The sequence below is a fragment of the Calonectris borealis genome, chromosome 25, assembly GCF_964195595.1.
Source record: "Calonectris borealis chromosome 25, bCalBor7.hap1.2, whole genome shotgun sequence".
Classification (NCBI taxonomy): domain Eukaryota; kingdom Metazoa; phylum Chordata; class Aves; order Procellariiformes; family Procellariidae; genus Calonectris; species Calonectris borealis.
The window spans coordinates 2,735,033-2,978,825 of NC_134336.1; the positions used below are offsets into that span (position 1 = coordinate 2,735,033).

The 243,793-nt window shown below is 53.0% G+C and overlaps 18 protein-coding genes and 1 long non-coding RNA gene across 44 annotated transcripts; 7 read left to right on the plus strand and 12 right to left on the minus strand.

Moving 5' to 3' along the window:
* Positions 1–50,321: 50,321 nt before the first annotated feature.
* Positions 50,322–72,451, minus strand: PTP4A2 (protein tyrosine phosphatase 4A2). Its single transcript, XM_075173223.1, has 6 exons — positions 72,208–72,451; positions 63,306–63,983; positions 61,603–61,695; positions 56,402–56,532; positions 54,265–54,339; positions 50,322–53,114 (listed from the first exon to the last, which is right to left on the minus strand). Exons 2-6 carry the CDS (start codon positions 63,399–63,401, stop codon positions 53,006–53,008), a joined length of 504 nt encoding a protein of 167 aa, XP_075029324.1. The 5' UTR covers positions 63,402–63,983; positions 72,208–72,451; the 3' UTR covers positions 50,322–53,005.
* Positions 72,452–73,980: 1,529 nt separating this feature from the next.
* LOC142092784 (uncharacterized) lies at positions 73,981–76,261 on the minus strand. Its single transcript, XR_012677182.1, has 3 exons — positions 76,233–76,261; positions 75,370–75,447; positions 73,981–74,255 (listed from the first exon to the last, which is right to left on the minus strand). It is a non-coding gene; the product is annotated as an uncharacterized LOC142092784 (long non-coding RNA).
* Positions 76,262–76,787: 526 nt separating this feature from the next.
* KHDRBS1 (KH RNA binding domain containing, signal transduction associated 1) lies at positions 76,788–99,756 on the plus strand. 3 transcript variants are annotated; one of them, XR_012677183.1, is made up of 11 exons: positions 76,788–77,127; positions 84,008–84,135; positions 84,718–84,834; positions 85,871–86,017; positions 88,005–88,207; positions 89,036–89,249; positions 90,157–90,224; positions 90,545–90,603; positions 92,977–93,171; positions 95,771–95,832; positions 97,199–99,756. XR_012677183.1 is itself a non-coding variant. In XM_075173224.1 (9 exons), the coding sequence occupies exons 1-9, from the start codon at positions 76,803–76,805 to the stop codon at positions 93,072–93,074; spliced, it is 1,359 nt and encodes a 452-aa protein (XP_075029325.1). In that variant the 5' UTR covers positions 76,788–76,802; the 3' UTR covers positions 93,075–94,274. The 3 variants fall into 3 exon arrangements, 2 of the variants coding, with proteins under 2 accessions (XP_075029325.1, XP_075029326.1); XM_075173224.1 differs by lacking the exons at positions 95,771–95,832; positions 97,199–99,756 and having other exon boundaries at positions 92,977–94,274; XM_075173225.1 differs by lacking the exons at positions 95,771–95,832; positions 97,199–99,756 and having other exon boundaries at positions 88,005–88,141; positions 92,977–94,274.
* Positions 99,757–99,951: 195 nt separating this feature from the next.
* Positions 99,952–108,952, plus strand: TMEM39B (transmembrane protein 39B). The gene is made up of 9 exons (XM_075173260.1): positions 99,952–100,060; positions 102,090–102,298; positions 104,191–104,410; positions 104,708–104,791; positions 105,463–105,617; positions 106,248–106,584; positions 107,440–107,627; positions 108,087–108,207; positions 108,577–108,952. The coding sequence occupies exons 2-9, from the start codon at positions 102,171–102,173 to the stop codon at positions 108,811–108,813; spliced, it is 1,470 nt and encodes a 489-aa protein (XP_075029361.1). The 5' UTR covers positions 99,952–100,060; positions 102,090–102,170; the 3' UTR covers positions 108,814–108,952.
* Positions 108,953–127,208: 18,256 nt separating this feature from the next.
* On the plus strand, positions 127,209–129,133 carry MARCKSL1 (MARCKS like 1). Its single transcript, XM_075173675.1, has 2 exons — positions 127,209–127,367; positions 127,756–129,133. The coding sequence occupies exons 1-2, from the start codon at positions 127,272–127,274 to the stop codon at positions 128,371–128,373; spliced, it is 714 nt and encodes a 237-aa protein (XP_075029776.1). The 5' UTR covers positions 127,209–127,271; the 3' UTR covers positions 128,374–129,133.
* A 2,060-nt stretch (positions 129,134–131,193) lies between these two features.
* Positions 131,194–147,278, minus strand: HDAC1 (histone deacetylase 1). 2 transcript variants are annotated; one of them, XM_075173228.1, is made up of 15 exons: positions 147,149–147,261; positions 142,864–142,976; positions 142,307–142,424; positions 139,191–139,265; positions 137,855–137,993; positions 137,100–137,241; positions 135,810–135,902; positions 135,387–135,495; positions 135,124–135,264; positions 134,539–134,647; positions 134,303–134,433; positions 133,391–133,537; positions 133,235–133,283; positions 132,835–132,907; positions 131,194–131,512 (listed from the first exon to the last, which is right to left on the minus strand). In XM_075173228.1, exons 1-14 carry the CDS (start codon positions 147,195–147,197, stop codon positions 132,880–132,882), a joined length of 1,443 nt encoding a protein of 480 aa, XP_075029329.1. In that variant the 5' UTR covers positions 147,198–147,261; the 3' UTR covers positions 131,194–131,512; positions 132,835–132,879. The 2 variants fall into 2 exon arrangements, with proteins under 2 accessions (XP_075029329.1, XP_075029327.1); XM_075173226.1 differs by having other exon boundaries at positions 131,194–132,907; positions 147,149–147,278.
* A 362-nt stretch (positions 147,279–147,640) lies between these two features.
* LCK (LCK proto-oncogene, Src family tyrosine kinase) lies at positions 147,641–156,453 on the minus strand. Of its 2 annotated transcripts, XM_075173234.1 has the most exons (13): positions 156,265–156,453; positions 153,000–153,106; positions 152,801–152,882; positions 152,626–152,716; positions 152,388–152,486; positions 152,145–152,248; positions 151,882–152,031; positions 151,538–151,690; positions 150,296–150,475; positions 149,798–149,874; positions 149,537–149,690; positions 148,895–149,026; positions 147,642–148,584 (listed from the first exon to the last, which is right to left on the minus strand). In XM_075173234.1, the coding sequence occupies exons 2-13, from the start codon at positions 153,099–153,101 to the stop codon at positions 148,382–148,384; spliced, it is 1,527 nt and encodes a 508-aa protein (XP_075029335.1). In that variant the 5' UTR covers positions 153,102–153,106; positions 156,265–156,453; the 3' UTR covers positions 147,642–148,381. The 2 variants fall into 2 exon arrangements, with proteins under 2 accessions (XP_075029334.1, XP_075029335.1); XM_075173233.1 differs by having other exon boundaries at positions 147,641–148,584; positions 152,626–152,882.
* A 1,544-nt stretch (positions 156,454–157,997) lies between these two features.
* Positions 157,998–159,584, minus strand: FAM167B (family with sequence similarity 167 member B). The gene is made up of 2 exons (XM_075173243.1): positions 159,163–159,584; positions 157,998–158,593 (listed from the first exon to the last, which is right to left on the minus strand). The coding sequence occupies exons 1-2, from the start codon at positions 159,451–159,453 to the stop codon at positions 158,330–158,332; spliced, it is 555 nt and encodes a 184-aa protein (XP_075029344.1). The 5' UTR covers positions 159,454–159,584; the 3' UTR covers positions 157,998–158,329.
* A 1,123-nt stretch (positions 159,585–160,707) lies between these two features.
* On the plus strand, positions 160,708–166,049 carry LOC142092789 (myotubularin-related protein 9-like). The gene is made up of 12 exons (XM_075173232.1): positions 160,708–160,843; positions 161,439–161,716; positions 161,933–161,992; positions 162,301–162,409; positions 162,731–162,856; positions 162,994–163,167; positions 163,308–163,525; positions 163,655–163,816; positions 163,941–164,082; positions 164,181–164,401; positions 164,604–164,755; positions 164,891–166,049. Exons 2-12 carry the CDS (start codon positions 161,520–161,522, stop codon positions 165,052–165,054), a joined length of 1,725 nt encoding a protein of 574 aa, XP_075029333.1. The 5' UTR covers positions 160,708–160,843; positions 161,439–161,519; the 3' UTR covers positions 165,055–166,049.
* On the minus strand, positions 166,020–170,302 carry EIF3I (eukaryotic translation initiation factor 3 subunit I). Its single transcript, XM_075173238.1, has 11 exons — positions 170,220–170,302; positions 169,948–170,040; positions 169,740–169,827; positions 169,088–169,153; positions 168,558–168,707; positions 168,327–168,454; positions 167,934–168,044; positions 167,427–167,516; positions 167,002–167,075; positions 166,707–166,799; positions 166,020–166,375 (listed from the first exon to the last, which is right to left on the minus strand). Exons 1-11 carry the CDS (start codon positions 170,220–170,222, stop codon positions 166,294–166,296), a joined length of 978 nt encoding a protein of 325 aa, XP_075029339.1. The 5' UTR covers positions 170,223–170,302; the 3' UTR covers positions 166,020–166,293.
* On the plus strand, positions 170,285–172,938 carry TMEM234 (transmembrane protein 234). Its single transcript, XM_075173246.1, has 5 exons — positions 170,285–170,316; positions 170,917–171,068; positions 171,517–171,583; positions 171,750–171,842; positions 172,565–172,938. Exons 1-5 carry the CDS (start codon positions 170,304–170,306, stop codon positions 172,624–172,626), a joined length of 387 nt encoding a protein of 128 aa, XP_075029347.1. The 5' UTR covers positions 170,285–170,303; the 3' UTR covers positions 172,627–172,938.
* Positions 172,939–173,493: 555 nt separating this feature from the next.
* DCDC2B (doublecortin domain containing 2B) lies at positions 173,494–180,234 on the minus strand. Of its 2 annotated transcripts, none has more exons than XM_075173237.1 (10): positions 179,634–180,234; positions 178,714–178,771; positions 178,192–178,268; positions 177,825–177,956; positions 177,172–177,318; positions 176,679–176,718; positions 176,167–176,235; positions 175,747–175,936; positions 175,410–175,510; positions 173,494–174,046 (listed from the first exon to the last, which is right to left on the minus strand). In XM_075173237.1, the coding sequence occupies exons 1-10, from the start codon at positions 180,077–180,079 to the stop codon at positions 173,969–173,971; spliced, it is 1,338 nt and encodes a 445-aa protein (XP_075029338.1). In that variant the 5' UTR covers positions 180,080–180,234; the 3' UTR covers positions 173,494–173,968. The 2 variants fall into 2 exon arrangements, with proteins under 2 accessions (XP_075029338.1, XP_075029336.1); XM_075173235.1 differs by having other exon boundaries at positions 177,825–178,004.
* Positions 180,235–180,536: 302 nt separating this feature from the next.
* Positions 180,537–183,980, minus strand: IQCC (IQ motif containing C). 4 transcript variants are annotated; one of them, XM_075173239.1, is made up of 5 exons: positions 183,801–183,974; positions 183,180–183,323; positions 182,248–182,647; positions 181,983–182,101; positions 180,537–181,548 (listed from the first exon to the last, which is right to left on the minus strand). In XM_075173239.1, the coding sequence occupies exons 1-5, from the start codon at positions 183,873–183,875 to the stop codon at positions 181,507–181,509; spliced, it is 780 nt and encodes a 259-aa protein (XP_075029340.1). In that variant the 5' UTR covers positions 183,876–183,974; the 3' UTR covers positions 180,537–181,506. The 4 variants fall into 4 exon arrangements, with proteins under 4 accessions (XP_075029340.1, XP_075029342.1, XP_075029343.1 ...); XM_075173241.1 differs by having other exon boundaries at positions 182,308–182,647; positions 183,801–183,961; XM_075173242.1 differs by lacking the exon at positions 183,180–183,323 and having other exon boundaries at positions 183,801–183,973.
* A 41-nt stretch (positions 183,981–184,021) lies between these two features.
* On the minus strand, positions 184,022–185,246 carry CCDC28B (coiled-coil domain containing 28B). Its single transcript, XM_075173244.1, has 5 exons — positions 185,092–185,246; positions 184,834–184,991; positions 184,594–184,748; positions 184,462–184,484; positions 184,022–184,214 (listed from the first exon to the last, which is right to left on the minus strand). Exons 1-5 carry the CDS (start codon positions 185,244–185,246, stop codon positions 184,163–184,165), a joined length of 543 nt encoding a protein of 180 aa, XP_075029345.1. The 3' UTR covers positions 184,022–184,162.
* A 2,907-nt stretch (positions 185,247–188,153) lies between these two features.
* On the minus strand, positions 188,154–197,046 carry TXLNA (taxilin alpha). Of its 3 annotated transcripts, none has more exons than XM_075173229.1 (11): positions 196,820–197,046; positions 195,185–195,432; positions 193,869–194,207; positions 193,277–193,368; positions 192,099–192,269; positions 191,543–191,737; positions 191,249–191,368; positions 190,873–190,947; positions 190,259–190,351; positions 189,758–189,853; positions 188,154–189,334 (listed from the first exon to the last, which is right to left on the minus strand). In XM_075173229.1, exons 2-11 carry the CDS (start codon positions 195,396–195,398, stop codon positions 188,984–188,986), a joined length of 1,746 nt encoding a protein of 581 aa, XP_075029330.1. In that variant the 5' UTR covers positions 195,399–195,432; positions 196,820–197,046; the 3' UTR covers positions 188,154–188,983. The 3 variants fall into 3 exon arrangements, with proteins under 3 accessions (XP_075029330.1, XP_075029331.1, XP_075029332.1); XM_075173230.1 differs by having other exon boundaries at positions 195,281–195,432; positions 196,820–197,044; XM_075173231.1 differs by having other exon boundaries at positions 191,543–191,731; positions 192,093–192,269; positions 195,281–195,432; positions 196,820–197,044.
* Positions 197,047–197,470: 424 nt separating this feature from the next.
* KPNA6 (karyopherin subunit alpha 6) lies at positions 197,471–220,665 on the minus strand. Of its 12 annotated transcripts, none has more exons than XM_075173248.1 (16): positions 220,550–220,568; positions 219,150–219,273; positions 215,981–216,081; positions 208,191–208,324; positions 207,324–207,419; positions 206,931–207,030; positions 206,523–206,617; positions 205,338–205,469; positions 205,021–205,109; positions 203,905–204,004; positions 202,720–202,883; positions 201,851–201,929; positions 201,598–201,723; positions 200,877–201,004; positions 200,185–200,363; positions 197,471–199,174 (listed from the first exon to the last, which is right to left on the minus strand). In XM_075173248.1, the coding sequence occupies exons 1-16, from the start codon at positions 220,551–220,553 to the stop codon at positions 198,990–198,992; spliced, it is 1,836 nt and encodes a 611-aa protein (XP_075029349.1). In that variant the 5' UTR covers positions 220,554–220,568; the 3' UTR covers positions 197,471–198,989. The 12 variants fall into 12 exon arrangements, with proteins under 12 accessions (XP_075029349.1, XP_075029348.1, XP_075029360.1 ...); XM_075173247.1 differs by having other exon boundaries at positions 208,098–208,324; XM_075173259.1 differs by lacking the exon at positions 219,150–219,273 and having other exon boundaries at positions 208,098–208,324; positions 220,550–220,665.
* Positions 220,666–221,993: 1,328 nt separating this feature from the next.
* On the plus strand, positions 221,994–223,348 carry TSSK3 (testis specific serine kinase 3). Its single transcript, XM_075173266.1, has 2 exons — positions 221,994–222,326; positions 222,687–223,348. The coding sequence occupies exons 1-2, from the start codon at positions 222,182–222,184 to the stop codon at positions 223,346–223,348; spliced, it is 807 nt and encodes a 268-aa protein (XP_075029367.1). The 5' UTR covers positions 221,994–222,181.
* A 530-nt stretch (positions 223,349–223,878) lies between these two features.
* Positions 223,879–231,782, minus strand: BSDC1 (BSD domain containing 1). 3 transcript variants are annotated; one of them, XM_075173263.1, is made up of 11 exons: positions 231,696–231,782; positions 231,423–231,483; positions 230,609–230,725; positions 229,815–229,985; positions 229,643–229,697; positions 229,125–229,240; positions 228,686–228,754; positions 228,396–228,477; positions 227,666–228,205; positions 226,468–226,571; positions 223,879–225,930 (listed from the first exon to the last, which is right to left on the minus strand). In XM_075173263.1, exons 1-11 carry the CDS (start codon positions 231,704–231,706, stop codon positions 225,898–225,900), a joined length of 1,359 nt encoding a protein of 452 aa, XP_075029364.1. In that variant the 5' UTR covers positions 231,707–231,782; the 3' UTR covers positions 223,879–225,897. The 3 variants fall into 3 exon arrangements, with proteins under 3 accessions (XP_075029364.1, XP_075029363.1, XP_075029366.1); XM_075173262.1 differs by having other exon boundaries at positions 230,597–230,725; XM_075173265.1 differs by lacking the exons at positions 230,609–230,725; positions 231,423–231,483; positions 231,696–231,782 and adding an exon at positions 230,370–230,456.
* Positions 231,783–231,798: 16 nt separating this feature from the next.
* ZBTB8B (zinc finger and BTB domain containing 8B) lies at positions 231,799–243,205 on the plus strand. Of its 3 annotated transcripts, XM_075173268.1 has the most exons (5): positions 231,799–231,848; positions 232,123–232,430; positions 232,635–233,085; positions 235,723–235,901; positions 236,231–243,205. In XM_075173268.1, the coding sequence occupies exons 2-5, from the start codon at positions 232,140–232,142 to the stop codon at positions 236,540–236,542; spliced, it is 1,233 nt and encodes a 410-aa protein (XP_075029369.1). In that variant the 5' UTR covers positions 231,799–231,848; positions 232,123–232,139; the 3' UTR covers positions 236,543–243,205. The 3 variants fall into 3 exon arrangements, with proteins under 3 accessions (XP_075029369.1, XP_075029368.1, XP_075029370.1); XM_075173267.1 differs by having other exon boundaries at positions 232,123–233,085; XM_075173269.1 differs by lacking the exons at positions 235,723–235,901; positions 236,231–243,205 and adding an exon at positions 233,682–234,468 and having other exon boundaries at positions 232,123–233,085.
* Positions 243,206–243,793: the final 588 nt, after the last annotated feature.

Sequence of the window (243,793 nt, forward strand, 5' to 3'; positions counted from 1 at the left end):
AATCCACGCTTCGGCGTGGGGCGGGAAGGGAGGGTGTGAAGTGGCGATAAATCGGCAGCGTCTGCCAGGAGCAGCCGCGGCGAGGGAGCTGCGGCAGCCGGCGAGGGAGCTGCAGCAGCCGGCGGGAGCAGCCGCGGGCGCTGGAGGTCTGGCCCGAGCCCCTGTTTTTGAGGGAGAGCTCAGCACGGGGTGATACCTGCACACTTGCAACTGAATGCGACCCAAGCTCCTTTGCTTGGGGTCAAGAAACATCATTGTCCGGAGCTGGGCATGCCTGGAGCTTTTCCAGCGGATTTGGTTTGAACCAGCACGTTCAGACACGGTGGGAGAAGGGCGAGGCTGAGATGAGCACCCAGGGGAGGAGACCACGAAGCACCCAGGGCTGCCTCCCACCCCGAGCCGGCACGCCGGGACCGGGGAAGCTTCCCCTCTGCCAGCTCGGCGGCTGATTGATGGGCTGTCTGCCTGCAATCCCCGGCCGTCACTCAGCCTCTAATCCGCAGCCCTGATGCATTCTCCTCACTGACAACGAGCTGACACGGTTTTCATTGCACTTAATCAACTCTTTAAATTTAATGCCCCAATCGGCAGCATCTGCATTGGCCACTCGACAGCGGCCGGGTCCTGCAGAGGTGGGGACCGGCAGGCGGGATGAAATCCCTCACTGGAATTTTAAGGATCGGGCCAGCAGCATGAAGCCGCTTTCAGCATCCAGAAGCCCCGGCGAAGGGTCCCTGTCCAAAACCCAGCTCAGCTCCCAGCACTTCCCAGCGCGCTGGCAGCAGCCCGGCGCCGTTTCGGCAGCTCTCCTCTCCCTCCCATCGCGCCAGCGGGGAGCAACCCAGAAACCCCCCCGGGTGAGTGAAGCCCGGAGGGGTGGCATGTGTCCCCCGGCTCCAGTGACACCCCCCCAATGCCATCACCCCCCCGCTGCCCTGGCTACAAACAGCACCGGAGCGCGTGTCCCTGCCGACAGCACCGCGGCCCCGTGCTGGCCCCAGATGGAGGGGACACAAATGCACCCAGAAGCGGCCGTGCATGGTGCTGAGCCCCCGGCAGAGCATCGGCCCCAGCCGCGTGTGCCCTCTCCCCGTTCACACACAGGTGCTGGGGAACCGCCGGGTCCTTCAGCAGCTCCTGTTTCCCACCACCCTCCCGGGAAGCCGGTGGAGCTGGCGCGAGGCCACGGCACTGCTGTGCTGGCACCTGCGCAGAGCCGCGAGCGCAGCGCCCGCAGCCCGGATCCGCGGCACATCGCTGCCACCAGCCCAGACCGAGGGGGCTGCCCGGGCTCACCCAGCCGGCGAGGGGCTGCGAAGGGCTTCCACAGCCCTCAACGGAGGAGGGGGAGAAGAGGAGGAGAGGGAGAAGAGGTTTTGTTCATCTGATTCCCGGTGACGCGAAGCCGAGACGCACACTGCGCTGCAGCTTGGGCATGGCTACGAGCGGTGGCCCCAGGGATGCCACGGTGTCACAGCCAGCCTGCACGCTCCGACAGCATCCACATGGCTCCACGGGCCAGGACACAACCTCCCACGGCAGGCCAGTGACTCCCCAGAAGCCCCTCAGAGTGACAAAGGAGGTGACCCCAGTGGCACAGGGGCAGCGGGGACCCTGGACCCGGGCGAGTCCTGCGGGAAAGCCGGATCACGGCGGCCGTGGAGCAGCGGGATGAGGAGGTGACAGCCAAGCTGCCGGGCTGGGCTGGGCAGCCAGCGATGAGGGACTGAGGGACGTGGGGAAGGAAGCCTGGCTAGGAGCAGGGGAGCGGAGCATCGGGGACGGCCGCTGCCAGGCTGCCGCTGCGGGGAGCGGTGACAGCCGGGTGATGCGCTGCTCTCCCGCATGGCAGCCGAAGCCGAGCGCTGCGGGCAGAGGGGGACGCTGGGCTTCGCTCCACTCGAAACACATGGGAAACGATGGGAACGAAGAGCCCGGCGAGGTTTTGGGGCTGACCTGCAGCAAAGGCAGCGTTAGCCCTTCCCACACGAGCTCAGCTGCTGAAAGCGCAGGCTGCTGGAAGCGGCTGGGGATGAGCACAGAGATGCAGACGAGGCCGGTCCCGTGGCCGGAGCAGCTTCCCAGGGGTCTGGGTGCTGCTGGGGTGCAGCCGGGGGCTCCCACCACGGCTGGCAAAGGGCACTGTGTCCACATGGACTGTGCAGGACTGATGCCAGCAGGATGGGAGATGCCCAGCAGGCAGCAATGCCTGCAGGACCCCCTGGTCCCCCGGCTGCCCCGGTGGGGTTCCTCCCTCCCCAGCAGCCTCCTGGGTGCCAAATCCTGCCCGACACCAGGGCAGCGGCTGGCAGCCCCCTCCCACTGCCAGCTCTGCTCGCGTGCTGCAGAGACCCGCGGAATTAGGGGACAAGAGTGATTTTTCTCTCTTCACCTTTCTTTGTACTTTTATGCTAATGGCAATAATAGGAATTAAACATCTCCTGTGCAGCAGAACAAAGGCCTCTATTGAGAGGAGATCAGTGTGACCGCGGCTGACGGCGCGCTGCCAGCAACACGGCAGCCGGATAAAGAGCCCTCAACCGCTGGAGCAGGAGCGGGGGGCAGTGGGGTGGGGAGCACCCTGCACCCCTGGAGTGCTCCCCAGCCCCGGGGCTGGGGCTCATCTGCCGCGGGTGCACCGCAGCCCCTCTGCCAGGAGCCCTCAGCCACGGCAAAAAGCCTTCGGAGGAAATCTCCCGAGTGCTTTGCCAGCTGGCCAGAGCCGGAGCGTGCGCCTGGCCAGCAGCCCCCATCTGCTCGGGGCAAGGCAGCCCCCTCCAGCCCCCTTCGCCTGCCAGAGCCCGCGGGCAGCAGCAGGCAGCGCTCGCTCCAGCCCTCCCATGCTGCGGTCCGTGCTGCGCAGGGTGAGAGCGGCTGCGGGAAGGCGATCGCCTGGGATGCTCCAGCCTGCCCTACATTCCTCCTAAATATAGCCATCCAGGTGCTGCCGTTTCACCCGCCGGAGCCAGCCTGGGAGAGGCTCAGCTTGGTCCAGCTCGCCTTGCCCTGGGGTGCTGAGCCACCACTGCCAGTCTCCCCAGCACCACCGTCCCCATCCCGCAGCGTCACCTCTCCCATCCCTGCCCACGAGACCCTCCCAGCGGTGGCTGAGCGGGGTCGAGGGGCCGGTGGCACCAGCTGCCCCGCCATGGGGAACCAACCCAAAAAGAGATGGGAACACGCTTCCCTCGCCCCGGCGGCAGAGGGGCCAGCGAGCGCCGGCGCTGGCACCGTGCCGCTGACAGCTGTGGCGGCTGGGCGGCAGAGGAGGATGGAAAGGCAGAGCGGAGCTCGCCACACGTGCTCGCTCTCACCTTCTGCTTCCCAAACTGCTGGGGAAATACGGAGGCTGTGCTGGGGCCGAGCACGCCGGCAGGCAGGGAGGGGATGAGAGAAGGGCTCGTCCCCGGCTCGGCATGTCCCCAGATGCCTCCTGTCCCCACCAGCTGGTGAGGGAACAACACGACGGGAGCATGACCACATGCTGCAGTGGTTGCAGAGGATCCCTGGTCAGATTTTGGGCTTTCTCCTGCCTGCAGGCAACCACTTGCTGCCGGCAGAGCCGGGCCTGAGGCACAACCCAGGGCTCGTTTGCTCCTTGCTGGCTGCTTTGCTCAGGGCTCTGCGCCTCCGGTCCTGCAGCAGCGGTGATGTCGGTGGAGACCCCCCTGTGCCGCAGGGGCTGGGAGGGCCGCGTTCGTGCTGGAACCCAGCTCACACCACAGGGTCCCAGCTCAAAGGCAGTTGCCATCCTGGATTTTTAGCTCATCCTCTCCATTTGTCCCCAGGACCCAGGGACCAGCCTCTCCCCGCTTCGTGCTCGGCTCTCGGACACCCCGTTCCCCGGCTCGCTGCGGGGCAGAGAGCTGCTGTGAACAGCCGAGGGCAAGCACAGAGCTCTGGGTGCTCTCCCCTGCACCCCAGCTCCCCGAGGGGCTCGCAGACCCCCCTCTCCAGGCAGCCCCACGCCGATGCTCCTGCTTGACTCCCTCACCCCGGCTTCCCACCGACTGCCGGCAGCTCTTTCATCTGCAAAACGCCCCGGACCCCCATCAGCTACAGCTCCTTAATGACCCCCTTTCCAAGCACTGCCAGGGGCTGCTTTTCTCACTTGCCAGGTTCACGAAACAGCCAGAAAGGGCCTGGCATTCTGCGGCGGTTCCTCCAATGAAGCTCCCAGGGCAGGATCTGTCCTCCTGCGGATGCTGCGGGAGAGGCAGCCCCAGCCCCAGCCTCCTCTGGCTGCCCCGTGCCCCGCGGGTATGCCCATGCCAGCTCCCCGCTGGCTGCTAACGAGGGGCTCAGGGTGGGTGGTTGGGCACCCATGCGTGAACTAATTGGGCGATCGTGTAAGGATTACTTGGGTGGCCATGCAAAAATTAATTGGGCGCTCGTGCATGGGCTGAAAGGGTGCTCATGCATAAATTATTCGGGTGCTCTTGCACAAGCCCTCTGAGCGCTCCCGCACAACCCGCTCGTGCGCCCGGGCCCGAGGGCAGTCGGTTCGGTACCCGGCGCCCTGTGCCCGATGGAGATGGGGAGCAGGATGAGTCTGTCACCGCAGGGCACCGAGGAAGTGGCACCGACGTCACCGTCAGCACCAACGTCAGACTTTCCCCCTTCCCGCGCTCACCGCATTCTCGCCTCTCCATCACCCCGCGCGCTGGCAGTCCTGGGGATGGAGCAACACCTCGGACACCGGCTCACATTGTCCTTGTCCTCATTGTCCCCCGGCTGCCCCCAGCCCCCTGCCCAGGTGGGCACACCCCCCTCGCCGGTCTCCAAAAACCAACAGCCTCTTTTTCTCCCCGGAGCCGGGGTCAGGCACGACCTCCCTCCTCCCCGCGCCGCCCCACGCACCCCGGGGTGGGACAACCCCTCGGGACCCTCCGTGCCTCCTGCCCCCCTCCTCATATTTTCCTCCTTGGGCTGTTTTCCCTTCGCCTCCAGGTCCTGCCCAGGAGTTTCTCCAGGCAGGAGCCGAGGGGTTCGCACCACGGGGCCCTGATCTCGCTTAGGGACTCCAGCTGCCCCCGCCGAATAAAGGATGCTCTTTTAAAAGCTCCCAAAAGCTTCGGCTCTGGCAGCAAGCTGATGTTCACCTTGAAAAAGCCATTTGCTGAAGGCCAGAGACACGATCTCTGCTCAAGTCAAAAGCTGCTCCAGTAATGGATGTGCAGACAAAAGCGCCGACTTGGCAGCGCAGGGTTGGCGGGGCCGCCTCGCCCCCTCCTTCCGCGGCAGCCGCAGCCCCCGGCAGCACCGGACCCCCGCGCCGGCAGCCGGCTCCTCGCTCGGCCGGGCAGCCCCGTGTGCTGCCGGGCACCGAACCTGGAGAGCCGGGTGCGCAGCCTTGTCCTGACACCCGAATAGCTCGGGCTGTGCAGGATGCGGCCCCGGGCTGTGAGATGCCTTTGCCAGACCTGCCAGCTTACGGAGGAACCACGGCGTGCTCCGGGGAAGGAAGGAGAGCAAAGCTGGGGCAGGAGGAGGGTGCACGCCGCTGCTTGCCCAAAAATACACTTCCTCCTGTTCTTCCTCCTCTTCCTCGCTGCAACAGCAGCTGCTGCCGCTCTGCAAAATGCAACCCCCCCGTCGCATCCCCCTCCAAAATGAGCCTCCCAAATTACAGCCCCGGGCTCGCCGCTCCTGCGCAGGGCACCCTGCGGGGCAGCACGGGAGCTCGCACCAACCCCTCATTAACTGCCATCGTTAGGGCTGCCTGACAGAGCCGCGGCACCACGACGAGAAGCCTAATTACAGCAGTGTTCCACCATGACAGGGTTAAATTAACCTCGGGGGGGGGTCTCGCCTCCCCTGCCCGGCTCAGGCTGCTGAAAAGATGCTTCCCCCCTCCCAGCAGCCGGCCGCCGTCCCGGTTATTCCCCGAATTTGGGTATTTTCCCAAGCCCCCACCTCAGCTGCAGCCCCCGGCCAGCCAGTGCCCATTTGGGGGATCCCCGCTTCCATCCCAGCCCCGCAGCTGCCGTCGCCCTGGGATGCCGGAGCATCCCCTGGCATTTATCATCCCATTAAATCCCATTAAGGACCAGGCTTTACCCCAGCCCGCCCAGCAGCCAGCCCAGTTTGGGTCCCAACACACAACGCCGGAGCTGCAGCGAGCGCTTCCCACCCTCCTCGGCTGTAATGACTTGACATTTTGAGCGCGGGAAGACACAGAGGCCTTTTAAAATAGGAGGTTATTCATAAATCCAAATATTTCAGTTAACAATTGCCTTTTTCCCCCCAAACTGTCCAACCTCATAAATATGCATTTCCCTCTTCTCACTTTCTACAAATCTATTATTGTTTTTACCGACAACAGGAGGCTGCAGTTTGCATTACGAGTGTGTAATTTATCATTAAAATGTAATTTATAACATATAGAGTAGAGCATAATAAAGTCTGGATGTGGTGATAGATGGCCGGGAAGCATGTGTTTAAAGGGTATCTTGTTTACATCCTTGTAGGTCTGCGCAGAAAGGGAAATGTGATTGTTTAAAAATAATTACCTCTGTGTTCTGCATTACTGTGTGCTCCCCCCGCTCCTCCGCCCCCCGGCCCTGCTGCACCCGGGAAAACCCCGGACCAGCACCCGGCAGAGCCGCTGTCCCCGGAGCTGGGCAAAGGCTTGTGGCTGGAATCGCTGGGAATTTATGCAGCGTTGGGTGCTGCATCCTGGCCAGGGAAGGGAGAGGGGAGGGAGAGCACCCAGCAATGGGTGAGCACCCAGCAATGGGTGAGCACCCAGGGAAGGGTGAGCACCCAAGGGAGGGTGAGCACCCAGTGATGGGTGAGCATCCACGGAAGGGAGAGCACCCAGGGGAGGGAGAGCACCCAGCAATGGGTGAGCACCCAGCAACGGGTGAGCACCCAGGGGAGGATGAGCACCCAGCAATGGGTGAGCACCCAGGGAAGGGTGAGCACCCAGGGGAGAGAGAGCACCCAGGGGAGGGAGAGCACCCAGCAATGGGTGAGCACCCAGGGAAGGGAGAGCACCCAGCAATGGGTGAGCACCCAGGGAAGGGAGAGCACCCAGCAATGGGTGAGCACCCAGGGAAGGGAGAGCACCCAGCAATGGGTGAGCACCCAGGGGAGGGAGAGCACCCAGCGATGGGTGAGCATCCACGGAAGGGAGAGCACCCAGGGGAGGATGAGCACCCAGCAATGGGTGAGCACCCAGGGGAGGGAGAGCACCCAGCAATGGGTGAGCACCCAGGCGAGGGCGAGCACCCAGCGCCCCGGTGCTGTTTGGCAGCGCGGTGGTTTGCACAGGAGAGGCAGTGACAGGGCTCGGACACCGGCAGCTCCGGCTGGATTTGGGCAGCCGGGGGAGGCTCTGCCCCCCCGCGTTATTGCCATGCAGGCGGAGGGGAGCCCGTCAAACCTCCCATTCCCCAGCGAGCGGGGCGGACAATAGCTGTATTTATAGGCAGAAGGGACTGCTGCGAAGGGCGGGCTGTCACTCAGCTGACAGCGTCAGGACGCGGTGCCACCGGGAGCCGAGCGCGGAGGAGGCAGCCGGGGCGCTTTCCTCCTCCCAGGGACTTTCGTGCGGCGGCTGGCGCAGAGCTGGCCCGAGCAGAGGCAGTCGGAGCCGCTCCCCAAAGTGATTTATCTGCAGCACAGAAGCCAAAAAAATTGTCTTTTATAAATCACCGGCCGCTGGCTCTGCTCCTGCCGGCCCGAGCCGCTGCACGCCTGCGGTTTGCACCCTCGCGAGTCCCTGCGCCTTCTCTTTCCTAAATACGAAATAAATTCAGGGGACGCAGGAGCAGGACGTGCCGGTCCAGGCTGCATCCCCGCAGCCGCCAGCGAGCCGGGAGGATGCTTGTGGCAACTTAGGTGTTTTAAGGCTGCAACTGCGGGAAATTTAGGAGTTATGGAGGGAAAAGGCTCCCCGGAGGGAGGCAGGCGCGTGCCGGCAGCGGGCATCCCGCGTGCTCGGCCTTTGGAAGCGATGCCGGGCACCACGCTGCTCTCCATCCAAAGGGTGTAAATCCTGCACGGCCCAGCTGATCCAGCAGAGATTCTGGCTTCATTCCTGAGCCGCCGAAAGCCGAATCCGGCCCATTGTTTTCAATCTGTCGGCTTTCAAATTGCTCCTAAATAACACAGTTTATCTTTGGCTGATTGAGTCTAAGAATTTTGCAATTACAGACAAACAAGGACATTCAGCATCACATGTTATTTGCATTTTTAAGGACCAAGATTTTTTCTGCAGGTTTCTGTCTAACGATGTTTCGGGCTGGGGCTGACGAGCGATTGCAAACCCCGGCCGTGTCACGCGCTCAGCCCGTACGGCCGGACCCGACCCCCTGCGCGCCTCCTCTAACCAGCCCCAAAGCCCCCCCAGTGTGTGCTCCCCCCCGAGCCCAGCCCGGGACTCCTCGCGCAGTCGGGAAACCAAATTCAATCCCAAATGGTGCTTTTTTTCCCCTTATTTTCCCCTCTCTCCAGCTGCAGTGAAGCTGCGGGAAGGCAAACTGCAGCCACGGCGCAACGGAGTGACCCCGGAGCATCTCTGGGGCCGGCGACAGATCCAGCACTGGTGGTACTGGGATCACCCTGCAGTGAAACTGGTCCCAACCTCCCTCTCGGAGGGAGCAAACACGTGCTTCCCGTAGGCAATCCTGCACCCGATCCCGCACAAATCCCACGCCGGCCGGGAGCCCATGAGCACGGCGAGCCGGCGCAGTTGCACCCCCCAGCCCGCACACCGGCAGCTCGGGCAGCCGGCGCAGTCTCCACGGGGAGCTCAGCGAGGGGTCAGCAGCGGCCGCGTTCCGCCTTTTATTCCTCTTTTTGTTGGCGTGCCGCAACCTGCCACCCGGCTGCTCCATTAGGTAGGGCTCTCTCCTCCAGGCCCCTTTTTCTGCTCTAATTACCTCCCCCCTCGGCACGCCCCCCCCCGCCAGCGCTGCACACCTCATTGATCACCTTGTCAAAACTTCCCCGCTCGCCAGGCTGGGGGAGCGGGGCTGCGGCGGCGAGGAAGAGGAGCGGGAGAGGTGTAATTACTCCCTCCGAACGATGCCAGGGGTCCCAGAGCTGTATGAATGATTAATTACCGCCCGGCTGCGTGCGTGGAGAAGCCGCTGCTAATGCACTAAGTGCTCTCCCCTGCAAAATACCTGCTCGAAGCCCGGAGGGAGCAAAGCAACCGCAGAGCAACTGCGGTGCAAACGTTGCACACGAATCTGTGCAATGCCCCAATTCCAGGCCTGCGGGTGCTCAGCAAGGCACCCATCCTGCCCAGCTCCCGTGGGAAGCACACGGGTGCTGACCCCCAGCAAATGCAAGGAGTCTGGCTGTCCGCAGCCGGCACCCGAGCTGTGCCCATTTGTGCTGTTACCCCCCACATCTCTTTTTCTGCCTTCCCCAGCCGCCATCTCCTGCCCTTTTAATCAATCCTTTGAAATGCCGGCGTGGGCAGCCTGGAAAAATAAGCTGAATCCCTGGATTTTTGCAGCAGGGATGGGCAGGGAGGAGACGGGGCTCACCCGCTGTGGTCTTTGGTATCGCTGCTAACAGGGTGGCCATGCCCTCGCGGGTCCCGGCGTGACCGTACGGTGAGGGTGAGGGGATGCTCCCGACAACCCCCTGCCCACGGTGCTGGGAAGGGGCTGGACGCAGCCCCCCTCTCCCGTGGGGTCCTGCCCCCGGGCTGCGCAGCCCCTGCGTCCCCAGTCAGCCCAACGCCATGAATTCCCAAGGACTCCCTAGCCAGCAGGCCATTACATCAAAGCCATAGCTCATCTTTCATCCTCCTTTTTTTTTTTTTTCTATTTTATTAGGTTGTTTATGTTGCTAAGTGCAATTAATTCCTGATTGGGAGACAGCGGTGATGGGGAAGGGAGAGCACCCAGCAGCAAGGGGCTCGGCCGGGGCTGGCGTTGCCTCCCTCCTCCTGCCACCCCCTGAGCACCGGGGATTTCGCCCCCGCACCCACCGCAGCATCGCTGCCTCCCTGGAAGCCCCGACCAGGAGCCGCTTCAGCATCTCCAAACCCTCCTGCTAATTCTGGTTTTCAGTGCTCTCCGTAATGAACCGCTCGTGGAAGTTCGCAATCACACGGTTTCGTCTTGTTATGGAAAAAGGACCTAATTAAAAAGGGAAATGAGTATGACATCGTAAAAATGTTCAATTAAGTTTATCTCATTACAGTTAATATAAAAGGGGAACTTTGGGCTTTTTACATTTTACTCCAAAATTCGGGCTGGCAGTTAAAGAGCGGTGTTCAATCACAGCCTCCTCCTTGGGAAAGGACGAGGGAAGGGGATGGGGAGGGGAGGCTGGAGGGGGGGAAAAATGGTATTTAATTAAACACGCACCTTATTAATGTCCACGGCCGCCAAACTGCCTAACGTGACATTTCGGTGCAGCTCGTGCGGCGCACGGCTCTGGCGCCCAGCGGGCACACCGGCACCCGGCGAGGATGGGCGCAGACCGCCGGCGCTGGCAGCCCCCGTCCCGCCTCGAGCCGCCGATGCCCCACGCCGGGCAGCCGGGGACCGAAGCCGCGCTCAGGCTCCCACCCCGGCTCGGTGGCGACGGCAGCGAGGAAACAAAGCCGCCAAGATGTTTTGATCCAATTAGCTGTAATTTATTTCGTGCTCGTCAGCACTTCCCCGCCGGGGGATTTGCAGTTTTGCTGGGACGTGCGATCTCCGCGGGGAGATCCCAGCAGCAGAAACCTTTCCCCTCCCCAGCCCAGCACCCGATCACGATTAGCACCCAAGGGATGCAGACATTTTTCAACTCGCGTTGAGTTTTATTGGGGTGAATCCTCATAAATTTATACCCTGTCAGCAAAGGTTCTTTTGGCATTTAGATTTTATATCCTGCACTTTTCAAGGAATAAAACTCGGGTTGGGTTTTTTTTCCTTCAACACCCTGAATAATGAGACTCGCTCCTCTCCATCCCTGTCTCCCGAAGTGAGCGGAGGAGATGGAGCTGGGAAGCCTCGTCCGGAGGAGCTGCGGCCGCGGGGACCCGCCGTGCCTGGGAATGGTGGGAGGGATAAATAAAGAAATAACCCATCGGGGCGGCCAACAGGCGCCTTTTTCTCCTTCTCCCTTTATGAGCCGCACGCCCAAGGAGGGTAAACAGATGTTGTTTTCTTCACGGAGGCTCTAATTTACGGCTGTACCCACACACAAAGGGAAAGCAAGCTGGGGAAGGTGAGGAAGAGGAGGAAGAAACGGGAGTTTTCTCCAAGGAGCCCGAGCCATTTGCTCAGCCCACTGGTGCTGCTGCATCCCTGCTCGTCCTCGTGCTCGCTCCCGGGGAGGGGAGCGGAGCGGCCACGCGAAATGCCTGGGTGAAAGCCCAATACGCCGCATCTCCCACCAGCCCCCCGCCACCAAAGCCCCCCGCCGGGGTCCCGGGGCTCCGGCTGAGCCCCGTCACAGCGTCCGGCCCCAAATCCTGCCCATCGCCCTTCGCCACCCGGGCAGAAGCCAGCGGAGGTTGGGGGCCGCCCCGGGGGCGATGGGCATTGCCGGCTCTGCCGAGCAGCCCAGGGGACGGGGATTTCAAGGCATTTGATGCATCGCCTGTGAAATAAATACCTTTGATGCAGGAGAGGCTACAAAAGCACGTTACGTGCATCAAATGGTATTAACGAAGAAAGCAGATAATCCCTCCTGTCTGTGCCGGCAGGGCTGCACAGGGCTCCCCGAAATCCCACTGCTCTCCCCAGCCTCGTCCGCTCCGGCGCTGGAAGACTCCTTTTGTCCCCAACCTCCCGGTGAACACCCACAGCCGAAGGGTCCCCAAAGGGTGGGGTCCTCCCGGGTCCTGTCACCTTGGCCAGACGCAGCCTCCCGGGGGACATGGGGACAGGAGGGATGCCAAGGTGCTGAGCACAAAGCTGGTGCTGAGCACCACATCAGCCGGGGACCCCCCTGGAGACCCCCCATGCCCGATCCCCAGCCCACGGCGAGGGAAGAGGGGGCAGCCACCACCTCCTTTCATCTTCCCCTCGTCTGAACTTTCATTCCTTATAATCAGGCCTGATATTAATGATGCATAAAATTACCCCTGATTAAAAGAACCTTTTCCAGCCGCGGCGGCTGGCGGAGGGGAGATCACGCGGGCGAGCAGCGGCACCCGCCCCCGCCTCGGGCACCCGCCCCCAGATCCCCACGGGGGGAGCAGAGAGGCCATTCGGTTCAGCTGGGGGTTATTTAGGGACCGGTGGCTCCAGTCACCGAATCCTCACATCTCCGTTGCGAGCCTTAATTAAGGGATCAGTGAGAGCATCCCAAAGCTGGGGACAGCAGGGATCACGCGCCACCCAGGCCCCATTCTGCTATGAGCCCAGAGCTGTTTGCATCCCCTCTGCCCCGTCTCAGGGGGGGACAGGAGGGTATCGTCACCCATCCCTTTAGGGAAGCCGTTCTTTAACAAAATCTAGGGGTTTGGTGTGTTCTTCAATGTTTTAAATAAGTAAATGGTGCAGCTAATGAATGTGAAATTGCAGCAAAAAGAAAAACACCCCAGATCAAAGCCCCTGTGATCTGCGTGTCAGCGCCGGAGCCGTAATTGCTGTTACAATAACCGGGCGGCAGGCGCTGGCGAGGGGCTGGCAGCGCCGGGACAACCAGCCTGGTGCTTCCGCGCCGGAACCGGCAGAACCGGCGGGATGCGGAGCGTCGATGGGTGGGTCACAGCCCAGCCCGGGCAGGGCAGGCAGCAACCCTGGCACCCCGCGGCAGCCGGAGCACCCACTCCCTGCGCACGGAAAAGGCTTTGCACTGCCTGCAATGCTCAGCCGTGCGCAGAGACAGGGTGGGCGATGCCGGACCCTGGTACGGGTGATGCCGGACCCAGGCGATGCCTTTGGAGCAGAGGGAGGCTGAGAAGCAGCCAGGCGCCCTGGGACCTCGGCTTTGCTCTTCATCTCTGCACCAGCCTCCCTGCACTGAGTGCCTCTGCCCAATGGAGAGACCAGTAACACACTGGAGGGGATAAAAATACTCTCGTAGGGGCTGTCCGGGCTCCGGTGAGGAGGGCAGGGGCTTTTCCATCCCCTCCGCCCGCAGCCCTGCTCGGGAAGCACGGCCGGCTCCGGCACAGCCTCACGGGCCGGGAGAGGTTGGTTTGCAACACGGCTTTGCAAAACAGCCCGGGAGCGAGGAGAGAGGCAGCGATTACCGGCCACGTCTTGACGAAGCGAGGATGCAAGGGGAGGACGGCACCGCGCGGGGAAAGCGGCAGAAGGCCCTTATTGCACCTCAATTACCGCCGGCTTCTTTGTGTTGCTTTTAAAAGCAGCTCTTGCTGCAGCCCCACGGGCTTCGGCTGATGGAGGGAGATTATCTCTGCCCGAGCGATGGGAGGGGATTAGTGACTCCAGGGAGGGAAAAATGCAGCTCCACACTCGTGGGAAGGGTCCGATCATCGGGGACAGATGGACGAGGTGCTTGCAGAGGCGATGTTGGGGCTGCCAGGCACAGCCAGCCCCCCCGGGAGCCCTGACCCTGCTGGGCAACGGTCCCAATGTCCCCTAGGCATCTCCTGGGTCACCGGGGAGAGCAGATATGGGGCAAAAGCAGCTCTTTGCTAGCCGGTCCCACACTCTTGCCACGCCACGGGGACACGAAAGCACCGTGGGTGCCCACTGCACCAGGCAGAGCCCTTCTCGGTGCCCCCCACTCCCGAGGGCAGAGCCTCCGGCCGGGTCCTTCTCCAGCCTCCCCTCTGCGAGAATATTTTCTATTCCCGTTTCTCTCCGATCTCATCGAGGTTTTCGGAGGGCAGACGCCAAACGCCTCTGTGCTGCGATCAGCCACCAACCCCCCTTAGCCAGGGCTCCCGCGAGCAGCGTCCTTCCAGCCCTGGCCCCGTCCCCCATCCCGGCTGTAAATCCCCGGAGCTGCTCGCAAACAAGCCCCGAAATCTCAGCCAGGCAGACGCGCCAAGGAAACGGCCGGCTTTCAGGCTCCATTAACTTCATATTTACAGCCCCTTTTTTAATATGATGCAGGTCCTGTCGCCCTGCCATGTCGCTGCTGGTGGAGGATGCCCACGGCAGCGGCACGTGCCGGGAGCGGGGGGAGCACACGGGGACGGAGCAATCCGGGAGGCACCCCAAGACAAACCCTAAATGCCCCATTTGCAGAACCAAGACCCATCGCCAGCACAAAAACCCCCACCCCCGGGCTGCCCCGCGCGACGCTGCCAGCCCAGCACCAAACGCTGCGCAAAGGGATAGGGAGAGGGATGGAGACCGGGAGCACCCATATGGCTGAACAACACGCGTGTCCCCCCCAGCCCCTCCTCTCTCAAGGGCTTCGCTGCCTGTCGAAGGACTTAGTCTAATCCAGGGAGAAAAATGAAAGCCCCGGCCCCGCAGGACGGAGTGTGCTGTCTGGGGTAGAACTAATAGTTATTATCTACATTAAGCACCACGGCTGTCAGGGAGGAATTAATTTCCAAGCAGCGAGAGATGAAAGTTCCCCATTTTTCAGGGAAATCTACACCGTGCGAGGTGGCTAAAGAAAAATAACTTAAACGTGATTAAAAATGATCCCCATTTTATTAAAAATAATTCTAATTTATCTCTCCCTCCGGCTTCCTGTTTCACTGGCATAAATCCCGGTTACCGGAGGAGAGGCGACTGCCAGAGATCCCGGCAGCCAGGCTCGTGCTGGGGAGCCCAGCAAGTGCCGGAGCTGGGGCATTCCCAACACGGCTCCGGCTTTTGGCCATGGAGAGCGCGGCACACCGCATGCCGGAGAGCCGGGCTGCTCCCTGCCAAGCCCCGACATCCCTTTCCAGCACCAAAGATGGAAAAGCCAACTTCACTCCCACCCCTCCTGGACCATCTCCCTGCAGGCAGCACAGCCAGGATGCTAAAATCCAAGAAAAATGGGAACAAAATTCAGATCTGGGAGCCAGCGAGGGGTCCCCGGCCGTGCCGCGGGCTGCTGGTAAAGCCAGGCACCGGCTCAGCTGCATGGCCGGTCAATTTGTCTCGCTGCAAAATGAGGATCCTGCTTCTCTCTCTCTCCAAGATGTGGCAAAAAATCAATTAGTTGCTAATGACATTACAGCGTTTTGGAGATATAAAGCTTTACAGGGATGGTAAGTGGTGGTGATACACAGTAATTCAGATTCCAGCGGTGAAATATGGGAGATTGCTCTCGTTTTATTAGCGGCCGCCAATGTTACTCATCTCGTTAAGTTTATTAATAAGCCGATCTCCCTCCAGCCTGGCAGGGTCTGCGATGGAGACGCGGCTCCTGCGGGCTGGGGTGAAAGCTGGAGCAACCGGGGGTTATTTTAACCATCCTCCCCCAGACACTCACTTTTCTCATCCAAAATCAGGGGGTTTAGTAATCTGCCAGATCAAAAAATGCTCCAAAATGGAAATTTTTTGCTTTCCAAAAATATATCTGTAATGAAAAAAGTCAGGGCTTGGAAGCGGCCGTTTGGCTTTGAGCTTTCAGGGTTCGATTTTATTCTTCTTTCATTGCGGCTATGCCAGCAGCGACAGTCGCCGTCCTGCCAGTGCCGTTCTAATAATATTCTATTGTAATAGTTAAAACATTTTACTCTCTGTTTAAAGCTTGCAAGGAAGGATTCTCCTGCATATTCAGAGATATCAGCTTTCCCTTTTTGACTGCAATATAAGCAATTTAAAAAAAAAAAAAAAAATCACCCAACAGAAAAACCACGTTTCAAAATAACTCCTGGAAAATCGAAAGCCTGCTCAGCCCTGGTGTCACCGGGATCTATTACATCTGCTTCTCTTCCAGCCCGGATTGAGCAAGCCAGCAAACATCCCCACGTTCGATGGGGATGGGCTGCAGCGTGGGCTCGATTCCCTGGGAGTGCTTCCCAAAGCCCCAGCAAATCCCTTAAAACCTCAACATTGCCCCCAAAACGGGGGAGATGCCCTCCCCAGTGCCGTGCCTCAGTTTCCCCGATTGCACAGGCAGGCAGGCTGGGGCTGGTCCCACCCCATCGCTGGGATGTGGTGTGGTCCAGACCCTGAAATGGGGCAAGACTCCGGGAAATCGGTGCCGCGGCCGTGGTGCAAAGGCGAGGCCGGGCTCCCCCTCCTGATCCTCCTCCTCCTGCCCCCGTTTTGAGGTTAATGCAGCAAAATGAACCTCCCGTCCTCTCTCCCTGCTTTATGGATTTTTTTCAGACGCAGAAAACCCAGCGCCCGGAGGGACGGTGACTCCCCAGGTGCCACCACCCGCTCCGGGATCACACAGCCCGTCACACCCCAGGACAGCGTCCCCAACCCTGCCCCGCCGCCGGCTGCAGCCGTTTCGGTGCCTGGCCGGGGGCTGGGAGCATCTGCCTGGTCCCACCACCCCGGGAGCGGCTACAAACCAACCTGGCGCTGCAAAACCAGCCTGGGCTCCCCCCCTTTTCCAGGGAAGACATCCCAAAGGCAGGAAGGGGGAGAAGGAGAGGTCCCAGAGCAGCATCTGAAGCCCGCACCGGTCAATGGCGATGCGGATTTCGTGCCCAAAAGCAGCCCGCAGGAAAGGTCATTCCCTGCGATAGCTTCAGCGTTTATTGACCGAGCTCTGGAACAGCCAAATAATGTAATAGCTTAATATATTGGATCGATGCAAGCAGGGGAGGGGAGGGGAGCGGCGGCGATTAGCCAGAGCTGCTGGTGTCACTCCTGCACGTGCTGGGGCCCGGGGCACCCCGGGGGTCCGCAGGGTTGTCCCAGCCGTGGCTGGACACCTCGCAGTCACGAGGATGGATGGGCTGGGAAGGGGCAGGATTTACCCCGAGCCCCGCAGGGCTCCGCTCCAGGACCCAGCAAAGCACCGCAGAAACTCCCGGCAGGGTGGGAAAGGCAGCGGCAAACCACAGCATCCGCCATGGGCACGGCACGGCTCTGCCGGCAGCGCGGTGACTTCCACGGCGCACGTGCATGCGTGCCTGCGCTCCCCCTCTCCTAATTGTTTCTCTTCATCTTTTTACGGTTGTTAATTGCTCCCTCCTCCGTTTACTGTGTTACTCCAAGTGCTGCTCTTAATTTGCCTCTCTTGCTGCAGGTGCTGGCTGTATTATTAACTTTTAATGTGGAGTGTTAGGGATCCGTGAGTTTGTTTTCCTTGTTACTGATGGATATTTAATTGGCAAGTGGCTGCCGGGGTGGCGGGGCCATCCAGCAGGACTCCAATGCAAATACGAATTTACATTCTTCTGCTCCCTCACCGACTGCCAAATATTTTAAATAAATAAACACGATTGCGTCAATATATCCCCGAGCGTGCGGCTCGCAGGTGTACGCACGGCCCCAGCGCCCGCGGGTTCTTCTGCAGCCCAACACCAAGCTGCGGGGGGACGAGCCCAAAGCCGGTCCCGGAGAAGCTGGGCAGGGGTTTTGCCGGCAGCCGCGACCCCGCCGGGGAGCACCCGGCATCCCGGCACGCGCCTCCACCGTCAGGCCCCGCTGGGCAGCCCTGGGAAACAGCTGCTTAATAACACTTTGCATTAATGTCCCGCAATGCAGACACTAATCAAGAGGCGGCATCTCCCATCCCAGCGATGATTTAACCCTCCACCGGCGGCACGCAGCCGCGTCCAGCCTCGGCACGACGGCCGGCGATCTCTCCCGCTGCACTCAAAGCCTGGTGCCGGGCTCCGAACCAGCCCAAATCCCAGCTCCCAGCTCCAAATCCCAGCGCCTCCGGGTCGGCGCCCACCTCCTGCGCCCCACAGCCATCGGTTCGGCACATCGGGGTGCTGGTGGGGCTCAGCAGGACCCCCGGGACCCCAGCCCCATGCTGGGCGCATCCTTCCCGGCAGGGACACCCGCTCCCCTGCCTGGGCTGGGAGATTGACAGCTGCCACTCAGCCGCTCTCTGCCCGCATCTCCCCGAGCAGATGAATATTCATGCTTTCAGTGATGCCGCAGGACCCTTCTGCGGGATCCCTCGCCGTTAATTATTCATGAAACGCCAGGCAAAACGCTGGTGCTGACGGGTTTGGCCCATGGCAAGCGGCTCCCACAGCACCGGCGACCCTCACCCTCCTGTGCCACCACGGCCCTGGCAGTGCCGGAGAGGCGTGAAAACACGGATGTCTCCCTTCAGCCCCATCATGGGGTGCTGGGGGCACCCAGGGGCTGCCAGGAGCGAGGGGGTGAATGCCAGGGGCCCCCCTCACGGTGTGACACCGGCGGCACGTCCTTGGCCAGACCCTGCAACCCCCCCCACGCATCTGTGGTCCTCAGCCCCCCGGCACGGCCCCGAAGCAGCCCATTCCCCCCCCCCGAGCACCAGCCGGCCCCGCAGCCCCGATGTGCCCCCGTGCACGGCCATGCTCTGCTCGGCACTGGGGAAACTGAGGCACAGAGGGAGGCAAGGCCAGCCCAAAGCCGCGGCGAGAAGCGGGACCGCAGAGGACTGGCAGCTGCCGGCTCTGGTCTCGGCGCAGGCAGACGGCTTCACAGCGCCCCGACACCTCGCACGCTCCACGCTCGCCGTCTTAACCACAGCTCACGGCCCCGCAATACCATTAACGAGAGTGGCTGAGCTAATTAAATACCCGTTAGTGATACAGTCATTACCGAGGGCAATAAAAGCCGCCTCTGAGCTCCCTGGCTCCTCCGCTCCGCCCGTGCCTGACGCCCGCAGCAGAGCTCCCTGCAGCACCCATGGGTCCCCACCAGCACCCGTGGGCCCCGCAGGCAGGAACGGGTCCCGGGGTGCTGGCGTGCACGCAACACGCGTGTGCCATGTGTGTCCCTGCCCTGTGCTCACGACATCTGCCACCAGCCCAGGCCCCACCGGGGTCCCCAAAACCACCGTCCCAGCTGCCCCCAGGCTCTGCTCCGACCCCAGCTCCCCCGGTGCCACCCCGGGGACCGGTGGGTGCCCACCCATCCCCAGGACCTCAGCAAGGATGGGAGAATTGCATTTGTCGGTGACTCCGACAGCCGAGCGCTGAGCACTAATGCAAAGTGGAGGCAAGAAAAAAAACGGCCACAGAGATAAAAGCCCAAATTTGGGAGCCGGTTCTGTTCACCGTAACAAGATGGGCATAAAAAATAAAGAAAGAGAGGAAAGCGGGCGGCTCGTGTCTCCTCCTCGCTGCAGGTCACCCCTGCAGCCGCACACGCCATGCCCAAAGCTGGCTGCGGCCACGGCCGGTGAGCACCGAACGCCACGCGTGGGGTGGCCACGCTGCACCCACTCCACGGCTGCACCCGTGCCGAGGCAAAGTAACACCTCCATCTTGTGGGTGGGGGCTGCATCGGGGGGCTGGGGAAGGTCTGGCTGCCGGCGGGCTGAGCCAGGGGAGAGGGGGACTCATCCTGCACCCCCCCAACACAGGTTGGGGAGCCCCAGCACCCAGCTGGGCACTGGAGGGGGTCCTGCCTGCCGGGATGCTCTCGCTCACCCTCCCTCCTGCCCGGCACCGTTCGGGCACTGCAATTGGGTTCCCAGCAAATTTGCTCGTTCTGCTCCTAAGAGGAGATTGCCCCTGGCTTTGGGGAGCCCCAGCGTTTGGGTACGCGTCAGGGAAACTGAGGCACAGAGCCACAAAGCACGAAGCAGTCTGGACTCACCCCTCCTGGCCGTGGTTATCACCGGTCCTGCTGCTCCGCGGACGGTGCAGAGCCCTGGCTCGGCTCGGCTCGGCTCCCCTGAGCCGGCTGCCGCTGCCCTGGCCCCAGCCGATGTGCTGAGCTGTGTTGGTGGCCGGGGTGGTGGGAATCAATCACCCACCCAATAAATAAATGCTGGCACTCCCATCACGGCTGCCCTGGTGCAGGTGGGCTCCTGGGGAGCCGCGGGCTGGGTCCCCTCGGTGGGGTTTCACAGGGATGCTGCCGGCCCCGGGGGTCCGTGCCCCTTTGGTGGGAGCCCTCTTCTCCGGAGCCAGCCCCCGAGCAGCCTGGCAAAGCAGAGAGCTGTGACCCCACCACAGCTTTGCCCCCCAAGTCAGCTGGCTTTGAAACCTTGATCAGCACACATGCAACGAATTTAGAGGGCTCAGCTCCCACCCAGGTGGGTGGGTGGCTGGAAAGCCCTGCAGCAGCAGGGTGGAGGGCCTGGGGGTGACTGGGTCTGTGGTTTCTCACTCCCCAGAGCCCGGGGCTGCTGGTCCCACACGGGGACGTGGCTGCTGCAGGATCCCCTGGGGAGGAGCTGGAAGTTGGAGGAATATTGAAGCCCTGTCTGCAGCACCCCCTCAAAGCAGCCCGGAGCTGCGCAGGCTCCTGGAGGTCGGGGGACCCAGGGTCCTGCGAGGGAAATGAAGGGGCTCGGCCGGGGGCTGCGGGCTGGGGACCTTTCCCAGCCAGCACAAAGCAGAGGAGGCTCTTGCATGTGCTCAGGTGGCTCATTAATAGCCCATGCCCTCTAACGAGCCGAGCACAGAGACAGGAGAGATGCCCTGGGGAGGGTCACCCTGGGTGGCCAAGGGCAGCAGAGGTCCCCACACTGTCCCCTCTGCTCTGTCCCTGCTGCCACCCAAGCGCAGCAGCCAAAAATCAGGCGTCCCAGCTGCTGCCTTGGCTCGCCGCTGTAATTACCTCCCCAATCTGTTGCCGTGCGATGGGGACGACATCCTGCCATCTGCCTGCAACCCGGCCCTGTCCCCGCGCCGCAGGGACGAGCCCGCAGCCTCGCCAGCGTGTCAGCTCATCCCTGCGCCCTCCACGGGCACCTCCTGCCCACCCCAGACTGAGCCGGACTGGGAACCAGTCCCCCCGTGCCCGTGTTCATCCCTAGCCCAGCCCGACTGCTTTGCACGGGTGGTTTCCATCCGCGCTGGAAAGCCCCGATGGGGCCAGGAGCCTGCGGGGAGCAACCGGCCTTGGTGGCAAAGCAGCATCCCTGCCTGCCCCGGGACCCCTGGAGAAGGGAGATGAGCCTGGAGAGGACGGAGGGGTTTGACGCAGGGTAGAGCCGGGGCTGGAGGAGGAGGAGGAGGAAGAAGAGGAGGAGGAGAGGGCAGGCTGGCTCTTTCCCACGCTCCCTCCTCCCCAGCGGAGATGCAGCGAAGGCAGCGGCAGCACTTGCACATCCCAGCTCTCCTTCCTGGGATGTCTGATCTTGGCGGAGCCTTGGACCGACACAGCTCCCTCCTCCCGCCCCCCCCGGCTTTTATTAGTTTAAACACATGGACGCATGAAAAATAAATGTTGCTCGGGAAAGACAGCGGCAGAGGGCTGGGAAGCAATTAGCAGCCAAAGAGGCATAATTAGTGCTCAGAATGCAAGCGGCAGAGAAGAAATAAAGTAGCATGCGGATGCAATCAGGGTCGTGCCTGAATTACAAACCGTTAACTGAATTGCTAATTAAGCACAGTGTGTGAATCACTTCTTATTAAGGGCTCAGCGCAGTCCCTGCCATCGGGGCCGTGGCAGGACGGAGGGACGATGCGGCTCATGGTGGAGGCTCGCTGCCGAAGCGGGACAGGGCTTTCGCCGGCTGCCGGCTCTCCCTCGGCAGCAGCGCGGCGCGATCCTCGGCTGCCGTTGGCCCGGGAGGGCAGATGCAATGTGCAGAGCAGCAGGTTTTGGGGTGAGTCCCCAGTGGGACGGCAGCAGCCACCGTGCTTGCTCTGAGCATGAGCATGCCTGCGGCAGGGCCATGGCACGCAGGGCAACGGCTGCCCGCCTGGCAGTTAATTAGCTGTAATTAGCAGGATTCACCTCATTTTAGCAGTCTGGGCAAATATTTGCCCAGGGAGCGCTGGCATGCCGGCTCCCCACAGACCATGCTGGCTCCTGCGGGGATGGAGCTGGATGAGCCGGCATGGGAAAGCACAGGAGCCACGCCTGGCCCTCAACGTCCCCCTGGGTCCCCTGGCTGTCACCTTCGTTTTCCCCCTTGGCGTGTGGGGGAAGGCAGGCTCCCAAGTGGGGCCGTTTCCTTTGGGGGACCCCCCAGGATATCCCCACACCCTGCATCCCCACACCTCACATCCCCACAGCCTGCATCCCACATCCCCGCATCCCCGCATCCCCACATCCCACATCCCTGCATCCCCGCATCCCCACATTCCCACATCCCTGCATCCCTGCATCTCACACCCCTGCATCCCCGCATCCCCGCATCCCACACCCCTGCATCCCCGCATCCCACACCCCTGCATCCCCGCATCCCACACCCCTGCATCCCCGCATCCCGCGCGGGGCGGGGGCTCCCCCATTCATCAGCCCAGTAACAGCTCAGCGCCCGCAGAAACACACAGTGCAGCAAGTGCACAGAGAGCCCAATCCACGGCGGGGGAGAGGATTAATTATTCATATTTTAGCAAATTCAGACACGTCGTTATAAAGGTCTAACAAGCTCTTGCTTTGCCCAGGGGGGCAGCTACCCTTGCTGCCTCCTCTTTTGCTTTCTAACCCTTTCTCTTTTTTTCCCCAGGATTGTTTTTATCTTCACCTTCTCGTTTCCTTTCTGTTTTCCCCAGCGTTTCAGCAACATTCCTCCCTGGTGTGTCTCCATACGCCCGTGTCCTTGCCGGGTGCCCCGATATCCCTCTGCGGCGGGTGCCGAGCTGCCGGGGATGCACCGCAGCCCCGCTCCACCCACGCTGGGCTCACCAAGGGCCGGGATCCCTCAGCCTTTCCCTGGAAGGCGAGCGGCAGCCCCGGCAGCTCCTGGTCTCCAGCCTGGTGAGCTCCTCGCCGGCGCTGGGATGAAAGGCAGACGGCTTCGCTTGAAGCCTCGCAGTGGGGAAAGGTCTTCGGAGCACCGCGGCGATCAAAGGGAGCTCTTCATCTATTTTAATAAGGCTCCACCGAGGCGCTGCAGTCGGTTCGGCGTGAGGAAGGGGCTTTCCAGAGGAGATCAAAGCCCCGCGTGAGCGTCAAAGGAGCTGGGGGACTTGGAGGGAGGAGAGGAGGAGGAAGGAGGGGAGGAAGGGAGCAAGGGCTGGGAACAAAAGGAGATGGAGAGGCCGAAGATGTGGCTTCCAAGCGCTGGCTGAGACTCCACTCGGATCTTCCCCGCTGCCCGCGCAGGAGCAGACCATCAGGGGAAAGCGGCTGCAGAGCAGCGAAGGGCAGCCCAAGCCCCCCTGCCCTCGGCCACCACGGCAGCCAAGAAATGTCCAGGCTGGTGCCCACCACCGTGCTCGGCATCACCGCCCCGTCCCAGCCGCTCCCGAACCCGGGCACCGCAGAGCAGCCTCAGGGCCCAGCAGAGGTGGAGGGGGACGGAGGGCTGAGGCTGGGCAAGAAGGGCAGCCGGTGGGGACGCGGGCAGATGTCCCCGCCTGCCACGCTGGCAGGAGGCAGAGAGCCACGGGGATGCTCCCGGGAAGGGACAACCGAAGGGCGTCCCCGGGTGCAGGTGGAGGGAAGGTCCCTCCTGCTCAGCAGCGTGTCCCCAGGCACCAGGGCCACCCGCGGGTCCCCAAGCCCCTGCCAGCCCCAGCACAGCCCAAACACCAAATCCTGGACACAGAAAACAGCAGCATGGCTTTGGGGCGCAGCACCCCGCAGCCGGTTCCCAGGCTGGGAGCTCCCCACTAAGCCCCAATAGCAGGAAAAAATACAGTGAGAGCAGGAGTAAATGTGTGCAGCCCGGGCTCCCAGGGAAAAAACGTGCAGCAAATGAAGATGTGCAGTGCTGGAGCGTTTATCACTCATCAGCTCCGAGATGGGCCCTTTGGAGATGAAAGCCCTTTTTCTCTTACGAAGGATTTATCAAGTTTTGTTTAAAAATCACCAAGGAAGATTCCCTATTTGGATAAGCCTCTGGCTTGCGCTGGATTAATGTTCCGAGCTGGGGACTCGCGGCTGCCTGAGAACAAGATAATAAGCAACAGCAAACAGAGCGATAGGGCACGGCGCAGCACAGAGAAGCGCTCTCCCCAGCTGGGGCGGCTGACGGAGATACCGGAGGATGCCTGGCAGGGAAGCGGGTAGCCCCGGTTGCCCCTTGGCACAGGACGGGCACGATGCTGGATGCTGGATGCCGCAGCAAGTGCTCCGGTGCAGGCAAAGCCCAGGGACCGCTGGAGCAATGGAGATTTCTCAAGCACTTGTAACTTTTGGACAGTGGGTGGGTTTTATTTTTTTTCAAAGCAGAGAAAACATGATGAAACCCTTCCGTGCCGCAGGGCAGACACCTGGCTCTGCAGCAGCAGCGCAGCGGAGCTTCCCAGCCAAGCGCTTGTCACGGCACAAGGCAACACGTGGCTGGTGTTCCCCAGCCCTCCCCGGGATCGGCTCGGCTGCACCTCACTGCCAGCACAGCTCAGCCCGAGCAGAGACGGAGCCGCTCGAGCCTGGCAAGGCGATAAACAACCGCAGACCTGCTCCTGCGGTGGGAAACCCCGGCGAGGGGCTCGTGCCAGTGCAGCACAGAGGATGCACTGCCCAGGGATGCTGCTCCTGGTCCCCACGTCTGGTGCATCAATGCATGAGAATATCCTAGGGCATCTCTGGGAATTCCAGGGCTTCAGGCTGGTCCTCCATGAACAGAGCAGCCCCACGCGTGGGCCGGGGCACCGGTGATGCTCCACACCCCTGCATCTCTTCCCAAAGCCAGCGGGAACATGCTCTCACCCCAGGGAGGAGCCGACGGGGACCCGGCTCTGCCCCGTGGTCCTTGGCCTGGTGGCAGCGAGCCCCTCCTGCGAGCCCACGATGTGACAGCTCAATTATCAGCATTCAGCTCCTGTTTGCCCGCGGATCCTGTAATCAACGTCTGCATGTGTATTCTGGCAAAATTAATCATAATTGCTGAAAGCAAGACACATTGCACTTGTAACTTTGGTCCGTTAATTAGGATTCTGTAATTGGATACAGCACTCTGTAAATCCAATTACCTGGGATTAGAGCAGCGGCAGCAGGGCAGTGGTGCCTGGGCACCGGCAGCGGCACCGCGGGGCTGGGGTGGCCTCGGCAGGGATGCAGCCGGGGTGGCCACGCCAGGCTCCTTCCTACCCCTAAAACTTTGTCCCGGCCCTTTTCTCCCCCCCGTGACGAGGGGAGCTGGGAAGGTCTAGAAGAGCAAATGCCCCTAAATCAAGAGTCAGTGGAAGGATGCTTCCCAGAGCCCCGAATCCCAGCGCTGCGTAACCCAGAGCCATCCTTGCCCAGTTCAGCACGAAGCGACTGCACCGACCCTGCCCGGAGGAGCTCCCAGCCCCGCCGGCCGCCTCCGCGCTGGAGCAGCCGAGGATCGCTCACGTGCGGCAACACGGCTCAGCAGCAGCCAGCCCAAACCCTGCTCCAAGCACCGGAGCAGCTTCCTCCAACAATGCCCAAATTTCAGTGGAAAGGAGCAGCTCTGGAGGCACCTGGCAGGGAGCTGGAGCCCAGCAGCCGAGGTGCTGCGGGGGCACGGCACGGGCGCAGGAGACAGCGATGCTCTCCCAGCCCCAAGGACGTGCATTGCCCGAGCCCCTCGGTGCCTCTCTGCCGGCTGCTCATTACTGCAGCCGTGCACCCCCAAACCTCCCCCAAACCCTTCTCCCCACCCCTTAGCCCCGGCTCAGGAGCCTCGCCAGCCCCCAGCGAGGCGGGCAGGGCAGCCGCACACCCGCTCTCCCTGGGTCCATACAGATTAAATTATAAAAAAAGATTTTTTAACTACACTGAACAATCTTCTCTTAATATCCATAGATAAAAACTGTAATTGTTTCAAGTGAGAGCTAGGTAATTTAGGCTCCGTTTTACGGTGTTTTGGACTATAAAGTCCCCATGCTGAAATCTCCTGGCAGGCTGGCGCAGAAGGCTACGTTTGTTGGGGGTTATTTTTATTATTTTATTTAAAGTTAGTTGGAAAATATGGAACAATTACCCTTTAATGCAAGGTGTCCCCGGGGCTTACTCTGCTCCCAGCTCTTGAATACCTGAGGATCGTCCGAAGCACAGACAAAGCAGATACAGAGGCAGGAGCGGGTGTCCACTGCCCCGAGCCGATGCCCCGCTGTGCTCCCCCAACACCCCCATTTCTTTCGGGCTTTTTCAGACCATGGCCGGGCCTCGCTCAGATCAGAGCCGCCCCGGCCAGGTCCCAGCCCCAGGGAAGGATTTGCAGTCACTAGGCTCAAGATGAGCTTCAGCCCTGGAGGAAGCCACACGTGGGGAGCGGGTGGGCAAAGGGATGGTGCAGCCGGGGCTGCCCCAGGAAGAGGGCATGCCCGTACAGGTGTGTACACAGGCTGTGCATGCCCGTACAGGTGTGTACACACGCTGTGCATGCCCGTACAGGTAGGTACACAGGCTGTGCATGCCTGTACAGGTGTGTACATAGGGCAGGCATGCCTGTATAGCTGTGTACACAGGGCGTGCATGCCCATACAAGTGTGTACACACGCTGTGCACGCCCATACAGGTAGGTACACACGCTGTGCATGCCCGCACACGTGTGTACATAGGGTGTGCACGCCCATACAGGTATGTACACACACTGTGCATGCCCGCACATGTGTGTACATAGGGTGTGCATGCCCGCACAGGTATGTACATAGGGCGTGCATGCCCATACAGGTATGTACACACACTGTGCATGCCCGTGCACGCCTCCGTGGGCAGCGCTGCCCGTGCAGAGCGGAGCCCGGCTCAGCGCAGGGCCGCGTGTGCCTCTCCCAGCCCCACAGCCCAGTGCCGGGGAAGAGCTGCAGCCAGCGCTGTGATTAACAAACAGGAGCTTCCCAGGTGGTGATGGATTTGTATCGCTGTGAAAGACAAACTCAGTCACTCGCATGCCCTGAACCCTGCAAGGTTTCCTAACAACATCTTCTCCCCTGTCAGGCTCTAAGTGTCAGCCCTCATCTTGACTGACAGCGGCCGTTTAACACCCGGATTTGTGGCACTTGTGGAAGGCGCCTCCATCCATCTGCCTGTTAATAAGCTCCATCCTCTCCTCAGACCCAGCCCTGCCTCATTAAACTCCCCATCACACCAGGATGCCGGCTGGTGAATCCCATTTCCATGAGAGCTCTTTGATCCCTCCCTCACGGACAGCGCCGTCCCACGCATCTGTCACAAATGCCACCTCCGTCCCCCAGCCCGCCCAGGAGCCCCACCGGTGACAGGGACGGTGACAGCCATCCGCACCCCATGGCAGAGCGTATTTTCCTCCCCGGGAAGGACCGAACTGCCCAGCCGCTCTCAGGGGGGAACGGCTTCCCCTCTCAGCTTTCACCGCCCGCGTGTACCTGCTGTCCTTGTCCTCGCGCTTCCCCGCGGGTGCCCGGAGGATAAAAGACCGTCAAGCAGGAGGAAAAAGCTGTGCCGGGTCCTCTCCCAGCCAGCACAGGCGGCCACAGAGCACCAGGGGGGGTGGGATGGCAGGGAGGACCCCAAACCCCATCCTGGACATCCCCATCCCTGTCCCTGCTGCCAGAGCTGGGGCCGCTGCTGCCAGTACGGGTGGAAAAGGGGAAAAAAGGACGAAAGAAAGGGGAGGGCAGCAAGGGAGCGTGTCGGAGGTGCCGGCGGCATGCCCACCTGCCCGCCAAGGCCGCTTGGCCCTTTGCTGGGGGCTCCCTGGGGATGCAACAGACCCTTCCTCGTGGTGCCGGGCTGCAAACCCCATCTCGGCACCCGGACGGCCCCTGCACACGTGCACAGACGTAGCACACACACGGCTACGGCAGCCGTGCAGCCCCCGCGCATCCCACTGTGCCTGTGGCTCTCCTTGAGCAGAAAGGGATGGATCAGACCCCCAAGGGGAGAGCAGAGGGAAGCTCTAACCCTCGTTTTTCTGCAGACGCGCTCCTGGAGTGCCTCGCTCTCTAAGCTGAATGATTCACCTGCCACAAATCCCTTGTGCGCCACTTCCAACGCTGGGCTTTGGAAACACGAAACCCAGCACATCTTGGGGTGCTCGCCCCATGTCCCACAGCCTGCACAGCACCCGAAACCCATTGCACCACATGGTGCTGGCTCTGCACCCCAGGTAGGGGCAGCTTGCATGGCACCACTGCAGCTGCATGCAGCGGGCACCGCTGTGCCAAGCCTGCTGCTGCCCTCTGCCGCCCCGAAGCTGCTGCCAGGGAAACCCTCCTCCCGGGACAGAGCTGCCCACAACGGGCAGCTCTGCCTGGACCCCACGGCCCCAGCCTGCCCGTCATGGCCCTGCTGCTGCGTCTGCCCTGGGCTGGCTCCCTGCCCGGCGGCTGGCTCTGCACCCCAGGACGGGGATGCTCTGCACCCCAGGACGGGGATGCTCTGCGCCCCGGGATGGGGATGCTCTGCGGGAGCCCTGGGACTCCCACTCCTGGTGCATGCAGCAGAGGTGGTGTGGAGCACAGTGACCAGCTGCAAGGGGTAAGGGGTGAGCCCGGGGTTGGGGCACCAGGAGCAGGGAGATAAAACACTTTGGGGATGGGAAACCTCCCCCAGCTGAGCCCCACTGGGATGGGATGAGCATCCCCAGACAGACACGATCAGGGCTGTGTCTGCACAGCCGTGCAAAGGGCTGAGGACACCGGCCCCCATGCCAGGGACAGGGGTCCCGGCCGCATCCGCACTGCAGCGGCGCAGAGCTCAGCACGCCCGGCCGAGGCAGGGCTGGACCACGCAGCCCCGCAGCCCCTCCGCTCCCAACCCCACGCCGCGACCTGCTGCGCCGCTGATCCCCTGCGAGCCTTCACAGTGCAGGCGGCCCTATTAACATAATTAATTATAGCAGGGGCTTGTGGATTATCTAATTATAAATGTGCCTAGTTTTGATTTTCCTTTTAATTAATTTGTATTATTTACACACAGCAACAGCTGCCCGGGCAGAAGTCAGGGGAAATGTCTCCTCGCCGCTTGGCAAAGAGCAGGTCCCAAAGGAAAGGGGTGGCCGGGGCTGACACCTTGGTGACAGCACCCTGCAGCCCAGAGCACGGCGGGGAGACAAGGGGGGGGTCCCACGAGGCCGGGGGAAGGGGGAAATAAGCCCAGCTGCTTTGGGGGTCAATTAGTTTTAAGCTGGTGACTCGTCCTGCAGCGGAACATGGAGCAGCCACCCAGGGACAGCAGCTGCCACCACAAAGTGCCACCATCCCGCAGGGACGTGCCCTGCCCTGGGCACCCCAAAGGGAAGTGTGGGTGCTGTGGGGACCCCAAAGGGAGCCCGGCTGCCAGACCTCACTAGAGGGCAGCAAAATGCTGCTGTTCCCAGGGCTGGTGACACGGGGCCACCGGTCCTGGGTGCTGGTAGCCACATCCTCCTCGGGGGCCCCCAGCACTTGCCCCCCAGGACTTGGAGGCAGCTCTCCCATCACTCCTGGTCTCCGCTGAACAGGGAACTGCAAACTCCTGGTTTTGCATCCCCGGCAGCCCGGGGGGATGCTTGGGAGAGGCCAGGTCACGGCAGACCCCAGCACGTTTGCTTGGTTGAGTGATGCCAAAGGTGACGGTGTCCCAGCAGCGTGCAGACAGCCAGCAAGCACTGCGGGGGAAACGGGCCAAAGAGCGGCTCAGGACCCTGGGGACCGGACCCCAGCTCTGCCAGAGACCTGCCAAACCCTCCCTGAGGCTGCAAGTTTCTCTCCAAATTCCTAATTTCACGCTCAAAAAGCAGGACCCATGGCCGAACAAGACAGCACTGGGTGCTGATGGTGCCCTGCTCCCTCTGACTCCCGGGAAAACCTCACCCGTGCTGCAAAGCCCTCTGCCAGCAGCACCAGCCAGGCCACGCACACAAGCGGGACGAGTGCCGGCCGGCGGGCTGCGGGTGCCAGGACCCCGGCAGCTCAGAGCAGCCCGGCCACGGGGTGACGGCTGCAGCCCCCAAAGAGGCGAGAGGCGAAGGAGACCAGGACCGACACGCCAAGGACTGCGGCCGAGAAGCACCGAACGCCCGGCCAGGGCATTTCCAGCACCGGCAGGCTGCCTGCTGTGTTTACTCCAGGAGGACAGGGAGCCCCGTGCCATCTGGATCCTGTACAAGGAAATGAGATAAATTCAGAGGCGCAGAATTTCCCCAACGCGTTCAAAGGCAGCTGGGCACCCACGGGAAGGAGATGAAGCCCTGCCGCTGCTGGAACGGGATCCACCTCTCACCTCCCCGCTCCCCACACACAGCCCAGCTCTAAATTCAACAGTTACAGCAGAAAAATCTCCAAGGCAATTCCAGGAAACACCTTGTCCAGACACAAACTCACCTTTTATTGCAGGAGCAATAAAAGGCTGCCAGATGCACCGTGCTCCAGGCAGCGATAAACGGCAGCGGGACAGTCTCTTTGGAGGGTGGCACAGGGCTTGCTGGGGGCTGCCGCTGCAGACAGCACGAGTGTGTCCCAGCAGGGTGGATGCATGCATGCAGGCGGGCAATGCGGCTTTGCTGCTCCTGCGAGATGCAGGTCTGTGGCAGAGGAGCCGGAGGTGACAGTGCTTGGTCCAGGACGACACCAGGGAGAGGCCAGCCCAGCACCGGCAGCAAAGCTGCACGTGTCTGGGGCTCGAACACCAGTTAGAAATGGGGAACGCAGTCCTGGGCAGCCCGGGCATCCTGCCCTGCGATCCCCCAGCGCTGGCACGGCTTTTGGGTGGCCACCCAGAGCACCCAGCACCTTGTGCTACGGTGCCCCGAGAGCGGGGAGAGCGAAGGGAGCGATTGGGAAACTCCGCGCAGAGCCGGGGAGAGGAAGGGAATTTCCCACAGGCGGTTCGTCAGGGCACCGAGTGCCTGAGCCCCACGATGCGTGTCCTGTCCCGCAGCCTCTGCCGTGGGTGGGCACCCTCACCCCACGTGCTCCCGCTCCCCCTCGGCAGCAGGGATGCCCCGAGATCTGCAAAGCTCACAGCATTAGACAGGCAGAGCAGCGGGTCCTGGAGTTTTCTTCCAAAAACCAGCTGTTTTGAAGACTTCACAACCGTGCGAGACCCGCGGCGTGCAGCCAGCCTGCCTACGCACACGGGTCAAGGCACAGCCCTGCAAACCCCACGAGGATTCACCCCCGGGGTTTCCGTCACGGCAGCTATCAGGTAAAGCCCTGTGGGCTCGGGCTGACCTTTCCCAGAGCCCTTGAGAGCCTGGCAGGTATTTCTGAGAAACACCGGCAGCGCCCAGTGCTGGGAAGATCTGGGGTTTTTTCCACCCACACCAAGATTTTAACAAAAACCAGCCCCCAGGTGGGAGAACCGCCAGGAAAGTGCTTTGCGCTCAGTGACAGAGTTAAAACCTTCAGGGCTGTATCGCATTGCGCAAGTCAGCAAATCCACCTCTACCTGGTGTCTCTGCACTAAAACCATCATCGAAAAAACCTCTACTAAAAGCCCAAAACTTCAACCTGCCCCTGTGCCAGGTGTAATTAAAATTTAAATCCCTTCCTCTCAGCACTCTGTTGTTTCCAAATGGGTACATAAGGTGCCTTCGCAGCACGGCCAGACTCCACCTGGTAAATGCAGGGCATTTTCCTGCCCTCCTGGGGAAACAGTCAATAGTTATTTTTCAGCTGCTGCAAAAAGCCAAGTGACGAGAAAGCCTCCTGCTCCCCACCTCACCTCGCGATCGGTACCTGGCCACCCACCCGTGACGGGCTCCAAGCCCTGCACGTTATTCCTGCTGTCTTGAGCTCACACAAAGCCCCTCACAAGCAAACACCCGACCCCAGGGCTGAGCCGTTATCCCCCCGCGCCTGGCAAAGTGGCCCAAAGAGCCAGCCTGGATCACCGGGAGGAGATAAAACCACGTCAGTCGTCTTTGCTCTCTTGCGGTTTGCTCCCTCTAAAAGGCATCTGCAGTAACAAGCAGGGACGACCCGTCCACGTCCTCTTAAACAGACGTATGGCACTAGCCCGTGTTCTCCGACCAGGGTAACATTTTTTAGCTGCCACCCATCTCATTTGCTAAAGTCGTGCCTTTGGCCTGGGCACAGCGGCCCCGGTACCAGGGGAATAGACCTGCTGCCTTGTGCAGCGTGGTCCTGCATCCCAGCTGCATGGTGTCCGCGGGGGGGGATGCTGTGCCCCCCCCACGCTGGGTACCTGCCCGTCCCAGGCAGGCAGACACATCCCCTGTGCCCAGAGCTGCGGCCGCAGCTTCAAGCACTGCTGCTATTTTCAGGGTTTCTCCTGCTGTGTCAGAAGAGCCCATCACTCCGGAGAGGGAATATCGTTTTCCTTCTCCAGTGACAGACCAACGCTAATTGTATAAATCACTCTAAATGAGGAGCTGTAGCTAATTCTGCATGCAAACATGTCACCGCAGCTCAGCTGTGACTTGAGGCTGACCACAGCTAAAAATAAGGCACCGCTGCCGTGGATCAGCAGCAATCTTCAGTCATCGTGGGCTGTGGCAGGAATCACTGGCTGCTTGGAAAGACCAAAACCAAAGAACAAGCCCTTTCCAATAACTCAGGCGACATCACCCTTCCTTTTCCCAGCCGATGCTAAAAGCCCTTCACTGCCCCAAACAGAATCACAACAGTAAATTGATTTTTTAGCCAGGGCTTGGGAGCAGGGGCAGGATTAGTCCCTGATGGGCACCGCTGATGTGCAAGGTTCGTTTTGCCAACGGATGCTGCAAACTCCTGCCAGCACCTCTCCGGGCTCTGCAGCCACCGAAAACCTCGGCCGTGCATCAACCACCGGTCACGTCCCTGGGTATTACGGGGAGCACCAGCCACCTCCGCCGCTCCCGGCACTGCCAAGGAGCTCCTCAGCACAGAAGGCAAGAGCCTCCGAAGGAACACCTCGGCTTCGGCTGGCCCCGCGCTCTCCAAATAATCCCAGGCGGCCTCGGGGAGAATACAGCCTCTTGACTGCATCTGCGGGTAAAGCCTGCTTTAGAAAACCTTTTTAAAACCGGCTTTTAAAGCCAAAGGAGCAAAAATACACAAGATTATCATTATTATTTATTTGATAACCTTCAGATTTACTCAAGGCCTATGTATGCAACACGATACCGAGACTGTTATTGCTATTAATCTCTATTATTTACTTCTAACATTTATGAAGTGGCCTTCCTGCGGGCTGGGGCACATGCTTCGCATTTCTCAGACCAGAAACAAACACTGGAAAGTAAAATGCTCTTAACCCAAGCTGCCGAGAGACTTTTTCCAGCCCCTCTAAACAAGACACACAAGGGAAAAACCTCACACGTGGGAAAACCCCTCCTCTAGCTCCTTGAGCTGAACCCCGTCTCCCCTGCGCCTCGGGAGCAGAGGTCGGCTGCGGTCTGTGTTCCCCCACTGCAGTGGAGCTGAAACCTCATTAATGCCAAATATCCGAGCAGCTCCGTCCCACCGCACCGGGCTGCCCGCAGGCAGCGCTAGGCAGAGGGGGAACCTTGCTGCAGAGCGAACCGGGGTGCGATGCAAACCCCCGAGCCCTGCTCCCAGCCCAGTGCGGACATTCCCAGCCCTTCGCTCGCCGGAGCGGGGATATGCTGGACGTGTCCGTCCAGCTCTGGGAAAGGATGCTCAGCAGCAATAAGATCGTCCCCGAGGACACCCAGTGCAATGAGCGATTCGGGCTGTATTGGCTTTCCTGACCCTCGAGGTCCCACCTAACTGGGATCCCCAGTGAGGGACCCTGCTTTCGGCTCCCAGGGAGGGGGACATGGCACAGACGGAGCAGGAGTTTGCCTCATCCTCCAAGAAGAGGCGGCCGGAGGCTCCAGGGGACTTTAAGGTACAATAACTTCCTCGTGGAGCGAGCCGACTCCCCAGAGAAAACATGAGTAGGTTTGTTGCGTTTCAGAACAGCTTGTTCCAAAGCAGCTCGCTCTGACAGCGCAGCAATCACATCCAAAACACGGGTTTCACTGCCTGCACGTTTAAGGAAAGCGGCACCAGACATGAGACTCTGCCCAGTAATTGCACCAGCTCACGGCAAACATCAGCACGTTCCCCACGATTCCCACCCACGAGCCGCGTTACCTTCTCCGCACCATCCCCGGCAGAGCTTGTGCCCTTAATCCAACTTTCTTCTTCCAGAGCCGCTGCCGATGGACAGACACCGAAGCTTCCTCAGAAGATGCCTCCCCCCTCCTCTGCCCATCCCGACCACCTCGGAGCCCGGCCCCGACGACCTCAGCCCCTCTTTCCGATAACGAGAGGGATGCAGGAGCACTGAGCATCCTCTGAGCGGGAGCACAGGGCCAAGGTGCTCTTCAGATCTCCTACTGAAGGCACCCAATCAAAAATTATTCTTTGCCTTCCCCAAACCTCTCTCCTGTTCGCATCGATGTGGACAACAGAGGAAAATCATTTTCTGCCTGAAATCATTCTCAAAACACGAGGTGCAGACAACCAGCTCACCAGGTAAAGGACACCGCCTTCTCATTAGCAGCACAAAGGGACCTCGCATTGCACAAGGCGGCTATTTAATATGCGCACTTGCTGAAAACAGGGGACTTAGACCATCGCCTGGCTAACCAAGACATGTTGGTCACTATTTTAATTCCTGCCTATGCCAGCTTACTTAACCATTTCATTCCTCAGCCTCGGCCCCAGCAGAACCCCGAGCCTAACGAATGGGCCAACCCGCGATTAACTTGAATCTGTCTTTAAAGTCAGCACAGCGCTCCCGGGATGATGACAGCTCAGGAAAAAGGCGCAGGAAACAAACAAAAAAAATCATCACTCTGCTAAATTATAAGGTTGTTAAAGTCAAATTCCACACCAAAGGAAACCTCGCGTTGCGTAATGGCATTTAGAGGCAGCTGCAGCCCGTGGCAAACACAAGGCAGACTTTTATCTGCCGTGGATACGCATCCTTTCACATCTTTCCAGGTCAGCATATCCACCGTCCACGAGCATCGCTGCACGTGACTGCAGAGCCGCGTCCCCCACACCGCTGGGCACGTCCCACCGCTGGGTACAGGAGCCCCACTGGGGGGTATCCTGGCATCTCGGAGCACCACGTATCATAATTACACTTAAAAGAGCAAAACGCAGAGGGTGGATGCTCTGGGTCAGAAATAAAGGCTTTGTGTGACAACCCAGCTGCGGGACTGCCATGAAGCAGCGATGCTCGCCGCCTCCATCCTCCCACTCCACAGGCTGGAAAATTCCCCCCAACGTCACTTAATCTGCCCGAGTAGCAACGCTGCTTTATCTTTTTAGGATTAAGGTCTAATCTATTTATAGCGAGCCGAGGCACTTCACTTCAGGACAGGACTGCTGCTCATCTGCTACCTGGGGAATTACGAGGCTGGGATTATAAATAAAACAAAGGTCACCTACCCAGCGGCGCGGGTGCAAGAGACTGACCGCGGGAGCGCTGCCAGCAAATTTGGCTCACCCTGGGCACTGTCACCGATCCCCCGTGGGGAGGGCTTCCCCACTGCCAGACAGCTCAAATAAATGGAACAACTCCCCTCTGCACCGCCTGCTACACCAGCCAGCATCCCAGGCGGTGCAGACGCCCTCGCCGAGGCAGGGCTGGGCGGTGGTGGCTCCTTCTCCCCTCGCCCAGCGCTCACAGACATCCCCGCCGAGCCAGGGGACCCCTTGCCATGAGGCAGGGCTGCAGAGCCGGACTCCAAATCAGCATTTTATACCCATTTTCCCTGCAGAAGACAGAGGACAAGGGCAGGGCAGGCTGCACCGAAACCTCTCGGCTCACAGCACCTTTATCGTCGGCAATAAATGGAGAGGCAGAGCTCGCTCTCAGAGCCTGGGCGAGATATCGGCCAGCAAAGAAATCCCCTTTTTGACTCTTACGCTGGGGAGCTGCAGGAGCAAGAAGAAAAGCCCTCAGCTTGACCCGCCAGCCCACTCGGTGTGTAATGGTGCTTGGAGCGTCCAGCAGCCCCGATGCACTCGCCCAGCCTCGCGCCGGCACAGCAATAACGACCCAGGGCACAAAGCCGCTGCCGGCTGGAGGGGAGTGCCAGGGCGGCGCAGGTTCAGCCGCCGGCACAGCGGCAGTGCTAACGAGGCCCTGCTAATTCAGAGGGACGGGAGCAGCGGGCAGAGGTCACGGGCTGCCTGCAGACTCCTCCGGTGATTTGCTGCAGCCGTCACAGCCTCCAAGCACAGGTCTTTTGTCGGAGAAGTCGCCCTGCCGGGAGATCACTCGAGGTGAGACGGCAGGCTTTGCTCTGTGTGTCTCGGTTCACAAGCCTCAGTCGTGACCTGAGACGACGGCTGCTGCTCAGGGATGTTTTCAGCAGCTTCAAAGAGGGCTGGGAGTGAAGAGCAAACAGTTACAGGGCCACCAGATCCACCTTCCCCTGCCTACACCAGGCTAATCCCAAACCTTACAGGAGAAAAAGAGAGGGGCCGAAGAGGCAGAAGGCTAAAGTGCAGTGCCCTCCCAAGGTCCATCCCTACAGCAAAATCCATCGCAGCACAACCCTCCCACAGAGACCTTCGTAATCCAATTGCCCCCTTCTTCCCTCCAGATGGTCATAAAGGGAACTTATGGATCCTGACAGTTCGCCAAAAAAAGAGAAGGGCAGTTCTTGCATCTTGGAGCTCCTGCCTCGCACGGCTGCGTGCCCAAATACTGCTGCCTGATTAATAAACATTTCGTGCTCTGAAAGTTAATATTTCAACCAGAAGGACCATAGACTGGATTGCACTAGCAGCCAGCTTCCCAGACACCAGAGCGTCCTACTGAGATAACAACGCCTGGTCCACCTTGGCTCTCTGAGCTAGCGTTGCCCACCTTTACCATCCCATCCCCCTGCTCCGAGCCCAGGCTCAGTGGGGACTGACCCCCCTGGAAAAGGGGGTCACAGCCACACCACGTTTGTCACTGGGGGGTATACGAGGTGCCCCCGAGTGCCACGTGCCCTGGAGCAGAGCCAGGAGCACTCGCTGCCCGGGGTGGTATCACTTCTACCATCGCTAGGTGCTGATGGTGCTGTCCTGCAGAAACAGAAAGCGGAACCCGCGGGGAATTTCCACCCCGGCAGGCTCAGAGCAGCCTCCCACAGCCGAATGCAACAAGCAGCACAACCCGACGCGGTGAGCAAAGGACAGCCGGGCTGCCTGCATCCAGAGGACATCACTGACCTGTGTGCTGTGCCACCTGCCCTGCCACGCAGCCTGAAGGGGGTTGGAATCTCTTTTACAGAGGGATCGATCAGTATAGCCAAAACTAGCCACGGTTTTGCACCCAAATCCCCATTAAACCAAGAGGCGTTTTCCCAAGGTCAGTGTCCCGGAAAGTTCCCCTTTCAAGGTGACTTCTCAAGCTGTTGAGATCCAACATCTGCAGGATTTGCCTTTATAATAATAATCCTGCTGAGATTTACCTAATCTCCGAGTGACTCATTTGCCTCCCTGTATTCCCTGTCCTAATTACCACAACACTCCTCAGCCTCTCGCTCGTGGTATCTCCCTGCACGTCCACATTTTGTGTCAGACCATTTCAGCCCATTTTATTGCCTCCCCAGGCCTGGAAACACTCTCTCCCTCCCATTAATACCTCCCAAATACCTGGCCGGTGCATAACACCCTTGTTAGACACAGGGACATCCATCCCCTTGCCAGGCCGGTTCCAGCAGAGCTGGGATCTCCCGGGCAGCTGGTGGCGTGGGGGGCAGCCCCACTGCTTATGTGGGGCATTGCCCCGTGTGGGATAAAGATTATCGTCCATCTCATGCAGGAGCCAGCAGCTGGAAACCTTCTGATCTACATGGGACCTTGGACAGATGTGGATGAACCATCGTGAGGCAAAGGGCTCCTTTATCCCCCTCCGAATCCTTTCTCCGTTATTTCATATTCCCCGTTGGGAAGTGACAGCCATGCTTTCCGCTGCGGATCATGTCGCTGCAAGGGACAAAGTACCCAAAATGCTTCAAAATCAGCAAATCCCTCCCAGGGTAACTTTACCCAGCGCCTCCCAGCTCTGCACCTCGGGTGACTTCTGAATTCTCCTGCTAGGGGCAACCCGCTCTGCCTCAGGCACCTTCTGCTACAGCAAAAATTGCCAGCGATTAAAATATCTTCAAGGCAGGAGACGAATGCTGAGCAGGGACCAAGCTTCAACCCACAATTCCCCTGTAGCAGAACCCCACACAAAGCAATAGGCATTAACAACACTTGTTCACTCGACATCAACCAAATGTGGCCAAACTCCCAGAAGAAGCTGCTGAAGCCAAGAAATTAGCAACACTCCAAGAAGAAGCATATGTTTATATGCATAACAGTGAATCATCTTACAATAGTTAACTGCACACAGGAAAATAAAGGGAAAAATACCCTCATCCTTCCTGCTTTGGATAAATCTTTATCAGGGATCAGGCTGAAACATTAACAGTGGGGTCTGTCTAGTGGAGGGTCACTTCGTCTGGAGTTCTTGGTGTGAACCACTGGAAACCAGACAGGCGATGGACAAATTCTTCCCATCCCCCCCCACGCACCTTTTAAAGACGGTAAAGGATAACACCACAGGTTAAAAATTAAGGACCACAGAGATCTACATTTTCAACCTCCTCACCAAGGGCACATCTTCCTCCCCGAGCGTGGGAAAAGGCAGGTCTCAAGCCTCACACTGGGGCTGGCTAAAACGAAGCCTTGTTTATCTAAGGCACTGCCAGGCAGCCTCTTCCCCGTGCCCTCACTTCAACGGTGCCTTTCCAACCTCATTCTTTCACTGGCAAAAACAGGTCACCATCTGCTCTCCCCTCCTGACTCTGGCTAAATGACAGCGCCTGCCTCTGCAGGAGATGGAACAACTACTCTGCAAAGCGCTTTCCCTAACGCACGCTGGGGAGTACAAAGATTCACTCTCCAAAGCAGATGACCAACAAGGACACCCGGCGCAGGGATGACGGCTGTCACAAGGAGGCCTGCAGGCTACGAAATAATGACCAGGAACGTCTGCCGCATTCATCAACATGCCAACGGGAGATCTACAATTTCCACCTGCAAGGAAGGAATTCAACCTGCTCCACTTCCAGCTTTGATTTGCCCTCCTAAAGTCCACAGCGACCTACTCCTGCAGCCACTCTCTGCTCCTGCGTGGCTGCACGGTGTACGGACACGAAGCACTCAAGCACAGACAAAACCTCCAGCCACCCCCATCTCTGCGATCGCCAGCCTCCGGAGGAGAAACCAGGAGGTTTTAACATGCAAAAAGGTTGCAAAAACAAGGGCCAGAGAAAAGCTGCCTTCCCTTTCAGGGAACCTCAAGGGCCTGGCTCAGTCCTGCTGCCCTCCCTGCCATACCCACATCGTCCCTGGGCAGGGCAGGCAGGTCCAGGCTGGCACCCTTCCTTCCACCTCCTGCTGCTTCCCCGACAGCCCTTCCCTGGGAAGAAAACTGTTCCTAAACCCTTTCCCTGCTTTGCAAGGCAAGTCCTTCTCTCACCTAGTGACCACTGGGTCATGGTCCCCATCAGTGATGCTGCCCTGCCAGCCAAGGGCGACAGAAGCGAGTGTTGGGGTCTCATTCACAGGAGAGACTTGAATCCACATCCCAGACAAGTGCCCGATGCTCTTGGCTGCCTGGAGTCAGATGACTGCTCTCGTTCACGGGGATAAGATTTTAAAGTGCTGGTTTTGACCTCAAAGCACCGCTGCCTGCTCTTGCTGGGGGTGGAAAAAAAACAAACAAAAAAACCCCAAACATCAGCAATGCACATGGGTTGCATGCCGTGTGACTGATGAACCAAAGGAGCCTCTTCCTCCCTGGACAGAAAGGGAACAGAGATTATAACCTCACCGGTCTGCTCACAGGTACCTCATATCCCCTGCTCAATCCTGCACGGTCTTTCAGCTGTAACCCGAGGCAGACAGCAGCCCGCAGACCCGCGGTACCCAGGCAGGAGGCAGCCGAGCTGTGCAGAGCACAAAGGTCTCTCCTTCTTCTGTTCGGATGGGACACGCACAGTGACAGCCACCACGACGGAAAGAGCTGCTCTGCCATTGCCAGGCTGCTGCGAATTTAGCTCAACCTAACCTTGTCCAGCTGCGCTTTGCTGCTTTAAGCCTAAATCAATATTCCCCAGACCTCCCCCCCTTTCCTTGGGCTGAGCCGAGCCTCTGCCGACTGGAGCAAGCCGTGGCAGGAGTGAGCCCGTACACACGCCCCACTGCTTCTACGCTTGTTCTTCGCCTTGATGAAGCCATTTAATGCTGCCATGCTTAAGGCAGCAACTCTCCTCACAGTGACACTTTGCATCCATCCCTGCATCCTGGCATGTCACGCCAGTTGCCATGGCAATGGACCAGTTGGAGGAAGAAAGGTTTATTATCAGTTTCTCTATTGAATAAAACCTTGGATGAAATTTTGTTTTCTCCCTGCTGATGCAAAATGTCACGGATTTGTTTCTGACCCTGCTGAAGCTCCCTCTGCATTTACAGATTATCCGGGCCAACTTTCAAAGCATATTTTCTCCCACTGCCAAGGGAGTCTAATGCACACACCCAGTCGGGGCAGTGTCTGAATCCCCATTAACAACGCGCCCGAGCCCTGGGGTAAACCGCAGATAGCAGCATCCTGGAACAAAGCCCATCTGGATGCTTCCCAAATGCTCAAGAAACATGCTAACTGTTGTTAATTAAATGGCAATCAGCTGTCTTCAAGTAAAACCTTTCCTACAGACCAGGGGTCCCTGAGATTAATCCTGTAAGGTGCAGAGCACTTTCTGCTGAGCTCTTGCACGTGCTCCACAACGGTACGGAGAGGCTGCAGAGCTACAAGACAGCCAGTACTGCGTGAATTAGGCCCTCAGGCTGAATATCAGAAATGCAGAGCAGCAGGTTTATGAGTCAGTTCTAGGAATGTGAGAAAACTGGGTAGGAAACGGCTAAACAAATTGCAAATTTTTTTCTTTTTTTAAAGCTCTCTGTGTTGCGGTGCCAAGGACCCTTCCTACGCAGGCCAATTCCCCTCTTTTCCCTCACATCAAAAGCTCTCCAGAATTTGTTCCCATCACGCTTTCAGGCTGACGCGCTCTCCAGCGTGTTCTCTGAAGTACAATGATATGAGTCGAGAAACGCTCCAGTGTTTTTAGCAGGTTTTTAAAAGTCAGTTGGGAAGCAGGAACAGGGAAACCAGAGAGCTGCAGCACCGCGCAGTAGCACGAGCAAGTTGGTCTCCTCTCTCCCAGGACAGGAGATTCCCAGAAACACACATTAGCCTGAAAATCCCATTTCACTGCAGCCCAGCGAGCCCTGCCTCGGCAAAGAGCCCTTCCTGGAAAAGCAGGGAGAGCATCATAAAATCCTCAGGTTTCCTGCCCGTGGAGTTTTGCAAGCTATTTGCAAAGCAGTCCGCTCGAGCCCTTGGAAAAGCAGCCTGGCCCCCCTCGGATGGGGTTTGGGAAGCGCAGCCCACACGTTAGGAAGGACGGTTGTGTTTCTGCCCCTGGTCCGTGGCAAGCCCAGGGTGCACGTGCCGGGGTTGGAGAGGGCTGACAGCCTGGCCGCAGCAACGCCAGGGCCAGCACTGGTGCGCACGTGCCGTCCCCCGTGCGAGGGGACGGGGAGCAGAGGTAGGGAGCAGCAGCTCGTGAAGCCGCGGCACAGCACTCGCTCCCCGTCCCTGCTCCGCGAGCCCAGGCACGTGCGGCTCCATCTGGCACGGAGCAGGAGAGCCGCTCCGCCAGGACACAGCGAGACACGCTGCCTTCGCAGCACGCGGGCGAGTCAGCCCAGCTCCGGCTAGTCATCGCTCGTGATCCCCCTCCATCCCCTGGGATGACTCTGTCCCTGTCTCTCCCGGCGCTGCCGGGATAAATCCCAAGGTACTGCACCACGAGAATCTGTTCTTCACTCCTTGGCACAGCAAAGGCAGGTGCTCTACCAGATGGCAACAACTCAGCTGAACATTAAAGACGTATCCGGCATCAAAACCAAAGGATTCTGAGCCCACAAGCCTCTCCGTTTGATATACACCATTATGGACCATTACCAAGAAGGGAAGTTATTTACGGACATGTCCTTTTTGGCCAGGAACCCACCCGCGCTGGGCTCTGCCACCCCATGTCCATCTCGCTTCTCTTGGTTAGCAAAGACATCCCGCTAAGGGACATCTAGAGACCTCAGTGGTCCGGACCTGTCATGCTCAGCCAGGTGACAAATATGTCCCGTTCCCCTCTGGGATTGCATTCAGATTGCACAAGGCAGACAGCAGATGGGCAAGTCAGGCTGTAGCTGAACCAGGAATAGCATCTACATCGCTGGTAATCACAAAATATAGCTGCAGAACTCAGACAGGCTGGGATGTCACCTGGCGTACAGGGGATGGATTATATTTCTAATTACACTCTAAGTCTAAGGGCAACAAAGGCAGCCAAGTTAAAAGACCTTTTGATCTGCGACACGTCTCCCGTGGCTCGTAAGGGGAGGTTTACAAAGATCAAGCTGTGGAGGAGTCAGCACCCCGCTGAAATGAGAAGGCAGCCTCTGAAACCTCTCCTCTAGCAGCAGTGACGTTTGGCTCTGGGGCCACCCAGGGACAATCTCACCCACACAGGAACGAGCTGATGCCATTTTAACAGTGAAAGTCTGCATTCTGCAAGCTTCTGCGAGGGGTAGTCTGCAACCGAGGATCCCACTGCCTCGATTGCCAGGAGTTACCACCGCTCCACCTCTCTGCAGCCCTCTTGCTCCCACACGAGGCTACCGAAGAGCCCTGCCATACCCTGCCCGACGCTGGCAGAGCATCTCACCCTGGCACGCCTTGGGTCCCCACATGCAACAGGTTCATGGCCTCGGTACCGCACCGCGAGCGACAGGACGGGGAGATGCCCGGCTGCGGAGCCCCATCGCTGCAGAGAGCGAGCAGCCAGAGCTCCTCGCGAGCATAACTTGTGTGGAGCCCGAGGGCTGCACATACTCGAGATGTTATAGCACAGATTTAGAAGGTCACTATCCTCAGCATCACTAAGTGTTTGCCCTTGAAACATCCTTGTCAAGGGAACAAGAATCATCTCCTGCCTGAATTCTGCCAAGGCATCCATCTAAAATCCCTTCTTTGTCTTGCACCAAATGCAAAACACGCATTAAATCAACACCCCCGGTGTTTTATGATCCTTTTCTCACTAGCGAGGCAGTGCCGGACTCCAGGCGAGCAGGAGACATTCCCCCAGCCTTTCGCTCCCACAGCCGTTCTCATCTGTTTTCTGCCTCAGCTACACAGCAAACGTGAGGGAGACTCGAGTTTATAATGCAAGTTTTATGAAGCATGGAGATACGACATAACGATGGAAACGCGGTGACGGGACGGGATTCAGAAGGCAGCGTTACAGAGCTCTGTGCAGACGTATGCCCTGCCAGTCTCCAGCCGGGAAATCGCTTTACGAGGCTGCAAATATGTTTCTTCCACTTCTCATGGGAGGTCCTGAGAAGGTACAGATTTAATGCTGCTCCATTTCTACCATGTATTGATCAGACACTGTTGTTCTGGAGCAGCAGAGAGCTCTCATCAATTAGGAAGACGCTCCCTGCTGCATTAAGCCCTGCAGACAGCAGTCAGAAGCCCTCAAAGGCTGACTCAAAGAGCAATTGCTTTCTGTATTATTGCATTTCCAATATGAGACTGATCTCTAAGAGGTTACATTTATTCTCATCGTCAAAAATTGCTAACTGGATGAACACGGCCCCAGCAGTCAGTTTGGAAACCGGACCCAAGCTGAGGCCATTAACGAGATCAAGGTAAGAGCGAAGGGCAGAACAGCTCACAGCTCGCCGTGGCATCCAGCCAGGACTTTGTGCCCAGCACCTGAACGCCGGTACTTCAGAGGAAAGGAAAAGCTCCCCGTTCACATGGCCTGCTCCATGAGCTGCTTCCAAATGAACACGTTTCCAGAGCTCAAAGAGCCGAGCTGGAAGGGGCAGGAGGCAGCAGGGGAGGGTGCTCAAAGGAGGCAGGGTGGAAGTCTGCTGGAGTGCTTTCTGATGCCTTGATCTGCCGAGGCAAGCAGCACGCACACGGATCGCAGAGACAGTAAAACAAACCTGCTCGTTGCTGTCTAGCTAAGAGGCATTTCTTTCATGCTACAGCAACTGCTTTCTGTAATCAATTCACTGCTGAGGCGACGAGACAACAGAACATGTTTTTTCCCCCAAAACAAGGAACTGATTTCAATTGATCTGAAGGTAGAAACAGCCTCTTGTTATCCCAGAGAGGCCAGGACTCCGGGAATTGCCAGGTACCCCTCGGAGCCCCTCCTGCTCAGGGCCAGCTTTCTCTAGCCCCCATGTTTCTGGGCCAAGGAGGAATTGGCAGCAAGCGCTGCTGCCAGAGGGAAAGCTGGCCCAGTAACTTGCTGAGTGAGCAGAGCCCTGGCTGGGTGCGAGGGAAAGTGCAAGCCGTGCTGCGGGATGCCCGTGCTGAAGCCCAGATCCATTTGTATTCCACAGGATCCTCTCCTCTGCCTGTTAGCACAACAGACGACGGGGTCCCCCTCACAAGCCGAGGCTGGGATGAATGCTCAGCCCTTGCTCTGCTCGGCAGAAATGCTGTTCCTATTCGAGCTCCCGTAGCTATGCCCTCCTGCTGAGGATGGGTTTTGCCACAGGACTGGTTTGTTAAGACTGCGGTGAGCAGGGTCTTAACAGAGATTCATCACAAGGGAGGGTGCAGGAGCATCACTTCACGAGCATCCTCTCCGGAGGATGCAGCACTGCTCTGCAGACTGGAAACCCCAGGAGCTTCCAGGCAGCTGGGCAGCAGCCTGGCGCAGGGGGCTGACAGCTGGTCATGTCACGATATGATACTGCAGCAGAGACAGGCAGGTAGCAGTTTCTTATCGTAAAAGCTTGACAAAATTGCTTTTTAAATCCCTCTGGTTTTGAGCTGATGTGATTTTTTTTAACCCTGCCACAATTCTCTGCCACACAGGACTGGCAATTTCTTCTTCAATTTCTCCGGGATCCCTCTAGAACAGAGCACAGCAGATTTCCCTAATTCGCATTATCAGCACCATTTGCCTCATGAACAACAGAAGGACCACCTGAGATTAAAAGGAAAGCTGTTGCCCTTTGGGTTTTCCCCTCTCAGGCTACACGATGTCTCTGCTTTTAGCCTCCTGCCTCAAGAGCCGTGCAGAGTTTAATCCGCTGCCCAGCGAATGTACGGTACATGCAAAACCTCTCTTAAAGAGCTGAAAATCTATTCCCTTTCTAGGCTGTTAGACGCCATGGATAATTGATACATGACTCGATGAGATAAAGAAATAAACCATTCTTCCTTCTGGAGGCCCCTTCTGCCTCCGACTCTCAGGGCTGGGCAGCCTTTGACCTTGAGTTCTTGCATTAATGCTTGCACGCAGTCAGACAGGGAGATCGCACACGCACTCAGCTCATCTCCTGGGGTTTCGCTTTCTTCTGCCCCTGAATAATGGCAGCTTTGTCCTCTAGTAAATGAAGGAGCAGCCAGTTTATTGCAGGCCCAGCTTGTTCTCAAAGATAAACCCAGTGAAAAATGTCACCTGCTGATTCGATCCGCCCTGTGTGCCACTTTAGCAGCTGCTCTATCCCAAACACCCATTATCATCAAACAGGTGGAATAATAGAAGTGTATACAGCATATATACATAAACATGAGAGCTGGAGGAAAGATGGCATTTCATCTCACAGCCCTGCAGGCCTGGCTTAGAGAGCTGCTTTGTTTAGGAGTGACAACAGCCCAGATTCACAAGGAGGCTTCGTCATTGCCCTGTTGGCACTGCAGCATCCAAGGGCAGAATTCACAGCAGCTGGACACCGGGTGCCCTGCAGACCACCCAGCTCAGGGCACTAAAGCAGGACCCTCAGCAGTGCGGGTCGGGAGGGAAATGCCCTGGCAGCACGGCAGAGCTGCCTTGGACTTCACTCCCAGAGGAGCTTAATGCATGTCTGCACTTATAGAAGCTGTGGGGGCTCTGGCGCTGTATCAGTCACACAGCTATGGGGCAGGGGAAGGCAGAAAGTGCAAGTGCTGTTTGCAAAACAGCTGCCCAGAACCACCTCCCATCCCAGCTATCACTAGCAAACTCAGCTCTGTGACCACCAGAATTAATTTAAAGCCATTTCCAAGCAAAGCAAACAGTTTAATTCTGCTGCCCTTTGGCGACCCTGCTTTGATTTCTTACTGAGGTCCTGAAATAAATGGAAGGCTTGGATGCAGCTCAGCAGAACACAAACAGGAAAGCCGTATGATAAATTACCTTTGCAGGCACGGAGGATTCACCTGGGACAGTGCTATTAGCTAGTAACCAGGAAGCAACCGCCGGTTATCAGCATCACATCTAGCTTTTGGAGCGCAGCTTTCACCTATGATGTGAGTGTGTGGGAGACACCAGCTCTCCCATTGCTCCCGGGCGAAGCAGCTCCAGCAGCCTCACCCGTGGGGCGATGTTAAAGGAGTCGTAGCAGCAGCAGTAGCATCCCGAGACTTGGCAGCTCTCCGCAGCCCTCCTGGGGTGTTTAAATTTACTGTCATCATTAAGGACAAAGACGCAAATGTCAAACGCAAGGCATCCCGTAATGGATTTAACACAGGCTGGAGAGGAGTTAACTGAAATGCAGAGCATTCGTCTTGCTTTAAGTAATTATCCTTGCAGGAAGAATACTGCTACCAAAAGCAAGTCTGCTGTAATTTCTGTCACCTTCCTCCTGACCCCTTCTCCTATTTAAAATTTCTGGCTAGCTTTAGAGAAAGAAAAGCAAGACTGGCTCATTAACGAAGGTACAAAGAATAACTACAGCAGGTTGGGATGGAGTCCACACGGTAATCAAAACAAGGCTTTGTAGTTAGCACTGAATTCCTGCTGTCTCAATTACGTTTGTGGAGCCTACCCCGTGCTGCACGCAGCTCTGCTGTGGGGAGACTTTTCTTTGTGCCTTATTGGCTGCGCGCAGTGGTACTGTGAGAGCCGTTTCCTTGACAACATTTTTTTTTTTTTAATGGAATCTTTTTTTTTCTTGCCCCACTCCATGGCTGCGAGATCAGGCCTGACTTTGAATCCTAGTTGCAAAGATACCACGAACACAAATTAGCGTTACACGAAACGGAAGACCCCAAAAGCCTGTCCGTAACATGAGGTCCCTGCCCCACGCAGCTCGCAGCGCGACCAGACAGGGGTGGTGGAGGATCTAAAGTTGGGAAAATAGCAATTATCATTAAGTTGTGCATTACACAGTTCTTCCTCCAGATTTTTTTCTACTAGCCTGACAACATTTTGTTACCCTTCATCTTGTTTTCAGTGTCTGGGGAGGAGAGAAGGGAAGAAATCTATGGCTTATACCCACCCCACCGGGAGCTATTCCAGCTCGGGTCCCGCAGCAGGTGCTCTGCGGTACAAGAGACTCCAGATGACTCCTCCAAGCCACCAGCCAGCCCCTCCATCCCCAGGGAGTCCATCAAATCTACATTTTATCTCCCCTCTGCCTGATCTGACCGCAGGAGACCCACTGACTCGCTTACTGCCCTCAAGCAACAGAAACAAAAAAGCATGTCTCTCGTTATTAGGACTAGTCAAAAGATCTTCCAGCAAAACAGATGCTCCCCTCCCCGCCAAATGCTGAAATGATGGGATTGAAGCGTTCTGCAGGAACATATCGATCCCATCATAGTTCTCAAAAAAGCAGGAGCTCTGCCTGCACTCCTAGCACTTCAAGCTCGCAGGCAGCAGGGCTGAGCAGCAGCGAGGATTAGATATCAACAAGCTGCTGCTATTTTAACATTTCCCCCCCAACCCCACTCAGCACCAGCCTGATGGGTTCTGCTGCCCTTTTCTCTAGGAAAATTTCTTATTTCAGCCCTAAAGCCACTTATATTCCACGCAAGAATGTCCTCTTCCCTTTTATTGTTGGAAATTGAAATTTGAAATTGAAATGGCAATAAATCACAAAGTAGCACAAGAGTCAGTCTGCATGCAGAATCAGCTGCAGCAGAAGGTACCCCAAAGCACTAAGTCTAGTCAGTTGGAATAACCAGCTCAGCAAGACCGTGCCACCCAGCAAGCTAATGATCCAACAGCCCTCTGGATAACAACAAGGACAATAAAAAACAGAAACAAAACAGTAGCCCAGGAAGGTCACAAGCTCCACATGCACGGCCTTGCCAAAGACAGCGCAAGGGCTTTCTGAATATTATTTCAGCCCGGGGTTCACGCTGTGCTCTCCGTTCTCTGCAAAACACTGCAGATGTTAGTAGCCCCAGCCTCCCTGCTTTGCTGGGAGCAGGGGGCCTTTCACACCATCCTATCCTCCAAGTGACTGCATGCACATCCCCTCAGGGCGCTTGTCAGCGAGAGAATTGTTTCAGTAAAGGACTCCAGTCATCAGCATTCAGCCCTGCTTCCCAGCAAAGCGGCTTCAGGAGCCACAGAGGATGTCCCACATCCTGGGACCAGATTCGCCCCCTCTCTTGACTTCGTGCAGCCCTAAAGGACTCGCGTTATTACTCAGTGCTTTTGGTTTCCCTTGCTGACAGAGAAGAAGCGATTTCTTACCTGGTTCTTTTCCCCCCCTTGAGCTCTTCTAATCCATCCACAGATTTGGATCAGGGATTTTCCTCTGGCGTTGGCTCCCGGTGTCCCTCGTTTGCCGCCAGCTACAGAGTTAAGCCCTGTAAGAAAGGGCACAGAGACAGCCACCTCAAATTCTAGCTATCCTGCCAGTATCGCTGCAGCCACTGCCAAAATAAAGTAGTTTCTCTAGCAGCCTCTAAATCTCACCCACAGTTGTTTCTTCAAGAGCAAGCTCCTTGCCAGTCACACCACTACCCCCGCAAAGTGCTCGGGTGCTCAATTACCTGCTACCAAGCACCCCCCTGAAATGAGGATCTGCGCAGTGGTCCAAAGAGAAGTGGAGCTCCCGTCCCGGGCGGTATGTAGGCAACTTTCTGCGACTGCACCAACAACTTTGTCAGCCAGTAACTTCGTGAGATAGCCTAGTTTTCCTTTTGATGTTGTCCCACCAGTCAGCAGTAGCAGGATCTAGACTAAATATACGGCATGCAAAACAATTAAGACTTCACTTACATCACTTCCTTCATTGACAATGGTGATTTAAGTTCTGATGAAACAAGCAGTCAGAACAAGGGAAGGTCCTAAGATTTAGCTCCATACCAAAGGTTTTGGGGTTTGCAAAAATATTTTAACATAGGGCTACCAAGGTAACGGTGTCTACATAGCCCTTGGACAGCCTAAAATGAAAGGTGTCCCAGATACACCTGTGAAAGCCATTACCCATTACGTCCCTTTGGGACTTAGTCAGACATAAATCCAGTTCTAGACAGGATTCCTTGACACCTTCATTTTCATAGAGGAGTCAAGGGACTACCTAATACCTCCAAGTTTACACCTCTGCAAATTCAGCCCAGCCAGCCTCCAGGACATACAGATGAACGCAGCAATCCACTCACCCGAGCCTCCTAACTTGCTACGGACCTCGACTGCAAATAACCGTGTGCTCCAAGTGCCTAAGTATCCTTCTGTCTTTGTTGGGGAACGTCACAACCCAGAGCCAAGGCTCTGGCCATCTTTAGCTTGCACATGAACACTGTTGTCTAGAGTGGTGACACTACACAAATCTAGAGAGACAGCAGGTTTGATAGTAACCTTAACATTTTACTTCAGATCTGTTCACTGACAAAAAGCTAATCTTCCCCTCCCCGAAGAAACATGCACTTAAAATGCTCTCTGGAATTGATTTACAAGCGTTAAGACTAAGTTAAATGATTTATAATTTTTTAGTTAAAAGAACATATACTATTATAGAAGTGCAAACCATGATTCCTGCAGTTTCTTTCCCCATGCAGTCACTCCACTCTGCTTATCATTCTTAATTGCTCTAAAAGTAGCATCTTCAGTGATATAAATATACATGTGATTAAGTGTTATCTCCAGTTTAAGTATCAGTAGCTGAAGCTGCCTAGATGTTAGTGAAAAAAAAATTAACAAGAGAAACAAGTAACTCATATCAAACAGGAATATTTCGGTTCCAATTAAGTGCATGATATTTTTATATTGAGCAAACTTTGATTAGCAAGACATTTCGCTTTTGTGCATGGTAACCAAAAAGGTAGAAACTTTGAAAAACAAACAAAGCAAGAGTTTGGTGTTTAAACAAAAAACAAACAAAGACATCCTCCCAGAAAGAGGAGATGGAACTTCACAGTTACTGCTGCCAGTCTCACGGTCAAAGTGGTTTATTAACTCATTGCCAACAGGGACTACAAACTTGTTCTGGTACACTAGTGGGAAAAATCTGATAAACATTAGAAACACGATACCGATTTGCCAGTAACATGTTTCTTTGATGGCAGCAAAGCTGATTGGATTGTAATCTGTGAAGCCCAGAAAATAGCACCTTAGTATTATTTAAATAAGTTATACAAATCAACACAGTGGCATTCCACTACCGAGGAAGGGGAACTGACGCATTGTTACCCCAAAACAATCACCCCATTCAAGCTCTGCCAGGTGACATGGTGTCTAGTCTTGTCCAGGGCACAAGAAAGCTTTGCAAAGGATCCTTCACAGCTCCCGGGCAAGTTCAGAGCTGTTGTTTGGTTTGGGGGTTTGTTTTGTTTTTTTTAAAGGTAAGTTTACACATTTTTAAACAGGTAATTTGAAAGTAAGAAAACGGTTCCTGTCTGCAGCACTGCTCCCTATTCTCAAAGGTTGAACACCCTTTCCCAACAGTTGCAAGTCACCAGCAAATCCAAGCCAGGTAGGACCCAGTGGTGATCCGTAATGCAAGGGGCAGGGACAAACTTGTCCGAAGGCCTTTACAAATCAGGCTAAAGAAAAGCACTTAACATTAATGAGCTGCAATAAATTCATCAAGAGCCAGAGGGAAGACATTTTACTGCAAGAGCTTTATTGCACTACGTTCAAGTGCTGAACCAAGTATTGTGCCTACCGGACATCGGTCACAATTACACTCCCCCCATTTGTGTCTACACTGTATGACAGTCTGCACTTTTCACTGTTTTTCCTCAATTAAGGCTGCAGAGTCATAGTATATGACAATTAGTACATTATAAATCAGAGTAAGACTAGGGGGAAGAATGCAAAGTTATACATATAGCATGTAAAATTTTTTTTATTGTTCTTCAGAAGAGCTTGGGGTTTGGTTTTTAATCCAGCTCAACACTTCCCCCTCCAATCTGACTTCCATCATTTGTCAAATTGGCTTTAACTACCAGTATTTCATTTTACTAAAGACATCAATTTTAATTTGCAGAAACAGTTAGGACATTAGGCTTCTAGTTTGCAAGGGGAAGGTAAAGGCCAGAATTAGGTAATTTCAGCATCATCTACCTTCCACATGGACTCAAACATTACCAGATATGTTATTTCCCTAATGTAGGCATTGACATCACAAACACTTTCGCGTCTCCTTTATCTATTAAAGAAATCAGAAATGTCACACATCTTAAAGGGAGGAAGGAACTCAGTACAACAATACAGCTTGAGTCAGGGTACAGACCAAGTTTCTTGGAGTGCAGCGTTTTCTAGCCATAGACCTCAAACAGGTCTCTTGGCATATCTGAGGGGCTTGACAAGTACCACTATTTTTTGCTTAAATTTATAAATCCCTTCCAGGAATAGAATTCTAAAAGTCCATTACTTGTGTTCTGAAAATGTTTGCGCAGTTAAGCTGCAGACTAAAACGAGAAGTCTAGAAAAGGAAGAAATCCTGTGAGGGCAGTTCACATTGCCAGCAGCTGAGGTATCAGTAAAAGATGGGTACCAGTCTACACCTCCTACAGGCACAGACCGACACAAGCCTTTGGTGCTCCACAGCAAAAGATCACAGGAGAACATGACCCTAATCCTGTATTCAAAGCCTTCAATGGCTGACTATTACAGACATAATGCCAAGTTGAAAGCATATGAGGTCACTACTGGGGCAGGGCACTAAGTTAACGTGTTTGGTAGAAGTAGCCTGGCTGAAACTGCTTATTAGAGGCTGTAAAATGACTTGTCTTGATTAATTCACTGACAACACCAATGGCCCTACAAAGAGAACATAGTGCTAGTCCAAACTCCAAAAATCAGCACATTTATGGTCCGCCAGTGGTGAATACATGATAGGCATGTTGGTGTGCAACTAGAGATTCTCCCTCCAAAAGAGCCTAATAAAAAAATAACAAGGCAATCAGTGGTTAAACTGAACTGTACATGAGGGCTAGTCTGGGAAAATACCCATACTAGGCATTTATTCATGGACCGCATTTCTGTGTGCGTACCATCTTTACCTCATATACAATACAAATGAGACCCTCCCCCCAAATCCTGATTTACTGTGTTCAGCAAGGCAGAGAATCTGGACAGCAGCAAAAAGCCTTTTCTTCTTCTTTATGACAGATAAATTAATTTCAAGTCCTTGTCCGAATTGCCCCTCGCTCACCTAGGACACTTTTGAACATCAGTCTTCTGCCGGGATAGATTTTCTATCTAGCAACAGAAAGACAATTAACATTTCAGCCAAATTCTTTGGAAAAATAAGACTGACATGCACACACATAAAGTCACACACACACGCATGCATACATACACTCACACAGTTAAAAGCACTATCTCCCACCAATCGGAAAAGGCCTTTAGCAGATTCACCAAAGGTATTAGGCAGTGAGTCTTCTGTTAAAGCCCACCAGGAAGTTTTTTCACACCTGCAGAGTCTGAACACCACGTAGACATACAACACGACATCACCGAATCTCTAGAATATGCCCAGGGTGGGCTTAAGGCTGTCAGACTGCTCCCATACAGCAACAAAGGCTCCTCCTCAAGTCTCTCTGCCAGGTCCCAGCAAGGTTAAAAAAAAGGCAACTCCACTTAAAAGAGTCCCATAGGAATTAATGTATCAGGCCCTAACTGTGGGGTACTTTACTCAAATCAAGAAAATAGTTTCTGCACAAGCCAATGCTCTGCTGGTTTTCCTTAGACATAAAATTTACTTTATTTCTTTTCTTAAAAAGTTAAAAATACAGAAGGTTCAGAAACTGATTTTCTCCTTGCAGATGTTCAAACTGCAGCTTAAGGAGAAAACAATCCTTCACTGAAATGTTTCTCTTAATTTTTTTTTATTTTTATTTTTTTTCAATCACCACCACCATTACGACAGAGGTTGAGGAGCACTGACTCCACCACTAATTTGATGACGTAGTTTGATTCCAGATTCACATTTCCAGGTGCCAAGAGTCCAGAAAACAGCCATGCTAACTTCTGCCTTCGTTTGAGATTTTTTTTTTTTTTATTGAACACAGCAGTGACCGTTGGCATCTTTGAAGCGTAATCGCATCTTAGGTCGGTATTTCTCAAGGTAAAGCAGCTGTTTGGAATTGAAAGCTCCCCTCCTTTTCCTGAAACAAAGAGAATGAAGGCTCATATCAATGAAGAAAGTACTGCTTCAATCACCATATACATTCTAAAGCAGATTAGTCCCCGTTTCAAAGCTTTTCTGTATCTATAAAACAGCATTTTGGCTTGGTTCTGTATCCATTGACAGTTTGAGGAAGGATAAACCGGGCCAGCACATGCTGTTCATCACCTACATGCCAGTATTAAAATCAAAATCCAGTTAGCAAATTTCAGCGTATTTTCCTGGGTTGGGAGAGTTTATTTCCACCGCCAGCGGCAGTCACTGAACAACATCAAGGTCACCCTTTCCTTGAGATGCATGTGCTACTTATTATATTAGCTAGTAAATAAAGACCATGACATCCAGACACAAATACATAAGATGTTCTCAGAAAAGAGCTTCTCGCTATAAAAGGCACCATACCCAGGAAGAGAAAAAAGGAATTTAAGAAAGGAAAAATTCAGAAAAATCTGTTGACAGCAATACAGTTTACAAAGATAACTGAAGACCCTGGGAATCCATAAAAGGAAGAATTGCTTTTTTGGCAAAGCTCATTCAACATAATTTTACCTGCTGGGCTTCATTTCAAGATCTGACGTTACCACTAAACCAACAGAGCCCTGCAGTCTCAGTTTATAAGTTTTGTTATTTTCCAGACAGGTGGTTTCTGTCATCTCCTGGGTGGATAACACACTCACCCACAACACCTGTAGGTATGTTGGTGCTCGCCTACTTGCTGTAGAAATTCTGCTTGGGAGCCCAAACTCACTAGAAATTTTTTTTTTTTTAATTAGGATTAATTAGTCCGTGTCCAATTCATCCACAATTTTTACAGCCCCAGACTAGACATTTTTTCTCCCCAAGTTCAAATTCTTTGAGTCTTAGGTCAACGGCTTAATATAAGCTCAGATTTTTTTTTAAGGGGAGAGGGGGGGAGAGAGAGAGAGAGAGAGAGAGATCACCTTTTAATCCTCATCTCTAAACAGAGGAAAGGGTGCAAGCCTCAACATTAATGTCAAAGTCATGCCCATTATTGTCAGGATATAGCTACTAGAAAACAAATAGGAAATCTAAGTGTTTGCTGAATTTGCATGCTGTTCAAATACAACATAAATTGAGATATTTCTTGAGAATGGGGAAGTTTAACTTACTGCCTTATAAACTGAACTGCATCTTCGTACTTCATTCCACATTCAATGAGAGCAAGTGCAACCAGTACAGGAGCCCTAAAGGAGAAATCAATATTTAAGGAAGATCTGGAGAAATGATATATTGAACCCCTCAAAATACATCAAATTAATCTATAAACAAATAGCTTAAGTATTTTCTCTTTAAGCATTATCTACAGAAAGACATTTGCCTGCTGAGTACCTAATGTAAAATTCCTTTTAGTAGACAGCTGTTTCCAACACACACAAAAAAAATAAAAATCAATAGCTCCTTAGCGTTTGGGGCACAAAACAATAATTCTAGATTTTTACGCTTTCTCATTTCACTATATCCTAATTTTCTACTTTGCTAAAACAAGTGTGTAATACCTCTTGCATGCTTTTTGCTTCTTATGACACCGTAGATTTAGCTGTATGTGAGAGAGATCTATGAAGCACTGAACAGATGACTTATATCGTTCGGGTTTTTTTAATTATGTGCTGCACACGGAACTGGGCATTCCAGGGACAACAGAGTAAAACCTTCTACTTTGGGGTCCGCATTTTGGAAATCGGTTAAGTGTAAAGAGCTGGCTTTTCAAACAAGCCGAAATCACGGTACACACTGACTTCCTCCTGGATTGATGTTCACCCCACTGAACACACGCAGTTGCAACAGGCACCTCTGACGGTACAGTAGTAGAGGATTAAACAGGTGCTAGCAATTTTACTCATGGCTAAACAAAAACATAGTTCAAGAGAAACAACTCTCACTATTACTGCCATGCTGCACCTGCATGAACAGAATTATTCGCTTTCCAAAGGAAACAATTTGAAACCTCAAAAGTCACTTAAAAAAAAAATGCTGTCTCATTTTACTACAGTTGAAGTTCCATTCCCTGCTACAGGTAGACAGTTTTCCAGATTAAAGCAAAATCTGTGAAGCTCTTGCTTTTTGCTCTGCCAGAAGTAGTCTGAGAACAACAGCAAAAAGGTCATTCTGTAAGGAATAGATACACAACACGAGTTTATGTGACATACAGAAGATAGGAAGCTTCTGGTACTCTTTGGCCTGGCATTATGCAAGAAACAGGAGAGTTGGAAGAAAAAAAAACAAACCACACTTGAGTTGCACATGGCCACCTTCCTAAAGATGTTCCTCAGCTAAAAATAGAGCAGAAATGGATAAACAAATGTTAATTGCCTTGGGTTTCTGGCTCTTGTGTCTTTAAATATTGGCCGTTTCTCCCTCTACCTCTTCATTTCCCCCATCTCTTCTTCTCTAGAGGTGGAAATTCTTAAATTTGACGCACTCCAACTGCGCTTACTTGATTTCTTTAATCCACCTTTCTTGCCCACTCATTCATATCCTTAAATATTAACAGTCCCATGGTTTTAGTAGGAATACTAACACTTAAGCTCCATTTCTTCCTAGCCCATAGGATAAACATAACATTCAGAGATTACATTTGGGAATATGAATGTAGCACTTAGCTTTCCCAAATCAGTCTTTTTTTTATTTCATCTTGAAAGGAAGTTCTTCCCAAAGAAGGAAGTTAATATTTTGAGTGGTAAGGAGAGAAACATCAGTCTGCATGTGAGCAAGAAATACAAGCCTAACTCTTTCTTACCACTGAAGTGAAGCCACTTTAGACTAAGAAAGTAATCGAACCAGTTTTTCTAAATGCTTTTTTTTTTTTAATTACCACATGCTTAATAGTATACCAGTTGAAAACAGGAGGAAATGAAAAAAGCAACTGTACAGCCTTAGAAATTGTACTACACATGTATACGGCATTTGTCAAGAAGCACAAGAGATTTTACTGTTTCGGCAGAAAGACCTATACTTTCAAATTAATAGCATCTCTAACTGCTCGTGTCGTTCATGATTGACAGAAGTGTTCTGAACAACCTCTCCAAGCTTATCCTCTCATTGTGGATCAGAGTTATGAAATTACTGCAAATTTTTAAGCTGCAATAAGTCTCTCTTGCTTTAATGACACAAATTTGATGATGTTGCTTTAAAGTGTTATTTGGGAGAAAACAGAGAAATTGGCATTTACTTAAGACCTTCCATGACCTACCTCCCAAACAAATTAACTTTAAGTCCAGTATAAAAACAGGACAGTGGAATACTGACCTTCCCAACCCTGCAACACAGTGAACAGCGACACAGCATCCAGGCTCTTCACGAAATTTGGTTTTCAACAGGTTTAGCCAGTCGTCAACTATCTGATTCGGGGGTGGTGCTCCATCATCAAATGGCCAGTCCTTTGAAGGGAAAAAAGGACATTAGCTATATGGATTTCAATTCATAATCAACAGGAAGGTAACCATAACTGGGAGAAGGAAAATATTCCGTTCAGCAAGAAGTGCGTATTACATGAACAGTACTGTGGGTATTTTTCTGGTTGCACAGAAGTTTGCAAGTCAATATCACAACGCGACGCTAAATGTTTAACAACCATTTAATTGCACTTTTCAATAAAATTTCAATAAAACTCTACACTAACTCCTTTTAGCATAGAATTTTTAGAAAAATAACTGCCCTTGAAATCTCATTTTATTAAAAATATGTAAAAATCAATAGACATTTCAAATAAACATTTGAAAGATGAGAACTCTGTAGACTTTTGCCTGTAGTCGTGTCAACCTTTTAAAAATACTATTTGTAATGCAGACTCTGTACAGAGGAGAAGGTACTTCATAACAATTCAAGGGGATCAGCAGAGGAGAAGGTACTTCATAACAACTCAAATGGATCAGCTTGTCCAGCTGCCATGCATCCAATAAGCAAGAGAGTTAAAATTACCTGGCTATTTTCAAGTCAAAAACCCCACATTCACAAGCAAAAAAAAAGGGTGCTTAGCAAAGGCAAAGTCAACAACTAATCAGCATTTACAATTACATTTCTGCCTATTAAAGGGGTAGCCAACATTTACACTGCCTAGGCCACATTTAATATCATCAACACGGCAGTAAAACAAAATTACATGTGAGAAGCTTCCCATCTTCTCGAGGTCACAGCTCTCTCCTGGAACTTGTGCTAAGTGGAGTACTACATGTCCTATATTTCAAGACCAAGCACAACATCACATGCTTTATAATCTCCTCAGACACAGGGAGTGCTGTAGAAAGAGCACTCCTGCATGCAAAGTTAAAAATAATACTTTGTAGTTATTTAGCACTTTTCATTAGACGACTGTAATGCATTTTACAAGACAGACTCATAGCCAGAGTTTCGTATTATTCAACCACCTCTCCAAATTGTAGGGAAATTGCTTTGAAAGGAGGCCTCTTCCTCCCTCATTGGCTAGAAACAAGTCTTTCATGTAGTACCTTGAGAACAGGTTAACACAAAGTAATGTCCTCTGAAGCCTGAAAGAAGCACGCAGAAACTCTGAACAAGTACAACCAAAAGGTAAAAATCTGCCAGACTCTTCATTTTGAAATGCACTTATTGCTACCCTAATACTTCCTGAATAGCAAGTACAGCTTAGCACAGACTTCGGCCCAAGAGCACCTTATAAATGTGTTAGCACTTAAAAAAGCTGCAAGGTGGAAATTTGCATCTTGGAACTACAAAACCAAAAACCTTTTAAGTTACTGAAATAACTTTATATGTGATTAATTCAGAAAAATACACAAAGTCTGAAGAGTGCAGAGAACTTTTGTAAAGCAAATGGGAAATTAAAAGTATCTGGGACAACACAGAAAAATAAAAGACTATAGAAACAAGATCCTGAAGTAAAACATGTTCTTTTTAATGAAAGGCTTTTACGAGATTTTCCACTCAGCTGCACCACGCTAGCTGTATTATTTTAGGCCTAATGTCATCCACTGTCCCAGGAAGAGATGTAATGCCAAGAAAAGAGGCATTACCCATTGCCAGATGCTTTCATCTGAAACTGCCTTGCAAAGAACAGGATTTACATGTCAGTTGTGTCCTAGTTTTGTATTAAATTAAATCCTTTCCTTCAATCCAAATACAGAGGTTACTACATTGCTTTAGCTTACATGTTAACCATTGTGTCCACACAACTCTTGCGCTTGCCTGAATTCATGACAATTGTCATCTCCCCACAGATCATCACCTTCCCAGGAATGGTACACCGCTGACATTAAATTAGCACTGATAAAACACTGCTGCATGGGATACTGCCCAGCATGAGGGACGAGAATAATTCTGGGACTGGAGGAGTAATTGCAGCAAAGTTTTGCAGTTTCTTCCTGATTACGAGTTCTGCCAGCATTACCTCCGAATTCCTGTCGGACAGGATAGAAAACAAATTGCTAAGCTCCATGACCAAAACAGTCATTAATAATGAGGATGATGCACAAACAGAAAATACAGCTCTTTTGTGCCACCCTGCAGTAGCTGGTAGGATGATAGGCAGGAAAGGGTTATTCTTATTTACCCTTTATCTGGAGCAGCCTTATTCAGCAGAACAGCTCCGGGTTTGTCAGTCAGCAACGACTGCAGGATTGGCAATGCAGAAGTGAGATGACCAAGAAGTAGTAACAGGACTTTAAAGTGACAAAGACCCCTTTCTTCAAAACCCGTGTGCAACTCGCGCTGAAGTTACAGCAGCAAAACACTCCCGGAACTGCCTGCATATGCGTGGGATGGGACCGCAGCCACCAGCGTGGAACTTTCCCACCTGCAATACCAGAGCCCGTGGCGATGCAGCAAATATCAGATGGCAATGAAGTCGCATCTCTAACACGGGCACTCCCCACTCCCCACTGCTAGCATTCAGGCAGTGGCCATCCCGGAGGGCACAGAGGGTAAAGAAAGTCTGATCCGGGGATGAACAGTAAACGAAGGATCGATAGGAGCAGAACAATGAAACGTGTCTTAGATCCTGAAGATGAACAAAACTATCGCAGCCTCCTTGGTTGCCAGCCAGTGCAAAAATACTTCCAGAAAAAAACCTAACAGTTTTTCCGATGTAGCATTTCTATGTTACAAGACCTTACACATGAACATAACCGTAAGAACTGCAGAAGCCCACAGAAACTAAATCCATCCCCGCCTCCTGTCTCCTGGATTTAATCTCTGTTGATAAACATGCGCATGCAATAGTACTACTTCAAACATGGAACATCTAATTCTCTACTTTCTCACTATGCCATCTGCCAAAGCAACTCTCTAGCTGCCACATTCTACCCATCTTGCCAGTACACGATCCTGTATCACGGCATGAGAGCAGGCTTTGCTAAAATGCTCTCATTTTCAGGGGTTTCACTACGCTTCTGACCTCAACAGTTTTAAAATAGACACTAATCTCTCTCAGGCTGTGTTCTTAATAATATTTTTGCAAGCAAATATTAGCTTCAAATAGTGACGTGTTATTTTCTCAGCCAGATGGTAATTAAATACCATTTCCGAACAGCACCAGGACTCTGCTTTGAAAAAGCATGCATTCATAGGAAGGAAAAGCGATACAGGAGGCGGTCATGTTGGTGACTAGTTAAACTTATCTCGAATAGCAAAACACTGTTGCAATACAGTAAATTACTAAGACAACCTCATGACTGGGATCATCAGGATCAGCGATGACATTAGCAGCAAACCTTCCCTGTCACCTCCTGCTTTCTGTTACCCTTAACAGATGCCTGGTGGATTTATGCTCTCTCCTGTTTTGCCTCTGCAGCAGTGGAATACGAAGCAAGAACTGGTATGTACCAAACGCAGAGAGGCTCGTTAGCTGAGGCAAATGTGTACAGACACAAGACTCTCGCATGTGTTACTCAAAGCGAAACGGTGAACAGAACGGTGCTCAGCAGAGCTGGCGGAAACAGCATTTCCAGTTTTTAGAAAAGTTTCCTCAAAAAAGTGCTTTCAGTTCAAACCTAGCCAACACCAAGTTTTTAAAGTTTCTTGAGAACCAAAATCCCCGAACTATTTCAGAATCGCAGGCTCCAGAGCACAGAGCACTCCCCGGCTCCCACAGCTGCCCCAGAGGCCCCGGCCATGGACCAGAGAAGGTGGATTTCGCTCACAGCTGCGGAAGCCAAGGTCAGCTGGCCTCACAAGGCAGCCACCCTGGCAGAGCTGGACACCTGCAAAACTGTTCTACGGCTTCTAGGAAGAACTCGGATCTCTGCTCTGGCACAGGAACACAGAAATACTCTAAGCCCCAGCTTAAATCAGGGCTCTGAGGGCTTCCACACCAGAAGTTTAATCCCTCCAGTCTCTGGCAACCTTACGAGCTAGAGGTTTCACAGCAGCATGTCCGAAAATACTGTGATGCTCAAGTCCAAGACAGCTCTAGAGACAACAAAAATGCTATGCCAGAGCGCAGCCCTAGGAGCACTAGTAGCCCTGTCGTGACTGATTTTTCCAACACCACTGAGGCACACATGGCTGCCTGGAACTGGAGTAAATGCTTACTAGGGCCAGCAGCCAAGAAACCTGACTGACCTGTACATGGAGTTTTCATAGATATGCCAGGATACAAGTTTTTCTCTTAATGGAAAACTGCAGAAGTTTTCCTCCAACTGAGCCATAAAAATCAAGAGGCAATAGAAGACTGACTACCTGCAACAAGAAGGTAAGATGCAATTTCTGGCCTCACAACAGAGTATTACTCACTCCAGTAAAATAAACTGATTATATCTGACACATTATAATAATTCAGAAGCATTGCCTGGAAAAATACCGCCTGCAAGCTTAGTATGAGCACACACCTATTAAAAAAACCTCCCCTAAAACACAAAGGAATACTAGACGATACAGTCACACAGTCGTTGCATAATGTTAACTCTGAGTAGCAGTTAAGGAATTCCACCTGCCGAACAGGCAAGCCACCAGCAGCCAGGCTCCATTTAGAGGGGAGCAGTGATGAGGCTATCGATCAATATCCTGCTACAGCCAGTCCGTGGAAGCCTGTATTAACGTGTCAGCTATAGCCTCAAAAGGTGGCACTTTTTGAAAAAGCGAGAGAAGTGAGTTTTATCTGTATCCTGAGAAGGTCAACGGTAAAGCCAAGAAGTGCTGTATCTAGAGAAAAGGACCAAACCGAGCTGTATGAACCACAAAGGCTGAACATTGGATTAGTATCGACCTAGTCACTAAAAGGCAACCAAAATAGCTCAACAAATCCAGAAATCCAGGAACAGACATTTCTAAGTGCTCAGGCGATAGTAATGAATCAGCGAGTACCTTTCACAAAAGTACAGCAAGTTTCTCAAAACCAGCTTTAGCTGATGCAGGGGATCACATTGCTTTTGGCCAATTCGAAACAGTCATAAGCTCTTGCCCAAAGCACAAAGGCTACCCCCACCACTTTTAGACAAGTGATTTTTCATTTTTAGACAGTTTTAAAGGCAACTCACTAGAACCTGGATTCCTTCTTTTTCAATAGGAGCTTGATCGTAAGTGGCATCACAAACTCGCACCAAGGTTGTCACTCCGTACTTCTTCAGCTCCTTTAAGAAAAAGGAAAACATGTGAGCACACTGACAGAGTGAAGAATTAAAGAACTTTCTCATCAGCTACAAAACGAAACATTTTACACAGAGTCAGCGGTACCGCGACTGTTGCACAGCTCCAAGGTGACTACACAATGAAGGAGCAAGGGCCAACTCAGAAAGGGTGGTTTATGGCCTGCGTTAGGACAAGGGTTACAAGTGACAGGAGTAAGTAGGAAACACCTCCGAATTCTTCTTCTCTAGGGAAATGCCAAGGTGGAAAAAAATTGCATATATAAGAGCAAAATTAAAATAGCTGCTTATATTCTCCATGCAGCTTCTTCTTCTCTTTAAATAGAAGCCTGGAACTGTTTGCTTCAGCCAGTGTTGACATTTTGAGGCAGGGAGGAACAGAACACACACACCACCATACTCTAGCTTCCTTGTAATGCACTATAAGTAGCACATTGTGCTAGATAAATAATCAGAAGATCAAACAAAAGCTGTTCCAGTTCACTTTGAAGGTTCATACAGCAAGCAGAATTTCCTCTCATGTTTGGAATGAATCCCTATAACTTCTAACAATTAGCAGTAATATCTATTCCAGAGTCAAGACTCCTGAAAGAGGAACACAATCCACAATAATGGGAAAAAAATTATATATAAAGACCAAAAGAATGTGGCTTTCAGACAAAATTAGCCACCAATATCTGAGCAGACTCATGTTGAAGAGCACACTGCTAAATGATGGAAGTCTGTTAATAGCCCCAGTCAGACATCAGTATCAGATGACAGGATCTCTTTGGAATGAAAAAGACGTGCACACACGAGATAAAAGTCCTCTAGATATAAGATATAAGGGCACAAAGATACAGCAGGTTTGGTGCAAACTCGAATGCAGAAATACACTGTACTACTACGTCTCTGATGATACCATCTGTTACTTTTTCAGAAAACTGAATATAAAATTTTGCCATATTTAAGATCTTATTGTGTCAGTAATGGTGTGATCTGCTGCCCATCGTAATTGACTCTTCCCACAGTTCGACCCAGGCAGATGTCATTTTTCATCGATAAATTCTGGCACCTGAAATCTCTCACAATCCTGGGATTGGTAGGGCAGTTTGAGAATACATCCTGTAAACTAAAACATCAGTTTAAGTATTGCACTTAATCCTACTCTAAGGGAAAAGAAAAGTCAGAAACCAGTTACAATTCTGTTAACTACTTCTTTAAAAGCAAAAAGATGAGCAATAGATCGATATATTAGAAGCACTGCATTATTTAATGAAAAATAATGTTTAGAATCGCAGAACATGCGGTCCTTCAGAAACCAGGACAAGAACGATGGCGAGGGGGTATGTGTGTATACTAAAATGGAAGCTCATCCAGCCTCTCGCAATTAAAGAAACGCAGGACTTTGGAAAAAGTAATCGGTGGATTCTCTTCTCATACTGTCAAGAGATTGCGAACAATATATTAAAGATAAAAACGCCTTACGTTTCAAGTGACATGTAACATACAGCCAAAGCATTGAGCAACAGGTGTGAAGAATGACTGTTCAGTACTTCTACAGAAACTATGAGCATATAAGGAAAGAAGGATGATACTTTATTTGACTGCCTTACCTCTATGAACTTGCTGAGGGTTGCATTGGTTGGGTTGTGAGTGATCAGGAAACGCATATTCTCATAACTAATTTCCACGGGGGCTGGACGGTTCATAATGGCAAACAAAACGTGTAAGGGGCCAAAAAAATAAAATTTAAAAAAAAAAAAAAAAATCAATAACCTTGGAAACGTTTCACAGCAGAAAACATTAAAAAGACCACTAAAATGCCTGGGATTGATCAGAGCTTGCTTTGATGTGTTTGTTCCTTAAAGAATTCGCTTCTAGAAAAGCAGGTTTGCTTCAGAATCCACTTGAATTCGACTTCGGCCTCAATTACTGCAGGTGGTATCCTTCAGACTCCAAAAATTCTGACTACATGCAAGACTAGGCAGCCTGTTCTACATTTAGGCACTGGTGAGGCAAAAAAGTAAGGGCAGATTTTCTCTCCACTTTGTTTTCTTGATGCTTAGTTTTGCTAGAGTCAGTAAAAGGAATATGCTTCCAATGTGCAGAAGATATCCCATATATTTGAGTGTGTCGCTGTGTCTGGAGTCTTCAAGGCAAAGTAATTATGGCACGTAGAACCCCCTGCTCTCAGCTCACTTGTCAGCCAGGATGCTGTGCTGGGCCTGGCAGAAGTCTGCCCTCACACTCAGAATCGCCATAAATGTGCGACGTATATTCCAACAGAACACCTGAAGAGAAGAAAAATATTATGTAAGAGGAATTGTCACTTCTACTTCCAGAAACACCAAATATTGACCCTCCCAGAGAAACTCAAATTAGACTAGATGAGACTATGTTTAAAAAACAAACAAACAAAAATCAATCTTTACTGGAGTCCTGATAGTTGTAATCCTGGATATTCTTTCGGCACAGAGTAAGCTCTAGCCCAGAGACACGGGACTTCTTGTAACTGCTGTTCCTGGCAGCCAGGCACCGGAACAGAGAACAAGGAAACCTTTCTGTGCTCTCTGCGGCCCCTCCCTCCCAACCAGGTGCCCTAAAAGAGGAGAAAATAGCACAAAGCCAAGTACACGCTTGAAAGTGTCTGTTGGTACAGTCATACCTGTTAACCTGTCTGGCTTAAGCCCAAATATGTAAAAAATATTGTTGGTATAGCTTAATTTTTCGAACAAAATAAGCAGTACAAGCAGAAATAAGAACATAACTGACACATATTGGAGCTTTTACTAGCGGATAAATTTCACCAACATTGTTGTATCGCCAAACTCCCAACAATAGCAGGGAGATATCCTCCAGAAATCAGTTATTTCAAAAGCAACCAAATGGTCATTTAGCAGTAATAACTTTTAGTTATTCTCAGCCTTATCTGTGTTTACAGACTAGGGCGTTAAGACAGTGGCAACTTCCAGTCCTAACACACAGGATACAAAATATAGATGTTTTAGCAACAACAATAAAAGATGGAAAATGTAATTCTACCATGAAGTTTAGGGGAATGAAAACGGAGCTAACCTAAACTAGCTCAACTCATTTAAGGCTGAAATACTACATAAGCAACAAGGCTTTTCACTGCGTTTAAAAAGCATGAAGCCAAAGAATCACTACTGACACTTCTTTTTTAAAGAAAAAGTTTTAAATCAGTTGAATAAAATCCAAACTAGCAGCCAGAAGTCACAAACCTGCAACTCAAGGTCAACGTGGCACGCTCAAGTGAATACAATCAGGGATAAAAACACACATGCATGGAAGTTCACACCCCAAACTTCTGGTGCGCTCAACATTTTAATGAGATCCTCACTTTAAAATAGTCAAATTAAGTACTACAAAATTACCTTTTTCACTGACATGAAGTCAAAAATCACCCAAAGAACAGCAATTATTTCCTTAAAGAACAGCTTTCAATGCCAAAAAAATACATTAATTAGGTTGCCAGAGGCAAGAACAAAGATATTTTTAATAACCTCCCCCGACCTTAACGCAGTTCTTATTCCGAGTGACTGAAATACAAATTTTGAAGATGAATCCTGGAATATTTTATCAGCGTAATGACTACAGGATTAAGTCTCACCCCAGATGGAAAAGTCCCATCTAAACACATCATACTCAAGTCCTTACAGTTGTCAATGCTTGCACATTTGTCACAACTCTCTCATATATACGACCGAACCTCAAAGCAAAGGCTTTGTTACAAGGTATTACAGTCTGCTATAGCTATGATGTACCAGGAGCAGAATGGCTGAAGCTACAGCATCCACATATGTCCAACACATGCAAAACTCGATGCAAGAAAGTCTTTTTTCAGGCAAATACTGGCCTGTTTTTCCCCCATTTGAACACAGTCGCCCGACATGTCCTAGAGAGTGACCTACAGACTTACATTACAGGAACAGTTTCAAAACTAACTTTTTAGGACGTAACAAGGTCATTTAAATAAAAACAGTGGTCAACAGATCTTGGCATAGGAGATCAAAACTTGGATCCTGAGTACCAGAGGCTTACAGCATTACAAAGTACACTGTCACAAGAGGAAGAGCTATTGTGTCATATTTAAACAAATCCTTTAAACATTTTTCTTTTCAGCACCAATAATTTGGTTGGAAGAGCCTCATCCAGTGCTATTTGCACTGCGAGTTGTATCAAATCAAGTCATTATGGTTACACTTCTCCTCCCTCAAGCAAATCAAAGAGGGAATTTCAACCCAATTATTTCAAAAGTCTTTTGTAAAAACTATTTACCAAGTCATTAAGAAAGGACACATGGAGATGACATGTTCCAGTAAATTAAGTATGGCAGGGGGAGTCACCAACTCAAGTCCTACTCTCAGATCCGCAGCTGCTCGCAATCTGACCTTGGCCAAACCACTTTCAGTAGCTCAACTCGTCTGCAGAACTGGAATGACACCATCTTACCTTCCCCAAAGGAATATTACTGAAGCATTTAATTAGCTAATAGCTAAGGAGTGATTAAAAAATGTAAAGCACTGTATTTAAGTCTGAAAAATGATTTCCAGAAGGATGATAAGTTTATGTAGCACATAACCCTATTTTTAAAACAGTTTGGTTACTGACATATACATCCCTTCCTCCCATGACTTTCAACTGCTGTTAAGCTAAAGTTTAAAAAGAAAAACCAGGCTTCTAATTAAGAAAATGAAAAACAGGAAAAACCCTATTGTCTATAACTTCGGATCTCCCCAAGTAAATACTTCAAAATTTCTTCCTCCCTGGTGTGTTAGCAAGCAAATTTGCACTTCAAAATCCCAAGAGAACTGAGCACTATCAAACTGACAACGATAAATAGTAACCAGGTCTATGCACAACATAAAACAAGAAATAATTTTTCAGCCAATTAACCTTCAACTTTTTATACTTAGAAAGCGAGATAGCACATGGAGAGAAACCAAAAAGTTAGAACATGTTTTACGTGGCTGGCCGCAGAAAGGCAGCAGAAGTATCCAGCACGTCAACGCCACGAATGAGGTGCAACAGCTTCATCAGGAACCGGAGGAGAAAAAGCAGAGACAGCAGCACAAACAAGCCAAGCAATAGCCACTCATGCATCTGAAAAGAACTAGATATGCTTGGGAGTCTGTTCCTCATGTTGTTTAACATAATTATCAAGGAATAATCATCAATCAAGATGCCTATCTACACAACCAAGTTTAGTGAGCTGTGACAGTCTCTGCACCTACAGACAGGACTAATTTAAGTTATAACTAACAGCACTGAGCTCCCCACCTCTCATGCTCACACAGCCATACACGCCAAGAGAGCTTGATAAAGCCTCATGAGGCCAATTTGAGAAGAATGTCTTTCAAATTACTATGAACATGCAAGAATATGCTTAAAACATAAGCAAGGGGCAGTCGTATTAACTAGCATAAACAAATCAGGGTGATTAACTATTTAAGAGAGAACGGTTAAATGAATTCCTGACTTGATAGAAGCTTCACCTGCGATTGCCTTAAGTAAAAATCCAACACACCTACAATATTCATCTCCAGTGGCTGCCCCGTCTATCATCGCATTGACTCCTAAATTAGATACTTCAATAGAGCAAGTCGCTTGCTCTTCTGTATTGAGCATATACAAGTTCAGGGAGAAAGGTCTAATGAAAAACAAGTAATAACGTCGTAAGGAATTCCTAGTTCCACCATCTCCTTCAAAACATACCAGTAAAAGTGCTGCCTTAGCTACACTGAGACAACGAAACAGCTTGCAACAGCTGCAGCTTCCAGAGATTGCAAAACACAGATACCTCTGGAAAGGTCACTCGGATCACCTTTCAAAATAACCCAGTGCACAGGATGCACAGCAAAGCCCGCTAATTTGTCAGTCAGTATTGAGAGAATACTTCAGTGTTTTGAAGACCAGTATTTTCAAACCATCTCAACTAATTTTGTTCCTGTAAGTGGGAATCCACATTTGATGTTAACGAAGTCATGAGCTGCTGAATTTTCCTCTTTTTCCTCTTCTATAAAACCCCATTCTTGTGGTTTGCACTTACACAGGTGAAATCAGCACCTCGGTGCACTGACGGTACACAGCTTGATGCCATAAAAATTGCCATCCTGATAGGACGCTGCAGCCCAGCCAGGCTTTTCCTGACACTCTGCGTACGTCACATTTCACTTCCCCTTCCTGCACTGCCCTGCTAAGTGACCCACATTCTATCCACACACGATCAAAATGTCCTGTTGCGTCTGGAGCACAAGGTGCTTTTCAAGTGAAAGAATTCACCAAGACCTCCAAAATGAGCCTTAAAACAGTGGAATCACGCATTAGCAAGAACTGAAGCAACCTCCTTTTCTAAAATATACTCTCCTAGTATACAGAGAAAAGAAACTCTGGAACTAACATTCTTGGAAAAAATTCTTGAACGCTCTCTGAAGGAAGCTTGCTCAGAATGACACGTGCCTGGAGAGGGGTGAGGTCAAAAATTTTACTGTTCCACCCCATCCACCCCCGCCGCGGAGCTCCCTCCCAGCCTGCTGACAAGTTCTGCGGGTGACTCATTCGTTTCCTTTTGCACTAATCCAGTCCTAGGCCATAAAACCCACGGCAGCAGATAGAGATCTGCCTTAGCAAGAAAAAAAAAAAGTCCAGATTAAAGAAGTCTCAACTTAAAAGTGACACATCAGGAAACAGTAAGAACTGTCAAATATATCATGCAAGACTACTCAGCAAGAGAAGAATCCTGCAGCAAAACTCAATTTTGAGTACTACGCAGAAAAAGTTTAGCTGCCATGCCTAAATTTGGGTGAGGTCAAACCACAGTATCCGACACAGGCATCAATGCACAGAGATCATCATCCTGGCGAGCTCGGCAGTGGGAAGTGATTAGATCCTGCATTAGCTCTTTCAGAAAGAATTGTTAGGCATGCGTGCTTTATGCTTCAGTTCTTTTCTTTCCTGTGAGGTGGAACCTGCTTCGTACTTAAAAATGCTGGTTCAGATACAGAATTTTTTTAACACCTTCCCCACCCACCATTTAGCTTTTAAAATCCCTTCAGAAGACACATTTGAATGTTATTTACATACCATGCCCAAAAAGTTTAAAGTTACTAAAAGTGTTTGAAGTCAAAACCAAAACGCCCCGCTAAGAAAAAGAAATTTAAGCTATTATCCTGTTTAAGTCACAGAATTACATTTAAGTAAAATCTTAAAAGTTACTTTACGCAACAGTTCGTGAGTATGAGACACTAACAACTCATTCCTAAAAATCAGAATGCTGAGTCGTCTAAGCTGTATCAACTGTTGGTTTTTAGAAACACAGTCCTGCTAGATCATCAGCTTCCCTGACAACTCAGACTAAATGTTCTCACACTTCAAGATGAAGTATCAAAAAAAACCCCAAAAAACCATTAACAAGTCAAGCAGGACTTAAAAGCAATTTCACATCACTCAGCAACAGGGATATTATTCTATGAAGTTACAGAGTTGAATTACTTGCATCTTACTCATCTCGCTTATTTGAATTTGCCGTATACCTCTGCCGGAAAAATGACTTAGTGGAGAGTTGGCTCCTTTTCCATGCTTCTGTGGCAGTTAAATTCAGTCCGACAGTCGAAACTGAAGCTTACTGATAAATTTCACTGCACATCCACAAAGTCTCAATTGTTAAAATCCACAGTCTATTATTTCGAGCAGAGCTAGACTTTCAGTGTAAGAAACAAAAAAGAATTTAACTTTTTAGTACAGAACAGAGAGAAACAAGGGGTAACAAAAAGGTACACGTAACAGTGACCTGAATAGAGACAGCGACCCAGCATCTCAAGTGTTATAACAGAAAAAAAGGATCAAGAGATTTAAGACTCCTTTACCCCTTCACAATTACCAATGAGCCACGAGGTGATACCGAAGTCAACAGCCACTATAAAGGTATTTTATACGCTCTTATGATATGCATCAGCCAGATACTGGCCTAAAGAGGTGCCAGCCTGATCTAGCACTTCACATGCGTCAAAAAGAATAACTTCTAGCCCAGATTCTCAAGCCATTAGGTCTATTTTTCAATGTTTAGACAGAGCTGTTTTAAATCTACAACTCTCTAACAGGCAAAGAAGCTGTCAAATGAAGCCAAATACAACAGACACCAGAGCTCCTCTCTGCTAGTTCAGTAATGGTACATCACCAACATGTTTTCTCCTCCAAAGATATTATCAAAATACACAACCTGCACCAGTTACAAAAATTATCTGCTTGCACTACAGTATCTCAAGAGCTACGTCTTCAGCTGTGGATCGTCTTCCTCAAGGCGAGGACAGAAATGTGCCTTTCCACAAGCCACGTATCGCCTGGCTCTCCCCAGGGCCGCACACCAGCGCTCTCCCTCCCAGGCCTCACAACGGTTAACCAACACGGCATTCCACCATGGGGCAAAGTCCAGCGGGAGGAAACCGGCTGCGATCACAGTTCAGCTCCGCTCTGACAGAGGAAGATCGTTTTAAGTAATGCTGTGTGGAAGAGAATGATGGGTATTTGCAGGTAATTAAACCTGAAGCCAATCACCTATGTTTATGAGAGATGCACGTAAAAATATCACAGCTAGACCCTGTGCATCCATACATATGCAGATCCTTACTCCTACCTTAGCTCCAACCAATCTTTTCTTTCCAACAGTTGAGTTCATTAAACCTAAGTATTTCTACATGTTGAGTCATAAGGGGATAGAGTTTTCTGGCTGCTAGAGGTGGGTTTATCTTTTTTCTTCTTTAAATACTAACTGCAGTTCTGAGTCAGAACCTGACTGGTTCATTTTGGGAGTTTTGAAGCGAGTTTCCATTTATACAGTCGCCTTTAAAAGCCAACTTTCTGCCTTACTCCTCCTCACACTGAAACCAACAAGCACACAGCTGCCCCGAGACAAAAAGCAGATCGTGACTAATCACACCACGGAACCACGAGGAACCATCACCGCAACTGAGTGGAAGCCACTGCTACGATCAGCCCCGTACCGTAACACCTCCCAAACCTCCAGCTCTCAAAAACTAGGGTTCCTCACCCACCAAAGCACGCCCTAAGCAGCAAACCACAGCCATTCCCAGTACGTACACCACTCCCTCTCTCAGGCCTTCCTGCAGGCCACTCTTACCACCCTCAGCAACACCAGTACTTTCTTCAGCCACTGCCCTGGCCAGACTTCATCAACTCCCCCCTTCCAGCCCAGGCAGCTCCAAATCCCACAGGGCAGCCCTATATCTACACAGACCGGCCTCGGCATTCACAACCCTGCCCCCACTCAAACCCCAGGAAAACCGCCACATCCTGGACACCCTTCCTCTCCAGCTCCACGTGCCCCCCTCCAGCCTGAGAAAGATTCCCCCCCCCAACATTGCTCCCAGCCTTCCCCCTCCATTTTCCAGCCCAGATCCCAGAAAAATTCTTTATCCTTTACAGACCACCTCCAGGTCCCTTTTCCCCAAACCAACCCTCCCATCCTTTCTCAAAGTGTTCCCCCATCCGAACATATACACAGGAATAAGTAATACTCTCTCCCCTCGAAGAAACCCCTCCAAATGCCCCCCATACAGGTACAAGCAAGACCCCCCCACACTCACCCACACCAACCCCCCTGCAGTCTCCTTATCTTCCCACTGTTGCAATCCTACGGGCAATGAACTCCCCTCATGAACATCCCCCCCCAGCCCAGGTACAAGGCAGGCTCCCTTCCCTAAACCATCCCTTTGGGGTCCCCTCATCCCAGCCCCACAGCTGAGGGAGGACCCACACAAACCAGCCCCGCAGACCTGGGAGGTGGGCACTGTAAGTCAAGCCCCCCCTACAGGTACGGGGAGGACCCTCCAGAACAGCCTTACACGTAGAAGGGTAGAAGGGACACCTCACAAAGCAGCCCAACACTGCAGGCAAGGGCTACCACCCTATGACCAGCCTTACCGGCCATGGGGGTCCCTCATACCAGTCCAACCCCACAGGCAGGGGGGACCCCCCAAAACTAGCCCCAAAGTAGAGTAAGGACCTCACAGGCTAGCGAGCTGCCCCCAAGACTGCTCCTCAGGCCAAGGGAGCCCCCAAAGCCCGGAAGGATTCCCCAAACAAGGCCCATAGGTCGGGAAATCCCCTCGAGACCAAGAAGGACCCCCTCGAACCAGCCCCTCAAACCAAAGAGAGCCTCCTAGTCTAGCAAGGACCCCCCCAAACCAGACCCGCAGACCAGGCGGGGCCCGCGGAGCACAAAAGACCCCCCAAATCAGCCACAGGGGCCAAAGGAGACTCTCCAGGCCAGGGAGGTCCCCCCGGACCAGCCCCATAGGCCGGGGATTACCCTCAAAACCTCCCAAGCAGCTGGGGGGCCCCCTCACAGGCCGCCCCGGAGCCACTGCCCCCCACCCCCGCCCCGCAGCCCGGGCCCGCCCCGGGGCGGGGGCTCCGGCCTCCCGCGGCCCCTCCTCACCCGAAGCCCCCCAGCTCCTCCCCACCGCGGCCCCTCACCCTGGGCATTGAGCGCGTCGGCGTTCTTCCGAGCGGGCCCGGCGCCTCCCACACACCGGGCCGGGGGACGGGAAGGAGCGGGAAGGGGCGGGAGGGGGCGCGGCGGCGGCGGGCCCGGCCCGGCGGCGGCGGGGCCCGTGACGGGGCTGGGGTTGCGCTCGACCCGGTCCGGCCCGGCCGCGCGGAGAGACCCGAGAGCCCGCGCGCCGCCAGACGGCTCCTCGCGCACAGGCCGCTCCCTCCCCGCCCGCGCCCCGTGGTACGGCCCGCCCGCCGCTGATTGGCACGGCCCGCCTCACACCCACATCCGGCATTGGTACGGTCCGCCCCCCCCCCCGTCCCGGTTCAGCGCGCCGGGCGCGTCCACCCGCCCCCGCCGCCGCGGGGGTGTTCCGGGCATGCCGACGCGGCATAAGCGACGCTGGGGCGTCCTCCCTCCCCACTGCCGCGGCTCGCCGTGGCGCTGCCGTGCCACCAGCCGGGTCCCCCTCCCCGTGCCGCGGGGAACGGGTCTCTCCATCACACTGCTGTTGGAACAGGCATTGGTACAGCCTGCTTCCCCCCCTAGGGCATTGGTACAGCCCGCTTCCCCCCCCTAGGGCATTGGTATGGCCCTTCCCAGCGCGGCCCGAGAGCCCGGGGGTAGCTCGCCCCGCCTCGCCTGCCCGCCCCCGGTGAGCACGGCCCGAAGCGAAACGCGCCGCCCTGCTGTCCCCAGTCACCCTTGGTACGCCCCGGCCCCCCCCCGGCGCACTTGGACTGGCCCTCCCGCCGCATGTGCACGCGGGCCCTTCCACGCCAGCACACACACACACACCCCCCAGCGCACAGCAGCAGTGGTACAGCCCGCCCCGGCTCAGTGGCTCGGCCCGCCCAGCGCTTCCCACGGCTTCCGCTTCCGCGGCGGCGCCGGGCCCTGCGGCCGCCCCGGCAGAGACACGGGCCCGCGGCTCCCGTGTCCCAGGGGAACCGGCCCGGGTGCGTGCAGCCGCTGCACCCCTGAGAGACCGCAGAGGTCAGCGGGTCCCCGGGGAGGCCGGCACACACCGAGGCTCCCCCGCTCCGCACACGGTGCAACCGAAATAAATGAATGAGCCGTTGGTCCGGTCCCGGTGACTCGGGGTTTGGTGATCGCCCTGCGGCGTCCCCCGTCCTCCTTTAACGGCAAGGCTGTGCCAGTGCTGGGGTAACAGGGCTCCAGCGCCTGCCTGCCCAGACCGGGGGCAGCTTCCCGGTCCCACCCGGAGGACGGGTCCGTGCCCGGAGGACGGCTGAGAACCGCCGCTCCTACAACAAAACGTCACCTGGAGCCAGCACGGAGAAACCCTTGGCTGGGCTGGGCTGTGCTGGCACCGGGCAAGGTTTTCCCCCCCCAAAAGCCGCCCCGCTGATGGGGAGCGGCTGTGAGGGGCGGTGGGGCTGCGGCAGCCTGCCCCAGCGGCGGGCCGGGCACCGGGACTCGCACAGGGATGGCCCTGCGGCTGCTCCAGCCCCCCGGGAGAAGGGAATATTTAGCTGTGGGATGAAAATCCTGAAGATCCCCAAGAACAGCAGGGTGAGCGCCTCAGAGGTCAGCGTTTATTAATCCCCTGTAACAATGAGTAGAATCACAGAATCATTAAGGTTGGAAAAGATCTCCAAGATCATCGAGTCCAACCGTCCACCCAACACCCCCATGCCCACTAAACCATGTTCCCAAGCACCATATCTACACGTCTTTTAAATACCTCCAGGGATGGTGACTCAAACACTTCCCTGGGCAGCCTGTTCCAATGTTTAACCACTCCTTCAGTAAAGAAATTTTTCCTAATGTCCAATCTCAACCTCCCCTGGTGCAAGTACCTTCATCTGGAGCCACAGACTAACGCCTCCTTTTCTGCCAGCCGAGATAAAAATACGGGAGCGAAGGACAGAGCTGCGGGACAGACGGACCATTCCCACAGGCATCGCCGGTGCAGCCGGGCAGCTGCGCTGCCAGCACTGGCGAGAGCTGGAACAAGAGTTCCTCTATTCTCAGCTCTCCGCAGGGCCTCGGGCCTCTTCCTCTTCTGCAGCAAAACAAAGGCATTTTCTCCAAGAACTGATGAACGGCGAGATCGCGTCCACACCAGCCATCAGCTGCTCCCAGAAGATGTTCACGGAGGAACAAACGCTGGGAGGACAGAGCAGGGATGACCCAAAACACACCCATCTCCTATTTTCAGCTAGAGGAAAGCACATCGCTCCTCTGCCCTCAGCCTGGCGCTGTCTGGAAGGGAACCGCGTCCATTTTAACACCCAGTAAATCTATCTCAGAAACAGCTGGGGACTCTGGCCAAGCTCAGGGCCAGAGTAATAACAGCTCAGGGCTAAGGTAATAACAAAGGAATGTCTTGGCCCCTTCACACCCTGAGCAGATCAGATAATATGAAGAAAGAAGGTAGAAGTGACTTAATTTACAGATGGTGAACTGACTGGTTAAGTAAAGTGTCCAGGTTCACTCAGGAAGCCTGGAAAGTGTTGGAAACTGGTCCCAGATTTCCTAATTTCCAATCCAGGGCCCCATCAGGCAACCTTCCTCTAAAAACTGAAACATCCTCTAAAGGAGCCACATGCATCTCTTTTTTTTTTTTTTTTTTTTTTGCCGAAGTTCTTTGAGGACTGGGTCCAAATCAAACAACTAATGACAGCTGCCACCCACAGCTCCATGAGCACAGCAGAGGTTGTGGGAAGATGGGAGCTGTGTGTGCTCAGGGAGTATGACTGAGGCAGCAGGTGGAAACCCTGGGGCAGTGACAGCCCGTTACCAGGAGCAGAGTTAGTTCATCTCGGCTCCAGGAATGGCATTTACAAGTGACGCAGCTGTGAGTAAGGATGAGACAGGCAGGGAAAGAGAATCTCAATGGAAAATATGCAAGGATGACATTGAAGATACACAACGGGGGTGAAGGAAAAAGAGACAGTATGTGAATGAGGAGGGCACTGACGGAGGAGGAGCAGACCAGGCACCCACGCAGCTCCGAAGCTGGGAACAGCCGCAGCTCCCCTACTCGGGCGAGATGTTTTGTGTAGAACTGCACAGCCATTGACCACTGAGTGACAGGTTTGCACAGGTTCGGGGGGGCTGTTTGGAAATGGCACCCTGGAGGCACAAAGGAGGGGACAAAGTTCAGGCTGCGTTACCCGATGACGTCGGAGGCTACGTCTGTCCGTGAACATCAACTTCAGCTCTGCACAGAAGGGGCTGCTGCGGACAGCGGTCTGTTACAAGATATTGAGAGATCAAATAAGAATCCATGCTTCTTTAACAGGCTAAAGTATATGTGTAATTCCATGAATTATAAGAGCTGTTGTCTTCCCATGTGCTCATGCTACGACTATCAATTAATAAAAAGCCATGTTTGATACTAACTTAAGGAGCTGCAGTGCCCAAAATGTATCCTGTATGCTAGTTAAATAACTGCTGGCTCCACAAACCACAATAACAGAAATCGCTGCACACAAAGGGCCTTCACATATGCAATCATCCTGACTGAAAAACCATTCAATGCCGCTTTGCTGGGTTTCAAGACTGTGCAGACAAGCCTTCCCCCACTAGCTTCACCCCAGCACCTCTAACTGGAGTTTCTTAACCTCTGAAAATTGTAGCCCATAAAACTCTTTTTCTTACCACTTCAACACTGTGTAATACTACCTGCCACCCTGCCACACAGGAGTTAATTGTTCTCTCCAAAGCCCCATACCACAGCATGGGGCCGACCCAAGAAGTACACCAAGGGCTTGCCCCCGCAGCGGGCACTGCCAAGGCCCTGCACCACCGCGCAGGGCTGTGAAGGCAGGAGGGGGAAGGCTCAGCTCCCACACCGGCACTGCCAAGGCCCTGTACCGCCGGGCAGGGCTGTGAGCACCGGCAGGCCGGGGCTCAGCCCTCCAGACAGGCTGTGCTGGCTTACCGCACCTGCGGAGGCCGAGCGGGGCGGCCGCGCTGCCCCCCTCGCTCTCCAGCCGGACCCCGGCCCGAGCCCCGCCACAACCCGACCCCGTACCGCGCTTCGCGCCTCAGAGCTGCCGCCTCAGAGCGGCCGCCTCGAAGGAAACGCTGAGAGCGCATGCGCCGCAGCCGCTCTCTGCTGGCGCGGCAGGCTCTGCGCATGCGCAACACCATTGCCCGCTGCTACGCAAGCGCCGTGAGTCCGCTGGGGGCTAATTCTCTCAGTCTCTGTGACTAATGTCGCGCCGGTAGGCCTGCGCGTGCGCAGTCGAGGCCGAGAGGGTGGTGGCCCCTCCCTCACACGTGTCCCTTTCCCTTTCTCGGGCCCGGTACTGCGCATGCGCTCGAGGAGGGCGACGCGGTCGAAGCCCGCCGTTGGCAGAGCGCGCGTGCGCGTCCTGGGGGCGGGCCCTGAGGAGCGAGGCGGGGAGGGTCGGCGCGCGGCGCGTGCCGACGCAAGCGCAGAGTCGCGCGGGGTGGTCGCGCGGGAGCCGGCGGGGGGGGGACAGGGGGCGGTCCTTCCGGCCCCTCACTTCCGGCCCTGGCGCCGCGGCGGACGGTGTGGCAGCGCCGCTCGGCCCGTTCCGCTCCGCGCCCGTCCGCCCCGCCGCCGCCCGCCCCGCCCATGCAGCGCCGCGATGACCCCGCCGCCCGCCTGGGCCGGGGGCCGGGTCCCGGCGGCGCCCGACAAGGGGCACCCCCACCGCGGCGGCCGCCCCGTGGTGGGGGGGGCCGCGGGGCCGCTACCGGGGCGCAGCCGCCGCCGCTCCTGCCGCCCAGCGCCACGGCCGCCGCTTCGGCCGCTCAGGCCCCCGCCGCCGCCCCCACCCCGCTGCTGCCTGGGGCCGCTGTCAAGATGGAGCCCGAGAACAAGTACCTGCCCGAGCTGATGGCCGAGAAGGACAGCCTCGACCCGTCCTTCACGCACGCCATGCAGCTCCTCACAGCAGGTACCGGCGGCAGGCGGGGCGGAGCGGGGGCTGAGCAGGGCGGGACCCCCGAGCAGGGCCCCCCCCGTGCTCGGTGGGGCGGGCAGGGTGGGAGGCAGCTCCCAGTAAACGCCTTGTGCGGCGAGGGGGGAGAGGGAGCCCCGCGGGTGGCCGGGGCGGCGGCGGCGGGCGGCTCCCGGCCGCCCCGGGTGAAGCGGTGCGGGGCGGCTGTTGCGCCGACCCCTTCTGGCTCCCGTGCCCGGGGCCAGATGCGACCCTGGGGGCTTGAAGATTAGATTTTTCTCGTATTTAATCTCTGTTTAGCCCCGTGCTTAATCCAGGGCCTGGGCCGGATTAAACGCAGACCCAGAACTTTTTTATTAAAATACGTGTGCGGTCGTGTTGGCCCTTTTCATCCCCGGGGAGAGAGGGGACCGAAGGGAACGGCCAAAGCTGGGGTCTTCCATGTAGCGTCTGCTTGAGTCCCTGTGAGGCATGGTTTGTGATCTCTTTGATTTTCCACTCTGGTAATCTGTATTAGAGCCTGTTTCATGCTTCTGATGAACCTAAATAGGGAATGGAAATGGCAGTCTTTGTTCTGTGCCCAGACTAGCCTTCTCCTTCCCCATCACCACTGTCCAATCGCCTGGCGGCTCTGATTTCTCCATATCTCCACAGTGCAGCTGCTGCACCCGCATTCGGTGTCTCTGTCAAGTAGATTCAGCTGCCTCAAGACACTATAGTCAGCTTAAAAATTGGAACGAGTTAAAATATTTGCTACCACTGACTTACGTGCGTGTGTAGTGCAGAGCTGGGAGGTACCCAGCGCGAGGATATGCTTTAATCTGCAGATGAGCAGAGTGCTTAGCTCTCTGGTACTTATCATTCTGCTTTTAAATGATTTTTTTTTTTTAAGGTCTTTAAAACGTGTAGTATTGCCATACTTGGTGCAGTGCTAGAGACTTTATTAGCTCCTCCTTTAATGTAGGAAATAATTCATAGGAATTGCTGTCTCCCATTGTGCAAGTAACTGAGGTATATCGTCATGGGTAACTTGGCATCACTCGCAGACATCTTGATCTAAATAAATGAGTTTTATAATCCGATTTGCCATCAATTTAATGTTTTTCATTAATAAAACCCTTTAGCCAGCTGATGCTCGACAGCTCTGTGATAATGCCTTCCAGTGAAATGAAACCTAGGAGTTTGCTAATTCCCGCACGAACAGCGTTCTCAGTCCACTTAGTAAAGCTTCGTTCACTGAGTGGGGTAACAAGGATTTATGATGTTTTTTTCACTAATTTAAAAAATTGCTGATAGTAGACTGCAGCTTTGTGAGACTCAAAATTGATCATTGGAAGAGCTCCAGATGCTTCCTGCTTGCTTTGGATATTTTTAAAATTGCTATCTTTTGGGAGCATTCCCTAGCAGTCCAAACTCGGGACAATCTGAGCAGGAAGCTCATGAGAAAGAATCTGAAATAAAATGGTGGTTTTAGGCGACTAAATTTCTTTGCACAGATGACCCCCAAACTGATCTGGATTGCTCAGAATTTGTTTACTGCTGTGGCACCCTTTGGGGATGTCATGTTGGAGAAGCTGCTGTAAAGCTTACTATGGAATTTAGGTTTGGGCCAAAGATTGTAAAGCGTATGGCCAGCACAACTTAAGCAAAATTACTTCCAGACAAAGAAATGATGGATTATTGAATGTCAGCAGTATTCCTATTCCAGCCTTTTTTCAGGAGTGGAAGTTGCTTGTCCTGCCTGCCTCTGGGAGGGAACCCTGCAGGAGTTCTGCATTGAAACTAAGACTTCTTGTTTAAAAACAATATCTAAGAGTAGTCTAAGATACTTTTGTGGTTTTAAAGCTGCTTAGCGTTTCTAGAGAAAATTAGCATTATTTAGGAGCAAGATGAAGGGCAACACAGTGATGTAATACTGACTCTTGAGGAATTTCACCGTGTGGTGAAAAGGCAGTAAAGTGGCTGGATTTTGAGGTTCTGTTACACAGCACCTGGAACAGAAACTGAAAACTGGGATTTCTTGCACCTTGGAATATGATCCACGTTTCCTGACTCCTGTGATTCGGGGTCTGTGTGACCTTCCTCTTCCACAGGAACGAGAAATCCCCTTTTCCTCACTTTGATTGTGCCCTCCATCTGCTGTGGGGAGAGCAGGAGGAGATGCTGGTGTTTTGAAAGGCACAGTCCTCTCTGCTTGTGTGCCCTGGGAGGACAGGAGATGTCCACCGATGTGTTAGCTAGGCGTAGGGTTTTTTCAAATCTTTATTTTATGGAGAAACTCCAAGTGAAAAGAGCTGGTCGTCTCTGAGCTTCCTATGCTGCAAACAGATATGTGAGCTATGTCATTCCATTAGCAAGTCTCTATATAGCTAGGATCCTTATGTTAAATGCAGCCCTTTACATCCCCAGAAGTGTGGAGCCGTGAGGAGGGATGGAGGTGGTAAGAGGTGGATTCAGGGCAGGGATAGGGTATTAGAGCAGGACCCATGAAGGGAAGGAGCGCCAAGCAATTGGAGTTAGAGCAACGCATTGCGAAGCAGGGAGCAGCTTGAGGTGTCGGAGGACTTCTCAACAAAATCCCCTGCTGACCGTGCTGGTTCTTGTGCCAGGCTCATTTAGTCTGTGCGTATTCCTAGGAGGGAAAAAGGACTGTGTGGGAAAGTCAGATGGAATGGTGGTGGCCTCGCTAGAGTGACTTGCCAAGGAACCAAATAGTGGGATTAGAGATGGGCTGAGGTCACGGGGGTGATGAGAAACTGTATGTAACCCAGAGCAATGCAACGTTCTGAAGCTTGCTTTGCGTGGAGTTAAGGCTGTCCTGAAATGGAGGAGATTATCTAAATTTCTGCGTTTCCAAGCATATGCTCTACCCCCCCAAAGGACCTGTAACTGCCGCCTTAAACTTATGCCCAGATGTCACAGACTGCCATATGCTAATACCGTTTCACTGTTGCATTTTCAGATGTGTATATTGCTAAGCTATGCCAACATTATTAGCTGCTGATGCTAGCCTGCCTGTCACTGCTGTGACTCTGCCTCCTCCCACTGCTCTCCCAGGAGCCTCTACTACTTGTGCCATTTCTCACAGCTCACCTCCAGGCTTTCTCCTGCCTGCCTCGCGCTTGAGCAGTGTTTCTTTTCTTCCCTGTGCCCCTTCTCCCTGTGCTAGTGGCAGTCCCCTCCCTTCTCAGCAAGGCTTCAAAGCAGAGCTGTCTGCATATGAATCCCAGCATACAGGCTGGAGGGTGGGGGGTGTATTTCAGCAGAAAGTGGGAGGGAAATGCTGGGGTTAGGCTTGCCAAATTCTGCAGCTTCCACTATTGGCAGAGTCCATCCAGGAACAGCTCCCTGCTTCCTCTCCTGTGAAATCAAACCAGCTGGGGAGCAGTAGCTTAGGAGAGAGGGAGCTCTGCTTTCTTCCAGAGGCTCCCATCCCCAAACTCTTCTGGGGTTTTTTGGGCATGGGGTCAGTATTATCATACCGTTAAGATAATACTCTCAGTATTACGAATAAACAGAATGTGTCTCTGCTCACAGAGCACAAGCGTGCTGCAGGACAATGTTTAATATGGTGGTTTTTTGTTAAGGAAGAGCTTGGGCTTAGATCAGGAGTAGCACTGTGGCTGCTTAGCCTCCTCCTTGTGAAGCAGCGGTGTTACCAACCCCCTTTACCTACCCCTTAGGATTTCTTCTGAGACAATGCAATCACTGCCCCACATGAAGTCCTGGAAACCACTGCCACACATGCCGCCAGACTGCTGACATTCCCCGTGGCAAGAAGGTAACCTTCTGCTGCACCTCTGACACGGCTTTAAAAAATCAGCACTGAAATGAGGCATGCTTAATCCCTCAAGGTATATGTACGCTTCTCCTTCATATCAGTAAGTGGTCTGACAAACTGCTACCACTCATCAGTTCATTCAGTACTGCTTCATGTTGCGTAGCTAATATGCCAGAATGCATACAGATAACGCTGGAATCCGGAGTAGTAGGACACGTCACAAGTGGCATGTTTTTAGTCCTCTTCACACCTATTTCCAGACTTGGAGTTTGTTCTGAAGGTGTGAAGGGGACTGCTAGGTCACCCGCGCTGACCTGAATTGCAAAAGCTGGAGAACTTTGAGTTATTCTGCTGGGGCAGGGTTTTTTCTTCTTGTATGTTTTGGATTTCATTTGAAGGCTCGGCGATGATGGATCCGATGCTTTTTTTTTTAGCAAATAGTTAATTATTTGTTGCCCTCACAGACTGGTTCCCAGATGTTGTTGCTACTCTTGCAGGAGGCAGAATGGGTTTTGCTGTGTGGTTGATGTGAACTGCGATTCACTGGTTTGCAGAGGCTTATGTCTGATTGCGTTGTGTTTTGACAGGGTAGAAGATGCCTCTGGGTAGTTTAATTCACGTAAGAAAGTTTTAGGGTGCATTTATTCTTGATGTGTGCGTAGAAAACACTTTTTGTTAATATGCAGAATGCATTTTCAGAAATTCACTTACTGTTTTTGGAGAACCAAAATATTTGAGAAGTAATCGCATTGTATTATAGGGTCTAAAGCTATGCCTAACCAGGGATAAGGCCACCAGTGCAATCTTTAGTTTCCAAATCTTGATTCTCTGATCTGTTCTTACAGCTAAAATTAAAAAAACTACTTAAAACTAACCAAGGCAGCCAGCTTATTTTATAAATTTGACAGTGCTTGAGCTTCTGGGTTTTTTACTTTTGCATAGTGTCTTCAGAAAATAATTTATTTTTAAAGCAAAAATCAAGCTATCTTTTTCAAAGCAATTAGATCTGGTAGTTTTTTTAAACTAAGGAGTCATGGTAACACTTTTGTAAGGGAGCCAAGGTGCTGTTGCAAGTAGAAATACAAAAATTTAGGCTTTTTTCATAATTATGCAACACCATCTCCAAATTCTATCTTTAGATCTTTAAACTAAAAACCAGTTTGTATTACTGTGTCCATAACTGAAAAGATAAAATATTGATCATTTGGTCATGTTTTCTTAAGGTGGTTTTTTTTTGGTTGCACATCTAGTTGCTTGACTTCCTTGTGGTCTGCACCATTTGAAAGATCCAGTCATGCTTCTCAGCCCGTGAGGCTGTGGTTGCCTGTCCAGTCAGAAGGATGATGGTAACCCATTGTTCCTATTTCTGTTTGGATGATACGAGAATATTACTAGGTGGATGATATGTCAAGTATCTGATATGCCAGTCTTTCGAAACTGTAGACATGAACATTTAGTCTAAAGCGTATAGTTTCTGACATGGACAGAAATCACAGGAAACACAAGATATTGCAGCTGCCCTCTTTAAATTCTGGTAATGACTAAGCAGTCTTCAGTTTCAGTTTTGTCTTGCAGCTTTAATCCAGTTATGTATATAATCTTGTGAAAGTGTCTCTTTCCCCTGAGATGTGAGAAGTTGTATTTAGAGCACTTTCAACTCAGAAGAGATATTTATAGTTCTTGGGTTTGCTGATGAAATGGCACAATTTAAATTTTAGGGAAGGATCATGCTCCTCCCCTGGTAAGCATCTGTAAGTAATGATTTGTGATGGCTATGCATGGTGCGACCAATTTTTTTTTTTGGTTGGACCAAAGAGTGCATAACAGTTCATCGATAATCTGGGGTTGTTAGTAATGGATTGGCTCCAAATCTGGGGGAACTTGTCTAGTTGTTGGCCATTAAATAAAAATTGTACATGACTGGAAAAGAAAAGCCAGTCAGCTATGGGCTACATTCTTTTGAAAAATACTGGGTGTTAGTCTTGCAGAAGTGCATTAATGACTGTAAGAGCCTATGCTAGAAATGCCTGCCTTGAAGATGATCTTCAGTCTTCTCCATTTGGGTCGTCTTTTACCAGGTGATTGTCTCCTACCATCTATCAGCGAAAGTTTAATTTCTAGCCAGATTTGAGAAGGTGTTTGTGTACTAGTTCCTAATTGGCCTACCTTAATGACCTACTTCCAGAAGGTTATTTGGACTTTGTTCCAGATCCCCCGTAGGCTGCAGCATGCCTTCAGTTCAGTCAGGCCACCTCAGGGTTTTTCCAAGACTCTGCAATTCACAATATACAATTAAAAATCAGAATCTTATTTTGAGAGACAAAAATTTGTAGTTGCATCGCCTGAATCAAGTTAAGGACTTCTGACGCTCACGTTTATGGCTATATGCCCAAGGCTTACGACTTGAAAACCAACTTACAAAATGCTTGTATGATAAAGATGCATTCATCTAATGAAATGAAGCTTATAAGAATTTCATAACCCAGACCACACTCTAGTGTGTCACTCATTCGAGCTTCTGTTTATTAGGAACGTTTTCGACTTAACTGAAATTCATGGTGTCGGTATGTGTTGACACCACCACTTAAATTGCAGATTTAAAATGCTGCATCAGCTTGAACGATAAAAACCTGTCTGATTTGCTGATGGCCACTGCATTATAGCAAGCGTATCCAGTAGTGTAGTTGGGACTGGTTTCTTTGTAGGTTTAGGAGTCTACACGTGGGTGCTGCATTCGCGGTGGAGGCATGAGTTTGGGGACTGACAGAGGAAGGCACAGCAGAAGTGATACGCAAAACTGTACTTACAGTTTCCTACTCTTACCTGTTGAAGTTATGTGTAGGGCATTCTCTACTGTTCGTTCTTATTTTTGTTCATGATCCCATTTTTGGCCTTCTGGAATCCCTAGATGTGAAGGGAGGGAGAGGCAAGCTGGGCTAGCACTAAAGAGGTGGCCTGCCTGTCCAGATTCCATTAATACAGTTATAAGCGTTCATATATTCACAGAGAATGAGGGTGGTATGTCCTGTCATAATTCCAACTCTAAAATGATGCTTGTTTGAGGAATATAAGCAGCCCTATTTTTATCTTGTTTAGAAATTGAAAAAATTCAGAAGGGTGAAACAACAAAGAAGGATGAGGAAGAGAACTACCTGGATTTATTTTCCCACAAGAATATGAAACTGAAAGAACGAGTTCTGATACCTGTCAAACAGTACCCCAAGGTGAGGGCCAGAAAATAGCTTACTGAATCTCTGTGATGTGCTTATTTTCTATGGATTTTATGGCTGACTTTTAGAGATAGTAGCTGTCAAGGTGTCATCAGGAATTATGCCAGTGTTCCACTATTACTACGGAATTTTTCCTATGCAAGCTTGCAGGATCTTATTTCTAATATATTACATTTCTAGAATGTCTCAGGATAAAGCTAAATGGTGATGCATAGCTGTGATCTTTTATTACTAGAATAGACGCTTTCATATGTAGAGCTTTGTGTTTTACAGTTAAGAACTCGTTTAACTCTTAAGACTTGCTGCCTGTAAAACTACTGGAGAGTAGATGTTAGAATTAAACACTTTACGTAAGTTAATTTAGCTTGATTTTCTGGTGGAGCATTTTTTCATGGAAAGAATGTTCTGGAATTTAAATTTTCCTGTGCATTTTTTTGTCTGTATTTTTTTGGTGAGGTGAAGAGAAAATGGAGCGGCTAAATTTTTTGTCAGCCAGCATAACATTAAGAAAAGCTTTTGTTAAGGCTACTGAGCTCTGGAGCTAATTTTTTTTTTTTTTTTTTTTTACATTTACAGTTCAACTTTGTTGGAAAGATTTTGGGACCTCAAGGCAACACCATCAAGAGACTTCAGGAAGAAACTGGTGCTAAGATATCTGTGCTTGGGAAGGGTTCAATGCGAGATAAAGCAAAGGTAAGGGAATCACCTTTGAAAACATACATGTATGTTAATGCCTTCCACGTTGCTGTGAGAAGTAGTGGTTCTCAAAGCATTTTATAAAAGATTAAAACATTAAAAGCAAAGGCAGTAGGAACTCACACTTCCTAAATTGTTCTGTGCATGTTGGGAGCAATCTCGATTGGGGCAGAAGTGTGATGCATGTTTTCTTTATGAGCATGACTTAGAGACCAGTCATCTTTTGATATCCTGTACCCTTGAATGCAGAGATAGTTTATATGAAAGGTGAAGTACAAAGTTTATAAAATAAGAATTAATTCCAGCTACTCTGTGAAAAGTCACTCGCTAAAGGAATATGTTTCCCCTCCAGAAACAAACAAAAAATCCCACCCTTTTTCCAGCTGTTTCCTCTGAAATTGTTCAGTCCTCATGGTTCACTGAAGATGTTGGAGCAGTATGTTCCTGGTAATCTTTAGTGAATCACAAAGTGCCAGGAGGCTTTTTTGAGCAGAAAAAATGAAAAGAATTTTTTTTCTTCCTGCTTACTCCCAAAACCGAGCTAACAGTCAACAGAGCTGTAACTTAGTTCAGCTTTTTATTTCAGCAGCATGAGAAGTTTTTACACTTCTAGCTTATTTGTAGCTTCTTAAAGCCATCTGAATAACACGGGTATCTAAGAGCAGAGCCAAGGAGCAAGCTTGTTTGAGGCATTAGACTTCACTAGGTGGTAAAGAGCACCTCAGGCAGAAAGGTGGTGTAGAAGAGGAAGAACACTGCTTGCATATGCTTAATCTTCTGGAAAAAAAGGTGGCTGGCATCAGTGCATTAGCAAAAATATTGTAGTCAGCTGAAAAGGCAGCTATAAAAAGCTGGAAGTTGTAGATTGCATGTGGCTTTTTATAAAACTGTATGCTCGTGTGTATGTGTGTCCAGGCATGGCCAAAATGCTTTTACAGACGTTTCCTGTTAAGGCGTAGAAAAACAGATAAAAGAAAAGTAGTTTCTCTGCATCTTACTTAGTATTAGGAATCTCTAATCTGCTTTGTTTCAGGAGGAAGAACTGCGTAAAGGGGGAGATCCTAAATATGCCCATCTAAATATGGATTTGCATGTCTTCATTGAAGTTTTTGGACCCCCTTGTGAAGCATATGCTCTGATGGCTCATGCCATGGAAGAAGTCAAGAAATTCCTTGTTCCAGTATGTATGCTCATGCTCTTTTCTTTTTGAAGGAGTTAGATGGGTTGTGAATCTAGCTATAAGGTTGGGTAAAATTTTCAGAGTGTAAGGCTCGTGCTACAGGAATGGTGTAGTTGAGGAAGCCTGGAGTATTAAGTGTGTGTGTGGCAGCTTAAGATGACCCCATTAATCTTGCATGAAGGCATATATTATTCCCCTAACCATAATTAGAAAGACATACACTTACAGGGTATAGAACACCTGGAGTAGGTATTTCTCTCCTGTTGCTAGCTGTGGACACTGGGGTGGGTGAAGAGCTTGTCTAGCTCCATGTGTCAGTCTTAGCGGGAGAACGACTTTAGCCATGCCTGGCATGGAAGAGGCTTCTTGGATGGGTTCCTCTGACTTGGAACTGTAGCATAGAAATCAGGCTAGAAAACTTAATTGGTCAGATCAGAAACTGTAAGTACGGAGATGTTTGCTCTGCTCTAAAGGGGTGGTGTGAGGATGAGGAGGGTGACTGCCCAGGCATCTCAGTGGTAGTATTTAGTGTTGTAGCTAGTTTCTAAGGCACATCTGTTAAATCAATATTTCTGTTGCTTTAAATGTGTATGATGTGAAGGAACCTCTTTACTAACCAGACATTGATACAGATGACACTTGTTTGTGGATGTCTTTTACTGGTGAACCTTGCAAGACCTTTATGGTCAGCTTCATGTCAGTTTTGTGTCAGCAAGAGTATTGACTCCAAGAACCGCAGAACTTGAAGGAGTCTTTTGCATGTTATTAAAACGATAGTATTGCTTGCTAAATTAGGAAAAAAACAAAATGGGAAAGAAGCACGCAGTGCTCCCTGCTTCTGGCTAGCTCAGCCTGTAATTCAGAGACCTGGCAGGTAGAGAGCTGGGTATACCTCGGCACCGTGCTCCACAGCTGAGACTGGGAGCTCAGATGTTCTGCCTGAAATACCAGGAGCGGGTGGAACCTGAGAGCGGTGGGTAGTAGGGAAGTGTGGAAAAGCGTGTGGGTACTGTGTGATTTCTGTGAGTCTGACACAGAGAGGAGGAGAGATTGCTATGTGAAGTGTCTGTGAAGGAAGGAGGTCATCTTCAAGGCGCCCTTGGGATGTACAAAACCTCAACTTGCTAAAGCAAGTGTGCAGCCTTGCTATTTAAAGTGTCTTATCTATCGCTGCCTTCAAACAATGTGTTAAACTTGTGAAAATTGACAGAGAAGTCACTATGGAAGCCAGCAGTGCTGTGAAGACACATCTGGTAGGAGACTCCTTGCTTTGTGGGGTTGCCATGGCATCGTGAAGATCCTCGGTGCGAGGCCCGGACTGCCTGTGTGTTGAGGGGAGGGGTGGAGTACGATGACTCCTGCGGAGTCACCAGGGATCTGTACTAATTCCTGAAGCTAGATCCCCTGAGGCGACAAAAATGCACGGAGCCAGAAACATACTGCGTTCCTAAGAATTTGAAAAGACAGCCTGGATTTGCAAATGGGTGTTTGCTCTTCATCAGGCTGCATCCTATCCTGTTCCTTCAGTGTGTAGGGAGCACAGCAGTATGTTGTTGCCTTATGTGGGCTCATTGCCAGCCACTTGCCTTTAAATGGGAGCTTTAAGGTGCTTGAGGTGAGATATGTCTTGCCTGACTTCACCTCTGAACTCTCCAACATTTGCAAATAAATCTTGCTGACATCCCTGAGATGCTGAACATCATCAGATGCCTCCAGAACCCCTGTGGATGAGGTCCTCTTCCCGGGGACCAGCTGTAGTGCTCACTGCAGCTCTCGGACGTGCAGGTGGTGTGCCCGTCTTGGCCGGCTTGGAGAAAGCTGGCAGTTGTGCACTGCTGCCTGCTGAGCAAATACCAGTAAAACTAACAAGCAGATTTTAATTTAGGACTATCAGGTTATTTTTATTCCAGCACGGTAGCCTGTGATGCCCTGGAGCACAGACTAGCTAGTTAGCTGTTCTTTGGAGTTGACTCTTTTCCCTCTTTAGGATATGATGGATGATATCTGTCAGGAGCAATTCTTGGAGCTCTCCTATTTGAACGGTGTACCAGAGCCAACTCGTGGCCGAGGAGTCCCTGTGCGGGGAAGGGGAGCAGCTCCACCACCGCCTCCACCTGTTCCAAGGTATCTTTCCCAAAAGCACGGACCTGGAAATGCTGCGTCTTGCTCAGAGTTGTCCTGCCAGATGAGGTTAGGCTACTTGTTCTTGCATATCAGCTGTTGGCCTTGACCTTGGCTTTTGGCTGAGGCTTTCTAGCCGTGTGTTGTAGGCTTGCTTTTAGCAAGCTGGCATCAAATGTTTTGTATGTTTTGAGATGTAATCTAGTGCAGTGGATGTCTTCTGTGTTATTTTTGATGTCTGAAATCAGTAGCTTCATAAAGTAACCTTTCAAAAATTGGCCTACGAAATCATATGTAGATAGATGTGTTATGTTGGCTTCTGTAGCCTTCAGCAGAATCAGCATTTTCAGTTTAAACTGACCGTCCTTTAAAAGTTATAGGATGACATTATTCTGTCATTGCTGTCAAGGCATCGGGATAAATTGGTGATAAAACTCTGTTACTATAGTTCTTGCCTCACTACTTATTTCCTCGGGGGAAAGTCTTTGCTTCCGAGTGTTTAGCCCAGAAGTGTCCCTGCTCATCTCATCACTGATCTTTACAGTTGGAGGTCTGGCAGTCATTACAGGTTAGTGATAAGGGGTTGTTTAAAATGAAGTCTGAGAGATTACTTGGTCAAAGTTCTGTATCAGATTTATTTCTTTGTCTGTACAGTTATCTAATGCAGTAGAGTTCTCATCTCAGAAGAGGTTTTTGTAAATCCTGAAATACAACGTTAACAATTCTTGTGCTTTCATTCTTGGTAAAGAAGCAATGGCTTGGTTGATGGTGACTGCATTTCTTTATCAAGCTATTGCATTTTAAAGTAGGTGTAACAAGCGTATGCACTGCCCTCAGTATTCAGCACACGAGCGGTACAGCAGTAGCTGTTCACAGTCCTTTTTATCTCCTTTCCAGGGGGCGTGGTGTTGGTCCTCCCCCTCCTCCTCCTCGGGGGGCCCTTGTGCGAGGAGCCCCGGTGCGGGGTGCCATTGCCAGGGGAGCTGCTGTAGCCCGCGGAGTACCTCCTCCCCCAGCAGTCCGGGGTGCTCCTGCACCCAGAGCACGTGCAGCCGGCATTCAGAGAATACCGCTTCCTCCTCCTCCCGCACCAGAAACCTATGAGGAATATGTAAGAAACTATATATCTTTGGGTTTTTTATTGCAGCTAGCTGATCATGTATTAGATATTCAACATTATTGAAATAAGAGCTGTAGAAGTGGCCACCAGTCACTAGTACGGTGCTGGCTAACCTGCTCTGCCGCTTTAATCCTCAAAGGAGGGAACTGCTGGTGTCCTAAATACAGGGTAAGGGTGGTTTTTATAAAACTGGAATGTGCCCCCAAGACTGAAGTTTGCCATAACTATCAGTGCACAGTAGAAAAACTACATCAGAGATTGATGTAGTTTGCATCACGTTCTCTTTCTGCAAGAGAATTCTTTAAGCATGGAACACCAAATGTTTCTTACTGCCCCAAAAATCCTTAAAATAAATCTGTGAATGAACATGGTGATGTTTCAAGGCATATAACTAAGCACCACCCTCCTGTCAAGCATATCTTAGCATCTTTGCTCTTGGTATTCTAAAGATGACTGGTTTTGCTGCACAACAGCATTTTGGGGAACCGTTACAAATATTGATATTTCTAAATTCCGTTTCTCCTCTCAGTAAAACTTCTCAGTTTTTCCACTGAAACCAATCACAAGGTAATAGATCGGGTTTTGTCTACCTGTAAATCTGTGTTTTGGATAACAGATCCTGGCACATGGATTTGTACCGCAGACAAACTGCAGCTTTGGACACGTAAATGACTTTCAAATGCATTGTAAATATTAGTGAGGTTCCTCCCAAGCCACAGGACACAAGCAGTTTTTAACTACCTATGTCTTATGATTGAGCCCCTTCCCTGTGGCACGCGAGGATTCACAGGCTCCTCTGAAAGCTGCTGTAGCCTGAATTCAGTTTTGCCATCACTCTTGGTCAGGCATTAACCTTTGGTCCTTCCATTAACACAGTTTATGTCATCATCTGTTTCAGGGCTATGATGACGCATATGCAGACCAGAGCTATGAGGGGTATGAAGGCTACTACAGCCAGGGCCAAGGGTAAGTTTGCTTGTCTCCTATCTGTGATGGAGAAAATTATGCATGATCCTTTTTTTTTTTCTTTTAAGGGAATGGAAACACTCATTTCTGAGTTTGAGCTGTAGGGAAAGTGCCCTGTTCTGCTGGAATCCAGGAATGCCTGGGAAATAACACTTTTGGGAGTGTTCCAGTGTCCTTGACAGTTCTGTAAAAGCAGTGATCAGACACACCAAGCCATGAGCAATATTGGGCATCTTTGCTTTTCAAGTGTTTGTGCAAGTTGTGTCAGTTCAGGAATACGATTTCAGCACTGTATGTAACCAACATAATTACTCTTCCAGGGACACAGAATACTATGATTATGGACACGGGGAGGCACAGGAAACCTATGAAGCTTATGGTATGTCTGGGAATACTGTTCTCTTGACAGGGAAGGGGCTGCGCATAGTTGGGAATTGCTTGGGGTCGACCAGCTGTTTTCCAGTGCCACTCCACGCTCTGAGCAAAAACTTACTGAGGAGAACCTCGAGTAGTTTTTGTGGTAGAATATTTATACCCTACAGATTATCCAGGTCTAAACAACCGAAGGCATTCTGTGGTTTTTAGATTCTTATCTATCTTGATTGTGTCAAAGGTGACGCTTTTAAAATTCCATTTTTTAACTATGGCAATATCTTTTAATTTCCGTGTAGCTTTAGAATATTTTAAGCGCTCTGGATTTCCACCCACAGCACTACTTTTGCTGCAGTCTGGTTTTCACGGATTATATTTTGTTGAACTGGATGGGTGCATGGTTCCATCTGCTTCCTTATCCTCAAAAACCCACTAGCTGATACTGACTGCACTATCCATTTGCTTGAAAAATGGATTTAAATGTCATATGAAGACCTCCTTTTGACTAGGTGAAACAATTTTGGTCAATATGACTTGCAAGTAGTCTATAAGTTTAGCTAATTTTAATTACATAAAGCTATCAATTTAGGCTAGACTGAGGGGTGTGGGAGACCAATTTAACCACAACTGGGTACATCCCCAACTGTTGAAAACAATAGGCCTTGTGTCTGAGGTGCCGGCAATAAAGGGTTGGGTGATGGCGGGTTTTTTTTTTTAATGCTAGTTCAGATATCTGAGCTTATGAATAGCATCTGCATGTGGCAATGAGTAAGATTCATTTTCCTCTCTCTGTAAACAAGCTGAACTATAAACAAGTTACGAAAGCTATGCAGCGAGCTGCTTAATGGCATGGAAATACGCTGTATTGAAAACAGCTCCCTTTTAGCAGAGCATCAGTTGCCTGAAGGCGTGAGTGAATGCAGGTAGTGATGCTAATGACCAGCCGGAGGGGGTTTCTGGGATCCTCAGGAACTGGGAATCCCCTATGCCGTGTCATGCCGGCAGTAGAGAAGCAGAGTTGTTAACACAGTGGCTGTCTCCTGTGCCGGCCTCGGGGTGTTCCCTGCTCTGGGCTTAAGTTGGGAGAAGTTCAAATTCAGGTGCCTAACCAGGGATGCTTTTCCAGTCTAAGATGCGTTTGAAGAGATAGCTGCTGTCAGTAACGTTGGCTGTCTCTCCTGCCTTCAGTGGCTTGGTTTGTTGCCTGTGTTAGGCAGCACAAAGAGACTTTTGTGCCTCCTGCTTGGTAGGAGAGCAGTGGTGGTGTCTGGATATGAAGGCCAAAATGCTCATTGTATACTTGGCACGAAGTTGCCACAGCTAATCTGTTTATCCACAGTAATTTCCTTTGGTCTCTGCTTTCATGAAAACAGAATTAGAGAAGTAAATTGTTGAGCCAGACTGGAGACAGTTTTGAGAAAATGGGAACGTGCTCCATGGTGGTAGGAACAGGCTCGGCTGTCTTCTGGGCTTCGGACACTTGCTTTCATAAACGGGTGACCCTGGAGAGAATGGCAGGCATGCAAGTATGAATGTTCCAAGCACAAGCCATAATGAAAGCTGAGTTTGGATATTTGGGGCTTGAGCTAGCTCGGGGACAGCGGGAATGCGAACTTCATTTGCTTCGGTGGTGGTTGTACATAGCAGAAGGGTTTGGGCTGTCCTGTCGAGTGCTTTGTCCCGTCAGCAGGTCGTGCTGGTACAGCACGAGCAGGTGATGTCTGCTCCGAAGAGCCGAGCAGATGCCGTGCGAGCTGCAGCTGTAAATTTTCCTGTATTCACGGAGGGGAAGGAACAGCAAGTCAGTCAGAAAGAGACTGGTGTCTGCAGGTTCAGTCGGACGTGCTGCCGTCCTAGAGCAGTGTAGGGACTTAATTATTTTGGCACAATTATCCAGGACCTGCCTTGCCTGGGAAGGAGAGAAGCAGCACCTGTAGCAGTCCCCCCAGCCAGCGCCCCAGGGCTATGGATGCTGCTGGCCGCCAGCCCGAGGGGCCATGACTGCTGCGACCTTCGCTGCGGCTGGCTGCCAGAGCTGCCCCGTGAATTGGCTTCGGCTCTGCTGAAATTAATTACTCCTAAAAGGCACCGGCTTTGTCCAAGTCGGTGCTTAGCCGGGCTGTCGGAGCTGCTGGCTTCCCAGGGACCCCCGCGCAAGAGGCTTTTTCCCGTAATGTCGGAAGATGTGCTGCAAACGAGAGGTTTTGGTGGACCGCGGGGCATTTTGCAGACTGGCTTTGGGGTGAAACTGCTGAGAAGGTGCCCCGTGCCCCCACGTCGGCTCCGGAGGGGAGCCCGGCCGGCCGGCACCGCCGCTCCCGCCGTGCCCCCTGGCCCGCTGCGCTCCGCCATCCTTGACGTATCCCTCTCTTTTCCGCAGGGCAAGATGACTGGAATGGAACCAGGCCCTCCCTGAAGGCCCCGCCGGCCAGGCCAGTGAAGGGGGCCTACAGAGAGCACCCATACGGACGTTATTAAAAAACAAACATGAGGGAAAAATATCAGTTATGAGCAAACAGTTGTTACTGATTCTTGTATCTCCCGGGATTCCCGTTGCTTTACCCACACCAGACAAGTAATTGTCTAACTGTTTTTCTTCGTGGCCCTTTTTCTCCCACTCCATCCTCACCCTGCATTCTGGCTTCTGTACGTAGTATTTTAAAAATGAGTTAAATAGATTTAGAGGACCGACTTTAATTTTTTTTTTTTAAGTGTGTAGATGGCTTTTCTTTCTTTGTTGTTTAGATAAACACAACTGTACCTTTTATAATAAAAAAAAAAGTTGAGTTAAAAATGTTAGTTTCAAAAGTGACATGCTTTGCTTAGCAGTTATGAAATTAAGGTTTTGTTAACCTTTTAAGTTTGGTTTTAAGGAACCCGTAAAAGTTGTAGTTGCAGAATCCCAAAGTAGGCTACATTTCAAAATTCAGGGCTGTTTTTAAGAATTAAAATCATAATGTAACGGTAGTAGCTGCCACCGTTTAAAAGTAACCTCAGTTGTCAAACTTTCCTTAAAAGCAGATTGCTGGTGAATCTTAAGTTTAAATTTTAATACGAAGGCTCCTCAAACAAATTAAATAGCATTTTTTAAAGGTAATTGACTTAAAAGGAAAAAAAATTAGGTTTGTAAAATTGACTTTTCTTATGTGGGTTTTGAAATCTAGCCCCGAACATGCAGTGTTGAGAGATGCTTGGGAAGCAGATTTTCCAGTGTAAAGGGGTTCTTAGTTTGGTTCTGTATGAAGAACTTTTAAGGGAAAAACAAATTAAAGCATGGCTCTGATTGCCCAGTGTTTGATATTAGAAACCAGAGTATTAAGTGAGTAGGTCTGGACTCTGTAAAATTACAGTCTTCTCATTTTTATAGTGCTTGGGGCAGATAATACAGTGCAAGTTTAAAACTGACAAAATTGTCAATATTAACAATCCCATTGACTTGTTCAAGTGTATCTCAACACTAGCTTTGCATAAAAAGGGACACTGCAGCTGAAAAAATGAGGAAAAATTTCACTTTGTACATAGGATAAAGTCCTAATTGGATTTGTACACTGTCCTCCCACTCTGTTCTTGAAGATTAAATGCTACATGTGTAAGTCTGCCTAAATAGGTAGCTAAAACTTGTCAAAATGTCTGCCGCAGTTTGTCAATAAAGTTTAGTCCTTTTTTAATCAAAGTAAATGTGATGAATTGTCATTTTTTTTTGTTGAGCATTAAAATAGCTATTTTTTTTCAAATAAATTTAAATTAATGCTAAAGCTAATTGTCTTTTTAAAACATGGAGACATTCTAAAAATGGTGTTTTTTGTAATTCTCACAAAAAGTTTATCAAGCTCATTGAATGAGCTTAACTTTTTTTTAAAAAAAAAAAAAGAAAGAAAGAAAGAAAAATTGTTTTTCACCCCCTGGAAGTTGTTGAAAGCAGTTTGATCCTGATGGCAGAAATCTGACTTCAGTCTGCTGGAAAGTGTTTATGGTTCTTTGCTGAAATACTGATTCAGATTTCAGGTGGCCTCACAGAGTATTCCAGACTGCAGACTCCAGACTGAGTCTGAAATGGCTCGTTTAAACGTAGCGTGACAAAACGAATGCTGAAAAATCCAAGGCTTAGCTGCCACCAGGAGGAGGAGGAAGTTTGCTTTCTGCTTTATGTAAACAACCCTAACCCCCTTGGCTAAGATGATGCCCTTCCTACTTTACAGCAGCCTTTACTTGGAAAGCCACTTAAAAACGTATCTCTGTTTGAGAAGGGTGCTGCAATTGCTCCTCATATCCTTCTGAGAGGGTGTGTATGTATATAGATAGAGATATATAAAAAATATAATAGTTTAAATTAAACTGCTTCTTAGAGACACATGAAAAATGGTTTGTATTTCCCATCTGCAAAATGAATCTGGCTTTCTAGGGGGAGAGAATTAAACTGCTCGGGGGTGAAAAATAGAGCATTAGGAACCAAACTGCTTGTAGCAGTGCATGATTGAGGGGAATACTTTAAAACAAAAAGTTGTATTTGTAGATTGTTATTAAAGTGTAAATAACTGAATTTTCAACGATGGTTTGGAGTCAGCTTTCAGGGCATAATGTCTTGCTTGATGAAAAGATCACCCTATACCCCCCTTTTAAAGGAAAATTATCGCAGGAGAATCAGGATGTGTAAAGCTAACATGCATCGCAAAACCCAAAAGGTAACCTAAATGTCTGATTTTAATAGCACATTTCTCTTTTACATAAACTGTGACGGCAACTTGCATAAACTTTATTGAAACAATTCTTCAGATGTTAATTTTAATGTAAAAATTTGCAAAAAATGTTTAAAATAAACATTTTAAAAAAACCACATGCTTCTGCATAAATTAGCGATAACTTTAATAATGTGCCCTTTGAAAATGCACTGTAATGTAATGTGGGCAAAAAGGAATCGGCAAGCTTAAATATCAAAAGATGTAAAATGACAACGAATATAGATAGTCCTGCTACTGCCAAAAAAAAATTCTGCTCAGTTATTTAAAAATGTAAAATGATGGCCCTTTTTAGACCCCAGTATTGATATGTACTGTGAAATGTTCAAAGCTCAGCTTAAGTTGCATGTTTTCCTTCCTGTGTAATTGCATGCAGGAATCTTTTTCTTTTGATTTGTGCTTACATTAAGGAGACTCACAAATGTCTTCAATTTGCAGGAGTCAAGAGTACATCGCTATGAATCACTTGGGTGAAGATGAGCAGGGGCAACACGAAGTGGGTAAGTTTGTTTATTTTTGCAACCCCTTGCAAGCTGCTAACATGTTCTGTGTGGGAGCTGGGGGGCGGCACCATCTGAGCTGCTAAATTGAAGCCATTCTTTATATACCCACAAATAAATTACTCGTGTGAAAGGCCGGTTACATGACTGACTCCTGCAGAGGTCATGGTGTGGAGGAGGCTTCGGTATGTACCTGCACAGAGCTCTCCCACCGAGATCCCTTGGAGAAGGAGGTTTAAGTGGATTTGAGGAGAGGGAAATGTGGTAAGGAGATCTGTCTCTTGGAGCCGGTTCCCGACTGAGATGCTGGCCTTCATGAGAGTGCTCTCAGCAGCAAGGTAGCGTTGAAGTTGTTGTTACCCCTTGCTCTAGAAACAGAGCAGCCCAAGGAAGGCCTCCAGAGGAATTCCTATATGACTCCATAATGCTTTAAAATTATAGACTGCAGGTTTTAGGCCAGGTGCTGCCCAGCTAGACCTTGCTAGCTCTACCCCTTCCACGCTCCCATCGACGGGCTCTGAAATGTGATGCTGGCCCTTCTTTTTATGGCTTTTTGTCTGATGTCATTGCCAGAGATGGCTCGGGCAGTGCTCCTGCCGGCCTGGCCGGGACACGTTTAGCTCGGAGCCCCGCAGGGCTGCACGGCTGGCGTCAGCGAGCGAAGACCCTGAGCCCTCGGGAGGGGTGGTGGACCCCCAGCACCTTTGGGTGCTGGTGCCGGTCAGCACCCGCGGTGGCGGGGCTCCCTCTGGCGGCTGCTCTGGCCCCACTGACTTGCTTGTTCTCCAATAAATACCTTAATAAACGCACGCAAGTGCTTGCAGACCGAGCGGTACCTTGGTTGGGGAGATTATCACGCATCAGTGGAGTGACCTGCTTACTCAGCAAGGACACATCTCCCGCCAGGCCCAAAGGCAGCAGCCGTAAGCGTTTCCTTTGGGAAACTTTCTCTCAAATCTCGAGATCACTGAAAGTCTGAGCTCCATAAATAAAAGAATAAAGAAATAAACCTGCGGAACGCTGAAGAAGCCTAATGGCTTCAAAAGAAAAACCGTGAAAAGCCCTGGGCATAGGACATAGAAGGACATAAGTCTTATTTTATATGGAATTGTAAAGCGACCAAATGAGCTTCTCTTATTTTAGGAGTATTAGGAGCCAGAAAGCGGTAATATGTGGAAATGCTGCAACAGAGTGAGATTACCCTCAATTCTTTGACTTGAAAATTGGATCTGTAGTTTTCTGCTAGGGGAAATCATAACATGTCTGGATTTGTGGCCTGTTTATTGAATGCATCTTCATTTACAATGTAATTGGAACATCAATTTGTATGGTGTTGTACCAATCTTTCCCATTTCTTTCTTAATAGGCACAGCTTTTATATCAAGTGGAAAAGATTTGATAGAGATCATCTATTATGATGCAGTTTTTTACCCGTAGAAGTGGATCTTGTGACACTGCCTTTGAAGTAATACAGCTTGCTTGTGCATTGCGTTTGTTGCATGTTTATGTGAAAGATTTTAATGTTATGGAGGAATGTAAATCTTAATATATTGAAAATAACTGTATATACCAAAAGTATTTTGAAAACATGCCCCGCATCAAACGTCTTCCTCCCTCTCATAGCATTACTACATTCAGATTTTAGCCTAGAGTCTGCAAAAGCTAATTTGAGATCCCAAAATAGCCATCAGCATCGGATGCGTCTCTCAAAGATGCTCTAATTAGCCAGACGTTCCGGGGGTGATACAGGACTCACTGAAATTTGTGAGGGGTAGAGATTCCTTTGAGTACTGAAGTCTGAGTCACCTAAATAACCTTCCGTTTTCTGCTGACATGTAGCCACTGGAGGTTGTATTCTGCTGGCTGTGAGCTAACAAGCGCCAGTGATCTTTCACCTCCTGATTTCCCCAAAGGGCTAATCCACATCCTATTATTTGTAGGATTGTGGCAAAGACCATAAACAAGATAAAGGCCCCCATTGTGCTTGGCACTGTACGGTGTGATGTACCGCATCAGTCACGTCTCCTCTGTGGAAGTGTTTCCCAACAATACTGTTCTTTTCAAGAGAAGTTTGGCTCTAGAAACACCCTCCTGCTGCAGAGCGCTCCGTGCCTCAGCAGTCCCATCTTCTCTGGCCCTTGCTCTGGGCCGCCCCAGCTTCCTCAGCCTCTAGTCCAGCCCTTTGGTATAAATACTCAGGCTGGCCTTGCTTGGAGCTGGTATAAACCTGGGCTTTACACTTCCTCGGGGTCCCACCGGGCATAGTGGTTCATAGCCAGTATCTTGGAGAGCAACAGGAGTGTGAAACTGAGCTTGCAGGAAACGCTCCAACGGGTATTGCAGAGATGTCCCCAGCAGCTTTTCCTGGAAGGAGACTGTCATACCCTGCCCGTTCCTTACCCCTGGTTTCGAGTTGCTGTTCGGATTATTAAATAAAGCAAATGGCTACAAGCTTTATTTTATAACTTACCTATGGTATTTTTACGTTTAACTTAAAACACTGTGTTTTCAGTAAGGCAAAGACATTACCTCGATATGGCCCTCTGTAAAATTCCATATTTGGTAAGTTGGGTTTAAGAGCACAGCTGGATTCCCTGTTCGGCTGTTAAAGCAGATGATTCTTTTTGTACAGAATGAGTCTTTAAATTTGTATGAGAGCATCTGTCACAAACAGAGCCAAGAAAAACAATTTAAATATGCATGTCTTCCCTTCCTCAACCCATGCCGCTGCTCTCCTAAAGAACGCTTGGGCAGGGGGTGATCCCTGCAGCCTGTGATAGACCCTCCAAACGGCCCCAGAGGAGAAGAGACCAGCTGTGACCTGTCTGCTGGGAGATGCAGAGGAGAACAGGCGGTGCTGCTAACGCAGCTCTTCTCTCTCGGCTGCGAGGAACAAGTACATATGGTGCTTCTGGGGAGGAAGACAGGGCTCAGGGAAATTCTTCTTTAATTGATAAACCTGTAACATCTTGGATGAGATGTTGGACACATTTGTAAGCTTTGAGGGGGAGGAATTTCTGCAGGCTAGTCAGGGCTCACGGGAACTCCCATCTCGAATGTAGATGTTACTCCTCTTTTTCTACTGGGGAAGCTCAGTTCCTGTGAGCACAGAGCAGAAACCTTTGCTGTTACTGCTCAGTTGAGCCTTCCTTTGCTACTGTATGTTTTAATAGAAGTGTTTGTTTCCACGCTCCTTTTGCAAAGTGGGATGAGTCTCCAGTGAGCTGATTTCAGATCTGATAAAGGAACGCAGTTAAGATGCCGATCGCTTTGCTGTGGCTGGGAAATAGGAACCTGCCAGCTCTTGGTGAGCGTTGGAGAAGGCCGGAGCCTCCCTCGGCTGCCTCGAACCCTGGAGAGCAGCAGCTGTGTGTCAGAGCACTGAAATATAAAGTGTTTTCCAATGAAGCTGTTACTTTTACCGCTGGCTTTAGCACCAAATAAAACCAAAGGCTCGTACGTGGTGTCACAGATGCAAACCTGTTTTTAACCTGATATCGGTACGTCCTACCCGTTACCTTTATAGTTGTTCCTGGAAGACTCTGTTAAAACCCCAGGTGTCTGGATACTCCTGGTTTTTGATAGCTCTGCACAATGTAGGTTTCAAAACCAGTAAGAAAGGAAAGATGGGCCCTGTGAAAGTTCATTAATTCTAGAGATGGCTTTGCCTCCAGCCCAGGCAGGGGTGGTTCTCAGGATTGTATAACGCTCCATCTGCACTGAAGCATCAAACACCCACAAGTTACGGAAATCAATGAAAAAATACTGCGAGTGGTTGGTAAAGATGGTGAAAACCGATCAAGGTGAATCACAGCATTAAAATAACTTGTCTAGGAAACGCGGCTGGTATTTAGCGAGAAGCGTTCAGCAGATGTTGAAAACGATTAGTCATTCCCTGTAATAAAGGCCTAAAGTTGAAATTTTTTTTGGCTTTCAAAGGCGTGGGGTTTTTCTCTTGTTTCTCTTCCTGCTGCGGAGTTGCCGTTTGTGGGAGGATGGAGCTGGGGGGGTGCTCGGGGCAGGGTGGGCGATGGGGGTCCCGCAAAATGCCCGAAGTGCTTCGGTGCCTGCTCCTCGGGGGGGCGGGCCGAGGGGCGGGGCCGTGGGCGGGGCCGAGCGGGCGGTGCGCGCGCCCCGCAGGAGGATTGTCCGTTCTCGGCCGCCATCGTACCGCCGGCCCCGCCCGCCATATTGTGCCCGGCGCAGGTTGAGCGGCGGCCGGAGATGGGTGAGGGGGACCGGGCGGCGGAACGGACCCGGGCACCGGGCCCGGGCTCCGGGGGGGGCGGACGGGCGCGGGGAGGGGGGGGGAGCCGAGCGGCGGGCGGGGCGCTGGAGAGCCCGCAGCTGGCCCCGCCCCGCCGCCGCCGTGAGGGGGGCGGCTCCCGGGCCGCGGCCTGGTCCGGAGCCCCCGGGGCGCCCCGGAGCTCCCCTAGAGCCCCCTTCCTCCCTGCAGCCTCGGTGCGCAGCTCCCCTGCAGCCCCCCCGTAGCCCCTAATGCTCCTCTGCAGGTTTCTTGTACGCCAGTGGAGTCTCCAGAGCCCCCGCTGCTCTCCTCCGGCCCGTCCGGCGAGCCTACAGCCCCCGCGGCGCTGCTGTAGCTCCCACTGCTCCACTACAGCCCTGGCCTGCACCCCCAGGGCCTTTATAGCCCCCATTACCCTCTCACAGCCCCAGGCTGTGCCCCCAGAGCCCTCATAGCCCCTACTGCTCCCCCAGAGCCCCTGTGGCCCCCCATGCTCTTCTGTAGTCCCCACTTGTGCCCCCACATCTCCCATTTCTCCTCTGTAGCCTCTGCCTGCACCCCTGGAGTGTTTGTGGCTCCTGCCTGCACCTCTGTAGACCCCGCAGCCCCTGGCCTGTGCCCTCGCTGCTCCTTCAGAGCCCCCGTCTGAGCTCCCAGAGCTCCTACGGCCCCTGAACTGCACTCCTATAGCTCCCAAATGTGCCCCCGCGGCTCTTCCCAGGCCCAACATTTTCAACCTACCACTTTTCCCTCTCAGACTCTCTTGTTGTAGTGTCCTGGGCCTCAAACCCCCTTGTCTTCATCTCCCCCCAAGGTCCTGTCCATCTGGTGCCCCCAGCCCCCTCCTCTATGTCCCCAGGACTCTGTGTGCCATGGCAAATGCTGGGGCTTCTGCCCTTTGTACCCGCTCAGTTCCCCCAGCACTGCAGCCACCTCTGTGCCCCACTGGCCCGTGTGATGGCACCCGTCTTGGGGTATCTTTGCTTTGCTTGGGTCTAGCCCCAGGCGTACCCCCTGCACCCTGTCCCTCATTGTTGGGGACTAGTACAGCAGTTTGCTGGGGGACTCTCGAGCTCAGTGTAAGCTTTAAAACTTGTTTGAGAGCAGTTTCTAAACCTTCAGCAAATTTTCTTTATTCCAGATGCTAATTGCTAAGTGGTGCAAACTGGAAATTAGCAAACAGAAAAAGAAATGTTAAGCAATTGATATGACCTGATCCGAGTTTCTTCACAGCTCAGATTTCACTTCTACTAAATGGTGTATTATCACCCTGTCCTTTCTCTAAGTTGTATAGATTCTCCTAAGGTTAAAAGGCATCCAGAAAAGGTTTTTGAAACCTTGGTATCACTATTATTGTTTACACTGTGGCAAGCAAGCACTAGAAAAGCTAACTTTGGGCTAACATCCCGTTGAGCTCTGTGCCATGCAAACATTCAACAACAAATGCCCTAAAAATGCTAGTTATTTTTTTCCCATCTTAAAGGAGCAAAAAAGGAAAAAACCAGTTCGTCTGCTTTTGCAGTGTCCCTTTAAAAGAGCTGTGAATATTTGATTCCAGCACAAAATTGGGCAAAAGGGGGCCTAGGTAATATCGCCAATTTACTGAATCCTTTGGGCAAATTGTTTAGCATCTCCGTAAGTGTATCGCTCTGCCTGTAAAACAGGGATAACACCACAGCGATGCAGATTAAATTCCTTGTAAAATGCCTTGGGTTGGGAGAGAGGCATGAAAAGCTTCTTCCTGCTCCTGTGGAAGCCTGTATACGTTAGGCTTTAGACTCTCAATGAATTCGCAGCACCTTAACAAGCCGCTGCATGTCCTAAGAGCGTCAGGAGCTATCTGGGGCCACATCTATAGCCGGTGGCAAATACAGGAGATGTAGAAAAGGGTTGAGCAAATGTGCATTATCCTGCTTTGTGCTGCAAGCTAGCAGTGTGAGTGACGGGTTACCGCTGGTCACCAGGGGCGTGGTAAGCAGATGAGCCTTAATTATAAATCTTTTCCTTTCAGTTTTAAGGACTGAAGACATAATCACGCAGTGACCAGCAGAGAAGCCACCTCCAAGAACAATCCTCTGCACCCTCTGTTGTTATGGCAGGGGGAAGGCGGGGCCCTAACCGAACGTCCTACTGTCGAAATCCCCTCTGTGAACCTGGGGCCGCTGGCGGCTCCGGCCATTCCACGAGTTCCTCTGTCACGGGTGTGCGCTCACGCACCAGGTACGTCCGGCTCTCCACATCTTCACGTCTAGCCAGGCTAGCTGCTCCTCTCTGAGGCAGGTGTGAGGCCACCTGGATCTCCCCGTCTCACACACTGCTGGTTTTCCTTGTGGCTCAGGGATTTGTTAACTCCCGGTGTCTAGCTGAAATCCTTTTCCTGTATGTGGCAGCGTCCATGCTGCATGTTGTAATTGGGATAGGTGGGTTCTAATTTGCCCGAGACTGTTAAGTGCTTTATCAGACCGTGACAGACTTCCAGGAGTGTTCAAAAGCCTTGAGTGACCGTTGAATGGAAAGTAAGAATAGAGGCAAATTTTTATCCAAAGCCTGACTCTGGAGTTCTGGTTGTTGCGTCTCCTGTGCCATGAAGTTTATGTCAGGTGAGGCATTTCTGGGGTAGAGTTTAGCTAGGTCAGGTGATGTGTAGGCTGCTTTTTTTTTCTCAGGTTCTAGCCTAGCTGGTTGGTTGCATTTCTGTGACTGAGATAGAAAGGAGGAAGGAGAAGCGGAGCACCGACAGCAATACGTAAGCAGGAGGTGCCTTATGAACTCACTGCAAAGAAAATGTTAGATCTGTCTTAACATACTCCCTGCTTACGGCCCTAGGCCAAGAAATTTATAGGGATACAGTTACTCAAACAAGTTATTGCAAGGCCACAGAAGGTGGAGCAATCCACCCTGTACATACGTTGCTGTGAGAGCATGCACAAAGGTCCTTATCACAAAGTAGGTAATGCAGCACAAATCCAGGCCCCAGCTTACCTCCAAGTGATTTGTCTCTGTAGCCCTCTGATACCCAACACCTACACGGCGGTCCAGGCTGAGGAGTCCCAAAGTGCCTTATGCGTATGAGCGCCTTGTTGCTGCTCTTGCAAGAGCACCCTTAGGTCTTGTGTGTCTGTTCAGAGCAGAAGAGGCTTTATGTTTATATTTAAAGCCCTTTTCTGGAGGACCAGAACAGGAACTCTTGTTCTCTGTACAGGAACAGAGTTTATTGGCGGATTTATCAATCCTGAGGAGCTGAATCAGTCTTGTCAGCTTAGGAATCTGGGGGTTTCAGAGAGACGGCTTGGGTTCCTAAAGTTTTCCCCTCACGTATGGCCTTAATTTAGGCTGTCAGCCTTCTGTTTTAAAAAGCATAGGCTGATCCACCTGTGTCTACCCCAGGCTAGAAGTCTTTCTGCAGTCACACTCCAAGACTTCTGTGGTTTCGTTTTGGGATTTTCAATAGGAGTTTGTGCTCTGTAGTTCCTTTGAAACCCACACCCAGATTCCTTTGACTGTTGTTATTTAGGGAGTGCAAATCAGGAGAGATATATCTAGTATATATTAATTCCCTTCTCTTTGATTAAAAGGGTTGCTGTCTGGGATTGTGTGCGTGCTCACACAGGAATATGCACCTCTGACTAAACTTGTTTTTCCTCCATAGTTGAATAGAAGTTGAAGAATGAGAAAGGGCTTGTGTTTAATTGCTCTGTGTTTCATGTTCAAGCACTCTTAGAAATGTAAATAGCAACTCGAGGCCTAAAAGCTTCCAATTAATTAAGAGGGCCACTGGTTGCCCCTTGAATAGCAAAACACAGCCACGGCTTTTGAACCTGACTCAACGCAAGGGATTTAATACCAGATGACCCGGTGCTGTACATTGGCCTGGTTCCAAATATTGCTTTCGCTGGGCAAATTCCCGCTCACATCCGCCCGTAACAGTCGTCCTAGACATCCTCGGGGTGCTGACGCTTCTGGTTTGTGGCAGCCATTGACCATGATGGTCAGCTTGGGTTTCTCAGTCAACATTAGACCCACCGACTTCTACAGCCTGAGTACGTGAGCTGGAGGACAGCGCTGTGTTTATCTCAAGGAAGTGACTGTTGGGTTTTGGTTTACCTTGGTAGGAGCGGTTCAGGTACAGGCCTTTCCAGCCCACCTTTGGCAACTCAGACAGTCGTCCCCCTCCGGCACTGTAAGATCCCAGAGCTGCCTGTGGAGAGGAGTGTGCTGTTTGAACTTCAGCTCTTCTTCTGTCATCTCGTTGCTCTGTTTGTCCACTACATCAACATCTACAAAACCGTGTGGTGGTACCCACCCTCCCATCCGCCTTCACACACGTCATTGGTAAGCACCAAAGGACAGCTGCTGTCCGGTGATATTCACAGACTGTCTCTTGGGTCGTTAGACATAAAGTTTTCTATATATGTTTAATGCAAACTACGTGTGACTTCACAGCCCTGGAGGGTTGCTCACGTGACTCTTACTTGGCAAATTTTGGGCACTGGCTGTCTACTTGGCATTCTCTTTCTGATCTCGGAAGAGAGAGTCCGAGAAGAAGAGAATAACTTGGGAGCTTCTCTGTTGAATGTGGGTTTCTGCTGCCTGATGGAAAGTGGAATCATTCTGTTTTTGTCACCACAGAACTTTCATCTTATTGACTTCAACGTGCTGACAGTGACGACGATCGTCCTGGCACGCCGGCTGATCGGTGCTATTGTGAAGGAGGTAAAGTCCCCAAGCAGATCTCAGAACTGTTCTTTCCTCTCAGGTGAAACGTAAAGCTGTGTGTCCCTTTTGCAGTTCCAAACTCTTCTGTCCTTTTCTGAAGAACTTTGTGCTATGTCCAAGTCAGAAACCTAGGCATGGTTTCTGATGAAGAACAGAGAACAGAAATGAGCATCTCAAACCATTGCTCGTGACTCTCTCTGTCCTTCTGTGGTTGTTTCTGAATTACTGTCTCAACTGGACTGTAGTAATTCTGCTTTCTTCCTTGTGAAGAACAGTATTTGGCTCTTTTCCTGTTCTTTTAATTACTCGAGCTTTCTGCAAGGAGGAACCAGTGTAGGTCGGTTTCTGCTGACTGCGGAAGCCGCCTGTGGTGAGCAGGTCCAGGAGAGTGGGCTGGTCACGCCGGTAACTACCAGACCTTAACAAGAAACTCAGAACTCTCCTCATTCCAGCTTGAGGAATGAGGCCCTGGGTTTTAGCGAGCCCAGGTTCCTGCCTACAGAAGACCTCCCCTTCCTGGTGGCAGTCAAACAGAGCCTTTCACTAGCTCTTCCTTCATGCATATGAAGTTGATTTTACAGGTTGAGTGCTGGTCATTTACTGTTTGCTTCCTGCAGGAAGAGTGAATGAGTCTCCCCTCTGCCCAGCTCTTTCTTCTCTCCCCGCAGGCTTCACAGAGTGGCAAAGTCTCCCTGCCACGCTCTATTTTCCTGGTGATCACTCGGTTTGCTGTTCTCACTGGCACAGGCTGGAGTTTGTGTCGATCAATAATTCACCTTTTCAGAACCTACTCTTTCCTTAATCTCCTGTTCCTGTGTTACCCGTAAGTATCTCTTCTGGCACTTACGTGTGTTTTCTAATGTTGCTTCAGTGCAGTGGGTGTTGCTCAGTTGAAATGAAGCCTGAAAGTAAATAAGCACTTGATTATCTGGTAACAGAACTTAAACTACCCTTTTCCCTCTTGCTGTGTCACATTTCTTCTTGGTGGCAGGGCATATCTTTAACATTACCCATATTTCAGCTTTAATATAAGCATTAATTATAGTTCTTAGATTGCTATCCTCTGAAAAAGATTATATGCTTTTCTCATTGTGTTCAAAGAACGCTTGTCATCAACTTACCTTAGCCCTTAGGTGCCTCTGCCAGGTGGAGTGAATCAAACAGCTTCCCTGCTTCGTGTTAACTAACAAAAGGAAGCCGGTTCTATTTCCAGTCAAGTAGTGGAAATAGCTCCCTTCTCTCTGGTAGATGCAGGAGGAAGCATTTCATAAAGGTCTGAGACTTGGTGCTTGTGTTTGAGATCAGATTGGTGAAGCTCTTTTCTGGAGTTTATGTAGGTACCAGATGCCATTTAGGAGGGGGATGTGATCGCGATGCTGATCTGCTGCCAGCGAAGGCATTGCGCGGGGAGCTCACGAGGAAGTAACCACCCTTCTGCACTTTGCCGCTCCAGGTTTGGCATGTACATTCCCTTCCTTCAGCTGAACTGTGACTTTCGGAAGACGGGCCTCTTCTCCCAGGTGGCCAACATCGGTCCCAGAGAGACCAGCGAGGTGAACTCCAGGGGCAGAGACTACCTGACTGTCCTAAAGGAAACCTGGAAGCAGCACACTCGACAGATGTACGGCATGGAGGCCATGCCCACTCACGCCTGCTGCCTCTCCCCAGATCTCATCCGCAATGAGGTGGAATACCTGAAAATGGACTTTAACTGGCGGATGAAAGAGGTGCTGGTGAGCTCCATGCTCAGTGCCTACTACGTGGCCTTTGTGCCGGTCTGGTTTGTGAAGGTGAGCGAGGACCACCTCTGCCCTTGCAGACGCCGCTTCTCCAGGCGTGGGACTGGCTGGGGAGGGTTGCGGGGAGGTGGACACTGGGTTATGGAGGAGGTCTGGTTCTCGCTTCTTGCTTAACTGGAACATGGGAGAGGTGAGTCAGAGGGCTGGTTGATGAGCACAGGCGGCTGTATCAAACCCATTTAGAGAGGCCTTGTGGAAAGTAAGAAGCAAAACCATCTAGGTTTAGCTTTGCTTAAACTCCAGATAACAGAGGACAATATTGTCCTGGTAAAGCGCGTTCTAACTGTTGGTGAGAGTGTGCATCCATCTGTTGGGGAGCGCGGTCTCCCTCCTGTCTCCCCGTGAAGCTAGGAGGACTCCAGGCCGACCATTCCTTCGCACACCGACCTTCTGTGAGGACAGAGCTCCAGGACAAGGGGATTGACTTTAATAAGGGAGGCAGTATGAAGGAGGATGGACCTTTTTAGGATTCTTAGCCGGTTTATTTAAGTTACTAATATGTTGTACAATGAGACAAATCTCTTGTAGTAAATCTGTCAGACCTCGGGGATGAGTCCCCTTCCCCAGAGGGGCTGGTGCTCCCACCCATCGTCAGCTGAGCTAGGGGAGCGTTGGAACTATCTCCCTGTTTTTGGTGATGGGTGATGATAGCATAAATGTTTCGCTGTGGTGTGTTCGGGAGTTGTTGTACAGCAGCCATCCTATGTGGGCGCTTCTTTTTCAAGCAGGATTAATAGCTACGTGAAAAGCCCTCGTTTTACCTCCCTGAGTGCTTTGTGTTTTGATGGCTTTGTTAGGTGAGGCTGTCCAAACACGTTGTCACACATTCTTCTTGTCCCCCCGCAGAACACTCAGTACTACGACAAACGCTGGTCGTGTGAGCTCTTCCTTCTGGTCTCCATCAGCACGTCTGTGATCCTGATGCAGTACCTCTTACCCGCGCGCTACTGTGACCTGCTCCATAAAGCCGCAGCGCACCTGGGCTGCTGGCAGAAGGTCGATCCGGCCCTCTGCTCCAACGTGCTACAGCATCAGTAAGGAACTCTCTCCTGGGGCGGGGGCTGGAGATTGCTCTTAGCTGGCATGCCTGCTGGCGTGAACAGAGGCTGGGTGGGGAGCTCAGCTTTCCAGCCACCTCTCCTCCTCCTCTTGTTCCTTAAAAAAACAAGAGAAAGAAAAATGAAAGCAGAGTTGTCGGCTGACACATCCGACAGCGTACAGACACTATTTGTGCTGTCCACTTCCAAGCGCAGCAAGCAGATCTGATTTTTGGCGAGATGCCTGCTGCTTCTGGCCCCAGGTAACCGCCGTTTGTCACTGCCGTAGATAGTTACGTGCCTCGTGGGCCAAACTGCCCTCACAAATGGCAGCTTACTACTGTGGCCAACGCTGCGGAAGCAGCTCCTGCGTTATCCTGGCTGATGGTGGGAAGGCAGCAGACCCCCCTTCAGCTGCGGAGGTAGAAATAAGAGCTCTCGGCTTGTTTCCTGCAGGTGGACGGAGGAGTGCATGTGGCCGCAGGGAGTGTTAGTGAAACACAGCAAGAACGTGTACAAAGCTGTGGGTCATTACAACGTGGCGGTGCCCTCAGACGTCTCGCACTTCCGCTTTCACGTAAGATCACGTCTCCTTTCTGGGGACGGAGGTGGAGCGCTCGGCGGGGTCACAGTCCCCTTGTCCTGAACCTCAGACCGCCTGGGCTGGCTCTCCGAGCAGGAGAGCTGCCGGCGGGGCGTGCCGGGGCGGTGGAACGAGCGGGGTCCGGTGCAGGGTTTCACGTTAGTCCCGCGTCTCCCATCCGTGCTGCCAGAAGGTGACTGGCCTGTGCAAACCGGGGCTCTCTCCGGAGCCGTTCATGGGTAAATGTTGTGCCTCCAGAGGGGAATCCCAGAGGAATCCTCACCGGCCTCTGCCTCACGCGTCCTGTCGAAAACGCATCCCCAAGGGTCTGACCTCGGTGCCTTATTGTGGTCTCTCCTACAGTTCTTTTTCAGCAAACCGCTGAGAATCCTCAACATCCTGATTCTGCTGGAAGGAGCCGTCATCTTCTACCAGCTTTACTCGCTGATTTCTTCAGAGAAGTGGCACCAGACTATCTCGCTGGCTCTGATCCTCTTCAGCAATTACTACGCCTTCTTCAAGCTGCTGCGTGACCGTCTGGTGCTGGGCAAAGCCTACTCATATTCTGCCAGCAGAGACTCAGAGCAGAAGTTAAATTAAAACAATTGCACTGATGCTCGGCTTATTACAAAACAAACAAAACAAGAAACCCTCAGAGCTTTGTATTTTTGTTACCACTGCTTTTTTTCTTTGATAACTGATGTAATTAAAAGGAAAAAACATATTTTTTTACTCCCAACAGTTGTTTGTGTGTTTGTTGTCTGCTAAAATCCCCCGAGAAGGCCTCCTCCTGTTTCTATTTGAGAGGAATGATTTATTAACAACGGTGCTTAGTTTTGAGAGGTGCAAATACTGCTGCTTCTGCCGGAGTCGGAGCTCCAGCTGGCACTGTGTGGGAAGATGAGAGTTACAGGTGTGTTAGAGCTCACAGCTTCAGTCGGAGTCCCTTTAAAAGGGGGTGAGCCCTGATCCTCTCCTTTCCGGGGACCCCGCAGGGCCTCCTGCAGCACCCCCTGATGCTCCGTGGCCGTAGGAGGAGGCTGCGTTGTCTCACTACAAGGGTTTTTAAATCGCTGCGCCAGAACTGCTGCAACCCCTCGCTCGCAGCCCGCCCAGGTGATGGTTGAGGTCCGCAGCGGTGCGGGGGGACCCGCCGTGGACGGGGGAGCTCGAGTGGGAGCTCGGGGTCCTCCGGCTGCTCCCGCTCGGCCTTTCCGGGAGTGGGTTGGGTGTTCCCCGCCCCTCCTGCCCAACCTGCCCGTCAGGTCTGCCCAGGGCTGGGGCCCGGGAGGGTGAGCGGGGTGACATCACCGGGGCGAGGAGGAGGAAGAGGAGGAGGGGAGGAGGAAGGGGCGCAGCTCTGCACCCGGCTGACTCGGGGCTGGGGCCGCGGGGCCGTCCCAGAGCCGCCGCCGGCCCTGCTGCCGGGGGCACGGGCTGTGCCCGCCGCTGTGGCCGGGTCCAGGCTCGGGCCCCTGCCCGCGGCGAGGCTCCCCGCCGCCGGTGCCGCGTCCGGCCTTTGTTCCGATCGGGCCCCGCCGCCGCCAGGGGGCGCCCGGGGCGCGCGCGGTCCCGCTCCCGCTCCCGGTCCCGCTCCCGCTCCCGCTCCCGCTCCCGGTCCCGCTCCCGGTCCAGCCCCGGCGCGTCCCGGCAGCGCCGCCGGTCTCCGTGCCACCGGAGCCCCATCCGCCCCGGGGAGATTATTACGAATGAAACCGGAGATCGAACACCGGACCGGTGCTGGCGGGCCCCGGGGACCGGGACTGGAGCCTGCAGCGCTCCGGGCCGGTAGCAGCATCGTCCCGGGGCACCGGCTGGGGATAGATGCCAAACCCAGAGACAGCACCGAGGTGGCCCCGAACAGCGAGGTGCCTCTGGGCATGGCACCGGGCCCGCACTGCCAGCCCGGAGCACCCGACCCCACGGCAAACCGTCACCCCCACCCTCGGTGGGGACACGGCGGGGCCAGCACCCGGCGGTTGGGGACACCACGGGTCAAAGGTCACCGGGAGCAAAGCCACCGCCGCCACTCGCCTGTTTGCTATCAGCCACTGTGTGTCGGCAGGGCGAAGGGCACGGCGAGGAAGAGGAAGAAGGAGCAGGAAAAACGAGGGCCGGGGCTGGCAGGGAGCCCTGCCAGGCTGGGGTGCAGCTGAGCCCCACGGGCCCTTGCCCCCGCGCAGCCCCCGCACCCACGACCAGCGCTGGGGCAGCCCCGCGTCGGCAGCGCGGGGGGACGGGGACGGGGCTGAGCCTCCTGCCCACGCACGGGGAAGCCGACGGCCAAGGTGCTTCGCTGGCTCACGGCGTGGGAAGGCTGCAAGAAGCCCCCCGAGGATCCCCGGCAGGTCCTGCGGGGCTGGGGGGGGATGGAGAGGCCCCCCCAGCCTGGCCCCTGGCTCTTGTATCGCCCAGCCAGGGCCAGATCAATCTCTGGACGGGATTGCTAATTGGGACGGGGCGGGGGGTGATGTCGGGGCGCCGTGGCGGGTGTGCCTGTGCCCCGGCCCCCTCCCCACCGCGGCAGGAGGAAACGGCCGTGTCCAGCCTTTCCCGAGGATGAGGATTTCCTTCCTCCCATTGAGCAGGGACCCTGAGGTTAGCACGCAGCCGCGGGGCGCTCGGCCCGCAGGATGGGGGGGCCGGCTGGGAGGTGGGGGGCCAGAGACCCCCCCAATACACAGGGTGCCCTGGGTGCAGCTCCCGGCAGGACCCCCCTTTCCTCCCCCCTCCCCTGGGATGCCGTGCAGCCGCACAGGCAAGAGGGGGGCAGCTGCCCGCAGGGCCGAGGGAGCCGGCTTGGAGGGGGGCTCGGGATGGAGACTTGTGGCCATTTCCTTCTGTCCCTCCCCACGGCTTCGTCCCCTCCGCTTTGCTCAGCCTGAGTGCGCCGCAGATATTTTTGGGGCAAGAAGAAGCCGGGCGGAGCAGGCAGCCCTGGGGCAACAGAACTCGTCCCCCTGCAGGGTGGCCCAGCCTGGGCTGGCTGAACTGCAGCCACCTTGGCTGCAATTTTTGGGCTCCCAGCAATGCCAGGAGGGCTTGGGGGTCCCCTCAGGTCCAGCGACGTGACCCTCAGTGCTGGCTGACTCCAGGCAGAGCCTCCCAGCCCCGCTGGGTGCCTGCGCCCCACTGCACCCCTGACCCCCTCCTCCTTGCAGGGACCTGGCCCGGACATGGAGGTTACTGGATTCCCAGAAAAGGCTCGTCCTGCAGCTGGGAAGGGCTGTCATGGGGAGCAGGGGACACTTGAATTCATTTTCCTTGAATCGTCTGACACTGACTGCGCAGGGGCTTTCCCGGGGGCCCCAGGGGAGATCCCGGGTGGGAATTCCCCTGGGAGCAGCCGGGCGTTCCTCGGAGGTGGCTTCACTGGGGACTCAGCTGCCTTGGTGACCCCAGACCCAAAGGGTGCCCGGCCCACGGGCAGCGCTGCGCCCCGGGGGTCCTGGCCTGGCCGGGCTCCATCTGCCGCCCTCCCCACGCCCGCTAATCCCGGGATCAGCAGCCAGATGCCAGGCGCAGGTTTGCTGCAGGTGATGAGTATCCCTCGGGGAGGAAGTTACGGACATCAAAGTGCAGGCAATTATGGCTAATCCCACACCTGTGCCTAACGAGCTCAGCAGCCGTCCTGCCTGCGCCAAGTGGGAGCGGGCAGCTGCCGGGGAGAAGCCCGAGCCAGGTACAGGGAGCCCGTGTGTGCTGGGGACCCATCTGGGGTGCCCCCAAGCACAGGACCCTGGGATAACGGCTGTGTTGGTGGGTCATGGAGCAAAAAGCCAGGGAGAAATGCCTCCCATGGGGCTCGGCACTGAGGGGGCACGGCGGAGCCCTCCCTCATGCAGACTCGAAATGGGGCATGGGCGCTGGGGACGAGCTTCGGCTTCCCGCTGCCCGCCGGGAATCCCCCCCGCCACTTCCCAGCGGACACAGCTGATGGGAAATGGCTGTTTTCCCCGAAGAGCCCGTGCCAACATTCCTGGGAGGCCACATCTGCCGCCCGCATCCCCGTCCCCAGGACCCCCGTCCAGCCGGTTCCCGGCAGGTCCCACCCCAGCTCGGCGCAGATGGAGGACGGATGCTGCAGAGCGCTGCAGGCTGCGGCTGCTCAGCACGGGGCTGCCGGCAGCCCCCAACCCACAAACCTGCCCCACACGCACCCTGCTGAGCCTCTGCCCCAGCGTGACGAGGGACAGAAACACCCAAACCTGCAAATGCCTGTTTTCTCCTGCGATGCAGCAGGCGAAGCCGCTGCCGCCTTCCAGCACCGACGCAGAGATGGTGTCGGTGCCCCTCGGGACACCAATGCTGCGGTCACGGGGGGTCCCGGGTTGCTGGGTGACCCTGCAGCACTGATACCCCGCTGGGGGCCTGACAGACACCCCCCCAGCTCCTCCTTATCCCCCCAAAAGCACCAGCCTGGCTGGTGCAGTGCCAAATCCAGCAGCTGCTGATGTGGGGACCAGGGCAAGGGGGTGGGGTGGGACAGGAGCACCCCACGAAGTCAAAGGTCCCCAGCCTGCGCACGCAATGCATGCAGGTAATCCCAGCTGGGCTGTGTCGTCCTTTATCTGGAGGCCGGTAGCTTTAATTCTTCCTTAATAATCATTTACGCCATTAATAAAGCCAAATCCCTAAAGTGGCTAATTAAGGGTTCGTTCGCCCGCTGCCATCTCACGCCGCAGCAGGTTTTGTGTGAGATCAATGGGGGGAGAAAATCACAGGGGGGTGGTGGGAGCATCCTCCCAGTGCCTGTTTCACAGCATCCCTGCTCCGCCGGGATGGGGGCTGGCAGCCGGGGACCCCTGAGCAGCACCCCAGGCCCCCTCACCCCCAGACCCGTGGGGTCTCCGTGGGGCCTGGGCACCCAAATCCAGGAGATGCCGAGCTGAGCCAAGCCGGCCACCGCTGCCCCCACCGCTGCCTGACCTTGCCCGGGGCTCACCTGGCCAAAACCGGGGCAGGACACGGCCCACGAGGCCCCGTCCCGAGCCAGTGAGACCTGCCGTAATTGGCAGCCCTGAATTAGCATATGCACATCCTCATTAGCAATTACACACACACACGCCCTCATTTTCTCATCTGAACAAGTCCACAGTGGTGAGCCGGGGTGAGCAAGCGTGGGGCTGGACCCCGAGCCGCCCAGCCTCTCCCCGTCCTCTGCTCATCACCCGAGACCGCTAAACTCATTGCACTTGTGCAACGGAGCACAGACAATGCCCGCAGCACCCACGGCCCCGCCGCACCGCTGCTTGGTCCCTGCGGGGAGCAGATGGCGACTTGCAGCACTACAATGCACGCAGCAGCGCGGGGGCCAGATGGGAGCAGAGCCGTCCCGTCGTCCCCCCCTCTGCTTCCGCTGCCATTTTACCCAACCGGCTCCAACAGCGGCTATAAATATTTAACAGTTCCATCCTCTGCTCTGCTGTCAAACCGACAGCCGGAGGGACGGCAGCTCCCACCGCTCCAGCCCGCTTTGCACGGCACTGGGGGCCGCTGGGCTGAGACCCCCCGTCGTGGGCACGGCCAAGGGCACGTCACCTCCCTGCAGCATCGCTCTGGGTCTGAGCTAAATAACCCCAGGGAGCTGGGCTGGGAACGCTTGAGGACTGAAAGGTGGAGAACGGAGACTTTGGAGGACGCGGGGACGTTTCCCAAGAGCTGGGGATGAGGGGGAAGCAGGGAGAGCCAGGCAGGTCGCCCACCTCCCGGGTGGGTGTCAGGCTCTGCGGTGGCCCCATCCTGGGCACTGCGCAGGCTGAGCACCCCTGAGCCCTTTTGGAGGTCCGAGGGGCAATAAGTACCCCCAAACCCACCCCTACGCCCCCGGGGGACCCGGCTCCTTGGTCAGTCCCCAGCCAGGAGCCCCGTGGGCAGCAGCACCAGCCCACCGACCACCGTGGGGGGGTCCTGGACGTGCCGGGTTGAGTGTCGCCGGCCGGCAGCGGAGCAGAGCCGGTTGCAGGATCTCCCATGCTGCGGCACGAGGCTGCGAGTCCCGGCATGCGGCTGCTGCAGGGCACGTCGCGACATGCAGCCCTGAGAGCGGCAGAGAGGCGTTTGCAGCCGAGGGCTCGCCCAGGAAGGGTCCCTGTCCCGGCACCGAGGGAGTTTTGGTCCCGCTGCGGGCATGGCGAGCACGGCCGGTGCCCTGCTCGCAGCACCCGGGCACGGCCTCGGGGTCCCCGTGGGACACACGTGCACCGGGGCAGCCCCTCACCGGGGCCGGGCTTCCTCCCGCCGCCACCGCCGCGGCCCCGAGCCTTTCCGCCGCTCTTCCGCCGACCCCGGGGCCGCCGGCTGCCTTCCTGCCCCGGCCCCGCGCTGCCGCCCCGTTTCCTGCCCGCTGGCGCTGGGGCTGCCGCGGCCGCTCTGCCTCCTCCCCGGCCCCGCGTCCGCCCCACGCACACCCCTGTTTCCATGCTCCGAGCGTTCCCAGCTTTCCCCGCCGTGCCAGCACCGTCCGTCCTCCCTGTGCTTCTTTCCAACCCTCGGACGGGGGGACCTGGCCCCGCCGTAATGTCCCCAACAGCACCCCGGGACCCTGCACCCTCCTCGGGGGCTCCGGTCCCCAGCCTCCGTGCCGGCCCCAGCCCCGACGCCGCTGCGGGAGCGACCCGTTTCAGGGGGTCTGCGTTTCACCAGCCGTTTTCTTCCAGCTCAGTGATAAAGGTATCGAACGGAGCAAGTCTCCCTCGGGCTCGCACCCGGGGAGCAGCAATTCCCCGATCACAATCACTTTTGGGGATCTACCACTGACCTAGTTTTTAATCCACTGCGCACGGGCGGCGGGGATTGCTGGTGAGGCTGCCCTTTGGCCGGCGGGAACGAGCCAGAGCTTTCCAGGAGCATCGATAGCCCCAGTGCAAAGCCCCCGCCGCCTTGTTTTTGGGAGACAAGGGTCCCGCAGGCAGCTCGCCGGGGCTGGCCCTGCTGCTGAGGTCAGGCCGTTCCCACGCTGAGCCCCAGGGTCTCCCCCAAACCGGTCGGGCGTGCAGAGCCGTGACTCAGCCCCCAAGTCAGCCGGCGGGGAGCAGCGTGCACCGGCAGGCCCGGGGGGGGGGCCGGCGGAGGACATGGGGTGCGGCGGCAGGACGGGACCTGCGCGGGGGCCCCCGCTTCCCGGGCAGCTACGCCGGAGCCCTTAGCAAAGAGGGAAGCGAGAAATTTCCTTTTCCTTCCTCCTGCAGAGGTGCAGAGCGGGTGTTACTGTGCTGGGGTGACCTCCCCCTGCACCCCGCTCCCTAAAGCAGCCCGTCATTGTCCCCCACCCCCGGCACCCCGCAGGGTGAGGACTGGGAAGGGCTCCTTATCTCCCTTCCCGGCTGATGCAAGGTTTGCTCATCGCTGCTGCTCCCCGGGGCCACCCTGCTGTAGGGCAGGTGACGCTGGCGGTGTCACCTCCCCTTCCAGATTCAACCCTCCCTGCAGGGATGGAGCAGGGATGATGCCACCGTCCCTCCGTGAGCCATACACACGTTTCACCCCCCCAACCCTGGCATCGCTCCCTGCCCCACGGCTGCTCAGCCGAGACCACCGGGGTTTTCCCCCCGGCCCCGGCGCCTCCGTCCCCCCCGGGGGGGGTTCACCGCACGCTGGGTGTTGGAAGCAGGCTGTCACCAGCCCTCTGCACCAGCCAGGAATAAGTGGATTAGGAACCAATATCTCGTTATCGCTGCTAGCAGCCTCGGCGAGGGCCGTGGGATGGGGACTGGGATGGGGACTGGGATGGGGACACTCCCAGTGGGGGGGATCAGGGGTGGCCGGTGGCTGGCGTGGGGCAGAGTGTGGCCACGGTGCTTCGACAGTGAGGGCTCGGCTGCCTGCTGTTCCCAGCGATGTGGTATCCGGGCTCTAATGAGCCGGGACGGTTAATTAGTCAGTGTCAATTTATGTTAATTAGTCAGAGGAGTCAAGAGACTGATTCCTCTGCCACCTGGCATGTGCGTGGGTGCACGTGTGTGGGTGCACGCGCCTGGGTGCACGTGTGTGTGCAAAGGTGTGTGCACACCTGGGTGCATGCATGGGTGCGTGCACATAGATACGTGCCTGGGTGTGTGCATGGGTGTGTGCAAGCGCAAGGCCACCTGTGCACACGTGCTCCCGTGAACACATGCACCCATACCCCCATGCACACGCACACCCACGCACCCATGCACCCGTGCACCCACGCACACGTGCACACGCAGCTCTGGAAAGCCAAGCTCACGCCAACGCCGCGGCTCGGGGAGCTGCCGTTCGGGCGGGTGACGAGGGACAGGACGGCCACGTCCCCGGGGCAGGACAGGGTGGGCACGGCCCCGGCGAGCCGCGGCAGGCAGCGTGGGCTCGGCCACGGGTAGCGACGGGATGAGTGATGCGAAGTTTCCTGCGGGTGATTCATGCGCTTCCTCGACTTTGCTGCCATACGAGCAAGGGCTGAGACCCCAGAGGAAGCCGCAGGGATTTCCAAAAGGGCTCAGAAAAACTCCCCCCCACCACCGCCCGCTGTGATTTCCTTCTTCCTCCTGGGTCGAAACGCAGCCGTTCTGGGGGCGAAGCAGCACGCGGAGCCAGGCCGGGAAGCCCCCGGCGATGGGAGCAGAGCTGGGCTCTGCTGCAAGGAGCGAAGAGGATGGGAAACACGGCATGGCCGGATCCAGCCAGGCAGCCCCTCTCCGGGCTGGGGAGCTGAGCAGGGGATGAAGCTGCTCCGTCTCACGATGCACTGCGGTTTATTCGACCCAGGCTAACGGGCTTCGCAGGCTTGGGCTGCTGTAGGCTTCTGGGTTTTGTTTCTCCTTCTTAAAACAGGATTGCAACCACAAAAAAAAGGCAAAACCCTAATCCTGCAAATCCTCTGCTGCTCCCGCCGAAGGCCTCGGTGTGCAGCACGGGCTGGATGTGCCCGTCCCCCCGAGGTGCCCGCGATGGGACGCTGGGGCCAGACACTGCCCCAGGGCTGCTGGGGGCTCAAGCCCAGAGCAGCTAAAAATACCCCCGTATCTTTACCGCGCCAGCCGAGGTGTTGCAGCCACCAAATCAGCTATGCAAACGAGACCGAAATTAGATCAGCCGCATGCGAGAGAAATCCGTTAACCCCTGCCAGGGTGGTGGGAACACGTCCCACGGTGGGCACCAGCACCCCCGGGGTGGGAATGCCACCAAGCGCAGGGTCCGTGCCCCCACGGCGGGGCTGAGCCGCCGTCCCCCCGCTGCCCCCGGCTCCCCGGCTCGCAGCCATCTGGCCGGGGCGTATTAAAGGCATGGAAGAGCTGGAGAGAAACGAGGTCAGGGCTGTGATGGCAGCCAGGGGACGGGGCGAGCCTGCACCCACCTCGCCTTCCCCAGCAGCGGGACCCTGCCACCCCACTCGTGTCTCCAGTGGGACCCGGTTGTGGCACCAGCCAGAGCAGGGACGGCTCTTTGGGGTGCCCTTGGAGCCCCAACGGGAGCCCGAAGCAAGCCCCGACCGCGGCAGCTGGCTCCTGGGTGCAGCGGGGGGACGTGCTGGTGGACTTTGCACCACCGCGGCGTTACCGCAGCCCGGCGGCACCGGCAGAGCTGAGCAGAAGGGCTGCACCGTGCCTGGGTGCCTCCCGGGAAACCTGCCCGTGCCGCAGGCATGCAGCCCCTCGCCGGGGCTGGGGACGCGCGGGGCATCAGACAGCACCAGCAAAGGGAGAGCGAAGCCCCCACCCACCTCCAGACACCCCGAAATCTGGGCAGTGAGTGCAGTGTGCACCCCCGGGCTCCCTGGGGCTCCCCCGCCGCCGCTGCCTGACCCGGGCACGTGGGGTGCAGTGCCGAAAACGTGCCCCCGCCCCTGCGTGAGCGCGAGCATGCGTGTGCGAGTCCCCGTAGGCAGCTGCCTGCATTTCATGCATTTTTAAGAAGAACAAGGTTAGTGGGTCACTCCAGCGCCGGAGGCTTTTCTCCAGCTGAGCTGCTTTGCTGCCAAACCCATCCGGGCTGGCAGCTGCCTGCACCGCGGCGGCGAGGGGGCTGGGGCAGGCAGCGGTGCAGGCAGGCAGGCAGCGGCCAAGTCCGGCATCGTGGCAGCGAGGTGCTGTGGCTGCCCGGGGCTGCGGTGGCCCTTCTGCCCCCGCCAGCTCCAGCCACTGTTCACCCCCGTAGGCACCCGAGAAGCTGGCAGGAGCGGGATGCAGCCAGACCAGTCCCTGTCCTGCGGCCAACGGGCAGGGAGCAGGCAGGGAGCAGGCAGGGAGCAGGCATGCACCACGCTGAGGGGGACTGCAGCCCCCCGATAAGGCTGCCAGATGCTGGGGCTCCAGCACCCCGAGCTGCGGGACCCTGGCGAGGCTGGCAGGGTGCGGCGGTGGTGGCGGAGAGGAAAAGCCACCATGGTGAAAAGTTAACGTGGAGACAAAGCAGAGCCGGGACGGCCACGCCAGCGCAGCCGCACCAATGCAAACAGCCCCGGCTTTATGGCAGCCAGCCCCGATAAAGGGGTGAGCGGCTCCGTCCCCACCCTGCCCGGCCTCTCCCCGCGGCATTGCCCCCCCCTTGGGCACCGTCACGCCAGGGAGAGCATCTGCATCGGTGCAGCCGCACCGCTGCCCGTGTGCATGCTTGCACATGTGTGTGCAAAGCAGCAGGCACACACCAGTGCGCCGTGGACTGGGATATGCACCAGTGTCGCTGCTGGGAATGGGGTGAATCCAAACCTGGGGTGAACCCAGACCCGGGGTGAACCCAGACATGGGGTGAAGCCAAGCCGTGGGGTGCAATGGCAGCGATGCAGCGCCGCGTCGCCGCGCAGCCCTGCGCCCACAGCCCCCCCGGCATCCCGCCACCGCGCAGCCGTTGCCATGGCTACGGCCATGCAAGTCTGGGCGAAATGCATCTGCCGGTGCAGCCTGCCGAGCCGTGGGGGCGGGGAGGGCACCGCTGCTCCGCGCCGCTGCCGCCGGCCAGGGCCACACCACCAGCCCCCCACCCGACAGGCCCCCACCGAGCCCAGAACCGGCTGCCGTCCCCTCCCGGGACCTTTGCCGGGAGCGAGAACCATCGCTGGAGAGCGGGGTGTGGACGGGGGGTACTGGTCCCCACTTGCAGCCCCCCTTTGCAGTGGGACGGGGGACATCACGGCGAGGGCCCACCACGCTCCCCCGACCCTGAAAGCTGTGCAAGGGGTTTGCCAGCACTGGGCAAGCCCGGGGAGGGGGTCAGAGAGCGGCGCCTGCCTCCGACGGGTGCAAAACCCCCATGTGCCCCCCCCAGCACATCCCACCAGCTCCTGGGAGGCAGAGAGCTGAACCGGCACGGCTGGGACGCCTGGGAGGCAAAGTGCTCCCCAATAACCTCAGCACCGGGCTGGGGCACGGAGAAGCCCCCCGGGAACCCATCTCCAGGGTGTCTGGGCTCTGCTGGCCCTCGGGCTCCCATCCAGCCCTGCCCACGGCTGCGGTGGCCCTGGGGACACTTTCGGTTTTGCTCTGAGGCAGAGGGGAATTCTGTTCCTGGCGATTAAGCAATCCAGGCCGGGGACAGCAGGGGATAAGGGAAGGAGGGGATTTCTGATGGAAAGTTGCAGACAATCCCAGCGCTGCCGTGATTCCCCCACCGAGCTCCGCTCCCGGCTCCCCCCTCGCAGCCCACCCCGGCGGGGACCGAGCCCCTGCCCCAGCCCACCTGCGTGGGATTTCGGGCAGAGGGCTTTCCTGGCACCCCAGGATTTACCAGGGACAAGAGGTCCCCCCGCCCGCACAGCCCCCGTAAATCAGCCGGGACCTTCTGGTAGAGGGAGCAGCAATGAAAAGGTTAATGGTATTGACACTTACAGGTTCCTAATGAGGCTTTAAAGTTAATAGTCCCTTAAGATGGGTGGGGCTGGAGGTTTGCATCTCTCCCGGCTGTTTTTGCAGGCTGGTTGGGTACCAGAAGATAACGGCCCCCCCCCATCTCCCACATCCCCCCGGCACCCCTCCGGCACTCCCCGTCCCTCCAGCTCTTCATCCAGGCAGGCAGAAGCCAGGCCTGGCCTGGGTGTCCCTGCGTCTTTCCTGCTGCCTGTCCGTCCATCCCAGTCCCTTCCCCCACGGCCGTCCTCCTGCACACACTGGCCTCTCTCTGCCTGGGCCCGTCAGATGTTGCTGAAAAGGAACAATGCGACGTATTGTCTCTCCCTGCTCGCAGGCACCAAAACCCAGCAGCGCAACAAAAAGACACATTGACTTGCAGGGAGAAAGAGGCCCATACATCCCCGGCTGCTCGCAGGGGGAGGGACCCCTGCCCCAAAGCATCCCAGCGCCGCTTTCCTGTCCCGGGTCCGGCAGCGCCGGCTGCCCCATGCCGCGGTCGGCTGGCTGCCACCGGCCCCGGGGACTCGGGCAAAAGGGGTGACCCCGCTGGGCTGCGGGGGGCTGGCAGTGGAGATGTGGGGCTGCCCATGCCCCAACGTCAAGGGACGTCCTTGGGATCAGCAGCGTGGCTGGGCACGTGCGAGATGCTCGCTGGACCCGTGCTGGTGTGCGTGCAGGGGCTGCACACATGCTGACTTTGCATGGGTCCCCGCCAGCCACGCACCCAGCCCTGCAACCCCAGGGAGACCCAGGGCTTGTTCGTGGCCGTACACAGCAGGGAAGGAACGTGGCGCGGCACTGCCAGCCTCACACCCTTGCTCACACAGCCGGGGAAGGGACACGCCACCCTCACCCGTGTCAGAAGCCAAGGTGAGCTGCTGTCACACAGGCACAGCTCCGTGAAGCTCAGTCGAGGCGTTGTCCCCTAACCCATGCCCGTGGGGCTGCCACGTGCCCCCAGCCCTCCGGCAGCCACCAGCAGCCCCCCTGCACAGGAGCAACCCGGGCAGCGCAGCACAGCTCCGAGGTCCCCTTTGCAGCCGGTCCCCAGGACAGGACACAGGTGACCCCAGGGATGGAGGGAGCTGAGCCCACCCTGGGGACAACCGCAGGCTGGCGGGTCACTGTCCCCAAGGGAAGGGCAGCAGCCCGCGTCCACCTTGGCTCTGCCGCAGCAGGACACTGCTGCAGCCCGGCCGTGTTCCCCATGGCACGGCTGGACGCGGTGAGTGCCGTGCAGCGGGGCGATGCCCAAAACGCACGGGACCCCGGTACGCTTCCCCATGGCGTGTGGGCACGCTCCCGTGGCACCTCCGCAGGCGGCTCTGGAGGAAACGGCACGGGAAAAGCTCCACTTGGAGTGAGCATTGCTTTTGTTTCCATTATAAACTTCCCTTCTGACAAGGAAGGAGGCTCTGAAACATGCTCCCCGCTCGGCCCCCGGCCGGGGGACCCTGCCAGCAGCCCCGGACAGGGCGGGAGGGAGCAGAGCCCAGTGTGCGGTAGCACCCGGCCGCCCTCCTGTCTCCGCTGCCAGCTGGATGCTGCGGCCCCTTTTCTCTCCGGACACCCGCTGGCAGCCGTCCTGCTCTCGTAATGTGACCGAACCGGCAGTGCACGGCTTGCTCAGGGTCAGGGAGCCCTTTATCAGCCTCGAAATGCAGCCTACGGCGGGGATGCGGGAGATAAGGCGTGTGGGACGAGCATCCCGCCTGGGCGAGGGGGTTGCGGCGGGTTCCTGTTCTCCCGGGAGGAGTTGGGAGAGACCGGCTGGGAAAGGCGATGTGGGGGCTCCCCATGGGGTGCTGATCCCCGCCGTGCAGAAACTCGCCCAGGACCATGCCCGCGGGGAGGCACCGGGACCCGTCACGTCCCACCACCGTCCCCATCCCGGGGCGAAGCACAGCCCACCCCGGCCAGGCCGCTGGTGAGGCTGGAGGGGTTTAGCTTAGAGGGCTTGGCTTTGTTTGCAAATGCTCCAGCTCCTGGCCGAAAAGAAGGGCAGATGGTCTCTGAGATAAGAGTCAGAGGGGATTGCTCTCTCCTTCCTCTGCCATGACTCACAGCTGCCAACCTCTGCCCCAGCTGCCCCGGCTGAGCCGGGAAGGGGTGCTGGGAAGGGGTGCTGGGAAGGGGTGCCGCACCAGCACGAGAAAGAGGGAGAGGTCCCAGGGTGGGAGAGCGGGACCAGTCCTGGCCCCCCGGCAGGACGGTGGGATGCGGGGAGGATGTTACCGGAGTGAAAAGCAAGCCCAGAAATAGCAAACGCAGTTACACAAGGCGCCGGTTGCCATGGGATCTTCACAACCAAAAATGACGGGGCTCTGGCAAATACAAGAACGGGCCCTTTTATGTGTTTCTATGGGAAGTCAGCGCCTCACCGCAGCCTCCCGGGCTGGAGCCTTTCCCAGGGCAGGAAGGATTCGGGGACACTGGTTGTGGCACCAGCTCTGCGTGGGCAACAGGGAGACCCCAGCAAAGTCCCATGCAGATGCTTGCTTGGGTCCAGGACACTTTTTCCCAGTGCAAATGTCAGAGGGTTGGTCGGCACTGATGCGGCTGCCAGTCCGAGTGACGGCACAGCCACGAGCAGGTTCAGCAGCGACCAACTTCTGCTTGGGCGATGGACTGGAAAGATCCCCTTGGCCACTACGCGGCCCCACTCTTCCTCCTGCCTGCCCCCGCCAGCCCTCATTCCTTGCAGAAATCCCCCGGCATGAAGCTCAGCAGATTTTCTTTCTGCGGCTGAGGACGGCCCCGCTCAGCACCTGCGGTGTCCCCCAGCCCCTTCGCCCCGTCCCCTCCTGGGCTGCGCAGCCAGAGCATCACTTGCCCCAGGGACCAGGCGGGTGGCCACGTCCTGGAGCCGCACCGCAGGGCCCGGGAAAGCCAAGCCATGGGTGGGCGCAGTTGGCGGCCACGGCAGCACGGCAGAGGCAGACCCCGGACCCCAACCCATGGTTGTTATTTTCAGCCGAGGGCTGTTTGCGTGCCGGAGCTGCCGTGGTGGCAGAAGCCATTACCGTCCGTCCCTGCATACGGCACAGCCTGGCCCCGCACTCTCCCTGCTGGAATTCTCTCCCCAGAGAGATCTAATTAGCTAATTCCTTTGCTATTTATAAATCAATATGGAAATCCCTCTGCTTTATTGCCAGCGCCGTTGGTTGCCCTGGCTGGGCCCCCACTAACTCGGTTAAAATCCTTGAGCAGATGATCAGAGGCTTGGGAATGGCTCTAGATACATGAATAAATAATTGCATTAATTCTTCGTTAAGGGCTGAGGACATACAGCGGGTGGCAGGGTCAGGGCATGGGGCTGGAGACTGCACCCTCCAAGCTCCTGGCGCAGGGGCTGCGCTCGCCGCTCTGCCTTGCAGCCTGTCAGCGCTTAACGCCTAATAAATTAATAATCAGCACGCAGCTTAAGTAGGTCTGGAAAGTGGAAAATAACATCCACAAAGATCTTGAGTCCCGGAGGCCTTTTAGGCAGGAGCGGCGCGCAGAGAGGCAGACAGATTTGTCTGCCTGTCCATCTGCTAGAGGAGCAGACAGACCTGCAATCTGTCCGTCTGCCTGCACCCTGCAAATCCCCATCACTTCCCCAGCAGCCAAAATCCCGGGAGCCAGCGCAGAGCCCGCGCGGAGCCGGAGCATCCTTTGCCCCGCTCCGGTTCCCTGCCCGACGCCTGGGGACGGAGAAGCCCGACCTGGGGCTGAGGCAGCGGTGGAGGGATGGGACCCACGGCAAGTGGGACTGGTGGTCACACTGGTTTCCACTGGGAGGGATTGGTTTACACTGGAAACCCACCGCCGTGCGCAGCAGCCAGCTTCAGCCCTGCACCCTCTCCCGGTGTAACCACACCTGCCCCGGCGCCTGCGCGGCAGCACCGTCCGCTCCGTGCCACCAGCCCCCCCCGCGACACACAGAAGAGGAAAACAGCCTCTTCCCAGGCTGAGAGCTGGAGCAACCGGCCGCGGGTCTGCGGGGGGCACCCACGCTCACCCCACGGAGCGCCGGGGCTCCGGCACCGGCGTGGCCGCACCAAGCACCGCTCCCGAGCCAGCTGAGCACTCCCGATGCTGCTGCCCCGGCGCAGGCGGGACACGTCTGCAGCGGAGCCAGGCCTGGGAAGAGAAGGCACGCTCGGGAATCCACGGCGGAACGTGTCTATTTATAAACACATCCCTTACGCAGCGCTGCAGAAGAGGGTTTTCAAGAAAAGTCGGGATCAAGAGAGATGAGGCAACTGGGGATTCCTCGGAGATGAAAGCCGCTGGAAAACCGCATGCGAGGTTTCCTGCATCGCCGTTGATGGTGACGGGGGGCTGCCCCCCAGCAGCTCTGCATCTTGACCTGTCTGACCGTGGTAAAGTTTGCCCTTTAGAGACATCACGTCTGCCTCCCGTCACTCCGGCGCTGCCCGCCGATCGCCATGGCAGGGGAGCAGCCGGGTGTAAAGCACTTTCTCCCCTCCAGCAGAACGTGGAAGAGACCTGGGCTTTGCACGGGGGCCGGCGGGGGGGGGGGGCCGAGCCAAGCAACCCCGGCCAAGCCAGCGGCACAGAGCATGGCAGCAGCACCGCAGCCACCCCACCAGCCCCAGCCGGATAAATCCCCTCTCGAATAAGCAAGCCCAGCCACGCGTCCAGCCCACCGCCGGAGACATTATCTTTCCAGCAAGCAGCCTGTTTCACAGCACGGGGTACACGTTCGCACTCCCAACCCAACAGACAGGCAAAGCCGCACCTGGGCTGCCAGCGTCCCCCCAAAGGCTGCACCCCCAGAGCCCCCAGAGCCCCCTCCCAGCTCACGGCACCCACAGCAGGGATGGTGCAGGTGGGTGGTGATTCATGGTGCTGCTCACCTTAGAGGCTCCCTCGTGGCTTTGGTGCAGGAGGACAGGAGCATCTCAGGGTTGTGGCGTGGATGGATGGTCTCAGACGGGCGCTGCAAAAGCCGATGCTCGCTTGGGTTTGCTCGGCATGGCCGAAACATGCTCTTACTGCAGCAGTGGGGCAGCATGGAGGGATGGGATGGGATGGGATGGGATGGGGTGGGGTGGGATGGGATGGGATGGGATGGGACGGGACGGGACGGGACGGGACAGCAGCGTGAGGACTCTCCTCATCCCTGCAGAGAAGAGCCAGGACAAAATGAACCTCAGCAGAAAGACAGAAAATCACTCCCAGAAGGTGGGAAGAGAAGTGTGGGGTTGGCACAGATGCTGCCCGACGCCAGACGGCTGCTGGGACAGAGGGAAGGGCTCGCCAGCCACGGCTCTGCCGGGTTTTGCTCCCCAGCAGGTAATGGTTGGGGACACTGGCCTGGAGCTCACATTTGGGAACAAGCGGCAGAAGACAGAGCGTGTTTACTGACTAATTCAATACACTTGCTCCGACTGTTTGTCTTCCCAAAGCAAACAGCCTCGCTACGCTCTGAAAAGCGCGTGCTTTTAGAGGGGGTACATCCTCCGCAGCTCCTTTGCAGCCTTGATGGCTGCTCGGGCAACCCTCGATCTTGCAGATGGCCGAAGGCACGGGCGGATGGACCAGCAGCAGCCCAGCAGCCATTCAAAGGCTTTATCAACTGGCAACCAAAAGTCAATAAGGAAGATGCCGCCTGTTTTAATTAACAGAGAAATTTCGCTCTAACGGGGGTGAGATGATGTGTGCCGGGGGGGAGGGAGGACAGAGACAAAACATGACCTTGTTGGCGGAGCGCACACAGCGGCACATTGTTTTCCCCTCGGAGACGCTGGCCTTGATCCTGCACGGGCTCTGCGGCGCAGCTGGGTGCTGGGGGCTGGGGGGTCCCGCCTGCTCGCAGCGGCTCCGGGGCAGGTTTGGCAGGAGTGGGGTGCAGGGTGCCTGGAAGGCGCCGGGGCCACGGGGCTCAGGGCACGGTGCTCGGGAGCGTGGCCCGCTGCAGCTGCCGGTGGGGTGCAGGCTGGCCAGGGAATGCCGGTGGCTTGGACAGGCACAAAAGGGTCTCGATTTTGGGAGCCCCCAGTGACATCAGCTGTGCCTGGGTGCCAAGGGAGCCCCCAGGAGTGGGTCCCCCACGGCCACTGCTGGCTCTGCGCTGTGGCGAGGCTGCGGCCGGTGGCCCTGGCAGCACGCAGAAGCTGCAGGCCCCTCACCAGTGTTAGCATCCACTTTGGTTTAGTCCCATTTTCTTTTCTCCTGAGCTTTCCCTTTCCGGGAGACCAAAGAAGAGGAAAACCCAGAGGGGAAAAACCTACTGGTCTGTGTGCCAGGGAGCACAGCGAGGTGGGGAGCCGGGGTGCGACCCATGGCACAACCTGTCCCCCACAGCAGGACCCCCCGGGAACTGATGGGGCTGGGGTGAGCAGTACCCTGGGGGAAGTGGTACCCCCAGGTAAGCAGCACCCTGGGGTGACGAGATGGAGGCAAGCTGCGCCATGAGACTGTCCTGGGGCTGGGATGAGTGGTACCATGGGATCCTCCTGGGGTGACAGGGCTGGGGGCAGAGGCTGGGGTCAGGGCTGGGATGAACAGCACCCCAGGGGTGTCGGGGCTGGGATAAGCAGCACCCCGAGGGTGATGGGGCTGGGGGCAGAGGCACCCCAGGGGTGTTGAGGCTGGGATGAACAGCACCCCAGGGGTGTCGGGGCTGGGATGAGCAGCACCCCGAGGGTGATGGGGCTGGGGGCAGAGGCACCCCAGGGGTGTTGAGGCTGGGATGAACAGCACCCCAGGGGTGTCGGGGCTGGGATGAGCAGCACCCCGAGGGTGATGGGGCTGGGGGCAGAGGCACCCCAGGGGTGTTGAGGCTGGGATGAACAGCACCCCAGGGGTGTCGGGGCTGGGATGAGCAGCACCCCGAGGGTGATGGGGCTGGGGGCAGAGGCACCCCAGGGGTGTTGAGGCTGGGATGAACAGCACCCCAGGGGTGTCGGGGCTGGGATGAGCAGCACCCCGGGGCTGAGGGGAGCGGCGCCCCGCTCCCCTTCCCCAGCGCCTCCCCGCAGCCTGGCCTCGCCCCGCCCGGGGCTCCCCCGGTCTCCGGGGGCGCACAGCCGGGGAGGGGGATCGGCGGCCGTCAGTAGCCCCCGTCCCCGCCGGGGCGGTGGCTCCATCCCCGTCCCCCGCCCCCGGGGCGGGCTCGGCGGCGGCCCGCCCCCGCCCCGCGCCTTATTACCGGGGCGGCGGGGGGCTCTCCCCACTCCCTCTCGGCGCCGCTCGCCAGCCGAGCGCAGCCGCCGCGGCGGGGTCCGCCCGACGTGCCGCACCATGGGCAGCCAGGGCTCCAAGGCGGCCAAGGCGGAGGGCAGCGCCCCGCCGACCGGCCACGCCGCCGCCACCGAGCCCGCCAAGGCCAACGGGCAGGTAGGTACCGGAGGGGCACCGGGGAGCCGCGCCGTGCGCCCCGCCGGGGCGGGCGGGCGGACAAAGGCAGCTGCGGCGCTGCTCGGTGGGGAAGGGGCGGCGGCCCGGGGGACCCTCCTGCCCGGCGGACACCGAGCGATGCGGCACCGCCCGCGCCGCGCCCTGGGCTCCCCCTCCCGGCACCGGGCGGGGGGCCCCGTCCGCCGCCTCGCCCCAGCACCGGGCGTGGAGCGCGGGCGCCGCCCGGTGGCAGCGCACTGACCGCCCCCCCCCCCCCGGTGCACCCCCCCCGCCCCGGCTGGGTGCGGGGCTTCGGGGAGGGGGTGCCGAGTCCCGGCTGTGCCTAACGCGGTGCTCCGCTCCCCCCCCCCCCCCCCCCCCCCCGCAGGAGAACGGGCATTTGAGGCTCAACGGGGAGATGACGGCCAAGGCGGGCGGCGAGGCGGTGCCCCTGAACGGGAACGGCTCGGCTGAACCCCTCAGGGAGGAGAGCAAGGGCGAGCCGGGCGGCGGGGACGCCATCGAGCCCGCTCCCCCCGCCGAAGGGGGAGATGCTAAACCCGAAGGTGCCGCGGCCCCCAAGGACACCCCCAAAAAGAAGAAGAAGTTCTCGTTCAAGAAATCCTTCAAGCTGAGCGGGATCTCGTTTAGGAAGAACAAGAAAGAAGCCGGGGACTCCTCTGGGTCCTCTCCCACGGAGGACCAAGGCAAGGCAGAGGCCAAGGCGGAGGAGAACCCCGCTTGCTCGGCCAGCGGGACGGAGCCGTCGGCGCCCCCCGAGGAGGGGACAGCGGAGGAGCAGGGCAGCCCGGGGGAGAGCAGCCCTGCTGCGGACGGGCAGCAGGGAGCTGAGCCCGAGAGGGAGGATGCAGAAGCGGGAGGAAGCAAGGAGGAAGAGAAGCAGCAGCCAGGGGAAAGCCACGGGGATACAGCCAAACCAGAGGAGCCCTCCAAACCTGCGGGGCCTGAGCCTGCAACAGCTCCGGCGGAGCAGAAGGAAGAGTAGAGCCCACCTGGCATCGTCCTAACTTAAGACTGTTACACCATCCTCGCCATCCCGGTAACACCACGGACTCGCTGCCTTGCCCACACACCTCCCCGTCCCACCTAGAACTGACAATGCTTTCTAAAACCGATACCCCCCCCCCCCCCCGAGTTATTTCATCCCCTCCCCTGTTAGAAAGCTGGTTTGGATTCCCACCACCACCACAACTTGGAGTAGTTTTACCTGAATCCTTTAAAACTGTGGAGGAAGACTATCCTGGACATAACTGGAATTTACAGTTTGTAAGAACCCAGATCTCACATCCCGCTCTGGTCTCTCTGCTGGCCTCCTGACTGTCCCCTCTCCTCCCGGCAGCCCTCGAAGCCCAGCAAGCCAGTGACTGTTCAATGGATTCTTTTTTCTCAGTTTACATTCCTGGTTCTGACTTCATTTAAAGTATTTTGTGCTTTTTATAGAAATCAATGGTTTAAAAGCTAATCTGGTTAGTTTTTTATAATGTCTTACTATTGGCTTAAAACCATAAAGCTTGTAAGTCCGCTGTGTTTAATTCTGCTTCTAAGGGATAACTTTTAGGGTGTGGGGTGGAGGGAGGGGGCCTGCCAGCTGTATAATGTGAAGCAACATTCTTTTCTCTGTAAATAATTTTTTAATGGCCAAAACACTTGATTTGCAATTTTCTAACTTCTAAAAAAAAAAAAAAAGCTGTATGGGCTTTATTGTAACATTTGAAAGGAATAAATGGTGACCCCTTTATGGGTGAGCTTGAGTCCTTCTTGTCCTGGATGCCAGACAAGGGCCAGGGAAGATAGCAGTTGCTTATTTAGTTCAACAGCTGCTGCATTTAATCACCCCAGCCCTGGCTCTGCTCGCAGTTAATTGACTTGCAGCAGATGTAGAGCTACGGCCACAAAGGACTTTCTCAGACAAGCCTCTTGTCGCTACCTTAGGATCACTGTTCAGCTGGCTGCTCGGTACCTGTTTTCTTGGAGATCTAACCCATTTTTTCCTGGGGGGGGGGGGGAAGAAAAAACAGTTCTTTCTCATAAGGAGGGCTACTAGGTAAAATTCACATTTTAAGCTTGGTTTCTTTAAATTTTTTTTTTAGTGGCTTTAGAATAGAATTGGCTTCTCTTTCCTGAAAAGACATGCTAGAGCACAAGAACTATGCACTGGGAGCAAAGATTTATTTCCAAAGGGAAAATGAAGGCACAATGGGTGCCTCTATCATTTCTCCTGTGATCTGCACAGGGATTGAGGTGATTTTTCTCCGGAGACAGGCGTGCAGCAGAAGGAAGGAGCACTGCCCCCCTCCAGCAGCTCAGCTTGGAGGCTACAGCCTCCACGAGAGCTCCTTCTGCCAGCTTAGGCTGCAGTAGTAGTGCGCAGCCCCTCCGTTTAATGGCCTGCTCCTAATTCCCATCTAATCACCTGCCCCTGCTGTTTTGGCTGGCAAAGAAGAAGCTGGAGGAAAAGCGAGGACCATTGTTTGCCCAAAAGCCCCTGGCACCACCCTAGCAAGGCAGGGCCTGGGGCGAGGACCATCACCACTCTCCTGTAGCCCTTGAGGTAGGTGGAAATGGCCAAAACCCTTAGTTTTACGCAGCACATCCTCCTATCAATAGCAGAAAGCAAGTGGCCTGCTTCCAAATGCAGCAGGGTGTTCATCCCTATTCATTTGGGGGGGGGGGGGGGGGAGCTATTTTAAATGTAGGCACTGTGGTCTGCAAATTATTTCCGAGATTGCTCGCTGTCTGCCATGTGAGACACAGCTGCATTGTGCCCCAGCCGAGATGCGGGGCTCAGTGCATCTGCCAGGGAGCTGCTGCACGGCATCGCGGCAGCCATTTTAAGAAACACTGGAAGAGAGGAGGACTGCAGTTGCACATTTCCATGCATGATCTGGCAGGGGTAGCTTGAATTGTACAGTTGTTTTTGTTCAAGGAGGAGAGGATTTTAATTGCCTGCTATGGTGAAAAGGATAACTAAGTTTCCTGGAGTATTATTACAGCAATGAAAGTCAACTGTGCCATGCAAAGCTTTTTCTTCGCTACAGAAACAGCAGATTTGGCTTATGAACCTTTTGTGTCTCTTTCAGCTGGCATCACCACTCAGTTGCAGAATTAACCTGCTCCTAATTATATTAAAGAAATTTTTTTCACTTGAATACTAGATAGAAAGCACTGAAGTTCATTCAAAAAATATTCCCTTCCCATAACTTCTTATTTTTTTTCTAGATTAACACTGCTTTCAGAGCAAGGGTCAGCTGCATGAAGTACTGTAACTCCAAACAAATCGCAGACCCAATTAGTATCAGCAATGCTGCTGGATAAGAACCCAGCTGTAATTTAGGAAAGAGACAGGAAAACCACCCCAGTGACCCTTAGTAGAAAAGTTGTGAGCAAAACCCATGGTATTTTGACTTAACCTTTTCTGGAGAGAAGGGTCATGAGGAGAACTTCAAGGCTACTTTATAAAACACAGGGAGAAAGGAGAGGAAAAAAAAAAATCTACAAAAGAAACTAAAGCAATCTTTCACATGCAGCATAGAGAATGTTCCAAATAAAATGCTTTGGTGGATGGCATTTAAACCAACACACCTAGCCCTCTTCCTGAAAGCGGAGGGAAAGTAATCGTGCCTCATCTCAGCTTTCTTTCCAAAGCCTTATTACAGCTGTCATTTTTGTTGTTGGGACCTACGTTACATGATGATCATGACCAAGCTACTGCACCATTTTCCAGCAATGGCTCTGAAAACAAACTGAACTCCCACTCTGAGTTTTTCCTCTCAGCAGAAAGCAGTACAAACTCACACCAACCATAGAAATGTACCAGTTTTATTACAAAGATTCTCAAAATTCAAAATAAAAGCATCTTTAAAAAACCACAATATATTTCCCCCCCAGACACAAAGATACACTGATCTCTCTCGCTTCACATACAAACACTGAAGAGCGGGAGTGACACGTCACTCAGATTCAAAGAGACTAAAAAACTCACGGTGGAAAAGGGAAAAGAAGTATTTAAAAAAATAAAACATTTAAAAAATAACCTGTGTTAAGTTAGCAGCATTATTAGAGTTGAAACCATCAGCAGCGCTCCGTGGGAGGTACAGATCCTCTTTATGGACAGAGGAATCCCCCTGAGAAAGGAGAGCAGTGAGTCAAAACTGCCTGCAAAACTTCTACAAAGCATTTCACCAAAAGCTCATCTAATGATCAGCTGTACAAAACCAGATGCAAAAGAAAGGCCAGTTCTGGTCACAAAAGACTTTTGGGTGTGAGATAATGCGTGGGAGTAGGAAGCGGAGTAGCTACAAAAATGTACAGAGCCCCATCTGCTGTTCCCTTATAAAGATAACAGCTCAGAGGTCTGATAAAAAGGTTCTCCATATTTACTGGCCTTGAGAGCAAGAGAGAGGAAAGGTTCAATTTGAAAACATTTGTACTTCGCTTCAGAGAAGAGTTTTTCAGTGAGTGACACACATCGACAAGAGGTTTCACAGCCAGGCTCTGTTTGGTCTGGCCTTTAGACAAGTTGGGAATTTCTGCAGTGGTTTCAGCCTAGGACGCAGATCAGGACTCAGAAAGCACATTACAGCACATGCAGCCGAGGGCAGAACAAGCAGGAAAAGCAAAGCAGGCGGCCAAACGGGCAGTAACTCACTTCCTCCCCCAAAGAGGGGCATAGGTATAGAAAAAAAGGTATAAAAATTTCATCCCTTCTCTTACTCGAGATGCGTAATGCTGCCACACTAACTGGATCTGCAAGATCTTGGAAAATGTTAACCACCACATTAGGGTGATTTTCATTTTGCATTTTCCAGATCTGCACCTGCAGGGCTCTTGGGCTAATTCACTAAAGCGCTTTTCAGATTGCTTTTAAGCTGCTTCATCTCTTTCCACAAGTTTGCTGCAGGGAGGTAGCCAACTCTATTCAAGAACTGCACTATTTGACCCTGAGAAGCGGCACCAGCTTGCAGTTACTTGCCGTGGTGGAATCAAACTGAAGACCAAAGGAATAGTCAGTCTCTCACAGGCTTCACTTGGGAACTCATATTCTCCCACCAAAAAAAAAAAAAAAAAAAAAAGAAGGAAAAAAAAGAGAAAAAAAAAAGAAATTTCATGGCCATCTTTCCACCTAACCTGAAATGCAGATACTACTTCTACTTAAATTATTCTTTTCGAAGGGTGGTTATTTCAGAGGAGAGAGTAAAGAAAGGAAGTGATTTTTTTAAAGACACACTAAGGAGGCAGTGGAAGGCAAGAGTGAAACTTCCCAGTCACCAAATCTGGGCAGTGCAGGTCTGTCTACTCCGCAGAATCCTCCCTATCTGCTCCCAGCGGAGTGCAGCAAGGAATAATTTACAGTTCTCAAGTCATTTATATATTTATATAGAAATATATACAGAAACATATATAAAATATAAATCCTGTGGAATGGGAGGCAACCAGAGAAGCTAACCTATGACAACTACGCACTGACAGGTACTGTCCAGCTGCAGCCATCTTAGGTGGATTTCGTCTCTTCCTTCACCCTGTGGAAGCAAGCAGTGAAGAATTTGGTTTAAACAAGCAACTCTGACTGTGCCCAAGCTTTAATATCAAGCCAGAGCTGCAACCTTAAAAATACTGCTTATACGGCCCGTCTTCATCTAAAACTTATAACATGTTACTGAATGAAGGCACAGTATTTTTAAGCCCTTTTCACTGGGGGCTCTGCTCTCACAGCACTTTATCAGGTGTTAAGAGCCCATGACAAAGCCATCCAAACTACCACATCTCTCCTCCAACCCCTCAAGTCGTGCAACATCCCACAGTACAGGCACAGCCATTTAATCGCCATGCCAGGAGACAGGGCTCACCCTTTGGGTTCTGCTTTCTCCTCTTTTGCTTTTTCCTCTTCTTTCTCATCTAGGGGGAAAAAAAAAAAAAGACACACAGTAGTGCAATAGGAAAGTACAGGTCAGGCAGCGTTCCAGAGAGCTGGGAGGGCTTCTAGTCCTAGCTCTCATGCTTACCTTTCTTCTCCTCTTCCTCCTTTTCCTCTTCTGTTTTCACACGCTTAGCTTTCTTAAAGTTGGCAACATTTTTGCGCCCTCCTTCCCCTTCATCTTCAGAGTCAGAGAATTCTTCATCACAGGATATTCTCTTATCAGAATTGCGGACTGAGTGCGAAGAGGACAAGAGGTTATTTCAGCAGATTTAGAAGCCAGGAGACACCAAGCACTAACTTCTCCAAGTACATCTACACACCGGAATGAACTAAGAGGCTACGTAAGTCAGAATGAGGCCATGATAAAAACACTTTATCTTTCTACCCGCCGTATCTTTTAACTCATCACTCCTAACTGCTCCTGCCTAAGATCCAAGATCACACGTACGACTTGGATTAGGTACAGTGTGATGTCTAGACTTGACAGCATAAGCAGGTTAACCAACCTCACACTGAGAAAATCTGTCTGCCAGATCTAAAGGCCATCAGCCAATCTGGATATAAACTAGCATTTTCACTGTGGAAGACAACTTCTGGGATCAAACCTGACAGTCTCCCAGAAAGCATTCTGTCATAGCACCTACGTCACAGGAACTGTTTAAATACTCACATTAAAGCCTAGGTTCTCCCATTATGGAAATCATCTGGTAAAAGTGCCATTTCTCCAAGGGAAAAGAAATCTATCAGCCCTGCAGCGCTTAGCATCATTGCTTTATCTTACAAAATCAATCAGAACGGTGGGAACAGATTCAAACCGAAGGACACCAGAATAGAGACTTAGATAAGTCATATATCCTCCTCTCTTTACTACGGTAACTCAGTTTAGAGCCTGCATGTTTCTCCAGCTAACTGATCTTGTTCAGCTTTGGCACCCACAGGCTCTGAACAGCACGCTTCCCAGCCGGGCAATGCAACTGTGCCAGAGACAAGCACATACTCGAAATGCGTTTCTCAGGATCTTCCTCCTCTTCATCTCCACTGTCTTCCTGAACAGCATCCTCAGGAATTGGCTGCATCTGGACGCCAGGGGCATGAGGCAGCATGCGCAGATTCTCAAAGAGACGTTGCCTAGAGCCAGCCAGGAAAGGAGCACCTCCGTCAGCAAGATGCCACCCACGGCTGTGAAGCCCCCAGTAGAAGGTGCCAGTCTCGCGAAGAGGAACAAACACTTACTTGATCTTCTCCAGATACTCATTGGTATTCTGGTTAGTCATGTTCGAGGGACTGATGTGGAGCTTAAAGTCTGGTCCAAAGTACTCAAAATAGTCATTATATGGAAGTTCTGCAGGCAAGTTGAAAAGGAATAAACACCAAATTACCACTGGACCAGTAACGAAATACCACAAACACATTGTACTTCAGTGCTACATAAAAGCACAACTGCATTTAGCTACGTGTAGGAGCTGAAGCTCTCATAGCCCAAATTCAGATCAAAACAGACAACTTAGCAACAGTGCAAAGCTTACTTGGCAGTTAAACACTATCAGCACGCACAGAAGTTTTCACTGGAAGGTCATCACATTTCAGTAAGACAGCAAGGCTGCTGGGTACCTTTTGCTGGAGGGGAGAGCTACAGGACTTGAATGCAAACAAGAACAGCTACTGCAAATCAGGGAAGCTCTTCCACAGTAATAATCAAAAGCTAATGAAACATCTTAGAGTTGCTACCTCTCCCACAGCAACATCATTCCCCTGAGCTCTGTTACTAGAGCGTCATTGTCCCTTAGTCTTGCTTCAAAGGCTCCTGGGGAGAATTACCATTGGGAATTTCAGTGTCCAAAGCCACAGCAGTCTCATAGGTCCAGCATCTAGCCACGTTGCGGATCGTATAGCCACCTCCTCCCAGCATCAGCATAGGCAAATTAAAACTTTTTACAAACTCCACACACTTGGCATGACCTGCAGCAAAAGCATCGGGGGAAAAGGTCATAGCCTCATGGCGTAAGAAGAACAAACTTTTCAATGAAATCTAATTATATCAGTTATGCCAGTTCAACACAGGCACTGTATGGTACTCTTACCTTTGATGGTCAGATTAAAACAACCCAGCCTGTCCCCCGACAGAGAATCTGACCCACACTGCAAGACAACTGCGCTAGGCTGGAACGTCTCCATCACTTTAGATATCACCTAAACAAGAAACCCGTTGTTACACACTCTCCACGGGACAGGGTCGCAGCAACACAGTAATGTCCATGTCAGCAAGTGACATGAAGATATCCCTAGTGTTCCCACAGCTGCTGACTCCTCTGTATTGGTAACACTGAGGCTCTTACAAAGAGAAGCTTGCTGATGACAGGCTGCAATTGTTAGGGAGGAATACAGCCCCTGAAGAATCTTATCACAGAGGACTGAATCAATCTCCCCGAAGAATGGCTCCATGAGCCACCCAATGACAAAGTATGATCCACAAAGAATCACTCAGCAAAGATGTCTTCACTTACTGGCTTGAATATTGCTTCGTAGGACTCATCATCAATTCCGTCCCGGAGGGGATAGTTGACAGCGTAGTACTTGCCTTTGCCTGCACCAATGTCCTATTAGAGTGAAAGACAGGAGAGACCACAAGTCACCAGAGAACCAAACGCAACACACAAATTGTGCCTCAAATTAGGAAGGGAAATCTGGGATTCCATCAGTGTAATCCAAATGTAAGCCTAGGCTTTCACAGACAAATACTGTCCCGGCAGAAGGCGGCAAGAGTCAGTTGACTCCAACAGCAGCTTATTTGGCATAAGGGGGTGCATTTGGCCCTCAGTGCTCAGAGAAGAAAAATCTGTCACCACTTTCATGTTGCTGTGAGCACACAGGCTCTCGTTTCACTGGCAAAAGCTGCTCTCTTACACAGCAATAAAACTGGCAGCCAAAATCCTGGTTCCAAACCTGCACACTGCAGAGATGCACAGCCCAAAATACCAGTTTGGGCTGACTGTGCAGTCTAGTAACTGGAAGAATCTATTTTTACTTTAAAAGAATATCTATATTTTTCCAGTTCCATTATCTCTCTCATACTCAAGTGTTTTATAAGAAAATAATTATTTCATTTATGCTGCAGAGCGGCTGCACCAGGCAAGAATGCTGCAGCTGCACGCAAGTGCACATCACCAGCGCCAAACTCTGGGCAGGGCTGAAAAAATACAACCCCCAAGTGGAAGACAAGAGAATTTAGATCAGAAAAATGCAATTCCACTAAAAAGCACATAAAAAAAGGTAAAGAACACTTCACCCCTGAGAACAGCCTTCTGGCAATGTCAGAAGTCACAAAGTGAACCACACCTGTATCTACCCTGAAAGAGTGCCACAGTTAACACCACGATTCGTTAACATGCAGAACTGACTCACAGGAGGAAATGCCAACAAGATAAACCAACACACACAGGAGTACTCCCGCATAAACTTTCACCCAAAAGCTTGTGTGACCAAGCTTAGTTTCCAAGTAGCTACAGATGACCAACACGCCATCTTCAGAGTCACTTTTCTGAGCATAATCCCACCAGAAGGCTGCTTAGAGACTGGTATCAAAGCCTTGGTTTTATTACTATACAGGAACAAAGCACCCACTCCAGGAGCTGAGCCAGCTGCCTCACACATACACCTTTGCCCTCAGAAAAAGGATGCCACTTTGAGAGCAGGAAAACCCAGGGGAGCACTGATTTTAGTTAAATTAGTATGACAGCAAACAGGTGGAAGAGACCAAATTTCAGGGTAATTTTCTGCTAAGCCTTCATTCTCACCCGTAGGTCCCCTGTTCCTGGGAAGTATTCTCCGTACTTATGAAAGGACACGGTCATGACACGGTCTGTGGTATAAAAGGCTTCCTCCACGCCATCTCCATGGTGAATATCAATGTCGATATACAGCACTCTCTGGTGATACCTAGGATCAGAAAGGAGTCAAAATACTGCATTTCTTCAGAGCAGAAACTACCTTCAAATGGGAGGGGAGCAAGGAACTTGGTGCTAATCCCCAGGCTGCACAGCTACCAGGCAGCTCTCTCTCTGGAGTCTAGAAGCAACAGAGCTGCAGAGAGCGGACATGTGCCTTGGTCAGCAGTGGAACAGAACCACAGAGGAAAATAAAGTGGCTTTTGCTGCTGCAACTGATCTTTGAAGGCAGACTCAACTCAGTTTATTCAGATTCAGCCAATAGACTGCATTTTTATGTCCAAGCCTCCCACTGAGGTTTGCCTAGAGCCAAAAGCTGTCACATATTACAGCTGTGCCCCCTTTTCCAGGGGGGATGGTAGAGAGAAGGGCCTAAGAGCAACAGCACAACGCTCCAAGCCTTCTGCCTCCTGCACAGTGCCACTGTTAGACATACCCCTTCAGGAGGGAGCATACCGCATCCCAAAAGATAGCTGATTAAGCCCTCCCAGGAAAACACAGCTTAAAAAAAAGAAACAAAAAGAAGACTGGGAAGAAAGCGCTAAGGACTCAGAGGAAATGCAGCAGAACGGAGAAACAAGAAGGGTAAATAGTACTGCCCGTACTTTAGGAGCTCCAAGATAGCTAAGACGATATCATTGACATAACAGAAGCCAGAAGCCTCTGACTTCTTAGCGTGGTGAAGGCCTCCCGCCCAATTCACAGCAATATCTGTCTGTTGCTTGTTCAGCTTCACAGCACTGGCTGTTGGGAGAAGAATTACAAAATGTTAGCACGAGAGCAAAGGCTCCATGACAGAGACTGAGGGGTAAAGTACTGGTCCCTTACGATCACGTCACTGCTTATGTGTGCGTTTAGGTACTTTACAAAGCACGAGCCCAAGGGTTTAAGACTGGATGACTCAACAAACTAACAAAAGGCAAGGGAAGAGAAATGCAGCCTCTGCTTTGCCTGCACACACTTTTGATCGCTTCCTACTTTTGCCTCAGAGCATGAAATCTGCACAAACAAGTCCATAGCATTCTAGCTGGGGTCACAGTTGAAGACAGTCTAGATTTCTCAGTGCCCTGAACAAAAGATTTTAATGAAAGGTTTTATCCAACATATATTTAGGTCATTCACTGAATATGCATGTAGGCAAAGGAAGTTCTCTTCCCCCAGCCCCTTCATAAAGTTTCCGCAAATTTTGCAAGTCTCCCAGGATCAAAACAAATGATATATTCTGTGAAATCTACAGCCGTGGGACCAGAGAGCATAGCTACTTCAAAAAATGCTGCAGTCAGTACTTGTACGTACTGCTGAACTGCGTTACAGGAAATAAAGACTTCTAGATGTCATTGTGGGAGCAGCAGCCACAAAGCTTTAACGCCTATGCACAGTAACACAGTTCCGCAATACCGAGTATTTCTGCAACAAAGTATTTGAAAATAGTGAAAGCATTTTAAACGTTCCACTTGCAGGGAGCTTACTGAAATCTTTCAGGTTGTATTTTGCCCCCTGTAAGTGGCTTTCTGTCAAAAACAACAGATAAAGTAACCCTTTTCTTTCCTTTCCAGATTATGCCTGCCCAGAGCAAGGTTTTTACAACTTTTTTTTCTGTAAATCTCACGTTGATTTTTTTATTAAACGCCTGTTGCTGCTGCGGTTTTGTTTTAACTCTATCGCTGGCAATGTTGTTATACCACTTACAGAGTCCTTCACATATTCAGTGAAGTAACTCAGACTAGTGAAGATATGCTTAACAAATGTAGAGGGATCTGTCAATATGCAAGGCTTGAACTCTCACACGGGAAGAAATCTGGATCTAATTATTAAGGAAATCAGAAATAGGTTCACAGGGCTTCCCCACCATCACCTACAACAATTCATTTCCTAGACAGAACTACATTACGTATATCTGCTTAAGAGAAAAAGAAAAGAACATACAACTTGTGAGCTTACCAACTGAGCCTCCAGCAGAGAGCTGACAAAACTCAAACAGCCCATCAAACACAGGGCAGTCTTCCCCAACATTAACTTGAAAAGAATACAAAAGAGTTAGTAAGACAAAACCACAAACAAATGGCAAAGCTTATACCCCCACTCTGATTTAAAAAGCTAACCAGATAAGCAATCAAACGTTTTAAACAACAAAATACCACACACAAATAATAAAACGTTAATGTAATCAACCTGAGGATTGCCTGATGAGGCAAAAAGGTTGTTGCTGTAGGGAAGATGCTCCTGATTTGTAAAAAAACGGGAAAGCAGGTCCCAGGAGCTCTGGTGAGAGCGGCACGCCATCTACCAGGGTGCGCTAGGAGGGATCCAGAAACCAGTCAATCACGTTGGAAAATGAGTGGGCGGAGAGGAGATGCTATCAGTAAGAGCTGTGTAATACCGATACACGTCCTCAGCAGCAACTCAAGCGGCGCTCGTTGAGGCAGCACATTTACAGTATTCTGCTCTGCTCCGGCAGCACATGCTGGTCCCCAGGGGCAGATGCAGGCTGTGCAAAGTGGGGGCCAGCACCCCCTGCTACCCCACAAGGACCATGCTGCAGATCCGCTGCCCGGGCACCATGCCTTCGGGGGGGAATAGTGCTGCTTCTGACTACGGAGCTGACATCGAGCTCCATTACACAACCCCCCAGCAAGTGGGAAAGTTTTTGCTCCTGTTTCCTGCTGTACTGCTGACGAGGAGCTGAGAAAGCAAACAGGAGAAAGTGGGGAGATGGTAGATAGTGGTGTGTACTGGGCGAGAAGTTTACATCCACATCTGTTCTGTTACACTTTGTACATTCCTTTTACTTCACATTGGACAGTCAGTTTTTAAGTTCTCAGCAGTACTGTAGTTTTGGCCGGGATAAATTTCTACTGTAAATAGTTTCACGATTAAAAATAAAAACAGTAACAACAGACTTGTATCAAATCTAGATTTTGCAAGATTTGCTTTTACAAACACACAAAAAAAATCTGTATTTTTGTAACAACATCTGTAGAATGTTTTCTTCTGTGCTTAATGAGAAAGGCACAAACAGCACAGTTCTTGCAGCATTAGAAACTCGTCAGTGCACAGTCTCCACAAAGACTGTGTGATAAAGGAGTTTGAATGGTCCCAGTTCGGGACAGGAATCTCTGAAAAGGACAATACCCATCAGGAGACCCAGAAGGAAGCAATTGTTCCCGCTTTCCAATTGTTTCAGCAGGGCATGGCAACTGGCAGAGTTTGAATAATCAACTCAGAGAGGTGGTTGGAAGCTTTCCCTGTTAAGTGAGCAGAATTTAAGTCATCAATTTCTGCATGTTTCCCATTACAACAAATTAAACTTCTTGCCCTTTAGGTTACAGCTAGTCTTCCCAAGTCCTCAGGCAGGCAACATGGCATCAGCAGAATGAAATTAGAGACTGCTCATTACCTTTACTGCCCCTCAGAACTTTGTGGGCAGCACTGACAGTATTTGAGGGCATCCCTCTGCTACACCTGGCAAAGGCAGCAGCTGTGTGTAAACAGAAGCCAACTGGGCTTTTTCCCACCAGGAGATTCAAAGCAGCCAGGACTACTAAGGAGGGATATTAATAACAGGGTTAATCACTTGACTATAGGCATAAAGCTCTGGTGGAAGATGAGAGGCACAGATGCTCCTTCTTCCTTGGGTGCATGAGGAGCTTCGTACCTGGCAGAGCGCAATCAGAGAGACCCCAGCACTAAAGGTGGAACCTTTAAATCATAGCAGCTATCCTTCCCTCCAAGGGAAAGCTGAAGCACCAGGCAGGCTACAGAGACCTGCCACGGTACTTGGGAGCGGTGACCTTGTCTCCTATATCCCTAATCTGTGTTCTGAGCCTCCTGTGCTAGTTCTCTAGCTATGCAGAGGCTACTGTTCTGCAGGTCTTGTTGAAGAAAAGCTCTGTCCTCTGCATGTTTAAGATTAATTTTCATATTTTGCCTCCTTCAGGTAAAAATAGTTCTGTGGAAGTACAGTACAGAAAACGTTGACTACCAGAGAGAGCAGAGTAGGCGTTTATGAGCCGTATCTGCTTCAGGGGTAAACAGTTCAGTTTGTGTAAATATGTACTTTGGTATATGTCATCTGGTATATTAAGGCATATAATTTACTGTAGGAAGTCTTTCAATGTATATTACTCATGAACCATATTACCCATTCCTCTTACATGCTTGTGCCTTAATCTGTCCCCTTCAGCTCATACCAGATTTCCAAGTGCCTCTACTTCAGACTCGAGACACATATTTTTTCTAAATTGGAGATTATACTTACACCACATAAATGAACCCCATGGGCTAACAAATTTTTTCTGCTCTTGAGGACTGTAGTGTGCAAAACCAAAATACTGTTTAAATGAAAGTTGAGCCTTCCCCCCTGCTTGTCTATACTTGCTAGAAATCTAGTTCTTTGGCAATGACTGCGGCAAACACTAGCTCAGAGTTGCAGAGAGACCAAAAAAAGGTTTCTGTAACATTAAAATCACCATTAAAGAGCCCTTCCATGGACTGGAGAGGTTAGAACAAGCGATTAGCTCACAAAATAAACCATTCTAACACAAAGTGGACAGGTATCATTGTGCATCTCAACGCTCCCCCACTTCCAAACTGCCATTGTCCTGAAAATCCTTCAGAGTTACTGCAGATTTTGGACACAATTGATAAGGGGTTTTTTTGTTTGTTTCTTTGTTTTAAATTACACAACCCTTTCCCACCTCAGTACCTCTGGTTAAAGATAAACAATAACACAAAATACATGCATCTCATAAAGGAAGTAGTTCAGTCATCTCTGAGCCAGGAATGCAATTTAAAGAGTTTCCATCAAAACACGAGACCAAAAAAGGACAGCGAGCTCAAAGGGTTTTCCTCAGCTCTTTTGGCATATTGGCTTGAGAGAAGGACCCGTTTTTAAAATGCTTGATTTATCAGAAAAATAAAAAACAAAATCAGGAGAAAGACAATTTCCCGTGGTTCTTCCTACTCTTTTTAGCACAAACCTCTAAAGCTGGCCTAGGATTCCCAGAACCATAAATTTTAACATTGGCAGGAACTACAGCACTACACGCATAGCTTACATCTTTGCATCTGCTTGCTGTACTCAGACATGTTATCTGGGCGAATAGATCTCAGAAATTTTATGTAGTCATCGCTGTGGTACTTGGTCATTTCTTCTGCATTTGCCTTGTGAGGGCGCTGCAAGGACAAAAAAAGAGCAAGGCTTGTTTTGAAACACATCTCTCTCCCTAACTCCCATTTCCAATCTCAGATTTACTCCCAGGAACAGCAGAAAACTCAAAACAGCAGCATTAAACAAGAGAAACTTATTTTCAAAGGCAAGAATGCCATTACCAGAGACTGGAATGTATTACATATCTAGACAAAGAAAAATATTTAAGTTACAGGGAGAAAAGCAATTTTCCAGTCTCCAAAGCTTATCTGAAGCAAAGGACATCTCACTACAAGCAATCAGAAGAAAGCAGAAATACATCAGCACAACTGTTTATTTTTATTTTCCTTTCCTCTTTGGCTCATCAACAGAGAACTTACAAGTCTGAAGCATCAAAATTAAAACCTGACACATAAACTAAGATCTTTCATGTATATTTCTCTTCATGACCAGCCCTACACTTACATATATCTCCATCTTCCTGTAGAGGCCATAGTTCAGCAGCAGGTTGTGGGTCATCCGGATCCTGTGGGGTTTCATAGGATGTCCTTGGCCATAATAGTAGTTTCCAACATCACCTGGGAGCAGAAAGGATTTTGTTACAGCAGGGAAAACTATGAATTCCTTCAAACAGAATCACAGCTGAGCCACAAGAGCCCTCAGGTCATCTGTCATTTTATCTGTCCCTTAGCAGTGCATCTGTTCACTCCTGCCTTGCTTGCACAGGTATCTCCATGGATTCAGAAAAGTTTATCCTAGACTCAAATAAGACAGACATTTGGAAATTGGAATATGGCCAGACAAGGAATTTTTTAATGCCAGTTCTGCGGAAGGCAATCCAGGTAGAGTCTGAGCAACTAGCATCACTCTTAAGGAAGTTAGGAGGAGGGAGCTCCAGCTTTCTTGGGCAGGAGGAGCTCTGGGCACCACATTTGCCCATCTTCACTCAGCAAACGACAGCTCTCCAATGTCTTCTCCAGGCGGTTCAGATCCACTATGATATCTCACATTCACAGAGCTCGCAGGTTTCACTGAGAAATGCAACCGCACTCTGAGCAGAAACCCGCACGCCAAGAGGCATGCAAGTTTAATCCTGGCTCAGACAATGACTCATCAGACGGAGCACGTAGCCTCTTTGCCTCAATTTCTTACTATTTACCTAACAGAAATGAGAAACAAAGCAGCTAATTCTGCCGATAAGCAAACACCAGCTCACCTGTAGTTTTACAGCTCCATTTTCACCCTTTTTTATTGCTTGAAATCCTTCAGAAGAATCCCAGTCCCTACCAACTGCACACCCACGCAGATGCACCTGACGAGCTATCTTATGGGCACCAGTGTTAATGAAGTTAGCTTCCTGCAAATATATCCCACGGGTCATCTCCCCATGCGGATTTTCTCCTACCTAGCAAAAGCTGAGCTCACGCTGCACTCTCCCACAGTAGGCATCGCTAACTGGTTTTTTCCCCCTCCTCTCCCAGGGTACTTATTTTCATGAAACTTACAGCAATTTAACTTTCAGATTTCTGCCTCCTGCCTGATTTGGATGTCAGAGGCACAGATTCAAAAGTTGCCAAGAGCAGGAAACGTGCAGACAGCCACACGCAGCAGCAATATCGCACAAGCCTCATTTTCTTGGGAAACCAGACTAAGTTGTTCATGTAGTTGTACAACTCCCGATCAGTTTAGGAAGCTGGAGACCCAATCCGGTCTGGCTGGTGACTCAGTGAGGAGTATTAATATTTCATCACCAATCTTTACATTGAGGAGAAACTGCTAGTTCCTCACGGAACACAGCTCTAGTTCCTCCTCCTGTGGACATGGCCCTATTTCCAGTCAAAGTAGATGCAAACGGTGCAAATCCCACACCCAAACAATTCTGCTGCTGGAGTTTACCTGTTCGTGGCGCGACAGTGAAATGGGGTGTTCTTTGCACGAAGGTATTTTACTGGGACAGTATCCCTACAGTAAAATCCATTTAAATCAAGCTTTGGGGAACTCAATAAGAGATGCTCAAGACCCCATCTAGAAAAATACAAGCACAAAACTACAGGAAGCTTTGAAAAATCATCATCATCTTCACCTCAGGCTGTCAGCAAAATGCCCTAGGCAAACCCAGACTTCCAGAGCCTGTTCACGTTCACTCTGCTAAACACATCCCACCACGAGTCCTACAGAGCAGCAGACGAGCTTGTCTGCTTGGGGACGTCAGTGCAGATTAAGAGTCTGTGAACTTCACAGATACCTCTTCCTGTCTGCTAGGGTTAAGCAAGTCCCTACACGGGGAGCTAATAAAGGAGAAGTTACTGTTCAAGTTCAAACCCTCACACACACCCTCAGCACCTCTCAGGATTTCCATGGAGGACCCTTACAATACCCGATTACCTTTTCCCCATCCTCTCCACCCCACCTAGACGCTTCCCTGCAGCACAGGGTTCCTTCTCCAGCACAGGATGCCCTCCCGCCATCTGAAATTTATGGCTTAAGGAAGAGACCCGCACACCATCCGAAACAGCGCCCAGGGACCTCCCTTCGGGGAATTATCGCACTAGATTGCACGGCTCTAACCTCCCTGCATGGAAAATAAAAGATCCTAACAAACTGGCCTCCCACAACTGCAGATTATGCCTTCCCCGACAATAAAAGCACACTTTCACCCTAGGACACGCTGTGGATGTTTGCCAGCCGCTCGTAAAAGAACGGGGGAAACAAGCCACTAAAACCTCACCACAGAGTAAATTAGTGAGGGGCAGCTATAGACAAGAGTGTATAATGTTAACTTCATGTAGTTACTGTGCAATAAAGGTTAAGCATCTCTGCTTAGCATTTTCAAATAAAATGACTGGTTATTTCATATTTAAGACATCACTGTGTGCCTTTAAAGATTATAACTTGTTCAAAAACTGACAAGGTTCTTTGCGAACACGTTATAGTCCAAGGGCAGGGATAAGTTTGGACATAAAGACCATTTTTTTCCAACAGCCAGGTTGCATGCGCATGTATGGCATTCTGGCACTTCCTGCAAGCACTTTAAGTTTAAACTTGGCATTTTAGGGCCCAGGTTCCAGCACCCCCTTGTATATTTTGATATGACGGGTGTTGCACAGAGATCAGTTGCATGGGCTCAGTTTCGCTGCACCCCGAGCTCTATCCAGACTCCTCCTCGCCCTGCCCTCCTGAAGACACCATCTGAGTCAGAGACCCCGCAGGACTGTCATTACAAGTTGCAAACCTACTGCTTAGATTTACTTTTCTAGAGAAATAAAAGCCCTCACTATATGCCTAAGACATACAGCAGTTTAAAACAGCCCACTTTACTGCTTGAACACTGAGCACATCCACTTACCAGGAAAAAGTAGTGAGAAAAAGTTTTTATTTGATTTCACAGACTAAAACCCACGATGACACAGAGAATTGCACAATACCTTTCACAGAGAGTGATCACAAACTCTATTAAAAATGAGCTCGCCCATCACTGAGGCACCAAGTCGTCCCACCAAAGGGGCGGCGACTGTGAAGCGCAGAGGCAATGCGACTGCGATTTCTCCCACAGACCACGGCGTAGAAGCAGGGAAGCCACGCAAGATACGCAGCTTGGGATTTGGCCAGCTCTAACACCCCGTTACTTCCCTACCCCAATGGGATGATTGTATAGCCCCAAAGCAGTGCTTCCCCAGCTTCGTAATAGAAAAAAAAGAAAACAGCCAGTCTACAATCCAGCCAAGAGCCAGAACTAAACAATGCTCCTAGACACAGGAACTCCCTACAAACAACCACGCAGTCGGTCTGGCTTCCAACGCCTTCAGGTTTGTCCCTTGCTTGACAGCAACGCCGCTGACCCAAACAGGAGCTTCAGGAGTGCCTCTTCTTCTTAAAGTGGCTCAAGGAGGCTTCATCTCCCCGCAACCCATCCTACCCTCCAGCATCTCCCCGAGTGCTCCCCATTCTCCCAGAAACGTTCTTCAGCATCTCAGCATGGCTCCCAAAGCCTCTCTTGGCCTCATGCCCCTCTCCCCATCCTAGACCCTTCACAGCTTTCCCCACTTCCAGAGTCCCTAGATCTCCATACCTCCCCATCCTATTCTACCCCCCAGCTCCCCCCAGTACTACTCCTCTATCTTTCCCCCCATTCTTCCCTTTCTTCCCTCCAGTACTCCCCCATGTCCCTGCCATGCTCCCCCATATCCTTCCTATGCCCTCTAGTGTCCCCCGTTCCCCCCAACCCCACTGCAGCCCCCACATAATCCTGCCCCCATCCATGCTCCAACCCCCATGCCCCTATTGCTCCGTGCCCCCCCCAGTGCAGCCCCCAGCCCTCCCCTGTCCCTCAGTGCCCCCAGTATCTGGCGCTCTAGCCCCCAGTGCAGCCCCCCCCACCCCTCAGGTCCTCCAGTGACCCCCATTACCCCTCCCACTACTCTCAGGGCAGCCCCCAGCCCCACCACATTTCCCAGTGACCCCCCCACTACCCTGAGCCCCCCCCTCAGAGCAGCCCCCACCCCCCATGTCCTCCAATGACCCCCCCATTACCCTCCCCCAGCCAACCTCTCACCCCCCCATCCCCAGTGACCCCCATTACCCCCCCCAGTGCAGCCCCCATTACCCCCCCAGCGCCTCCCATTGCCCTCCTCAACCCCCGCCCCTGGTGCCCCCTCAGGCCCCCCCCGCGCCCCCCGCCCCGGGACCCCCCCCCCGCCCCCGGCCCGGCGATCCCCGTGGCCGCCCCCGTCGGTGCCCCGCAGCCCCTCACCGTCGTAGTAGTAGCAGACTTTCCGCTTGGTCCCCTGCGTCAGCGCCATTTTCCTGCCTCCCCACAGCGACAGACCCTACCGCCGCGCCGTGCAACCCAACCCGCCCCGGCCCGCCCCGGGGCCCGGGCCCCGCCGCCCCACCTGCCCCGCCCACCGCGCGGCCCCCGGCCTATCGGGGAGGGACGCTCCGCCCCCTCCCGCGCGTCGGCCACTAGAAAATCGCAGCGGCGGGAGAGAGCGGGCGCGGGGGAGCTAGCAGGCTAGGCGGAGCGGCGGGGTGCCTGGGCTGTACCACTGCCGCGGGGGCGGGGCCGCGCGGGCTGCACCATCGCTGGGGCGCGGGGGGGCAAACGGGGAGAGGGTCCAGGTGGGCGGGGCGGAACCATTCGGGGGGTTGGGGGGGGGGGGGAAACGCCAGGTGGGGTTGAACCATCCCGGGGCGGGGGGGACACACACGGTAGAGGCCTCCACCAGCGCCCAGGCCCTGGCCCGGGCTTGTCCTGCCCGGGGTCGGTGAGAGCGGGGCCGTAGGGGTCCCACACAACCAGGATCCGCGTGAGAGGAGCCTCGGGCCCCCAGCAGCACCCCGGGGTGGGGTTGGGTGTGAGTGGGGTCCATCCCCCGAGGGCATCACCCCGCTTGCCCCATGGCGGCCTGGCCTCCCCGGGCCGCAGCGAGGCCCCGCAGCCACCACCGGTGCAAAGGCCTTTATTGCCCCAAAATGCGATGGCGGTTACTGGACAGATCCTGCAAAGACCACGGGGGGAGAAAGAGCATCCCACGGCCAAGGGCTGGGGCGGCCATTGCTTGCGGGGGGTACCTGCCGACACTGGGGGTGAAGGAGGCTGCGAGGCCCTGCCAGAGGGGGGTGAGGGGGCTGGCAGGGCCCCTGAGCAGGCCCGTGTGGGGCTGGAGGCTGGGTTTGCACCCGGGTGAGCAAGGGACAGCATGGTGGGCACCCGCCAGGCCCTGCAGGGCTCCACCAGAGCCCCCCACGCGCCAGCCCTCTACTCTTTGGAGTCACTTGTCGCCTTTGGCTGTCCATCGCCTTCTGGGGGAGGTGAAATCCGCTGCTCCAGAGATTTGAAGCGCTTCAAATCTTTACTGCCGAGGTCCAGGCAGTGTTTGCCAATGCCCCAGGGCGATGTGTATGGAGTCTGTGGGGACCTGATGCAAGGGGGAGCGCCCCGGGACACCCCAACACGAGGGTGCCCCAGCTGCTGCTCAGGTCCTCATGGCTGCTGCTGGTACTGGCCCTCGGTGGCGGTGAAGAAGTCCTCCAGCACGCTCTTCATGTACTCGAAGGTGGGACGTTCCTCGGGTCTCTCCTTCCAGCACTGCATCATCAGTTCGTACAGCTCCTGCGGGCAGTTGTCCGGCTGCGGCATGCGGTAACCGCGCTCCAGGTTCTGTATCACCTCGGGGTTGGTCATCCCTGCGAGGACAACGTGTACGGCACTGAATTTGGGGCACCCCCATATAGCAAGCAGCACCCTACATTTGCAAATCCCATGGGAAAGCTTCCCTTCCCCCTCTACTGCCTCTGAAACCCCCGGCGGCTTTTGGGCCGTGGCTGGCCATGTGCATGGGGAAGCGGTCGAAACCATCGCGGGCTGGAAGGGAAGGGAGCCAGATGGGGCGGCTCAGGGCGTGCGTGCGTGCGGGAGTGCACGCACACACTCGTGGGTGTGCGCTTGCATGCGTGTGCGAGCCTTTCTGCTGCGCAGCTGCCGGGAAATCCTGACCTGGATACGGGATCCGGCCGTAGGTGACGATCTCCGTGAGCAGGATGCCGAACGACCAGACATCGGACTTGATCGTGAACGTTCCGTAATTAATAGCCTCCGGCGCCGTCCACTTAATGGGGAATTTAGCCCCTGAAAAACAGCAGGAGGGGAGAAAATAAAACGTTGCGGCTGAGCTGGAAACATCCCTCTCTGTTTAACCCTTGTGACAACCCCGAGCCAGCCTCTGTGTGCCTGGGGACGAGCTGGGTTTGGTGGCAGCCGGCCCCCCCGGTCCCCCGCTGCTTGGCTGGCTACAGAGCCCCCGGCGCGGGCTGGCACCCTGCAGTGGGCCAGCACACCTGTTCCTGCAGTAGCCACCAGATAGGGCTGTCACCCCACCAAAAGCAGGGTGGAGTGGGTACGTGGGGGTCCGGCAGCCCCTCTCCAGCTGGGGGGAGAGAGATGGAGGGGGGAGAAGGACCCCTGCACCCCCCGCCTGCTCCCCTCTCCAGGGGCTGCCTGCTCCTGGGGCACCGCGGGGAGCCCCGGAAGAGGCCGGGGTGGGTGGGGGTTTCCTCCTCCCGCAGCCCCGAGCTGTGTGCACCCCAAGAGTGGGGCTTGGAGGGGGCACGTGTGGGGCCGAGGCGGTGGGGGACGCACCCTCGCGAGCCGTGTACTCGTTGTCCTCGATGAGGCGGGCCAGCCCGAAGTCGGCGATTTTGCAGCACAGGGTGTCCGACACGAGGATGTTGGCAGCCCGCAGGTCGCGGTGGATGTAGTTCTTGGCCTCGATGAAGGCCATGCCTTCGGCGATCTGCGGTTCGGAGTAATTGCAATTAACAGGTGCCAGCCCGAGCAGGGCAGCCCCAGCCCCGGCACAGCCCTCCCCGCCAGCAGCCCCGCGGCTCCGTCCCCCCTCACCTGCGCGGCCATGTCCAGCAGTTTGTTGATGCTGAGCTTGACTCCTTCCGAGGTCTTGAGGAAGTCCACGAGGCTGCCTGCAACGAAGGCAGCAGGTCTCAGCGGCAGGCAGGCGCCTGCCTCCCCTCCCCATGGTGCCTGGTGGGGCTGGGGGTTGCAGCGGTGGGTTCACCGGGGCACCGTCCCCCAGCGCAACACCGAATGTGGGGCTGGGCAGCTCGCAGCCCCCGGAAAGGCAGGCAGGAGTGGATGGGCAGGAGACCACCCTGCCTGCAAGGTCCTTTTCCCCTTCCCAGGGCTGACCCCGGAGCTCCCAGCTGGTGGCAGAGCTGTGATGCAAAAGCAGAGCGCGGGGAGGCAAAGGATGCCAAAAGCAGCTCAATAAACCAAAGCCAGCACCGACCACTGGACGGGAACAGCCAAGAGCTGAAGGCACCACAGCTCTTCACAGCCCCCAGCCACCCTCACCCACGGTGGGCAGCGCCCGGGTGCCCTCACCCTTCTCCATGTACTCCGTGATGATGTAGATGGGCTCCTTCGTCACCACGGCGTAGAGCCGCACCAGCCGCGGGTGCTGCAGGTTCTTCATGAGGTTGGCCTCCGCCAGGAAGGCGCTGGGTGACATGCTGCCCTGCTTCAGGTTTTTGATGGCCACCTTGGTGTGGCCGTTGTAGAAGCCTGCAGAGAGATGGGGCAGAGGGACCCCATCACCGGGCATGGCCGGGGGACGCGTGGCAATAGCGGTGCCGGCCAAGGAGGCAAGCGTGGGGGCTACTCTGTGGATGTAGAGCATCCCAACCCGAGACTGCACAAGCGAGAGATGTTGGAGATTGCAAAGGTTGGCTGAAGACCAAGCCCAGAGGCAGCGAAGGCTGGTGAGGGACCCTCCCACCCCAGAGGACTGCTGCAGCAGGGCCAGAGGACCTCTGGGGACAATCACAGCTCTGTGCTGGCGACCTCCTGGGCAAAAATCTGTAACCGCATTTTAACCAGCCAGGCAGATATTTTTACGTGTGGCTTTCAGCCACGAGGAGGAAAGGAAGCTGTTGGTTGCCGGGCTTTGAACAGGAGGGGTGGCTGGGGGAGCCGGGCAGCAATGCCGAAGCCTGGCTCCTGCTGGGTATCCAGAGGGGACTTTGGGGGACAGCCAGCACCCGTAGCAAAGGCAGGGACCCCGCTCCGGGGCTGTGGGGCAGGATGGAGGGGAGCGGAGCAACTCCAATGCCTTCCCCACTGCGGCACCCGGGGAGCAGGAGGTGCTTTTGTGGCTGGGTCGCAGCACGCTCGAGGCCCCGCGCTGCCTCCAAGTCCCCAGTTGCTCCCAGCATCGCAGCGACAGCCACAAGGGCCGTGTCCCATGCGGGGCCGCGCACGGTGCTCCTGGGCCCCACGCCAAAGCCGGCAGCTGCTCTCACGGCAAGCGGAGCCTGGCTCGACAAGGACACGGTGCAGCCCCCGTGCATGCACACCTGCGCCAGCACACTCGTCCTGGCAGCAGTGCAGGGGTCCGGGTGGCCAGGGATGGGCGAGGGGGGAAGCTGGGGCTGTTCTGGGTAAACCAGAGCTGCCCCTGGGTTTTCTCCCTTCTTCCAGGGGCCTTGTAAAAAGCTGAGGTCCCATGCGTGGAGCTCTGCTGGTTGCTCCATGTGAGACCCCGGGCCGAGGACGCTGCGGGACCCGGCTGACGCTGCCCACACCTCCTCATCTGGGAGGAAGCACCCCGGTTGCACCCTGACTCACCCATCCAGACTTCTCCGAACTGCCCTGCTCCCAGCTTCTCCACCAGCTTCAGGGACTCCCGCGGCACCTCCCACTCGTCCTGCCACCACGGCTTCTGCGGCTTCTGGGTCCGGCAGGGCTTGCCGAGGCGGGTGCACAGCCCGTCGGAGCTGCCTGCGGCGCAGGGGGAGGCAGAGCCAGCATCAAAACAGGCAGAGGGCACGGGGCACCCAGCACAAGGTAATGATGTTGCTGGGGCACGGGTAGCCGCGTGTCCTGCTCATCCCGTCCCGTCCCGTCCCGTCCCGTCCCGTCCCGTCCCATCCCCTGCCTGCAGGCAGGACCAGCCCCTGGACAGCACATACGTGTGTAATACTCCACCAGCTCGTGCAGGCTGCTGAAGGTGACACGGGGGGAGATGTAGTACCCCCCGTTGTCCATGTTGCGGATCTTGTAGTGCTTCACTGTCTCGCCCTGGTTCTGGTCGAAGTCCCTCACCGACAGTGAGTAGGAGCCTGGGAAGACGGGGTTCCGTGTGGGTGTGGGACCCCAACATTCCTCCTGTGCTTCCCAGCACCTTTCCCAGTGCCCGCGGCAGGAGATGCCGGCGGGACCCACGGCACGGTACCTTTGGAGGTCTCGCTCTCCCGGATGAGGAAGGAGCCGTGCGTGTTGCCCGACGCCAGGAGCTGCCGCTCCGCATCCTTGCGGCTGATGCTTTTGAAGAACCACCTGGGGACACGGGGCAGGGTTAGGGCTGGGGGGGCTCAGCCACCTTCCCCCACCAGTGCTTCAGGGGATGCTCCTGGCACCTTCCCCGTTGCCGCCACAGCTCCTGCCGGGGCACGGCTCCTACTCAACCCCTACTCACGGCTCGGGCTCCAGGCTGTTCACCATGGCCACGAAGTTGTAGGGGATCAAACCCTCTTGGCCAGTGGTGAGCGACTGCGCCTTCCACCACTCCCCGCTCCTGCAAGGACACAGCGAGGTGAGACCCCCCCGGCTGCCAGGACCCCGCACGGACCCCCCCCGGCAGCACCGGGACGCCATCCGGGGAGCCGCGGGGTCGCGCCGGCACGGGTGCTGGGACGCTGTCGGCGCTCGCTCACTCTTCCAGGACGCGGAGCTTCTCGCCCTTCTGCAGCCCCAGGTCCCCGTCGTGCTTGGGCTCGTAGTTGTACAGGGCCACCACCAGCTTATCTGGGAGGACAAGCGGAGGGGCAGGGTGGCGGCGGCCAACTTGGGGGGTGTCCACAGCCGCCCCCCGCCGCGGCCAGACCTTACCTTGCAGGGGGGAGCACGGCGGAGACGTGGCCTCGTAGGACACCAGGGGGTCTTGCACCTCAGAGCCGTTACGGATCAGCCTCTGTGAGGGGATGAGGAGCCCCGTGAGCCCTCGCCTTCCCAGGATTTGGCCATCCCATGGCCACCTCCGGAGGTGTTTGGCCACCGGGACAGGGGGTTCCGCTCGCCCCCTCCTCACCTGGCGCTTGCTGTCGGGCTCGATGGGGTAATTGCAGTGCTCACAAATGTCGATGTTCTCGATCCAGTCCTCGTCGTAGTCCGAGCTGCAGCAGCAGCCCATGGTGGCTGCAGGGGGGCGAGAGGCGGTGAGGGAACCTTCGCACCCCCGGCCCCAGCTTTGCCTCTCCTCCTGCTCCAGCGCGTCCCCATCCCCGCGTCTGTCCGTCTGGCTGCCCACGTCGCATGGCCCATCCCACACACCCCCCGGGTCCTCTGCTGAACTGAGGGCATCCCCTGACTCTCTGTCGCCAGCCATATTTCCTCCTAATTTTGTTCTGGCTTTGTTAATTAAAAACACTGAAGGCAATTAGTCCCCAGCCTGAGGCTCCCCGAGCTGCCGGCACAGCCTGGCGTTGTCTCCTTCCCCCCTTGCAGCCCTTGGGCTGATCCCTACGCTCTCCACCTAGGTAACAATCTAATCATGAATATCCCTTTAGCCATTAACACGTCCTTGCACGGCTCTGAACCTGTGTTTTACGAGGTTTGGCTGGACCAGGCACCTCCCCGGCCCTAAAAGCGGCTCCCTGGGGCCAGAGGCAGATGCGAGCGCTCACCCACCCACGCTGCATCACCTCCGATTTCCTTCTGCCCCCCCGGGGCTCTTCTTAGCCTCCCCCCGTGCATTTGGCCCCATCGCTGTGCTCCTGTTTCTCCCGCATCAGGGATGTCCTTTAAACCCCCATCCCTGCTCGGGGGCCCCTCGTCCTCAGCAGCTCCCCCTGAAACACCAAGAATCTCCCAACCTCCTGCTTGCATCCCCATCAACCTGATGTTTGCATCAGCCCTGGCCACGCTGACCCCAAGCCGGCACAGAGCTGCACTGCCACCGCGGCGTGGGCACCGGGGCAGCCTGGCAGCGATGCCACGAGTGTTGTGTGGGCTCTGCAAACCGCCCGGGCAGCTCTCACCTTCCCATGAAAGCCGAGCGCGGCACAGAGCCGGGAGCCCCGGCAGTGCGTCATGTGGAAACAGTGGCCCACGGCCCTGGAAAAAGCTCTTCCGTAGAATCCCCCACGCCTACACAACCGGGATTTATCTCCACCAAGACGTGGCCCCCAAATCCTCTTTCCAGGCTCTGCCCAGCAGCTTTGGGGGCTCTTTGGGGGCCCCGGTGTGGTTTCCGCAGGCATCGGGTGCCAACGGCAGGGCTGGGAGCCCCACGCCGCCGACAGCCAGCCCAGGTGTCTGCCCCCGGCAGCCAAAATCAGCGGCCGCTTTTGCAAATGCCAAGTGGGAGCTCTTATCTGGCAGCGAGGCGTTGCAGCTGCGAGGGTCCCCGTCCCCGCCGTGCCCTGCAATGAGCCGGGTCCCCGGCAGGCTGGCTGAGCCCCGGGAGCCGCTTTGCTGGGAGATACTGGCCGCTGGCACTGCCAGCACCATTTTCTCCTTGGTTTCCTACCCGCGAGCCATTGCACCGCTGTGTTTTCACAAGCACCCACTTAAATCCACCTCTCTCCACGCTGCACAGCAGCGGGGGCTTCGTTTGAGTGGGTACCCCCATGGGCAACTGGGGACAACAGGGAAAAGCCTCGCAGGGGGTCCCCAGGGAGGGTGCGGGGTCCCCAGGATGCCACCAGCCCCAGCCATCAGCGCCTGCTGCCAGCCAGAAACCGAAACCTCCAGCCCACGCTGCCAGGGCTGGTTTTGCAGACCAGGAGCCCCCTCCCTCGGGGACGAGGTCGGCGCGGCTGTTTCGGGATCCACAGCAGGGACATGGGGGCTGTCCCCACAGTGCCACCCTGGGGTGCCCAGTGCCACGGCGGGAGCAGGCGACGGGCGATTTTGGCGAGGAGAGGGCAGACGAGCGAGCCCCCGCCATGCCGTGCAATGCTGCTCTGGGGACTTAAATGCTAAAAACCACCCTGGTGCCTTCAGCTTCCAACGACCCTTATTTGGGAACACACTTTGGCACCCAAAAATGGGCTCGGCCGCGGTGCCCCGACGCAGGCAGGAGGAGCAGGCAAGGCCCCGGCCATGCCCAGGCAGCAGCAAAGCCCGTGCCCAGCCCCGAGCACAACCCTGGCACCGCAGAGGAGAAGCCCCCGCTCTCCCAGACCTGCCCGCCCCCCTTCAAACACCTTTACCAAAGGCGAGCGGTGCCAGGAGATGTTTTTTCCTTCCTGCACGAAGCCAGGGTGGGGAGGGAGGTGCTGCTATTGTGCCTTTTTTTTTTTCTTATGAACTCAAGCCACAGCGTAATTTCCACCGAGCAGCCGTTTCACCTGCGTGGTGCGAGGGCCATGCCGGTGAAACGGGGTGTTTGAAGTCGGGTTTTGTGACTGCATCTGTGCAACCGAATTTCTCGTACGAAGGCTGCCTGGGAGGGATGTGTAGGCACCCCTGCCCCACGCCTCGCTGTGTCCCCGGGGAGGTGTCTGCCTGCGTGCATGGGTGTGCACGCGTGTCCTTGCACGGCCATGTATGTGCCTCTCCGCGGCTTTGCTCGGGAGCGTCTGGACCCCCCGGCTCTTTCCGGAGGAGCTGCCCTGTGCTGGCCCTTCCGCACACGCTTCTTTGGCCGGGTCCGGTTGGTTTGTGCACCAGCGTGGGCGGGCGTGAGGAGGGCTGAAGGCTGGGCTGACCCCGTCCCTGATGCTCCTCAAGGCTCACCGGGGTGCCCCGGGTGTCCCCGAGCCAGCTGTGACCCAGCTGGACGGTCAACCCCACACTGGCGTAGCCTTGCAGAGGCGGGAAGGACCACGGCCCCGAAGCTGCCATCACAGCGGGGAGGTGTTTGCACTGAGACAGTACCGAAACCCAGCGTATCGCAGCGTCTGAACCCCCCAAACTGGGCAGCGGACACCAATGGACTGGCACTAAACCGCTGCCTGTCCCTAAGCTGCTCTCGCCCACGGCCGGGCAGGCAAGAGCCTGGCGCTGGGGACAAAACTCCCGCTTTGCCCTGGAAATGGGGGCTCGGGGAGAGCCCTGTGAGGGGACCGGTGCTCCCCCCCCGGCAGGCCCCCCAGGCGGGCAGAGGGCATCGGCTTTCACCCCAACTGGGAGGCCACAGAGGAATGGGGAGCACAGCCCTGCTCCCCCCATCCCTCGCCCGGGCACCAGCGCTCACGTCCCCCCGCAGCGATGAGTCCGAACCCCCATTTCCATCCTTCCGAGGGGCAACCTCGGAGAGTGCAATGGGACCCCCCACCCTCTGCAGCCACCCGGGTGGTCCCCAGCTCCCAAAGAGGGTGCAAACCCTCTCGCCCCGAGGTCCCCGTTACCTGTTGGCAGCGAGGCGAGGACCAGCCGCTCTCAGACTCCCATGGCAGCAAGAGCGAAAGTGCCGTCCCCGCTCACCTCCTCTCCATCCCCGGCAGGAGGGCGGCGACCCTCTGGGGAGCGGAGCCGAGCCCCCCGCACGCGGGCGCGCGCTCCCCGCTGCCGCCGCTCGCTCTTGCTCGCCGCCTGCCCTGGTTTCCTGCCTCATGAGCAAACTCTAGAGAAGCTGGTTCGCAGCTCGCGCACAACCGCAAAAGTTAGTGACAAACCCCGATGGCTTCCTGCCATCCCCGGCATAAAAGGTCCCTGCTCTGGGTGCCCTCGGCCACCAATCCCCAGGGACCGGCTGGGCAAGGGGATGCTGAGCCCCTTGGCCAGCGGGGTCCTGTGGGCTGGGGGATGTGCTGCGAGGGGCCAGCGATGGGCAGGGGTTCGTCACCCGCTGCCCGGGCAGTCCCGGCTAGCTGAGCCCCCCGGTCCCCTGTGCTGTCCCCTCTCCGGTGCTCAGCGTGGGCAGGCTGGCGGTGCTGTGCACCAGCCGCCCCTGACCCCATCGGACCCTACTCAGGTTGTGGGACTCATCCTGCACCCCGCAGCCCCCGCTTTGGCCGTCACCATCAAATCAGCCCAGACCGCGGCGCCCCAAGAGCTGCAGTGACAGTGGCTGAAGCCGAGGGGACACGTTGTGCCCCGGCCAGGCTGTCAGCCCTGTGTTTTTGGAGACAGCTCAGAGCAGAGCAACCACAACGCTATTGTCTTGGCTTTTGCGATCAAACATGAAGCCGCAGGTACCTGCCAGCTGCTCTGCGGAGACATGGGCAGGAAGCCCCGCTGTGCCGGGGGGGGGCTGCGGCAGCTGGGGGGGCACCACAGCCATAGCACCGGGCGCAGCATCCACGCTGGCAGGGACCATTTCCCAGGGGCAGCCGCGCAGCCCCCTTCCCATCGTGCTCGCCAACACCATGGGTGCCCCAGGCAAGGGGTGGTGGGGAGCGCTGCCAGGCCCTGGGGTGTGTCGCAGCCTCAGGGTGCACATCGGGTTCTCCCCGTGTCCTGCTGCTACCCTGGGAAGGAGAAGCAGCCCCCGAAATTATCCCTGGGTCATCCCACAGCTTCCCCAGGTCATCCCACATATTCCCTGGCACCACTTGCAAAAAGTGTTCAGTTAAAGCGGCAACTTCTTTTATAAAGGGTTTGGTGTTAATGGAGGAAGGGAAAAAGCCAAAAGCAAACCCCTCTAGCGAGGGCAGCGTTGCCAGCCCCGGCTGGCACTACCCCGGGGTCCCTCCTGCTCCCAGCGCAGCGCTGTCAGGGATAGGGAGATGGGGCAGGACGGGGGCACGGGGGCTGCCGAACCCTGAGCACGGCCCCCGGCGCCTCCCGGCCTTAAGCCTCAAAAACAACCCCTCCATTCGCAGCCGGTTTGGTGACGAGTGTTTCCTGCAACGGCACAGCCCGAGCACCCACCCGCTGCCAGGGCGCCCGGGGAGAGCCTGGCAACGAGGTCCCCGAAGCAGAGACACCGTCTCCCCGGCACGGCACCGTCCTGCAGCAGAAACCGGTGAGAAGCCACCCACCCCGTGAGCCACAGCCCCGGGGAGCGGCCAGGGAAGGGGCGATGGCAGCGTGGTCCCTCTTGCCACCCCCCTGTCCCCCCCAGCGAAGGGCCGGGAGCCACATCTGGAGGCGCAGGCAGGTGCCTGGGTGCATGCGACAAAAGGAAAAACCATCAGCTCTCACCTTCACCTCCTTTTATTCCTCCTCAAAGGGCTGCTCCCCATGTTTTCCACTATGGTTGACCCCACCACCCTTAAGGACAGGGCACTGGGTGCCCCAAAACGCCCTGTGCCCAATGAGGACGGTGGCATTCCCATACCACCGTGGCACAGCATTGCACCACGGCTCAGCACCGCCTGCCCCAAGGGAGCTCAGCCCTCAGCAGCTCCACAGTCCCTGAGGCACTTTGGGAGGAATCCGCAAACTCTACCAGGTCCCGATGCACCCATGGGTGCCCGCGAGGCTCCCATCCGGGCTCGGAGCCGAGCGATCCGTGGGGTCCTGCTGCGCTCAGCAGAGGGAGAATCGTCGGGAGTTGATGTTCATGCGGGTGACGCCGATGTGCTTGAGCGGCATGGAGAGCAGGAAGGCGGCCTTGGGCGGGATGTTGCAGAGCAGATCCGAGTCTTCCTCGCATCCCTCGAGGCCAAAGGTAGCATCGTCCAGCATCTCCTTGTGCTGGTGGCAGGCCTGCTCCACCTTCAGCCGGTGCAGCTGCGCCCGCAGGCGCATCAGCTGCTGCGCCAGGCGCTGATCCGCAGCCTGCATCTCTCGCTGCACGGGGGAGACGAGCATCAGGGCTGGAGCAGGACCGGCCGCGGGGTCAGCTGCCCACGCAGGGGGGATGCTGGGGCTTGGCCAGGGCACAAACCCACTGGGATCAGCACAGAGCCCACGCACACAGTCCCAGGGTCGGCACAGGGGCTGTGCTGGGGTCAGCTCAGATGCCCCCGGGTTTGCACCCACATGGCTGTTGCTGCCTGTGCCACCCCATGAAAGCCACTGCAGCCGTGCCACCAGCGGGGCAGGCAGGAGGGGGTGACAAGTGCAGACCCTGACAGAGCTGGGAGCCCCGGCGCTGTGCAGGGGACACAGGCAGAGCTGCAGCACCACAGAGCCACACGCGCCTTGCAAAAAACCACGTACACCGGCCGTGCTGGGCAAAGGAGCAAAGCACTGCGCTGCGGCTGAAGCGCCCTGGCCCCGGCACATGCCATTGCTGCTGCGTGAGGTGGGGCTGCAAGCGCTCCCTCTGCACCGAGGAGCCCCATGGCCCCATCCCTGCCTTGGGGCTCAGCCCTTGCCCACCCCTCATGCCCCCCATTCCACCGGCAGCTACTCACCAGCTCCGTCCTGAGCCACTCCAGAGCCGATTCCATGGTGGCAAAGCCACAGATGCCACCGTCCCACTCATCCTCAGGGTGCCCAGGGCCCTGCTCTACCCCCCGCGCCCCCCCGGGGGTCCGGCTATGCCAGGGCTGCCCCCGCACCCGGGCTTCCCACTCCAGGTACGAGGGTCTCCGCGTCTGCAGCTTCAGCTTGGCCGTCAGCGCCTTCACGCTGTCCAGGCTCTCCTCCTCCCAGGTGGGCTCCTCTTCGCCCAGCTCCTTGAACTTCAGGTGGCCGAAGGGCATGGTGGCACACACCGGAGCCCCCCAAAACCCTTGGGTGACCTCTTCCCCCTCAAAGTCTCCGTAGAAGCAGAGCCTCCACCCCACTGCACCCCCAAGGCAAGGAGCACCCTGACCACGGACACCCACCCACTGCCCCCAGCTGCACCCGAGTCACGGCTATTTATTCACCCCCAGAACAATAAAGGTTGGGGACGCCGAGGTCAATTCTAACGGGCGGGAACTTTCCTTATCCAGAGGAGCGCGAAGGAGGGGTGTTTTGGTTTTGTTCCGCGGCGGTTTGGAGTTTTGGGTTTTTTTTTTTCCTTTTCTTTTCTTTTTTAGCATTATTGTCTCCAGCTGGGAGGAGACTCCCTGTTCCCCGGGAGGAGGAAGCCTTCCCCGGGACGGACGGGCAAGGAGGAGCGGGGATGATTTATCCCCGGGCGCCGCCGCCCTCCCGCACCCGGCCGGGGCCCGGGGAGCGGGGGGGGGGACCCAAAAAAAGCCCAAGGAAGGAAAAAGAAAGCGGCGGGGGCTGCGGGGGGGGGGACGGGGCGAGGAGCCGGGGGGCAGCTGGGGTCCCGCATCCCGGCCGGGCCGTTAAGGTGGAACCGGGTCAGGATCCGGTCACCGTCCCCCCTCCCCGGCGGTGCAAGGGTCCGGGAGCCGCGGCGGTGGGTTACGGGTTTCGCCTGCGCCCCACGGGCACCGCCTGCCCCGGGGACGGCCCCCCCGACCCCTCCAGCTCCCCCCCGGAGTCCTCCCCAAAGACCCTGCGTGCAGCGCCCGTGCTGCGCTGCGAGCCCCCGTGTCCCCTCGCGTGTCCTCTCGCTCTCGCATCCCACGCGATGCCCCCCCGGGACGCCCGACCTGAGGAGCGGAGCGTCCCTCCCGGCGGCCCCGGCAGCCGCTGCCCGCCGGCGGAGCCGCCCCGGGGCCGGGCCACCTTAAACCCGACATCCGCCGGGCGCGGAGCCCTGAGCCGAGCTGCCGTCCCCGCCGGCACGGCAGGGCTGTGCGGGGCATCGCCCGCCTCCCTGCTTGCACCCCGAGGTCCCCTGCTTGCACCCCAAGATCTCTGCTTGCACGCTGACGTCCCCTGCTTATGCCCAACAGTTCCCTGTTTGCACCCTGAGGTACTCTAATTGCACCCCAAGCTCCCTGCTTGCACCCCACAGTCTCCTGCTTGCACCCTGAGATCCTTGCGTGCACCCCAAGGTCCCCTGCTTGCACCCTGAGATCCCTGCTTGCACCCCAAGATCTCTGCTTGCAGGCTGGCGTCCCCTGCTTATGCCCAACAGCTCCCTGTTTGCACCCTGAGGTCCTCTGCTTGCACCCCACAGTCTTCCACCTGCACCCCGAGATCCCCACTTGCACTCTGAGGTCCCCGCCTGCCGCTGAGCCCAAGCAGGTAAGCACAGGGGTGGCTGGGGCAGGCAGAGCTGCCAGCCGCTCACCTTCCTCCTCCTCACCCAGGGCGCTTGGCAGCAGCTTCAGCTCCATCCCCGGGCCCGGGGGTGGCTGTGGGTGCAGGCAGAGCCCATAGGAGCCGGGGTCAGGCTGGTGCCGGGGGTCTGGCAGCGGCCGATGCAGCACCGTACAGCCCCAGCGCGACAGGCCCCACCGCAGGCAGGAAAGGACCCAGAGCTGCTCCCTGCAAGGCAGCGGTTGCATTTTCACCAGCCACCAAAAATTCCCCCCCTGCAGCGCAGCCAGCACTGGGCACGAGGTCCCCGGCTCGGGGTCTTGGCACTGCCAGGGAGCCCAGAGCCAGCTCAGCCCCTCTGCCCTGTGCCTCAGTTTCCCCATCTGCAATGACAGCATTGCCAGGGAAGGAAGTAAGTCACGCTGCCCTGCATTTTGCAGCGAGGAAGCTCTATATGCTATAGGTGACAGCGTAAACACGAAGAGGGGGGTGAGGCTATAGGGCGCAGCGTGACGCAGAGGGAAGAGGGGGTTTCCAGGCTGGGCCGTGCCGCTGCAGGATTTCCCTTTTCTCCCTCCAGCCCTGCGGCAGCCGCCGGCGGCAGGTCCCTGTGCCCGGCAGAGGCAGGCTACGCCGGGGCTCGGCAGCCGCCGGCACCGCCATGGAGTTCTCCGAGCTGATCAAGACGGCGACGGTGGAGAGCGTGCTGCTGTCGTGCGCGGGGCTGCCGGCGGTGAAGGGCACCCTGTGCATCACCAGCCACCACCTGCTCCTCTCCTCCTGCCCCGGGGGGGACGCCCAGCCCGGCACCGTGGAGCTCTGGCTGCTCATCCGCAACGTGGATGCCGTGGAGAAGAGGTGGGTCTCTCCCTGTGGCCGGCCCCACGCTCCCTTCTAGCGGTGTCACCCCTGCCTTAGCTGGAGGAGATTCCCTGCTGCTCTCCCAGCGCCCATGGCAGAGCACGGCCACCCCACGGTGCTGCCTGCCGAGCCTTATCCCTCCTCTTCCCCACGGCCCACCCCGGGATGCTCATGGCACCGGGCATTGACCTCCTTTTCTCCTCTGTGCCTCAGAGTGCAGAATTTAGGCTGGTACCAGCCCCCCTGGACTAACGGCTCCCCGCGAGACACCAGGTTTGGCTTTTAACACTCTCTCGGCTCTGCTAACCCGCCCGGCTTTGTGCTAACCACCGTGGCACCCGCCGGGCCCTGGGCAGGGCAGGGGAGATGGTGGAAATCCTGGCTTCAGACAGTGCCACCGGTGCCGGATGAGAGCCAGCGATTCGGCACCCACGCCAGCACAGCCCTCCCGATTCGTCCCACTCGGCTCTCCCAGGGGGAGAGGGCAGCTCGGCGCTGTCGCGTGTCTGTCTGCCTGTCTGCCTGTCTGTCTGCGCGCACGGACCTACAGCCAGCCCTGACCCCCCTCCTGCCTCCCCCAGGCTCGCCGGCTCCTCCGGCACCATCACACTCCGGTGCAAAGACCTGAAGGTGTTGCAGCTGGAGATCCCGGGCATGGAGGAGTGTCTCAACATCGCCAGCTCCATCGAGGTGAGCTCCCGGAGAGCCCGGCCCGGGCCGCGCCGGGGTGCAAAGGGTTGGCAGGAGAAAGCGGCCGCCTGCAGTGTTTGCTCTCGGTCTGTCATTAACGTGGGTAAATACTCAGCTCCCGGCCCGTGTTGGCACAGGGTGCCCGCGGGGCTGGTGGTGCCAGCACCTGCCTGCCCAGCCCTCGCTTGGAGCTGGGACACGGCCGGGAGCGGGGAACAGGGATGGGGTTTGCAGAGGCTGCCCTGGGGACACGGTGGGGGCATTCTCAGCCATCTCCATGCTCCCCACCCATGACCAGCTCCACCTTTGCTCCCACTCCAGGCCCTCTCCTCGGTGGACTCCGTGATGATGATGTACCCGTTCTTCTACAGACCCCAGGACCTGAAGATTGAGGAAGGATGGCACCTTTTCCCCCTGGAGCAGTACTTCCAGCAGATCTCCTCGCAGGTGAGCCTGGAGGGGAGAGACCTGCCGGGGCTGGGAAGCGACTCCCCCCACCCATGCCGGGCCGCCCGCTGGGGCTCACACTGCCGGGGCTGCCAGGGAGGCACCCAGGGCAGCCCCCCACCCCATGTCTTCCCCAGACGAGCCAGTGGCGGCTGAGTGACGTGAACCGGGATTTCACCACCTGCCCCACGTACCCTCCCACCGTCATCGTGCCGGCGGCGGTGGACGATGACAACTTGCGGAAGGCTGCCCGTTTCCGGCAGGGCGGGCGATTCCCCGTCCTCAGCTATTACCACCGCAAGAACGGCACTGTGAGTCCATCTCCCCGTCCTGCCCCTCATCCCCTCTCCCGCTACTGCCAGCCCTCGGGCGAAGGCGGCTCAAAGCCCCCCATCCTATGGGGACCCCGGTGTCCCCCGGCTCTCGCTGCCCGCCGTCCCTCACCCCGCAGGCGATGCTCCGCAGCAGCCAGCCACTGACGGGCCCCAACCGAAAGCGCTGCCGCGAGGATGAGATGCTGCTGGGGACGATCCTGGATGAGGGGGAACGGGGCTTTATCATCGACACGCGGTCAGCCCAGGCGGCAAAGCAGGCTCGGATGACGGGGGGAGGCACAGAGCCCAAGTCCTCCTACCCGCAGTGGAGGAGGCTGCACCGGCCCCTGGAGAGGTGAGGGGCTGTGCTGAGGCCTGGCGCGCTCATGACATGGGTGATCACACTGCCCTGCCAATGGCATGGGGACTCCAGCCCCCAAAAAAAGACTTGCCAAGCCCCTGACATCGCTTTCTTCCCTCCCAGAGGCCGCCCGCTGCAGGAGAGCTTCATTAAGCTGGTGGAAGCCTGCAACGACACCTCCATCAACATGGACCGGTGGCTGAGCCGGCTGGAGAGCTGCCGCTGGCTGAGCCACGTCAAGGCGGCCCTGAGCACGGCCTGCCTGGCCGCACAGTGCATGGACAGGTAAGGGGGGGCTGCTGCCCCACGGCTCCTGCTTTCCCCCTTGCAACGTTCTCAGTGTGGCACAAACCTCGGGCATCATCCCGGGCTCGCTGGCAAAGCCCCGACCGCCCGCGCTTGCCCGCAGGGAGGAGGCCAGCGTGCTGGTGCACGGGGCGGAGGGGACGGACACGACGCTGCTGGTGACGGCGCTGGCCCAGGTGATCCTGGACCCGTCCTGCCGCACGCTGGAGGGCTTCCAGGGGCTGCTGGAGCGGGAGTGGATCGAGGTGAGACTGGCGGTCCCGAGGGGGCTGAGGACCCGAGCCCAGCTGGGCACCCCCAGCTCCCCTTCACCCCTGTTATTCCCCCTTGGGGGGTCCCGCAGGCCGGCCATCCCTTCCACCTCCGCTGTGCCCGCTCTGCCTACTCCCACGCCCGGCTGAAGCAGGAGGCGCCGCTTTTCCTCCTCTTCCTCGACTGCGTGTGGCAGCTGAGCCGCCAGTTCCCCTTCTCCCTGGAGTTCGGCGAGTGCCTCCTCCTCACCCTCTTCGACAACGCCTACGCCTCCGCCTACGGCACCTTCCTCTGCAACAACGAGAAGGAGAGGCGAGTGGGGCGGGAGGTGGGGGAGCAATGCCGCGGCCACCACTGTGCCCTCGGGGCAGACCCGGCTGCGGGCAGGGCAGGGGCTGACCCTGCCTTTATGCTGCCGGATAGAGCAGAGCGAAGCCCTCCCGGGCACAGCTTGGCTCAAACTTGGCCCCACGACCCCCGGCAGGGACTGAAACGCGTCTCCACTCTCCCGTAGGTGCCTGTGTAAAGTGAGGGAGAGCACGCACTCCCTCTGGGCCTGGCTGAACCAGCCTGGGGAGAAGAAGAAGTACCTGAACCCTCTCTACTCGCACAACGCCCTGGTCATCTGGCCCTCCGTCGAGCCCCAGAGCATCCAGCTCTGGCAGGGTAAGCTGGGTCCAGCACTCTCAAAACCCATCTTCAGCTCCCGGCTGGGCGGGGTGAGGGAAAGCTGCTCTGCTTTTCCCTCTCTCGACAGGGCTACGGCACGGCTGAAGTAACACACAGCCCCTTCTCTCCTAGGTTTATTCTTCCGATGGGTCCGTTCATCCCAGTACCTGGACGAGGCCTGGGCAGAGACCCAGCGGTTAGTAGAGGACAACGACCCCCCCGTCAAGGACAGCACGGGGAACAGGCTGAGCCGGTCCCTCTCCGACCCCGCTGCCCGGACAGAGAACGAAAGATGAACGGCAGCGTGGACGATTTTTGCCGGGCCAAGGTGACACTGCAGCTTTCCGTGGGAAGCGCCGTGCAGGACACAGGCCCCGCGGAGCCCGGAGGACAGCTCTGGGAGGGGGGGACAGACTCCTTTTCGCAGCCTCCGCGCTGCGCAGACTGAGCTTGTTTCAGTAAAGTGCTCTCTCTCGCAGCCCGCGCCTGCTTTTCCGCTCTTACGTGTAGGGGCAGGAGCAGCCCCGCTCCCCCGCAAGCGGGGCTCCTTCCCGCTCTCTTCCCCAGCAGGATTTCAGCAGCGCTCGTTCCTGGACCGCCAGCGGAGCCGAAGGGCAGGAGGCAGCGGGAGGTCGATGCGCCCAGCAGCATCGGCCTCCGGCAGCTACCGCTGCGGTGTGCCTGGCTCGCAGCCCCTGCCCGGTCGGCACAGCAAAAACTAAGCGGCAGAACACACTAAACCCGCAACACCCTCTCCACAAAGGGCACGCTGGCTGCAGTTTAAGTGTTGCGTCAATCGCTCCGAGCTGGGAGCCGGGTCGGGAAATCTGCCCTTGAACCCAGTTTCGAGGAAGGAAAGAGGTACAAACCACCCCTCCAGACAGACAGACACGGGGCGAGAGGGCTGGAAGGACGAGGATTTGCAACACAAGCGTTACTAGTGCAGGAAATAACTGTTCCATGAGGAAAGTTGGCTCAGGGTCAGTCCAGCAAATAAACAAAGCACCAGAACTGGGTGCGTGTGTGTCATCTGGAAAACAATGCCTGGCTGCTTCCAGCCTGTTGACACTTCAGGGCCGGACCTGAACTGCAGCTGCAGATCCTCCCCGGGAAAGAGTTAACCTGGGGCGGACAGAGGCCCCAGGAGTAAAGCACTGCTGTCTGCCCATGGGTGAGGAGCGAGGCACCGCCAACAGAGCCGGGAAAGCAAAGCGCTCAGGTTAATTTTGTTCCAGACCGAAAAAACCAACCACAGAGGTGCTTTTCTTTGTGTTTATAAAAGATTTCTATTTATTTCCTGATGATTATTTTTTCTCCCCCGATGTATAAATATGCCCAGCAGGGCAGGAAGCTAGCAGGCAGCCAGCCCAACGCCCTTCCTCGCCTTCACTCTACCTCCTGTGAAAGCCAGTCCTGCCCTTTTGAGCCGGTTGGGTTTCTAGTTCCCCACCTTCACACAGCCCCCGAGTTTGCTGCTAACTGCTTCCCGCTGCCTCCTGTGGAGCAGACTAACTTCAGGCCTTACAACACCTCCTTTAAGCTTCAAATTCAAACTCAAAGTACTGGGGATCGAAGTAATGGATGCGAACGTAGCCATCCTCACCGCCGCTGCTGTAACTATACGGGAAGAAAAACAAGATAAAGTCACGGATGTTGTCAGGAGCTCACATGTCTAGGTTAAAACCAGTATTGGAGTCTGTTGTCCCTTCTAAAAACTTATAAAGGAGCTGCAGGACAGAAAAAATACCAGTGACGCAGCCAAAATGTGCAATAGGGCATAAGTGAACCCCCTAGGCAGCCTGGGAGGAGGCAGCAGGGCTGGAGTAGGAGAGTTAAGGAAGGTGCTGGCTCCATTCCCACGGCAGAGCTCCTGTGAGCCCAGCCATATCCCAACCTGGGGTGGGCTAGGCTTGACTGGGGCAGCTGCGAGGCCCACAGAGATCCTCACCTCTTCCCGTCGGGGTGAAAAGCAACACTATTTATCGGACCGAAGTGACCCTTCACTCTGCCAAACTCTTCTTCAAAAGCCAAGTGGAAGAACCTGGGAGAAGGAAGAAGATTTAAATTATCACAAGAAGTCGGGAGCCTGGTTAGGGACACAATCAGGGTTTCCTCAAAAAAGCTCTGCAAGTTTAATGACTCCTCCAACACTGCCAGGAGCAAGATGCTCTGGGACGAGCACTCCTGCACTGTCAGGACTCCTCCAGGTGAGGACTCAGCCCCGCCAGAGGAAAAAGACCAACCTCGCCTCAAATTTGCCAATCCTGGTGGAGGTCGTGGTCACATCCATGGCCTCCTGCCCGCCACCAAGCACGACCTGCAAAAGAGAGAAGCCACAACACTTCAGCCCTGCTTACACCACACGCTCAGCGGCAGCCAGGAGAGGAAAGAGCCGAGCCTTGGGGAAGGCTCCTACTAAGGCAGCAGATCCCACAGACTCATGAGCAGGCCTGACTCCAGCCCCAGAGAATTTCCCGCCTCCCAGACGCACTCGTTTGAAGATCAGAGGACACAAAGCCTTGTTCCCTGCACCAGACTGCAGTAAAGTTCCCCAGACCCATCCTACAGTCATGTTTTTCAGCTGGACTGGCAACACTCTGCCTTCCAGCTACCTGGGACAACGCAGGAGTCACAGTAAGACCGTTACAATGAACGAGCTCATTCTTACGTGATCAAAAATGGGGGACAGCGCGGCGGAGTTCACCGGTCGCTCCGTCCGGAACGTCTTCAAATGTCCAAGTGTTGTGCAATCGAATAGCTAGAAGGTAAAAGGGAGAGTGTTATTCTGCAAAAAGGCTGGCAGCCCAATTAAGCCACACAAACCTGGCTGCTAGTCCTCACCTGGGCAGATGTTAGCTCTATAGTCACTCATGGGCACCCAAATCCCAAAACTATTTCTCCAAAATCCCAAAATACCGACCTAAGGTAACTCTCACCGCTATCACCTTCCAGAGGTAGCAAGCTGAAGATATATTTTGGCAATGTTGTTTTCAATGCCTGGCCATTAATTTAATGTGGTGGCACCTCCCCTTTGTCACTGAACTTTCCCTCTAAGCTTTGACTTTCCGCTTACTCAAATGTCTAAGGAGCGAACCCCTGCGACAGCCACGGCTCTGAGCAGAGGTCCTGCAAGCAAATATCAACAGTCCACTGCATTCCTGACGGGAGGCCTCACCTTGGCTGTGTTGTCCTTGGAGGCAGTGATGAACATGGTCATGTCTCTGGAGGTCTGAATATCGTTGATTTGCTTGGTGTGCTCCTTGATGTTTGAAAGCTGCTCCCCTGACTGGAGGGTAAAGAAGGCAGTTTCAGCGTGCCAGCAAGTGAAGCGAGCGTACGCGCAACTTCCCCATTAAAAACAGTTTAGGAGATGTCGCTGTCAGCAGCGGGGCAGACCTTGGTACATCAGCCTTGCTCAAGGGAGCCGCATATTTTAACTATCCTTCCATGAGGCTGCTGGTTTGAGCCAAAAAGCTCATATTCTGTCCCATGATCACAACAGGAACGCTGCGATATCCTCCCCCAGGCACTGCTGCCCCGGGGAGATGCTGTTCCTTATCAGACTGACCTTGGCACTGAACTGGTTCAGCTCTCCGCTCTCATGTCCTGCGATGATGAACTCTCCCAGAGGGCCCCACACAGCACTAGTGATTTTAGAGTCACTGCAGGGGATTTTCATGTAAGGCTCGTTGTTCTCTGCAGGAAGGAAGGAAGGAGACAGACAGACACAGTGGCACCGGCTCCAGCGATCAACGCTTCCCCTTATTCCCTAGTGCAGGAACTGGCCCGGATTCCTCACCGATCTGGCTGGGGTCCCGGAGGTCAAAGAAGCTCACAAAACACTGATATCCCATCTGCTTGTCTGTGGAAAACATGATGATGTTTCCTCCAAAGTCGAAGCCACATGTCCTCACCGCTGAGCTGGTCTTCACCAGAGCGAGCTGCTTTCCTGAAGACAGAGCAGAAACCGTCAGTCACTTCACCGGGTCTTTCACTGTGAGGTTAATGAAAACGAGCAGCTGAACGGCAGGGTCAGAGCGAGGATGAGACATCGGGCGTAGCTGACAAGCAGGTTCAGTGACCTGCAAGCACTAACCGCACGTTTTGACTACTTGGGTGGTAAAGCGCGTAAATTGACTAAATATTCCATAGGAATCAGGCACATACACAAATCCTCCCCTTCAGCAGTCCAAGTTAGGATTCAGACTTCTTTCAGACTGGGGAACAAGCACGCGTCACGCTGCCACCACGTCCTCCAAGCTTAGCAGGCTTCACGGCAGGACAGAGCCGTGACTCAAACACAACTACGTGGGAAGAGAAGAGTCTTACCCGTTTCACAGTCCCAGAGCCGACAGCTGTTATCTGCAGAGCCGGTGAGCACATGTCGCGTGTCCCCTAGGTCGCCAGTTAGGGAATATCGGCGCGTTCTCAGCCCCAAAAAGCTACTGTCTAAATTCCCAGAGAATATTTATACACAAGATTATAAAGCCGTATTATACAGAGATTGGACAAGCTCCATTCCAGGACCGGCAATACTCCCGTACAGACAGACACGGAGTCCAAGCGCTCCCATTACAAACCCCACAACTTTCCTCTTGAAATATTAAAGAAAAAGGTTCTAGCTCTTGCATTAACACAACCTTTGCACATTTTTATCTCCGCTACCTGCTGCCCACACTGGAGACGGAAGACCTTGTGCAACTCAGACACCTTCCCTGAGCTCCCAGGGCCACCACCGCAATGAAGCACAAACAACAGCAGACGGGGCACGCTGCACATGTTATTCCAAACAACACCCCGGGAAGAAAAACGCCCAAAAGATGGAGTAAGGGAAAGACAGCAGAAGAGTTGAACGCACTGTATTGCCCCCGTGCTCCTCTTCAAGAAGAAACAGTGCAGCAGTGGGGAAGAATCACCTCAACTGAATCATTCTAAAGAAAAATATGGGACAGACAAACCGGTTGCTGCGATCAAAGGATACAGTCTGCATCCACGCACCAGACAGCTCCTGTGTGGCCGTTGTAGGTGCCGAGCCTCTCTCCATTCACTGAATACCAAACGTTGACAATCTGGGAGAAAAAAACAACCAAGCACCCCTCTTACCTGACGGATTATTTAATGGGACTGATGAACAGCCGGTCAATTATCGCGGTGAGGGCCGGTTTTCACCCGGGGGGTGATTCACTCACGGGATCCTTGGCCACGGTGAAAAGCAGGTCTCCCTCCCGGTTGTACTTGATCTGCGTGATGGAGCGCTCATGGCCCTGCAGCAGGATCGGCTTCTGCGAGGGGGGAGACGCCATTTAATGCCTCAGGCGAGACGCGGACGCGGCCCCCGGGCCGGAGCTCCTGGGCCGCGGGGTGCCACCCCCCACCCCCCCGCGGCCCAGGAGCCCCGGCCCGGGAGGCCCTGCACCGCCCGACCACCGGTCACTGGCCCCGGCCCCGGCCCCGCTCTCACCATTGCGGCAGCGCTGAGGCGAGAGAGCCGCGCGATCGCTTCCGGGTTAGAGGGTGCGTGGAACGGAAATACGTCACCGTTGCTATGGCGCCCGTGGGTGAGCTTCCGGGGGCTGAGGGAGAGGCAGCTCCCGGGCGGGGAAGGGTCTGTCCTGAGCGGGGAACGTGGCCTCCCCTTGGGAAGGGAAATAGCCACCGGCGGGACCGTTGTGGGGTCTTCCCTGAGGGGGGATGTGGCGGCAGGCTGGGCCCCGGGGGGGCCTTCCCTGAGGGTGGAGCAGGGCCGAGGCCAGGACCCCCGAGGGGCGATGTGGCCGTGGGTCTGCTGTGAGGCCTTCCCTGAAGGGAAAACAGGCTGGGCCTGCGGTGGGGCCTTCCCTGTGGGGGGAAGGTGGCCACGGGCTCGGCTGGCTGTGGTGCTTTCCTCGAGGGGATGTGGCTGCAGGCCGGGCCCTGTGAGGGGCCTTCCCTGAGGGGGATGCGGCAGCAGGCTGGGCTTGCTGCAGGGTTTTTCCCTGAGAGGGATGCGTCAGCACGCCCGGAATGGGGTCCTTCGTGATGGGAGACAGCAGTGAGGGCTGTCCCTGATGGGGGATGGCAGTGGGCCAGGCCAGGCCCTCTGCGAGGAGATGAGAACGGGCTGACCCGGTGCCCGTCCCCTGGGACCGTCAGGCCGCTGAGCTCAAGCTGTGCTGTAGGAGAGGCAGCGGCGCTGGTGCTGGTGGCCATGCTGTGGGGCAGCACCGGGCCGTTCCTGCGGACAGGCGCGGCGGGGCTGGAGGAGGTGCGGCGCCCGGGCCGCCTGCAGCAACTGCTGGCCGAGATCCGCTTCCTGGGCCTCAACTACAAGGTGCGACCCTGTCCGGGCTCCTGGGCCAGGAAGGTAGCCGGGCGTCAAACTGCCTTTGGGATCATCCCTACCTGTTTATTTCTGGACTCAATACTTTTATTTAAACTGTTAAATATTCCATCTATCATCAGAATTATTTATCCTCTGTAATATTTCATTTACTTGCCTATAGCACTGCTTTTCCCATGCAGAACTGAGATCGCTTTTGTAGACAGCAGGTCATTAACCCTCATATTTTGCATGAAATAAGCACAGTCTGCCTTCTGCAGATTGGGGAACTAAGACGTTGAGCAGCTTGTGACTGGCAGCGGAATCGCCAGCGTGCCACGTTTCCGCTGTCAAACACAGCACAGGGTGAGCGGGTCTGGGCTCCTTTGTTGCCCACTCATAGGGGGATGCATGGTGGGTTTGCAAGCAGCAACTTGACAGGCTTGTGTTCTTCCTGCAGTACATGGTGCCGTTTCTGCTCAATCAAGGTGGATCTGTCCTCTTCTACCTCACCTTGGCCTCCGCAGGTTAGTTCTTGCTTTTGTGGAGTGATTGATCGGGATTTTGGGAGGATCAGTGCTCAGCTAAACATCAAGCAGCTGTCTTGTAATAATCACAAATAAAACAAGAGTCTTACGATTTGTACAAGATTATCCATTTTAAACCATTTATGTTAAAACTGTTCAATTTCAGATCTGTCCCTGGCAGTACCACTCTGTAACTCCCTGGCTTTGATAGTCACGCTGGTGACTGGGAGGATGCTGGGAGAGGACATCGGTGGTAAAAGTAAGTTACACTTAAAACATTTCCTCACCTTGTCTCCTGCACCTATTTGCTGACTTAATAGCATGGGCTACCCTCTGGTCTCCTGAAAAACAGCAAACACCCACGCTAGTTAAGTAGTAGCTCTTGCTACAGAAGCTGAAAAGGAAGTGAAACAGACTTGTAAGTGGGCAGGGCTGGTACATTCGAAGATAGAACTGGCTATCTAAGCTAACAGGGTTTACAGGCCTGAGCCTTTACCTAACTAGATATTTAACTGTAAGAGAAGCACTAAATAATATGCCCACCATGGAAAAGGGATGCCACATAAGCTCCCAAATGTCAACACCCATCCTTCTTTCTTTCCCTTACGTCCTACAATAACATTACCCTGCTCAGAAAGTCAGAAAACGGCAGGAAACTTGAAAGCTTAAAAACACCAGGACCTGGCGCAATAACTGTAGGAATACACTGAAGTGTTTTTTTGTTGTTTAAGCCGGGTTCTCGCTAGCCAGCCACACAGCATCAGCAACATTTTCTTAGAAACGTGCTTTGCGCAATGTACACGGGCAGTGCAAACATCCAGACCTCTTCAGAAGTTGCCTGGTCCGGGTCGTATCCATCCACACACTTATGCTATCCTATTTACCATGACATTTGAGCATTGTGTATTTAGCAATGAGAAGGTCTGACTGACTAGTGTTGAATTATGTACATTCTCAACATATTACTCTTCATTTCTATAGGGGCTGTGGCAGGAATGCTGCTCACTGTCCTAGGAGTCACGCTCTGTGTAGCTGGTTCGTGAACGAGACGCAGTGAGAAGCAGAGGAAGAGAACCTGTTCAGAGGTAACCCCCGTGGCTGATGGGGGGGCTCTGGCTCAGCGGCAGCCCTTTTGGCTCAGTTGGAAGCTGTATTTTGACACACGGATGTCAAAAAACATGAAAGCGTGGACTGTATTCCCTGAGCACCAGGGTGGAACAAGGCACGTTGCAAGGACATCCTATTTAATGTTCTGAGTTAAGGAAATCTTTGTGGATGTTTCAAGGCAAGGATGACTGAATTGTCTTGTTCAGCGCTGGAGGGATAATAAATGGTTAATAAATCATTCAACGGGAGCTTCTGGGACCAACTGGGTTTTCTGTAGAAGGAATCTATTTAGGAACTTTCCCTTTCGTGGCCAAGCACGTGAAACGGGCTTCCTTCGCTGCAGTCAGCTGCAACGTACCAGGTCACGCTGCACAGCCCCTTACACTGAGGTTACCACATCGCTTTTCTCCACTGGAGTCTTGTAGAGTGCCTCTCGTCTGTCAAATAACAACGGTGCAGTTTGTCCTTAGGGAAGGAAGAGTGTTTTTCTTTTCAGTGAAATTATCAGTCCAAAATACCAGGTAGATCACAGAAGAAAAAATCTTTGTTACCCTTGTAATTAATCAGGAGCACTAGGGAGAGAAATGCAGAAAGCCTTACACAGAGAGGGTTAATACAAGAGCTGTTTATTACTACGACTTCTCCTAAATCAGGCAGATGCTCCTAAAACAAGTTAACAGAAATAAGATGTATATATTTTTGGGAACAGGTTTGATTGCTGCAAACATTATCCAAGCATTCCAAATCAGAGGGACAATGATGCGATGACATCTCTTTATAAGAATGAAATCTCTTTATAAGAATGAAATCTCTTTATAAGAATGAAATCTCTTTATAAGAAGTATCTGACATAGAACAAACTTCCCAGCAGGCATTTTGTTATAAAGGCATGTATTCTGTTTGGTAATTCTTCCTTTCCAAGTTCAGACACAAACCAGTTTAATTAGAGTTCAGAAAAGCAGCCATCTCCTCTGCCACATCATCACACCATAGAGATGAGGAAAGGAGGAGAATTTTCATTATTTAACAAAATTGTGCATCTGATTCATTGTTCACTGGTACTCTGCATCTCAAGCCCAGATGATGAGGGCGCTTGAATTTAGAAGAGTTTGTTAATTCATCAAAAAGCTTGGCCAGTCTGTGGTGTTACAGAGATCTAGGATTCACGTGCTTTTGTTATCTGCAGCTGTGCAGACAGCTGTGTACCTGACTGTCCCTCTCCCATCGTGGTCCCTTTGTGAACTCTTCAGAGCTCTTTGCTGCCAAGGGAAACATCGTTCAGTACTTTTCATCCTCAGAGTCACTGGCATCCCTTTTCCTTGCCGCAGTCTTTTGTGATTTCTCTGTAGTCCGTGCCTTTTTGCGGTGAGAAAGAAATACAGTTATTAATGTAGCACTTTGCTATTACAGAAAGATTCTGGGACTAAATTCCTGGATTCTGTTTCCAGTCTTACCGCGGCTTTGATATGCAAACTTGGGTCTCTACATTAAATTCAAAGGCACTTTATTGAAGGTCTAATGATTCTCTCCCACTGCAGAGGAGAGCTGTGAGACTCAAATAATGACGAATGTATAGCAGTGGGATCTGGGGGCGCAGGGGTGAGGCCAGCAGAAATCAGCAGCATCAGAGTGCCCACCCCATTGAGAAATGCCTGCCCAGCCTCTAAAGCAAACACAGAACATCAGGCTCCCCATCGAGCCAAGAAGTCAGGAACCATTAGCTAATTCTTTACTAGGGCTTTCTCTAATTTAAGTTCAAAGGAGTTGTTTTCCTTTGAAGTTCTAATTAATCCAAAGAGACTACCTAGGCAGAACTGTGAATCACCTACAATATAATATATTCATCCCATTACATCAATTCTAAATGTCCTTAAGAAAAGTTTAAAACATGAATAACCCATGAACAATAAGGATCTTGCAGACATTTTTAACACACAGGGGTTTTTTTTACAAAGAACTACTTTTTTCCCTTTTAAATAAAAAAAAATTAAACTTGTTACTATCTAATAAATGTGTTCAGTCATTTTAGGAATTACATGTATATTCTGTGCCAGCTTCTAAGCTTCACCTGGCTACAGGCAAGTTCTGCTTAACAAGTTATATTTGGGGGTACTGAATTTTAGTGTAAGAAATCTGAACGCAGCCAGGAAGAATCTTACACACTTCATAGAACCCTTAAGTGGAATAAATACCTTACTGTGGTGTATCGTTTTGGCTTTTGGTATAAGTTCTTCTGCAACTCTCTGGAACAGGAGTAAGGATAGTAATAGTACACACAGAAAAAAATCCAGGAAAGCCTTTGATATCATTACTTCAGTGGGAAGCTGTAACTCTCACATTCCAGAAGGGAAATGTTCATTACCCAGATGACAATGTCAGCTTTCTAAAATTGCAAAGCCTTGCAGTTACGCACTGTCCTCTGGTTTCTGAAGTTCCCCCTGGTGGTTACTTTCATCTTTACACATTGTAGAGAGAAGCGCAGTGCTTCATAAACCTAACAAATAGGACTTAAAACAAGGGAGAAAAGTGAAGGACTTCCCCAAGCAATTGCTATAAACTATTGATTGATGTGTTCTCACAGGCTGTCTCTGAAGGGCTGGCTCTTGGAGTTGGCCTCCCTGCTGTGCAAAACCTGCAGCACCGATAGATTCTAGTGGGACCATGAGTACTTCCCTGCAGCAGTGAGACTCCTAACAGGGCAGAAAATAATTTCTCGCACCTGATCAATGGGTACATCCACCCCTGTGTGTTCGTCCTCTTTTACTTCCTGGGCACCTCGCATCTTCTTCCTAGGATCTCTGGTTTTATAGACACTTTCTTCTGCGAGGAGAAGAAAAGAAAAAAGCTGTTCAATGGGTATTGCAGATAGCCATGGCGTGGTCTTGCTGAGGCTACTGAAAGGTCCTTGTATGTGCCCAGATGAGGAAAGGAAAGAAGCAAAAATACAGAAGTTATTGGATGCATCACTGCTTTCTTTCAGTGCATCTGCAGGTATTTTGTCCTTTAGCACCAAAGTAAAGCCAATCTTCCTCTACACTTACAGCAGTGTCCTTTACCTTGATCAGGCCAGTGCTGCACATTCCTGTTGCTCCTTCTGTTTTGTCCTGCACGGACAGGTTTAGCATGGAAAATGGACTCTTCCTCTCTGAGGCAAGATTTCCTGCCTTGCCTTTGCAGTTGTGGAAAAGCAGCTGGGATTTTGTCTTTCTCTGCAGCTCCTGTGGTCTGCACCCTGCGACTGTCCAGCTGAAAGTATTCATCACACACTTCTGATAGGCCTTCTTGATAAAACAGTGTATAGAACAAGAGAAGTTTTGCAGGGCAATCCCCTAAACACTGCAACTTTCCCCTGTGACCCTTGATCCTGACTGGTACAAAGCCGTAACACAGCATTCTCTGACCGAGGTTTTAAGTTGATACTGCAAGTGAAACACATACAGGGAACACATAAAACACTTTCTTGCAGTCACTACTACCTGTTGAGTAGGTTCAGCAAGAGCAGAGTCACCAGCTCTGTCCTGGGAGATGGCACAGAGTTCGCCAAACTGAAAACAAACGAAAAAAAGGAAAAGGAAATTTTAAAAGCAAATAGCACAGATAGCACAGGTGCACACTTCAATGGACAATCTAGGACAGCCCAGCTGCTGTATCTGTAAGTCTCTGATGGGCATTTTACCCACACAGTGAGCAGGAAAGATATCCTAGCCACAGAATGAATTCTCCCTGCCCATCAGCCAAAAAGGAGAAGAGGTAAGTGAGGCCACCTAAAGGAGTTTTTCTTCAGGCAGTGAGATTTAATTCAAGTGTTTTCTGGCCACATTGCTGTCTCTAGCTCCTCTCCTTTGGGAAGGGTGCCAGGCAAGGATGCCGTAGGCATGGCAATTGGGAATGGAGATTGCTGTACACATCCACTGCTTATGGAGGGATGCCTGCACAAAAGGAACTGTGATCGTAGCACACGCAGTCGCGCGCCAGCTGAGCCACCTACCCTTCTGCGGTATTTTTTGCGCCTGCTTTTTGGGTGATTCCTGTAACAAAGAAGCAGCAGATTCTCAGCATCAGGCAGAAGTCAGCTGTAGGAGGACACCATCTCCCCTTTTCCCATAAGAGAGGGCCCCTGGAGGTGTTTTTTCTCAGCACAGGTAGAGCACACTCCACAGTGGCACAGGTTCCTGTTAAATCACCCTGCCCACCACCAGGCCTGTGAAATTCAATGCCCAGCCTAATGGGCTTGATGAACACTTAACTGTGAAACACCCAAACCACTTGCTTTCTCTGGCACGGAACTCTGGATTTCAGGGGTGAACCCTTACACCGAAAGCTTGGAAAACACGTTCGTTCTTCTTAAACTTCCAACACATGAAACAAAACTCAAGTCTTGAAGCAGACAGCACTGAATAGGAGGGCTACAAAAAGGATGGCTTTAGCTGAAGACCACCATGGAGAGGATTCTTTAAGCCACGCAGCCACAATCCACGTACCACAGCGTCCTGCACGCAGAATCCTGGGGCACCAGCAGCTCAAAGTAAGGCAGTTTTTTGTACTCCTCATTTCCCACTGCCACATAGTAATGGCCATTCACCAGCTCCTCCCCACCAGACACCTGGGTTCCGTCCAGCCTGCAGAGCCTCAAGGAAGAGACAGCAAAGGCTTTAGAGTTGTCACAAGACTGTGAACAACCCCTCAGCGTGGAAGCAAACACCTGCAAAGTGGTAAACAGGACCGAAACAAGTCAGAGAGGATCTATCAAGGAAGTACACCCAGTGATCAGTGAGATGTGGTAGATCTCAGCTTTCTCCTTGGGTGTCAGTAAATAAATGTATGAGGAGAAGGTAGGCTGTATTTGTTGGATAAAAGCCCCTCTCTCTAGACATAAACCCCTTTTTATGCCATGCTCTACTGTTTACTTATTGCTTTTTCACTAGACCACCAGCAACATCAACCATCCTCACAAAGCACCCAGGACATTGGGGTTATCTCTGATTTAAAGATGGGAAAACCTGAAAAGCAAACGAGATTGCAAAAGCAGACTAGAAGTGGCAGTCTGAACTCCCAGTCTTCTGTGCGAATCACAGCTGCTTATGTTCTGGACGTAAGGAAAGGGGAGCCAGCAGTGCCTTATCTGGACACCCACTTGTTAACAGCTCCGCTGCGCAGGTCGGCTTTCTTTGTCAGCGTGGCCAGGAGTGCATCCCACTGCAGTGGAGTGCTCTTGGAGAGCAGCAGTGGGAAAGGAGGGCTCAGCAAATCCCCATTCCGGAAAACACTGCAATAGAAACAACCCAGAGCGTGCAATGAGCCAGTATTCCTGCAGCTGTGGAAGATGGGGAAAAAAAGCCAGCGACTGGTGCCTGGACAATATTTACAACAAATACTTCTGGTAGAAGCTGGGAATTGTCCCTGTGGGGCAGTATTCCCAGGATCTCCCAGAGAAATTCCCTCCTCCAGCCCCTGAAAACATTCCCAGAGACCCTCCAAGGAGAAAACACCGAGGCACTTACTGTATCGTGCAGGGCAGTTGGGCGTGCTTCTGCCGTCGCGCCAAGACATTCGACTTCCAGGGAGCTACGGTGCGGAACTAGAGACCGAGTTCAGTGCACAAGAACAGCGACAGCCCTGGCACCGAGCCTCCCAGGGCTGTTCCCTTTTCTCCATCAGGAGCTGCCTGCTCTGGGACACTACCTGCCCTCCTTCACGCTTGCTGCTGCTAGGTGGGGTTTGTTGTCAGCAACACCAAGGCTGGAGAGGCTCTTCACATAGCTGAGCACATTCCAGAATTGCCAGCGAACCTCTGAGCACAGATCCTTCCCCTGCACCGTTAAGGGGGATGAAGGTACACAGCAGCAGCCCCTGCGCTGTCTCACATGTCCTACTGATTCCTGTGGCACTTTTGCCTGATCTCCACTGGGCACCTCGCAGCCTTAAATCTCAACTTCAGTTTCGTCAGTGCCAGCCCTAATGCCTCTCACGCCTCCCCGCTCATTCTGCGCTCCCGCCTGCCCCCACTCAGCTCAGGGACTCACCTGCAGACCCTCGCTGTTCCTTGTCCCACGGAGCTCCTTCCTTCCACGATTTAAATAGCTGTGAGAACAAGACGACAACGTTGCCACACACCAGCTGGACTGTGGCTGGACCGACTGCTCTGCCTTGAAGCATCGCCACCAGATGCGTGGGTCACTTACTTGGGTCACTTCTGAAAGGATTGTCCAAGTGCCCCACCTCATGGTCTCCCAGAACTTCAGCCTAAATTAAAGGCTGCCACATTTAAGAAATTCCCAGCCAAATACAGACCATTTCAGATCCCCATGCTAAAGACACCCAGAACATATTATTCCTTTGTGTTAATCACTGATCAAGGCTCCAAGGGCTGACTAATGTTAATGAAGCCTGGACTACCTCCTCAACAAAATGCAATACACACCCAGGGAGCCAAATTCACCACACACACACACATCCCCTTGAGTCAAGTGATGCCGTGAACATCTTTAGCCCTCTGTATTTCAGGATGAACCAAACCAGCTCTAATTCAAGGACTAGAAAAAGAAAAAAACTCCATCAGACCAAAGCAAAAGTATTTGTCAGTGGAGACAGTGTGACTGCCAGCTCTGCCAAGGAAGCGGGCAGCAGAACCTCCCACAAGTCACAAAACAAGGTGCACGGGCGGCAGAGCAGCACCGATCACAACATCCTGCCAGAGAACGCGTGCCTCCCCCAACCTGTTTTCTTCTGAGAGTCAAGTGACCTTATCAGGAATATTTGCATTTTCCAAGTGATCTGGAATATGTCCAGTAGTTTCCAGGAGGAAAAGAAACTAATCGGTCTCTGTTTTTCATTGGGTTTGTATGCCTCTTACCTCTTTTTCCCATTCACACCCCATACATTCCCCACAGAGGTGATCTAAAGCTGCTTACCAAACCCAGAGACCAAAGGTCTGTCTACTCACTCAAGCCTTTTGAACTTTTCAAAGCCCGCAGCCACGTACTGGCACCCATCCTGCAGGTCCCCCAGCTCAGCGACGCGGTGGCCGTGCCTGGGTGTGTAGAGGTTCCTCACAGCCAAGGGCGCGTGAATGCTCTTGGTCACCTCATTCAGGAACGCCTCGAAGGTCAGGAACCGCCGCTGGTTCACTACGACCTTCCTCCCGGGGAAGAAGGGGTCGCCATTGCGATACACCACCACGTTCTTGGCTGGAGGTGCCATTGCTAAGCCACGGGAGCTCATCCCCTGTGGGTCAAGCAAGCTCCGCTGACCACAAAGGCAAACAGACTGACGTGGGGCGCGGAGGGGAGCCCCCGCCAGCCCCCCGCCGAGCCCAAACCCTTCCGACCAGCCGCTCTCGCGCTCTGCCGTCCCTTCCCAGCGCAGTCCGGCGCGACTGGCTGTCTCCATGGATGCAGGCCCAGGAGGAGGAAGTTGTGGGCCCGTCTGGAGGCCACATCAAACAACCTGCAGAGCACCTTTCTATTTGAGAACCAGGAACCACGCGGCTCTTTAATCCGCAAACACCAAGTACTGCGAGCTCCCTCACCAGCCACTGCGGCCACCAGGCTCGGATTAACAAGCTTGGAGGTACAGTACGTGCCACTATCTTTATGGCAGCAGCTCACATCGCATCCAGAGCAGCGCTGTCCAGAAGCTGTCACCCCCTTGCCATCGCTTGCTACCTGCATGAGAAGTGCAATGGATTTCTGTCCTGTGTGTATTGGACAAACATCCACATCCCGGCGGACACACCACCCTTTGCACTGAACAGGTTGCCACGGGTTGAAGCGGGCCATGGACTCACTGGGCTCTGCCCAAGAGAGGAAGGCAAGCCAGGCAGGAATAGACAGATTCAGAGACGAGCTTCGGGAAAGCTTTTTATTCACAGACAAGTCAGCGTCATCAGGAACAGAAAGATACAGCTGCCGTATGGCACGAGTGACCGTTCAGTCAGCGGGAACCCTGAGTGTTTGCACAGAAGACTCTGGGTCACAGTAGAAAACCACAGCACCACGTGGAAAGTCCCTTTCCGAGGGACCTTGAATGCCCCTGAACCAGAGCAACACATAGACAAAGCGCCAAACCCCGCAAGTCCTTACTTGCTCCCTCAAGCACCAGTCCAGGTGACTGCCACACAGAGAGGTATTACCACGGCCAGAGACGTGCAAGTCGGGAACCAAGCCCCGGCTCCTGAAGGGCAGGTTTGATGTGCCATCGCTCCCCACCAACTGCACAGGAAAGCCTGGAAACTCTCCTCCTAACGTAGTACTTCAACCAGGTGTTCCCCAAAGCCTACCACGAGCCCTTGGAGATGCCAGATGTTGCAGAGCTGTGACGTGCAGAGCCATCCCAAATGCACAACTTAGGTAGCGATATGGGTCACGCACAGTTCAGCGAAGAAGAGCTTGTTCCTGCAGGTTCAAAGCACCTGCTGCCTTCAGGCATTTTAGTTCCACCACAAGCAATCAGCTGGTCAGAAAGCGCCTTTTGTAAGCGACACTCTTCCCAGCCTTGATGTTCCCCTAGGACCGTCCAGCTCAGCCAACAGAAATGGGGTTCTTGTGGAAGGAGGCCTCGCTGGGACTCCCTCCAGGACACACAACCACCTCCCTGGCTTCACAGTGATGTTTGATCCCTGCTTTGACTAAATATTCACGTTTAAAAGAAATAAAAGGCTTTCTTGCCACATTCATGTGAAGTGGAAAACATCAACCCACAGAGCTGGAGTTCCCCTAAGCTGCTGCTGTCCATGAGGTCATGTCACGACTGCGGTGCTGCAGCTCCACTGCTTCTCCACACCAATACAAGTGCCCCACGTGCTCGGGAATGCCCTCCTACGGGTCAGGAGTCCCCAGCCTCTGTTTCAGCATCAAATACTGCAAGGGAAAGAAAACCAAGCACTAACGATTAAATCCCAGAGACCTACAAATAGGAAAGCACCCACCCTTGCAGATCTGCCAGCAAAATCATTGCACTTGGCCAGAAGATGCACGAGTCTGCAAATAGCAGCAAATGCAAATAGCAGCTCGCTAAGGTAGCCGGTGCCTAGGTATATACCGCGGCTCTGCACAGACAGGATAGCAACGTCCCTGTAGCAGGCCAGGAGCAAAGCTTGTAACCAGCTCCTGTTTTCCTTCATCATTCCTTTTTTTTTTCTCCCCAGAGAAGGGGAAAAAAAAAAAAGGGCACTGCCATCATCCAATCCAATCCTTGGGTAACCAGCACCGTTCAACCCCAGTCCCACCACTCTGGCTGCAGGCAGGCACTGGTGTGACCCACTGTTTTGGAAGAGGCAGGGTCAGGCCCTTACGTTTTTACGGCTGACAATAGCTTGTTGCAACCACAGCAACTCCATCATCAAGTGATTTCTGTAGGACTGGAGACCAGACCGAGTTCGAGGAAGATCCTTTATGTCCTCAAGCGGAATTTCTGCAAAGAAATGGAAGAATAACCTATTATTAGAACAAAGATTCAGATTGCACCTACTGTCTCCACCGCACTGAGTTGTTCTAACATCTCCAGGATATTCTCAAGGTTTTGGTTCTCCAAGGACCTACTGTGCCCCCGGCACGCACCACCAGGTCCTTCAGACCACGCAGGAGAGCGCACGCTGAGCGCCGGCTCCCGTCTCTTACCCAGGCAGGCTTCAAGGGACTCTGCCTCCAGGTTAGCGCTGTCCCACACAGAGGACGCGCTGCCGTCGTTCTGCCAATCCTCGCTCTCTGCTGGGGCACTGCACCCCTTTTCAGTGCATTTATCGGCATCAGCCCCCAGATTTGGGGGGCTCACTACGTTGCCTTCACCCGCGGAGCTCAGTTCTTTCTCGCTTTGCAGCTGGGCTGTAGGTTTCACGCTGCTGCAGCCCCAGTCCCGTTCTGGTTCAGAGGCATCCAGCTCCTCCTGTGGTTTTTCTGTGCTGGCCTCGTCACTCGGTACAGCCTCCCGCGGACCTGAACGCTTCCCTTGTGTTGGCTTCTAAAGGGGCAACATGTGAGAGATTGAAACATAAGGAAAAAAAAAATACAAAGCTGTGAGAAGTGGCTCTGCTGTGGGCCAGAGGCTCTGTCCCAGCCAGAGATCTGCCGTTAGCAGCATGACACTGACGTGCTCTGGTTTGAGCCATCACGACCTTTTTAAAGGGTTTTCCTTCCAGAAATGGTAAAAACATTAGAAAGCGGTGCGCAGCTGCCGCAGGAGCAGGTCCGACTGTTGAGTACGACCGGCTGAGGTGGATGCCCGGGGTAAGACCCGCAGGAGTCACCTGCGCACGTTGGGCGTTTGACTTGAGGCTGAGCTTCACCCCGAGGAAGAAATCCTCAGTCGGGGACTCAGGGGCACAAGCCAGGGAGAGTCTTACAGGCCGTGGCTATGCAATTATCATTTTTAATTTGGCAGAGTTACAGGTTCCTGGGACTACGCTGCAAAAGTATCGTCTGCCCAGGCCACACCACCCGCCATGCCCCCGTGCTCCCCCCTCCGACGGGGCTGCAGGAGCCCCCGCACGGACCTCGGGGACGAACACGGGCCGCGGCAGGAACCGTCCCCTCCACTCCAGCTGGCTCAGGTCTCCTTCGATCTCCCGCACCACCTCCTCGTACTCTGCCCGCAGGCTCCCAAAGCGCTTCCGCACCAGGTAACCCCTGACGCAGGCCTGCGGGCACGGGGCGGAGGCGCTGGAGCCAACGAGAGCCCCCGCAGCCGCCCCCCCTTCGCCCCCGGCCCCCCGCCGCCCCCTCCCCATGGACCCCGGGGGACGCGGCCTGGCGCACAAGGAGCAAACGCGTCCCACGTCTGGAACCAAGGCAGGTTTTAATGAGGCTGGAGCCGGGCCCCCGCCCGCCGCACGGCCCCCGCCGCCCCCGCGGGACCCCCCATCCAGCGGTGCACCCCCACGGCCCTCCCAGCTGTGCAGCCCCCTCCTTTCTCCGTGATGTGCCCCGTCTAGCCATGACCCCCCACGGGGACCCCTCCCGCCACGTTCCCCCACGGGTGTCCCCCCCACGGGGACCCCCTCCCAGCCAGGGCGCCCCCCCAGCCGGCCCCACCGCGTCCTCCCACGGGCCCCCACCCATTTGGGCCCCCCACCCTTCGGGTCCCCCCGAGACCTCCGTCCCGGGCGGGCCCCCACCTGCAGGCGGGTCACGGCGCGGAGCAGCCGCCGCCACCCCTCCGCCTCCGCCTGCGGCCCCAGCGCCGCGGCCATGGCCGCCGTCCCGGCAACCGGGCGCCGCCTGATGGCGTCATCCGCCCGCGCCGCCAAGCCCCGCCCCTCGCCGCCACCACTCGTCACTGTGGGTCCCACCAAAATGGCGGCGGGGGGGGGCGAGGGGAAGACGTTGTTGGTCTCGCAGGGCCCGATCGGTCCCGCTGTCCCCGCGTTCCGTGACCGGTGTCGCCTCCATCGGCCCTCCCGCGGCGGGGTGGCCCCGGGGTGGGGCTCCCGTGGGGTCTCCTGGTGGCGGCCGCCCCCCAGCCGGGCCAGGCACAGGGTCAGGCCGCCGCGTCCTCGGGGTCGGGGCTCTCCGCCAAGTGCAGCTTCTGTCTGAGCGCGGGTCAAGGGAAAGCGCCACGGGGACGCGCTGTCCCCCCGCCACCGCCACCACTGCCACCACCGCCATCACTGCCACCACCGCCACCACTGCCACCACCGCCATCACCGCCACTGCCATCATCACCACCACCGCCATCGCTGCCACCGCCATCGCTGCCACCGCCATCGCTGCCGCCGCCATCGCTGCCGCCGCCATCGCTGCCGCCGCCGCCCCCGCCCCGCGCCCGGCCCAGGATACATGGAGCTGCTGAGCTCCTCCAGCTGCGGGAGGCAAAGGCAGAGGCTGAGGCGCCGGCGGGGAGGCCGGGGCCGGTGGGGATCCCGGTCACGGCAGCGGGGCCGGGCAGGGGGCGAGGCGGGTGACGCTCACGTGTGCCAGCAGCTGGTCCAGGTTCCTGTCGGCCGCCGCCTTCTTCTGCTCCTCGGGGAGCTCCTCCACGCAGACGTCGAGGCCGAAGTGGAGCCGCGCCAGCTTCTCCTGCATCTCCCGCACGTGCTCCAGCTGCTCGAAGGAGCACTCCTTCCCTGCGCCCGCGGGCGGGAGCCGTCAGGGCCGCCAGCCCCGGCCCCCCCAGCCCCACCCTGGCCCCTCTGGCCCCCAGCCCCTCACCGAAGGCCTGCAGCTTGCCCGAGTGGAAGTCGCTGAGGAGGCTGAGCAGCCCCCCCTCCATCTCGCAGACATCGGAGACGTCGGTGAGGAAGCTGTGCTGCAGCGGGGCCCCCCGCGCCGCCCCCGCGCCGCCCGCCCGCACCCGCTCCTTGCTCGTCCTGCCCGGGGAACAGAGAGGCTGGCATCGCCCAGCCCCCGCCTGGCCCCGCACCGGAGGGGCCGCGGGGGGCTGGCGATCACCCCCGCGCCGGCACTGACCGCCTGAGCCGGGCGCGCTGCCTGGGCGAGGGCAGAGTGGGCAGCGGCAACGCGAAGGACGTGCTCTTGCTTGGGGGCAGTGGCCGCAGGGCCCCGGCGGGCGCCGGCTGGGCCAGGCAGGCCTTGGGGCTCCGCTTCTTCCTTCGGTCCTCCATCCTGAAGGGCGCGGGGGCACCGGACCCTGCGCGGGGCCGACACAGCTCTTGGCGGCCCCTTCCCCGCGTGGGGCCTCTCGTCCCCGGAGAAGACGGGTCTGCCCCGAGCCGGCGGGGATTGGGGTCCCCCCAGGGCGCAGCGCCGGGGCGGTGCCGCCCCTCCTGCCTCAGCCTGTGGCGCAGCGGAGGAGCCCCGCGACCCTCAGCGTGCCGGCCACGGCCACGGGTGAGCTGTGGCAGGGCTCCACGGGCGGCGCCGCGGCTCTGCGGCGGCAGGAGGGCTGAAGCCAGGAGCTCGGCCCCCCCTCCCCAGGCACCAGCGGCCGGGCTCAGCGCTGGAGCATCGCGACGCGGAGCAAAGCCGGGGCCTGAACAGCGGCTGGGAGCTGCCGGCCTGGCCTCGGCTTTCAGCGTCTTCCCCAGCGCTGCAGGAAAGAGGATCTCGGCCACACGCGCCGGGGCCGAGCGACCCCGGCTGCCCTCAGCGAGCGCGGGGCAGAGAGCACGGGGGGACCCCTCACCCCCGAGGCGCCAGCCAAGCACCCCGTGCCCCGGGGCCCTTCGCGGCGGCGGGATGGGGCTGCCGGCGGGGGCCGCGGGAGCCCCTTTGTCCGCAGTCTCCAGCCGCCCTCCCCGAGCGCCGCGGCCGCGCGGCGGGACTGACCTGCGCCAGGCCCCGGTCCGGCCTGCGGTGCCGACCTGGCCGCGTGCCCGAGCCCACCGGACACCCCGAGCCCCGCCGGACGCCCGTCCCCGAGCCCGCCGGACACCCCAAGCCCGATGGACACCCGTCCTGCGGCCCCGGGGCTGGGATTTGCATTTAAAGGGAAAGGGAACTTCCTCCGGCTCCGGCGTGTCCCCAGGGCGGTGGCACTGCCGGACACTGGCTGCCCGAGTGGCGTGCAGGATGGCCGGGCCTGGCCCCGACCGCAGCACCAGCACCCGCTTCATGCGGTCGTGGGCAGGATGCGGCCCGCGGTCCCGCAGAGCGTTGGCACAGCCAGGGCCTGGCGTGGGCGATGGGGTCCGTGCCCGTGTGCCTTCCCCAGGAGCGCCCCGGCAGACCCGGGGCCACCGCCTGCCACCCCCTTCAGCCGCCCCAAGCCGCCGGGGTTTACCCCACGTCCCCCCGGCGTCACCGGACTCTGTGATCACGGGATCCGCCTCTGCAGGACCGAGCCTCCAGCCCTCACGCAGGGACGAGATTAAAGACGGGTCCGGGCCCCGCAGCGTACGCAGAACTGAGCGCGGCTTCTTGTTAAAACGCTTGCAGGACTTTAAGCCAATCTGAGACATTTTGGAGCCGATGGAGACGCCAGGGACTGGCCACTCGGGTTCGATACCACCAGTGCCAGGACCCCCAGGGCAGGGGGGTCTGACGCAGCACACGGCGCTTGGTGGCTGCCCCGGCTTGCGGGGAGGGAGAGGCGCAGGCGAGATGCCCCGTGCCGGGGGTCCTGGGGACAGACCCGCCTGCCTTCCCCCCGGCAGCGACGTCCCATCACGGCTGCAGCAGAAGGTCCCACCCCGGCCCCGCTGGGAAGGGCCAGGGCCCCTGGGAGCCGGGGCAGCCGTGCCCAGCAGAGGCTGATGTGGCCTCCCCGCTCCCACCCCAAAGCCCAGTGCCCCAGATTTTCACTCCCAAACGTGGCCTAATGAATAAGAAACAAGAGAGGCGGCAGCAGCGAGGTTGGGTGCATTTCTATTGGATATGAAGATACACACAATAGCCCCCGCAGAGGTTATCTGTACCGTAACAGGGAAAAGGAAAAAAAAAGGGGGGGGTTGGTGACTTTCTAATAGGTTTTTCTTTTACTGAAAGAGCAGGAGGGGAAGTCCAGAGCCCGGCTGCAGCCTTTGCTCAACCCGGCTGCTGGGAATGGGGTGCTCCCACCAGGCCAGAGCTACATTCACTTGCTCGGGGGCTCCTGCCGGCTCCTCCCGAAGGCAAACACGTCCCTGCACTGCAGGAAGCAACACCGACAGCGAGGGGCCGGAAGACAAAGCCACGCTCAGCTCCAGGGAACGCGTCCCAGTGGATGTTCAAGATGCGGAGACTCATTAGACCCTGTCTCTGCTGCAGCCAGCCACGTTCGTTAGACCTGAACTCGCTGGAGTCCCCGTGGAGAAAAGGAGGACACGGAGGCACCTGCCGTGAGCTGCTCCCCCTGCAGCGAGCCCTCAGGTCTTTCGCCAGGGCACCGTACAATTGTGGAGAGAAGACGCAAGAGCAGCTGCGTTGCCAGAAGAGAAACCAAAGCTGTTCTGCTGAACACATCCACTGCGAGGAACGGCTCCGGCCAGCTCGCTTCAGCTTCAAGCAAAAGGCAGGCAATGCTGAAAATAGTCTGTCGCAAAGAGAAGCTGCAGCAAGGTTTCCAAGCAAGCAGAGATCTCCCAAAAGAACAGAGAGAGAGTCTTGAGAAATCCCCCAAGCCCTGTGCCAGCAGCCCCCACGGCTGTCCATAAACACCCGCCCAGCACAACAGGGTCCTTCGGGGGAGCGCTTCACCCTGCGGGCGGAGGCCACAGGGACCCTCCTAGACACAGCGGCACTTGGGAGATGCTCTTCTGAGAAAGCAGAGAGGGAAAGGAGAAAGGGGGGGCTGTGCTGGCGCCAGCACGGCCGGACTGGAGGGCCCGCAGGGGGTCTGGCGCTGCGGAAGGGACCAGCCCACAGCACGGTCCTTGTGCTGGTCCCGGCGATTCGGCTTAAGCGGCAGGTCGTGGAGCAGAGGCAGGTTGTATTCTCCTGGAGCCCCAGCTCCGTGGACACCTCCGAGACGGCCCGCTCGGCACCGAGGGATGGGCCGGGGAGGTCCTGACACGGGGGCAGAGGAGCTCAGGTGGAACCTCCCCGTCCCCTCGCACAACTGATCACACGCGCTTGTGCAAAACACTTGGGAATTAGACCTTTGGATTAACTGTTTAATACACTTGTGCACATGTGCGTATAGCAAAGAGGCAACTGTGAATCATAAGGCTATCGAGACATTGGCAGGTTCTGGGAAGAGCAAAGGCCCCGCGGGAAGCCTGGGTGAACCAGGCACCCCCAGTTTCTCTGCTTCTTTTTGTCCCCGTTCAATACACAAAACCCACACAGAGGAGGGGAAATGGCCTCTTTCGCCCTCGTTTGCTCAGCTCCCACACGACAGAGCTGCCAGCCAGGGCACGAGAAAGCAAGAGCAAGTCCAGGAGCTCCCTCCTGCCCGAGGCAGAGGAGGGAGGGAGAATCCAGTGCTGGGAAACGCTTCGGTTCTCCCCTGCTCGGCTCGTTTGCTTTCACTGGATGCGAGAGTCGCTGTGAAGGTGGAGGGGGCGGCGCATCCTGCTGTCCCAGCGCCGCGTGGTCCACGCACCTGCCCTCCTGAGCTGCGCTAGGTTTTAGGGGAGCCGCAGCCCGCCAGTGACAAGGTCTTTTAGTGAAAGGGACGATCAGTTGAGTCTCCATATATTAGTTATTCACGCACACGCAGGGAGGTGGGTCATTCTAGTTTTCATATATCCATATATAAAGTGTACGTTGCCCTGCACATATTTTATATATCATATATATATCATATATATATATATAAAATCTTAAAAACCCTCCAAAAACCTAAGCTAGAAATCTCAAATCCCCAGGAGGGCTGTCCTCTCGCGCCTGTCCAAGGACCAGGAGAGGGGCATCAGATGGAGTCTATGGAAACATTCACGTCGCCCTCCCTCGCCCTACCTCTGCCTACCGCACAGCGGGCTCAGTCAGCGCCCTGAGCGCCTTCCTCAGTCCCACTCTGCCCCAAGGCTCCTATGCTCAGTTCTCCCAGGCTCTCCGCAGGATCCGTGCTGTGCGTCGGCTTTCCGGAGTGAAGGCAATCCTCAGCCAGGCGCTGCTCTGCTGGAGCACCTCCCGCCGCCGCCTCGGAGCCGTCCCGAGATGGGTCCTTCAAAGGCTCCAACAGGTCCGCGTCTGCCCGGGGCGCGTGGGCACACAGGTCCTGCACCTTCTTATTGAGGTCGTTGCGCTCCGTTTGCAGGGCTCGGCACAGTTTCTCCAAGCGCTGGATTTTCACCTGAAGCCCCTCTAACTCTTTGTCCCGAAGGGTTTTCTGCAAATAGAGAGGCAGTTCAGACTCTACCACACTGGGGACAGACAGGCAGAAAGGGAGAGAGATGAAACCTCAAAGGAAGCTCAAGGGGAAAATACTTGTGACCAAGCAAACATTTGGCATTCAAAAAACCCAGTGCTACCGCCACTGCTTCTTTCTTCCTCTGCCCCCACAAAGGCCAAGTGCCGCTGAGACTGCCTGACTTCTTCCACTCACCTCTGCACTCGTTAACCATCACTCCTACCACCACGTACGGGGAAGGAAATCAAGCTGAAGTGAGAAACACAACCCCCCCCACCCAGCCTGCCCGCAATAAGACAGGAGCCGTCCTGCCACCCCTCAGCTCCGGCCCAGCGCCACACCACACATCACCACACTGCTCCAGCCGCCTGCCTCTGCACAGGACAGCCAGAGCCTCCTCACCTCTTCAGCCATTTCCAAGAGAGCCTTGTTGCTGCTCTCCCAGCGAGAGCGGTACATCGTGGTCTCTTTCTCCAGCTTCTTGATTTTCTTAGTCATCTACAGAATCACGGTGACAAAAAGAGAACAAATAAGCCACAGGCAGAGCGCTGCAGTCAGTTACATCTCACGTGTCCTCAAATGGGCACCCACTATCCCAGCGCAGACACTGAGGGAAACGTCCCCTTGTGCCGCTGCAGTCAGCTTCACCAGCGGGAAACACTGACCAGGGAAGAAGAGAGCAGGAGACAGGGGTAGCGCTGCTCGTTCTGACACAGGTGGGGCACAGCAAGGATGGTATCAACCTTCTATGAGCAGCCAGCACGTGGCTGATTTTAATACCAGTAAAACTAAACAAAACGACAGAGCTGCAGCTCTTTCAGCTGGCAGAGGCATCGAGGAGGGAGAGGCAGGCAGGGCCTCCTGCCCACGCAAGCTCTGCTGGGCAGCAGAAGTGTCACCCACCTTCTCCATCTCCTGTTTAAATGTCGTGAACACTTCACTGCTTTTGGAAAGCGTGTTCTGGAATTCTTCAAACTTCTCTGTGTAGAGAGCCAGCTGCGGGGAGAGACAGGGTTACAGCTCCTCACTGCTCACCACGGCACCTCCTGACAGCCGTCCCCAGGAGAGGGGAGATGTCAGCCAAGAACTGAGCTAGGTATCTTGTGACTGGACTTTATGACAAACAAACTGGCGGCACGGAGCTGCTCTGCCAACGTTAGGTACTGGGGAATGTGGAAAAATCCTTTCCTAGGGAAACACCCTCAGATGTGTTCTGCAAACATCTCCTGGCCTTGGCAGGAGGCACTTGCTGGGTCTGATTCAGCAAGGTATGATCACACGACTGCTCCCAGCACTGGGAAATGCGCTGGTAAAGACCAAGGCCCCTTTCTCCCAGAAGGCAGAATTGCTGAAGGAAATCTCAGCCCACACCGTGCTGACACAGGCTCACCAATACCAAACCCAGGAGCAATCCCTGTGTTTTCCAGATTAAGGAACTTTGGGTTGTTCCCTGCTTAGAGAGGAAGGAAGAAAAACAAAAAAATAAGCAGGCTGAGCACACAGACCGGGTAACTCACCTGCTGCTTGAGATGAGTCTCCTGCTGCTTCATCAGCTCACACATCCTCTGCGATTCCACAGCTTCCTTCAGCAGCTAGGGAAGAGCAAAAGCAGTTACCTGGCTGCCTGGGAAGGCTCCCAACATGCCCCTGCACGGCTGGTGCTTTGCCTGGAGGTGGGAGTGGGCTGGGAGAAACACAAAGAGCAGAGCAGGGCTCCAGCCTTGCTCCTGAAGCTGCTGGGGGAGAGGTCACTGCTGGGCACGCAGGAGGCCTGGGACGGCCTGATCCGATTTGGGCTCTGCACTCAGGGATCCGACAGTAACAAACCTCCGCAGAGGAACAAGGCAAAAAGCGAAGTGCTCGCAACCATTAGAGAACTGCTTTAAGACTTACAAAGTCCTTCTCCCGCTGGTGTCTCTCCTCTGCCTCCTTCAGCATTTCCTGCGCCTGCTGGAGCTTGGCATCCACCAGCTGCTGCTGCAGGTCCTTGTGTTTGAACACCTTATCGATGTGCTGCCAAGGGAACACCACCAGTCACTGACAGGCTCAGCCCAGTCCTTGCTGCCCAGGCAGCGACCCCAAAGGAGGATCCCAGAGCCCAGAGGCCCCTTCTCCCCTCCAGCCGCAGAAACACGCTTCACTGGGCAGAAGGGATCTACCAGAGCCACACCAGGTCTCCTGACCCACCTCCTCCCGCAGCTCGTACTGCTCGATGAGCTTCTTGAGCCGCTCTGCCAGCTCCATGTTCTCCTGGCGCAGCTTGGAATTCCTCTCGTTGTGCTGCTCCATCTGGAGCTGGATGTCGTTCAGCGTCACCTGGAAGTGGGATGTCACCTCCTTCCGCTTCTCCTCTTCCTCCCGCGCACGCTGGACACCCTCCTCCTGCGTGAGGAGGGCAGAGACAGCAGGGACATCTCAGCCTCTGTGCTGGGCAGGTGAGCAAACCCACCCAGCCTCCCGCTATTGCTTGTGTCAGTCAGTCAGGGACTCGGGGCCACTGCTTGGCAGCCCCCTTCCTCAGCCTGCTTTGGGCCCTTCCCCTCCCTTTCTCCGTGAACATACCCTGAAAGAACACTCAGGCACGGTGGATAATGATGGCTTAACAGTAAAATTAAAGCACTGCCCTGGACAGTGGACTGTGGGCAATCACCGGTAAAGGTACGTTTGCCAAAATGGCTCACAGGAAGTGATCCAAGTGCTTGGGATGAAGCAGCTGCTGGAATAGCGCCCAGGAGACACTTGCCTTGAGGGTGCGGTTGTGTCTCTGCAGCTCGCGGCACAGGCTCTCCAGCTTGCTGCGGGCCAGGATGGCCTTGCTGTGCTCACTCTGCAGGTGGTCCTTCTCTTGCACCAGCTGCGTCTGCTTCTTCTGCAAGATCTTCATCTGTTTCTGGGAGTTACGGTGCTCTTCCAGCTGGGACAGGGGAGCAAAGGGCACAGATGCAGCAAAACAGACCAGGGCAACAGGCTGTGCCCCTGTGAGGGGACACGGGGATCAAAACAGTGCTCTCCGTGCTCTGAGCGGAGGACAAGAGCTTTATAACACAAAAGATGCCACTTCTGAGCAGAGCAGGACTGACGCAGAGCCCAAGATCCCCTGGACAGGACCTTTCTCCTTCCCGAATTCGTGTCCTGCTGGAATCTGAGAGACTTGCACGTTCATCCAGCACCTCCACGCGCAAGTTGCTCAAATGGAGCAGAGCTCTGAGCACGGGGAAAACCCGAACACCTCCACTTCGGACGTGCAGAGACAGTCCCACACCTCTCCTCTGCACTGGATCCATGCACAGAACTAGATCCGTGCCTAGAACTCCTAGCTCTGGTTAAACGCGGCATCAGACTTTGTGTGTGTTGTATGGCTGAATGTGCACACGTAGCAGCACGGTGCCTCTGCCAAACACACATTTCTCGCTAGGAAATTATCAACAGAAATGCAGCGACTGAGCGGTGGAGACAGGAGACGTATCCGTGCGGTCCTCTGTGGCGGCGGGGCCTGCCAACTCACAGCTCAGCCTGCAGAGAGATCAGGACACGCAGGCTCAGCAGAGCAGACCTGGCCACAGCGCACTCCTGCGACAGGGTGGGCAAGAGATGCAGCTTCCACGTTAGAGGAGCAGAGAGAAAACAGATCTGAGGTCCTCTTACACACAGATTTGCCAAAAATACTCCTGTCCATGCTTACGTTTCTGCAAACGACAACGCCTGGCTGGACCAAGCAACATCTGTCCTCTGATATTTGGATATCCAGCACTGCAGAGATCCTAGAACATACACTGCAAAGCTACACGTGTGTTCCTGGACTGTCCCTCTCAACATCAAGAAAAAAACCAAAAATCTCCTGCCTCCTCAAGCAGCTCCCGTGCTCACTGCTGCAGTGTCCTCCCCAGCCCCAGAGCCTGGAACAAAGAAATAAGCACTCACCAGCTCAGCGTATTTCTTGCACAGTGCTGCTAGTTTCTCCTCTGGCGTGCTCAGGGTGTTCAGCGTCTGCATCAGCAAAGTGATTTCTTTGCCTGGAACGAGACACGGAATTTAAATAAATAAATAAAATGAAATAAAATCACTTACACAGAGTTCTGGCTCATAAGGGCAAAGACAGGAGAGACAAACCAGGTCTCACAGCCGTGCCTGCCCTGAGCCAGAGCTACCATCCCAGTGCCTTCTCAGGGCTCTGCCCTGCAGATTTCACCACATAGTGGGTGAACGACTGAAGCAGTTGGGGAGAGACCCCGTTTTCAGAGCGGGAAACCATTGCTGGGCTGGCTAGAGAGAGTCGTGTCCAGCAGAAGAGAAATGCAGAGAACTCAGAGGCTGCAGCAGCACCCAGTGCTTTTGCAGCACTCGGTACATTTCCTCAGGTACCACAAAACACGCTGCTCTATCGTTCCCAAACACTGCTGCACATCGTGCACCCAAGGCGCTGATTTCATGAGGACAATTAGCGCAGTATAAAATCAATGTCTGCGCCAAAGTTCTCAGGCTGGCGGCACAACCAGAGCAGGGAACCTCTTACCTAGGCCCTTGGCTTTCTTCTTTTCCTGAGCCTTCTTCTGATCCCGCTCCCCACACTCCTCACCGGGTCGAAACTCTTCAGTCCCCTTCGTGCTTTCCTTCTCCCCGTTCATCTCGGGGCCGCCCGACTCCTGGTCGCCGTTCCTCGGGGACTCGCTGCGACACTTCTCGCCTTCTTCCGGCTCCGTGGGCTCACTCTGCCCGCCGTCCTCGCCTGGACCCTCCTGGCTGGCATCCACACAGTATGTGTTCAAGATGTCCTCAAGCTGTCTGCTCAGCTCTTCGGAGACGTCACGCACGGCAGGCCGGGAGGACTTGGTGTCCTCCTGTGCAAGAGGAGCTGTGGGAGACGGGAACATAAAAGCATGAGACTTCCCCCACACCGTCTATTCTCTGGTCTCCATAAACACACGGCAAAGGGAAGGTTTCCCGAGCACCCCACTGCACCAGGGCTGGCTAAACTTCCCGCAACATAAGCTGCTTTGTTCTGGCTGCGTCTCCAGCCAGCTGCCCTGACAATGGAGGTGCATTCCTAACAGCCTCTCTTTTGATCACGAGAGCATGACCAAGCCCCTGACATCTGCCAAGAGCAAAAATTCCCCCCCCTCCCCACCATCCTTTAACGAAAGCAGGTTGCGCGTGAGCTTTCCCTCACAGGAACTGCCTGCTAACGTCCCCAGAGCCGGGCTTTTTTACATTACAATAGATTTTTAAACCTGAGTTAGCCTCTCTCCTCACATATAAGAGCAGCTGTACTGTCTCAGATCAAATGTGTCTTGTCCCCAACAGCGGACACTTAGGGAAAGAGCAGGCAGCGCGTCCTTCAGTACACTGCTTTGCTTCCAAAGTTCCTCCAAATGGGAGACTTACAGCAGTTGTTATTAAACTCTACTCGCTGTGCGTTTCCTACATCCCACATTTACTAGGCATGAGAATACAAGGCAGGGTTAATTTCAACCAAGCACCTACTCGGTTAGACCTGGTTTTTGTCTTCCAGAGAATAATTTTTACGAAGTGCCAGTAACAGGGCAGGTCACTCAACATAACGCTGCCCCAAGGAAAGAGTTGTCTGACATTTTTGAATGGGACCCTTAAGGTCTAAGCAACGATAAACAACCCATCGTTTTCAGGTAAGAATCAACTCCACGCTTTGGTCAGGAAGCGGTAACTACTTTAGAACTGCACACACACAGAAATAGGAAGAAACCAGGATTTTCTGCCCTGGAAATCACAGCTGCTCTTATGCAAGTAAAAAGAGCTGGATACATCTCATACAGAGACAGCACCAGCCTGACTATTTCCAGGCTCGAAACCCACCCTCACGCGTTCCCTGCACCTCGCTGCTCGGGCTGTCAGCATCGCCACCAGCCGCGGGCAGGGAGCGGCGCACCCCGGGCCCCGGGGACTCCCCACCTTCCAGGGGTGCTGCGGCCTCCGGCGAGTCGCCCTCCTCCAGCGCCAGACCGCTGCTCATTTTGGAAGAGCCAGCAGGCCGCGGCGCTGCTTTGGTCTCCCCGCCTTGGTTCTTCATCGTGACTTTTCTCCCCACTCAGTCTCAACAAAGCCTAGAGAAAGAGAAACAGCAACTACACTTAATTTTAAGTAGTTTGGGGGATTTTAGAAGTCATCAACCTGGACTGGGAAGGAACTTGTTGTCGGCAGAGGCTGCCACCCGCAGCTCCGCACTGAGGAAAGCATCATTTCGTTTTCAGTTTGCACCTCACTGCAAAGGTCTCCATATCAGGATAACTCCTTTTCCCGCGGAGAGCTGGAAGCAGCCCCTCCTAGAGCAAGGCAGCATCTCCCGACTCACAGACAGCGCGCAGTTTTCCTAATCTGCCGGGCAGAACCTCCTCCGCCCTGGCTCTCCTTCCCCCTCGCCCCCACTGTGTTTTACTCTTGGATTTCAAAACTCGGAGTGGTCTGCGCAGGCTGACAGAGAAACCCCCTCCCTGCGGCGAGGGACCCGGAGACCGGAGCCTCACCAGCAGAAAGCTCGACACCTCCTAAAACCGCACACCCGGCTGAGGAAAGCCCGCAGCTCCCCGGCAGAGCTGGTGCTCAGCGCTGAAAAGATCAACCAGCATCGCCACGAGCCAACGCTACCAGACCGAGCCCAAATCCCGGCTCCTCTCTCCTCATCCTCTCTCCCTCCGCAGGGTACGTATGTTCTCAGCCTGCCCACCCGCACCCTCTGCTCTAGTTATGACGCTAATCAGGGAGCAGAGGCAGCCAACGCTCCTGGTCTAGAGGCAAGGGATTGTTCCACGAGAAGTGGAGAACAGCTTTTCTTGCCATTTTGCAGCAGGTACGCAGAGACCTCGGCTCCTCCTCAGAGAACGGCTCAGGACAGGGCTTATGAAGGAAAAACGCAAGGGAAAATGAGCAGCGGCAGGAGCCAAGCACATGTGTCATCCACCCACGTGCCGGCTGGAGGCCGTGCCCCCTCCCACGGCGGGCCTGGCAGCACCGCTTCACGCCACACACATGCCCCACAGCCTCGGGCGCTCTTTTTCCTCCACCGCTGTAAATAGCGCAACTCCCGTGCGCTTCCCGAGGCTCCGCCGGGCGATAACCGGCCCCGCAGCACCCCAGGCGCCCGCAGCACCCCACCCCGGGCGGGAGGCGACCGCTCTGATCCTGCCTCGGCCCTCGCCGCCTCCCGCCCCCCGCTCCCCCAGCCCGTCGCCCCCGACGTGGCTCCCCAGCACCCCCCGACACCCCCGAGGCCAGACCCCTGCCCTGCCCTACCCCCCTCGTTAACGTTTTCTCCCCATCCCTCATTAACACCGGCCCCCCCGGCCGTGTCCCCGTGCCCCCCCGGCCCGGTGCCCCCCCTCCTGCCGCAGGCCCCGTGAACGCCTCTGCCTTCACGCCGTATGATCCCCTCATGACGTTAAAAGCAGCCACGCGCCCCCCTCCCCCAGCACCGCAGTGACATCATGCACGCACCCCCGTGGCGTCAGATCCAGCGGTCTGACGCAGGTCTCCCCTCTCTCCTCAGCCAATCAGCGCGCAGGACCCGGCGGCACCCCGGTACATCGGAGGGGAGGGGGAGGGGAGGGGAGGACGGAGCGGCCCCCTCCCCGTGCGGCGCGGCCTCGCCGGTGCCGGTACCGGTGCGGCTGCTCGCGGCGCCCCGCCCGGCTCCCCGCCTCCCGCCGGCCCCCGCGCTGAGGGAAGCGGCTCCGGCCCGGGCCTCCCAGCGGGCGCGCACTGCGCATGCGCCGAGCCGCGCCACCGCCCAATCAGCGACGGGGCGCCGCGAGGCCTGCCGGGAAAGATCGGGAAGAAGCGGCAGCCGCGGCGGGCGGCCCCGCAGACTACAGCTCCCGGCATGCCCTGCGCGGGGCCGTCCTGCAGACCACGATTCCCAGCGTGCCCTGCGCGCCGCCCTCCTGGGGACTACAACTCCCGGCATGCCCCGCGCAGCGGGCCCGGCCGTTAGCAGCCCCGTGTTCCCGCCTCGCCTGAGGCACCGCAGAGCCCTCCCGCCACCCCTGAGGGAGGGGGAGTCACGGCAGAGCCTCCCGCCGCCACCCGGGAGGGGAAACCGCCCCAGCCGCCGCCCCCCCCGAGACGTCCGCCACAGCCACACCTCGGTCAACTGCACAGATGTAGTTTATTCGTTTCACAAGAAAGGACTCGTCAAACGAGAGCTCCGGCCGCTGCGCCAGCAGCGCCGGGCCTCGCTCCTCACCCCTGGCAGGGGCTCGCAGACGCCAGCAGCCGGCTCTCCCCCACACCCCAGAAGTGTTTTTGTTCTCCGCAGCCCGGTGTGTTCGCTTTCGTTGAACGAAGTCTCGGCTAAGTAACTCAAATCTGGTTTAAGACAGCTCTATGTTCGCTTATACAGTACGTGAGTAAACAGAGGAAAAGAAGCAGGACAACCAGTGAGTGAGTGGGGGCCGTCGTTTCCAGGTGTGCCTGCCTCACAGTGCTCTATTTACATAAATTACAGAAATTTCATATATATTTTTCTCTGAAGCCCAATTAGACAAATATCTACCTATATATAATATAAAAAATACAGAGATTTGACTTTTTTTTTTTTGAAGTAAAATGTACATGATCCAACTGTGAGCAGGAGGTAAACCTGAAAACTCAGGCCTGTTGCTACTGAAGTTAACACCGCATACAACGCTGCTGTCAAGTGTGGCCACGTCCTCTTCCTCCAACCCATAAAATGATCCACCCCAACCCAAGTCAGAGAAAAACCCAGAACTCAAAACATGTTTCTCATGGAAAAAAAAAAAAAGTATTTCAAGTAAAGATGAAGATGGGTTTCACCATTTCAACAGTTCTGTGACTTCAGTCAGTAGCAATGCAAACAAAGCCTGTGCAACAGCAGCTGTGCTTCCTGTTTCAAAAACCACCCAAGCATCCCGCCCTCTTCATAGTTACCATCTTTGGGGTCTTGTTGCCTTTTTTTTTTTTCCTTGTAAATACCACTAGCAGTTCTTCAAAAAAAAAAAGAACACCAAAAAAAAAATCTAGACAAAGGGAAGAATCCTTCCCCCCAGAAAAATCTTCCCAGGAGTGGGAGAACTTCCCATTTCTCTGTCCATTTACAGTATTTCAGGGGAACTTGGCCCAGGTTCAACAGGACTGTCCACTGAAGGAGGGTCGCAGAAAGGCCAGGGCTAAACTTTGCTCTTGGCAAATTAGAGTCTTTAATAAAGAGTAACATGTGCAAAAAAATTAAATAGATCAACCCAGGTTTCCAGAATTATTGTTGTCAGAATGCTTACTTTCTATTTGTGTTCTTACCCAACCCAATGCTGAAATCTCAATTAAGTACCCGAGGTAAAAAGTGACATTTGGGAGAGATCACCACAAAGAAAAAAAAAAACCAAGAGGTGCAATCTGTTACCTCAGTGTCCTTCCTCCACCCAGATGCCTGCTTTAAAGACATGAATGCAGCAGCAAAAAGAAAAAAAGTGTAAGACTATCCCCTTCTCTCCGTGAGGATAAAGCACGGTTTCTAGTTGTTTGAAGGAAGAATTGTTTCCTAACAGGTGGAGTGGGTGTTTAGCCTTCCATTTGCAAGGAGGGGATGGGATGATCAGCTGCTCCCAGTTGCTTTCTGGCAAGTTTGTGGTGTTCTTTTCCCCCGAGCACATTATAGCTGGAAACCTTCCATGGGAGCTTCAGGCTGCTGGAAGATGAATTGCTGCTGGTTCTCATCTACCTGGGGAGCTAGAGCGGAGTCATCCTCTACTCCAAAGTAGTGCTCAATCAGGTCAAAGGCCTTCTGGTAGATCTCTTGGTTCTCATGGCTCTGTAGGAACTCTATCTTATCCAAACCTTGGAGGGAAAAAAGTGGAATGCGATGAAACAAGGAGATCCTGATATTTACACTGTCCCACATCCATCCTCCGCCCTTGCCCCTATTCACTGCAAGACCTTTGCCTGTGTTAGATTTGCATTTCGTGAGCAGCACCGAGATCTAAAGCGAACTGTTCCAGAGCTGCTTGTGGATTTCATCTGTATCAGGCAGCATTAGCGTCTTTTCAATAGTAGGTTTAGCTGACACAGCTAAAGCAGATTGTGCTCCCAGCTCTCTGCTGGAGACTAAACCAGATTTCAGTGAAATTGAAACAACTGTGAACAGTTTGGTAGTTGCAGGGGGTAGGGAGGGGAAGGAAGCAGGGCCCGTCCCAGTAGCCTCCAGCAGAAGGGCAGCAACAGCTTTAGCTGTCCTAATTAAATCCACTGCTGAACAGAAAGCATCCAAGCACAATATACTCTCAAGAATTTCAAGAATTATTCTTACTGGGAGAATCAGGACACACAATGTAACAGTCAGCGAGAGGGCAAATCAGACACTGGCAGTATACAGGGAGTTTCAGACCAAAATAGGAACTGCTCCTCAAAGCATTAAGAGCAGGACAAAAAAACCCACCAAATTAAGTCGCTCCAGGGAAAAGCCAAGTCTCTCTGGATTTCCAGTACACGTCTATGGTGTAGAACTGGGTACAGTTAGAGCAATCTTAGACCCAGAAGTGTCACTTTTTACTTAGCTCAGCTTACTTCTGATTAATACTCCCTACTGGTGCGAGCCACAATTACCAGCTTGGCCTCCAGGTCTAGGAAGCTTGGATCAGAAGTATGATCGTTTTTACTTCCAAGTGTTTTGTCCTATGCCCAACCATAAGAGTCTAAAGAGACAGACTACTGGAACAAATATTGGCTAGTTTGGAACATACTAAATCCCTTAACACAGCAGAAAAGCAACCAACAGAACTAGCAGACACCTTTCAATACATCCTATGGTGTTAAAGTCAATAGCACCAAGGCCACCAGCCGCAACCTACCATAGGCCTCCTCAATCAGGCTACAGTACGGGTTGATGCCTGTCCCACTCTGGTTGGCTTCCTGCTCTCCAAGCCTCAGTATGTTCTCCAGGCCGTTCAACGCCACCTGAACAATCTTGGAGTCCATGACAGTCAGCAGGTCACAAAGAGGCTTGATACAACCCAAGTTTACCAAGTATCTGAGGAGAGAGCACCACCAACACACACTTGTTCAGGATCTAGCAAGCATCACCTGTGCTCAGTTAGAAAGAGCAAGGAGAATGAGTCAAACTAAAATAAAAAAGTTACCTTAAAATATATTTTTACTGTGCTGCAAGGTTAATTTTTATCCACTTATTTGCATTTGTATACACACCCCCTCTTTTAAGAAACCTGCTAACTCCCTTTGAAATCCAGGTGCTACTCAAATTAAGTCCACACTGGAATTTAATCTGTCACCAAGTTTGGACATTTAGCCTAGTCTAAGCTATCTAAAGGGGGAGGGGAGAAGTAGTTTGGACTAGCTTATCCTTATTCAGAAGGAAGCTACAATTCACAGCACAGTATACGATCCTGCTATAGCTTTGCCTCTGTCTCAGGTACTCTCAGAGGTTCTCCAAATCACTCCCTTGCTACTTCTCTTACAGTTCCCATAAAGACAAGGCTACCATGCATTCAGACACATTTCCCTTGAGAGGAGCCACAGGGAGTACCTGATCTGTTCGGGAGTTCCTCCTGATGTTGCATTTGTAATAGCCCATGCTGCCTCTTTCCTCGTGCGGAATTCTGCTTTCTGCAAGATTTCTATCAGTACCGGGAAAATGTTTGCATCTATGACTGCCTGGGGAAAGAGAGTAGTAAGAAGCGTTTGAACTGGCAGCACGGTTTCTAAAAGGCTATTAAGCACCTGAAAGAAACCTCTACCGCCATTTTCCAATGCAAAAGAACTTTCCAAGCTATACCCTTCAGCAATTCCTCCATTTTATTCCTCAGCCAAATCCTATTAACACGAGATTCGATTCCATAACTAGCAGAGCAGACAATCCCTACTATTGCATCAATACCAGAGGAATGCTTTCATCACTTATCTGCCTTTGTATGTAGGTCATTAGAAGGATAATTAAAACTCAACAAGCTCCAGCTTTTCAAAGGGGTATCTCTAATTCAGCATGGAGAAATTGGGGCTGTATCTCCTCTTATTCCAATGATCCAACCTGTGGGACTCATTTCAGCCTAGTCTTTGTTGGTACGATTAGCAAGTCTTTTTTAGCTCTTGTTTGGCAGATGGCTGGGAGCAGCAAATTTGCAAGTTACTGCAGAATAAGAGATGTGAACAAAAACACCCTCTAAGTGTCAGATAAGAAAAAAGTTGCAAATCCTTAATGCTGAGCTTTGAATCTAGGATCATTACAGGTGGGATGGAGAAGACTGTACCTGTATTTGTGCTCTGTTTCCTGCTGTGATGTTAGATATAGTCCAGCAGGCTTCTTTCCTGATTGACTCCTTGGGACTACTTAATAAATGAAGGAGACAAGGCAAGGCTGAACAGTTCAGAATCACCTTTTGACAAAGAAAGCAGAAGTGAGATCACCAGAATCAGGTACAGAGCTAAATACTTTCAATTTTCACACAGTGAATATGCTATACGGGCACTGCATTTCCCTGCAAGACAGTAATTTCCCCTCACCTGGGTCTGGATGTCATCCCCTGTCACGATGTTGCCAACTGCTCGCAAAGCTGGGGAGGCCACTTTGTAGTCATTGTGCCTGCAGGAGAAACAGTGCAAGGACAAAACCAAATATATTGGATCACACACACCTGGACGTTCAAAAGATTCTCTCCCCAGTATCTCATCTGCATTATTTACTTAGAATTCCATCCCCTAGCATATAGAAACATACAATAAGTATACCATATTGCCACTGGATAAGCAGAGACTGAAGACAAACTTGCAATACAGACATGTTTTCATCCTTAAGATCCTAACTCCATCTTCAGCTTAATTACAGATCTCACCTTTTACATCGCTTTCCTGAACAAGGAACCCAATGAGAACACCCAGAATTTTTCAGGATAATTTTGGAAGCAAATATCTTGCAGTTCTACCAATTCTGAAGATGTTAAAGAGGCCCGTTCAAACTGCAAACAGCAAACATTTTTTTCCAAGTTTCCATACAGATATCGGAGAAACAAAGCCAAGCTGACTTTTGCTAGACACTATTCTTGCCATCTTTGATTTGCCTAGTAACTAGGCTTCCATATGCATATTTGAAGTTTAAGAGCACAAGACACTGCAGTCCTCTCTCCTTTCAGAGGCTGGAAGTGTCAGTCCAATCCTTCTTTAATACGTTCTTCCTAGCATCCAGTATTAACTAGCATTTCTACTACAGCTCTCAACCTGCTGCAGACCCTCCCAAGTCAGCTAAGGTACCCATTACCTGGATCCTGTGCCCACGAGAGGTGGAAAGAGTGCTCTGATGGGTTTTGACACGAGCTCATGCTCAGTCACAGGCTTCCCAGTCTCACTGGGCTGAAGCAGCGAGACAAGATACTTACATTAACAGCTCCACCAGTCTCCGACAGACTCCCGAGTCAATAACTGCTTGAATTTTCTCATTGGGGCCATCTGATAAGTAGGAAAGAGCCCAACACGCATCTGCCAGCAAGTCAGAGTCACTGTTGAATAATAATCGGGACAACACTGGCAGGCAGGGAGATACCTACAACAACAGCCACCACCCCAGAAGTTAGTCACATTCTGTCAAGGACCACCACATTTGCATGCAAACACTACGTGGCTATGCTGACTGGCAAGATAACAGGTCTTGAACGTCCACAGTTTCCTTCCCCGAAGTCAGCAGCTTCCTTGCTGGTTCACATACCTCATAATCATAGAGTCTAAAGTTACCTCAACAGCTTTATTACTGAAATTACATCCCTTCCTCTTGGACCAAGTCTAGACTCCTAAGACGAGTCCTACTGTGCATGCTACCGTTTGGAAGCTCCTTACATTTCTTATGTAAGAGCACTGCTCCATTTCTTACTCTTAATAACCCTAAATAGCTCAATATTCAGAGGAGCAACCATCAATAGTTACACCCACGAATACTTCAGCCATTTATAAGTGGTTTTTACATTCACACTCAATTCAGATTTCATCCCTCACCACAGACTGCCCAGCTTTGACACACAAGCTTTCATTTAAAAAAAAAAAACAGTGAAACACATTGATCCTAAAACATTTTTGTTCTACCAAAGAAGAATGAGACACCTGAAAGGCCAGCAGAACCTTTTGTTAGTGCCAGTAGCACACCAGGAAAGGGAAAGAGGAAAGCTACCACAGCTCCCATGTAGCTACAGGAGTCCTGTTTTGTAGCAGTTAGAGGTCTCAGAATCAAGTTTTTAGTCACAATTTGAGTGAAGTCTCAAACTTCCAGAATTCATAAGAGGGTTCAGAGAAGCCCACAGTGTATGCTACCTTGCAGAGAAGCCTGGGCTTGCCCCCTTACTTGAGGGGTCCAGTGGATGGGCTGCCAACAGAGCCGGGCAGAAAGGTTGGCAGAAAATTAAACAGGCACGCAAACATCTGCTGAACAGTAAGATCAACCTCAGCAGGAAGAACCTCACCCTGTTCCCTCCCGGAATGACTTACAGAAGTCCAACAGCCAAAAATAATTTAGACAAACATCTTAACTGGGTGTCTCCCCATCACCTGTCTGCCAACAAGGCTTTTATTCTCACCTTATCAAATTCAGGTGGTGGACTCTTTCCTCTGCACAAGTTTGACAAGGCCCAGACAGCATTTCGTGTCATTGTCAACCTGGTGGACTTCGTAAGGAGCCTAAAGAGACAATTACCATGAATTATAATCCTTGACGTGGAAACCAGCAAGGGAATCAAAAGAAAGATGATTTTAAGAAAGTCAAACCACTATTCCATTTGCTGTAGCTCAAGCCATGCTGCTTGTCACTCGAGCCTCTCAATAAGCAAGAAGGGAAGTGACATGCAACTACTTCTTAGGATAAACAGCTATTATTCCTAACAACGTCAAGTGACATGGGTCAGGAAGGCAAGTTCCACAGTAGACAAGTTGCAGCAGGAAAGGTAAGTTAGTTGAATGCAGTTCCAAGTTCAAATTCAGCCCAGGCAGACACTCGCAGCCCTATCTGAGGTCAGATGGTCCTCACTGGAGACCAACTGACACAAACTGCTGTCTCTCAACTCTAATGAGGACAGAGAGTCCTGCGGGCTGAGGACTTCAGTCAGCAATCACTGCTGCCAGGTGACTGACAGAAGTAGCCGCATCACAATCCAAGTCACTTGTGACAAAGATTAGATTGCGAAGGACAGGATAAAGTAAAGATTCTTTCCAGAGCAGTGAACAGTCCTTGAGAGCACACTCCTGACAGACAGATCTGACTACGGTGGGTATGCGCCACACTTCGGAGCTACAGAGGCAAGGTGGTGTGCAGAGACCTGCTCCCTTTCCTTAGTCCTAGAGGAGCCCACTCAGACAAGCACCTGAAATCCATAGCGTAAGCACAAAGAGCAGGCATCTGGAGGGACACACAGTGAAACAGCAAGCCCTGGGACTTCAGAAAGACAAGCACACTGCAACAGCACCCGCTTCAGATTCAGAGCAGTGTAAAGGTTTGTGAGAAGGCATGTTATCTACCAAGTCCCACTCTATTCATCAGATACTTGTCTGAACTGCCGGTTTATCTGGTACCAATGGTTTGATTCCCAGTGAACATCACCACACATTGCTAGGGATCTATTCACCCAGCTCAAATATTGCTCTACTGTAGTACAATGGGACTTCAAGAACTGTATTGGCAAGTATTCATGGCTACTCACATTAATAAGGGAGGAAGAATAGCGCAGTTAAGGACATAATCTCTACACACAGAGCTGTCTCCAGCAATGTTCCCCAATGCCCAGACAGCCTGAAAGGAAACAGCAACAGTTTTAGCATTCACACAGTTTCTGAACAGAGGAAGGAAAGGGTAGTGTGCTAAGAAAGCATTTTCCTGTAATTCCAGGCAAACGATACTTCAATTTGTGGTCTGAAGCCAGTTGTTAGACACTGGTCACTCATTTTAAACACTGCATTTTAATTGTGTGCAATCCACTGTGGTTCTCTCCCTAACCCCAAAGAAAGAAGCGAACCTTACCTGTTCTTGAACATCCTCAAAGTCAGAGTTTAATAGCTCTATAAATATAGGAACTGCCCCAGCCTCAATTACTATTTTTGTTTGTTGGGAAGTTCCTGATGCAATATTCGTCAGTGCCCATGCTGCTTCAAACTGAAACAAGCAAATAAATGACAACAGTATGAATAAAATAATCCTGATTTAACAAAATATTTGCCATTAAATTTTGGCTATAGTTCTTTCAACTTCTACTAAGAAGGTTGTGAGAGAAAGAAAGCATATGACAACAGAACACCTCAATACTCAAAAGGAAAGGATTTTATTTTCTTGAGCAATAAAAACCCCCACATCTGCCTTCTCAGAGGCTACAGCTTCTCAAAGGATTAGCAAGTGAAGACATCACCATCAGTCACACCACATCATTTCACCTATACAACTATTTTACAGCAAGAAAAGTGAAGACACACAGTGCATTGACTGGTGGACACAGACTAGCCAGTTCTAGCCCACCCTCTTGTCTGGCTAACGCCACAAAGATGCCTTGAGTTCAAGTGAAGCTGGAGCAGCAAGCTGCCTGCTTTTGCCACTCATTCTTTGGTTTAAAAACAGATTCCCATTCAGTTCTTCTTGAAAGTAAGCCCCTATGATACATGGCCTTGGACTAGAGGGCAGGAAGAAAGATGAAGGCAGTCATCAACTCAGATCCAATTCCATGTATGGAAGTATCTTTAACCCCCTACAAAGTAACTATAGTTATTACCAAGCTGGAAGGAATCTCAAGAAGCCATCTAGTCCATCCCTCTGCCCCACGGCAGGATCAGCACTACTTAAGCCAATTTCTAACAGACTCTTAGCCTGTACTTAAAAGCGTCCAATAATGGAGGTTTTTCCTACACATTTATGCCATGGCTCCACTAGCTCCCAGCAGAAATATCAGACACAGGAAGGCCAAATTCTCTTCTGCTGCAGCTGAACTGTTATTTTTGACAGCATCCTCCCAAGAATTTAATTTAGAGCAATTTATAATTTCCTTTTTTTGCCTAAGCATTAGAGGCTACCTTTTTCTTCTCCTATACATCATATAACCTGCATCTTTTGGGTTCAAGACATCACTTTTCCCTGATAGCACCTGTGGGTTCAAGTCCTTAAGCTGTGAAGGTTAAACAGCTACATGCCATGAAGAATTTGTAACACAATCTCCTTTACCTGTAGTGTGCAATTTTCACTTCTTTTCAGGAATTCAACAAATCTGTCCACCACTCCCTGAGTGTTTATCACTTCATCTATTGGAGGATTTGGTTCTGAAAGAGCAAGGCAGCGTCAAAACAGTATGTAGGTCTAATGCAGGGGAATAACAAGCATGAACTATCACTGAATTGAATGATCTCAAGCTGTACCAAACTCGGCAGGACAACTCTCCAGAATCACTTTCTGTACAATTCATACAACTGTAAATCATTAGCAATACACTAGATTAGCAAGTTTCTAGATTGTAACTTACTTTCCCCCAGCTCAAAGCTGCTAAGCTTCTGTATAGCAATACATGTGCAAAAATGCTTGCAAAAGAAAAGCTACGTCAGATCCTATGGCAGGGATAAGATGAGTTATTTTTACCTTTGGAGAGTAACTTCCTGAATTTCTGAGTGGTTGCTAGCTGTAGGTCAGGGTCATCTGAGAAAAGCATCTCTACCATCTCTCTTGTGATCACTCCCTCCTGAAAAGATGCAAAGGAGACAGAACAATGGTTCCATTTCGCACTAAGATTATTTAAGGCATCACAGTCATGACAGCCTACCGTGATTTTGTGCTTAGCTAGGAATCCAAAGATACACAATTTGAGCTTACAGCACATTATTTACTTCCTGGCAGACTTTTCCAGTTCACTGTAGTAACATTTGCCACATTCTCAAAAGTAGAAAACAAAACCATTGAGGTTTGTCAGTTCTATGCAGTCCATAGCATTAAATCGATCCGAAGGCACGACTGCAACAAGGAAAGGCACCTTACCCCACATGTTGTGGAACTAACATAGGAATCCACAAGGAGACTATCAAACATGGAGGCATCTTCATTGATCAACTCCACATTTCTTCTTTTAAAGAGCTGGCAGGGAACAAAACACAGGAGTCATTATTAGAAAGCAATGATGAACAATCTTCGTAACTAGACATTCTTGTTCCTCAAACTAGATACCATCAGCTAGACTAAACGCAACCTGAATAGAAAAGTAGTCATTAATAACAGCTCTGCACTCTGAAGACTAGTTTGGCATACAAACCCCAATAATAAAACATGCTAAGTCTTGCCCTCAGATATGCAAATGCCCAAGTCACTGAGACACTGGTACAGGCAAGTGCAGAATTTGACCTAACAAGTTAGGGAAACTGGGGAGAAGGCAGCTCGTAGATGACGCACTAATAAGCAAACATTTAGTCTGAGCCACATACATCACTGGGGAATCACCTCTTACTTTCATAGACCTCCAAGCCAAAAAAAAAAAACAGCTCAGAGTTAAGAAATACACACAGCCCATACTTTCACTTGCTCTTCCTGCTTCTTTGAGGAAATAACCCCATTCACTAATTAATAAAAAAAATTTTTAAAAAGCCACCAAAAATACACCTTAAAAACAAGGATCTGTGAACAAAAACCTCTAGTAGCCCAAGGACAAAGTGCTGAGAGAGCTCTTGATGTGAGCTACGCTCTGTACTAGGTACAAAGAAAAAGAGAAAAGCAAGATCTCAGTTAGAACAGGAAAAAATAAAAGGACTGCCAACGAACCTTAATGCACAGATCCTTGAAGATTCCAGTTTGGCAGCAGCACAATCCTGGTTGTGTTAAGGCTGTACACAAGCTAGTCAAGATGACAGTTACCTGTTGCTCTCGTTTCTGTTTGCGCAGTTGAATTCCTTCCTCTTCTCTTCTCCGACGCATTTCCTCGGGATTTAGGGCTTTGTTCTTGTAACTCTTCATTCGATAGTTATCCTTTGCAGGACTCGCCATGGTTTCTGTGAAGAGAAAAAAGTATCTGCCTCAGATTTCTTGTCACTCTCTGCTCCTTTACCCACATGTCCTTTCTGACAGGGAAGTCCGTGCACATGGAATAGCCAGATTAAACAGACTTATTTGCAAGAGCTGGTGTCAAACACTAAAGTAGAAGCTTCAAGTTAGGACACGATCCTAACCTTAGTTCATGTGATATGTTGTTATGGCAAGAGCATTACAAAGTTTCTAAGAAGCATAAAAGTAGATTTACTGCTCTGAAAGAAACCTTCACAATATTGAGCACATTACCCATGTGAAAGGCTTCTACTCAAACAGCTTCACTGTCCTCGGGAGTGCATAACTAAGTTCTACTTTGGTTTTCAGCAGAAATCATTTCTCTTATATCATCATGGCATAAATCACACCTTGACAATTTTTCCCCCCCAGATCGGGAGGTTCACTGTGTATGCATGGCAAAAATCCAACAGAACTCACAGCAAACTGAAGTCTTGATTTTATAACAATAAAAAACTTTGCAAAAAGCAGAGCCGTACATAATGTATAGGCCATGTTTGTCCCGCCAGGTTACTGCAAGTGTTCAGTACCTGACCTACTTATTTTGCTGCTTCATATCTGACTAATGCAGTACTTCAAACTTGATTACTCGTGTATTTGCCTCCTAGTCAGGGAAGTGACACTCCACTATTTGGCACAGTTAAAGGCAACCAGGGCCAAGCAGTAACCTGAGTACAGAAGGTTATCAATTCCCCAGCTGCAATCCACTGCTTTGAGCATGTCGACTCCTTTTTGCATTTTTCCAAACTCTCCCTTTCTCCCATTTATGATACAGATTATTTGCTTAACATCTGTGCCTTTCTCAGGACAGGAAGGAAACAATCACAATACACAACATCAGAGTGCCAATTAACCCTGAGACCAACTTACTCTTCTCCAGAAGTCTGCTGGACACCAGTATCTTTGTTTTCTTCCAACTGCTAAGGGCAGGTGGAAGAAGCGTCCTGTGAAAGTTTGCAGCACTATCTCCTTACCCCTCCTCTTTCAAGCTTTAAGCACTCCTCAACCACGTTGCTTACAGAAAGTTTCAGTCCGACTTATCAACTGTCTCCAGCCATTCTGGAGCCCTTCCAAGATCAGCTGGAGAAGTTTCAGACCCTACTGCCCTCCTACTAGGAAAGCCCACAGCCAAGCCAAGAAAAAACATACACAATGTACAAATATCCAACATTTCATTGCTATAGAAAGAAGAAACAACTGGAAGAATTCATATTGTAACGGGAGAGGAAACAAAATACTTTCAGTTCTATGATTTCCAGAAAATAGCTAAAAAGATACCAGGCATTGTGAAAAAGTCAGACTCCATTTCACAGCATCTTTCTAAGAGGGCATTCTCTTCCCTAGCCAAAACACCAAGAGGACATTCTTCTGAAAAGCAACAGATAAAGAAAAAACCACCAAACCCCAAGTTCCTCTGGTCATTTACACTGTAACACAGATGCACGTCCTTGGCAAACAGCCCCGACCCCACGCTGTCCACAGTTGTGAAACAGTTTTGAAGCTCAGCAACCAACAGCTGCACCCAGAAACACCACCAGGCTTGAAGAGGTGCAGCATGATGGGTTGCAACTTTATTGGCACCTCCGAAGCTAAAAAGAAGCCACCCACCACAACTCATCATCAGTAAAAGTAGTATTCCAGTGCCAGGTTAGAAAGCCTTTTTCAGTAACTTGCTTAGGGCACAGTAAGTGGCCAGAATTTATAAGGAAAAGACTACGTCACGCTGAGCACCACTAAGGAAAAGGCATACAGCCTCAAAACTGACTGTAGGATTGAAGCAATCAAATTACAGTAGGTCTTGCAAGATCCTGAGCCTTACAGAGGTTTACCTTTAGTCCCTTTCCTAAGTATCCCATTTTACAAGCTCTGTCCTCAATAAAAGCAAGGCAAGAAACCTACTTACAACACTAAACTTGGCAGCTGGACTATACCTTGCTGACAGCCTCACTGTGAAGCTTGTATTAAACCACTAATTTTTTCCTGAGTTCATTTCTCACAAGTCAGAGGTTCAGAGGAATAGCTGACCTGTTTCTAAAGGTATTTGACTGCACTTTCTTCATTCTAAAACAAAACAAAACCAACCAAAAAAACCCAACACACACACATTTACATAGCAAAGAAAAGCAGAGATTGAAGATCACAGGAACTATGCAACTGCTCCCACTCGTCCATCTTCCCAGCAGCACTGCATGACAAAATTGGAAGGCAGAATTTATTATTTTTAACTGAAAGGCAGCTAATTCAGAAGATAGAAGACTTAAAAAAATCTGCAGGCTTTAGGGGTCTATATCTGAGCTTACAGTGGCAAGGTGTGTCATCTACATATAGATTTTAATTCAGGGAATGTATTTAACTACCACTCTTTTGTCAGTGCATTCATATTACTACCCCAACACTAATGGCTGATACAGCCACACAAAAGAGTAAGAGTTGCTAGCTTAATTCTGAAGATTACAACAGAATCCCTAACAAAGACAAATTTGTTACCTCCCCTTGGAAAGCTAAGTCTCCAATTAAAAGGTAGTGTTTAGGAAAAGGCGGAGGAAAAAGTGATTAAGTGACTTAACACTATAGGCAGGATTACCAGCCAGTTAGTCATATAAATAGCCAAGTGGCACATGACAGCTCAGCTGCCTCCAAACTTGCACAACCCCACTCAGCTGGGCACACCCTGGACCCTGCTCCGGGTGTCCGGAAAACAGCCAGAGACTCTCGGCCATGCTGCGAGGTCTCAAAGCATGCTCAGCACACCCAGCACCTTGTAGTTTAAGGCTTTGTATTTCCAAAGCATCAAGAACATCGTTATACTGCAGGGAAACCCCAAAGATACAACTAGCTCCTGAAGAGTGATTTTTCACATCGGCTGTGTAACAGCACACCACTGTGCAGCAGTCTCTCTGGCACTTGACTTTCTATTTTCTCTCACACACACTTATCTCTTCAGATGATTTCCATTGATTTTTTCCAGTCCATCATCTGTGTCAATACTTTAATGACATTAGAATGCTACATTACACCCCATTTCCATGGCAATGGATGAATGTCACAAATGCAGGACTCTGACTTCATGGAGATCTCAGCAGATGCTGTAGGCACCACAGACTGCAGCAAGCCCAAACACATGAAACAAAACAGACAGCAGGATGCCAGGCACGTACAAATTCTTCACTTGGAGCGTTTCAGCACAAAACATCTAGCTCATCCAGTGTATCTGCAAGTCAGGCTTTGTCGTTAACTATTAACTCAAATTCTGTCAAGTGTGAATACCCACAAAACAATCCCACTAAATCAGACTGTTGGAGTAACCTGGACTATCAGATTAGGGAAAGCAGTCATCTGCTCATCGATGAGTGATGCATGTTAGATACTCAAGCCACAGATTCTCACTTTGCATCTTAACATTGCTGCTCTGAGAAGTTTCGCTTTTACAGAAAAGCTCTCGACTGTAAAGTGGCAATGGAAAGCAAGTTTCTTTAACTGCTCTAAAGTTTTAGCTACTGCATTTAGGCAGTCACCTTAACCTCTACAAAATGCTGTCCTACTAGGACAGCACCTTGCACTGCACCTCTCCTAGGAAAGGTTTTTCTTCTGCAAGAACCAGCTAAGCCCTGCCTTAAATGAAGATAGTATCAGCTCACACCCTAGAATTACAAAATTGTTCTGGAGTTGTTCCAGCCAGAATTCCGGGGCTCCAAGCTTACCTGCAGCACTCCAAGGAAGCTGGGCAATAAGGCTTTTTCCTTCTATACCACAGCAGCTCACCCGGAGCAATTTGCGCAGCCTGCAGCTGCTCCGGGTACCTCTTTTTCCCCCGAGACCACACCAAACAGACTGCACACCAGATAAACTGTTCTGGCAGTGCCTGCAGCCTGCTCACCACTTATCTCTCCCCAGAAGCCACCCCCTGACCGTCCTCCTGGCACAACAGGTACAGGTACCCATTCACGTGGTGGGGAAAGGCTGCAGGCACCCAAGCACAGGTGCCTGGGGCACAGTGCTGTGAGCCCATCTAACAACTTGCTGAAGAAAGAGGACAGGCTTACTGCATGTCTTCCAAATATCTCAGTACACGGCAAAGCAAGAGGGATATGCAGGCATTTGGAGAGTATGGCAGACACCACAATCCCAGCATCCTCCCTTCACAACAGGCATAAAACCGTATTTTCACCCCCAGAGCTGCTCAGGCAACAAGCTCAGCTCAACCCTGCCTGCCCGGGTGCAGAAGCATGCCTGTGTGGGAGCAGTACTGTTAGGCAAGGGCCGGAGCTTGCCCTGTTCTACTAGAATATCAGCACAGCATGAATATGTTGTTAGAAAAGAAAAGAAAACAACAAGAATTAGGACAGAATTAGAATGAGGCGCCTCCTCCACCAGTGGGAACAGAAACATAGCTTTTCCAAAAACAGCAAAAGCCAGTCCAGCTACTTATGTTTCAGGCCCTAGCTCATACCATCCTACCATCATTCCTACCATCCTAGCCTCCTGCTGCAAGGGACAGCCTAGTTTTCTAGGAACCTGGTTTCCTCCAAGTTCAGCATCCCTTGGATTACACCAATAAAATCACTACCTTTTCCTTTTCCCTGGTCAATTAGAACTGAGACTGGAAGTCCCTTTGAAGTACCCGTGTTCCCTCAGCAGTATATTGTCATTCCTGAGCACTGGTTACAGAGAGGCTCAGTGTGCATCACCCTTACCTCAACCTCTTCAGTCCAATTCACCTCCCCTAAGGCAGAATTAAAAACTGCAGAGGTAAAAGCTTGTACTGTGTTAGAAAACGGAGTCTGCAGAGCTTTCAACCCATCTCTTCCCAACACCTCTGCAGACCAAACAGTTCCACAAATCTACAAGAGTTTTAACACTGTTTGCAAATATGAAGAACACTTGAGAATCTGCTGTTTACACCAAAACCTCACAGAGTTCACTCAAGAAAGCAGTAAACTTAGACTTGCAAGATTGACTCCATTTAAAATAGTGTTCTGACCAAGCTTGGAATTCCCTGACCTCACACAGTTCCCTAGGTCAGTGCCTTTAGTAGCCAAGTACCTCCCTGCATTAGTGAACCTTATTCACAGCAGCTCACAGAAAAAAGTGACAGTATTTGCACTTCAATAGTTCTGCTATTGAGCATTCAAGCTCTGCACCTCCAATCAGATCTGCCAACTATTAGCCCCAAGATGCCAAATCAGATATTAAATTCAGTGCTAACATGACACATTAAATAGATCTAAGAATTATCAGCCTGCAAATGTAAAGATTTATTTCTATATCCCGAACACATAACAGCAGGTAACCCTGGCTCTGCAGGACAAATTTTGAAATCCATTTGTACATGTCTGATGACTTGCTTTAATAAAACACAGCTATGTAAAGCTTTGCTCAGGCACCTCAGAGACCAGGCAGATGTAAGGCTCACTAAAAAGCAAAACACTTGCTACTCCTGGCTCAGAGGGACTCCTCTGTCCTGTGGAAAAGAGCAGCAATTGCAAAACTTGGCAGAAAGGCCAAAAGGGAACATGTACTAAGCGTCAGAAGCGTTAGATCTTATTTCTTAGCTACGCGAGTGACATGCTCAAGGGAAGTGTGTAAGTCCAGTTTAGTGACAGCTGATGAAGCCACTACCTGCCCAGCTACAAGCAAGGACTGAGATTGAAACAGCAACACGAATTTAGGTGCATCTCCATCACCTTGAGACAGAAAGAGAGACAAGGCCAATATTAGACAAGGAACTCTGCTCACTACTAACCAGGCACGAGTAAGTTGCTGCAATGATCTGCTAAGGTCATTTCAGAGCATGAAGCAATTAGCTGCCTTTCCAGGTCCGTATTAAACATCCATGTAAGCCCAATACTGATACACCTTTCAGGATTGCAAAGCATCCATGAGTTAAAACACATTTTTATAACTTCTTTTAGAAGACTGTTTGCCTACATCCTCAAAACTCACACTACTAAAAGCCCACATGAAAACAATCGACTTCTCCATTATTCTTCCTTAGTCTTCCCAGAGAGAAAAAATGCCTAAGTGGGATTTTAAAGCCACTGTGAGATCGTGCCACCTAGCATATAGCACATCCTCAGCATAAACATTAAAAAGTCCCCATGCCAACAATTTCTGAATGATAACACCTTTGGAATCAAATTATTGATAAAAATTGGTCCATTAAAACCAAAGGAAGGCTTTCCTAAGCTAATAATTCATACTGGGAATGACTTCAGGTGTTCTGTGAGCTGAGAATCCTCTTACAAGAGCTACAGGAACAGTCAAAGTTAGGGATGAAGCTTAACTGAACAATACCTTTTCAATTCCTTGTGCAAAGGAAACCCTCTCAGGAGATGGAAGAAATCTGGCTCCTGCCATAGGTTTTGTTGGCAATGGTTGGCTTTGCTGAGGAAAAAAAATCCTCCAGTCATCACGTAAACCAAAGAATTACTAATACAGGTTGCCACACTCGTCCTTATATATTGAATGATGAGAAGGTATTTATCACTTAAAAGAAAGGAAAAACAGTGTGAAAGTTTGACTGTGAAGGCTCAGCAGAGCACTCAAATCCTGTAAGCCCCTATGTAAAAGCCAACATAAGCTACAGCAGTTCAGCCAGAAAACTGTAATTCCAGTTTTCCAAGGAAAACTGTAATTCCAAGGGTCACTCCTGCCACACCAAGATTATAACGGCTTCTTAATGTTACTGGATCAGAAACCCAGCCTTGCTTCTTTCCAGATGACGCTCTTCCCATTCTCTGCATTACAAAAAGCATTTGCTTCAAACATTTTTTCAGCTGCTGATTAAAGCCTCCAAGCTGAGTCACTGCAGGGACTCACATGTCTAAATCAGGACTTGTGCTGCTGAGTCAGACCAAAGTGACATAGCAGAGAAACAGTTACGCTGACAGACCTGACAACGCCTTTTTTAAGCCAAAATACCCTTTCACAAAGGTAATCTTCGTAAGGTATCTATTACAGTTCTGTTGCTGGGCATAAGACACATACCTAAGGCAAAGCCTGGCCAGCCAGGAAGGCTGACAGCTGCGTGTTTAGAGTGGAGAAGGGTAGTAGAATTATGCAAGTGTAAATAAATACACTTGATGAACTCCCATCAGCACTGATCTGCCAATTAGTGCCCACTGGGTACATTTCAAAGCTTGCCATCTCTGCGCAAGCACTGGGCCAGATGACCTCCAAAGGCCCCTTCCAACCTGTTTTCCCTGTGATAGTATAAACTTGGTCAGTTACAATTAAAACCCCCTTAAATTTGACAAATAGTAGCAAAACACACTCAGTGAACTACTAAGTTTCATTTGACAAGCCTTAACTGACAATATTCCTTGGGTTTCTCCTACCCAGCAGAAAGTTTCTCCATTTCATATGCTTACCTGAAAACCCAGAGGGACCTCCCATCTCCTCCTGCCTCCCCGTTTGCACAGGCTCTGAGCTAAATACATATTCCTACAGCATCGCACTCCTGCACTGCTGCAAGAAAATCTACCGGCAGCACAGGAACAGTTACTGCTCTTTGCTGCCCTTGGTCTCAACGTATGTTCTCAGACTGACCAAGTTGCAGCGAGACAGAGATAAACCACATCAAATTCACATAAGTCGCCACCCACCTCCGGGGTGCCAAGGAGGTTCAGACGCTGAAGAGGAAACAGGACTCTTCTGCAACAGGCACCAGGACAGTAAGCTTGGTAGGTGACTTTCTCTGCAGGATCTGTAGTCAACAAAATGCCTGTGCTTTCAACACTACGCCCTCCAGGAACAGAAGACAGTTGAAGTAAACTGATTTAGTAGTAGTAGACATCAGAGCAGTTCGGATCACACAAAGAAAATGAACCTTTAGAAGAAGCAGCTGGCAGTGCTAAATCAGAGGTTTAAGACTCCAGTCATCTCCCCTGACAATGTTAAAAACTACATGTGATATTCAAGCTATCTCCAACTACAGTTACTGAGGCATTTCTTGAAAAAAAAAAAATCAAAGCATTTGTGGTATTTTTGGATCTGGGGAGAAGGGGTCTATAAGAATACGCTGATCATCTTCTGAGGCTGCACACACGAGTCAATAGTGGGCAGTGGACGTTAGGCTGACTACATGTTATTGCTTCATGATCCTGCATTTCTCCAGAAGGCTTAATAGTTAACATTTGTAACTCAAAAACTCTTGTTATTTCTGCAGTCAGCTACTCAACACAGCTCACATTGACAGTGAAACCCTGGAAATTTGATTCAGCATTTAGGTACGGCATGTCAGTCTTGAACATAGTTTCTTATTGCTATCACCTACTTACAACTGAAAGGAAAATCTCTGGCCACTTCTACACTCATCCTCTCATCGACTCTTACTTTGTCGAACGATCACCAAAGCCACTGCTTTAAGTGAACAAAAAAAAAAAACATTCAATGCAAGAGACAACAAAACAGTGTTAGGCATTTCTGAAGTGTTTCAAAACCTAACGTCCCTCTCTTCATCCAGCCAAGTATATCAGCATTAATCGCTGGTTTCCTTGTAAATGTCAAGAGTGTCACTTTACAATCAGCAGTGCTTACGTGAATTTTGTTCCTTCTATCTCCCATTTGTGAAGGAGTTCCTTAACTTTGAGAACAGAAACAAAAATTCTTCTGAAACTCACATATGTAAAGCATTTCACAGCACTCTATAGGCATGTCTTCAGTCAACTCGTAAGAGCTTAAGCACTTACAACACAGCATAAAGGTTCTTCCTGACAGAAGCTACAGATATGGACCTATTAACATCTCTAGAGGATTCTCTTCTAGAAAAAGTGTGTCCAGGACAACTTTATGATTTCAGTTGAAGCCATAGAAAGAGAAGCCTAATTAATCTGTTCTTCTTAGATACAAATTAAATGAAGTTGGTTATAATAAATACATAAAACTAGTTTAATTACTTGTACACACTGTATAAAAAGACAGCTCAGAACTGCTACCAGAAATTAGACACGAACAGATTCTTATATTGAACGTGTCACTTTGATAGTTTTGCAGTGAATAAAAAAAAAAAATCACTTCATTTGCTCAGAAGACAACAGAGGGAAAAGGAAGCTGAACAGTTGTGCGTACAGGGGAACAACTACATGAGAAGTCCTGTCAAATAAGCAGCAACTCAAGGCTTTTCCTCTACCACCCTGGAACTACCCCAGCTGCTGTTAAACCCTGAAAAAGTGGCCAAGTTCTGTCATCCTGTCACTTGTGCAGGTCTGCTTTGCATGTTTGCTCTGCTGCTTTTATGTTCTCACACAGGTTATTCGAGTGTTTACTACAAATACGCACAGGCAGAGCCGGTTCTCTTTCAGAGCTGTCTTAAACCCAGCCTGCCACGGTCCCCTGGCCGGGCGCTTCACCCGCAGTACATGCTGTGCTAGTAAAACGCTTATCCACGCAGCTATTTGGCTGTCTGGTGCAGCAGCCACCATTGGCTCGTTCTCTTCTGTTTTAGTTACCAAGAGCCAGCGATGTGATATCACTACTGGAATGTGCAACAGCTTCGCTGATGGTGCTGGCTGTGGAGGGGGAAGGGAAAAGCAAAAATTCTCTTTGGGGAAAATCAACAGTCGTACAGCATACTTGTCCTTCACGAGGGTCAGTCTAAGATTAGGATTCCTTTTAGGCTATCCGTGCCCTGATGTAAAAAGAACCCACCTATTCCTCAGTCCAGTTCTCAACACGCATTAATTTCAACTAGACCTCCTCCTGATCTTTTCACCCCAAAAAATCTGAGGTTTGGGGGCTTTAAGTCCTCTTCAACCTGATTTACATATTTTGAGACATTCAGATTTCCTTAAGAGTGGACTGATCAAGTACAACAGTCTGTCACGCGAGGTCAGACAGTCCTTTGTAACAGTTCTTAGAAGAGGGATTAATTCTTCGACTAAGTCAACTCAAACTCGACCCACGAGAGTTACAGGAGGTTAAAACCAACCAGAAATAGTCAGAGACAATTACAGAGGGCTATAAAATTCCAACAAACTTATCCTTCCCAACATGTGCTTTGCTCCAGAAACAAACAGTCCTGTCTGATTTGCTAAGCAAATTTGAGTTTATCTGGACCTCACTAGCACAATCGCTTAAAGCTGAAAGGCTGAAGGAATTAGTACTTTCATTATTACACTATTTTAATGATCAAGCTCCCCTTTACAAAGTTCATGTTTGCTCTCCTGAATACAAGCAAACAAAGCAAAACTAGTTAAATTCATCAGCCAAAGAAGTTTTATTAAGAATCAAGCATTACATACTGCTCCACAGGCTAAATAGCACTATAAAGGCATTTAGACATGAAATTTGCATAGCAAACGAAGAACGAACTGATGAGCATTTCTAACAACACAGGCAAGACCAATATCACAACTGCTTACAAACACTACGGCACCCTCAACCTGCACCATACGAGAAGGGGTAACAGCGTTATGCTGCCACCATTTAGTCCTATAACCTAAAACAATTAAAAAGCAGTCTTAGTTTATTTTAAAAGTTAAGAAAAAGTTACATCAGGATAATTCAAATGAGGGGAGTATTAAATTATTGCTGCCAGAAAAATGTCTGCTTCAAACTCCAAGAAGAAACAGGGAGGCGGTGGTGGGGAAGGATGGGAAACTCCTTTGCATGAATGTCCTCAGCTCCAGATAACACAGGCAGTTTTCAGACATTCACTAACAGGCCCGAGGACATTTTTCTACTCAAAGTTGCCAGTCAAGATTTTACATTTCAAACCATAAATTAAGTTTTAAAAGCTGTTCTGGACTGGGAGGTGCTGCAGCCATTGCATACCCAGACTTGCGGCCACTAACTTTCCCTGGAACATCACAGGAGGGGTTTGAAGACGGCAGAAGAGTTTCTGACGAGATCATTTTGATCAAGCAGCATCCCACCCCAAAGGGCATTTTTAAGACTTCTGAAGGGAAGTCTGGTTAAAAGACAATATTGCAGGTGAAAACTGATAAGACCTTAGTCCTTGCTTCCCAGAGGATCCTTACTCTGCTTTATAGAGAATATGCCTGCTACAGGCTTGGCTTTCCCATTCACCTCATCCATTCAAACCCTGTCCCACTACTTGAAGCCTCAAGAAAAAGACAGCTCCCCTCCTAAGTAGGGAGCTTCAATTTCAGGCTACATCAAAAGTGACAAAAAGAGTCTGCTGTTACTGAAGTGCCTTTTGAAGGGTGATACTCAGCTATGATTTATTTGTAGCTAACAGAAAGAGCTATCTGTTACCTCTCAGAACCTTTAAGTATATTTAGTGGTATTGGTTATGAATATGCAAACAAACTCCTCCACTACGCTCCCTTCCTGCGCAGTGTCAGGAGATATTTGCTTACACTGTCCATGGCGACATGCTGCACAGGGACAGCCTCGGTCAGTTTACCTTGACACTGCGGCTGAAGTTTTATTTTATAAAAGCTACAATAGGCAAGGCCCTGCTGGGTTATTAGAACAGTGAACAGTTTAGTAGTAGGATCTCACTCAAGCTCAGTTCAAAACTCTTACAAACTTCAGAGTTTAAACGAACCACAGATCGGAGATCTGACAGTATGCCACACTGTGATGAAGCTTCAATCGCAGCAGTTCCCTTCCATCACTACTGCCTCTCAAGGCTTTTACCTTGGTGCCTGCAGCAGAAGCGGTCCCCAATACCCAAGAACCAGAATATTACAGCATTAAATAACCTCCGCTGCTCCCCCTACTCCACCCCGGAGCAGCCCAGAGACCGAGCTGTTCATTACCAAGTCCCTGTTAGCGCCGCTTAAAGCGGGCAACAACCCCCCCCAAGCAGCAGCCTTGTTCCCGCGGCCTGGCTGGGGCAGAACCCGGCCCCTGCCACGGGAAACCCCCTCAGCAAGAGCCGCCCCCCCGCCGCAGAGTCCCCCCGAGGGGCCGAGCCCCCGCTCCGCCGCCATGCCGCACACCGCGGGCTCCGAGGGCCCTGTCCGGGGAAGGCCCCGCCGTGCCGGGATGACTCAGCGGCGGCGGCCGGGCCCGCAGCCCCCCGCCCCGCCAGGCCGGCCCGCCGCCGCTGAGGGGAGGCGGCCGGAGCCCCGGTGAGGGGCGCGGGCGGCGCCAGGACGGGCTGTCCCCGCTGCCCGGCCGGCGGGGCGGCTTCTCCTCCCCTCCCCGCGCCCCCCCGCCCGCTGCCGGGGCGCCCCGGCCGGCGGGACCGCACCCGCCCTCACCCATCGCGGCTCCTCAGGCGGCGGCTCCCGAGCTGCGGCGGCCACAATATGGCGGGCCCCGGGAGAGGGAGGGCGAGGGGGGCGGATGGCGGCCGGAACGGGACAAACCTCCTCCGCGCCACGGGTGCCCCGCCCCTTAAGGCGGCAGGGGCGGGGCGAGGCGGGGCCGCGCTCTCCAGCGGGGCCCGCGGCGCTCGGGCGCCCCCAGCGGGCGGGGGGCGGCGGGGCGGACCTGGCCTGGTCCTCGCGTCCCGTCACTCGTGTCCTGTCCCTCGTGTCCCCGCTCACACCCGTCCCTTGTGTCCCATCCCCTCACACCCTGTCCCCCCGTGTCCCATCCCCTTGTTCCCCATCCCTCATGTCCCATCCCCTCACACCCTGTCCCCCCGTGTCCCATCCCCTTGTTCCCCATCCCTCATGTCCCATCCCCTCACACCCTGTCCCCTCGTGTCCCATCCCCTTGTTCCCCATCCCTCATGTCCCATCCCCTCACACCCTGTCCCCCCGTGTCCCATCCCCTTGTTCCCCATCCCTCATGTCCCATCCCCTCACACCCTGTCCCCTCGTGTCCCATCCCCTTGTTCCCCATCCCTCATGTCCCATCCCCTCACACCCCGTCCCTTGTGTCCCATCCCCTCACACCCTGTCCCTTCGTGTCCCATCCCCTCGTTCCCCATCCCTCATGTCCCCTTGCACCCTGTCCCTTTGTCTCCCGTCCCCTCATGTCCCTCTTTCCCACGACCCTCCATGGCCGACACACCACGCGTGGATCTTGAGCAGAACAGAAACGTTCTAAGACGTCCTTTTATTATAAAGTCCGTCACCGAGCTGTGTCCTTGGCAGCTCCGCAGCTCCGGGGCTGGCTGCGGCCGGCGCGGCGCGGGGGCCATTAGGTGGTGCGAGGCCTGCCGCTCCCTCCCATGGCGATGAACACGTCAATGGGGACGTTGGGCAGCGTCAGGCAGTGGCTGCCGGGGCACCGCCGCAGCTGCCTGTGGGGAGAGAGCGGGGTGAGCCCAGCAGACGATGCTTTTGGGAGCAAAACAAGCCACGTTTGCCGGAGCAGGGACCTGGTTGGTGTGATCGGGACACGGCGTGGCTGCGCCAGAGTCAGACCCTGCACCCCACCGGGTGTCCTGGCCCCCCTTACCTTCCCACAGATTGCTCGGCGCCTACCGGCTCCTGTGTTTCGGGAGTCACAGCTGAGCTGGGACAGTCGCCTGCCTCGATGGGGAACCTCCGAGCCTGCGGCGCCCGCTGGGAGCTCATGTCCGGGCCCTGGACGTGTCTCACCGGAGAGGAGTGGGTGGGTGAGCCAGGCGAGCAGGGGTCCCCCAGTAATGGCGAAAGCACAGGCAGAACGTGGGGGACCCCAGCCAGCCCCGTAACGTCCGCACTGCCCACCCCAAGAGCCCCCACTCACGAAGAGAGCGTTCCAGCCTGTCCCCCACCTCGCTGCGTATCCACCACCCGGCTGACGCAGCGTCTGCTGCATCACAATAGCACCTTCACATCTTAAAAGGTCCCTCTGTGCCCCCGGGGTGCTGCGGGTGCCCCCGGGAGCTGACATGCTCTTGCCGAGTCGCTGCGGGATGAACTAAGGGAGCGAAGGGTCCCAGCCCACGCGAGGACATGGAGGGGTTTTTGCTTGCCAATGGCTACCAGCTCGGCAGGACCATTGGGGAAGGGATGTACTCCAAAGTGAAGGAGGCTTTTTCCCAAAAGCACCAGAAGAAAGTGGCAATTAAAATAATTGATAAGAAGGAAGGCCCAAAAGGTAAGAGTAGACCCCAAAAGAGCCCCAGGCTGAGGCACTGTCGCTCCCTACTAATTTGCCAAACTCGCCACCTGAGAGCAGAGAGCGGGGGGTGGGGGAGTGGGTGCTGGGGGGTCCAGCAGAACAGCCCGAGGATGAGGACCTGTTTAGGTGGCCACCCCTCTGACCGCAAGGATGGCAAAGTGCTGGCGGAGCCCAGCATCCCCCCTCGAGGAGCATCCCTCGAGGAATGGTGCCAGGCCGTAAGGAACCAGGCATCCCTGGGACGACCCTCCCTCCCTCCACCGCGTCCCAGAGGGGTGCCCAGAGCCAGCAGCTCAGAGACGTCCCCGTGAGCAAACCCGCCTCCTCTCTCGGCAGAGTTTATTCAGAGATTCCTGCCTCGGGAGCTGCAGATTGTCACGCGCTTGGACCACAGGAACATCATCCGCGTGCACGAGATGCTGGAGTCCGCAGAGGGGAAGATCTGCCTCGTGATGGAGCTGGCGGAGGACGGGGACATCTTTGACTACGTGCTCCACGAGGGTCCCCTGCCCGAGCCCCACGCCAAGGCGCTCTTCCGTCAGCTGGTCGAGGCCATCCAGTACTGCCACGACTGCGGGGTGGCCCACCGCGACCTCAAGTGCGAGAACGCCCTGCTGCAGGGCCATACCTTGAAGCTAACGGATTTTGGCTTTGCCAAACTGCTCCCCAGGGGCCGCAGGGAGCTGAGCTGGACCTTCTGCGGCAGCACAGCCTACGCGGCGCCCGAGGTGCTGCAGGGCGTACCCCACGACAGCTGCAAGGGCGATGTCTGGAGCATGGGTGTCATCCTCTACGTCCTGCTCTGTGCCCGCCTGCCCTTCGACGACACCGACATCCCCAAGATGCTGCACCAGCAGCAGAAAGGCATCTCTGTCCCTCGGCACCTGGGGATCTCCAGGGAGTGCCAGAACCTCCTGAAAATGCTCCTGGAACCAGACATGACCCTGAGACCCTCCATCGAGGGGGTCAGCAGGCACCCGTGGCTGACTAACCCCTGAGAAGGACTCGCCCTGCCCTCCCCAAATGGAACAGGTTGTTTCTAAAATGACGATAAATTTGGAGATCAGCGTTTCCCATCTATCCAGCCTCGCAGGTGGTGTGCCAGGCCTCCGCTGGCGGAGACAAGGTCTGGTTCATACTCAGGCGTTTCTATCGGCTCACTCAAAGCCCCTGGCCAGAAGTGCCAGGGAACGGGGCAGACTCAAGCTCCGAGCAGCCTGGGGCAGTGTGGGTCCATCTTCCCGAGGCCACCTCAAAGCACTGGCACATCCCACGTGGCCGGGTGGATGCACCGGCCACGCAGCCCTGGCTGTGAGCATCCCGCTGCCCGTCCCGGAGAAGGTGCTGGGCTCCCCAGCCTCTGCTTGTCCCCATCCCTCTCTCCCAGCATCTTCCCGAGTTAAGCAAACCTCCCCTGAGGCGGGTGGGAGGAAAGGGAAATTTAAAGCAGCTGACATGCAGACCCTCTCGAGGCAGCTGTCCCCATCCCGCAGGCAAAGGAAATGAGAACACCCGACACAGGCAGAGACTCTGTAGAATTCCTTTAATTGCTGTTTACTGCAAGTCTGTAAAAGGTTTGGAGAAAGTCATTGTTACAAAACTACCAGCTGTTAGAATTGTTCCTGGTTTTCACCCCAGCTAGAAAAGGCTCAGGGAGATGCAGAATAGTTCAGAACAGAGAATATTGCACAGACAACCAAACGGTTAATTTGACTAAAGAAAAAAAAAGTGACACAGATGAGAGCACTGCACCCTCAGAGCTCTGCCGCAGGCGCAGGGATCCAGCTGCGACCCATACCGCCAAACCCCAAGGGAACACAGCCCCGAACCCCTGCCCTGACACCCCCACTGGTGTCACCTACCCACAACAGGTTTTCCTACTACAACTAAATTTGAGCCCAGGACGGGGTGCGGCTGCAGCGCATTTGAGGCTCTGCTGAGCCCACCGTACACCAAGCAGGAGGCGAGCTGGAGCTCAGCCCCCAGCCCTCGTGGGTTTTGCAGGACAGACATGCTCTCGTGCAAGCACCTGAAGTCACTGCCGCCACCAATCCACCTGTGTGGGCATTTGAGAATCTCCCTAAGGGGGGTGGAAAAAAAAAACAAAACCAAAAAACCCAACTCTCCCAAGTGCAGCTAGGTTAACGCTATCCAAAACCAGAAGGAAACCCACAGCTCCAAGGAAGCAGCCCTGGAAGGGGCAGAAGGACAAAGGTAGCATGTATAAAACCACCACCCGGAAGGCCAGAGACAGCAGCGAGGGCTCCGTCCCTTTAGCATGACTGTATATTAGCAACATCCACTGAGGAGCACCTCTTGACATGAGAGGGGAACTGCCCCAAAAAGAGAGGCCGTGGGTCCGTAGGAAGCATTGCAAGCAGTCACGGGGGGCTTAAGTGAAGGAACCCAAGTGAGCACAACAGCAAAGCTTGTGACCCTGGTGGCCGTGAGGCCTGGCGCGGGTGGGACACGAGGGGAGTCAGATGAGCGGACAGACACAGCCTCAGCCAACAGGTACCACCCGCGCTTGGGCGCTTCTGCCTCCCCCCGGGCTGGGAGAGGGAAGGGCCGAGCCTCGGTGGCAAGGCAGAGGTTAAAGTGGTCAGTGGGCCAGACTGGGGCTTTGCAAGGGCTGAACTGGGCACCACAGTGGAGGGGTTCTGCTCCCAGGGTGACCCGAATCACTGCCTGCCCAGAAGGGCTCGAGTAAGAGCAAGCCACGAGTACTTTGCTTGGAGAATTTAACTAGAAGTACACAAAACCCAGTAGAGGAAGGCAGTGCCGCTGCAAAGGGGGAAGCAGCAGGCCTTGGCTCTTAGAGGAGCTGCTGCTCTTGCAGCAGGAAACGGGAGTTTCCGTTAGAAAAAGCTTCCAAGATGAAAAGCCAGGCAGAAGCTCAGGGGTTTGGTAGGGAGTTTGGCTCCTTCCAGCATGGCCCAGCTTTGGGTCAAAGCCACAAGCCAACTGCCTTTCTTTGCAGCAACGAGTGGCACAGCAGAAGGGGCTTCTACTGCAGCACCTCCGGCCCCCAGCCACTCCCTGCACGGGGGCTTTCTCCAGCGATGGCCTGGTCAGCAGCGCCGAGCAGCGAGCGAGCAGGCACAGCTTGCATCCAAGAGCCTTTGAGCTGCTGGACTGTAGATTACGCGCGCGCACACAAGCAAACGATCAGTCTGGCAGCCTGGCGGCAGCAAGCAATCCTGCCAGGTGTCCGAGTGCCCAGCTCGCCCCAGGGACCCCTCACTGCATCGCATCTGCCCCTACCCAACACTTTCGGGGCAGTCAGTTTGGCTTGGCCAGTCTCCAGGACCTACTGAGAAGATGGGCTCCCTAGCAGCTAAGTGTACGAGTGAACTCCTGCTTCCTCCTCCTCCTCCGGGTCTGAAGGGGTCACTTGAGTTGCCCACAGGATTTAGCAGGAATGAAACTCCTCCAGCCTGGAACTGCAATCCCCAGCACAGTCACACACAAAGGAACAGCCGGTCTGTGATTTAATTCACATTCGATGGTGGAAATGAGCCTGTGACACACACTGGAAGCAGTCGCTTTATTCCCAGTCTTCCCACTCTTCATCTTCCAGCTGCAAACAAGAGTAACATCCCTCAGTTTGTTTCTGTAACTCAACAGCCACCTGTTAACAGATCCTCCTGCCCAGGAACCTGAGTCAGCGCAAAGCCTGACATATCCTCACGCTCCCACACCCTCACAACAGGGATTTGCTTGCTCCGTTCCCCTCAGGGAACTTGCACACTCATCCCTCTGAGCACGTCCAAACAGCCACTCTCTGCTCCAGCTAACACCCATGACTCCCACGGTGAGATCCCAAGCAAGCCCGTGTCCTCAAAGAGCGAGTCACGCCTTTGAGAAGCCTCCTGCCAGGCCAGCAGCAGCCGCGTCTCGCTGAAACGTGCTGCACAGCCTTGGCTCCAGCACAGGGGCTGGAAGCGGAGCTCAAGCCGAGGGATTCGCCCTCTTGCTCTGAGGCACCGCAGTCTCTCTCCACCTCCCAGCGGAAGCAGCCAGCAACGGCAGAACTCACGCAGCATCACCCCAAGGAGTTGCCGATGGTTTCTGGGAGCAATCTTCTCTATTTGAGTGAGCACCTCCCTCGACTCACCTCCCCAGACACTTCCACCTTCGAGAGCGCCAGCTGCACCTCCTCCTCAGTCATGTCCAAATCAAAGTCCTTTTCCCAGTCCTCACTGATATCAGTGCTGGAGCCTGGAACCACAAACATCACAACTGAGCCATCGGAGCTGCACGTGCTCTCCAGACACTCTGGCCAAAGCACACAGCTGCCCAAGCAGGCCCACAAAGCCCTGGCATTCATGAGGCTTGGAGCTACCGCAGCCTGCCCGAGGAGAGCGAGCCTCCCCCGTTCCCAAGAGCAGGCTGTCAGCTCGCTAACAGAGGCGGCATGGACTGAACTGCACTTCCCTCGCAGCAAGGGCTGGTTCAGAACAAGTGGGAGAGGTGAACGCTGAAAGACGTTCTCCTCTGGCCTGGGAGAACTAGGATGTGTCACACTTCAGTCACACAGAAAACACAACCGATAAGGAATGACAGGAGTGACTTAGATATGGGGACTGTCATGCTCCCGAACAGAACGAACAGCCTCCTGGGGCAGAGGAGCAGCAGGGACACTCCTAGGGGCAACATGCAGAGGGAAGGAAACACGGTATTTCCTACACAGATCCAGCCTTGCCCCAGCACCCAGCAGGCCAGGGACCAAAGTTCTACCCTGTTCAGCTGACAGACTTTTGATTTCCTGTTTAATTTGATTGTGCTCACAGACCCAGCTCACGACACGTGGCCATCTTGCTGGATCTTGGGTTACTTCCAGTGGCTTTATAACCCTATAACCAACGTAACCATTATTCTGGGAGACCTGCAGCAGGCTCTGCTGAAGGCAGAATCCCCTGCAATGAAAGGTTTGTAAATAGTGTCAGCCAGAGCTGCGACATATCCCTCCTCAGGGTCCTGGAGGAGTCTCACCCTCCGTTCTCCTGAGGGAGTACCAGGAACGGGGCTCAGGAGAGGGCTCAGGCCAGAGCCAGCGGCGGCAGCGGCCCAGCCACCTGCTGAGAGCAGACTGTCACCATCTGATGTGACCAACTTGACCCTGCCCAACTGCATAAGGATTTGCTTCCACTTTAGTTTCGGCCATTAGGCAGTCTTTGGATCTAACCTTCTTGGGTGATTTTGGCAAAACTCCTTTTCTCCTCCCCCATCGTCACAAAATCAGAGCCCTTTCCCCAAAAGCTGCCACCCCCAGCAGAAGGTTTCCAGGCCCTGTGCTGGCCCCACATACGCACCTTTCTTGCCGTTGTTGGAAGGAGTGGATTTCCCACTATCCGAGTTCAGCTCAAAGACTCGTAGATCTGTTGGTCCTTCCTCTTTCAGAGTCTCTGTCCTGCCCTGGGCTTTGCTCTCCACTTCTTTGAGCTCCGTAACAGCCGGTTGCTCTGAGGATGCTGCTGACTCCCACGCAGGTGCAGAAAGATGACCGGGTTCTGGGGGCTTTGGCAGGGAGCTCTGCTCTTCCGAGGTGGCCTCCAGCAGCCTCTGAGAGATGTCTCCGGTCCCAGCTGGTTGTGCTCCAGTCTGTAGCTGCGCAGCAGGCACAGAGGCAGGGTTTGCAATCTGAGTCACAAGGGAGACGCTCTCACTGCTCTCAGAGGGGCTCCCCTCTGCTGGGGCCGGCTCCGGAGGGAGGACAGCCCAGCTTTCCTCTGAGGGTCCCTTGTGAGCAGTGGGGTGGCTTCCCTCCAGGGCTGCAGGGGCAGATTCTTTCTCTGCTGCTTCTGGAAATTTCACGTTTGCACAAGGCAGGGGTGACATCCCCAAGAACTCCTCTGTAGGAAGGCAGAAGAGAAGCGAGAGATGTTTCAGCAAGCGCAGCAGCAGCTGACAGTGCAGCAGCGTTGGCTGCAGCTGGGCTGGGAGCTGAATTTCTGGGAGCGAGGAGGAGCCACCACCCTCTCTATCTGAGACCTGCCAAGGTCTGCACGAGCCCTCCCGCAGATGCCCAACCATCTGACCCACCTTCATCCTCTTCCCAGCCTGGCTCCTCCTGGTGAATGCTCTGCTCCGCTCGCTGCTTCAGAGCCTCCCTCCGGGCTTCATCCTGCAGGGAATTCAGCGTCAGCAGTGACTCAGGTCCCCCGTCCTTTCTTCCCCCAGGATTTCAGCGTCAGTGACAACATAGACACAGACAAGGCAGCCCGGATCCCTGTTTCTCCAGGAAAAGTATCTTCTGCCTCTTTGGTCTGCATTAGAGAGCTCCTTGGCTGGAGGGCCCACCCACTGGGGGAGACACCCACCTCCTGACCTACCTGCTCCAGGCGATGCACTTTATAGAAGTAGCGCTGCCAGAATTCAGAATGGGAAACAGCCGCCGGGACCTGGGAGCGACATGGGAAACACCACGAGTCACTTCAAAGGTTGCTGCCTCCTCCCGAGCCTTGCAGCTACCCTCATAACCTGTGCAAGGCACCTGTATTTTCAGGTGCACAGACTTGGGACCAAGCCTCAGGTACGCGCTGGCAGATGCTCAGACATACATCAGACAGCTAGAGAGGAACTTCTGTTCCAGGCCCGTGACAAACAAGCAGGGAAGAAGAATACTATGTGTTGCCTAATATCCCTGTGCCAGTTTACCATGCAACCACAGTCCTTTCTACCACCAACTCCAGGGCCCAAGCAGCTCAGGGCTTCCCTGCACCATATCCCAAGTCAGAACTTGCCCACTGCAGGAGCCAGGCAGGGCCTTACCATTTTGGTGTAGAGAGCCCGGATGGAAGGGCTGGTGGCCAGCAGCTCTGCAATCTCCCCTTTCTTATCCTCAAGGTTAAACTGAGAGAGCCAGGCCTCAAGGAGCTCAGCAGGGCCTGTACAGGACAAGCACAGAGATAACAGTCGTTGGCAAAAACAGGGCAGGAACAGTTTTGGGAAATTTTATTGGAAAAATACTATGGACCAGACCAGCTGGAGTGAGCAAGGGGCAAAGAAAGAGGGAGACATGGGTGTCTGAGCCCACCCCGCATCATGAGTCCTCTGTCAGCACAAGGCCACATAGTGCCAGCTGTAGCGGCAGTTTAAACTGACCCAGCGCGCTTTCAGTCTAAGCTAGTCCCCAAAGCAACAGACAGATTCACTCTCTATAAATGGTGACCCCGTCTACAGCCAAGCCAGCAGGCCCGCTGGTGAAAGGCTCTGGGCGATTCAGCATGGCCCACAGACCCCACGCAAGGGCCAGCTTGGCTTGGCAGCACCGCCAAGCCCCTCCGTACCATCAGGTTCGTTGCAGTAGGTGGCTGGGTCTGACTGGAGGCTGTAGAGGCGAGCCTGGAGGAGAAGACACACAGGGCAGAGCTGTCAGTGGAGGGGCAGCAGCAGAGCCCCAAGACGACAGGGCTTAGGACTCCACATCCCGGAGAGAAGCTCTGCGAACAGGACACTCACCTTGGCACTGTCATAGGGCTCTGTGGTACCTGTAGGTGTTGCCATCAGTGTTATGACATCGCAGTCAATGGTCTTATCCGGCGAGGGAGCAAATGTGTCCGATATGACACCCAGGAAGTCAGAGAGCCCTTTCCTCACCTTCTCGGTCGCACCTGAGGAACCTTCTGTCCTCTTGAAGAGAAAAAGCAGCACAGCATAAGTAACAGTACCCGCAGCAGCAGGACAAGTCTCAGTCTGTCTGGATAGGTTCCTTTAAGGAAGCAGGATGTCTCTCCCTTCAAAAAAGTGCTAATGAGGCGACTGTGTGGCCAGGGCTGGGCTAGGAGAAGGGTGTGGTGGCAGGCACTAGCCTCAGGTGGCGGAGCGGCAGGCAGGCCTGGGAATAGGTTTGTCGGGAACTGAGCCTAGGCTTTGTGGGGAAGGACACAGCCAGGTTGGGGGACTGGCTGGTTTGGGGGTTGGACTGTCACAGCGGCAGCTGTGCAGGGCTAAGGCTGACAGCTTGTGCAGAGATCTGATGTCATACTACAGTGACACTGCCAGCATCCCACCTACACGGCACATCGGGAGAGGGAAAGCACAGGGAACTTGTCTCCACTCGTCTCCAGAGGTTCCTCACCATCACAGCAAGGAAATGCCACACAGTGCTCGGCACCAGACCTGCACCGGGGAGAAAGTCTGAAGCTCATGGTTATACACTGGGGTTTGTTCAGAGGATCATGTCCTCAGAGGTTATTCACCCCCTGCTTTGCTTTCCGCAACAGGAATCCCAGCTCTCTTACTCCTATACTCACTGCCAGCTTGTCCTTGACCACACTGGCCGTAGCAGCGATAGTGCAGGCTGTGTCATGCTGCACTACTTGAGTGAACTCAGCCAGGTCCCGTTTCATGAATTCCAAAGCTTCTGTGGACTGCAAGAAGAACAACAGATAGATTGTGTAATCTTGTTGCTCTCCAAAAAAGCCACAGTCACTCTGGGAACACCTGGCACATTACAAAGATTAAAGTCCAAGAGCCTTTAACTCAGCTGAGCCTTACCCCAACTTGTGCTATGGGTAAGACCGTAACAACCAGAATAACAACAGGAAACAGCTATGCCCAAAACATGTTACAATGGGGCTTTTTTAAGCTAAGATAGGTAAAATACAGGTTAGGAAAAGCCTTGTTCTGAGTTTTGTGTATAACTAACATAAGTAATGCTGTCACAGGCAGGAAATTACACATCAGAAAGCGATGCTGCAAGCATATGCCCTCCCACATCAACTGAGCCCAACGCTGCTCCCTGAGCCATAAGATCCCAGCGCAGCGGCCAGGTCCCCGGCTCCCAGAGTTATACCAAATACATCCGAACTCCCTCTACGCTACCGATCCGTCCCCTTCCCGGGGTCACGGGCTGCGCTACAGCCGCACGCCCTCGCTGGGCAGTCACTAAGGCGAGGCTCTGAAGGCATCAGAGCCGTTGCTGACCAAGCCGCTGCTGCGGCTACGGCCCAGCCAGCGCCGCAGGGAACGCGGTGCAGCGCTCGCAGGGACCCGGCCAGCGCCGCGGCTCCCTCAGCCCGCCGACATCTGGGCTGCGGGTCCCGGAGCCGCCCCGCCGCCTCCTACCTTCTCCTTGACGGCTTGGTAGCTCTGCTGCAGCCAGCTCCGCCACCAGCCCGCGTCCTCCCTGCCACGGGACACGCGCGTCAGGCAGGCCCGACCCGACCCCCCGCCACGGCCCTGCCCCGCGCCCAGCCCGCCCCACGGCCCAGGCCCCACCGCGCCGCCCCCCGAGGCCTGCCGCCTCCCGCCGCCTCCCACCGCCCCCGGCCCAGGCCCAGGCCGGCCCGTTCCCCGCCGCCCCCGGCCCAGCCGCCCCCTCCGCGGTGCCGAACTCACCCCTCCGCCATCTTGGCGGCGTGACGTCACCAATATTTACCGACCCCTCACCCCGCAGGCCCCGCCCCCGTGGGCCGTGACTCCCCGTTAACGTCATTTCCTCCTCCTCCTCCTCCTCCCGGGAGGGCGGCCGGGCGGGAGCGGGCGGCGGAGGTGAGGGGCGAGCGGACCGCGGCGGGGCGGAGGGCGGGGGACGCCCGGTACCGGGAAGGAACAACCGTGGTGCAGCGGCGACGCCGCCCGGGGGCGGGGAAGGGCCGGCGGTCTGCGGGGAGGAGGCGCGGCCGCTGCCGGCCCCTCCGGCCCCCGGTCTCCAGAAGTTGCCCGCGGCTGAAGCCGCTCGGGCGGGCGCTGGCGGGAGGCGGCGGCGGTGGCGGGTCGGCGGGAGCCCTGCGGCTGACGGTGCCTTCTCGTTGACTCCGAGCAGAGGCGGCGGCGGGAGCGATGGAGATGCAGTCGTACTACACCAAGCTGTTGGGGGAGCTGAACGAGCAGCGCAAGAGGGACTTCTTCTGCGACTGCAGCATTATCGTGGAGGGGAGGATCTTCAAAGCGCACAAAAACATTTTATTCGCCAACAGCGGCTATTTCCGAGCCCTGCTGATTCACTACATCCAAGACAGCGGACGCCACAGCACCGCCTCTCTGGACATTGTCACCTCGGAGGCCTTCTCCATCATCCTAGATTTCCTTTATTCCGGGAAGCTAGATCTCCGTGGGGAAAATGTTATTGAGGTGATGTCTGCGGCTAGCTATTTGCAGATGACCGATGTGGTCAACTTCTGCAAAACGTATATAAGGTCATCGTTAGATATTTGCAGGAAAATAGAGAGAGAAGCCGCTTTCTATCAGGCCGATAGCGGGAGCGCTAGTTCTGCGAGAGAGGGCACCTCGTACAGCTCAAAGAGCCAGTGCTCTGCCTCTGTCTCTTCCCTGCAGGAAAAGGAAAGGATTTCGGATTGCCAGAGAGATCCTCCCTGCGGTGAATGCAGCAGCTGCCATCCCCTGGAGCTTGTGGTCAGAGACCCCGTGAGCAGCGACTCTCCAGACGACGTTAATTCTTCCCTGCCCAAGGGGGTGGAACCCAAAGTAGAGTTTGACTCAGATGAAGTAGAGGTAGAAGTGGGCGAACGGCTGCCGCAGTATCCGACTCCGTTGTCCCTCGAGCAGATGGAAGAGGGGCTGCACGGCGGGCAGGCGATGGACCTAGCCTGCAATAACTATCATATGAAACAATTCCTAGAGGCCCTGCTGCGCAACAGCTCAGCTCAGAGAAAGGATGATGTGGTTCATCACTTTGTCCGGGGCTTTGAGGGTAGGCCAGAGGATGCAGGGGTAGCCATGAGTTCCATGATGGACATTCACAGCGACTGGTATGGTGAGGACACAGGTGAGAGGACTTCGGGGGGGGGGTGTAGTCTGTATAATTGAGGAGGAAACTGCTTAGTTGTGCGACTCCCTTTGTTACTCTCGTTCTTGTTCAGGAATATATTGCTGAATATTATGCCGTAGCAAAATAAACTATTGTTCTGGACTTCAAAAGAAAGCTGTACTCATTTATTCAGTGCAGCACTTGGGAGGTAAGTATTTCTAACAGCTTTTACAGATCCTGGAGGTTGGTGTTGGTGACACTGCTTTAATAAACACTCTCATTTGGGACCTTGTTGAATGGCAGGCGAATTTTTAAAATGAATCTTCCTCTCATACTGTTAGTGTTATAAAGAGCAATCGGAAAGATAAGTTGAGCTGCCACAAGAGGGATCTGCTGCAGAACCTGACAGACCAGAAGTAGCTTATTCCACTGGAGCTCCTGCCAGCGCATCGGTTGCTGAGTGATAGTCTGTTTGCTCTTACTTACTTTGAACTTCAAAAGGGCAGAAATCAGTTTTATTCAATACTGAGTGATACCTAGAAATTCTTTAAGAGCACTGAAAGCTTTAAACTCTGTGGTATTGCACAAAGACAAGACTTAACTTTTACCTCTAGAGGCAGACTCGCTTTTCAGTTGCTGTTCACCTGAGGTTCCACTGCTTTCTCAAGCCCAGCGCCTGTTGGGATGTCTCACGCTGGCAGGAATGTCTCCTAGCAGCAGTGTCAGGGACCTGCAGGAGAAGAAGGTCATGTCCATATGCATTTCTCCTGATGTGGACAATAAGGATTTGGGCATTTTATCTGCTTACGGTAATGCTGGCACACAACTTGCCTCATCCAAACTGCCTTACGAAGAGGGGAGGCGGCTCTGACAAACGCTGCGAGTGCCGTAGCTGTTCAGGATGTGACAAATGCAATAATGGTGTGGGCAACAGACAGGAAATCTTTCACTGAATATTCTATTCTAGATAGCAAGCTTACATTCGTGTCATTTCCAGCTCAAGCATGCATGCGTGATCTTAAAGCCAATAAATCAAATATATTCTCTCACTGCTTTAAAATAAGGAATCTGATAAAATCACAAATCCAGTCTTACAGTCACCAAAAGACTAAAGTTATCAGAACAGAGTGTTGTCACTAGATCGTGCCTATGGTTTTTGACGTGTAGCAAGGCAAGAGCATCTAATACACAAACTTTGCTTACTTTTTTCCCTTCTTAAAATCTTCAGACTGTTAATGAATCATTAAAAGGGAAATGCTTTTAGAATTTGATAGAGAACATCAGGTGTTATGACAACGTATTAGAAATGTTAATGGTAGATGTGCTTTAAATAGGAGTGGGGAAAAAAAACCCTTGCATTCAATTAAGTTTCTCTGCTAAAACTGAACATTGTAAGTATTTAGTAGAATGGAAGTATCTCTTCTCAGCTTTTAGTGCTCCTGCTATCTTAGCATTTTCACAAGACACCAGGAATGGGAAAAACAAAGTCCTGATAAAAGAATCATTCTCTCGTGCATTCAGGCTGACATCAACTGTCCGTATCTGTTCAGTCATCCTGGTCCCCTTTACAGCTGATGGAGGGTAAACAGGTAACCTCTAGAGAGCCTGGAAGCAAGGCAGGTCCAAGAACTGTTTTTCTTTTTTTTAAACGGCGCTCTAAATGTCCAGCAGGGATTAGCCATACCTTATGAATGTCCAAAATTGGGTGAGATTAATTTCACTTCATAGCCACATGTTAATACTAGACACTCCTTTTTTTGAGCCTGGGTTGGACAAACCTTAGTACAAGGGATGTTCCACAGCTCCACCTACTTTGGTGTAACTGTTAAAGAGCCCAAGGCTTGATATGCAAACACTTTCCTGAATCGGTACCTGAAACAGGGAAAACTAGTCTTCTCGTATAAACCTTTATGCTGGAAAGGAAGCTCATATCTGGACTGATATTGAAGAACTTGGCAATACCCATGTTTATGTAAAATGTGATCTTCAAATTTAATTCTCTATTTGTGCACCTGACTTCATAAATTGCATATTGTGTGCATATAGTCTGATTTTAGGAAAAGTAAAATATCATCAGCAAATGTATTGGAGTCTTTCGTCTTATTATTTCCAATAGAAGGGCCAAAGTGAATGGCAGTAGAAACAAGCATTCGTATTTTTAGATGGGTTCCCCACATCTAAATTTATGCATGTTGTAAAAGCATATGGGAAAGATTGCACTACTTCTACCTGTAATTTGTGTTAAAGATTTTAGTTTCTAATGCTGTTTAACATTAATAGTATCTTAAAAAAAAAGAAAGTAGGAGACTTTCTATGGCTGAGATAGTGCAGAGACCCCACTGCACTAAAAGCAAATTTTTGGCACTTAATTAAATGGCTTCTTAAAATAAAATTAATTTTTCTGTTGTGATCCAACTCCCTTAGAGTATCAGCTATGTAAGTATAGGCAGGCTGATTTTCAAGGGACTTGATCATCTGCAGCTGCATTAATGTCTTCTGAAATTGTACAACCTACAGAAATTCCAGGTAAGCCAAATACAAAAAGAGGGGAAAGTCAATTACCTTGACTCAGATTTGCAGCCAGAAGGCTAAGAAGCCAACATAGCTAACATTGGTGAACTGCCTAATCTAATGCACTGTGTTTTCTTTCAAAAGGTGATGTGTTAGTTGTGCCAATCAAGCTTCACAAATGTCCGTTCTGTCCCTACACGGCTAAACAGAAAGGAATACTAAAACGGCACATTCGCTCTCACACAGGTGAGAGACCCTACCCCTGTGAGACGTGTGGGAAACGTTTCACTCGGCAGGAACACCTTCGGAGTCATGCTTTAAGTGTAAGTTTGAAAGATTGTATCTATCAGAAAATTTTTTAAAGTTTTTGGCGTTTCCCGATCGTCTTTCCCAAAATATATTGGACAAAATGATTGTTGCCAATGTGAGATGAAGTTTTCCAATAATAAGTTTAAGCCACTGATATTTGGTTCATTAGTACTTATGTAGCCCCAAATCTTTGTCACTGGAAGTGTGATGGGATCATCTGCCCTTTAGCTTAAGCGTAGATGTTTTTCTGTTCTAGGAATATATGCAAACCAGCATCCCAGAAGGAGCTAAAGCAAGAAGGCAGATTGCCTTTTTTACCATAGTGTTTTATTTTTAACTTCAGGTGCATCGATCAAACAAGCCAATTATCTGTAAAGGTTGCAGGAGAACATTCACAAGTAGCCTGTCTCAAGGATTACGACGCTTTGGCTTGTGCGACAGCTGCACCTGCGTGACCACTACCCATGAGGACTCGATGCCCATTAACCTCAGCCTAATGGAACCTTCATCAGAAGGCCAAGAGAAAGGTGATGCTGATAACGATTGGCCCATATATGTGGAGTCTGGAGAGGAAAATGATCCAGCTGATGATGATGATGGTGATGACAAGCAGGAAATCCACAGGAGCTTATCAGACCGAGAAACACTTATGTAGCAGCGAGAGGAGAGTGGGAGCATTTAAAGTATTGGTCTGCAACAGAAAACTGCGTATTTGCCCAATTAGTGAGACTGTGCTGTTTTTTATTATTCTGTTTTTTAATAGAAGAGTGGGGAGAATTGAATTTTTAATACTTTTAAGTTTTCAGTGCTGTGCACCAGAAATCTGTGAAGAATCTTCTGACTGGGATTCACAGAGGTTGTACGTGAGCAATTTCCAGTCATGTCTCTGCCTCCTAGTTTTGGTTTTGCAGGTGGAACATCTCTGTTTTGTTTTGATATCAGGTTTCTTCAAATAATGTTGTCATGGTCCTTAATCCCTCATCTGAAAGGAGCACCATCTTCTCTCTGAAGATTACATTAAAAGAAATGTAGTTTTCATCCATTACTTTGGACTTTTCTAAATTAAGTTGTGATACTTCTGTATTAGGACAGTATTATCTAAATTAAGTGTTTGCTTAGACTGGATTTGTCCTGGAAACCAGGGCAGACAAACCAGGATAACAAAAATATGCTGCTGCTGAAAGCATAGACAGTAAGAATAAATATATTTCACGTGTCCTTAATTGCAGGTATTTAGAGAATAGATTTCTCTTTCTGAATTGTTTTTACTGTATCTTCCTCTCTCAAGAGCTCGGACTACAGATCTTCAGATGTGTCTTTAATGTCATTTAGACATTAGTAGTCTTGGTTTAAGAAACATTAAGCACACATTATGGTGTCTAGTGTCTGGGTCTCTCCATTTAGACTAAGCAAACTGCCCAATTTTCTTCAGCTTTTTATAGTAGAAGTTAAAAGCTGTCAGTCAGGTTACTTGGGAATTCTGATTCTGGTGGATTAAATAGCCAGATTCACAGCGGGTGTAGCCGAGGAGCAGTTAAATACAAATATCTGAGCTATGCATATAAAACAGCTCTGAATACCCTTTTTGAAGCTATTGGGTAGGAAATCTCAGAAATTTTTACTAGCCTCTTTGTACGCAAATTCGTTTCTTTCTCTTTTACTATATTTTCTTTTAGCCTTTGGGGATCCTTCTCACAGTTTATGTTGTTGTGTGAATTTATCCAAGTACTGTTTGTTTTTTTTTAAAAAACTCCAGTGTGGACCTCCTGTTTCTTTGCTGGGATAGATTAAAGGCTGGCTTTCAAAGGAGGTGAGATTTTTTTACCTTTCCAGTAGCAAGTTGATATAAGCTACCAAAAATCAAGCTGGGAAGCTTTAGAAGAAAACGCACCACGAAGAGAAAGCCTGTTTGCTTATGGGTAACCTACTGTTTCCTAATGAAGAGACAAAACTGAAATATACTGTGAAATAAGACTGTTAATGCTTCTTCACTACGTTGTTTGTAAGTGTTTCATGAAAAGGCAAATTGCATGAGTCTTTCTAGCTGGAGTAAGTGCTAGATCAGAAGCCTGTAGACAGACATGGCTGACAAAGAATGAGCAGTTCCTCCCACTTAACGAGACAGTGCTTCTTGAGGTTTTTAGTGTAAAGACTTTACACTTGGCAAACATTAGATGGAACCTAAAAAACAAAGAGCCCTCTGCCTTAACCAGGTGGTTTTTTTGCATACCTTGTGCTTTTATTTTACATATTGAAAAAGAACAATTCAGCTTCTCTATCTGCTTCACCTTATGGTGAAACAGTAGTCCTATAGCGATGTCGCAATTTACTTGTGAGAGGTGATTCTGATGTCACAAATGCAGTTAAGAATTCATTGCCAGATCAGGTAGGGTGAGGAAAGAAGAAACAAGCTTCTTTTTAAACAAGTCACTTTACTAGTGATTCCTGAAAACAGCAGAACGTAGAGAGACTTGTTTTGAAATGGTCTGGTCTAAGTTCTCGATGAGTGCCACCTTTGCAAGAAGATACTGGCATCACGTGCTACATTTTTTTTGCATAAGCTTTCAGTAGTCCCTATTCCAGGTCATCTGTAAATTTGAGTTTGTAATAACTGAACAGTATCATAGTGACACACATCATCAGAAAAATCTCACTGGGGACAAGATCTTCAAAAAATTCAGGGCTCTATAGCTTCTATTTTAGTCATCTAAATTAAGACCATCAAAGAGACAACTCGTGTAGATGCCAGATTTGGAGCTGAGCTGCTCTGAAAATCCTGCTGTGGTTTTGGGTCCTTAGCACTTCTGAAAATCTGAGCAAAACATGGGCTTGTAAATCTTGCCAGCGTATTTGAAAATGCCACTTCCAGCCTACCAGGGCTAGTCTTTTGGACTGCTGCTCTATTTTTGTTGAGTCCACCCAACATCAGAGGGTATTTTTTTGGTATCTGCTTATCTGATAAAGGACGGACTTCTGCATGTGACAACACCTGAAAAAGAGTCACGAATTCTCTGTTTGTTGGGAGACTAACTCGCTAATGGAAGTGGGGTAAGAATGTAAATAGGGATCCAAAATGATATTTAGTGACCAGGCATCCCAATTTCTGGTCATTCTAGCATGAAGAGGCCACCTCATTGTAAATATTGGTAGAGGCCACTAGACATGGAATATCAGCTGAGTTCTGGATAGTGCGCCACAATTAAACTGTCAGAAGATTTAGCTTCTCACGTGGCTGAGCTGTGCTGAGGTGTGGGCTAGCTAACTCTGAAACTGTGAAGAGATTCAGAGTAGGGAAAATTAACCTCTTGCGAAAGTATGTAATAAGAGCTGCAGGAATGACTGCAGAGACCTTCAGCAATTTTACTTCAACCTGCTTTCTTTGGTCTTAGAGATTGTTCTTGTGTGTCTTGTGCATAGAGAATGGAGCTGTGTTAAGGTTTGTGTAACACTGGGTACGGGGTGTGGGTGGGGGGTACGCCGTTCACATTCCAGATTGAAAGTGACCACCAAAATCGATGTTTCCTGTTGAACTGTCATATTGTGCTGCTTTGTTTTCAATTGAGTCCTTCAGCCTTTGTATTTAGAAGAGGATGTAGTTTATCCACATTCTTGTGACCAAACGTTCATGTAAATGTTTGCTGTGCTTTCCACTTAGTTTTTGGATGTTTCTCCTGAAATCTTCCATTGTAGATCCAGCCTCTACAAGCTTTGAGAAAATGACGTAGCTGTTTTAAAATATTCATATGGTGCTTAATGAAGAATCAAAAATAATGTTTTTAGGAAAGTTATTTCTAATATAATCTCTTTCTCAAAGTTTTTTTAAAGGCCATGCAGACTACATATCTTAAAGTCTTAGCTCTATGTAATTGACTTTGTTTAGGAGTATGCGTTTTAACGTACTTTTGCACATAATTGCACTGTATTTCACTGAAGGAATACATGCTGCACTGGTATTCGTAGTGCATTTAACCTCTTGGTGCAAGACCTTGTAAATCTTCCAAATGTGGTTATTTAATTTACTGATGTTTTGTAAGGCAATTTCATAACTGAAGTCCTTTAGTCTAGTTTAAATGACAAATTCTTATAAACCGAACCTTATTTGTAGAAGTGACTTAACTATATTTGTGGATCTTGGAGCATTCTGGAGCTTTTTGATTGTCTAGAAAATAAAACTCTCTGAGAGGGTTGCTTTGATTTTTTTACTGTTCAAAAGTTGACTGAGTAAACCTGAGAGTGTCTCGATTAAGGCTCACATTTCAATTTCTGGGAATTAAAAATGAATATATCCATTTCCGGTGACAGACACTTTGCAAGCAAGAACCAGATTCTTGGTAGGAAAGAATGAAAAGGATGCTGTCAACTTACAACCCAGCCAGCTGGTTTTTTTAGTAAATATTTTATATTATTAATACTGACTTTGTTTCCTTACTGGTTTTTGTAGTTTTACAATCATCTCAACTTTTTAAACTCTTTTTAAAGCTTTTCATTTTTCATGCTGGGTGAGAAAAATCCATGCAACTGGGAAGCAGTCACTGATCCTAGCTAGACGAAAATGCTGTCAAATGTCTACAACAAAATGCATGCGGGTGAGGGGGTGGGGAGAACAGACTCCCAAATATTCTTTCTAGATAATTTTGAATTGTATTGGATATTTCACAAATGGAATTCTTTAAATCTGCTTTTACAGACTATGATATTTAAAACTTGTATTTACCTGTTGATTTAGAATATCCTGAATCAATGAAAAAAGTAATAATCCTTTCTTTCTTTTCACTGTTTTCATTCAAACAGTGAAATCTGTTCACTTTTATTGGGATGTTTAGGTTTATACATTTTTGTTTCAGAAGTGCCTGGGAATTATTCATATTTCAAAATTTGTTTATTATTGGTTTTTTTAAAAATCATTAAAACATTTTTGTTAGTATTAAAGATTTTTTTTGATCCAACTTAAGTTGACAGTGCCCTTTAATGTGCACATAGAAATTGCATTTCTTCTCTTAAAGGCCACTGTTAACATGTCAACGAAATAGCTGAAGACAGTTTGTTTTTTTGCCTTTTGTTGGATTTTTTGAAAGTCAGATTTTCTACATGTCTAGAAATATTAGTAACATGTATGAGAATATAAAGGGCATGAGGTTGTTAAAACCTTGCCAGCTGCTCCATTTATACACGTACATGTGGTGTGCATGCCCACACAGAGCTGCTTTTAGGTCTGGAGTTATAGTTAGGATGTCATCATCTCTGCCATGTAGGTCAGCAGAGCACTTTTAGTAAAACACAACTAGTCAATATAACAACTCCTTTTGTTTTTATTAAATGGTTATAGGCAGGTGTCTGGATACTAGTAAATTAAAAAGAAAAAAAAAACCCCACCAATCAGCCGAAATTCAAAACAAAACAAACACCACCCCTCTCCCCCCGCCAAAAAAAATCCCTCTCAAAACAGCGTGCTGTACACAGCAACTTTAAATGCCATCCCCAAATATCCAAAGGCAATATACTAACCTTTAAACTTTGGACTGCTAATTGAGATGCAAAATATTTTAACTGTCAAAATACATGACCCTCTACTTCTTACATGCTTTTAGCATAACCACCTAAGTCCTATGAAGGCTTGGACACACATGATCGGTCCCATTGATCACGAGACTAATTACAAGGGTAAAATTTAAGCATACATTGAGAATTTTGCAGAATTAGAAACCAAATCAGCTCTTAGAAATTCTTGAAGTTCTTCAGTGGCAAGGCTTATTTTAATTTTTAGCTGCTGGCTTCTTTTTCGGTTGGAGGGGAATTATGTGAACACAAATTTAATTTTAGAGCCAATGACTGTGCTACTCATTTTTCAAATTCTGTCTTGTTGTTTGGTTGTTAATAACTAAGGTATGTGAGCTCTGACTCAAACCAGTGTGTATTACTCAAATGAAATAGGAAGCTTGCTTTGCAATTGTTTTCTTCTTGTAGTTGTTTGTGTTTCTAATACAAGAAAGATCTCTTTTGTTGGTAAACAATAGCTATTGGTAGCTATAACAGCTGTTTCTAGATCACATAAAAATCTGAATACCTCAGTCTTTGGAGACTTGGAGGATTATTCTCTCCTCCTGTATGAAAGTGAAAACTAGAATATTCACTAAACTAAACTAGAGTTGACACTTTGGGGAGATGCCCTGATTTTAGAACCTGATTATTTGAGATGCCATCATGCAGAAGGATTTATGGGTAGATTCAAGGACCTTCGTAAATCTCCAAGCCCATTTCAGGATCTATCCAAGTGAAAGCCAGTACAGTAATAGCACTCTATTATTAAACAAGATGCTGTATATTTGTTGAGGCAGAAGAAGATTATTTTCTTTTTCACTTTTGAAAACCAGTGTGCGAATGTTGTCAGTTAATGCAGTATCTACAGACATATCAGTGGAGTAGTTCAATCAAAAGTAAATTGTCCTGAAATACTAATAGGTACAAAACATTTTCATTTGTACCATCTGAATCTGATGTATGTGAAATTCCGTTACCTCAGCTTTCTCTGAATGTCCATCTTCTTTTACATTTTTTACTGTTTTAACTCTTCTTTTATTGTTTACTGAATTTTTAAAAATAGCAGATTATGACTTTTTATAAAAGTGCTCCAGTACAAGCAAAATAAGGGTACTTAAAAAAAACCAACCAAACAACAAAGAAGCAGCAGTATCCAATGTTAAGCAGATTATTTTGATGAGAAAGGTGAGTGCTAGGGAGTGAAAGAAGGGACTGATATCTGGTGCTCTGCTTCTACAGGTATTTGGGATCAATAATTCTATGTGGGAAAAAGATTGCGTAAAGTTCTGAATCGTGGGTCTTTACAGTATTTTACAAAAGATAGCTTTGCAGCATTCACAGACAACTCAGAGTGCAATCCAGGTAGCAGTGCGAACCCAGCAGACCTTTCCAGATTTAATAACTGAATGTTTTCTGCAGATCAGTAACAGAGAAGTTGCACTGATGTTTTACTGCAAGTTGCAGGATCTGCAGGTGTACCTGTCCTGATGTCGAGATGTCTGTTAGTGTCTGTATCACAGTGGAAGAGAGAAAAACAAATTAAACCAAAGTTGAGAATTAATGTGCATCACCACCATACAGGCAACTTACCCTTTTTAAGGGGTGGGGATCAAATCTTTAAGTGTTTTTGTAGCATTTTTTCTACAATGGTGCTTTACTGAATTTGTCTTTACTGTATGTTAAACTGTGTAGTACTAATATGTTTATATTGTTGTATGTAGTCTGGTTCTTTTATAGTTAAAGAACAGAAAACGTTAAATAAATACTAATCTCACAGTAAGTATATATTTTTTCCATTTTTTACATGAAAGATGTGGGGCACTGAACCACTCATCCCCACTCTTCTCTCCTTGGCTCTAAGGGCCATGGGGTTGTTAACATCCTTGGTGAAAAGGACTCTCGCTGTGGGGTGAGAGCTAATGTCAGATGTAAATGGTTCTTCTCTGGGCAAACCTGGGTGTGGGAGAAGGAAAGCAGGAGTGGAGGGCAATCAAGGGAGATGAGAGGTTGTCAGAGAGCTTGCTAGTGATTTGGGGAGAATGAATTGTTTACATCAAGGTCTAAGTGTCAATATAGATGAGCTGTATGCAAATATGCTCACAATTTTAGGTGTTAAGGGAAGCTGGGTTGAAGACAAGAATATGCCTAACAAGTACTTAATTTAATTCTATTGGTACAGAATTAGGAATTCGGGTTCCTAATACAGATGAAGCTACTGACAAATTACGCTGAGATGCTTGTGAGCTGCTGCCTCTGTTAACACTGCCATCAAATCTCAGGCTTTTCCCAAAGTGTTCAGAAGATGGCCTGCTTGGTTACTGTTAGGCGTACTGGCAGATGGAAGATTCCTCCCTGTACTCAACATTTT

What these genes read in the sequence shown, in the direction of transcription:
- PTP4A2 (XM_075173223.1), bottom strand. Translation starts at nt 63,401, where the DNA reads ATGAACCGTCCAGCCCCCGTGGAAATTAGTTATGAGAATATGCGTTTC. An exon ending in AAGAAGGAATCCAGGTTCTA is followed by an intron (nt 56,533 to 61,602) that starts GTGAGTTGCCTT and finishes TTCCCTTCAAAG; the next exon opens with GACTGGCCATTTGATGATGG. An exon ending in GCAGTTCAGTTTATAAGGCA is followed by an intron (nt 53,115 to 54,264) that starts GTAAGTTAAACT and finishes TCTTTGTTTCAG; the next exon opens with GAAAAGGAGGGGAGCTTTCA.
- EIF3I (XM_075173238.1), bottom strand. An exon ending in CTGGTGCGTGGATGCAGACT is followed by an intron (nt 169,154 to 169,739) that starts GTATCCTTTGAT and finishes CTGGCGACCTAG; the next exon opens with GGGACACGCGACATGTGCTC. An exon ending in CCAAGGACAACACAGCCAAG is followed by an intron (nt 167,517 to 167,933) that starts GTGAGGCCTCCC and finishes TTTACCTTCTAG; the next exon opens with CTATTCGATTGCACAACACT.
- HDAC1 (XM_075173226.1), bottom strand. Translation starts at nt 147,197, where the DNA reads ATGGCGCTGACGCAGGGGACCAAGCGGAAAGTCTGCTACTACTACGAC. An exon ending in GCTATCTTGGAGCTCCTAAA is followed by an intron (nt 137,242 to 137,854) that starts GTACGGGCAGTA and finishes TTCTGATCCTAG; the next exon opens with GTATCACCAGAGAGTGCTGT. An exon ending in GAGTATCTGGAGAAGATCAA is followed by an intron (nt 134,434 to 134,538) that starts GTAAGTGTTTGT and finishes GGCTGGCTCTAG; the next exon opens with GCAACGTCTCTTTGAGAATC.
- TMEM39B (XM_075173260.1), top strand. Translation starts at nt 102,171, where the DNA reads ATGGCAGGGGGAAGGCGGGGCCCTAACCGAACGTCCTACTGTCGAAAT. An exon ending in TCCAACGTGCTACAGCATCA is followed by an intron (nt 107,628 to 108,086) that starts GTAAGGAACTCT and finishes TGTTTCCTGCAG; the next exon opens with GTGGACGGAGGAGTGCATGT. An exon ending in TCTCGCACTTCCGCTTTCAC is followed by an intron (nt 108,208 to 108,576) that starts GTAAGATCACGT and finishes TCTCTCCTACAG; the next exon opens with TTCTTTTTCAGCAAACCGCT.
- LOC142092789 (XM_075173232.1), top strand. Translation starts at nt 161,520, where the DNA reads ATGGAGTTCTCCGAGCTGATCAAGACGGCGACGGTGGAGAGCGTGCTG. An exon ending in TCCAGCAGATCTCCTCGCAG is followed by an intron (nt 162,857 to 162,993) that starts GTGAGCCTGGAG and finishes TGTCTTCCCCAG; the next exon opens with ACGAGCCAGTGGCGGCTGAG. An exon ending in CTGCACCGGCCCCTGGAGAG is followed by an intron (nt 163,526 to 163,654) that starts GTGAGGGGCTGT and finishes CTTCCCTCCCAG; the next exon opens with AGGCCGCCCGCTGCAGGAGA.
- TMEM234 (XM_075173246.1), top strand. An exon ending in CCTCACCTTGGCCTCCGCAG is followed by an intron (nt 171,584 to 171,749) that starts GTTAGTTCTTGC and finishes GTTCAATTTCAG; the next exon opens with ATCTGTCCCTGGCAGTACCA. An exon ending in AGAGGACATCGGTGGTAAAA is followed by an intron (nt 171,843 to 172,564) that starts GTAAGTTACACT and finishes TCATTTCTATAG; the next exon opens with GGGCTGTGGCAGGAATGCTG.
- KPNA6 (XM_075173247.1), bottom strand. An exon ending in GTTAGTGGCCGCAAGTCTGG is followed by an intron (nt 216,082 to 219,149) that starts GTATGCAATGGC and finishes TGTTGACTACAG; the next exon opens with ATCCTGCAGAGAAAGTCACC. An exon ending in GGGATGACATCCAGACCCAG is followed by an intron (nt 201,724 to 201,850) that starts GTGAGGGGAAAT and finishes CTTTGTCAAAAG; the next exon opens with GTGATTCTGAACTGTTCAGC.
- TSSK3 (XM_075173266.1), top strand. Translation starts at nt 222,182, where the DNA reads ATGGAGGGGTTTTTGCTTGCCAATGGCTACCAGCTCGGCAGGACCATT. An exon ending in TAAGAAGGAAGGCCCAAAAG is followed by an intron (nt 222,327 to 222,686) that starts GTAAGAGTAGAC and finishes CTCTCTCGGCAG; the next exon opens with AGTTTATTCAGAGATTCCTG.
- MARCKSL1 (XM_075173675.1), top strand. Translation starts at nt 127,272, where the DNA reads ATGGGCAGCCAGGGCTCCAAGGCGGCCAAGGCGGAGGGCAGCGCCCCG. An exon ending in CCGCCAAGGCCAACGGGCAG is followed by an intron (nt 127,368 to 127,755) that starts GTAGGTACCGGA and finishes CCCCCCCCGCAG; the next exon opens with GAGAACGGGCATTTGAGGCT.
- DCDC2B (XM_075173235.1), bottom strand. Translation starts at nt 180,079, where the DNA reads ATGGAGACAGCCAGTCGCGCCGGACTGCGCTGGGAAGGGACGGCAGAG. An exon ending in GAAAAGTTCAAAAGGCTTGA is followed by an intron (nt 178,772 to 179,633) that starts GTGAGTAGACAG and finishes TTGTTCTCACAG; the next exon opens with CTATTTAAATCGTGGAAGGA. An exon ending in GGAACAGCGAGGGTCTGCAG is followed by an intron (nt 178,269 to 178,713) that starts GTGAGTCCCTGA and finishes CTCGGTCTCTAG; the next exon opens with TTCCGCACCGTAGCTCCCTG.
- FAM167B (XM_075173243.1), bottom strand. Translation starts at nt 159,453, where the DNA reads ATGCCCTTCGGCCACCTGAAGTTCAAGGAGCTGGGCGAAGAGGAGCCC. An exon ending in AGTGGCTCAGGACGGAGCTG is followed by an intron (nt 158,594 to 159,162) that starts GTGAGTAGCTGC and finishes TCCCCCGTGCAG; the next exon opens with CGAGAGATGCAGGCTGCGGA.
- TXLNA (XM_075173229.1), bottom strand. Translation starts at nt 195,398, where the DNA reads ATGAAGAACCAAGGCGGGGAGACCAAAGCAGCGCCGCGGCCTGCTGGC. An exon ending in TTAAACAGGAGATGGAGAAG is followed by an intron (nt 189,854 to 190,258) that starts GTGGGTGACACT and finishes GTGATTCTGTAG; the next exon opens with ATGACTAAGAAAATCAAGAA. An exon ending in TCTTGGAAATGGCTGAAGAG is followed by an intron (nt 189,335 to 189,757) that starts GTGAGGAGGCTC and finishes CTCTATTTGCAG; the next exon opens with AAAACCCTTCGGGACAAAGA.
- BSDC1 (XM_075173262.1), bottom strand. An exon ending in CTACTGCAACGAACCTGATG is followed by an intron (nt 229,241 to 229,642) that starts GTACGGAGGGGC and finishes TGTCCTGTACAG; the next exon opens with GCCCTGCTGAGCTCCTTGAG. An exon ending in AAGTGCATCGCCTGGAGCAG is followed by an intron (nt 228,478 to 228,685) that starts GTAGGTCAGGAG and finishes AATTCCCTGCAG; the next exon opens with GATGAAGCCCGGAGGGAGGC.
- CCDC28B (XM_075173244.1), bottom strand. Translation starts at nt 185,246, where the DNA reads ATGGAGGACCGAAGGAAGAAGCGGAGCCCCAAGGCCTGCCTGGCCCAG. An exon ending in TGGACCAGCTGCTGGCACAC is followed by an intron (nt 184,485 to 184,593) that starts GTGAGCGTCACC and finishes TGCCTCCCGCAG; the next exon opens with CTGGAGGAGCTCAGCAGCTC. An exon ending in GAGGAGCTCAGCAGCTCCAT is followed by an intron (nt 184,215 to 184,461) that starts GTATCCTGGGCC and finishes ACCCGCGCTCAG; the next exon opens with ACAGAAGCTGCACTTGGCGG.
- KHDRBS1 (XM_075173224.1), top strand. Translation starts at nt 76,803, where the DNA reads ATGCAGCGCCGCGATGACCCCGCCGCCCGCCTGGGCCGGGGGCCGGGT. An exon ending in CTGTCAAACAGTACCCCAAG is followed by an intron (nt 84,136 to 84,717) that starts GTGAGGGCCAGA and finishes TTACATTTACAG; the next exon opens with TTCAACTTTGTTGGAAAGAT. An exon ending in GAGTTGTCCTGCCAGATGAG is followed by an intron (nt 88,208 to 89,035) that starts GTTAGGCTACTT and finishes TCTCCTTTCCAG; the next exon opens with GGGGCGTGGTGTTGGTCCTC.
- ZBTB8B (XM_075173267.1), top strand. Translation starts at nt 232,140, where the DNA reads ATGGAGATGCAGTCGTACTACACCAAGCTGTTGGGGGAGCTGAACGAG. An exon ending in CTGGTATGGTGAGGACACAG is followed by an intron (nt 233,086 to 235,722) that starts GTGAGAGGACTT and finishes TTCTTTCAAAAG; the next exon opens with GTGATGTGTTAGTTGTGCCA. An exon ending in TTCGGAGTCATGCTTTAAGT is followed by an intron (nt 235,902 to 236,230) that starts GTAAGTTTGAAA and finishes TTTTAACTTCAG; the next exon opens with GTGCATCGATCAAACAAGCC.
- LCK (XM_075173233.1), bottom strand. Translation starts at nt 153,101, where the DNA reads ATGGGCTGCTGCTGCAGCTCGGACTACGACGAGGACTGGATCGAGAAC. An exon ending in AACAGCCTGGAGCCCGAGCC is followed by an intron (nt 152,249 to 152,387) that starts GTGAGTAGGGGT and finishes CCGTGTCCCCAG; the next exon opens with GTGGTTCTTCAAAAGCATCA. An exon ending in TGCTGGACATGGCCGCGCAG is followed by an intron (nt 149,691 to 149,797) that starts GTGAGGGGGGAC and finishes TCCGAACCGCAG; the next exon opens with ATCGCCGAAGGCATGGCCTT.
- IQCC (XM_075173239.1), bottom strand. Translation starts at nt 183,875, where the DNA reads ATGGCCGCGGCGCTGGGGCCGCAGGCGGAGGCGGAGGGGTGGCGGCGG. An exon ending in GCGCCGTGACCCGCCTGCAG is followed by an intron (nt 183,324 to 183,800) that starts GTGGGGGCCCGC and finishes CCGTGCCCGCAG; the next exon opens with GCCTGCGTCAGGGGTTACCT. An exon ending in GTGGTCTGAAGGACCTGGTG is followed by an intron (nt 182,102 to 182,247) that starts GTGCGTGCCGGG and finishes ATTTCTTTGCAG; the next exon opens with AAATTCCGCTTGAGGACATA.